This window comes from Lemur catta, chromosome 1 (genome assembly GCF_020740605.2).
Source record: "Lemur catta isolate mLemCat1 chromosome 1, mLemCat1.pri, whole genome shotgun sequence".
Taxonomy (NCBI): Eukaryota; Metazoa; Chordata; class Mammalia; order Primates; family Lemuridae; genus Lemur; species Lemur catta.
The window spans coordinates 278,272,938-278,555,759 of NC_059128.1; the positions used below are offsets into that span (position 1 = coordinate 278,272,938).

The 282,822-nt window shown below is 42.9% G+C and overlaps 3 protein-coding genes and 1 pseudogene across 7 annotated transcripts; 1 reads left to right on the forward strand and 3 right to left on the reverse strand.

Annotated features, from left to right (window-relative positions):
• Positions 1–5,163: 5,163 nt before the first annotated feature.
• On the reverse strand, positions 5,164–215,533 carry HLCS (holocarboxylase synthetase). Of its 4 annotated transcripts, none has more exons than XM_045540654.1 (11): positions 215,475–215,523; positions 188,367–188,504; positions 171,928–172,090; positions 169,549–170,495; positions 164,833–165,015; positions 135,105–135,376; positions 17,997–18,064; positions 16,419–16,579; positions 12,559–12,673; positions 9,926–10,139; positions 5,164–6,596 (listed from the first exon to the last, which is right to left on the reverse strand). In XM_045540654.1, the coding sequence occupies exons 3-11, from the start codon at positions 171,977–171,979 to the stop codon at positions 6,470–6,472; spliced, it is 2,139 nt and encodes a 712-aa protein (XP_045396610.1). In that variant the 5' UTR covers positions 171,980–172,090; positions 188,367–188,504; positions 215,475–215,523; the 3' UTR covers positions 5,164–6,469. The 4 variants fall into 4 exon arrangements, with proteins under 4 accessions (XP_045396610.1, XP_045396608.1, XP_045396609.1 ...); XM_045540652.1 differs by lacking the exon at positions 5,164–6,596 and adding an exon at positions 6,604–8,467 and having other exon boundaries at positions 215,475–215,533; XM_045540653.1 differs by lacking the exon at positions 5,164–6,596 and adding an exon at positions 6,604–8,467 and having other exon boundaries at positions 188,405–188,504; positions 215,475–215,529.
• A 15,249-nt stretch (positions 215,534–230,782) lies between these two features.
• Positions 230,783–239,536, forward strand: RIPPLY3 (ripply transcriptional repressor 3). The gene is made up of 4 exons (XM_045540656.1): positions 230,783–230,983; positions 232,077–232,143; positions 236,024–236,091; positions 238,347–239,536. The coding sequence occupies exons 1-4, from the start codon at positions 230,877–230,879 to the stop codon at positions 238,678–238,680; spliced, it is 576 nt and encodes a 191-aa protein (XP_045396612.1). The 5' UTR covers positions 230,783–230,876; the 3' UTR covers positions 238,681–239,536.
• Positions 239,537–241,654: 2,118 nt separating this feature from the next.
• On the reverse strand, positions 241,655–242,156 carry LOC123630733 (annotated as a pseudogene).
• A 25,638-nt stretch (positions 242,157–267,794) lies between these two features.
• On the reverse strand, positions 267,795–274,602 carry LOC123630737 (phosphatidylinositol glycan anchor biosynthesis class P). 2 transcript variants are annotated; one of them, XM_045540661.1, is made up of 5 exons: positions 274,367–274,602; positions 273,857–273,959; positions 271,325–271,397; positions 269,220–269,338; positions 267,795–268,140 (listed from the first exon to the last, which is right to left on the reverse strand). In XM_045540661.1, the coding sequence occupies exons 2-5, from the start codon at positions 273,936–273,938 to the stop codon at positions 268,010–268,012; spliced, it is 405 nt and encodes a 134-aa protein (XP_045396617.1). In that variant the 5' UTR covers positions 273,939–273,959; positions 274,367–274,602; the 3' UTR covers positions 267,795–268,009. The 2 variants fall into 2 exon arrangements, with proteins under 2 accessions (XP_045396617.1, XP_045396616.1); XM_045540660.1 differs by having other exon boundaries at positions 274,407–274,486.
• Between the last annotated feature and the right edge of the window lie 8,220 nt (positions 274,603–282,822).

Here is a 282,822-nt window from a genome sequence, read left to right on the forward strand (position 1 = left end):
AAGCAGTGTGAGTGCCTACTCCAGGACATGGCACACAGGAGGGGCCTGCCCAGCACATGCTAGTTCAACAACAGACACAAATGGCCTTTTTGCCCTCTCTGCCTCATGGCAAGCAAGCAGATGTCTTCTGTGGAGGTGCCATGGAGCTGCCTAGGACACAGACTCCTGTTTGCCCATTAAGCCAACCCCAGGCAGGGGGTGGAAGGTGGGGATTGAGGATTAGCTGCAGGAATGTGACAGCAGGATGACATGCCCCCCAAAAGAATTGCACCAGCTCCTACTTAAAGAAGGGCTAAGAAGGAGAGCTCCCAGAGTGCTTTCTCTCTCTCTCTCTCTCTCTCTCTCTCTCTGTAGGCTCTGCACCTCCTCAGGCTTCTTCCTGCTTTGGATGCAAATCCCAGGACTCTCTTGCTCAGCTCTGTATTGTGACACAACCTCAGATATGTTTCTTCTCCAAATCTGAGAAGAGGGATATAGATCAAGAGAGAAATCTAACCTTCTTGGAGATCACTAGGACATGTTTTTCAAAAGCTGCCAACTTAGAAAAGACCATCCCAGCGGCCAGGGCCGTGCCACCTTGCCTTTTGGCCTGGGGCTGTCCCAGAGCCACCGATTCTTTGCTTTGAATCCCCAATACCCATCAGTGCTTTGGGTCCCTCACATAACCAGCTAGGGATTTTTCAAAACATCCAAGGAAAGAAAGACACAGGAAAGGGTTTTGATACAGCTGGAAACATTATCCACTTGAGATTAGAATTTGAATTATTGTTCTGTGTGTCTGGAACATGGCTTATATCACATAGTATTTGATTTTTATTGCTATTTTAAAAGTGAAAGAGGTTAATAACCACCTGTTTGTCACACACTTGACAAAAAAATAGGCCAAAGGTGCTGATTTGAGGCAATCTGTGATCAACTTCCTAATCTTTTTGGTATGAAAGAAAGTCGAAGAGTGTCATAAAGTTAAAAAAAAAAAAAACCCAAAACAAAAAATGCCCCCCAAATCCCAGGGAGCTACTTAATTTCAAGCATCTAATTGGGTAGGGGGGTTCTTATGATACAGGCCAGGGTGATGACAATCCCCTCCCCACTGAGGGATAAACAAAAATCGGGGGGGGGGGGACTGGGATCCTCTTAACACGAGGGCCCCTGGTGGTCTCTAGAGCCCTGCTGCCAATCAGGCAGCCGCTAGCCGTCCAGCATTGGAAGGTGGCCAGTGCCACGAGATGTGTGAAGTGTAAGCACTGCAGCTCAAAGGCAGTCCCCCCCCAAAAAAGGATAGAATGAAATCCCCCAGTAATTTTAAATATTGACTACACGCTGAAACAGTATTTTGGACACGTTGCATTAAGCACCTTGTTTACCGGGAGTTCCACCTGTTTCCCTTCTCTCCCACTGCGGCCACTAGCACATTTCAGACGGCGCCTCGCGACTGGACCGCGCGGGCCTGCGCTGCGCTGGGGGAGGGCGACGGCGTGGGCCGAGCGCGTGGGCGGCGCGGGTCGCGGGTGGCCGAGGGGTGGTGGCGCTCGGGCGGCGCCGCTGGCTCCCCGTGTGCGAGCGTCCGTCTAACCTGTCGCCTGTCCCCGCAGCGCCCGTAGCCGCCGCCGCGCGCAGGTTCGCCGAGGACACCGCGCCCCCGCCGCCGCCGAGCTTCCCGAGCTGCGGCCACTACCGCGAGGAGCCGGCGCCGGGCCCGGCCAAAGCCGCCCGCCAGGCCGCCCGGGACGGGGCGCGGCTGGCGCTGGCCCGCGCGCCGCCCGAGTGCTGCGCGCCGGCCCCCGAGCCCCCGGGCGCGCCCGCGCAGCTGCCCTTCGTGCTGCTCAACTACCACCGCGTGCTGGCCCGGCGCGGGCCGCTGGGGGGCGCCGCGCACGCCGCGTCCGGCCTGGCCTGCGGCCCCGGCGGCCCCGACGCGGCGCCCGGCGCGCTGCGGCCCCGGCCCCCCAGCCCCGCCGCCGCCTCGCCGCCCGGCGCGCCCCTGCCGCACTACCTGGGCGCCTCGGTCATCATCACCAACGGCAGGTGACCCGCCTCCGCGGGGCTGCCGCACGGAGAAGCCATAGCCAGGCCTTCCGGTTCCTGCTCGACGACGTCCGCAGACAGGAGGGCCGAGCTGCATATGCACCACATAAATTAATTTATACAGAGACGACTATTTTAATAGGACCCCGCGGCCGACTTTTAGATTTTTACCGTAGATGCCACAGACGCCGGGGCAGAGGATGGAGGCGCGGCCTGGCGCTGGGGAGCAGGGACCACCGGCCTGCGTTCCGCCAAGAGCTGGGTTTTCTGAAAACCGGCGCTGAGCGTCCCCAGCGTCCCGCGTGTGACCTCAGACTACCCCGTCGTTGGGGGGGACTTGGTTTCCTCACCTTGAAATCAGGCTGAACGCATCTTGCCTTGTCCCCGTTCTTGATAATAGTCCCACCGGGCGGTTTAAGGAGCTTCAACTCCGCAGATATCCTCTCCTCTGCGGAGGGAACCCCACCCGGATACAGCCCTGGGGGGGGGGGGACGGCAGGCCCCGGAGGAAGCCTGCATCCCCAGCCCTTGTAGATTCTTGGGCACAGGCAGAATGTGATGATTGTTAAGCCCCATGAATAGACAACACCGCCACTGTCTTTAAAAGTCATTCATGAGTCTCAATTTTTTTTTTAAATTTAACCCTCTCTTCAATTCAAAAATCAACAAGCCAAGAGTAAGGAAGGGGGCGAACATGCAATTTCATCATGTGTGTCCGTGAACATGGGTGTGCTTCACAAGTACGTTAACAAGCTCTTACTTCCCCCTCACCCCTATGAACTCTCGATAACACCAAGAATAGCACCTTCAGAGTATATTGAATAGGCATTAAATGCAAAAAAGTATATATAGCCAGAGATTTTATGAGAAAGACCCTGTCAAGCTTAATTACATGGCAAAATCCCTCTGGCCCACACAGATCTGTAATTCACGAGGCTTGTGTTTGCTGCAAGTAGTGCTAATGAAGTTAGTTGAATTGCATGTGCAATATGGCAAACTGTCAATGGACTGCACCTTGTGTAAGAAAAACGTGCTAAGGGGATGTAATGAAAATGATGTATACATTTAAGCATTTTCTACATAGCAAGGAAACTTCATATGAACATGTCATGTAACAGGTAAACAAAATCCTTTCATAAAGCACAGCGGTGTTTTAAAAATAAACTTCCATTCATTTTTGTTTTATGTTTTTTGCTTAAAGATCTCACCATTTAAAAATCTTATCGCTCTGAACTGGATGGGTGCGCATTGAACCATCTTTCAACTTGATCCACACTAAAAACACTATATTATTTTGCTGCTTTTCAAAAATGGTGTATTTTAGGAAACCTTTTCCAACCTTTCTGAGTGGAAAGAGGTTTTTCACAAATGTTTTCAACTCATCATTCTAGAATCAAAGTGCACCTACACCAACTGTTCTCAAAATGTGAACTGGTCTTTTGCCGACCCTGACTCATTCCCTTTGGAGTGTTGGTTGGCCTTATGGTACAATTTAAAACTTGCAAATTTAGGAACATGTGTCATGCAGCAAAGGGACTGGATCGTAAGAAGGGATGCACACACCTCTATACTGCACTTAGCTATACCTCATCCGCAGCTCTTTTTGTGTGTGTACACACAAAATAAGCCTAGGGTAGTATTTTTTATGTTCATGAGTCTCATAATTAAACTATGATTCTTGAAAGGTGTAGGTGTGATTAGTAGGAGATATCACCAACATTTTTCAATAAAGTACCACAAAATGCTTTTGTGTCTACCTTGTTATTAACTTTGGGGGCTGTACTTAGTAAATACAAATCATGAAGGCAATCAGAGCAGTTTAATAAAAAAATCACTGTTGAGGAAAAAAAAAGACCCCATTATCGATTTACAAATGATAATGTACATAGGCTTCACAAAGAGTATATATGTACTTGAAAAATGTGTACTAGAGAAAACTTCCTTGTCTAAACAAGCATCACAGTTTTCATAGCCTAGAACATGAAGGAGGATTCTTATATAAGCCTGCTTCAATGCAGGGTTAACAGAGCAGTTACTATGGCAACCTAATATTGTTACCTCCATCTTTAAGAGTCTGCACGTTTAAGCTGGGGATATCGTTTCTTGACTTCTGTGAGGCTCTGGCAGGGGAAAAGGAAGAATTTTAATAAATATGCCTCTCTTTCAGAAAAAAGAAGGAAAAAAAATTGTAGTGAGCCGTAACATGTACCATGTTGACAAAAATGCCAGATCAAATGGATTTGAGAAATAAGCCCAATTCAAGACTGGCCCTTCATGAGGCCTCCCAGGGAAAGGAATTCCTTTATGTTCTTGGAAGCCCTTTTCTAGAAAAGCCATTCCATTCATACCTTTGTAGAGACGTGCACTGGGTGTGAAGGGCAGTGCTGAGGAAATGTGTAAGAGCCTGCATATTCTGCCCCCTCTCCCTCCACCCCTTTTATCCTTTTAAAAGTCCTACCACCCCTGCCTTCCTCCTCTTCACCCCAGAGAGGCTTAGTACGATCAATGGATCCTGTATAAAGTCTACCGTAAGTTTTAACTTATTGGAACTGTAAGACAAGTAAGGTAGGCTGGGGGTGGGGTGGGGGTGGGGGCTGCTACAGATAAAATGGAATAAAGACATTTTTCCAATAAATGCCATAAAATTACAGTAGCTTGAAATTTTAGTGAATTTGGGTTATCTAAAACGTATTATTCAAGCAGTTCCTAAACTGAAGTATGATATATAAGGTTAAAATCTTGGGGGCGGGGGGAACTGTTAAGACAAAAACTCAAGCAGATTTCACAAAAGAATAAGAAATATCCTAAAAGAACAGAATCTAGACGTTGTTACATTAAATTTCTTTCTCACCTCAGTAAAGATGTTTTTTACTTTTGGGTTTTGTGAACTTTCATTCTTTGGAGTAATGAGATTTCTCTTTTGTATGATGCATAATATGTTTGTCAAAAATACATCAAAAACCAAAAACACTCGGCTTCTTAATACTTACAAATACATCCATATTCCATACTATGTAAAACACTTTATTTATTTTGTAAAAACATGTTTAAATATGAATAAAAATACTCTAATCGAAAGTAGTCGCCTATTTTTAAAAATGAAATTTGTGGTTAGAAAATAAGAATGAACCCAAACCATACAGAAAATCTTAAAGTTTATTTTGGTAGACTTGCTTTTATAGGCATTGGTTTAAAGTGATTCTTTTCAGAGACACTCTTTGAAAAGCTAAAAATGCAAAGGGTTACACTTTATTTCAGATATGCATAGTAATTACCCAGGAATAAGGATTCTCCGTTTTCTGCCTGTTGGGAGCAAACAGATCCAGGGCTGTAAGCCTAGGACACCCCCCTTTTGCACTCTGAACTGTCAGGTGAGGCCGGCTTTTCTCCTTGTTCCCAGACTCCAAGGTGAGGGCAGCCTTGCTGTATATGTCAGGGATGGAGGGACCTCCAGAGGCTGTGGCCTTAGGCCAGGGGTCCCCCACCCGGGCCTGTGCACCCACCCCTACCCCGCACCTCAGCCGGGCCCCTGGCTCCCACATCAGATGACATCAGTGTGCTGCAGTGAAACCCACTGACAATTTTACTTCGGACACAAATCCTTCCTACTTCCACCACGCCCTGCCAGTGTTCCCAATGCTGAAGCCACGGTTTGGGGGTGGGGGTGGGACACAGGATGCCCAGTGATTGCTGTGTCCTATTTTAGGGGACACATCCCCAAGAGTCTCCCTCAAAAATCTGCTACCAACCCTGAAGGGAGGATGCTGCTTTACCTTCTACAAAACACTATAGATGCTCAACCTACAGCCTCTAACTAGGGGATAATCCAATATTCTAAAAGCACACACCCATCCTGAGTTTAGTGGCCACGTTTTAAAGACTATGCATAAAGAAATGCAAAGTTTCCATTAAGACTTTAAAGCTCCTTGCGATCACAGATTGCGGGGTGCACAAATGGCCCAAACCCTAGAGTGAGGCCTCGCAGGTAGCTGGGTTTCCCTAACACTAACAGCTAAAGGTAAAATGCCTTTATATTCAGCTGTTCTGTATAAAGCAGAATTTTAAGAGTCTTTGGTTCATGTGAGGCAAAATACGGTTTATGGAAAATGCAGCATCTGCTTCAAGGCTATTTTGTCTCCCCCAAGACAACTGGGTCTCCTGCAGGAGCAAGAACAGCCTGCTGGAAGTGCAGAGGCAAAGCAGGACGCCCGGAACATCTCCGTATCCTTTGACATGGCCACACTTCATTAGTTTTAATTTACAGAAAGGAAATTAAATAACATTTTTCCCAAAGCAGAATGTCCAAAATAGAACTTCAGCTTAAAACAAAACATAGCATGTTTTTCATTAAATAACCCCCCAAAGACATTCAAAAAGTAATGATGGCAGCTCTGAGAGATGACTTGCCTTATATTACGGAGTTGGAGAAATGAAACTTGCATCATTAGCCCGGAGATCTTTGTCCCTGATGATATTCTGCAGACGCCCTCTCAGGGGTGAGTCCATTTTGTATAATAATTTTAGGGTGGTGTGGACTTTTAGTTAAACTTGTCACTAATTCCAAAGAAGACCTGGGCATTTAAGAGAGAGTGACTTTATTTTTTTAGAAAAATATTTCTACCTGAAGCCTTATTTGCAAAAATTACTTTAAGTTCTTTTAAAGTTACGTTTCCAAAATATACATATTGAGTTGGTGTATTTAACTAAACATGTTATTTTTTTTTCTTCCTATGGGGCTGTCTGTGCCCAGCTAAAGGTAGACAGATTTTACACTGAAAACCACAAGTTGCTGGAATTAGCCTGACTGGGTAAGACCTGGATAAAGATGGTGCTAGTTTACAATGAAGGGATTTTGTTCAAAGCTGAAAGCTCCATCAAACTTTCTTTCCACTAATTTCAGTTGGGACTGGCAGGAAGAGAGAAAAGTGGACAAAAATTGTCCTTTTAAGGCTGTAAAGTAATGGGTATGATTTATAAGTTCAACAGAGATAGGAATTACATGGAAAAGGCATGGAGTACATCTGGAAATAGCAAACGTATATCAAAAGGCTTCCTTTCTTTTGTTCTTCCATGGAGACTGTTAGTGGATCAGATTTTGACTGTCGTCTTTTAATGCTATGTGTGAGCACACACATGACGCAGGCACGTGTGCACATACACACATCCTCTTTCTGAACTGATGGCATTCAGTATCAGTAATGCTTGCTTTCTTGGCAATTTAAGGAAAAAGTAAAAGAAAGATTATGACTTACAAATAAAATGCCATGTATTCTACATTCTGTGCACTGCAGTCTTGCAGGAATGCTCCGCATTTCAAAGCGAACCTGAAACTGGCTTAAAAGCTCCAAATCCTCCCTGGCATGTGGTGTGAGAGTGAGCCTTCATCTCCAGCTGTCAGAGCCAAGTCGTCCACCCCCACGTCTAGGCAATGCCTAATCGATGCTCTAAGGATCTTGAGTTTGATGCCATCTCTTCGCAATATGCAGTAAATTTAAACTTGGGAAAGGAGAGCTCATAAAATAATGTCAAAGCAATTAACTGATTTCCTCTACAGGTCACTGCACCCGTACCAGCTAGATGTATCCCTACAGGCATTTAGACACTGTTAGCGGACCACGCCACCACCAGGTGGAGAGTAGCTCTCAGAACTCTGCTTTCTCTTTTCTCCATTAACCAAAAAAAAGAAATAAATAAATAAAACAATGACTAAGTGCCAATGTATGTTCTTACAGGAAAATCCCTCCCTAGATGCTTATGAACAGTGATACCATCATACCTCTAACTCACCACTGGCCTGGGCCCAAGAGCATTTTTTGATTTGTTTTTTAATAGTCTAGGGGTAAAGGTCTCCACTACTGGGAAAATATTTGAATTACTCCACTGCTGTTTCCACGTACCCACCCCCCAACCCAGTAAACATAAATCCAAGAGGGGAGAGCGATTTCGCACCTATGGGAGGGGCTTCACCTAAGCTGAATCTTCCATTTATCCACCCTCTATCCCAGAGCCTCTTCAAACACCAAATAAAATTATAACAACAAAACAAACCTTAAAAAAAAAAAACCCAAAAAGTAATTAAAAAATTAAAGAGTTAACAAATGGACTGGTGGAAGAAAAACTTCACCTCCACCCTAAATTGGGTTTCCAGAGGGGCCAGGGCAGGCGGCCCGGACGGAGGCAGAACGCCCGGGAGGTGGTTCTGCACTTGCAAGCGCGGGGCCGGGCCGAGTCAGGGCGGCGGGCCCAGGCCCCAGGCCCCAGGCCCGGGCGCTACTGCCGCTTGGGGAGGATGAGGTTCCGCAGCATGTCGAAGGAGTTGCCGTCGGGGTGCACAGTTACGACCTCGCCGCCCTCCTGATGAACCTGCAGGAAGCCAGAGTCGTCCAGGCCGACTATAGACACCACTGGGCCCTCAGCACTTCCCAGCCGGACCTGCTGCCCGCTGCAAAGGAAGCACAGCGTGCGGTCACTGGGGCGCGCAACTGAGCGACTGCGACAGTTAGTTGAGTAACTGCCTGTCCTGTGAAGGCACTGGGGGCGCTGGGGAGAGGGCTGAGGCTAGCTACGGTTAAGGTGCAGCCCAGCCTGAGCTCTGACTTTCTCTGGCCCCACGTGAATTGTTTTAGTAACTACTAAAATAGCCAGGCGGTGCAGAGTGAACCGGGAGTCGGAGTTTTTTCCCCACGGCATCGCTCCTGATTCTGATCATCGGTGATGATTACGCATCTCACTTCCTCCCGCCCCGGCACTTTTAACAAACACTGTGCAACTCTCTAGGTATTTTTGGCTGACACTGGGGGAAAAGAGGCTGAGTTGATAAGAAAAGTTTTTTTCCTATAAAGTTGGGTACCATCATCTATAAGTGAAACTCATTCCAATCTACTTCTTTTGAATATTTTTCAAATGGACCCATTACGTCACATCCTTCTCGGCAGTTTTCAAAGCATAGAATTCCCCCCCAAATTTTTATTTTGAAGAATTTCAAACCTACTGAAAAGTTGAAAGAATAGTAGAATAAATGTCATATTCCCTTCACTTATCTTCACACTAAATGATGACATTTTTCATATTTGCTTTCTCTTTGCACACACACACATACACACACTTTATTTTTGCTGCATTATTTAAAAATAAGTTGCAAACATCATGACACTTGATGGTTAAATACTTTAGCATGTATCTCCTAAGAATAAGAATGATCAAATCACAATGATCAAATAAGAACAATAATATCATTATCACCCTCAAGAAGTCCAATCTTGACACAATAACACTAACATACAGTCCATTGTTCCATCAATATAGTTTGTGGCCATTTCTCCAGAATCTAATCATGGGTCACACATTACATTTAGTTGTCACGCCTCTCTAGTCTTCTTTAAGCCCAAACAACTCTCCCACCTTCTTTTTGTTTGTTCGCAGACATTGACCTTTTTGGAGGGTGCAGGCCTGCTGTTACACATCAGGGGTTCTCACACTTGAGCTGCATGAGAATTCCCTGCAGCGTTTGTTAAGACACAGAGGACTGGGCCCCAGTCCCAGATTTTTTGACTTAGTGGCCCCAGGGAGGGTGGTGGCTGCTGCCGGGGGATCTCACGCTGTGAACCATGGCTATCTAGAATGTTCCACAATTTAGATGTTGTCTGATTGTTTCCTCACAACTAAACTGATGCTAAACTCTCCTGTGATGTTGCGTCCTTCCCACTGCATCCCACCAGGAGGCACGAGATGCTGCCCCATTGCCGGCAAAGCTAACTTGGTCAAGGTGGCATCCACCAGGTTTCTCCATCAGGGAGGTAAATAATTACTCGGACCCCAGTGCTCAGTCCCTCATTTTAAGATACTGAACTACTGACTTAATAGAGGAATTTTAAAAGAATGAAGCTGAGCCAGCACTGACCTGTGTACCCAATATTTGTAATAAAGGGGAAGAACGCCACTGGGCCCTTGGTCCTGAAAGGTGTCGATCAGTTTCTCCAGCGTGGTCACGGCTCTAGCGATGAGACAGTCGGCCCTTAAGGGCTTCAGTTCTGCCTTGTGTTGCCTGTTGTACTCTGCGACGAGGTCATTGATGCATATGGTAGGGTTACTGTTAGTCACATTAAATCCACAGCCTGGACAAAAACAAACAATTGAAAAAATGAGCATCTCCCCATATTGGTGGCATCACACATTCCTCGCCACCAACTAGAAACAGTTACAGCTTTTACTGTCAGTCTCCTGCTTTCCTTGTCCTCCTTTCAGATTTATTGTCTCTGGCTACTTAGTGACTTACATCTTTGAGACCATCTTCCTTTTCGTCCTTCCTTTATTATTCTTGTTCAAGCTGGAACCATCTCAACTTTATTGCAAATAAGAAGTTGGAAAAAAGAAAGCCACATTTGATTTGATTTAATTAAACAGAAGTGATTAATGGACAGACTTCTTAGTGTTGCTTCTGAAATCACACCTCAAGTGGTCTAGCCAAGAATGTAGCTCTGTGCTCAGCCCAATATAGAATAAACTCTCTTATTTCTTTTCGTACTTGAGTAACAGGACACATGCTTAAAAACAGAGGATCGTATTGAGGACTTAAGAAGTAAACTCAGGATTCAGAGATTTCAAACCTTGGTCATGGCACGATCCTAGAACACATCTTTTAATAATTTATCCTTGGAAGTCTTTGGTGCTAAGGTTACTCAGTTGGCAAGGAGCCAACCCATGTTCAGTGGCTCTTTTACAGGCGCCTAAACCACTCACTCAGGAGAGTGAGTGACCAGAGGTGGTGGCTGAATAGGCTTATCTGTGTTGTTACTTAACACCACCCTCCCCTCGGGGGAGGTCAGCGCCTTCAGGGAAGCCCAACCTCAGCATTCAGCAGGGCCCTGAGGCAGCCTCAGAGAGGTCTTCAATAAGAAATGGGATATAGCAAGAACTGGGCAGTGAGACTACCATGTTTCCAGTGCCTCTAAGAAAAAAATTCCCCAAATATTTGCCTTAGACAGAATTTATTCTTTGATAAATGTTTTATCATTTTCAGTGTAAAGGGAAGGATTGACTGACCTCAGATTATTATAAAAAAAATACTGCCTATTAAAATACAAAGCAATGTAAATTATATCTGGAAAAAACAAGTAATTACAACAACAGGACAGAATTTGCAGTTGTTCATTTGTTCCTTCATTCAACAACATAACACAATACCTGAAGCGCCTACTGAATGTAAAGCATTAGATTCCTGTATGGTGCTGAAAAGAACTGCATTCAGAAAACTCAAATTTCTAGGGAGAACAGCAGCACTGACTATCATGAACTTAGGCTGTGCCCTTCCAAGGACCAGAGAGCACCCCTGCTGGCAACTCGGAATCTTTCCCAAGTCAAAGATCCCTACCCCCATGGCTTTAAGAATTTAACAAAAGCAATGGATTCTCCCCACAGGAAAATGTTCAGCTCCTGGCAGCCATCCATGGGCCCCTTGCTATCTGTGGACTCTACTTGGGAACCTCTGCACCTACCCCAATTTCTCATTTAAAGATAGTAAACAGAGCTTTAAAGGTATGAAGCAGCTTGCCCAGAATAATACTGCCAGTTGTTAGCAGAGCTGGAAACATAAGCCTTGTATCCTCTGGCCAGCACCTCCAGCACGTGGTCACGTGTTTGCTGCCTGTTGCCGATTTCTCAACTCCAGTGAGGTTCTACTGGGCATAAGGGGAAGCTGATGATGGACACCAGGGGCCTATGAGCTTCTGAAATCGCCTCTGAGTCCATCTCCTCGCCTGGTTTGGTTGTGCTGAGATGAAATGGAGATTTTCTATCCCACCTTGACCAGCCTGGAACTTCTTCTTTCATGACCTGGGAAGGCTGAGTTAAGAATGCAGGACAACCAGGAGAACTATCTTAGAAATTAACTTTCTTGGTCAGATGCAGTGGCTCACACCTGTAATCCCAACACTCTGGGAGGCCGAGGCAGGAGATTGCTTGAGGCCAGGAGTTTGAGACCAGCCTGGGAAAGATAGTGAGATCCTGTCTCTACAAGAAATAGAAAAATTAGCTGGGCATGGTGGTGCACACCTGTAGTCCCAGCTACTTGAGAGGCTGAGGCAGGAGGATCGCTTGAGCCCAGGACTTTGAGGTTGCTGTGAGCTATGATGACCACTGCACTCTAGCCTCGGTGGCAGAGTGAGACCCTGTCTCAAAAAAAAAAAAAAAATTATCTTTCTTTTCTTATGGTAGAATGGTACGTGAAATGTTTATTTTCTCCATTTCAAATGCTATGAGAAGTAGGAGTGTGAAAAGGTATAAGAAAATGCCTATTTGATTTGATGCCCATTTGGGCGTTTTCCGTGGTCACAGATAGGAAATGCTAGACCGCTTGAAGCACCGCGCACTGATCTGGTCCTCTGCACACACAGCGTGCTCCATAACTACAAGACTCAAAGAAAAAGTAATCTCATGTGATAATCCTCTTCTTCCAGTGTAGGCATACATAAACCATTTTTATTTTTATTGTTTCATTAATCTAAAAATGCTGGCGGAAAAGTTTTAAAAACTTACCAATAAGTATATAAAACGTTTCTCCCATAAGTGTTGAGTTAACCAGAACTCCACCGATCTTCATGAGGTCACTGTAATAAATGTCGTTGGGCCACTTCACCCGCAGGTTGATATCCTAAAGGAGAATCTGCACGTTAGCTAAGCCAGCACCGCACACAAGGGCTTGGCTGAGGTCCCTGCTCGGAAAGGAAGATGAGCAGAAGCTAAGGGAATATGGGGCCTCGGCCTCTCTTTTTCTGATGGCAAATCACGTCCCTGGGACCATCCAATGGCGAAGTGCCTCTCAGGGCTCGAAGGTGAGTGACCTAGAGGACATATTCAGCATCAGCCCCAGCATTGCCCCCCACCCCACCCCACCCCATCACTGTCTCTCACCATCCAGAGCACTTTCTGAGGATGCCCATCTTGGGAATTAAGTTCATTATCTCAGTATCAACAACCACCACCACCACGGGGTGCCTAGTGTGTGCTGGGGCAGGGGCTAGGGAGAGAGCAACACTCCCAGGGTTCCTTCCCCTTACGGAGCTCACGCTTGAGAGACACAGACGCCCCTGAATTAAGCAATGTCATAAAAGGCAGGTAGAAATGTCTCAGGTAGAATGCTACGAAGACGCAGAGGAAGAACTTGTTTTACTGAGTCATTAGGGAAAGCCTCAGAGAACTGCTGACAGTCAACCTGGGGAACGGAAATGGACCTGTCACATGGCCCGCTGCCTCTCCATCCTGCAGGGTGTGGCCTGGGGTCTCTGCCTGTGATCCAGTCACAGCAGAATGGACCAAGAGTGGACTCTGCCTTGAGCTAGGCCACCCAGACCTCCGCCTGTGACTCTGAAGTTGGGACACAAACTAGGTTAGACAGAGTGGTTGCCAGAACTTCGAGGTCTCTCAGACCTGGGGCTGGCAGCCAGGCTGTGCCACGTGTGGGTGAAGGAAGCTTCTCTGGGACGAAAGGCTAGAAGAGAGACACTAAACAAACAAACAGAAAAAACCAAGAGGCCAGAGAGTAGCTGATGGCCTCCAAGTCCCACAGGGCTGGTCTTCCCACACTGTGGGCCAGCACAGCACCGGGCCCTTTCTCAGCACTAGTCTAGTCTGCACGTTACTGACACCAAACCCACTTGACAGAAGAAGGACTGAAGCTTAGAGAGATTATGTGGCTTGCTTGAGGTCACACCACTCGGCAGTGGCAGAGCTGGGATTCACACCCCAGGCTTTCTGACACCAAGCCTAGGGGACTAGTCCTGTGCTACGTAGCCTGCTGCTTCCACGAAACGCCCTTCTCTCCTGGCAACAGGCCTTCCCAGTCCCGTGGCCAGTTAGAGTGTAGCTCTGCTCTTTGGAAGCTCCCCTGCCCCAGCACAGCAGTTGAGGCTGAGAGGAAAAGTACAGGGACAGGAGCAACAGCAGAACAAAAGCATAAATGAACTATGGGGTGTCCATAATGACCCTTAGCTGATAAGGATCTCCATGTTTCTTTGTTGTCTAGACCAGGGGTTTTCTACTGGGGGGGGATTTGGAAATATCGGGATGTCATCGGGATGCTGCTACACATTCTCTAAGCCACAGGACAGCCCCTTACAACCAAGATGTCAGGGGCCCAAGTATCAACAGTGCCAAGGCTGAGAACTCTCAGCTAGAAAACCTATAGCTTGGAGACCCTGGCCTCTGTCACTCTCCCTGATTCCCTCTCCTCCTCTCTTGCCTTCCCTCGTGCCCCTGGACCCACCACGGTGGCAGGATGATGTAGACAGAGCTCCCAAAGCCAGGACAAGCTGCTCCACGGTGTGGGCACCAGCTCGGTTTTGAGCTGGGCTCTTGCTCGACTTCACATTTTCAGATCTAGTTAGTGAGCGAGGCAGCTTATGAAATTTTGGGTTCTCATGCAGGTAAACAAGAACATCTCTTCCAAGATGAGGGGGAAGGCCATGTACTTAGTTTTCATTTTCTCAATCATTTATTCCAAAAGCTGCTGCGACCTTCCCTTGCATAAAGCACTATGGTAAGCACTGTGGGGACCAAAGCAAAACGAATCCTGCTTCCACAGAGCTGGTAACTTCGCAGGAGATGGAACAAGAGCACAGGCCACTCTGCTTCAAAGCCACGCATGGTCAGCCCCATAAAGGAGGTCTAGACATTTCCAGTGCCGTACTGTGCTGGAGGAAAGAGCTGGAAGCAGCTGGAGTGCTCAGGGAATGGTATTGGAGCTGAGCCTCAAAGGAAGAACAGCATTTTGAGAAGCAGACAAGAGGGTGGGAGCAGGGGTGTGTGGGTGAAGGGAGGGTCCTCCAGGAGTCGGGGGGACTTCACGGACAGAAAGAACAGCAGGAGCGGGAACAGGCAGCCCGAGGCAGGCTCTGGAAGGAATAGTGAGTGTCTGAGTGATGCTGTGTTGGGTCTGGGGATGGTGGACGTGATTTGTGTGCTGACGGTGACATCTGGCTAGGGAGAGGCCCTAGTGAAGGTCATAAGAAAAGCGAATGCCACACAATTGGGGCCTATTTCAACCATCTAGTGGCTGCACGATGTAAGCTAACTGTGCTATGGGAAAAATAAATCCAATTCAAAATCACAGTCCCGTCGTACAGGTGAGACTGAGGCAGCCGACTAGGAAACGGGAGAACTTTGGTGGGAGCGTCTTAAGGAGAACAGGAACACAAGTCCCCCACCCCGAGCGCTGCCGAGGCCCTCAAGGGCTCCTAAGTTAGCTAGTGAGGCTGCAAGATCAAAATCAAAGCCGCGAAAAAACCTAAGCAGACTCATCTAACCTTCCAGGCTTAGTATTTTACTTCTTTTCCTAAGACTAATTAGCCTGGTGCTAGAGTTAAAAATAGTTTCTCTCGTGACAGAACTTTGCGTTCACGATTGCGTTCTCTGAGGCCAATTACAGCTCAGGTGCCACAGACTGGGCACCCGCAGGTTCGGAATAGTCTGATTAGCCCCAAACTCACCAGACAAAGCAAGGATGCTGGGCGCCTGGTCACAATGTCCATGGTGCTGACGTGACATGACACGGGAAACACAGACTCGAGAAGATCTACACACGGTGGGTATGCGCATGGCCACATCAGAGAGGGGTTTAAGGGACTGTTTTATCATTTAAAAAATGACGACAGGACCTCTGAGTCTTCTCTGAGAGTCATACTCTTAACACCCTGCATCAGGGATCAATATGATCGTTTCTTTTTAGCCCGACATTGGAGCTGTGGTTGGGAGGGAGGCAGGGGAGGCATCTCCTTTCACAGCCGTTGAACTTCTTCCAGGAGCATGTAGGAGGGACACATGGAAGAAATGGCTTCGGTCACTGCGCTAACTGTTCTCTCTCGTCTTTCTGACAATTGATGTCAAAGCATCCAAGAGTCATAGGGAAGCAGGCACATCTGTCCCAACACCTGGGGGAGGGTGGTCCTAAGCGAACCTGGACATTGAACTCTGCCAAGCACAGACTGCGGTCCATATAGGTAGGAAATGAGGTTTTTCTAGGTCCAAAAAATAACTCTTTTCAACAGGAAACGCAGACAAATAGCTCCTGTCCAGTCCAACAATCAAATCTCATCTAGTGCTTCAAACAACAAACAAACAAACAAGGAAAACCTCGCCCTTACTAGGATGTTGAGAAGTCTGGCCAATTGGACAGAAGGGGACGTAGCCTGTGGAATTCTGGACCATAAATGCATTCTGCAGGCCTGAGGCAGCAGCAGCACCTGGTGGCTTGTGAAACTCCAAGAGCACTTTGCTGCCAGCTTTGCAAAAGGCAGACTGAGGCTCTACATCCACCAATCATGCAAACATATGCCACAAACAAAACCAAGCCGATCCTGCGTGCCTAATAGGGATGGAGAACGAAATTAAGGTGTACGTACCTGATACCCGGGAATGGACCTTACTGCTTCCACGACAGCCAGGGACATCAGATGCTGGACAAACGGAATCCGCTGGCCCAGCTGCGATCTCAGTGGGATGGAGATGAGCAGAGTAGAAATGGCGCATCCCACGGGGCTCAGCCACGCGTTCCTTCCACGCCCTGGAACACAGGCCCCGTTGGGAAACCCGCTGCCTCGCCACATACACAGACGCAACTGGCAGTGCCAGGGCCACACACTGAAGAGGTGTCTCACTTAAGTAAGCCGGCACTCAGTAAAATGCTTGAATATTCAGAGGTTAACTCCATAAAAGAAAAGCTTTTTAAAATCTGGAGCTCTGTTGCTGAAAAAGTTTTTGATAATTAGCATAACGTTCTGCTTCTGGGAGCATATCGTTTCTGCTTTGATGATTCACAATCTCACAGTGTCTGAACGTGACTATAAATTTAATTCTCCCCAGATGGTCGTGAAGGCAAAAATAGAGACACCAGGAAACTGGACTGACTTTACGCTGATCCACGAGGTCCTGGGAGCCACTGTTTAGAGGTGCTCCCTACTGTCGGGACGGTCGCACGGCCTGGCAAATATGCTAACAACCACGGGGCTGTGCACTGTGAATGGAGGAACGGTACGGTGTGTGCACTATAATATCTCAATAAAGCTGTTAAAAAAAGAGTGAGCCCCGATATTAACTCTGCATTGTTACTTTTCTTAACATTGAAGTTAAGAAAATAAAATAATTAAAATGAGAGGTAGCGTTAATCAACGTTTTTCTACAATGTCTTTTTATTAGTCTATATATTGAGACCCACAGCTTTCGAGAGAATGAATTTTTTTCTTTTGAGTTATGTTCAAAAGACATGTTTAAGAGAAAGAAATAGGAAACAGTAGATTCCTTATTTCTCTGCTCCTTCTGAGAAAGTCATAAGAGCCTCTGAGAGTTAAAAGCATATTTGGGTCAGCCCGGCCCCCTCCAGTGCCTCCTGCACAGACACTGGGCAGGGAGCCTGCCCAGGGACAGACCCCGGATGGGTTCTGGGAGGACGTGGCTCTCACCTCGGGGACAGCAGGTGGTGTGAGCCCTGAGCTACGCCCTGCTCCTTCGTGGTCACTCCGTGAACGGGCACTGATGGAGCGCCTGCTACATACATGCGAATTCCAGGGCCAGCTGGGGTGGGGTCTGGCATGTGCAAGGCCCCTCCATGTGACACTGAGTAGAGACACAGAAGGCACCTCACTTAGAACCTTCAGGAAAATAAATGTCTCTAGATTCACAAACTGCGGAGCCCAGAATTTGTGAGATGTAGTTCACCGAATGTTAAAGCCATCGCAGGCCAATGTCATGTGATTAAGACACATCACAATTTGAGAGAGTGCTCTGATTCTACTAGGGCTAAATCTCCCGATCACCGCTTCCCTCCCTCTTCCTCCGTTCCAGGCGGTTATGAAAACAGAAACGATTTCTAACCATTCTGCCGTCTCCATGGTCAGCATACACGCTCGGTGAGCTCTCTGGCCAGGAGAGTCACAGATTTTCGAAAAGAAAAGTAACAGCAATGACAGCAAAAGATGACTGACCTTTGCCCTGGGTCTGCCGGACTGCGATCGCTATTAATCCCATTTCCTGCGGCATCTCAAACATCAACCTGTGGACGGTGGGAAAGACCAGTCAGCCAGAACAGAAGCAATGGCTCAGACAGAGAGCGACAGTGTCTGCACCCATCTGCGAACGTGCCGCCAAGGAAGGCCGACTCCGGGTTTCTACGACCTGCACAAATGCAGAGCCAGGAGGGGCACTACCCTCCTTTCTAGTCTCTGAAGTGAGAATGAAAAGGGATGAAAAAACCACCATTTGGTATCAAAAAAGAGCATGCGGGAGGGGCACGCGTACCTGAGCCTGAGCTGTTACTCGGTTTACTTAAGACTCGGTTACATTTCATCAGAGGAGCCTTTCTAGTTCTCTCTGCCCTCCGCCCCTCTGTGTGTACCTTCTTCAAGTGACAACCAGCAATTCCTGACATTTGTTTCTACTTACGGAGCGTTTCTGTTTGAACCCTAGGACACAATTATAACAGAAGTTTCTGATTATTCAGAAAACCAATATGGTGGCAATAAAGCCGTTTAAAAGATACACTATCCCCTGAGAACTAATTATGATTTAACTATAGTAAATAAATCTACACCTTCTGAGAACTCGAGAGAACCCTGCATCATTTTAGGCTTCAGTTCTGCTCTTAAAATGGTTCCATTTAAAAGAATACAAACTTCCCTTTGGGGGACAGGTAGAACAGTGCCCCACATGTCCCCCGAATGAGGCAGCGTTCACGCTTTCCACAAAAGGAAAGGGAAAAACGAAACACGCAAACGCCCCACTCTGAGGGTTTCCTCCAAGCTGCGCTGTACACGTTTGGACTCGGGGGTGGGGCAGGGTCCCCCCACGGTCCCGCAGCCGCTGGTCAGGTACCGAGCAAACACCGGCCACGTGTGCCTGTGTGTCAGTGCAGTTTCGAGGGCCCCTGAAACATATTTCTTTTTGAGGGTGGAGAGCGGCAGGGCCAGGGATGAGGAAGAGATGGTATTTTGTATTCACAGAAAGTTTCCAAAAATAAGTCTCCAGGGATCCACAGTGCCCTGCTGCGAGAAGGGCTCTGAGAAGCTCATCCTCCTCCCCTCCGGGCTAGAGGGACTGGCTGGAATTTTGCAAATGGCTGGAACTCGGCAAGAGAAAAAAATACATAAAAGTAGAGAAAAACAACACACAGTGTCCTCGTGCGCACTGATGACTCCCAGGGCTCTGCCTGCTGGCGTGTGCAGGCCCCACTTAGGACAGGAGGAGCCCAGAAGACCCTTCACTTGTTAAGAAGACCCTGGGCCGCGTGGGGCAGGGGCTCAGCTGCTCGGACAGCTGTCTTCCCACACGGCAGCTGGAAGAGGCCCAGGGCGCTCCCGGCCTCGCCGCCCCCGGCCTCGCCGCCCCTGTGCCAGGCCTACTTCCATCTCACATGAAATACAGCTCCAGAAGTATTTCTCTTGGACACCATGAATAACTCATTGAGATCGAGTGTGCCTATACACCACTGGGCTCCAAGAATAAAGCGTCCTTCTCTTGTGTTGGACCGGCAGAAAATCCTAAGAAGGAGTCTTTGTCTATGCGGGGAGTTAACATTGTCTTCCAGGAGCCTCTGATTTCCAGAGGGTCCCAGCAGCCATTCACCTGGGGTCCAAAGGCCCAGGGCTCTGTGAGGGGGTGGGGGCGGATCAGGCAGGTTGAGGGGATGATTTAGCACATTGTGAGCAGATTGCAAAGGCTCTGTAAATCCCAGGCAATCTAGGACGTTCTTTAAACATGCAGACAGTAGACAGTCCTACGCTATAGCCACGATGGTGACGGTGGAAGGGGGGTGGGCAGGAAAAAGGTCGGTTCAGAAACCAAACACAGACTTCTAGAACAAAGAGAAATGATTAAGGGAACATATGCACTAAACTGCTGGAGGTTTGGCAGCAGTTAACAGGGCATATTAATGAGAAGAGGGAGTCTGTGCCGAAGGCCAAGAGGAAATTCTGCAAGGAGGGAGACAACCGGGGAAGGAGCTAATGCTTAGTTTGAGACAACTGGAGGCCGCCAGATTGATTTGTGCTATCTCAGATAACTCTGGGGACCAAACCACACGGCCTTAGTCAACAAAGAAGCATTTATAAACTTTGTAAATTTTGCATTTCTGAAAATGAAGCTGCTTGTGTTTGCTTTAGCAGAAAAGAGACCATAAATGCATTTCTATCCTTAGTTGATGATGTCCTTACAAAAGGGGAAAAAAAAAAAAAAAGCAGGGGGTCACATAATGATTACCTCGCTGCCTCTGTATGCTTTCTTTCCTTGTTGGCAAAGGCTACGGAATAAAAGGTTTTTGTGAGTGGCAGCCCCGTGCATGCGCTGTAGTACCAAAGGGGCACCAGAGAAAAGTTCTGTTTTACATTCTCCTGTTCTAAGTCTGAAACACGAGGAACCCCTGAAGGGTCATTTTGCAAACAAGGCAGCCTCCTGACTACTTGGTTACTGATTACATCCCTGGACCCCCGACTGTCTGGTGGTCATTAAGATTAAGCTTCAATAATTGAAGACTAATCTAGAAGACAGGCCAGTAGGAATTAGTGAAAAATCTAAACAAACAAAATTTTAAATTCAGACTCAATCCGTCCACTTTGGGAATCCAAACGTAAGGAAGTAAATAGTCCACATTCACTACAGTGACATAAAAGTAAAAATTTGGAAATAACTGTTCAATAGGGGAATGGTTAAGTAAATTATTAATATATACATGAAGTTAATGGAATAATGTGTAGTTGTTAAAAATGACAGTTATGAAGGTTATATATTAATAGCAACACGGAAGAAACCCTTGCAATACAATATAAACAAAAAAGCAGGATATGAGAAACTACATATATGCTTGTATTCCAACTACGTATAATAAAATTCATAGAAAGGGCGGGGGAGGGAGATTTGACAGATTGTTAATGGTGGCTATAATTAGAATAATTTTTTCTTTTATTTTAAAACTTTTCTTTAATATGATTGGTTACCTTTTAATTTAAAATGTTGAATTTTTTTGGAAAAAACATGTTTTTTACATTTAGATATAATATTTGTAATTAACTGTTCATAAATACAGCATTTCTAAGACCAAACACTGCTTTAAAAATAACTAAGACAATTAACAGTAGTTATGTGCAGTACCCATTTTATTATAACTAATGAGCAAGAGACTACTTGATAGTGACTAGTAAGCAGAAATTCTTAAAACCAGTCTGTTCACATGCAATGACAGCCTTAAAAATTTTATACTTTCTGAGCCAGTGACTATACTTCTATAGAACTGAGTCCGAAGGAGTATTCAGACAGGGAAACAAAATAATTCAGGGCAAACTATTCACACAGCATTAATGATACAGTGTGAAAAATCAGAAACAATCCAAACAGTCCATGATTGAGAAATTTTAAAAAACCACAGCATCCCATGAAAGAATATCACACAAGCCATCCGTGATATGGGCAAATGCCCCCTAGGCACTATTAGGCGACTTAATCAGGATACAAAATCCTGTATAGAGCATAATTCCAATGATGTTTTAAAATATACTTTAAAAAACTGTTCGGAAATATAGCAGAATATTAGCTGTAGCTATCTCAGGGAGAATTATTTGAAAAATATAGAAAAGTACAAAGTAGCAAATAAGTCATCCAGTTAAGTCCCTCTTCTCATTAAAAGTGTATATTCTTTTAGGATTTTTCTCCTTTAAAAAAATGCACATACATATGTTTTTACAAAATATGTTTCTGATGATTGGAAAAGTTTTGTTTTAGAGCAATTAAAATGATATTGTAGATGCATTTGTAATTAACTAATCTTATTATATGGGTAAGTTTTAAAACAGGAAGGCTTAAAAACAGTATCAGTATGATTTCCTTTACTTAAGGTGTGTATTTACAAAAGAATACGGGACACGTGTAGACAGCAGTTATCTCAGGAAGGTGAAGGTAGAACTACATGACGATTTTAATTTCTTTATATTGTTCTACGTAATCTCCGGGTAGCAAAATTCCAAGTGATATTTAGTTCCCTTTTTATACTTTTCTGAAATTTCTAATATTTCTATAATTGGAGTGCATTTATTTTATAATCAGGAAAATGCTATGAAGAAAAGATTTATTTAAACCGAACTTTCCTTTTCAGTAGGTTAAGCCTGCATCTGCTAGCTCACGAGGTGGTGAAATAACCACCTTTCCAGAAAGATCGCAGATTCACATGGAAAGGGCAGCCGACACTGGAGGCTTTTTCCAGGGACACGCAACACAGCGTCCCTGGCCATGCCCGTCCAGAGCTAGTCCCCTGGTGTCTGCGGGCTCGCACACGCTGCCCCTGGAAGCTGCGGTGCACCCTAAGCTGTGTCTCCCTTTCTTAAAGAGATGTTATGGAGTCTTTCTCTGGAAGAAGGGCTCCCTGCCCCCCAGTAAGTCCAGGGCATCACACTCCAAGGCAGCCACTGGGGGACACGGGGCAGGCATGAGGCCACAGCAGCGTGGGTGGGAGTCCCCATCCCAGGCTGGGCAGCTTCATCAGCTCATGGCTCTTTTCAGTGCGGGGAGCGTGGCCTGGCTCTGGCCTGCCTTCCCTTGGTTGTTTTCTTTCCCCCCCAATTTTCTCAGTCCAGACTCCCTTTTCTTAGCTTTCGGGGAGACACACATTCTCAGGCATTCCCTCAAGTTTCCCATAAGTGAAACAGAAACCAAATAAGGCAGCGGGGAGGAGAGGGGGAGAAGGGGACCCAGGCAGTCACGCACTGAAGGTTCACGGCTTGTTTTTGATTTTTAAAAACTTTCCTGGAAGACGAATTCTCACTGTTCATAACCCTGCTGCCTTCTGCGTAGTTCAAAGGAAATAGTGCTGTACTTCATTTTAGAACCATTTTCTAAAATGTATTACATTGTGAAAACCAACTATTACATCTGGGTAGTACTTTAAAAAAATGTTTAAAGCTAAAACATCAAGATTTTTTTTTTTAAGTTGCACTTTAACAGTCCAATCGATTTTTTTTTTAAAGCTGCCTTTCTATTCAGGAATGCATAGTACTGTTTTTTGAAAGAAAATGAATAGTTGTTTCTGCTAAAAACAGCACCATCGCAGAAAGGATCGAGGCACGTGGGACGGCTCTGCAACGCATGGACAGTCTGCGGCAGAACAGGCCCAACTGCCGACTGGGGGCTGCTCAACTGGCGGCCGAGTGCAGAGGCACAATGCTGAGGCTGATGTCCCTGCAAGGCCCTGTCCTGAGGTTATTGCTCCTGGCAGCTAAGGAACGGTTCCCAGGGTGAAGAACGGGAATTGTTTTTAAAAAACAAAAAAAAAAATGTGTCCTCTCTTTGATTCTAACTTATGCTATTTGCTTCTGTAAATATGGCTTGCTGGCTTGGCGCTTAGCTTAAGTGGAGCCATGACAGGCTTCACTAAAGTTAAGAAAAACAAGGGGCCAGGGAGATAACCGCAAGTTACTTCCTGATAAAGGGCTGGAGAGTCCCGGGGCCTCCAACCAACTAATCAGATAAGAAAGGGCAAGGCATAATCAGAAGCCAGTCCCACAGCTTGGAAACCAACCAATCAGAAGCCAGTCCCGCGGCTGGGAAACCAACCAATCAGGAGCCAAGACAATCAGCCACTTTTGAAGGAGCAAATGAATTAAGGGACGGAGGGCGGATGGCATGCCCCGTGCATGTAATCTGCTGAAAAGTATAAAAGACATGCGCCCCCACAGCGCGGGGTCCCTGCCCATGGAAAGAGACCACTGTGTTGGTGCTCGGGGCTTGGACCCTAGCTCGAGCTAGTCAATAAAACTCCTTTGCCTTTTTGCAGCCTCAGTGACTCTGTCTTTCTGTTCCTGGGGCCGAGGGGAACCGGCTCTAACAAGGGAACTTCAGAAACATGAGGGAGACTCAGACACATGCAGACTCAAACCCTCAAGCTGCCATGAACGAACACAGAGAAAGGGAATCCATCTCTACATTTCGCCAGTCACCTACACAACGGAACATTGTGTACAGTTTCAGCAAAAATGAAATATGATGGAATATACAAAGTGGTCTTTGTCACATAGATCCTAGAACTTCTTGCCACCAGAAGACAAGAACGGCCTCGAACGGCCTCCTGTTAGCTCCTCCTCTTGGGAATAAGGAGGGAGGTGAGGGAGAGGGAGGGAAGGAAAGGAACGGTGGGGAAACGTATATGGTTAGGAGTCTTCAAGAACTCTGAAGATAACGCTTCTACTCTCCGCCCACCCCTGATCTCTCCTACCCACACATGCACTAATGTGATCTCTACCTGAGTGTTTAAGTGATACTAGCAACTAGGGATGCAAAATCTTCACTCCCAATTCTAGGGTCTCTGGACCCGCTTCGCTTAGCCAAGCTATAAAAGGTTGGTTGAACCAGCTCTTTGGTTGACTTTCTTTAAGTTATTGCTCACAAATAATACTGGTCAGTGATGCACACAGGCAGATAACATAGCAGTGTTATTGATATATTCTTCCATTACATTCTGGATTTGACATTAAAGCCGTAACAGTCCTTCGCCAACACATTCTTTTGGTATGTTTTATATCATGTCTTCTTCCTCTCTTGTGATAACAGGATGAGCATTTCATTTAGAGGCCACATGGGAATGTGAACTGTTCAAGAGCAGAGCCATCGCAGTCCTCTCCTGGGAGTTCCCCAGAAGCCAAGTGATGCCTGTGGGTCAGGTGCTCTGTAAGAGACACCTGTTTAATTTCCATATTCCCGGGCATGCCAACCATTCACAGCTTTCTGGCTAATCTTCTCCATCTCTAACATCATCATAACATCCACACGGCTGCTAAACCATTTCGTTGTTCATAGGAAGTTGTCCTGTGGATCCAGCTTTCAGAATGAGGCACCTTTCTAGCAAATCAAGCCTATACTGATGTTGGTCTATACTATTCAATCAAGATGAATACAAGCCATTGTTCCTCACCCTGACATTGATACTGGATGTGTGAGTGTCAACCACCTTCTACTTTAAACTGGTGCCATCAAAAGAATTCACAAATGGGCAAGGAAGCTTGTGACATCTGTGGTCACACCTCAGCACGGGTCCTGACTGTTAGATCCTTGCCTTGTGACAGCAAGCCCTGACTGCACCACCACACACCACTCTCAGGCTGTATGTTCTGACTTCTCCACCTTGAGTCTCCAGATTATAGATCTTCTCCACTCCCCTCTTTCAGGCTGATCAGATCTCATAAATTACATCTGTCATCTTCAACTGGGTGTGGAGAGCACCCACAAGCCACCGCCATGAGACATCTACCCCTGCAGAGGGCCTGCTTGTGAGACATGCTGCTGCTATTTCAGAAGACAGACATGGACTCATTTTGACCACATGGGAAGCAGACATCTGGGAACCATCTTCCTGCAGGTACCGGGGAGATGTTTCAACTGGCCACCCAGAATTGATGCTGATTTTTTGCACTATGAGCGGCACTTAATGTGCACTTTCTCATTCAATCCTTCCGAAGTTGAGAAGACAACCTTCCTTCAACAGATGAGAGGACAGAGTCTTGGAAAGGAGAAACCACTTCTGTAAGGCCACATAGGCAGCAGGTCGGGAATTCAAATCAGTTCTGGTTGGTTCTAAGGCCTGTGCTATTTTTTTTTCTTTTAATCTATTACTTTGAAATAATATCAGACTTACAGCAAAGTTGCAAGAGGAGTACAAAGAATTTGCATGTGCCCTTCACACGGCACCCAGGTTTCCCAAATGTTAACTCTTTACTCCTTCTGTCTTTGCATAATTTTTTCTCTGAGCCATCTGAGAGGAAGGTACAGCCCTTACGTCTCTTCATCCCTATGTGATTCCACGTATCCTTCCTAACAGTCCAGGCTATTATCTCACCTAATCACAGTACGATTACCAAAATCAGCAATTTAACATTGATACAACACTATTATCTAATCCAGGGGTCAGCAAACTTGACGTAAAAGGTTAGACAGTAAATATTTTAGGCTATGTGGGCCATATGGTCTGTGTTGCAACTCCTCAATCCTGCTGTCCAAGGATGAAAGCAGCCATGCCTGTGTTTCAACACAACTTTATTTGTGGACGCAGAAATTTTTTATTTTTACTTTTTAGAGACAGGGTCTCGCTCTGTCACCCAGGCTGGAGTGCAGTGGCACGATTATAGCTCACTGCAGCCTCCAATTCCTGGGCTCAAGTGACAGATACAGAAATTTGAATTATATATAATGTTCATGGCTCATAATATACATTTTTTTAACTAATAGACTTTATTGTTTAGAGCAGCTTTAGGTTTACAGAAAAACTATGCAGAGAGTTGCCATGTGCCTCCTCCCTTCAACAGCTTCCCTGTCATTTAACATCTTGCCTTGGTGTGCTACATTTGTTACAATTCCTGGACCAATACTGATGACATTATTATTAACTAAAGTCCAGAGTTTACTTTTGTGCTGTACACTTTATCGGTTTTTGTAAATGCAAAATGTCCAGTACCCACCGTTACAGAGCAGTTTCACTGCCCTAAAAATCCCCTGTGCTGCACTCAGTCGTCCATCCCTCCCTCCCCCTGAACCCGTGGGCACCACTGATCTTTTTACTATGTCTATAGTTTTGCCTTTTCCAGAATGTCATATAGGTTTTATTCTTTTTAATATTTTTTCCAGCCACTTAAAGGTGTAAAAAACATTATTAGCTCTCAATCGCCAAGAAAAAAAAAAAACTGGCAGCATGCCAGTTTGCCCCAGTTTGCCAACCCTGATCTAATCTATAGAGTGTACTCAGATTTCATCCATTGTCCTAATGCTGCTCTTTAGAGCAAAACACAATCCTCTTTCTCGTCTAGGATCTAATGCAGGATCATTTGCTGCATATAGTTGTTGTGTCTCCTTAGTGTCCTTTAATCTCGTTCAGTGCCTCTGTCTTTCATGATCTAGACATTTTTTGAAGAGCAGGGGCAATTGTTTTGTAAAATGTCCCTCAATTTGGATTCTCTGATACCCTCTTGTGATTAGACTCTGGTTTGCATTTTTAGCAGGAATACACAGAAGCAATGCTGAATCCTCCTCAGTGCATGACATCAGGAGGACACAGCATTGGCTTGTCCCAGTACTAGTGACGTTAACTTTGCTCCACTTGGTTAGGTGTTGTGTGGCAGGTCTTCCCACTGGGTTTCCTTTGTAATTAATAAGCATGTGTGGGGAGATAAATATTTCTCATGAAATTTAACCTACCAGTTTTAGCATCCATGGATGATTCTTGCTTGAATCAATTAATTATTTGATGGTGGCCAAATAGTGATTTTTCTGATTATATTACTTCATCTATATTTACTTGTTGGGCTTCTTTCTTTCTTTCTTTCTTTTTTTTTTTCTGAGACAGAGTCTCACTCTGTTGCCCAGGCTAGAGTGCCATGACATCAGCCTAGCTCACAGCAACCTCAAACTCCTGGGCTCAAGCAATCCTCCTGCCTCAGCCTCCCGAGTAGCTGGGACTAATTTTTAGTTGTCCAGATAATTTCTTTCTATTTTTTTAGTAGAGATGTGGTCTCCCTCTTGCTCAGGCTGGTCTCAAACTCCTGAGCTCAACCAATCTGCCCGCCTTGGCCTCCCAGAGTGCTAGGATTACAAGCGTGAGCCACCATACCTAGCCTTTGTTGGGCTTCTACTGCAAGGAAAAGCTTTTTCTTCTCCCCTTACTTATTTATATTTTTATTTATTTATATTAGAATGGATTTAATAATGGAGTCTTATTTTATTCAATAGATAGTTTCCTATCATTATTTATTTTGATACTCAATTTGCCCCGGATCTGGCAAGTGAAGGCATTTTCAAGCTGGCTCCTGTGTCCTACTGACATGTCCTTGTCATTTTTAACACTTCCTGACTTTCTGGCATGAGACGTTCCAGGCTCATCTTGAACTTTCTCAGACCCGGCTGTGGAATCAGCTGTTTCTCCAAGGAGCTCTGGTTCCTTTTAGTGAAAACCAGTATTTAAAACAAATCTAGGTGCTAAGAAAGAGCTAGAGACGGTATGTACATGTGTCTGTGGTGTATATACGCATTGTAGTTGTCCCTCAGGGAACGCAGGGGATTAGGTCCAGGACCCATAACCCCAAACCAAAATCCACACACATTCAAGTCCTACAATCGGCCCTGTGGGACCTGAGTATACAAAAAACTCAGCCCTTCATATATGTGGGTTTCACATCCCTGGAATAATCCACTTTGGCTGAAAACATTTCATGTGTAAATGGACCCGTGCTGTTCAAGGGTCAACTGTCCTTTCTTGTCATCTATCCATCTATCTGTCCATCAATCCTAAAAACTAGGAGTTCACTGAAAACTCCAATTCCAACCCAGCAACACAAGGCTCATTTTAGCCCAGCAGTCCACAACCCCCGGTCTGTGGCCTGTTAGGAACTGGGCCACGAATCACTACCTGAGCTCCACACCCACCCGCCAGCCCCCTCATGCAAAAATTGTCTTCCGTGAAACTTAGGAACAGGGCTGCATGGCAGGAGGTCAGCAGCAGCAAGTGAGCAAAGCTTTATCTGTATTTATAGCCACTCCCCCCACCACGCCCACCCCCCCTATGGAAAAATTATCTTCCAAAAAACCAGTCCCTGGTGCCAGAAAGGCTGGCAACCACTGTTCTAGACTGCCCTCTTTCTATATGCATAAGTTCTTTCTCTGATAGGGAGAAGTCCAGCTTCGTGAACAATATATTTACTTCCTTGCTCCACGCTGTAATCACGGAGCATGACTGCGCGAGTGCTGACCTGCGCTGCTGTGACAAGCAAGCACACTTACCCAACCAGGGCTCCGCATCTGTTTTTGCCTTTAGCCTGAGGGCACGTAATCAAACATCGTGTTTAAAATTTCCTTGGGTTTGTTCTTTTTTCCCTTCACTTTAATGTGGTTATGTTATTTGTCTGAAATGAGCTTAGGTTTAATTGTATTTCTGTATTCCATTTTAACTACCCCTCCCCCCTTGTGTCTTTTTTTTTTTTTTGGTTCTGGGAGTCAGAACCATGCAGACGAGCATGCTCCGAGAAGCCTCACGCTCCTCCCTTCTACCGAGGTCTCCCCACCTCCTCCTCTCTGTAAATCACAAATCACAATCTCACTGGTTTCTGGTTTATCTTCCTGTGTTTCTTTCTGCATAAATGAATAGATTAGGCGTTCATTCTTGCCTAATTTCTTATTTCCTTTTCTTCTTTGCAGAAAGTTAGCATCTTGCAGACACTCTTTGCCTTTTGTTTCCCTCTACTGAATACAATCTGGAAGCACACGGTTAAGTTCATAGAGCTCCGCCCAATTCTTTCCTAAAGCTGAGGGGGCTCCACCGTGCGGAGGTCGCACTCTCCCATGCAGAGGCATTTAGGTAGTTCCCTAAATGGCAGTATACAGAATACCCTTATTCACATGTATTTTTGTACTGCTGGAGGTGTTTCTTCAGGGTAAACTGCTAGAAGTGGGATACTGAGCCACAGGGTAAATGCACAGGTAGCTTTGCTAGATTCTGCCAGACTCTCTGCCCTCACGACTGATCAGCCATGTGCAAGACACCTGTTTCCCCATAACCTCACCAGTGGACTGTGGTGTGTGCGTGCTTGTACACGTGTGTGCATGTGTATCCACCGTGAATACCTGTTTGTGTCTTTTGTCTATTTTTAAGAGTTCCTTAAATATTAGAGATTATTAGTGCCTTATCTGTGATAACTGTTGGAAATATTTTCATCCAGTTTGTTATTTGTTTTTTGATTTTGCCTATGGTGTTTTTGCTGTGCAAATGTTTTTAATTTTTAAATTTTTATGTAGTCCAATATATCCATCTTTTCTTTTATTGCCTCTTGTTTTTGTATCATGGCTAGAGAGCCTTTCCCTACACCCAGGTTAAACAGGAAGTCGTCCACTTATTTCTAGCACTGAAAGGGTATATTTTTAAAATTTAGATTCCTGATCCACTTAGAGTTTATTATTGCGTGATCAATCAAAGGTATGGGTCTGATTTTATCTTTCTTTCCAAAGGTCTGTCAAATTGTCCCAGGACCATTTGTTAAAGTCTACTCTTTGCTCTAGGATTTGAAACCCCACTGTTATTATATTTTTAATTTCTATAGGTACTTGGATCTGTTTCTAGACTTTCTATTCCTTTCTGCTGGTCTCTTCATTTTATTCCTGTACCAATATCATACTGTTTTAATTATAGAGTCTTTATACTATATTTTAAAATCTAGCAAGGCCAGTATCCCTCATGGCTCTTCTTTTTCATTGTTTTCCTGGCTATTTTTACATATTTATTTTTCCAGATGAACTTTAGCATCTACTTATCTAGCTCCATTGGAAAAAATAACAGCTTGGTGGTAGCTTTAGGACATGGGCATTAAACTTATAAATTAACTTACGGAGAACTGACACCTTTGTGAAGTTGGGTTGTCCTGTCTATGAGCAAGGGATGTCTTACATTTGTTCAAATACATTTCTGTCTTTCAGACATGTTTTAAAGTGATCTCATGTAGATCTTGCATATTTCTTATCAAGTACATTCTTAGGTATTTACCTTATTTGTTGCTATTGTAAATGGATACCATAATACTCTTTAACTGGTTTTTGTTTGTATGTATAAGGACTACTGATTTCTGTATATTAATTTTACATCCTGTTTCCTTACTGAATTCTTTATTCCTTGAGTTAGAGAAATCATTGATTCTCGAAGGTTTCCCATGTACATTATCATTTCATCTGCAAACAGAGATAGTTTTACTTCTTTTTCATTTATGTCTTTAACTGACTTCTCTCTTCTCTTTGGATTGGGTAATACCTTTAGTACAATGTTAAGTAAAAGTGGAGACAGTAGGCATTCTAGCCATGTTTTGGTTCTTAGTGGAAGTGTTTTTAGTTTCTCCACGAAATAAAATGCTATCTATAGGACTCACACACATATACAAATTAATAATATATCTATTCATTTCTATTTTTAGAAGGTTTTTATCAGGATAGGGTGTTGAATTTTCTGAAGTGTTTTCTCAGCATCTATGGAAATAACCATATGCCTTTTCTTCTTTGACCTATTAATAATATATTAATGAATAAATAAATCTATTAATATATTATTTTTTTCTAATACTGAACCAACCTTGCATTCCTAGACAAAAAAAAATCACATCTGGCCATGGTATATTATTTTCTTAATATGGTATTAGATTCTATTTGTTAATATTTACTTAGTATTTCTGCATTGATGTTCATTACTGATACCGGCTCATTTACACTGTCTTTAACAGATTTAAGTATCAATATTATTTACTTCATTAAAATATATTTGAAAGTTTTCCTTCATTTCTATAAGCCCATCCTCTTTCTACTGAAGTACTGCTTCCCAGAAAGACTAAATTTGGCCAATGGTCCTGTAGGACAATTCCAAAGGAAACTTTTTTGATTTCTTCTTGAAGTGGTTTTAAGAACACCTGCAGCTCTGTGCGAGTTTCTTGTAACACATGGGTAGCAAGACAATGAGTCTATATTAATGTGGACTTCGTTAAAGAATTTACTTATGAGAACCTTAACTAAGGCTTACCTTCATGTCCCGGACAAATTGTCAGGCTGGATGTCTGACCTTCTGCAGGCCTGGTAGATGTCAGCCCAGAGTGTCCAGGTTTTTGCATATTCCACAAAGCTCGCCCCATGGGGAGAGCACTGCGGGGTGGGGGGCTGGCACACTGATCCCAAAGGAAAACATTTTAAGACTCTCCTCAACCATCACCATTAAAACTTCAGAAACGAATGAGAAAATTTTAGATGTTTTGTATTGTAGTTTTTGCTCAATTTTTACAAGTGACTCAGTCTTTGCTAGGTGCCACCCACTTCAACAAGCCTGGGTTTCTGACCATGTCGTCAAAGTCACCACCCAGCCAAAGCTGCCTACCGAGCCAGGTCCTCAAACAATGTTCACATGAGCAGAGTTTTATAAAACCAAAACAAATCAAAGCTAAGGCCCCTTCTCATACCTATAGAATCTCCATCTCCAGAGTCAGCCTGGGTTTGGCCCAGGTGATCACAAGGCAGGTGGTCCAAACGCTGGGGGTTCTGAAACCATTGCTCCCAAAACTATGTTTCTTAAAAAGGAAAACCTGGAGCCACAACATCAAGGAGGCAGTAACTCTCCTCTGGCTAACTCAACTACTGAAATAAAGCATCGCATTATTTCCATATCCTCTAGGATGGCACAGAAACAGTCCTACAAATGGAGATTTTACTTTCTAGAGCCACAGCTGGTGACTGGTAGTTGAGGAAAAGGAAAAAAGGGGGAAAGGACTAAGGAACTAGCAGCCAGACAGAAAGTACCAGAATACCATCGTGTGCAAGATGGTGACGTCATATGTCTGAGTCCCTGTTAGTGTTCTGTCCCCTGCAGTAGCTTCATTCATGATCTCCAGATGTCAGGGCTGCATAGTTTTAGCTCCACGAATTGTGTTAGGGGCCAGTGTGTGTGTGTTACACACATACACACACACACACACCCTACCCTTGACTTCCACCTCAATGACAGGGCACCCAACCACCTCCTGGGTCCTTGGCATGAACACTTTTCTCATTTAAATCCCCCAGTGACTCTGGAGAGACCGTCATCGCCTCGTGGCCTCACTTTCCTGCTGGGCAGTGGGGACTGCACAGGTGCAGTGGCCTGCTGAGGTCAGAGGACAGCAAGTCCAGTCTGCCTGGCTCAGCACCCGTCCTCTGACTCACTGTGAAAGAATCTCTTGCTTTTGTCACACAAAATCTGAAGGTAGAAATGCTCCCAGTCTCTCAAAATGCATTTGTGTAAGTTTAACACTCCTGGGGGTTACCAGGCTTTCTAGAAAGTCCTGGCAATTTACTCCCAAATAATAAAATCAAAATAGGGTTACTGATTTTTCTTTTTCTTTCTTTTTTTTTTTTTTTTGTGAACTGAAACAGAGTCATCTTAAATCTTCAAAAATTAAACACCGCCAGATTAGTGGTGAAGTTCATTAGCTCTGTTTTTTGCACCAGAGTAGGCATTTTCTCTGCTCTGCATGCATTCTCTTTCAAATGTGCTAATTTCTCCTTATCAAATCCACATAAAATAATGTCAGAAGTTTATTTACCTACACAGGAGTCAAGGAGCCTCCAAAACATCTCAGCGAACGAAGCAACCTGAAGGTCATGAATTTCTTCTTCCAGAAAGGAAGCTCCACCCTGCCACTGGGCCCGCACTGGCCCTTTCTTTCTACCCCGATACCATCTTGCTTCAAGGTAATTTTGAGGAAGAAATTCCTGCCCTGCCAGCTGGCCTCCGAACCAGCGCTGCTTTCAGCGCCCTGGTGCCCTGAACCTCACCTTCCTTCTTCCCTCTCTCGCTCTGACCTCTCTCCAGAGCCCTCCCTGCACCCCACCCTGCAGGGATCAACCAACACGCCACAGCTTGTTCCACCGGGACGCTCACACAGCTTAACTCTCCACTCGGCGGGACAAGGGGCCTTTTTCTCCAAGGCAGGGCTTTGCTCCACGATACGCCGCGTTTATGGCCCCTGTGAACTGAACCTGGTTCAGAATCCAATTCTGTAACAGATTTTCGTTCATATGGCTATTTCCCACCCCCACCCCCCCTCCCAGTTTCCGCCCCTCTCTCCCAACTCTCTGCCCGTGGGGGCCGTCCCTGGAGGCTGCAGGCTTCTGGTCGGGTTCAATGCCGGCGGGAAGTTTCATATCCTGCTCCTTTACTGAATCCTTTTATTGTCTGGGTTTAGTTTTGTCATTTATTCTGTAAGGTTTGGCAGATATGCTACCATATCACCTGCACACAGAGATAGTTTTGTTTCTTTTTCAATTCTTATGTCTCCAGCTGACTGCCCCTGTCCATGTGGACAGGGTAACGTCTCCAGGGTGATGGTGGCAGAAGTGGAGATCGTGGGCATGCCCTGGACCTCGTTCCTGGTCTTCGTGGAAATGCTCTTAGGTTTCCCCATGAAGTAGGATGCTAGTGTTAGGCCTCAGCAGAGCCTACTCCCTCCCTCCCAGCTTTGGGTCTCTGGGAAATACCATCTCCTCCTTCGCTCCCCCAGGCCCCTGCAGCCACCGCCACTGTAAGTTTCCCTTCCTCTCGGATGGCTTGTGTGTCTGTGGCCATCATGGCGGCAGGGACCGACCACAGGCTCAGCATGGTGGGACGGGCCGTATCCTCTCCCCTAATTCGACAGAGACACTTCTTCCAGGGAAGGAGAATGGGCCCAGATGAAAAGTCATCTTTTCCTGGGGTTTCCTGAAACACTTTCCTCCTGGTCTCTTTGTCTTCATCCTGCCTTTTCTTGCCCTGTTAAAAAGAAACGCGTCCCGTTTGCTAATTTGTGAGAGCATTTGCTGCCCTTTTATTTTGCTTGACATCTTATAATCAATCTTCTGTATATGTTTATATATGCTTTTCTATTTAAACTTTTTTTTTTTTAAATCTAAAAAACACAGGACCATACCGCCAAAGGTGTCAGGAAACACGCTCAAATAAGGAAGGGCTCCAAAGACGGCCCTGCCAACAAAATGCCAGTAAAATCTGAAACCCAGGTTCAGACACACTGGGAACGTTCCAAAATTTAAAACTTAAAGAACTTCTTTATTCCAGTAAATCAGCTTCCCTGTGAATACCATCAAAATCCTACGCTTTAATGAGTGAGGGAATATCAGAGGAAGGGGTGGAGAAGGAAAGGATTTGGACGAGCACAAAATTTAATTTAAAAACTATTATGAGAAGTTTAATTTCCCCCGCCCCCAATCAAATACATAAATCTTTTCCATGCATTTTCTTTGTTTCACTTTTCCTAAAAAATAGGGGAGACAGAGGCATCTTGAATCATCTGAACAACAGAGTAAGGGAGTAGAGTAGAGGTCTTAATAATAAACATTTATTTACTGGATTCTTAATAATTAAAATGCCATCTTAGCTATATGGGAAATCCAAAGAAATCGTAGGCAAAGGTGCATTCTCACAGAGCGTACAATTAGACCAGGGAGAAAAGTCACCCAGGGGAGGCATGAGGAGCAGTGCAGGCCTTGCAGGCGACGTGAGGAGCAAGGACACCCGAGGCGTCAGAGCCCAGGTGGACATGGCTCCCTCCAATGGGGGTGGTCGAGGCGCCGCAGACCCACAGTGTGCGGAAAGGCGTGAACATGCAAGGAAAATGAAGCTCAGCCTTGTAGCTAATAATTTCATCTACACACAGCACCATGTTCAGCCACATTTCAAAGCTGGAACTTATCAGAGCCAAGAAGCCCTGACGTGGATTTCTCAGGCTTTTCAACGGCTATGCACGAGCACGTGGGTGAGGGTGTCGGTTTGCCTCAGCCCCGCCCCGTCCACTCCGAGTGCTGGTCTAACTCGGTCTCAGATGTTCTTCTAAGAGCAGCCCCCCAGGGCCACGACGGGGTGAGGATGAGGCACCTCTCCACGGGCCATTTGAACCCTGGCACGGCCACCTGCTCCTTCCTAACCATGAGGGGCTGCTAGTTCGGGGATCCCCTGCCACAGCTGGGGTCACTGAAAACCCAGTGGAGGCACTGGGCTGGGGACACCGTAGGGGGTCACCTGCCTTTCCTGACCCTTGATCTCCTCATGGATAAAGCTGGACCCAAACCCCTCACCACACAGGGCCTTGAGAGGCATAAACGTCACACTGCATGGGAGCCCCAAGCAGGGCGCGGTACACACTGGACATCGGCCAGCGCCGGTTCCCTCCCTTGGTTGCCTTTCCACAGTCAAACACAATGGAAAGCTCCTTGGTAGCATCTCTTCTAGGACAGGAGGCAGCTCCTATATTCCGGATAAGGCCATTTTCCAACCAGCCACACCCCTCCCTTGTCCGAGATGCTCTATTCTCAAGGACACTCTGGAAGGAGAGGATTCCTGTTTCTCCTCCCTACCTCACACGACCCTAAGGGAGAGTAAGAAGAGAGGAAAAGGCCTGTGAAGAAACCTGGTAAAACCACCAAGGGCCATGTAGACACTGGTGGTTGTCACTGTCCCTGCCTGATGAAACACCCAGGCCCAGCCACTGGAAGGGTGCGGGGCTCCCTGGAGAGACACTGCTGCCTGGTTCTGACTTCCTTTGCTTCGCATCTCTCCGGCTGGCTCAAGTTTGATCATATGCTTATTCCATTTCCATTTTGCTAGATCCACTCCACTCCCTTAAGCCTCTACAGAACTGCTGGGCCACCATTCCCCATAAAAGATAAAACCAAGGTATTTCCTAGAGATGGTACTTTGTCTCCCTGAAGCTGCACCATGCATGGGTCCTCCCTGCGCCCACGCTAAATGCGTGGCGAGGCGTCCTGCACGACATCCCCAAGGAACAGAACTGACGGGTGCACCTCACTGCCACACACACGGTGCACTGGGCTCGCGATACAGCTGGGCAGGGCACGTCGTGAGCAGAGCAAACCCTGCCACAGCACAGCGACCCTTTGTCAGTGGCAGGGACCTCAGTGGCTTCTCTGCCGGCAATTGAAGGCTGACACACCTCCCGACCTACTGCTACACGCTGGCCCACTGAATGACCCTCATAAAGCCAAGAGCAGTAAACGGAGCTTAACATTCTAACGAAATCAAGATTGCAGGGTGTGCTTTCACAAAATGAAACTGCCTGGAACTTCTCATAACGTTTTTTACGATAAGCATTAAAATGCAAAGAGGAAGATTAAAGTTCCTGCTACAGACCAGGTCTGTAATGAGTGTTGGGAGGAGGACGTGCGGGTAGGGTCTGGGAGAGGGGCTCATGGGCTACATTACAGTTGGATATTATTATATAAAATGAGTGTGTTATTAAAAGGATCCTGAAGTTATAAAAACTCAAAAGAACTTTTACTGAGGATGAATAACTTCTTTGGTAAAGATGAATAACTCGTATTTCCTAGAGACAGGGGTGCAGTCACGTGCCAGAGCTCTTTAATTGCCAGTAGTTGGATTTTGCTGTTTTTGTAGGGCACCTTTTGGGAGAGGAAAAGATCAGGAACGTATTCTTTGATTAAGAAAGTTCTAGAGGGTATGCGAGAGTCCCTCTAATTAGCAACTGAGTAACCATTATCCTATTAGAAAAAGGCAACAAAAGCCCTATCTCCTATAACGCCCAAGCCACCAGATCGATTCTACTTCTTAGACAAAACACCCCACCTCATCCAATTAAAGTTACAAACACAATGAGATCAGCAAGTCAGAAAGCTGTAGTCTGACGTGGTGAAAAAATATTTTTAAAATGCAGTTCTACTTCTTTCAAATACACTCAATTAATTAAAATTACACCAAAGTATGATTTGGGGCTTGATCTACTCAAGTAATTTAAACATTTTCCCTAAATGTTTCCCTTAATTTTGTTTGTACCCACAAACCAGGAAATTTCAACTTAATCTGTGTGAAAATAATCATAAGTTCTAAATTAGTGAAGATTAATGTTTCCCTTTACCATGGTCAGAAGTATGGAGGATATTTAGCTTATTAATTTTAAAAATTATGAGAATAACTACACCACAGATAGCTTGGAAAAAGGAATGGAATATTTAACCATTCATACTAACACAACTATTGCCACTTTGCACATTTTCCAGTCCTTTTTCAGCTGCATGTTTCAAGGACTTAATTTGTCAATTATTAATTTAAACCTGCTTTTTACTTTAATTGGTCTGTTTCTATATCTTGTTAAATCTTTCTGCTGATGGACGATATTCCATCAAGTGACTATATACAAGGGACTTAACTATACAACTTCATGAGTGTGGGTTTGCCCATATACCTGATTATTTCTTACGAGTAGATTACTAGGAGTAGGATTATTGGGTCAAGGGTATGAACTTCTTACGACTCCCAACGGCTACTACCAAAGTGCTATTCAAAAGGCTGTTCTAATTTACATTCCCACCAGGGTTTAAATGAAGTTCAAAAGTACCTATTTTCGTTATCTCCTTGCCCATCCTGAGTATTAGTATTAAAAAACATTTTTGTGTGTTTGTCTGTTGGCTAATTTAGAGGGTGAAAACAGCGGTCCCTGAATCGTGAGGGATTATGAAGTAGGGTCCTGTGGTGTTATCTTGGCTCCTCTATTCAGACTGAAGACAGAAAACAACCACAAAGACATATTCTGTATTTGGCTGCCTTTCCCAGCGTTTTGTATTTCTGCCCATCCACACAGAGAGATGCGGGAGGAGGTAGGAATGCTCCCACCTGGGCTGACTCAGACAGCAAGGGGGCCGTCTGCCCTGGACGGTGGGTCAGGAGATGCTATATAACCATTCCAGCAGGGCAGCACGTCCGTCGGCTTGCAGAGCACTTGAGTTTCTAGAAGCAGGAGATGGCAGAATTTTGGTATTCTCTCCATTTAAAAAAATTATGAGGTCAGCAGAATTTTCTCAAGCCATCCTGTTCAACACTTTGCCCATCTATGCTGATTTGGCACTGGTGTGGCTTCTGATTCTTTTTAAAGCAAAGCATTTGGGTGTTGGACAATGTACTTTGTAAACAGAACAGAATGATATGATAAATGAAGGTGTACCTTAGTTTGAGCTTGCTTGTATTTACAATGGGGTAAATATGTCTTATCGAAGATCTTTTGAGACATGAATCATAGGGAAAAACAGCAATGTATAGGCTGGTCCAAAACAAAATCTCTACACACCTCACTGTGCCTTAGGTAACGCTAAAAAGTACTCTTGATGACTTGGGAGGCTGAGGCGGGAGGATTGCCTGAGGCCAGGAGTTCAACACCAGCCTGGGCAACATAGCAGATCCTGCCTCTAAGAAAAATGGTAAAAAAAAATTAGCAACATAGCAAGACCCCTGCTTGGGAGGCTGAGGCAAGAGTATCGCTTAAGCCCAGGAGTTCGAGGCTGCAGTGAGCTATGACTGCACCACTGCACTCCACCCTGCACCCTAACCCTAACCCTAACCCTAATCTCTAGCCTGGGTGACAGAGCGAGACCCTGTCTTTAAAAAAAAAAAAAAAGCACTCTTGACTATAAAAAAATTCAAATATATACCAAGTAGCAAGAATCATATAAGGAACGTCCACACATGCCACCAGTGTCAATAACTGATAAGTCCCTTAATACGTGCAAACTGGAATGAGAGGCCCCGACCCTTACCGAGCCGAGTAAATTCCTGCCCACATGCAGTCGCCTGAGCAGCCGGTGACTTTTCAGTGAGGCGGCTTTTAGCATTTGCGAGAAGCAGCACAGCCAACTGCCAAATTCCTGCTGGGTCGGCCAAGAGGTATGAACCAAAAATGAAAAAACATGAAAGGTTTGTTTTTTAAAAGCAATACATCAAACATAAAAAGAGCTCTTTTGTATGAATTCTCAGTGTGGGAGCCAAAGAGGAGAAAATCATTTTCTCTCCTGGGAGGAAGCAGTTTGACCTCACCTGCGACTTTTCTCTTACGGTGTGGATTTTTCTCACCCCATTAAATGTAACCTACTCTAGGTGGGTTTGTACCATATGAGAGAAATAGAGTGACAGGGAATATGGCAGACAGGCCTAGACACAGCACCGAGCACCCTGGAGGGCAGCCCCCGCGAGCCACGGAAGCAGGGTGCCACGGCCACGTGGAATGAGGCTGCTCCAAGGCCCTGTTTGCCAGACACACAAGGGTCGGGTTTCCACGGCTTCACAACCTTGCAGCCCTCTAGTCCTCCGCAAAAGCATTCTTTGCAAAGGGAAAAAAAAGAAAGAAAGCAGGAGAAGAAAAACCAGGTTAGAATGGGGTATCTTTTCACCACTTAAGAAGAAAGGGCTGCCTGGGGTGGACAGGGCAGGTCTCACGCCATGAAGCCCATCAGAAAAGCAGCGAGTAAAACCAACGCTGCAGCAAGGTATGGGCCAGCTACAGGGACAGGAGCAAGCGTGCCTTCAAACCTGGAGGTGAATGCACTACCTGTCAAGGTGCACAGGACTTTGCTCTGAAGAACAGTAAAAGACAATCTCAGCACCGGGTCCCCAAGTCCCCTTCCCATTAACTATTGCCAATAGTGAACCTATAAGGGGACTCCAGAGAAATCACCTGGCGGCTGCTCTACAGGCTCCCAGCGCTAAGCCCCGGGGACAAGCAGCCTTTTCTTCTGTCACACAGCAGGAGAACGAGCTCACTTCGGCATCTGTGTGACCAGGGATGGCTGCCATCTGCATATCAATCGTTCACTATAGCAGTGGCTGGAGCAGAAGTAGCAGATGGAACCATGTGAAATCACTGACATTCAACCGTTTGAACCTACAGAAATGGCACTTTCCTGTGACTCAACCTGAAGATGAGACAGGGAGGAAGAGGGCAGGAAGAGGAAGAGGAGGAGGAGGAGGAGGAGGATCATCACAAAATTAGCTAATTTTATTCCATCATCCCTGTGTGAGCTGCTGCTCAAGCTTTCATTTCATCTTGGGCAGTGCTCCCAGATGGGAGCTATTACAATCCCTATTTGTAGATGAGGAAACTGCTCAGAGAACTTAAGTCACTATCTGGGGTCACACAGCAGGTAAGAGGCACTCTTGGTACCCACGACAAACAACCACTCCTGCGCAGTGAAACCCAGAGCCCGTGTCTGCTCCAGACGCGACGACACCCAGCGCCTCCCGAACCAGCAGCCGACAGCAAGAGCAGGAAGATGCAGGCAAAGGCTCTGGGAGAAAAGGTGGCATCCGCTTCTGTCAGCTCCGTCATGTGACCCCAGGGCACGGCTTAGGAGAGGGCAGCAGAGATCCCGAAGTGCTTTCGACACCTGAAAGCATGCCAATCACCCTATCCGTTTGGCTGTATTTCCCTTCTATTTCTGTGTGTAGCCACACAGCTCTGCGGCAGCTGCGACACCAGAACCCAGGGGGTGTGTAGCTGGACTCGAATCCCTCACGCATTTTTATCCCTGATTAAATAACTGACCTGTTCTCGGGCTCAGCGCGTTTCTATAAAGAGGAGAAACTTTGACTTTATTTAGACAAATGAAAGGTTAAAGTTGTTGAGATCTTTAGTTCACATCAGCTAATTATCCTTTCTGTTGTTCCATTCACCGCTGGACACTTCCCTGGGTACAGCCCGTTTGCCCTGCAGCTCCTGCCTCTCACACGAGCTGTCGGAGCATCGAGGGAGGGGCGCGTGCCCGTCAGAGGGCCCACGAGGGGACACGGCTGCTTCTCTTACTTTGAGAAGCAAAAAGGTTGAGAAAACAAACCGGTAAGATCGAAGGTTATTTTTATACTAAGACACACGCCATAATTATGGAGTAGAAATCATGCAAGATTTGCAAGACTGTTAGAGGTAAGTCAGACTTTAAAGAAATTGAGTTGCAGGCAGAAGCTACGTGAGCAGTCAGATATGTAGCCGCTAGAACGAGACTGTCCGTTTCTCTCATCTCCAACATCCGAGAACCCTCGGGCAAGTTACTTAGCCTCCCGTTGAAAGCGTCTCACGTGGAGACATGGCCTCAGTCACAGGGTTGTTATGAGGATTCACCACCTTAGCACCTACACGGACAGCTGCTTAGAGGCCTCGGACTCCATGAATGAGCTCTCAGACCTGCCCTGGACTCTCAGCTTCTGCTGAGGACAAGCGGGGATGTGAACTGGGCCACGCTTGGCTCATCCTGGCCTCCCTGGGGCGGCTTTTCCAAAAGGGCATCTCTTACGCTCCTCGCAGCACACCCGTCAGGACACAGGCATTTCCGTGAACATCGGCCACGTGCCAGGCCCTCTGCCAGGCCCTCTTCCCGGCTCTGGGCTGTTACAGGGAACAAATGCTCTGTCTCTGCCCCCAGGGAGCTGGCATCTAGTGTGGGTGTTGGGGGGCAGATGAACAGGTAAAAGCATCATGTGTCAATGCGGAAGAAAACAAAAGACAGCAGGAGAGGGACAAGCGGTGGGGTGTCAAATGGTCAGGGAAGGCCTCTCTGATGAGACGTTTGTTCAGAGAGCAAAAGAAAGTGAGAATCTGCCATGGAGGTATGAGGTGCCCGAAGCCCCTACGTGTGTAAGGACAGGGCGTACAGGGATGTGTGTTATGTGGGTTGGGGAGCAGATGTGGAAGTTGGCAGCTCTGGATTTTATCCTGAATGAAATGAGAAACAACACTGAGCCATTCTGAGCAGAGGGATGAGATAACAGCCTCAGGTTTGAAAGGAATTCACCTGGCTGCTGTATGGAAAGCAGGCAGGGTGCGGGTGGGGGAGCAGCTAGGAGCCTGCGCAGTGAGGCAGATGAGGGGTAAGCTGGGGTGGGAGAGCCGCGGCTGGAGGAACAGATGCAGGCTGTGTATTTTGGAAGTAGAACCAACAGGGTCTGATGACAGACTGAGCTCCTGAAATAAAGATAGAGTCGAGGATGCGCCCGAGATTTCCAGCAGGCACAACTGGGAGAGAAAGGGGCGTGCCATTTCCTGAAACAGAGAAGGCAAGAGCTGAGCAGGCTGGAGGGCGGAATCTGATACGGGCTTTGGACATGGTGAGCCTAAGAGGCCATCTGAGAGCCCAGGGAGCCCAAGGGGAAGTCTGCAGAGGGAGGGAGTGGTCTGGGCCAGGACATTCATTCGAGAACCATTACCGTGGAGATGGTTCTCAGAGCCACGGGACCAGGTGAGGCCGGCTGGGGAATGAGTCGGACTGGAGAGGGGACGGCGTCTGATGAACCTGACTTTGCTCTCTGGCAAAGGCACCAGGCTGAGAATTCAGAAACCCACACCCCTGGTTTCTATTTAGCAAACACAGAGCATGGTGACAAAGTCACATCATCACACCCAAGCTGTAAACAAACATAAAGGATGAAACGTGCCTCCTCCTTTGCTAGGACACAGGGATGGTGCGTAGTTCACCAGCATCTGAGTGCCACAGAGGGACAGGGAAACCCAGAAGTCCCCTCCTGAGAGTCTCATGCCTTCAAATACTTCCTTAATATACTCAAAATGGGAGTAAATGGTGACAATGTGCACCTTCCAAAATACTGAGGATCTCTGACACAAGCTACTATCTTTCACAGTTTCTATGCCATACACATTGCCTAGCATATGCAGGCATTATATAAATATTTGATGAACAAATAATTCTGGATATTTCTAACTGAAACTAGAAATGTTGGACCCATGACCCCTTCACTGCTCAAGAAGTATGCAAGATGACTATTCCCTGGGAGGCAAACGTCTGAAGGTCCCAAGCAGTCCAAACCCTCTCCTGTCATAGACGAGACATCCTGCCTTAGTTACTACCTGCAGACAAATTCTCCTTCCCTTTCAGAGGAGCTGAGGGCAGGGCTCCTGCCATTCATTCCTCCCCCAGCGCCTGGGATAATGCCCTGTGCAGAGCAAATGCCCAATAAATCTAAATAAATGTCGAATGAATGAGCGAATAAATATTCATTAAACAGTAACCAGACAGTAAATTTAGGTCACTCACTGGAAAAAAGAAAAACAGTGAAACTAGAAAAGTATCTTTTTAATTTAAAAGGTTAATTAAGGACAAGGTTTTAAAAAATATTTTGGTGGCTTCAGTAAACCAAGCACAACTGGGGTTCAAAACAGTTGCAATCTAAAAACATTCCATTATGTCCCACAAATTAGAAAAACAGGGAAAGTTGCTGGACTCATTTCACAGTTCTAGTATAATCTCAATTGTAAAACCAGACAGTGAGCAAGAAAATATAAAAGCAGGCACTTAAAATGCAAATGTGTAAATCCTAAATAAAATGCTAGCTAATGGAATTCAATGGTGTATCTTACATATAATACATTATAACCAAGTATTATTTATTCTAGAAATGCAAGGATGGTTTAACATCAGAGAAGTTTATCACCTAAATGAGGAAAATCACATGATGCAGAAAAGTCATTTGACACATTTCAGTGGCTCTAGGTCAGTTCTTCAAATGACCTACTAGTCTGATGATCAATTTCCTGATTTTACCAAATGGTTTAAGTCCCCTAAAGCATGTTTCTTTTCACTATTTAAAATTTTACAGCAATCTGTTTTAGATGTATTGGCAGGGCCTAGGAGAGCTGCAGGGTACCAGGACTTGCATTAATCCATGGTATTGAAAAACTCTCCCAAACTGGCAAATCGTCCTCACGCACCACAAGATCACTCCAGTCCTCCCACAGAGTCCATCAAACTTACCAGGGCCACTAACAAAGAGAAGAAAAACTACTCCCCCTCGGACTCTTCCACTGGAGGGTATGTGGGGGGCCCATGCTAATGAAAAATAACTTCCAGAAATAAAAATTCAGCAGTGGGAGAAAGAAGCAATGCAGCACCTACAGAAATCAATCACCAGACCTAATCAACAAGTTTATTATTAACATATAAAGGGGACCTTTAATCACGGTCTTTCTTAATGCTGTCCCTATACAATCTATGGCTGTGCCATCCAAAGATAGTATTTTGTGTATGTTTAAAAATCTTCTGGTCTGGCCTTAAAGCAAACAAACCTTCAGCAACATAAAAGGGTGATAATGTCAGAAAACAGTATTGGCTCCCATGGTCACACTGTTTTAAAAGCATTCAAGTACATTTTATAAATATTATTAGAATTATTTTCTCTTAGCTTTGCCTTATATTTTTGTTTTCATAAATGAGGACGGGAAGAACTAGTGAATAATCAGCATGGTGTACATCATTTGAGAAGTTCCTGTGTCAAAAGCTCTATTTTAACATTTGTTTGCAAAAATGTTACAAAGTATTTCTCGGTGAATCCATTTGAACATATTAGATCAATGAGGTATTAAATGCATCTGCACTTATTCCTGGTGCAGATTTCTTCTGTTTCTCAAAGCTAAACCCAGCCCGAGCCTGCTCAGCAGACCAATAAACGAGAAGGCAAAGGGAAAGCCCCTAGCACAGGACGCAGTGGTGTATGTACGTCTTGCCGGGGCACACCGTCTGGAGTCACATCTGCCCCTGCCGCCCGCATTCCTAATTTTGTATATTCATGTATTTTCTTAACAATGATTTATTGAGTACTTGTTAGGTAACACCATCCTAGGGACTGAGAAACACGGCAGTAAACCAAGCAGACTCACATTCTGGCAGGAGGAGGCAGACGCTCAACAAATATGCAAAGAGAAGGAGAAGCAGGAGCTAAGGGTGCTGTGGGAAGGCCTCTCCGATAAGCTGACATGCACAGAGAGCCGAAGGAAGTGAGAGAGTAAGGAAGACACCTTGGGGAGGAATGATCCAGACAGGGAATAGCAAGCCCGAGGGATCTGAGGTAGGCAGTGTGTGCCTGACGTGTCTGAGGCCTGACAGCAAGGCAGAGACCCCTGCACACAGTGTATACGCACATGTGCGCCTGTGTGTGTGCCTGTGTGCATGTGTATGTACATGTGTGTGCCTGTGTGTGCATGTGTGTAGGTCTGCGAGGGGGAGAGGGGAGGCAATCATGTAGGGCTTCCAGGCAGGTAAAACGACCATGGATTTTCACTTAGCCTAATGTTTCTGAGATTCAACCATGTTGTCATATGAATTAGTATTTTGTTCCTTTATATTGCTAAGTAGTAGTCCAGAAATTTATTTATCTATTCATCAAATGATGGACATTTAGGTTGTTTCCAGTTTGGGGTTATATGAATAAAGCTGCTATGAATATCTGCATACAAATCTTTGTGTGGACAAATGTTTTCATTTACCTTGGAGATCTATCAATTGATTGATTTGATCTACTCACTATACGATCCAGCAATGCTACTCCTAGGGATTTACCCAAGATAAATGCTAGACTGTTTTTAATAGTGGCTGTATCATTTTGCATTCCCACCAATAACATATGAGAGTTCCAGGTTGTCACATTTTCACCAACATTTGATATTGTCAGTCTTTTCTGAGTTTAGCCCTACTGATGCATGTCATAGAATCTTATTGCAGGTTTAACTTGCATTTCCCTGAAGACTGGTGACATTGAGCATTTTCTCATGTGCTATTGGGCATTCATGTTTTCTTTGGTGAAGTATCTTTTCAAATCTTTTCCTTTTTAAAAAACAATTGGGATGTCTTCTTAATATTGAGTTGTAATGTTCTTTATATATTCTGGCTATGAGCCCTTTGTCCAATCTATGTCTTGCAAGTATTTCCTCCCACTCCGTGGATTGCTTTTTTGTTTTCTTAACTGTGTTTTACAAAGAACAAAAGTGTTTATAAATTAAACAAAGTCCATTTAATAATTTTTCTTCGTGCTTTTTGTGTCTTTAGAACATCTTTCCCTACTCCAATGTCGCAAATATTTTCTCCAATGTTTTCTTCTAGAAGCTTAATAATTTTAGCTCCTATAATTAGGTCCATGATCCATCTTGATTTAATTTTTCTGTATGGTATTGTCCAAAGATGGAGATCCAATTTTTTTTTTCTACACAGATATCCAGTTCAAGCACTGTTGATTGAAATGGCTATCTTTTCCCCATTGAAAGACCTTGGCACTATCAGCAAAAATCAACTGCATTTCTAGACACTCTACTGTGTTCCACTGATCTATATATCTCTACCCTTTCACCAACACAGTCTTGACTACTGGGGCAAGTGAATTCTAAGATGCCTCTTGGATATGTAAAAATTAGATATCTAAGTTGAATTCCAGTTTATTTATATGACCAGTCATCAAATAAATGTGAGAATCTAAAGGTCAGGGAAGAGATGAGATGTAAATTTAGAGATTGGTTTAGAGATGATATTTAAAGCAGGGGCTAAGGGACATGCCACAGGACCTGTTCACAGAGAGAGAAGGGAAGGGCGAGGGGCTGTGGCCGAGCACCCATTAACGTCCTTTGGTCGGCCTGCGCTGATACGGTGCCGAGTCTCCCCCAGCTCCTCCGATCTGTGAGCAGTGGCAATGAGGTCCGACAGCTCTGTCCAACCCTGATCTGCCAGATTTCCAAGGAGCAGAAAACTGGACCCTATAAATCAGAGTCCCAAATTCAGCCCAGGGCTCAGGAAGTTGCTCTAGTTGTCTAAGCCTGAGTTCTCAAATTTGGGGAAAAATAGAAATTCAGTAACTAGCCAAAATCACAGGGTCATTTGTGAACAACCAACACGAGTAAAATGTAAACATTGAGACAGGCAAGCCTCACGAGGCAAGTCCAAACATCCCTCTTTCTAATCAGGGTTGCCTGAGTTTCACATGATTCACTTCCACAGTTACGAACTGTGCTCAGCATCAGCTGCAGGGAACACGTGAGAACAACTTCTGGACGGGTCACCTTGAGCTCAGATGACCCCACAGACTCAGGCCAGCTCGAGCCCATTTCCACGTCCCCAAAGAGGATTGTAGCGAGGACCTGAGGGATGAGGCCCTCCTTGCTGACTGTGGCAGAGATCAGCAGATGCTTCCACGCTGAAAATAGGTAACACGGACGAGGACACACTTAGAAGACACTCCTGGCACATTGTGGGTACTCCACAAATACGTGGTGAACAGACAGACACACAAAAAGGAACAACAGTCATCTGTACAATACGCCGAGAAAACAGAGACTCTGCAACTTCAGCTTTCCATGACAATGAAAACGGACATAACGCACGGAACAGACACAGTTGCAGCAGCAATGACCACAGGGAGAGCTAGGGGCTTGCTCCTTGCTGGTGCCATCTCAGCATTTCATGTGAAATGACTCATCAGTCGTATAAGGTAACACTACCACTAACTGCATCATACCGCCGAGGAAACAGAGGCAGGAAGGTGCTAGGATTATTCCCACTTTACAGATAAGGAGACTGAGACCCAGGTCAGTGCAGGGCTGGAACCTGAACCCAGGTCATCAGGCAGTGGGTCCCCCAGCCTAAGGTTTAGCTACTACGCTACATTCTCTCTCACCTTTAGAGTGTTTGCTTTACTCAACTTAATATAAGAAGTGACTGAAAACTCCTTTTCCATCATTTGTAACCTTAAAACAACCTAACTTGCAAAACTTCAGAACATAAGCCCACTTATCACGGAACCCACCAAGAATAGTGAGTTTAGTGTTGGCTGCAATTTCTAAGTGGACAGTGTTAATTCTACCCACTTAGTCTTGGGCTGGAGAGTGGTGTTGAAGGAAGAGATAAGATGACACACATGAAGTGGCTTCATTACAAAGCATCTGTGGCTGTGCTGTGTGGCCACATCATCAATGGCAACACCTGCTTGGTGGGGATGATGCTGTAGATACCGTGCTGGGATCCCTAACACAGACGGCGCGAGACAGGAAGCCGGACGTGGCTGGGCATACTTGCATAAGAAAATTAAAGAACAGGCTGGTAAATCACTGGTAAGCCCCAAATGCTGCCGAAAGATTATCCTTGTTATTCGTGCCAGCCAAGACACACCAAGTTCATAACACATACGATTTCTCAACCTGCAACAGTCTGCTAGAAATCAACTGTAGTAGTTGCCTACCTTGTGGCACTTTAGACATCAGGTTCTCATACATAATTAGCCCCCCCAGCTCAATTCACCTGTGCTACACTCTATTATAACAATGGGGAGGGGGTGTGACAATCAAAACAGGGAAAAAGTAAGCTTTTGTCTTGTAATTCAATTTAACAGGTATAAAAATAATTTGAAAGAAAGAACAAGCAAACGTGGGCAAGAGCCACACCTGTCGTCCTGTTTTAAGGCACATGCCTGTCGTGTCTGCAAAGCTATCATGTCTGGCGCACGGTAAGTGCTTAATCAATGGCAGTTTATCTTTTTTTTTATTATTGTTAATGTTTCTAGCATAAACTCACCTCTCAGCAAGTCTATTAACTTCTCTTCTTAGTCAAGGGATGCACAAAACTTCAGCAAAACTTAAGATACAGATTTGCTTCACCATGAGGGATTCTGTCCTATTTATAAAAGTTGCAAATAGGTTGGTTTTATTTTCACTTGCACTTTTTGCAACATTATATATGATATAAATAGCCATCAACAAATATTATATTTTTAATGTATATGATATAAAGTATATAAAAGTACAATTATTTTATATGCTAACAGTAGCAAATAATATTCTTTTCCAAAATCATGATTAATCAGGACGGGCTAACATTAGCTGAAGCAACCCCAACTGCAGTGGCCCAAGTCCAAGGCTAGCTGGGCGGCTCTCCTCCAAACAGTGACTCAGGGCTCTTCCAACTTGTGACACCACTGTTTTCCCACATGACCTCCAAGATCACCATGGAAGGGGGAAGGGAGAGTGGGAGAATCTTACGGGCCAGGACAAAAGCATCCTTCATGTCCATCCTGTCTACTGGCCATGCAGGCAACACCGGCCCAGATGAAAGGGGGACTATGTGCCCAGGAGGAAAACGAAACAGGGTTGGAAATCACATATTTCCTCTGCCATAAACATTCTCTACATATGTAATTAACATTTGCCTTCTATTTTACAGACGTTTACTTGCTGCTTTTCACTTATGTCTTGTTCAGTTAGAAAATTTAGTTATTTGGAACAAGTTGAAAAGTTGCTATTGTTATTGTCATTTTCCAGGTGAAGAAACTAAGGCTTGGAGAAACCATTTAGCATCCAAGCAGAGGAGTGGGGCAGCTGAGACTTAATTCCCTGCCCTTCGGATCCAAATCTCAAGCCCTTTCCAATATTCTTTGCATTGTATGGAACTTCAAGAACAACGGAGTTCCTGGGTTAGAATACATTTACAACAGAATTAGGGCTACCTTTTCACTCTCAATGGCGTCAGTGTGACATCATTCCATAAAAAAGGCACGGTCCCGATACAATTTACAGGGGTAGAATCAACAGAACATTCTGAGCAGCAAGCCATCTTTTACTAGCCAATAGTCGTCTCTGAGCCAGTTCAGGGTGTGTTTCAAAAATGAAACACAAATTAATATGTTAATCTCATAATACGGTCTCTAATTCTTATTCTGGAGGTCAAAGATATAGATGCAGATACGGGTAAGTATGATTAGATTGAAATTATTAATGTGAAAAAGACCTCTAGGCAACCGGAGTCAAGTTCTTAACCCTGTCCTTTTAACTAGAAGTGAAGCCCCTGTGTAACACCCATTGTCACAGTGACAACTGGCCCCACAGAGCCTGAAGAAAGGTCAGAACACAATACTAGGCACAAAAAGCCCAAGGTGTCACTGAGCTGGACACCAAGTAGCCATTTGGCACACCTTCCTCCATCCACAAGCCAGCCTCCTGATTGCAAAGAGGCCGGCAGCACAATCTTGGAAAGCTAAATCCGTGTTTGCTGGCATGAGCAGGACAGATGAACTGTCCACAGCTTCCTTCTCCGTGGTCTCTGTCTAGAGAGCACAAATATTTCTATGTTCAGAATGGAACAGATTTACATAACATTTAAAGCAATGATTTTCTCCTTTCAAAACAACGCGCAATGTGCAATATTAAGTCTGGATTCCAGAAACTCTTGCACAGGGCGACCTTGTGTGCAGAAGTTTATTGCCAAGGTTCCAGTTTATGCCCATGAGGCACACAGCGAGGTTCCTGGATGTGGCAGTAGCTTTTGGCGTTCCCCTACAGAGCTCCTGGCTCTGACGGGTTTTGGCTGCAAGAACTATCCCTCCACTGATTTATTCCTCAATTTCAATTCTTTTTGCTCTACATCAATCATTTCCATGTTTCCAAAGCAAAAGTAGAAAGAGAGGGGGAAAAAAAAACCCATAAGATTAAAAAAAAAATCTCGAAGGTTGGGGAAAAAAAAAGCCTGCAATACAGGGATGGATTTGCTATCAAACATCCATTACAGGAAACTATCAGGTAGAATCAGGCAATGTAATGGGCAATTTGGTCTCAACTTCCCCATCAGAAACAACGTCTGCAGGCGCACATATACACACATTCATTCCCAAGCGAGCCACCTCACCAGACCATGAGCTTTTAGTGAGACTGAATTCCAGTCAGGAGGGCAGTTTCCTTTTCACTAGACCAACATAATGGTTCATTACACCAAGACACAGCACTCCCCGATCTGCCAGGTAAATAAAGAACGAAGCTTAAAATTTACAGTCACCTTTAAAATGCTAAAGCATGTCAACCTTAAATGAACGTGTGGTCCACCAGTCCCTTCCCCCGCCTGCGTCCAACTCTTCCTGTGGCTGAGACTCAAATGATCTAACACGGGGTCCATTAGTTCCTCCTGGCTGGTCCCCGGGTTCAACGCGACACTCCCAGCAGGTGCCAGACCTGCCACTCATTTAAAACTCCCAAGTTACATTTTGCATCACTACAAGGGCCTGGGGCGCTGCCTCCACTTTTGTTTTGTGGGCTCTTTGATCACCAGAAAGAATTCTGAGCCACTGGTGCTTAGTAAGTCAAGTTACTCATAGGCTGGGGTCAGGGAAGACGCTGGTTCATCCACATGCCATCAAAAGCCATGCTTGCCCAGAGGTGACCAAGGGGTCTGCTCAAGGACTACTACAGTGGGTTATCCCAAAATCACCCACCACAGGCTAGGCAGCTGACAAAATGACACAGCCCGCCTACAGTTCCCCTGGCAACCAGTGGCTGGAGTGCCTCATGACTAAGCAAGATGTCACAGGGAGCCAAGGAACTCTAATCCCTTCCTCCTCCTGCCTTACGACCCCTCTGCCCCCCATGGTCCTCTCGGTGCATTAGAGTCTCCTGGCCAGAACTTGGGGACATGTTTATATTTACTTGCTATTTAAGAAGTGCTGCAAGAGTAGACAGCATTTCTAATAAAGCATAAAACATCCACCAAGAACGCCAGGTTTGTGGTGTTCTCTCTGAGACCATTAAAATAAAAACTGACCGCAGCTATAAGGAGTGAACCCACTAAAAGCACCCCAATCCTGGCATCCAGTTCTGTCACCTGGTATTTGATGCAGAATTTGACAGCTGAAAACTGTCTCTACATGCGATCCCCTTAACAGCTCTGTGAGGCAGCAGGGCAAATACAATCGCCCTCGTTTTGCAGCTGAACAAAGTGTGTGGCACAGAGATTAAGAAGGCCACAAAGATGGGGAAGGATTCTGGCTTGTCACAACACCAAGCTGTCTCACTGCATCTTTAGCCCTAAGCAATGCCAGAAAAATGACAACGTAGGATTTTTTAGTAACAAAGAAAGAAAGCCAAGTATGCTGTCCAGCTTGAGAAACACGAAGGTAGCAAGGACAAAAGATGCTTCCAAATTTTAAAGAAAAAAACTCCCTCCGTTAACCTTCACTACTCTGTCAAAAATAACAGCTGAGTTTGGGTGTCCCCTGGAAACATGTCAGGCTTGAGACTGGTCCGGGCTGTGTGTTTACGGGCGGGGTGGCAGGAAGGACATGACCTCCCCGGCTCTGCGGCGGGTTAAGCAGCCTGATTGAACGTTGCTGCTAATTAAGGGCCCCTCTTGTCTGGCAGGGCCACCGGAGTACCTTCTGCACTTGTTCATGACCACAGCACCTCGCTCAGAAATTAACTCTTGATGAGTGCAGACAGGGGCCCAGCTGGTCCTCCCGAATCCTCCCAAGTAGATAAATGAAGTGTAATAAGAATGCCGCTGACTGCCAAGGGAAGAGGGGCTCTCCGTGACCTCTGGGTAAAACCGAGTATACTTTCCATGCGACTTAATTCTCTGCACTGGGGACACTTAACGTAACCAGGAATGGTGTGAACAGACCGACAGCATCAAGGCGTCCGTCACCAGACGTCCACTTTATGAAGTATGAGCTAAAAGAATAAAGAAGCAATTTAAGAGAAACTAATTTTCAATTGGCAAATATTTGCAGCAGGTGAGGTGTACTCTTTTTCTCCATAACTCTTCCAGGTCCAGGGACCATGGCAGCTCCTATTAGTTTGCAAAGGCACAATCTTTCCGCTCAGGTTTAAAATATTAAATGCTCGTTTTCCATAGCTTACAGAGGGATTGTTTCCCTAAAACTCCATTTAAGAAGAGGGACACAGTGGTCATCATTGTCCAGGCCTTCCACATACAGAACAGATAGACAGACGTGTTCCGGATCACACAGCAAAGCTGCCCTGAGATGCCACGTGAATCTGGGGGTCTTGCTCTCCAGTTCAGCACCTTCTGCCCCAGAGCATCTGCCACCATTTCATCTCAGGAAGTCGCCTCACGACTAGGAGACGTGGAGCTGTGCGTGGTCAGAGGCCACCTCACTGCCCTGACCCATGGTGTGGCTCCTATTGGAACATCGTCCTTGAGATGTGACAAAGAGACAGAAAAGCAGGCTGGGAGCCACCGCTCTGGGCTCTAGATCGCAATGAGACCACGTGTATAAATATAACTTTTGAAAGAAACAGGCAAGATTTCCAAAGAAAACAGACGAAGAGAGTCAGCAAGAGTCAGTGTGTCATCTTCTGTTAGCACAGCAAAAATGCAGGCCCCGGGCCAGAAGTAAGATGGGAAGGTGAAGAAATGGGCAGGTAGAAAGGGCATGTGGTGCCTTGATGACAAATTTCAAAAATAAAAGGGTTCCACGGAGACACTGGAACAATTCCCCCAGGACTAAATGGGATGAGGTGGGGAAAGTCAGTAGAAACACTAAATTGCTTAAGAGAGTGTATTAGTTATACATTGCTGTGTAACAAATGAACCCAAAACTGAGCAACTTCAGATAGCTCACATTTATTATCTCATCGTTTCTGTGGGTCAGGAGTCCGGTGTGGCTCAGCTGGGTGCCTTTGGCTCGGGGTCTCCCCCAGGGTGCAGTCACAGTGTCAGCTGATGCTGTGGTCATCTCCAGGCTTGTCTGGGGGAGGCTGCCACAGGCTTCAGCTCGAGTCTCTGGCTGTCAGTCCATGGCTTTCGCCACTGGACCACTCACAGCAAGGCAGCCCGCTGCCCCTAGCAGTGGTGGTGTGGGGAGAGGGAGGGCGGGCAAGACAGAGTCACAGTCTTTTTTGAAACTTGATCAGAAGTGACATCCCATTATTTTTGCCATATCTGATTAGTTAGAAGTGAGCCAATAGGTCCAGCCCACACTCCCGGGGAGGGGCCTGCAGAAGCCCACGAAAACCGTAAGGCAGAAACCACTGCAACCCTCGAAGGCTGCAGACCACAGTCATTCACTGGATGAACCTGGAGCCTGACTCTCCCACCATGAGCCTCTTAAAACCATGTATTATTAATGATAAAACCGTATAGTGAAGCCACATGCTGGGCCCCACGATACGTTATCATCTCCGTTATTATCTTCACATTCATTATTATTTCAGGGCCCACCAGAAGTGAGAGTATCATCAAATCAGGTGTGGAGTTTTAACATAAGAGAAACACATCACCCACATGCCAGACTGAATTAGTTTTTACGCACAGCTGCCCAGAGCAGACCACCCTAAGGGGCCAACTGTTAGTGGCTCACCCTCGCCTACAAGCCACCCACAGGCCGCGTGGCTGCTGCCAGCACTCAGCTCTGCCCCAGAAACACACCCTCACAGTAATGACCACTAGCATTTGCTGAGACGTATGATGGCAAGTGCTGTCACGTTACCTCCATTCTTCACTGTCCACCCTCACTGTGACCCTACTCTGTAATGACGAGAGATGTATCCAAGAGGTGTGAGTCCCCATCACTCAGGAACCACCGATTAGCACCTAAACCTCCTCAGGACACTCCGTTGCATTAAAGCAGATAGTTAGACATTAACAGATCTCGTGATTAAATATATAACTGGATAGTTACATCATGTGCACATCACACGACTATTCACCTAGAAAATCTAAAAGAATCAGCTAAAAGCTATTAGAAAAATTTAATGACATGTACAAAATGAGAATATAGAAAAACTAAGTGCTGCTGTATGACTACATGCCAGCAATAGCTAAAAAATAAATTTTGTAATAAACCATGCTTATTATAGAAAATTTGGAAAATATAGAAAAGTAAGATTAAGACATTATGTCACTCGATTCTACTAACAAAAGATATTTTAAAATATATTCTTTAACTACTTTACTATGGTATGTGGGTATATGAATATATCATATATATGTTCAAAAACTGTTGCCGTGATACACCGGCTGAGTATCCTGCCTTTTTCACTTAACACAACACTGAGAAACTGTTTCCCCATGCTAATGTTCTTCAAAAAACCCAATTTTAAATGGCTACCGAATAGTCTGTCATATTATTATAACCTAATTTTAAAAAAAACTATTTCCTTTTGCTCATTTAATGGGTTAAGAAAATCAAAATTTTGTTCCTCTGTTCCTCATTTCCTGCCTTTTAAAAAATTATTTGAATATCAATTTCAATTCTCCTATTGGCTTTTTACTCATATTTCTTTACATTTTTAAGTGGCTGCACCAGGGATTACAAATATGCTGTAACTTTTCAGTCCCCCTATAGTCAATATTGTGCTACTTCATGTAAAATAAGGAAATCTTGTAACCACAGAGGTCCCCATCTACCCCTGTTCCTTACCTTAAAATTATTATATGTATGTAATCTACAGACGTCATAAGCCCCACAAGACAGTGTTATAATTTTTGCTTTAAATATTTATATGATTAATAAAGAAATTAAGGGGGAAAAAGCAGAAAGAAAAATTAACATTTTGTATCTACCCCAATATTTACCATTTCCAATGTTTTTTATTCTTTTCTAAGGACCCAAGTTCCCATCTGGTATCATTTCCCTTCAACCTGAAGTTTCTTTAGCATTTCTTATAGTGCAGGTCTGTTGGTGATGAATTCTCTTAATTTTCTTTTATCTGAAAATGTTCTTACTTCCCTTTCATTCTTGAAATATATTTTCACTGAACATAAAATTCTGAGCTGAAAATGGTTTTCTTTCAGCTCTTTACTGATGTTATTCCATTCTGTTTTGACCTGCATGGTTTCAGATGAGAAGTCAGATATTAATTGGATTATTGCACTATTTTTCTCTTGTTGCTTTTAAAGTTTGCTCTTTATCTTTGGTTTTTGACAATTTGAAACAATCAGCATGAGATTTTTAAAATATTTGTTCTGCTTGGTGTTCCCTGAGCATCTTGTATCTGCAAATTTCTGTTTGTCACTGAATTTGGAAATGTTTTTAGTTGTTATTTCTTCTACTATTTTTCTGCTCTGTTTTCTCTCTTTTCTCTGTCACTTCCATTCGACTCTTAAGTCTACCCAGTTAATTTTTTATTTCACATAACTGTATTTTCAGTTCTAGAATTTCCACTTGGATCTTTTTTTTTTTAATCATTCCACGCCTCTGCCGTGAGATCCTATCTTTTCATCCACTGTGAACACACGGCATCTCACTTCACTTACTATAGCTGTAATGGCCACTGCAAAACCTTCTGCTACTTCCCTGTATCGGCTTCTTCCTGGGGTTAGACTTTATTTGATCTTCCTTTTTCCAGGGAGCGTGTTCTATTTTCTTGGTTCTTCAGATGTTGGGTATTTTAGCTGTGTATCCCAGACACAATAAATGTTAAACTATAGAGATTCTGGATTTTGCTGTTTTTCTTGCACAAGTGCTGTTTCTTTTGTTTTGGTTGGCAATGATCTTGGCTGAATTGAACTGCAAACTCCATTCCTTGGGTAGCAGTTCAGATCTTTTGTTGTTATCTGAGGTGATCTGAGTCTATTCTATGCGTGTGTGGTTCAGCAATCAAAGATGTGTGTAAACAGAATTTGGGGATCCCCTCCCTAGCCCTTTCCCTTCTAGGAGTCCCTCTCACTCCAGCCCTACCCTGTTCCATGGAGGTATTCCCACCAGAGTCTGCCCGCTGCTGTTCACTCTTCAATGCCTTCAGGTATTATGCCCAGTGTGTATAGTTATTTTCCATGTGTTGGGGTAGGAGGGTGGGGGAAGATTTGTCTGATAAGATCTTAGTCTGCCTTTCTTAGAAGTAGAAGTTCTCAGAACTTTGTATTAATATCTAAATACCATTCTCCACTAAAATAAATGAGAGTTCCTTCTAAAAACAGAGAAAGTAAAATATAAAAGTGTCTAATTCCAGAGCTGTGTACAAGGTGCGCCTGGGACATCTTATTGTACCAGAGAGTAAGGAAGTGATAAAAGACAAATGAGGGCCTGTCAAAAGGAGATGGGAGCCTACTTTTCAAGCCAAATCTAGGATAATTTGAGCAAAGAGAATAAGGACTATAATTGATTATATTGTATTAAAGAGCAATTTATTAGTTTATAGTGTTCACCGAGAGAAAGAGAGAGAAAGAGAAAGTGGGGAGAAAGAGAAGTGAATTACTCATTTGCTGCCTCTGGAGTAACTATGACATCAAGTTTTTACTCTGAAAAGGATGCTTTATAAACAATACCATCTAATAAATACAGAATGAATGACAGAATAAGAAAATCACCATTTCGTAAACCGTAGTGACTAAGTGATTCAGGAAGGATCACTAAGGTTACTGGAGCAGAGAATATTGGCTGGTGCCAAAGTAACATTCCAGAGGTCACTTACCGTAAAGACAGACCTGTACAATAGAGCAAGCAGGTGGTTATCACCTGCACCACATGATCACACTTAGCATTACTAAGAATGGTGCAACAGTGTGACGTGACAATAAGAAGTAAACAGTATCACCTAGGAAGCTTTATTGCCCAAAATATCTAACCCGATTAAATCAAGTTTTTAGACCTAACTTCCACATTATAAGAAATTCAGGGGCTATAGGAAGAAAATGTCACCAGAAGGAAAAAAATCAGTCAAATCCCGAATGTGGGACATTCTTCAGGACAACTGGCCTGGTCTCTTCAAATAGTCGATGCCATTTTTTGAAAGGGGATTAGGCCAGGAACAGAGGCTCACACCTGTAATCCGAGCACTTTGGAAGGCTGAGGTGGGAGCATTGCTTGAGGCCAGAAGTTTGAGACTAGTCTGGGCAACAAAGAGAGATCTTGTCTCTACAAAAATAAAAAATTTAGCTGGGCATGGTGGCATGCACCTGTAGTCCCAGCTACTCGGGAGGCTGAGGCAGGAGGATCACTTGAGCCTGGGAATTTGAGGTTGCTGTGTACTATGATCACGCCACTGCACTCTAGCCTGGGTGACAGAGAAAGACCCTATCTTAAAAAAGGTGGCAGGGGGAGGGATTAAAGAAACATAACAAACAAGTACAATGCATAACCAGGATTGGATCCTGGCTGGATAAACAGTAACACAAGACATTTTTATGTAATTGAAGACATTTGAATATAGACTGGATATCAATGAATTAATGTTTATATAAGCAATATTGATATTGTGCTTAGGTAGGAGAAAATCCTTATTGGTAAGAGATGTATGCTGAAGCTGCAGAGATGTCTACAACTTATATTCAAACATTTCATCAAAAAGATAAAATATTAATAATTGTTGAATCCAGGTGTTGGATATACTGATATTCATTATACTAGTCTTTCAATCTTCAGTGTATTTAAATTTTTTCATAAAAATTTGGAGAAAAATTCCTGTTTAGGGGGGGGGGCATAGGTTATGACTCAAGACTAGAGATAAAATTGAGAGGAAAGTGATTTTTATAATGGTATCTAAGTGACAAGCCAACCTCTGCCACCTTCCACTTTGAAAGTGACTGAGAGGAGAAGAGTGACTCTGTGCCTCCCTGGTCAATAACCTGCTGACCCTAAGACACTGCAGCACCTGTGACAACAAGGTCAGTCGGGATCACTGGATAGAAGTAAGCTGCAATGTTGCTGAGGTACAATACAAAGATTAACCACATAAGACCACTGTTTTCAAACTGCTCGCAATTCAGCAGGGAGTCAGACACACGTACAATTAACTCCGGCTGGGATGGAATTCGTGGATGCCAATAGCGAGCAGAGCCCCGGGACCCAAGCAGGGCAGGTGGAGGGAGTTAGCACTGCCCTCACTCACCCCCCTGGGTGCTTGCTCACATCTGCACTCCTCTCTGTCATCGCCAGCTCCCAACCCTCGCTGAACAGGAGAATCCAAATCCAAGTATATTCAACACAGAACCCCTTTAAATTACACATCCCTAATTAAGTCAATATAATTTAAAAAATGATAATTTTATGCAATATTTTAAATTTAAAAAGTTTATTAGATAAAGCAATTATAGACATGCATGAGGCATAAACCCTGCCCTCCTATCTCCATAATACTAGCACTGGCCTCTCCTAATTCCTCACCTTCCAATTACAGATCTGAAACCAGCTCAGAGGGTCATCTGACTACCTGCCCCTAAATTAAATCTGGCTGAAATATCAAAATAACACCCAACTAGAAACCAATATTCCTGCACTTCTGAGAATAAAACTTTATCCAGGAACCTTGGTGGTGGCCAAACATCCCTTTACTCCGGGAAACAATAAGGAGAGCCAGACTCTAAACTATAATTATTATTACAATCCTAAGGAGAGGCCAAGTCCGAAGATTGGTACTCCCAAAGAGTTTACGTCCTTTATTTCTGCGATTGCCCTTAATCCTATCTCTCTATAAGACCCCCACCAACTCCTCAGATGTTAATTTGTTTGGCTCTAGTAGTCATCTCACTGTGTGCATATACATCAAAATGTCATGTTATATACCTTAAATATGCACAATAAAAAACAAATTTCAAAAAATGTTTAAAGGCTTAGTTTCAGATTAAGAATGGCCATATTCTCTGACACTCCTCCCTTGGAGAGGTGGCGGTCTCCCTCTGGGAGCCTGGAACTGCCATGTCACACATCTGAGTGCCCTGAGACCACCATGCCACAGAGGACGTGTGGGGCTCTCTAGTCAGCAGTGTCACCTGAGCACAGCCTGCCAGCCCTCCCTGCCAAGGTGACACAAGTGAGTAAAGCTGTCTTGGCCCCTCCAAACCAGCCCATCCACCAGTGAATATCCCCAGATGACCTCAGCCAACACCACGTGGAAAATAACCTACCCGAGCCTTGTACAAATTCCTCACCCAGAAAAATCCCAAGGTATAATAAAATCATTGTTCTTTTGAACCATTAGGTTTTGGGGTGGTTTGCAGCAATAGATAAACCAGAACAATTTTTAATTTTGAAACTAAAAACTTTGGTTAAATGCATGCCAAAAAACCCAATAATGTAATCATACTAGGACTATGAATTGAATAGTGTTCTCACAGCCGATCTACCCCTGGTAGCCATGGAGAACAGATTACTTCCCATTTAAGATAGTTTGTCATAGGCTCTAAAATAATACATTTCACAGAGCATGCAATGCAACTAACATTTTAATGACATGGCACTCATAAAGTTTTCTAGTTTTTATACTTTGAAAATATTTTTTTAATTGACAGATACAATTTTAAAATATCTTATATCTTAAAATGTTGTTATTCTAGACCGTATATAAGTCCAGGCTGGTAGTGACCTGCGGTAGTGACCGGCCTATCTTTCAGGATCACGAACAGTTTGCATCGCTTCATTTCTGGAAATTGATCTTCAAAAACCATAACCCACCGCCAAGACAGCTGAGGCCAGTGAGGCGGAAACCTCCGCCTCCAGTAGGCTGGTCTGTGTCTCAGGCTCCGAGGAGCAAGCAGGGCCCAACCTCACTGCCTTGTGCCAGATACCCGTGCGCTGCCGCTCTAATGAGCATGCCACCTACAGTGCTGGAAAACGACGGTTTCAACTTTACAGTCTGGGACTTGGCAGATGACATGGTTTGCCTCTTACAGAACTAAGTGTGAAAATAAGATTCATTTGGTAATGCTCCCTGAGAAATGTGGTTCGAAAGTCAAATAATTTACAGAGGCCTCTTTCCCACTTATGACACGCATGTATCAATACTTTGGTCATAACTAATCTCTAGGCCTTCAGTGACCCACCTGCTATTGCACACGCTGACTGCAGACAGGGTGAGACAGCTGGAAGGGCAGAGGACCAGGAGTGGTGGCCACAGCAGCTGATGGCCATAGGACCAGCCACAAACCTGCCGAGTGACTGGAGAGAAACCCTGTGCATCCCTGGGTGTTGGCTTTTTAACCTGCAAAACCAGAAGGCTGGGGACAAGTGTGCCACACCCCTTCCTTGCCTGACGTTCTGTGATTCTTTATTGTTCTAGGACTGGCTGGCACACCTAGAACACTGGGCAGCTCCTTCCACCCTACTCTGATCGTTTTGCTCAGGAAAAGCTTGCGGAAGCCACACACTAGCCTCACAAGCATAAGGAAAGTCATCCTTTTAAATAAAGCTAGAAGGTCACAGTGTGTGTATAGTCAGGTCAAGGTGAAAGCTACCAGAGTTTTATGGAATCAACTCTGTATTGGAGGTCTCCTCTCTCTAGCCTTCTTCTCAGAGTCTGATCAAATTGGGAGGTAAGAGATTCCCAACAAACTTCATGGAGAGGGAAGAAAATATCTACCCATCATGGTATTATTTATAATGTTTCTAACACAGAGACTCTGTTACCTAAAGCTTTAACGTTCTATATCCTTTATATCATGCCTGCTACACTTGATCCTTTGATTTTTGATCAACTGTTAGTTGCCCCACAAGACTTGCTAAAGTTAGCACTGAAATCTAGCAAATTATGTCTTAGAATTTTAATTTTTAAAATAAGTTTAAAAATAATTTTTATGTCTTTATAAGCTCTAAAATATGGCTCTAATTATTTTTACTTCAATTGTTTAAATTGCTAGAAAATTATTTACTAAAAAAACAGATACCATACTATTCAACAAATTTTGTGAGTTTAAAACTGAAAATAAGAAAATATTTATGAAAGAGCAAGCCAGAGACAACACACTGACATACAGAAGAGACAGAGGAAAAAAATATATTAAATTTTTCACCTCTGACTTTTCCTCCTGTCAAAAAGCAAAAAAATCAGATAAATAAGAAGTCTTGAATCCCTGATTCCTGGCAATAATATGCTACATGTATTTGCAAATATGTAAACTACATGGATAATTCTGCTATAACTAGGAATGTCACTTTACCAGATTATAAATTTAGTCAGCATTCCTCTGTACAACCTAGCTCATGATACTAAGCAACGCAAACACACTGCCAAACAACTAGTATTTTAATATTCTAACTTCCATTACTTCCACCACGTAATTTCCTGTAATAATCTCATTCATGCCTGAGATCCAAAGACATTTTTATTTATGCTTTCAGGTCAGTATGCCAATAGCAAGAAGACCCATTCTCAAAAGGCTGAGCTTTTCAAAGGAGTCCTGAAAGAATCCTACCAACACTATTTCCCAGAGATAAAGTAAGAAAGCAGATTTTTAAGAAAATGGTTCTAATGCCATTTTCTGTTAAAAAAAATACTGAGAGATTTATAATGATCAAGTAATATGCCAATTTCTTTCAAATGATGCCAATATTTGATGCCAACACAATTACAAGTTGGAAAAATGTGTAATGAATAAGGCAGCTCATAATTTCCCTTAGAATGTGTGTGTACAACTTATTAAGTGACATAAAAAGCAGAGTCATAGCAAATGTTGAAACCTTAAATCTGAGTTTCACTGCTTTGGGGCATTTTAGTCAAACTCCATCATCTGGAAGTACCTAACAATAAGAAATATTAGGTCTCAAGCTGTTGTAGAAACACCTGTAATACTTTCACCTAATGAGGCAACTAAATGAGAGCTTCATGTTCCTCATCAAATAAGAAAACTTAATAGTTAAATCTGACATAATAAGCCCAAACTCAAACCCCGTAGAAATGAAAGCACTCACACGGAGGGCATTTTCTCTTCCAAATTTTCAGCTCTGCCAGCTCCCTCACCCAAAGCCACCTGGTGGAAAAATGTGCCCCCAGTGGTAGGTCAGGATGGGTTTTTCCAGAGCAGGGCTTAATTCACTTGGTGGTCTTTGGAGGCTCAGAAAGAATAGAGTTTTCCCTTAATGCCCACCGCCCTCACCTCCCCCCACCCTCCCCCAAACACACACAAAACCCCAAACCCCATCCCTTTCAAGGTACTTGTCAGGCCAAAGGTAGGGAGGTGAATGGATGACTCTCCAGGTTTCCCCTGTAAAATCAGTTATTTCCTGCAACTGTTATACTATCATCTTCTTCCAACAAGGCTGCCAACTTCCACAAATAAAAATACAGAATGCCCCGTTAATGTGAATTTCAGATAAACAACAGATAATTCCTTAGTGTAAGTATGTCCCACACAGCGCATGGGATGTACTTATACTAAAAAATTGTGTGTTGTTTATTTGAAACTCACATTTAAAAGGGCTTCCCCGATTTTACCTGACAAATCTATATAAAACACTCATAATACGGAGAAAGAAAAATTAACATCTTTCCCTCTTTCTGGCAATCCAGGGAAGTAGCAAAAAGGCAGCTCTGCAGAGAAGCCGGGAGAAGGGGTGAGGGAAGGGAAAACGTAGGGAGAAAATAAGGGCTTCCTTATTTTAGCAGAACTCCATGTAGTATTTCTCAAACGTTAATGTGCACACAAATCACCCAGGGAGCTTCTTAATTTAACATGTGGATTCTGATTTGGTAGGGCCAGGGGGGCCTGGAATCCCCCCTTCTAGTCCCTTCCCAGGTGACGCTGATGCGGCCGGCCCAAAGGCCACCGTTTCTGAAGCCCAGCCAGGCAAGGCAAGCCGCACGCACTCGGGGTCGATGTGTGGCTGCCAAGGAGGAAGAAGGCTGTGATTAATGAGGTTTTTCTGGCAGTTAAGGTTAAATACAAAGATTTGGTCTCTTCTGAAGTTCCTTCTAACTCCCCATGGTGAGACATTATAATACCACTATTGTCTTACACACTGAGACACCAGTTTTGAGCAGGAAAAAAAAATACACATACACAGAAAACAAAAGCATCAAACAATTATAGACAAGCTTGCTTCTCAAATTATTGCTGAGAAACCAAGCAGCACATTTAAGAATCCAGCACGAAAGCCTTGTCACAGTTGGACAACCTAGTAAAAACAGGGTGGAAGTTGTGCGGAATTCATCAAATTGGTGCTCCTAGAGACCGACTTGGAACCTCAGGGTCTGGCCTAGTTTGCCCCTTTGTGATGCATGTGCCTACACACAGCAGTACGGGCACACGCATCACTTCTCAAAAGTGATTTGGAGAAAAGTTGTTCTTCCAGTCCAGTGGCTCAGTCCACAGGCCAAGGATGGACAACTAGGATCCCAGGGGCATGTACATGAGAATCCTACAGTTTCCCTGATGCCTTTGACTCAAGACAAAAATGTCACTGGGAAAACAGAAATTATTCTCATCATCTACAGAAAACCACAATTCTCCTACCCGGAATTCCACTACTCAATCAATTGATTATACTGAATGAGACTTTTCCATTGGTCATCTATTCTATTGGGGACACTTGTCTGGGGTTTTAACTCTTTGGCAATTGTTTTTCCTTAATTCAGGGGGCTCTGGTTAAGAGCACCAGAGTCAAACAGCTTGTGCTAAGTCCTGTCCCTGACGCTCACCACCTGCAGCCCTGGGTTTCATCCCACTCTTAGGCTCAGTTGCCACATCTGTGAAAAGGGTCCATAAAAGCCTGTCTGTCTGTCCCTCAGTTGCCTGTGAGAGATAAACTGAATAAAGTACGTCAAGTGCGTTAAGCATAGTATTTAGGACGAGTTCAACATCACCTGCTCATATCTTGTCATTCATTATAGTCATTGTTTTTCTGCTACTTTGCATCAAGTTCTGAATTGCTAAGTGTTACCCTGAAGCTGTGGACGAATTATCCCTCCCTTAGATTATCTCCTCTCACTTGGCCTCTCTACTGACAAAGTCAAGCCTCTAGCAAGGTGCAAGAACGCACGGTTGCATGTGTAAGCTGATACAGCCCACAAAATGTGGTAACAGAGACAGAAAATGAGCCATCTGAAATACTGACTTGGAGAATTGGAGAAACACAACATTGATTGGTACACTCAGAGGCCTACTCCAATTAACCCGAAATGCATACACATACACTCATTTTGTTATAAACAGCCTATTTTCCCACTCATTGGAATTCAGTGTTCCAGAAGCAACTGATGACCCACCTAATTTCACAAATGAACATTATTTTATCCAGATGATTGACAACTATCTCACTAGCACATGAGATAATTGTTTGTATCACTAGCCACACCCACAAATAACAGTCTCAAGGGATATTTCCCAAGTTTCTTTCTTTCTATGGACGATACTGATGCAGACTGTAAAGGACAGGCCGGCACTAGAGACCAGGACCTTCTCTGACCTCAGACGAAGTCAGCAGGTTCCATCCTGATGTCCTGCAACTTGAGTCCCCAAAGGCAAGAAGCCCACAGCCTCTACTCATCTAAGAAGCCCTCCTTGTTTCTAGCTTTATATCCACTGTTGTGAGAAAAATGGGTGGTAACATTTCCTTTTCCATGACTAGTAGCTTTCCAAGAAAAGCCTTATGACGACACTAATTACTTAAGCAATAGATCAGAGAAGTCAGCTGTCACCACCGCTCAGATCCCAGTGAGACTTTCAGTGGCAAAGATGAAAGCTGCTTCCCTCTGTCCTGGCCAACACGTGGAGAAACTGCCTGCTGCAGTACAGCAGGCTGCAGAAGGACTTCTCAGAGGAGGAGTAAGCACTGCCTAACGATTAAGATTGGATTAAAAAGAAAGATTAGGCATTGGGTAATGGGATGCATTACATACCATATCCTTTTCAAAACGAACAAAAAAACTATTAACGTGGAATCTTTCAATATAAAAGTAGATTATAAACATCGATATTTTTCTTTTTGCTCGCACGTGGAATTACTTTGGTCTTAACCATTTGTGTCTCTGTGCAGTCTGGATTTAACTGGTTTCTCTGTCCTTCTCTGTAAAACTGAGTCTTTTCACCAAATGATCCTTCATTCACCTTAATGTGCTTTTCTGGGTTTACAGCGTTTTCATTTTCTAAAACTCATCACGTATCTGTGCCATAGTTGTGATCAGTTCTCTAACATTTGTTTGACTATGGCTCAAGATTTAAAAAAAAACTTTTTTTAAAGAAAGAATTTAAATCTTTTAATTCTCCCACACTCACCTATCCTCCACCCACCGGGCAGCCTCCTCCTCACCCCTCCTCTGCCGGTCCTCCGCCCACTGCCTCGGGTCTTCTTGTCTTGGACATCAAGCAATTCCTTGAATAAAGGAGACTGGAGTTTTGTTACCAGTGAAACGAACTTTACATTAGAGATATCCAAACTGTGTGGATTTGGCATAAGCTTCTTTCAAAAAGTACTACTCCATTACTGGGAATGTTTATGCCTAAAAGAAGATTCTGTGTTCTATTGTGTCAGAAGCTTTCAAAGTGCAATTGTTCAATTTGCAAACTGCAATTGGTTAACCAAGCTAAACTTAATTAGTCCAACGATCCTACAGCCCACATCAAACCCCACTGTTTGATGTATTCCGCGAGATGTCCAAGCCGCCTACAGCTGGCTCAGGGTCACAATGAAAAGGCAGCCGGGCTTAGGTCTGGGAACCGAAATGAGCTGTTCTAAGTGGAGCTTTTCTTCCATTTTCTGAGGCTGCACTGCACTGACCTTCTCCAAATCAATCCTTTGCGGATTAACATGTAAAGCAGTGTCGAATTAATTTCAGAAAGGGAATATGAGATCAGCCTAGGATCATACAAAACATCTAACTCCTAAATACACTAATGCTTCTAGCCATTCAAGGAGAAGCTGTCAATAAAGGGAAAAAAAGTCGGGCAGGGGGGGCGGCCAGAAGGATTTGAAGGTTAGAGCAATCTATCAGACTAGTTAGCACACTGCCTACTTCTGTGGCATGGCTAATGCATTCCTCTAGAAGTTAATCCTATTTCTAAAGACCCTCCCGCGAGGAGCACATAGGCCGTGATGAATGAGAACTAAAATGCATTAAAATTCTCAACAACTTCACCAAAAGGCACACTATTAGATTCTGAGTGTCTAAAATAAGACGGTTCATTAAAAGTGCAGATCTTAAAGAACTGCTTTTGTCCCTACACACTGGGGAGAGAGGGGCCAGCGTGTCACTTGTGACACCTGCAGCCAAAATATTTTTACATGAGGTTGTCCGAGTAATCACACGAGAAATGCTACATGAAACGGCAGGGGAAGGCCTTTTTCCTGAGCTAGCTTAAATGCCATTATTACACGTCTATGCCGGGGAGGATGTGTGTTTCCACGGCATAGTCACACAACAGTGTCATTAAACCCACTTTTAAAAAACAGAGATGAAAGAGCACTTAATTTCCCTTGAAGAAGCGGCAATGTTTGAACACTTCTCTTTTTCACTTATTGTATTTTGCTTGTACTCAATTAAGAGATAATTTAGCCATTTATCAAGACGGAATAGGGGCTGAGCATTTATACAGGCATTTAATGCAGCTATTCTTAGAAGTGAAAATCTGCAACCATCTCTAGAAGACTGTTAATAGTGGTGGGCCTAATATTGACTGGAAATTACATCTTAACGAGTTAGTTTTGAGTCCCTGTCAACGGCATAGGAAATAGCTGGACGGCTCTCGTGAATGACTGCAACACATTATAAAGCAATGTCAATTCTAACGTCAGAAATGCCAAAGACAGAACACCCAAGACTCTATGGAACTGGCAGGAAGCAGCAGCTGAGAAGGCTCTGAAAGAGGAAAACACAGAGGACAGAAGCACACCTAGAAATGGAAGGGAGTTCACACAGCTTATCTGTTAAATGAATGAATTAAAGAAAGAATGAACGGAGTCAGACTTGGTAGCTGGACTCAGGACATTTACAGCAACTTATGAGCCGACATTTTGCAGAAGTTCATCCTCAATGCTAAACGCCAAGTTCAGCAGAGGGGTTCCATCTGGGGTGCAGGCGAAGGAGGGTGCGAGAGGAGCAGAGAGGGAGGCATGATCCTGCCCACCTTGTCTCCATGTGTCACAATGCACATGTGTGCTGCATTTGCTCTTCTGTGTGTATCAAATACTACGCTGAAAAAAATTGAAAGTAATACTCCCTCTGACTTTTCATTTTTTCATCAGCATTTATCCCTTCCTTGTGATGTAATCAAACCCACTATAAACTGTTTATCGGTCTAAACTCTGTTACATCTGAACATAATAATTTTGGTAATGATAACTAATAGTATCCATTTATGAAGAACTTCTAATATAGCATCTGTCTTACATACATTATCTCTAATCCTCAGAATCCTCCAGGTAGGTGGCATCTTTGTTTTACAGATAAAACACCTGAGGCTCAGAGAGGGCAAGTCAGCTGTTAGAGGTCACACAGCTAGCAGCCACCACAGAGGGCTGAAATGAGGTCTGTTGGACTCTAAAATCCATCCTTTTTACATGTCTTCATAAAGAAAGTGTGCGAGAGAAAACATAATACTCTAAGAGAAAGAAGCATAAGTAAGAAGTTGCACGCCCAAAAAGGCTGCAACATCCCTTATGCTTGAAGTAAGGACTCTTGTTAAATGCTGTGGTCAAGAGTTTTATGAATAAACTAAACAGAGCCATCCTACCTAAGCCAGATTTAGTGTACTCACAGGGCAGCAAAAGGAAAACAGACTCAAGCCACACTGGGGGTCTCACCAAAAGCCAGGCTGTGTGACCCGTGGAGATGACCACCACCTGGCACCCCTTCCCTTAGTGAGATGGGTCTTTGACATCGGGGTGAGGCGTGACGTGGAAGCAGGCAGGAAGGCAGTGCTGACTGAGGGGCGGGCGGCCCTGGGCCAGGCTCTGGGCCGACCCGACCATCCCGCAGGCAGCCGGGGAGCCGCCCCAGGAAGGAACATCACTCCCCCAGGTCTCGGGAAGGAGCAGACTCAGGGGACCAGAGGAACGAGAACACCCAAGAGGCTAGCTCCTTGTTTGTTCCCTCCTCAATTAGTACAAATCTTAAAGAGTGTTTCAGAGCAGGAATGGGTGGGCAAGAAGGTTTGACAGGACTGGCCTTAGGTGGGGACAGAACAAGAAGCAGTTCCACCGGTGTAGCTGTCTACGTCTGTATCCACACTGGTGTCTGGACCTATATAGAGATATGTGTGTGCGACCTGTCCATTGTAGGAAAACAAAACAGGTAGTAAGAGGATTTTAAAAGTCACCGGTAATTCTACCACCTCACATAAGGATTTGAGGGGACTTGGCTTGAGTCCCACACCCCGGAAATGTCTGCTGTTGGTCCTGCCTCAGAGTCTAATTCTTGGGTCTGAATGGCTGTTGTCTTTTAGACGACCCCTGGAGAGGCAGCGGAAGCGCCGAGGAACCAGAAGTCTCAGCTGTGTGGGTGGCTACCCTGTGGGGGAGAAACACAACCCAGAGAGGAGGACGCTGCACGCATCCTGGACGAGGGCCGGCTCTGGTGCCGAGGATGCGAGGGTGCCCTGCAAAAGGGGGGGCGCAGGAGGGACGATCCCCACGTGAGAAAGCAGAACAAACCACGTGTTCAGCTTATAGCAAAATATTTCTGCTTATTTTCTTAGGTGAGGACTGGGGACTGGCAGAAGCCCATGTGGGTGTTGCTGGGTTTATTTCCCCCTGATATGACACCTCCTGGGCAGGGGGCCTTGTGGGGACAGCTGGCCACGGCGTCCACAAGGATTGTTCCTGCAGCAGATTTGCCTTCACTTCCTCGCTCTTTCCATCTGCCCTTTCTGTATCGTAAGGGCGTGTGAGGATTAGGAAGAACAGGGAAAACAACTGTATTTTTCAATGGTTTTATTCAAGACTTAGAGGAGTGAGTTGACTTAAATTGCTAGACATTCATCCATTCATTCAAATAGTTCCTGGCCTCCTCAGCTAAGACAATTATATGTCACACTTACTGAAAAGTAATGACTGGGAAATTTGTCCTTTGTCAACTCTGCAGACCCTCCTCCTCAAACCTTGTGTTTTACATTTTGCTCTAGAAGTGATCTCAAAGATGTGACTTTAAAACAAAGTTCTAGTACTTCTCTATCCCAAATGTTCACATTGGTACCTCCTGGGCACCTCACACACATCTTATATGATATTGAAGCACTTGTTTAAAGAAAAAAAAAACTTCAAGCATTTGATCTGAATTGATTGAAGACTTGTTGTTGAGTTTTCAGTACAAAAAACATCAGTGATTATCCTAAAACTGCCAAGTTTGAAGCCAAGTTTAGGCTATAGGAAGGCGCGAGAGGAATTAAAATGTACCACTTTAAAATGAGAACTGTGGCTAAAATGAACAAAGGCAAAAAGGGAAGGGAAGAGGGGAAAGAGGGAAAGAGGAGAAGCCGCCAGGAGAGGAAGGAGAGGAGAAGGCGGCCCCTGAGAGGAGGGTCCTGCACAAGCTCAGGAACCCTCAGGTGGCCTCTGATGACTGGGAGCGCTGAAGCCAGCTGTCCTCACCTTTCCCCACCCACGCATGAACTACTGCCATGTATTGGCAGTAAACTACTTGCCTTGTGCAAGTAATTTAAATTACTGCTGATACATCTTCCTCGTAAATAAGACGTGGTGATAAAGGATGGATCCTCATCTGACGGATGAAGCACAGACTTCACAAAGCCTCGCTACCTGCCCTGATGAGTTTCTTCTTCAATAAACTTTTTTTGGACTAATTTTTCATTTACATTATTTTTAATGACGTGGCAACCACAGTTCTTCTCCTTGGTGACAGGCACCAGCCCAGGTACACAGACCCTTTCAAATCAATCAAGCAGGAACTTGCTTGAGGATATACAGATAGACACAGATGTAGATGCAGTATCTGGACAATCCTTACTGTGAATTTTACCTCCCATGGTAGTTCACAAATACAGCTATGTTGGCCAACTGTTGATACTGCAGAAATGCCCAGAAAATTGAAGAACAAGAACAGGACAAGATCTGTTTATGTTTAGCTATAGCAGGATAATGATTTTAAAGGATAACTGTCCTTTTTAAAAAACTACCAATAAATATAGCATTTCACTCAAAGTACAGTTAAAAGAAATGAAAACACCGAAGTAAAGATTAAATGTATCACTCACAGAAATTACCTGTTATATTGATTAGGGCATAACCACTTAGGTTTTCTTGACCTGTGAGCATTGGACGTGTGTGTGTGTGTGTGTGTGTGTGTGTGTGTGTGTGTTAAAGCATCACCAAACACAATGACTTGCTTTTTTAACTAATCTAAGACCCTGCTAATCATTGTACACATCCCAATTTCAGAAGTGTTAAAATGTAAGTTTTAGAACTGATGAAACGGTAATAAATTAAGCTGAAGCCAACCAAAAACTTCATTTCCTACTTATTTGGATAATGAGGCACAATGCCTGGCAGAGAGTGGGAACTAGATAAATATTTACTGAATCAATGGATGGTCCGGGAGGTTAACATGAATCTGTTAATACAGAATTGCTTGCAGTTTGCCGACACATCACCTTCTTTCCTCACTACACCTGCCCGGGACACTCCTCTCCCACCCCTTCATTGTAAGGAACAAGTAGTTCAATTATTACGAATCTCTCTTCACTAAGCATGAAGGGATCACCTCCATATAAACTAGAAACACTAACTTGTTAACCTTCAAGGATGCAAGAAGACTCATGAATCTTTCCATGTACTCTGCACTTGAAAATATGTGTATATGTGAACTTAGTCTGTGATGGGATTAATGAGAGCCACTTCTTACCAGCTTCCAATGTACAGGATGTGTGTCTGCTGGTCTTCAGCCGCTGCCTTTCTCCATTTCTGCATGGGGTGGAGGAATGCGTGTGTGGGTGTGCGAGTATGTAGAATGTGCGTCATGGCAAGGCATGTGCTATGTAATTTACTTTATAGGTTTACTACCACCAGCTGTGCAGAGTCAGGATCACCTGTGTAAATTAGACACAAATGAGTTTTGTGTTTGCATTACCTAGATAAATATTTCTCTGCATTTGTGCTACACAGCCCAAGCCTATTTAGCTATTTTCCTCTTCCCATTCCTGGAGGACAAAATCAATCGGTTGTCCTCGGAGTTTCTCTGTATATCTAACCCCACACATCAAGAGAAACCAAACAGAGCACTGACGCCATGCTTGCTGGAACACCAACAAGGAGAATGGAGGACAATGAATAGAATTAGTACCAAAACAACAATTTGCCACAAAAACAACAGTGAAAATATCCAGGTATCAGAAACTCATTAACAGGCCACTAAACCTTCAAGTTTCCTCGTAGCAGAGGTGGAGAGAGAAATATTTTTTTCGTATAACCAAGAGAACCATAAGTTATTAATTAAAGTCCACTACCATTTGATCCAGCAATCCCATTACTGGGCATCTACCCAAAGGAAAAAAAGACATCTACACTAGAATGTTTATAGCAGCATAATTCACAATTGCAAAGATGTGGAAACAACCCAAGTGCCCATCAATACATGAGTGGATTAATAAAATGTGGTATATGTATACCATGGAGTTCTACTCAGCCACAAAAAATAATGGGGACCTAGCACCTCTTGTATTATCCTGGATAGAGCTGAAGCCCATTCTACTAAGTGAAGTATCACAAGAATGGAAAAACAAGCACACATGTAATCACCATCAAATTGGTATTAACTGATCAACACTTACATGCACATATCGTAATAACATTCATCTGGTGTTGGGCAGGTGGTAGGTGGAGGAGGGGATGGGTATATTCACACCTAATGGGTGCGGTGCGCACGGGCTGGGGGATGGACATGCTTGTAGCTCTGACTTGGGTGGGGCAAAGGCAATATACATAACCTAAACATTTGTACCACCGTAACATGCTGAAATTAAAAAAAAAAGTCTACTAACAAACCATCTAAGAGGCATATCAGCAATGACTGTGGACTGCATAGCCCTCTGCCCTTCCTCGCCAGGCTTTCCTGCCATTCTTTAGATATCACCTGATATCTCGAAGGCTAAATCTGATGCATCACATGAAGAATTTCTGCTGCTTCTAGGTTTCCTTTTGCACGTGCTATGTGGAAACTTCCTCCAGGAGAGTACTGTACAAGAACCAGAACCAAAGGCAAACCTGGGTGAGGGTGCAAATAACAAATTACGTTGTTTTCATTATAATACAGTTTGTCCAATAAATGGGAAACATTTAAAACTTAATCAACCAGGCTCTCTGAGGGCTGGTCTAACTCAATAATTCTGAAATTTTAGGAATCCTGGAAAGTTTCAGAAATTAGTGTTTCTGATATTCTCCCAACTATTTTAATCTAGTAACTGACATCACTATTAATCATCCTCATTGCCAACATTTATGGAATAATTAGCATGTGTCCAGGTTGTGCTAAGTGAGCAATGCATTTCATTTAATCCTCATCACAAATGAGGTAAATACTAGGACACATTCACCACAGTTCCCTTAACTGAGGCTTCACTTTCCAGTCAATTGCAGTCCGAAAATATTACAGTGTTTTTACAAAGAAAGAGACAGACCACATTCACGTAACTTTTATTATATTATTATAATCGTTCTATTTTAGTATTAGTTATTATTGTCAATCTATTACTGTGCCCAATTTATAAATTAAACTTTATCATAGTATATACGAGGTTCAGTACCATCCACAGCTTCAGGCATCCACTGGGGGTCGTGGAAAGCGTGCCCCGTGGATAAGAGGACTGCGGTATCTTACAGGTAAGATGATTTGAGTAACTCACAGCTCATAAACAGAGGTGGTTCCAACTGAATGCTGGTTTTGTGGTTTGGTTATAAGTTCTTAACCATTATGTTCTGCAACCAAGTTGGTGGGGTGATGTGGTTAGCACTCAGCTGAGGCCTTGTTAGTGCAGAGTTTAGCAAAGCATGGTACCCGCACCACAGTGGTATGTGGAACAATCTGAAATGACATCAGAACTTCTGATGCCCAACTGTCAAAGACCACCAGGAACAAGTCTGAAGTCAAAGTTCTAATTATTCAACTTACTGCAGCGTGGGGAGCACGCAGAGCACCGAGGGGCACCTGGTAGAAGGAGTTGGGAGTTGCCAGCCGTGGAGTTTGGGATCCATGAGTGATTCCAAGGGGGTTGTTATGGGCCAAACTGCATCCCCCTAGAAAGATCTGTTGAAGTCCTAACCCCAATACCCCAGCAATGTGACCTTATTTGGAGGTAAGGTCTTTACAGAGGTAATCAAGTTAAAATGAGGTCGTTTAGGGTGGGTCTTAATCCAATATAACTGATGTCCTTATGGAAAGGGGCAATTTGGCCACAGAGACAGACGTGCAGAGGGAAGACATGTGAAAGTACAGGGGGAAGCCAGCCACGGGGCTGGAGTGGTGCAGCTACAGGCCAAGGATGTCAGAGATTGCCGCAAACACCAGAAGCTATGGGAGGCCAGGAAGGATCCTCCCCACCCCAGAGCTGTCAAGAGCAGGGCCCTGCTGACACTGCAACTGTAAAACATTCCATTTCTGTTGTTTTAAGCAAAAAAAAAAAAAGTTTTAATTAGCCATTATAAAACTCTGAAAATTATACTACCTAGACTCCACATTCCTTTAGTTTTGTATTAAAAAAATAATTATAGCCTTTATGTCAACCAATTCTTGAGATCCATTTCATTCTGGGGGGGGTGTGTATACACATACACATATATATGGTCTAAAGTGATTTTGAAAAGATATGCTTCATTCATCTTGCAAATAAGTGAACCTTCTTGTTTCAATTAAAATGCAGAAGGCAGGTGTGGTTCTATCAGTCTTGCTTGGGATTTACTGTGGAGTCCCCACGTAGCTCCCAGGCCCGGGGCTCTATCATTCTGTGAGCAGCACTGGCATAAGCAAGAGCACAGACAGGTGGTCCTGACGTCGTCTGTGGGCTGCACCCACATCTCCAACATCTAAGCCGTGTCTAACATCTCCAGTGCTGCGGGTCAGTACAGCTCTGGGAGTGCAGCTACTAGAGGACCAGCAGCAAGTTAGAAACCAGAACTATTTCAAGGATAGAAGATTCCTGTGGATGAAATATGATTTTAAAAAATGAGGAAAGAACGAGAAATCTGGCGTTATGCCAACCACTACCTTGGCGGGCAGGGGGCCTGGGGTGGGGATGGTAGAGGGAGGGGCATCATCTCCAAACAACTGAGGAACAGAAATACCTGGAAAGGAGAGAGAGCTTTTTCACCTGGTACAAGAAATTAGAATAACAAGTGATTTTTTTCAGAATTAGGAAAAATGAAAGAGTCCTGCCAACTTTGCTCTGTGGACCATGATTTTAACGTGCATGACAAAGACAGGAGAGCTATCAAAAGCCACGATTTTGCATTACACTACACACTCATGAAACGGTTCCTGACACGCCTACATGAATTTCAGTTCTTTTAAGCCAATATTTGAAATACATAATCACCTTTTACGACTATTGATTTAACTGCTTTTTCCAATGAATGAACCTATTAGCCTTTCTGTTTTCCACCCTCCTCTGCGCCCATCCTTTATTTTTCTCACACACTTAAAGCACCAAGAGCTGCGATTTCCCAGAACTCCTCCAATGATCACTTGGTTTTTCTACTTTTATTCTTAGTTCCTCTATTTTGTTCTTAATTCCTCGGTTTTCCACACTACTATGTTGTTGGTGGGTTGCTTTTTCCAAATACACTAAAGGCATGTGCCAAACACCAATTTTAACTTCTTAAGCGACAAATTGATTCCATACAAGTTTATTTGTAAGTTAGCACAAAAGTATTTGTTAAAATGTATCTGAAAAAATCTATATATAACCATGGAAAAAATATCTATAACCAAGTGTGACTCTTACAATGAGACCAAGAGAGCACCTGTGGCTGGTCAGGGTGGGCCTCCCCCAGGAGAGGGGTCTCAGGAGCTACAAAGGGCTGCCTGGTGGGCTGATGAGCAAAGAGCATTTCCAGGCATGTGACATTCAGTGAGGACACAAAGGCAAAAGCAAGCAGGCACATCAAAGAGTCATTAACCGGCTGAGCCTGAGATGAAAGGGAGAGCTGGGGGCAGTCTGCAAAGGAGGAAGCACCAGAAGTGATAGATCTCCGGTGCCTACGTAAAGCGTCTTGGATTTGGTCCAGAGTTTGATGGAAGATCTCTGTGATACTTTATAGAGAAACTACCTCAGGAAGAGGGTTGAGGATGAAAGGGAGGATTCCAGAGGTAAGATGCAGCAGGAAGGGCCCTTTCTGAGACGAACTTTGGGCCAGAGCTGAGAAGCTGGAAGAGGAAGGACTTGATAAGGCAATGACACACAGAGAAATGGGATGGATGAGTATAGTCAACTTCAGTTATACCCGCCAGCCCAAACCCCATCTACCCTTTTATGACCAAGCCACAGCCCTCCTCTTGGGGTAGATCAGGAGGACTGGCACCCCAAAGCCTTCCAACCTCCTTCTAGGGTGCCTTGCTGTCCTGCAGAGGCCGGAAACATTAACAGCAGCAATCCCAGACTCCCAACAGGTAAGCCTCTCGGAGGTAACTGGCACAGGTTTGCCAATAAGATGTGTTCACAGTTGATTTGGAAAGAAGAAGAGAGGTAGAGACCCTCGCCTGCCACTTCGATTTGGCCGTTTTGTGTCCAATCCCCAGAGTGGTGAGTATCTCCAGAGTTTAGCACTTGCTACACTGGTGGCGCTCGGAAGTTTGTGGAATGAATGGACGAGTGAATGAACAGTTACGCCTCACCAGGCAGGATCAACACCCTGGAACTGTTAAAGAAGGTGCTGAATAAAACTCTGCTTTTCTTTCCTTCACTCTTCCTTTGTACCAAAAGGGAAAAAAGCACCTGCGCTAAATCCCCCTTTCTGCTCAAAAGACCTGGAACTAGGCCCACAATGTGTCCTCCCTCATCTACAACTTGTACAGGGCAAACAGTGATGTTCTATCACATGGCATTTTCTAGAATGGCTATATGAAGTTGCAATTCATGCTATGTATGGCTAGTGAACTTTGCACTGCACCATAAATGAAACATGTAATATCATCACTATCATTTTACAAATGGAGAAGCTTGCCCAAGTGTACACAGTCAGCAATGGAACCAGAATTCCATTCTGCTACACCACCTATAAGCACAAGTTTATCTGGTGAATACAGAACAGATATTCAAAAGGGAGGGGGAATGGAGGTGACAGTGGGTCCAGTATTGCCTTAGTAAGTATAAATATGATCTGAGCATGTTTATAGGCAAAAGGAATAAGGAAGAGCAGAAGAGAAGAGTCAAGTCTATGGCTTCCAAGAGTGCCATGCACACAGCTAATAACATAGACAGGGAGGAGGGACAGTCACAGACAGAAGGATGGTGTTACTAGGGAGGCCTAGGAGAGATGGGAGAACACATGTTTGCCGGAAGGTTGGGAAATGGAGGTGACTTGTAGGATCTGTGGGGAGTATACACCTGAAGTCTGTTTTGAACATACTGCTTCGCTGAAGGAGATGAGCATAAAATTCCCATAGCAGAAGGAAACTCAGTCTCCCCGAGGCGGTATGTTTCACTTACCTGTTGAGTACACTCCTTGAAGATTTCTTTGTGACCTTCACAACTTTTCCTTAACTTTGTGCCCCTCATTCTTTTTCTACCCTCATACTCAGTGGTGAGTATTTTTCTACAGTTGTTCCACATTCTGAGAACCAGAAAAAGGATGTTCAATTTTGTTGGAATGTGCAGGCTGAGGTCTGACTCAGTAGGTTCAAAAGGAACGGAATGAAACCAGGGTACCAGTATAGGGCATTATCAATAATGGAGTCGAGCTTTGCTGATAGGACTGAATTTCCTGAAAATTTATTTATACCTGCATCTTTAGAGTTCAGTGTTTGGTATACTGACAGCACTCAGAAGTTTCTAGAATGAATGGATGAATGAATGAATTGTTAGGTCTCACTAGAGCAGGCAGGATCAACACCCCGGAAATACTACCGAAGGTGCTGAACAAAACTCTACTTTTCTTTCCTTCATTCTTCCTTTGTACTAAAAGGGTAATGGCCTATTCAGCAATTCTTTTTTTCTTTCTAACTGTGATAGATAACATAATACCATATTTTCACTAACAGCAAAAACAATTCACATTAGAGGGGGTTCTTCCATCCACCAAAGTTAATTTTTTAAGTGGATAAGCAATTAAAGATGCCAAGTAGATTAAAATTGATCCCTCACATAAAAGTTGTGATCAATAAAAAAACAATCTGTAAATTTGATTGCATAAATCCTTTTTACTTAAGTCCACCATAAGCATAATTTTCAGGATCACTACTTTGATCTCACTTACTGGAAAAGAAAACACAATAAAAATATTGCTGGAGAACTTAGTTTTCAGAAAATGACTAAATATCTCTTTAAAAATTTGAGCCATCCAAAGAAGACAAATGCACAATGATCAGACTATATTGCTAGTCAAGGAAAATGTGTGATTAAGCAGTCCCTTGCGATCTAGCTAAGTTCCTAAACTAGTATGAAAAATGCTCTCCGAAATGCAGCTTCTTTTATGTAACTGGTTCCAATAGCTTCTTACTGGTTTTCATGATTTGGCAGCTCCATACATTGTCCTTTGGATTCTTGCTGTTAGGGTTTAGCTCACGCATTATCCCTCTCTCCTCCTCCCCTCACTCAGTGATGCGTCTGTTGCCAGGTCTTCTACGCATTTCTGGGAGACGCCAAATATCTCACTCAAACCCCTCAGTTTCACCCACTAGATGCTCGTCTTTTGCTTAGCTGGTGAGAGAAGTGCACCTGCCTCAGCTTTTCAGTCCACTTTCCTCATCCACTTCCCCTCCCACCTTTGTCACCCTTCACGTTGTCAAACACAATGGCATTCACACCTGTTCAGGAGTGACCGTTGTATCCTTCATGATTTGTCTCCAGATTCATTCCAAAAGTTGACACATACCAACCTTTTATGTCATGACACGTAAACATAATTTACAGTATTAACTATACAGATATGTATATTATTTACAATACATACTACAGATATTACAAATATTAATAGATGTTAATAAATATTAATATTCCATACAGATATTAGTAACTATACAGATATTACTTATAATCTTAATATGCTAGAATTATATTTCCTTCTCAATGAGTTCACTGTGTCATTCAATGTAGAATGTTTCTAGTATCAAAATTAAAAAGATTCTCTTTTTTCTATTCTAACAGCTATCACTATACAGTAGTAATGGTGGCTCCCAAAAAGATAAGCCCACACCCTAATCCCTAAAACCTGTGAATATGATGTTATTTGGAAAAAGGGTCTTTGCAGACACAATTCAATTAAGGATCTTGAGATGAGATCATCCTAGATCACCTGGGTGGCCCTAAATCCAAAGACACGTGACCTTATAAAATATAGAGGAGGGGAGGACCCAGACATATGGAGGAAGACACAGGCAGAGACTGGAGTGATGCAGCCACAAGCCAGGGACGCTGGCAACCACCAGAAGCTTCAAGAGACAAGAACAGGTTCTCCCTTAGAGCCTCCAGGGGAGTGTGGCCCTGCTGACACCTTGATTTCAGGACTTCTGGCCTCTAGAGTTGTAAGAGAATACATTTTTGTTGTTTTAAGCCACCCATTTTGTGGTAATTTGTTATAGCAGCCATAGAAAACTAGTACCCATGTCCAGGTTTTACCAAGCTCTCAATCATGGTACACATACTAGCCATCTCCTCTTTTTTCCAGAAATTTCCCTCCTGGAGTGCTCTGTCCCATTCCACTCTGAATGGGATAATCTAGGCCTCCTCTATAACAGTCTTCCCAAGACTTCCTTCACTGCTTTTATGGCTGAGACCCACTGATGTGAGGATCCATGTTTTGATCTTGGTTTCCTTTCTTGTTTTGCTAGAGTACATCCTCAAGTAACTTGCTGAGAAAGGAATGCATTCTGAGTCTTTCAGTGTCCCCGAAGCTCTTTACCTCTCTTCACATTTAATTGTTTGGGTGAAAACATCATTCTAGATTTAAAATCATTTTCCCTCAGAACTTTAGCATCACTAATTCACATTCTCTTACAGATATCTCTACTTAACCCTCTCTGGAACTTTTTGGAATATTCCCTTTATCCTTGGTTCCCTGAAATTTCACCATGGCATGTCCAGGTATGTCTTTTTAAAATTCATTCTGCTTGGCTGTAGGTAGGGCCTTTTAACATGAAGACTCATTTCTTCATGTATTATTTATCTGAAAAATTCCTCCCTTACTAAAGATTTTCTTTAGTCTCTAACTCATGGGTTGCCCTGGCTATCCAACAGAACTTTCTGCAAAGATGGAAATTTTCTACAAATCTGTGCTGCCCAGTACAGTAGCCACTAGCCACACATGGCTACCGAGCAGTTGACATGAGGCTACTGTGACTGAAGAACTGAATTTTTAATTTAATTTTTATTAATTTAAATTCAAATGGTCCCATGTGACTAGTGGCTACCGTACTAGACAGTACAGTTAGACCAATGGGACTTATTTTCTATGTGTGTCCTATTTTCTCCCATATTGTTCTACATTATATTCCCTATATTTTTATATTTTTAGTCCTTATCTGAACATTTCCTTGACTTTATCTTTCCTCTAGCCCTACAGTCCCCAACCACTGGGCTGTGGACTGGTACCGGTCTGTGGCCTGTTAGAAACCAGGCCACATGGCAGGAGGTGAGCAGCGGGCCAGCAAGCGGAAGTTTCACCTGTATTTACAGCTGCTCCCCATCGCTTGCATCACTGCCTGAGCTCCACCCCCTCTCCACCCCACCCCCGCCCACCCCGGTTGGTGGAAAAATTATCTTCCATGAAACCCAACCCTGGGGACCACTGTGTCTAGCCTCTTTACTGATTTTCTAATTTTGGCAATCATTATATATTTCTAATATTGTTACTCTTTGACAGCATCTTATTCTTGATCTAACAATGAAATATTCTTGACTGTAAATTCATACCCTAATGAGAGGTTTTAAAATGCTATTTGATTCACTGAATTAGCTCTTTTTCCTCTATAGTCAGTTTCCCTATTTATCTTGGCCTCTTTCATATTTTAAGTTGTAATAAGATGCTTGGCAGTCCTTGGTTTTCCATTCGTGTTCAAACCTGAGGCAGTAAAAAGATTGACAAATGTTGGGAGACAATTAATTCTCCAGGAACATTTTCACTTCCCTGCACAGTCCAGGCACTCGGAGCAAAGAGCCTTGGCCAGCTTGGTTAAAAGATGGCTGAATAGGAAACATGCCCTGGAAGCAGGAAACAGCATATTGCTCCAGAGATTTAGATGTCTCTTCCTTGGCACAATTTGTTTATACTCCAATGTAGTAAACAAACAAACAAACAAATCCTAGAGACCTTCATCCTCTCATCCCCTTCCCAGAGAGGCCTCGCTTACATTCCAGAGCAAAGCCAGTCCTTCTCGCCTCTCCTCTCCCCCCAGAGAAGAAGGGGCAGATGTACAGCCATACTCTCCAACACCTTCGTCTTGGATTTCTAGCCTCCAGAACTGTGAGAAAATAAATTTCTGTGGTTTAAGCCACCCAGTCTGTGGTACTTTGTTCCAGCAAGACCAGGGTAAGACCAGCCTCTGCATGGCCCTGTGGTAGCTGGGGCGCTTAGAAGCTCCATGAGTAATACATGCTCTGTTGTTTGATCCAGAGATCTCATGTCTCTTGCCAGAATATACATTTCTCTGTATCTGTATCTATACACTGCGCAGCAGGGAGCTCTGTATAACACACAGGGCTTGTCATCAGAGAGGTTTCACTTTAGCAAAAGTGGGCTCTAAGGACCCCCACATTCCGGGATGAAGGTTTTACCCTGAGATACTAATACCACACCGCTGCCCTCGTGATCACCAGAAAGTCACTCCATTTCTTTAAAGGTAAGAATCACAGGACTATTTATTTTGTTTGGGGTAAACGACCTGCCATTCTGCAGTGGGGGTGCAGGAGAGGGGGCACTGACAGCTCAGGACACCCGGCCCCTACGTTCCCAGCTCCCCACAACAGACACGCGCCAGGCTCTGAGCTCGCGGGGCCTCTGCAGGGCACGGGAGCTCCCTGCACGCTTGCAGGTCTCCATGTGCACCCTGGGCGGCTGCATCAGCTGTCACTCTTCCATCTGCTTCCCATCTTCTAAAAATCGGTTTAAATCTCATCTGCTGATAACCTTTGATGTTGTAGATGTTTAACTTTTACTCTCAAATAGTCTTTTTTGGGGTCTCAAGAAGGGAAGAGGATAAACACATGTGATCAGATGCCTGATTCAAGCAGAAGCTCCAAGTCATTTTCTTGACATTAAATCAAATAAGGGACCCAGAGTTACCCTAACTATAATTATCAATAACATTCTCAAATGGCTAAACGAACACATAATGAGTTATACAGAACAATTCTTTCAAGCTCTTACTGAAAATGTTTAAGGAGGTGGGACAAATAGAAATCTCTGAGGGTAGCCACAGGGAAGGGAAGAAGTTACAAGTCTCAGAACATAAAAATAAAGTTCTGTATCAAAGCAGCTATTTCGTCTAGAAACAAAAAAATATTGTGATAATTAGGTATTGGGTTGTTTGGGGTTAGGCATTCTTCATGGGTAAAAGGGAATATATATTTTTTTAATTTTTAAGATACAGTTTCCTGTATCCTCAGTTTCACAACTGGTTCTTAATCATCAGCTCCCAGCAATTTCACTACAAATGCTCCCCAATGACCCGTCCTCAGCTAATAGCATCGAGATCATTGATTAGATGCAAGACACACGGCTCGAGATACAGGACCCAGCTAAGCCTTTACAGCTCAGATTTTTAGCCTTTCTACCACCAGAGTGGAAGGGGAAAAAAAACACTCTCAATTCCCTGAAGGATGTGCTCTTGCACATAAATTGGCATTCAGGCTCAATCAGATGCTGAAGCCCTGGTACTTTAAGGCCAAGCAAGGAAGTCCCAGCCAGGCGGGTTACCGCTACTGGACGTGCCTTGGCACCTGTCATCCTCTGTCCTGTCTGTTGCTTCTGGCTTTTATGGGCTCCAAGTTGTAACCTAACAAAAGGGCGAAAAGGTGAAAGAACTGTCTGATGAGGATGAAGAGGAAGGAAAAGAAAGAAACAAAAAAAATTCACCTTACTGTCCACTTGGCCGGAATCTCAGCAGGCTGAATAACAGGGTACTGGGGAATCTCAGTGAAGATCTACAGACCATACGACTGTGAAATTTTCTCTTTAACATGCTGTTCAGATAACGATCTGAAGAGCTGGTCAGGAATGAAACAGTAAAGCACAAGAGGACTCAAGCTTCCCCACCTCCCATAGCCTGGGCAAGGATTCCTGTGCCCATGGCCAAATCAGCACATGCCAGGCATGGTTCTGCACACTTTACAGCCATTGCTCACTTAATACTCACAGTATCCTTGCTTTTCAGGTAAGGAAAATGAGGCCCAGAGAGGTTAAGTGACTTGCCCAAAGTCACACAGCTAGTCAGTGGCAAAGCCTCAGACCTAACGTGGAAGGCCATTCCTTAACTCCTTGCTTTCTTTAAAACACAATCTTCAAATTACTTTCTCTCTTAACAAACGATTATTATGCTAACTCAAGAGTCAGCAAAATGTGTCAGCAAAGGTAGGTAGGAAAAAACACATACCCTCCAAAGGTAGCCCCTGTTGCAGCAGGAACCTTGCAAGGGCTGTGAAGGAGTCTGGGAGGCACAGACTTTTGGTTCTGCTGTTTGGACAACTAGGGAGAGTGTGAGAGCTTGCTTATTTTCCACCTTCTAGAAGGGCAAGAGAAGGGAATACAAGAGACACAGAGGGAGCACAGCACCCCAAACAAGGGAAATCCTTTTGACAAACCTTTTGAAACAAACATACATAAAAATATTTGATTTGGACGCTGCTTCTATCTGGAGATTTCAATATTCAGTAAAGGCAGAATAAGATTTGGAAATACCTTATGTAAACAGAAGAGAAACGGTTTCAAAGTAAGCAAGCGTTTATAGGATCCAAAGACTCCCACACCAAAATTACCACTGGAACAAGTGCAGTTTGAAAACATTTCAAGTGATTGAAATTAGCTCCCGAACTACAGACTTGAGTTTTGGGAAGAGATGATTGTCCTTCACGTATCTGCGCAGACTAAAGAGAATTTGCTAGCATGTAGTACAGTTAGTACAGTGGACCCTTGAACACCACAGGCTTAAAGTGTGCAGATCCACTTACAAGTGGGATTTTTTCAACCAAATGCAGATCAGAAATACAGTATTCACAGAACATGAAACTGGGGGCTGATTTTCCTATATGAGGGTTCTGCAGGGCCGACTGCAGGACTTGAGTGTGCGTGAATCTTAGTATATGTGGGGGTCCTGGAGCCAGTCCCTGGTGGTTACTGAGGAACGACTGTATTAATCATCTGGCACGCCGCGGCTCTTCACAAATGCTTGGTAGTCATGTTCACCTAGTCTTAAGGTTATATCAGATTCCAAACCTGGAAGTGAATTTTCTTCTTCTCTAATTGTAAGAGTCTGTGACAGTGTACGTTAGAGAAAGAGAAAGTAAATGAGTGTGAGTGTGCCCCAGTATAGAGTGACTGATCACGACAGGGACCAAGTATGAGAGGGGCCGGGCGGGAGAGCGATTGAGCCTGAGTGTCTAGTGGCTTTGGGTGGTCCAGGAGACTGAGACTGTGCATGAAGAGACTTCCAGCAAAGGCATTCTACTCTTAGTTGAAATATAAATGTTTAGGTTGAAAATGAGTATAACATCTTAGGAAAAAGCAGGTATCAGCCAATAATTGTGTGGGGTCAGGAATTCGGCTGAGTGCTTTGTCCTGGAAGAAGGTCTTCAGCCTCACCTCACCCACGCCCCAGGGTCTGGCCAGACAGAACCCACGGGTTGGGGGAACAGCCATTTCCCATAGAGAGGCAACTGCTTCCAGGACTTAAAGCCTAGGGCGATTCCAAGGCTCCTGATGCAGATGATCAGTAAAGCAGCGTATAGTTTTGTCTGACCTAAATATGGTGACAAAGATTTTAATTTCACGTTACATCCAGAGTTTTATGGAGCCAAAGCTTTTTAGTACTGAATAAATCCTACACAAATCCTACAGAAATCAGGCAGCAAAAGCAGGAATCATAACTATCACCTTTTGAGTCAAAAATCTGATTAAAGCCAAATGACAACAAAAATGTACTTTATTGGCAGTAAGATTAAATGCAGAGCATATGTCAAAGCTGGACTATGAAGTCACAATTTCTCTAGATTACAGTTGGAAGCAGTAATTTTATCACTCTGTCCCTCCCTAGCCCATAAATCCAAGTATAGTTCAGACGAACACTCAGGAATGCAGGGCGGTTTCCCACTCACCGCAAGACCCTGGGAGGGGGGCTCCCCTCTCCCACTTCTCACTGCCCCAGGCACGCCAAGCCCAGGGCTCCCTGCTCCCCTGAGTTTATGGCTCCGGGTCCCTGGATATCTTTCCCAATCTGGGGCTGAGATCATGTGTCCTGGGAGTATGATGTCCCCACATGCCCTGGATCAGCTGTCCTGGGCAGGCACGCCGTGGAGTGGCCTAATTAATTAGCTACTCTGAAGATGTCATGTTTTGTGAGCAGTGATCAGTACCAGGATAATTTTAGACACAAGAATATTCCTTCGGGCACGTCAGAGGTGGTGCCCTCTTTCTGTGGGCACCTTTGTGATTCCTTAACAGCCACAAAGAGCTGATTCCCATGTTTTTTATTCCAACCAGGAGTCACCTGGCTTATAGAGATCTTCTTCTCCCCACTGCCACCCTGCCCACATCCGCCCAATAAGGTCATGCCAATCTGCCCCTGGCACCTCCTCCACTCCTGAATTCGCACCTTCATTAGGGTTTGTGTGGATTAGTGACAGTGTGTCCAAAAAAGCCCCCTGAGTTGATCCCCTACCCCTCCTAGTCACTATCGCAAGACTGTTCTGGAACACGGCTCCACTCACATAGCTCCACACTGGGAAGGGCCTATGATCCTCCACTGCCAGCTCCTCCATCAAGTTCACCTGCTTCTCCCACCATAAGGCTGGGGCAAGAGTTGTGCTCATCCTGAGGCTACAACAGCACTATCGTTTGCTTACAAGGACAGTGATAAATCTTGATGTCATTTTTTTTAAAGGGTGTGTTAAGGTATGATCCAAGCTTCTTTCTCATATAGTCAGAACTGGACCAGAACTGCTTGCTGAATGATGATGAATGTACATAAGCTGAATAGCGCTGGACATTTCAGTATTGGGGTCTGACCTGCTTACTGTTCAGAAAGCTATTTATAAAGGTTTTGTGAAGACCTGAAGCATTTTAAAAACTATGCACTATGTTATGAAGTTTTTATAATCTGAGGAGCCTTTTAAATAGAAACTTCTACCAATAGGTAACTTGAAATCCAGCCTCCCAACTACATGTTGTCTTTTAACTGTAGACATTTAAAATTACAACACAAAAAAACTGCATCTTGGGGGCTGGGCATGGTGGCTCACGCCTGTAATCCTAGCACTCTGGGAGGCCAAGGCAGGAGGATCGCTTGAGCTCAGGAGTTCAAGACCAGCCTGAACAAGAACGAGACCTTAACTCAAAAAAAAAAAAAAAAAAAAACCACTGCATCTTGGCCAAGTCCATGCCAAGTGGTAAAAAGTCCAAACAGAATGAAAGTGGCTGAATTACAAATCCCTGTAAAAAAAAAAAAAAAGTTCATTAATCAAAAGAGGGAATTCATATTTGACTTACAGAGTGGATGCTATTATCCTAACTCTCTCATACAAAGCTCACAAGATTGCCAGCAGGAATATAATGATACTTGGGTTTTTTTTGCAAAAAGACTTTTCCAGGCAGGTTGGACCATACAAGAATAAACATTAGGAAGATGCACAGTGGTCAAACACAAAGACATGAATGATAATTTTTAGAGAAATGTGCACGTCAGCTGCAATCGCCAACACCACGTCAAGACAAATAACGAAGCCACTCTTGCTTGCCCCAGTGAGCTCAGCACACACAGGCCCACACCTGTGGAAGCTCTGATAAGCTGTGGAGCCAACCAAAGTCTTATATTTGGAGTGGGGGGAAGAGAAATGGCAAGAAACTCTAAATTGAAAACAAAATAAATATGCTCCCTGAAACAAGGCCAAAATCTGAATAATCCTTAGTTAATGACCATTTATACAGTTGATAGTTTCTCAAGGGTTTTTTTCCCCCCCCTTTCTTAAGTAACATAGAAATCCGGGCCAATTTTAAAGCCTGAGTATACTTGAAACTATTTTTAGGTCATTTTATCTCATTTTTGGTTGACTGGTGCAACCTGGCAGCAGCTTGACTTCAGAGCAGCAGAGGAAGAGGTTCTGAGCTCTCCTGGAGCCCAGCGCCCGGATGCAGCCTCCGCCTCCCCAGGAAACCGGCCGGTTATATTTCACTGCCCTTCCCGCCACCACTTAGCACGTTAGCAGTGGGAGGTTTTCGCCTTCTGCAGTGGGTTCAATGGACACACACACACACAAACACACGCACGCACACACAAATATATGGCAATGTCCTAGGACCCGCATCCTGTAAATGTTTACTTATTTGTAAAAAGTACCTTTGCGGATGTAATTAACAATCTTGAGGAGAGATCATCCTGAATTACTAGGGTGGGCCCTAAATCCAATGGCATGTGTCCTGATATGAGACAGAAGAGGATAAGACACAGACAGGCAACATAGAAAGCCATGTGAAGACCAAAGCAAAGCTCGCAGTGATGCAGCCACAAGCCAGGGGACATCGGTGGCCACAGGAAGCCGGAAGAGGCGGGAAACAGCCCCCAGAGGGAGTGTGGCCCTGCCGACACCTTGATTTCATACTTGTGGCCTCCAGAACTGTGAGAGAACCCTTTCCTGCTGTTTAAAGCCACCCAGTTTGTGGTAATTAGGTACAGCAGCCCCAAGAAGCATACATTCCAGATACACAGGTATGTTGTTTTCATTTTGATGCAGCAAAGGAACATCACTTAAACAGTTAACAGGGACCAACTTCTCATCTTCAGAGCACTCTAAGCATTTGGTCTCTACAATTAGATTAAATGGGATTAAACACAGACTCTGCTTCACATATGAAACTGCTGTGCAGATACACACGGTTGAAAGGTACAATAGGTCAATGGACAGCATTAGCATGTCCACTTTATCAAAAAATGACACATTTCCCCACGTTGCTCTAGTTGATACTGGATCCAGTCCAATGTGGATGTCTAGCTTTCAGAAGTGGATCTGAGATTGTTCAATCTTCTTTAGAGCCACGTGTTAGGAGGTGGGCTGGGAAGACGCCTGACTCTAAAATCTGTCACACATTGTAACCACTCACTATTTTATGAGAATGTGCTTTTCTTTCTCTATACAAACACAAGCACACTTCGGCTCAATTGTGGAGCGTAATCCTTGAAAGGAGGTAGAAGAGAGAGGTAGCAGCCCAGGGAAGACAGGACTGAAGAACAGATGGCAGCGGGGGACCCGAGCGAGGACCAGATGTACACAGTAAGACAGAACTTCAAAGCCAACACTCAGAACGTGGGCAAAGGAAATTAACAGGCACATCACACAAGAGATCCACACTGTCAAAACGTTCACAAAAAGATGATCCAGCTCACTGGTAATGTCCTACATGCATGGTTTTGAAAATTCCAAAATGTCTTAAGACAGAAGGAGAACCCTCAAATTCAAATCCAGGTCTGCAAGGCAGTTTTCCAACCCAACTTCATTAACACAGGTGAAACTCAAGACAGCCACAAAACACTGCCTATTAACTCCAATGACAAATTCTAAAGTTAGCGTGTATGTCCCTGGATGCCAAAACTACTGAATAACAAAAGTGTTATTTAGCTTATAAATAGTCTACTTATAAACTGTTAGCACATTTTGCAAGTGCTTTCCAAGGGAGGAGAAAAACCTCAAAATATAAACAAACTGTAATCTTCACTAAGACTCCATTACTTGTAATAAAGGTTAAGGATGTATCTTAAATAGCCCACTAACAGAAAAGGTATGCCTGGACTTCTTTGAGAAACATCTTATAAATTTACTTACCCCAGTAGAAATTTTATTGCTAATTTTTACATAATCATAGAACTGAATGAGATAGCCATATTACCTAACACTTATATTTGGGTTAAAGCAAAAATTACTATTCCCAAATATAAAAATCATCTGTCTCTAGAAAAAAGTAAGTGGATATTAGAAAAAAAATAATTCAGTCTACCTTTAATGGGAACTCAGCAAATATCTTCCATGGAAAAACATGTAAGTATCTAAAAAAGATTCATCTGAAGAAATTATATATTAATGATTTCCTTTGAAGAATTTTTGGACTGCTTATAGTGAAATTATGAGCCAAAAAAAGAATGTCTCTCATATTTTAAAATTAAAACTAAGCATGTCATCATGATAAAGATAAGAAAAGATTATAAAACAACGTTCCTCAATGATACAAAGGAAATACAGACGAAATTACAATGATGCTTTTGGATTAAATCTGTAATCTTCGTTATGAAAAGATTTTTTCACAGAGGGATGGAGAAACAATATGAAGATGAAACTGTTTGGGGTGAGTGAATTTTATAGTATGTGAGTTATATCCCAATTTAAAAATTAGGCCATGCACAGTGGCTCTCACCTGTAATCCCGGCACTTTGGGAGGCCAAGGCAAGAGGATCATTTGAGGCCAGGAGTTCGAGACCAGCCTGGGCAACATAGCGAAACCCCATCTCTACAAAAAATCTCAAAATTAGCCAGGCATGGTGGGGTGTACCTATAGTCCCAGTTACTCAAGAAGGTGAGGCAGTCTGATCGCTTGAGCCCAGTGAGCCATGATGACTGCACTCCAGCCTGGGCAACTGAGTAAGACCCTGACTGAAAAAAAATTAAATTGATATTAAATTAAATTTTCATATAACAGGGGCTTCAGCACACACACACAAAAATTCTGGGGACATTTACTTACTGTTCCATCTTACTGCCATAAATTAAAGGTTTTTCTTAATTTGCCAAAAATATTTAAACAGAATTGGCTTAAACTTAAGTTTTAACGGATCACATGTGTCAACCAAGGGTATTCTGTTGGCTCTTGAGGCAACCATTTGTCTGCAAACAAAACAAAAACCAAACCACCATCTGAATGTGAGGAAGAATTCACAATGTGTGTGAAGATCTAGAGTTCATAGGATGAGATAAACAGCTTCGAACCAGGAGCGGATTGTCTACTGTTACTGCAGTAACACTAAAATGCTACGTAGATGAGGCCCGGGTAAAGGATGAAGATGACGGCACCCCCACGTCACCTGGAAGCCACGTAATGCAACTTCCCTGGAAGGCAAGAGGATTTAATCTGTGTGTGAAGATGGCAAAGGCAAGTGCTGCACAACGCCACGGCTGAGAGCACAGGAGTCTAAATCCTAGGCTGGGACTTGGGTTCTGTCCTCAGTAGCATAAGACCTTGGGTAAAATTATAGCATCTCAGTCGTAGGCTTCTCATCTGCAAAATGGGGATCAGGCGATTTATGATTCTTGTGAGCTGATGTATGAGAAAGCACCAGGCACGATGCTTGGCCCACAGCAGGCACCTGAAGATGTGAGCTGCATTCCTCAGTGGGCCCAGCTCCATGCTTCAGCCAGGTCAGGCTGTGGCTGAAGATGCTTATCACTGCTAGCGAGGGGCCATGAAGAAACAGAGTGCTACTGTCACTCTTGATAATCTACTGACCCTGAACTCTGATCCATGGCTGGCTTAAAAACCGTTTGGCAGCATCGGCTGACGCTGACATACGCATACCTCATGACCCGGCAATTCTACTCCCAGGTATATACTCAACAGAAACGCCTACATACATTCACCAAAAGAACCAGGTGGTTCGTAACAGCATGATTTGTAATAGCCACAAACCAGAAATGACCTAAATGCCCATCAATTGTAGAACAGATAAACAAAATGCAGAATACTCACCCAAACGAGTATTTTACAGCAAGGAGAACAAACTATAGCAACAATGTGGATGATGAACAAGTCAGAACACAAGAGTCCATGGTATGTCTCCATTTGTATGAAGCACAAAACCAGGCAAACCTAAGACGGTGTTAGAAGTCAGGACAGCACCCTATAAAGATATACAACTATTATGTACACATAATAATTTAAAGTAAAATAAAAATTTTAAAAAGAAGTCAGCATAGTGCCCCCTCAAAGGGGGAACACTGACAGGAAGGGACCATGATAAGTGCCTCTGGGGTGCTGGGACCCCATTTCTTGATCTGGTGATATGTGAGAGTTTGGGTGTAAAAATTCAAAACCTGGACCCTTAGGACATGTGCACTTTTCTGTATGCATGTTATACTTTAATAAAATTTATTTTGTAAAAATCTATCTCTATTAAAACCACTCAAGGCCACAAACCCAGGGTACCCCACAACACGCTGCTCTAGGCCAGGCATGCCGCAGACCTCCGTCAGCCGGACCACCTGTCAGCCAAACCACCTCTCGGAACTCAACTCGGGCCAGGGTGCCATGTCTTCTCCACTCATTTCTAAGCCTGGAATCTCTCTGCTGCTTTTCACATGTTTGAAACTGAGCACTTTTCCCTGCCGTATTTCTTCTCTTCTAGACTTTGGTGGCCACCTGTATGGAGGAATCTTCAGGTAAAAGACACGCCTAAGGATACAGAGCTGAAATGAACCTACTGATATCCAACTTCTTTTAATGAAAGACATCTTGCCTTAGGCAAGTCACTTAAAAGACATACCCATTAAGATATTAAAGATCCAATTTTTAAGAAATTAATTCTTTAAAAAAATGGTCATTAAATATGAAATGTCCAATTTCAAATCAAAAGTGTAGCTTATTACATCTCAAACAAGAAGTGGTGCAATTATGTACCTACACTATCGATACAATTTTGTCATCTTCATGGGAGCTTGCTTATGCCAGCAGCAAAGAAGCCTGGAGAGTGAGTGACAATGAAATTATGAAAGGTGTTTTCCACAGCTTGTTGAGAACTGAATATTTTTCCTTGCACAAAGTGGTCCAAAGCCTGGAAGAAGTGGTAGTCAGTTGGTGCAAGATCTGGTGAATACAGTGGATGACAGAGTTTCCAAGTCCAGCTTCTATAGTTTGAGCAGCCTTGTTTGTGCGGCATGTGGTCAAGCATTGTCTTGCAAGAGGATTGGCCTGTCTCTATTGGCCAATCTTGGCTGCTTAATCACAAGCATCCTCATCACTTCATCCAACTGGCTGCAGTAGACATCTTGGTGTAATCAATTGACCAGGTTTCATGAAGCTGTAGTGGATAATACCAGCGATAGACCACCAAACAGACACCATTAGCTTTTTCTGATGACTATTCAGTTTTGGACTGTGTTTTCGCACTTCATCTTTATCCAATCACTGTGCCAAATGCTTGCGATTGTCAAAAAGAATCCATTTTTCATCACCCATAACAATATGGTGTAGAAATGGTTCGCCTTTATGTCATGACAGCAAAGATAGGCAAGCTTCAAGACAATTTCTCTTCTGACAATTGTTTAATTCACATGGAACCCATCTATCCAGCTTCTTTACCTTCCCAATTTGTTTCTAATGGTGCAATATTGTTGGAATAGTAACGTCAAACCCTGCTGCTAATTCACTCATAGGTTGAGATGGATTCGCTTCCACGACAGCTTTCAGCTCATCATTATCCACCTTGGTCTCAGGTCGCCCACATGGCTCATTTTCAAGATTAAAATCATCAGAATGGAACTTCTCAAACCACTGATGTACTGTGCGTTCTATTAGCCACATCCTTCCCAAACACTTCGTTGATGTTTTAAGCTGTCTGCACTGCATTGGTTCCAAGACAGAACTCATATTCAAAAATAACATGATTTTTTTTTTATTTATCCATGGTTTCACAAAAATCGCTCTTAAAAAATTTTTTAAGATAATCACAAGCCAAAACATGCGTTTGAAAGACTGAGGATGTACCTTCACAATAAACATAAAACAAAAAGTGTCAAAGTGAAATGTCAGAGACATCATAGTGTCAGACTTAGCACTTAAGGAAATCAGACATTGCATACTTAATAACCTAAATAATTTATTTGTAAGTAATTGAAATGAATGCTAGTAATTTATAGAATTTTCTAAGTATTAGGCATACATCATACCATGTCAATCTTAGGGAATTCATAAGGTATGTGCAAAGTTATTTTAAAATATAGAGCATATGAAAAAATAAAGGCCTCTGAAATTTTGTACATCCATTTCTAAAATGTCAAAATGACTATTTGGATCACTATGCATGAGAAATAACTCCTTTTTAAAGTAAACACATCCTCATATAAGAATATTTCAGTCAGTAATGCTCCTTCCCATAGGTGAGCACAGGGGATTTTTGGAAGTAAAACTATTCTATAAAATACTGTAATGGTGGACAGATGTCATTATACACTTGGCAAAACCCACAGAGCTGTACAACACAAAGAATGAACCCTAATGTAAATGATGGATTTTAATAGTAATTTATCAGTAGAGGCTCATCAATTATAACCAACACACCACACTAGTGAAAGGTGTATTAATAGGGGAAACTGGGGGACAGGAAGGAGTATGTGGGAACTCTATACTTTCTGTTCAATTTTTCTGTAAACCTAAAACTGCTTTAAGAAATGAAGTCTATTGATTAAAATATAAATAAATAAATAAATAAACCTTCCTCCTGCCTTTTAAGATGCCCACATTTTACTTTGATGGGTTTGCAGGAAACACCTAGTTTAGAACACACAAGCAGCAGAAAAGAACAAAAGCTTTCACATGTTTTCAAGGGTTTGCACTTGTACGTGCAAACATTTTTCCCCACGGTCAGTGACTAGGCAGACACAACTTCAAAAATTCATCATGGAGAATAGCCATCATTTTTTTGTTGCACTGGGCTGGGACACTGTTCTTCTGTGTAAGAAAATATATTGCAAAATGTATTCAAATAAAAGCAAGAATAAGGGTCGACTTTAATACCTCAGGGAGAAATCCGATCGATTGGGTCCATAAGGAAAGATGTATGCATTCGGTGCTCCCTAATTACAACTGCTTTGGTGGGCAGCAGCACTGGTGAAACAGATGTTGGAGACCTATTAAAGAAGGGGTTTCAAACATCTGCTTACAATTTTAAGGCAATTGTAAATACAGCACAGAAGGTCAATTGGGCCAATTAAGGCCGATGTGCAAATCCACCACTGTGGGTTTCTTTTCAAGCTTACATGGACTTGATTTTTTATGCTTCCATTTTCTACAACCACAAATTTTTTTTAAACCCAGGAAATAGGTTTAATAACTTTTGTCCATTTTGATTGTTATTTTTTTTAAAATGGCAGAAAACATTCTGTTCCAAGCAGTAACCACACACCTTTTGCTTCATGATGACTCATTTTCCTCCCTCCCCGCCCGTGCTCATAGCGGCTGCTCAGCTCCTATCAAAGGGTTACATGGTACCAGGGAGATGGGAAATACCGAGCACCGGGCTTCCTTTGTAAACCAAGATGAACATAGGCAAGCATCACCTTCATAAAATTGAGTGCTGTGACATGCAATTTAACAATGCTCTCAGCTGTACTGACATTACTCCCGAAACCATCTGCTATTCCTAATAGCCTTCTTGGACTTCACTAGCCATTTTTTTTTTTTTTTTTTTTTTTTAGAGACAGAGTCTCGCTCTGTTGCCCAGGCTGGTGTGCAGTGGCATCATCATAGCTCACTATAACCTCAAGCTCTTGGGCTCAAGTAATCCTCCCACCTCGGCCTCCCAAAGGGCTAGGATTACAGGCATGAGCCACTGTACCACCCAGCCTCACTAGCTTTTATTAGAAAATCATGACGTTTCATGAACTGTAATACAGTGGCAAATTTTACTATCCCTAATCTAAGTATGTGAAAACCAAATTGTTCCATAGTATGAAAATCTCATTCATGTCAGAGATAATACCAGGGCCATGCTCTTAAGGAAATTTTAGGCCAATGTTCCAAAGGATCACTTGCCACTCCCAGGGTGAAGTAAGACTCAGAGACGGAGGGTCAGCACAGAGAGAGGGCTGTCCACCCCAACATCAGTAGGTAATTTTTCTTAATGCTGAAAGTTTAATAGTTGCTTATACTAAGCAGGTATAAAAAGTCCAAACAGCACAAGTATCAGAATGGCCTGCTTTGAGAAAGCAGCCTGACTACCTTCTTTCCTAGGAGCTCAGAGTGATGACCACCAGGGTATGTTTTACCACCATTTTCTGGTGACCTAGGTCACTAAATTACTCCCTTTTATAAAGAGAAAAAGCGAAGTTAGCCAAATCTAAATTCAAATTCTGTATTTCCTAGCTGAGTGACCTCAAAGGCTCCATTTCCTCATCCACAAGACAGGAATACTATCACCTTCTAGAGCTCTAAAAGCTGACACACTGTAGGCAATCAGTAAATGTTGGGTTCCTGGAAGTGATACATAGTAGAAACTCCATATATGTTAGTTTCCTAAAGTTCATACATAGTAAGCACTCAGTAAAGGTTGGTTTCCTCAGGTTGACACACTGTAGCCACTCAATAAATGCTGAGTTCCTCTCCTCCTTCTGACACCTTCAGGACCTCTACACCAAGACACTTGAAAGGGGCCAGGACCTGTGTTTCCAACCAGGGAGGACAGTTCTCCCGAATGTTTCTATTTGTTTATTTTCAAGGGGAGGTGTATACAGTTTCTGTGTTATTGTTGATATTGTTGCTGGTGTTATTATTGGCTTTGTTTTTGGTGAAACAAAAAGAGAGTAGATAATGAAAGTTCAAAAAAGTTCCAAAAGAATAATGAATCCTTGAGTCAGCAGAATGGGAAGAAACAGTATTCAGAACAAAGAAAATTCTGAAGGAAGTGAACATACTGCACAGAAATCTAAGTTGAGAAAGAAGTTTTTTTTCCTTCCATCCCCTTTTTACTTTTCAACCTTGAGGCTCAGCTCACTCAGGTCTGAGCAAGAATAAAGAGTCCCGCTTGTCTAAACAACCACTAAATCTGAAAGCAAACAGCTCAACTCCATGCGGTTCTTCAGCAACATTCCTGTCAATAAACCCTGTCTTGGCTCGATTGGTCCAACAATGCCAGATTTAGAGCCATCCGTTCATCCTTCCTCCAGCATGCAAGGGGATTTTCAAAAAGCCATTCCAAGAACAGCTCTTGCAATTTTTGTAGCCTTTTCAAAAACAAAAATCTTTAACTCATTTGGCTCACTGTTTTGGCTATTCAGCTTAAACTAAATTTAAAATCTCCCCTTTTGTAAATAGTGATGATGGAACACCACCATTGCCACCACATAAAATGATTGTATCTTTCTCTTTTGTAATCAAATTACCATAGTTTTATAAAGCTTTCAACAGAAACATTAGGGATGAACAAAACTACCTGGCATTCAGAAGATACAAATGGTATCAGATGCAAGGAATTTTTTTAACACTGAAATAAAACCTTTAAGGACATTATTTCCTTGTTTTTAAAAAAAAAAAATCAAGAGTTTAGCACAGGATCTAGTATAAAAAGTGGTCAATAAATAAGAGCTGGTAGTCATAGCAGCACACTAGAATCAACATCATTTGAGTTCTCGCATAGACTCATTTATAGTGAATCGCTGAGAAGGAATTTTATATTGCTAACAGCATCAGCACAAAAATTCACAGTAAGCATTAACAACAGATAGAAATATCAGCATCTTATTTACTATCCTACTATACTTGGTCTCAATTTGTTGAAACTGTACATAAGGCAAGTAACTGCTATCTAAGGTACCTTCAATAAAAAATTATTCAAAGTAATTTTTATTTAAAATATTGCACGTGATAAATTGTAAAACCAAAATAACATTTGGGTCAAAACTCCAAAGAGCTGGGATATCACTAAGCTCAAAAAAAAAGACCAGCACACAGGGGATCCTCTTGCTGATACTCTATGCCAAAAACTTTGACTCTATTTCTTTTAACAGGGTTTATTGTTTTCGTCCCGTTTTACAATAGCAATACACATTCACATAAGAAATTTGGAAAATTCAGAAAATCACAAAGACAAGGAAAAAATTCTCCCATAATTTCAGGCCCCAAAAAAGAACTGCCTTTAATATATCCCGGCAAATGTCTCATCTCCTTGCAATGTATGCACAAACCTTTTGTTTACTCTTTGAAAACAAAATTGGGTCATATAAAAGGTATTGTTTTTTGATCTGTTTTTTCTGGTTTTTAACAGCTATGCAATAGTTAAGCAAATGGATGTACAATTTAACCTCCCATTATTAGACACTGAGATGGCTTGTTTTTCTATATTATAAATGGTGAAGCAATGAACATTCATATATATATATATATATATATATATATATATATATATATATATCCTTGTGCCTACTTCATCTACTTGGGTTAAATTCCTACAAACTGAATTGCTGGGTCAAAATAAATGCACATGTTAAGGTGTAATACAAAAGACACACCAGAAATGTTAATTCTACATCAACAATGTATGAGAGGACCCTTTCCCCACACCTTTGCCCAAATAATTTTTTTTAATGTTCACTAATTTAGCAGGCAAAAAATTATGTATCATTTCCATTTTTATTAATGAAGATATTGAGATGTTTTTCCACATTTATACTGGTCACCTGATTTCTTCCTTTGGGAATTGACTACTCACTTCCTTAACCCATTTTTCAATTGTAAAACTTTTTCTATACCAAAAATATTAACCCTTTGATTATTATATTCCAAATATTTTTCCTCCATTAGCCACCTATTTCATAGTGTTGCCTGACATACAGAATTTTATTTATAGATCAGCCTTCTCCTTTTATCATTTTTCCTTGGATTTTCTTAAGGTTAAAAAGGCCTTTCCTATCCAAAGAGCAAATACAAAAAAATCTGTTTTACATATTGAACTAATATGGAGACAGTACTGATTTTGATTGCAATATTTGAGAGGGCAAAACAGAGTTAAGGAAAGAAAAATAAATCCCAAAGGATCTAGAAAGAGGTGAGAAGGCTTCTAAAAATAACATTTGGCAGACATTGGCTAAATGCAAGTCTAATTTGCTCCTTAGTTAATGAAGGAGAAAATGGAGATGGTGGAGGCATAAAAGGCCCATTCTAGTAGAACGGTAATAATAAAATCCCCTATGAAGACAATAACAACATTCTTGTTATACACGGAAATCTAATCCTAAAATAATAAAGAATATATTGATATAACAGCACTGTGAATAAATTCCATTTAAGCTATGTTATTTTAACAATGACCCAGAAAATGTTAAACTAAAGTAGTTTGTTCCATGCCCAGTTTGGCCCACTTAAGAAAGCCACAGGTTCTTAGGAACATATAGGGGAAAGGCCTCTTTGTCTGCAATCAATTCATCAATAATTGTGCACCAACAGGCTGAGTCCTATACTGTTTATAAAGAGCTACACACAAATACGTGTGCATATATGTAAAAATTTTGCTTGGGTTAAAAGGTTATATATATATATATAATTTGGTTTATTTTGTCCAGTCATTAAACATAATCATAATTTCATTAGGGTCCAACAGAAAAGAATGACTTTAGCAAGCTTTTCACCAAGGACCCTGCATCTGCCCTGGAGAGAAAAGGGGCCCTGGAGGCATCCGGGTGGGAAGAGGCCTCTAAAGCTGCAGACTTGCCTGCCCGGACTCCACCCTGTGTGGCAAAGATGCCCAGGACAACCCAGAATTCTCACTGGGGGCTGGCAGGGGTGGCTGAGGCAGAGTCAAGTGCCAGGCACCCTCTTCCCCAGGCCCCTCCAAAGCCACTGGCACCGGGCTCTGCCTGTCTCTGGTTTCTGACTCGCTCTCCCAGCCTGGTCTCCGACTTTCTCCTTGGCTTTGGGAGCTGCCCAACATTCACCCTTCCAACACATTTCTTTTCTGCTTAATTTATCCAAGTCAATTTCCATTATTTGCAATCATGAACCTTCACTGTACAAATTCTTCTTAGTTTCCAACACAAATTACAATGTGTGAGGGCTCACTTTGATGCAAATTTCCTCAGCATGGGAATATGTATAATCTATGAAAAAGCTACCGTGCCTCATGTCTCATCTTGGCTTCCCTGTACCTATCCCAGGGTTTTATACTTGATTTTGTTCCTTTCACTTTCTTCTTCTCATGTCCAACTCCCCTCCCTTAAAATGGGTCTAGTGCTGTGGTCGCCAACCCCCAGGCCTGAGCTCCACCCCCTGGCCCTTGCACCCCCCCATCCATGGAAAAATTGTCTTCCAGGAACCAGGCCACACAGGAGGAGGGGAGTGGCAGGCCAACGACCTTCATCTGTCTTTGCAGCAGCTCCCCTCTCTCACTGGTATCACCGCCTGAGCTCTGCCCCACCCCCATGCCCCAGGATCCAATATGAAACCAGTCCCTGGTGCCAAAAAGGTTGGGATCACTGGTCTAGTGGCAGAAGTGAGGGGAAAGAGGAGAGGTGAGAAGAAAATAGGAAAGTTGATGGTAACTTTCCCATTACTTTTCATAAAATATCTGTATGGCAGTGGCAACCTTCCTGAAGCTGTTAGAGGCTTAACTTTTTTTCCCTATAAATGTAGTGAAAGTGAGTCAGACTTGGATTTGCACCTTAACATTACTGCTGACGTTTTCAATACCTATGTGTTCTCTATTAATGCAAAGAAGGGACTTGGAGGAGGGAGCAAAAGGAGTAATGACGGGGTGGCCCCCAGGGGCAGCTCACTGCTCTGGGCTTACCAACCCTACATGGGGTTTTCTCTTTAGAATTCAGCAGGCCATGCAGAAGGTGGGTGCTCAGTGCTAGGTAAGCCCTGCCCTGGTCACGGAGTTGGGGAAAATTGGGGAGACTGTTCTCTACCCTGTACCTCTGAGCCCCACCCTCTACAGGCCTGCAGGGGCACCCCAGGGGACCCCCAAGCAGAGGCCAGCCCCAGCATGGCGATGAAGCCTGGGTCACTCGTGCATGCCTGTCCTTAGCGTCCTGAGTCCGGAGGCCCTGGCTTCTTCTGGCTCTCTTCTTCATGGAAGGGCGAAGGGAGAGATGTCCTCGGGGTGGGTTGTGCACTGTGGCCACCTCCTGAGATTCTGGGGTTGCGGGACAAGTACCAAGTCCAAGAAAACAGCAGGGTGGCAGTGGTCAACAGCATAACAGTCCTGGTTGAGTTCTTGCTTTCAGATATTCATGCTGCATTTCCTGTGTCCCTTCCACCCCAGCCTCCAATGAGGTCCCCCCATCTTGGGACAGTCGGATCCTACAGGCCAGCCATGGAAGCAGAGGGCGAGAGGGACAGGTGCCTTCCCGGGACGCCTCTCCCTGTCCGTGTGGGTGCTGGCGGCCCCAGCCCTGCCCAGGAGGGATGTGCCGGAGCTGGGGGGCTGCAGCATGTGGCCGTGGGTGACAGGGAGGGCTGGGAACTGTGCATCCCAAAACCAGTTGTGCTTTCTCTCAGCAAAACCTTTCTGTATCTCTTCCCTCCCCCTGTGAAAGCCAAGGTCATGGAGGAAAGCAAGATATTTCAACAATTAGGTTAAAAGTCCTCTACATTTCAGAAACATATTTGAAAAGTTAAAAAAGTAGAACTGAATGTACCACATTTTTTGGTGTTACGATCCCTAAGTAAATTTTAAAGAGATCTTTCAAGGTGCCACCCTGTGGAGCCCATGTGGTTCCCAAGGTCAAGATGCTTTTGAGGGTGCCGCTCATTCTCACGCAGCATTCTGTACGAAGACCCAGAAGAAATTCCTGCCTAGGCTCACCTCTCAGAATAATTCTATTTTTTTCCAAGTGTCTCTCAGTGACTTGTCTGACTTCTTTACATTGGCTGTTGGTCCATTTAAAGCCAATTCCATTACTGTGATGAGACAAGCAGGATTAGCTGACAGTTAGCCAAGGGCCCCTCGGGGTTACCTGGCAACAGGCTGCATGGGGCTGGGACCAGAGGCTTCCTCTCCTGGCAGAGAGGACTGTCCCCAGCTTCCCATGGGCCCTCAAGTCCACCTGCAGGCCAGGCGGCTTTCCCAGACAACTGTCAACAGCCAACTCCCCAGGTCCTGCTGCCTGGTGCCAGGCCGGCTGCTGCCCCTCTGACAAGCGGGCTCTCGCCCGTCCAACACCAAGTGAGAGCAAGAGGAGAACAGAGTTCCTTCCCCTAAACACATGCACACTTCATGGCCAGCGCAGGGCCCGGCACACCTCTCCTGGGGGTACCAGAAGGATCAGGGGACCAGATGCTCGAGAAAGTTTCCCTCTAAAGCCTATTTCTCAACTCACACTCTGAGACCTTGGGGGCCCCATCCCACGTCCCAGTGCACAACAGACACCTTCTGCAAAGGGACCCAACCTGCCTGAAAAACATCCCTCTGACACAGGAACCCACATCTCTGCTTTGTACATCGTTTCTTCATCCCTGCCACGGTACATCTCTACCACTGCGTCTCCCTTTGCCCCTCCCAGTTTTAATTCAGGATCAGACTTATAAATTGCCTTAAATCATCTCTGGAACACAGCAGAGGCAAAAGAAGAGGAATGAAAGAAAAAAAGGAGGAGGAAAAAAAATACAAATTCTTTACCTTTCAAATGCAAGTCTCACTTTTTCCCACAGGTTTTGGCTTTCTGAGAGTCAGTGAACCCCATCACTATGAGATTCTCATGATGAATGAGGATTAAAAATGTCCTAAAATAAAGCCATCTTCAAACTGCAGCAAAATGCCTTTCCAAGAGACATTTTAAGGAAAAAATCCCCACAGCCTCAATCTCCCCATATGTCCATACTCTTTCCTAAAAGATGTCTACTTCAGAATGGGCTTGGAGTCTAGGCACACAGAGCTCTGCTTTTAAGCCTCCCCTTAAACAACTGCCTTTCTACCACGTGACAAAGAAAGGCCGACCCCTAACCCTCCCAGGGTCTAACTGTGGGCAGGCATATCCTGGAACCGTAAAAGCCTCCATGGGGCAACAAACAGGTAATGTGAAGTACTGATGACAAACATCCTTTAACCAAACATCATAAACCTGAGATCATTCCCCACCTTAGACATACTTTCATCAGTGCAAAGTGTGGCATTTAGAAAGGAGGTATTTTGAGCCCTGCTGCATCGTTCCCGATTGAGATGTAGCATTGAGCCAGATGGAGGGAGCGCAGACAACTTTCATTCAATGATCTTGCCGCTTGCATGAGCCAGCTGTTGCTGGAGGATGATGCTCTGCTCCCAAGAGAAATGCCAAAGAGGGCTGTTAAAGACGGGGGCATCTTACTTCATCCAAGGGACGAATGTCCCACCTCCTTTACCCATCTTAGAACTGGAATGAAAAAGTGAGATATTGTCACTGGGACATACATGGGAACAGGTTTATCTGAACTGAAAAATAAAGGTGGATTTTCTAACAGAAAATCTAATTTGACTAATTGGCTTCCCAGTAAGGACTGGCTTTGCCAATTAGGTGAGATGGCTGATAATTTCCAAAAATTGAAAGAGCTAAATCTGTAGCTCTAAGGTTTTTATGGAAGTATTATTTAAAACATGAGATAAAAATATTTTCTTTAAAAAGTATATTATATAGATGAGGGTGAATTAAAATTAACTATTTTCATTTTCTCAACTAGTTTTAAGTACAGCAGATTAAATTAGATGTCTTTAAATAAAGCATTAACAGGTGTGATTATAACAATTTTTTTTTTTTTTTTTTTTGAGACAGAGTCTCACTCTGTTGCCCGGGCTAGAGTGAGTGCCGTGGCGTCAGCCTTGCTCACAGCAACCTCAAACTCCTGGGCTTAAGCGATCCTCCTGCCTCAGCCTCCCGAGTAGCTGGGACTACAGGCATGAGCACCATGCCCGGCTAATTTTTTCTATATATATTTTTAGCTGTCCAAATCATTTCTTTCTATTTTTAGTAGAGACGGGGTCTCGCTCTTGCTCAGGCTGTTCTCAAACTCCTAAGCTCAAACGATCCACCCGCCTTGGCCTCCCGTAGTGCTGGGATTACAGGCGTGAGCCACCGCGCCCGACTGATTATAATAATTTGATAAGCCATAGTAAAATCTCAAGTATCCTTCAGATATTAACAAAATGAACAACTCTAATGACTAGGAATAAATTCTTTCTTTTTTTTTTTTTTTTTTTTTTTTTTTTTTGAGACAGAGTCTCACTTTGTTGCCCGGGCTAGAGTGAGTGCCGTGGCATCAGCCTAGCCTCACAGCAACCTCAGACTCCTGGGCTTAAGCGATCCTACTGCCTCAGCCTCCCTTGTAGCTGGGACTACAGGCATGAGCCACCATGCCCGGCTAATTTTTTTTGTATATATATTTTTAATTGGCCAGATAATTTCTTTCTATTTTTTTTGGTAGAGACGGGGTCTCGCTCTTGCTCAGGCTGGTCTCGAACTCCTGACCTCGAGCGATCCACCCGCCTCGGCCTCCCAGAGCTAGGATTACAGGCGTGAGCCACCACGCCCGGCCTAAATTCTTTCATAAATCAGGTGGGTTCTAGTTCCCTGCTTTCAGCAAAACTGAAGGAGGATTAAACTGACAAGTCAGTAAAAATAATTATTGATAAGAGAACAATGTAATTTTTGGCATATAACTTGTGAACAGTTTAAAAAACTGAGTGGCAGTGCTATTTTTTAAAAAATTCCTTCCATTCCAATAGAATTAACATGTTTTTGTTGTAGAGAAGTATCCTAGAGTGATTAATAAAAGAATTTTCAAGTGTAAAAATGGGTTGCCTTAGTATAACAGTCTATGGGGCAACAGAATGGAAATATGAATTCAAGAAGATAAAATAGAAATGTAAAATTCTGACTTGTTAAAAAAGAGCTTCATACAGTTTTCAGTGGATGATGGTAGACAGCAAATAGTATGGCATTTAAAGTCACTGGACAAACTCTACAAAGACATGCTACTCTTTCTGAATGTCAATATTTAGCATATGTTAAAAATTATATCTTTTGTAATTATTTAAATTCTTGATGAAAACTGTTAGATGTCAACTTAAACACATATAAGGGGATTTACAGATTTTCAAAACTCTTTTAGGGGCACACAACTGAGAAACTCTAAAACCCACTGCTATAGCTGCACCCCATCACTCTACCATGGGGACAGATGCTCACCAGGTTCCTACCAGAGGCGGGCATGTCCTGGGCATGGGAGGGACGCTTAGAAGAATGTTCATGGAAAAAGATCATTGTAACAGGGAACAGTACGAGGCGAGCACTGGAAGGACATGCAAACTGCATGGATCCCAGAGCTGTGCAGAAGGAGTGACTTCTTAGGATTGGTCTGAAGAAGGCCCTGGTTTCTCCCTGTTTACGAGAGAGTATGACCAATCATTTGAGCAGCCCAAGGTGGGGAAAAGCTTAAGTAATAAGAGAGTGCACTGAGGAAGCGGAGGTCTCAAGGTAGACCCCACAGCAGAGGCCCTCCATGGGTGCAGGACTGCCCCCTAGGGGACATTTCAGAACTCTATTTTTCTGCTTGTCATAATGGCTACAATTTAGTGCTCAGAGGGACCAAGGACTCATGTTGTCTTGCAATGCACAAGTTCAACCCCGGACAACGAGATCCTCCCACCTACTGAAACAAATTTTTAACATTCCACTGAACATTCATGTAGATAAAATATCTGTTCTTAATTACCTGATTTGAGAACCTGATTCTACTGTTGCATGTAAACAAAAAGTACTTTCTGTACAGCGGCATTAAACTCAGAATATTCTAAAGATGTTACCACCATGTAAATCAAAGAAAGATGGGTAAAGTCCACACCAAGGACAAAGAACTGTTTCCCACTACATAAGATCGTGCCATCTAAGGCACACCATGAAGGGTGTCCGAGTTGCCCGATGCAGCACACTCATGCACTTGCTGGCAGCTGTCACACTCATGATTTCATGTCCCGCCACAAGCACCTAACTACTTCATTACACCTTCTTGACCGGTCAGATATGAGCACGTATTAAGATGCATATTATTTTTCTTTAACTATTTTATTTTTACTTTTCTACTTTATTATGTTTAGGATATTAGTTTTTAGAATTATGTGTGTTATATAACCTATAAGTAGGTGATATAATCTATGAATTTAACTTCAAGAGGTTAAAGAGGGCAGTATAAAATATTTGTTATAAAAAGAGGTATGGACAAGCTACAACATGAGCCTTGAAAACATTATGTGAAGAGAAAGAAGCCAGACACCAAAGGCCATCTGTCATATGATTCCATATAGATAAAATGTCCAGAATTGGCAAATCTATAGAAACATTAAGTAGATGGTGGTCGCCTGGGGCTGGTGTGGGGGCTGGGGGGCACAGGGAATGACTATTAACGGATATAGGATTTATTTCTGGGGAGATAAAAATGTTCTAAATTTGATTGTGGTGAAGTCTGTGCAAGCGAAAACATACTGAAAACCACTGAATTAATTGTACACCTTAAATGGTTGAATTGTATAAGATGTGAATTACATCTCCGAAAAGCACTTTAAAAAAGACAAGTATGGGTCTACTTTGGTTGAAAGCCACTACTCTAGACGTACACACATGGAAGAGAACTGCTGGGAAAAAGGAGGCCAGAGCATCTTGGTGGGATGCCTGCAGTGTCAGAAATGCCTGCGAGGTGACAGAATACTCTGGTATTCAGACTGTGGAAAGCTTTCATTTTAAAGGACACACAAATGGCAAAGGACATAGGTGAGACTTTCTAAAATAGAATCCATCTCAGATTACAAATAAATACCACGGCTTCTACGGGACAGAAAGACATAAATAACACATACCACACCAATAGTAGTCCTTTGAAACCCTCTAGACCCAATTAACACACTGAAAGAGCATTAAAACATAAACTGTTCTAGGAAGTATATCGTCAGGCAATGTAATACAGCGCCCACAGCAACAAAAAGAAAAACAGAAGGAAGAAAAAAAACATGAATACTCAAATAGCACCCACCACCAATAATCACCTAGTTAAGAGAAAACCACATCTAGGGATCATGTTCCCTCACCTCTAGTTATGAGGTGGGTATGAGCCAGTGTATGAAATGGCTAATGTATTTTGAAATCAGAAAACCAGTGCAAAGGAACTAAGATTTACTAGCACGTAAAACCACACACACACACACACACATAGACACACACAATGTAATTTTCCCTGGCAGCATCATACCTTGATTACCTTAAATTCATTAATTTTTTAACACAGGCAGTTCTCACTTTGCATGGTACCACGTTAACTGAAACTCACGCACATTGGAACCACATCTATCGCAAACAGTGTAAAGCGAGATCATTGTTCTGCTATGTGCAGGCTTCAGTGTACACGCTGCCATGCAAGGCAAGAAATGCCTGTGCTGAAAAGAGGTCGAGTGATCCTTTTAAAAGTCTTCTCTACTATGGGGATCTGTTTAAAAAATTCATCCAGAGCCTGAGCAACACAGCAAGACCCCATCTCTATAAAAAACAGAAAAATTAGCTTGGCATGGTGGCGCCCGCCTGTAGTCCCAGCTACTTGGGAGGCTGAGGCAAGAGGACTGCTTGAGCTCAGGAGTTTGAGGTTGCAGTGAGTTATGATGAAGCCACTATGCTCTAGCCCAGGCAACAGAGTGAGATCCTGTCTCAAAAAATTAAAAAAAATTTCATCTCAGGGTAGTTTATCTCTTGTTCAACACTCATGTCCAAGCCACAGCAAGTATTGCAGTTGTACATGAGTTGCTTCAGCGATACTCCCAAAGGAAAGGATGAATGAACCTGCCAGATCCTTTCTCCTTCTCCTATGTCTGTTCCATCACACCCTAAAGCTGTAGCGGGGAAGGCAGAAGGCAGGAGTGGGGTAGGAGAAATACAGAGAACCTCCACCTCCTCATTACCTCCCCTTATCACTAGTGCTGTTCCAAAGAAGCTGACAAAGATTCATGCTGTTTGCTCTTTTATTCACATATTACTTGAGGGGCTCTAGCTAAGTTACCAATGATACCAGCCAGTCTTGGCCAGGCCTTGGTAAGCTGGTGAGCTGTAATGCCAATGCCCCAACACCCACCTTCCTTTCCTCACCCACCCCTAACCTCCAGGGCCCTCCCTGGGGCTCCTTCTCGGGCCTCCTGCTCCCATGATGGCATCTCAGTGGCCCCAGTTCTGGTGGCTTCATCCAAGCTCCCCTAGTCTAAGCAGAGTGATCCTGTTTTCTTCACAAGAGCCTGGTTCTTAGATAACTGTCATTTAGTCTGAGACCTTATTAATTTTTTATATCTATTATTATGCTTTGGACATTTTCATTAAGTATTTAAAGTCATTAAAAGTTTCCATAAAAATCTCTTTCACTGACCTTAAACTTAAGAAGTCTGATCTCATGAAGAGCATGACAAAATATCCGCTTTATCATCTCTTCCTTACTCCCGTTTTTATATTTAATTAGTGAATTCATCTGGAATCCTTTTTGATACATCTCTAAAAGGTAGAGAATTCCAACAGCAGCTACTGGCCAAGCATCACTGGAGACATAAGGACAGGACTCTCTCCCTAACCACCAGGACTGTTTCCAAGAGGCGCCACGGCTGGCAAACTGAGGGTGGAAATACCAGTCTCTTACAGAAAACAGAGGCTGAGGGGCAAACAATCAAAACAGCACCGAATGTGTTTTTTAAATGCATCCACTCACTCAACAAATATTTACTGAGGCCCGGCCTCATCTGTGCTGCAGGGACACAGGAGTGAGCAAAGTTCCTGACTTTGTGAGGTTTAAGTTTCATGGGGGAAAACAGACATTAAGCAAGCAACACATCAAGGGTGGAAAAGGCCATGAAGAAATGCGGACGGAGGGGGCCTAGGGTGAGGCAGTGGCTGCCTGTCGTCTGCTAAGGAGCCCGCCCTGCCACGGGGACACCTGAGCCTCTGTCTGCAGGAGACAGGGACCCGGCCATGCAGCTGTGTGGGGCAGGAGCCTTCCAGGCGAAGGGAAAGCCCACACAGCCCACCCCTTTCCAGAGTGAGCTGCTCTCAAGCCTCCTCTGCAGCCACCCTGTCCCCTGGCTCAGAGGGTTTGCAGCAGGTTGTGATTTGCCAGGGCAGCTTGTCCCATAAGGCTTGCCATCGACAGACTGTACCTGTCCTGAAGTCCTAAGTCTTCTTCCCCATCCTCTTGTCAAACGATAAAGTTTGGCTTGAACTTTATACTGTCTTCTCCCTTACCTGACTTGGTTTTCCTAGAAACTCCCTTGCCTCTCACAAATGGTTTCTAATGTGAAGGATCTGTCATTCTGAGTCTGGCCTTGCACTCACAGCTCTCCCCACAGACACCCACGTGGTCCACGAGAGGAGGGGGAGCAGACAGCAACCACGACCTTGTTCCTGCGCATAAGGAGACTGAGCTTCACAGAAGCAGGGAGATGAAGGACTTTAATCTTTTAATCTCAAACTCTGTCTCAAAACCACAGCAGGAGGGGCCCTGCTGCACAGAGCAGTGACGTTCACGCAGGCTGTCTTGTGGTTAAAGTGCATCCACCTACAAACCCGAGATTATTCCTCAATGTTCTGAATTTAGCTTTAACTGAAATTGTAAGGATTTTGAATAAGGAACAGAAGTGGTCCCAAAGTGGGCTTCCCAAACCACCTTTCTCAGACACGTCTGTGGGAAGCCAACAGCAGCAGTGCTGCTCGAGCCAGCGTTCAGGCACAGTGACAGAGGATGGGGAAAAGGACAATCTAGCAATGATCAGTTTCACCACTGAAGGCTACTGGCTGCCCAAGAGGTGGCTGGACCTGACCTCTATCCTAGAATTGCTCCTGCAGGTCACACATTTACTCAATCAATATTCATCCAGAGCCCATGATATGGCAGGTTCCAGGTCAGAATTAGGAGGACAAAAATGCACAGTATCCTTGCATATGTGCATACGTGTGCACACACACACCCTGTACACAGTACGTGTTGTGAAGGGAGGGGTTAATTTTAACTCAGTACCTGCTGGGTCTTTGGTGTGTCTAATACAGTGTTTGATTTCATCCTTATTCTGAAATTATAATTCCTATTTTTTCAAATAAGGAAACTAAGCAGAAAGAGGTCATATAACTTTTCCAGAGTCAGAAGAGATTGACCAGGCTATAAAGCCACACCCCTCTGGGAAGCCAAACCCCTCTGAGAAGCCACACCCCTCCAGGAAGCCACACCCTCGAGCAAGTCCAGCTTAATTCTTCAAACTGGCCACCTAAGATAGTTTGAATTAATGAAGTAGAAAGGACTGGTCAGACCAATGTGCAGAGAAAGCTGCTGATGTTTTATTAATACAACCTCCAAACCCAAGTTTTATTTGGAGATATTCAAATTTTATTTTTAATTGAAATATACCATAATTTAATATTAATTTTTGTGTAAGTCAAATAAATTATGCCAAACTACAACTTTAGTTTTATTTCAGAAAAAGAGGCTGAAGAAAAAAAAAGCAATGAATAAAAAAAGGAAAAACATTATTTCTCTTAGAAATTCACCTGACAGAGGGATTACTGCATGTTCTAAACCATGTCTCGTTCAGACACGGCACATCTGGCATGATAGATGCTGTGTATGAATGGAAACAAGTTTAGAGTAATAAATGTTTCCCAGTGTTAAAATAAACACCTCAGCGGTTCAGATTCTGGCCAGGCAATTTCTCCACAGTAGGAGGCACTTATCTACTTTAACACTTTGCTACTTAGAAATTATCACTCAATCAATTACCATCCACCTGGGTTTATTTTCACAGAGAGCTTCAATAAAATGAGTGTGAAAATAAGTTAAACACATTCTATTCATTTTCTCAATTTTTCACCTCTCCCAATGGTGGATATGTTGACAGAAAAATTACTTCATTTTATTTCAACAGACATTTATGGAATGCCGACCAGGTTCTGTGCTAAAGGCTGGGAGACAGGATATGACAACAAGGAATGAAATGTGGTCCCCGTCATTTCGGAGCACATGCAACCTGCCTTTTAACACAGGCCATGTCTCCACAGCCCAGGGAAGGGAGCTTTGAGGGAATTCTGGACCCTTTAATCTCCGCAGCCCTCCCCTTTCTCCCTCCACCCAAAACCCTCTGCATTTTGCCCAGATAATTTACCTGTGAGTGGTTGTTCTACGCAGTTTGTCAAGCTACTCCCAGCTGCTTCCAGATGTGGAAATACTCTTTCACCAAGAGACGCTTATTACACTTTCTTCTTAAAGAATACCTCCCTGTTACATTACTTCTGACATAAACTTCTGAATTTCTATGCCGCCTACCTTTTTTAAAATAAAAGCTTTTTCAATATATAATTCAGATACCATAAATTCACCCTTTTAAGGTGTAAGATTCAGTGGTCTTAGTATATTCACAGAGTTGTACAGCCATCACCGCTATCTATAATAATTCCAGAACAGATTCATCGCCCCAGAAAGAAACCCCTTACACATTAGCAATCCCTTCCCATCCATTCTCCCCACCCACCCAATCCTCTGGCAACCACCAATCTACTTTGTCTCTCTCTGTGGATTTGCCTATTCTGGGCATTTCAGATAAACGAAATCACACAATATGTGGTCTTTTGCGCCTAGCTTCTCTCAGCGTGTTTTCACGGTTCATCCACAGTGCAGCATGTATCAGAACTTCATTCCCTTCCGTGGCTGAATAATATTCCATTGTATGGACGGACCACATTTTATTTATCCATTCAGCTGCTGATGAGCATTTGGGTTATTTCCACGTTTTAGCTATTGTGAATAGTGATGCTATAAATATCCACGTACAAGTTTTTGTGTGGACATCTGTTTTCATTTCTCTTGGGTGGGTATCTAGGAGTAGAGTTGCTAAACCCTATGGTTAATTCTACGTGTAACTGTTCAGGCACGGCCAGACTGTTTTCCAAAGTGACTGCACCATTTTACATTCCCACCAACAGTGACCAGCAGTGCACAACATCCTTGCCAGCACTGGTTATTGTCTCTTTCTTCTTAGTGAGTACAAGGTGGTATCTTATTGTGGTTTTGATTTGCATTTCTGTGATAGCTAATGATGCTAGCCATCTTTTCATGTGCTTATTAACAGATTCATTTTCCCTTACAAAATGTTCTAAGATTTTGTTGTACTGTTTCAAATTTTGCATTTTGACCTACCAGTTCAGATACACCCAGCGTCCGTTCCTGTGGGGTGGCGAGTCTGCCTGTCTCCCAGCCTCCTACAGTCAGGGCCAGAGGGCCACGCTGGCCCACACATGGCTGGGGAGCCTTACAGAGCCTGGAAGTGGGATGGAAGAACCTGCAATATGATTGGTAGACAGGGTAAGGAGGCAGAGAAAAGGCCTGGTGACTCACCGAAGAGAAAGCAACTCAGCAATAGCTCAAGTCAAGCCCCGAGGTCTCTGGACTATTCTTTTCACCCAGCCAAGCCCCTAATTCAACATTCATCATTTCTTTTCTCGTACTTCACTTTTTTTTAGATAGACAAGGTCTTGTTACGTTGCCCAGGCTGGCCTCAAGCGATCTTCCCGTCTCAGCCTCCCACGTAGCTGGGACGACAGGCGCATGCCACTGCACCCAGCTTTGGCATTTCTTAATTGCCACAAATTCCCCAAGTCCCATGAGGCAAAAATGTACATTTAGTCATAAATATGAGCATGCATTATTCTCCTAGGCCTGACACGAAACAAGTAAAACACGAATCCTGCCTTCTGGGTGCACAGAGGGGAAATATGCAAAATCAGGTGCACAGTGTGGCGCACAGAGGCGTATAAATAACATCGTGAAGGTCCTAAGGTGGGACATTCTACCTGGAGACATGAACAAGCTTCCAGAGTAGAGAGGACTGACCGCCGACTGTCCAGCAGGAATGAATCAGATGGAAAACGGTGGAGAAAGTATTCAGGGAGTAGGAACTGCACATTCAGAGATCCAGTTTCAGGAAACAACAGGTGTTTAGTGAAACTAAAACAAAAAGTGCAAGGGTCATTGGCAGGGTCGAGGGCAGACCCAGGGGGGAAGAGAGGTTGGGGCTAGGTGTGTGTCAGTCTTCCCTGCCAAGCTAAGGGTTGGGATTTCATAGATTAGGAAATGTAAAGCCTGTGAATGTTTGAGGACAAAAAAAAAAAAGGACAGGATTAGATTTGCTCTTAAAGAGCCCACTCCAGCAACAGTGTCCCTGAACGCCATACAGACAGATTTTTTTCAGCATAGTTATGAAACCTGAAGATTATTACAAAAAAACACCTAAACTTGTTCGAGATTCCCTCTGTATCATTTATTTACTTATTTATTTTTAGTTTTGGAGACAGGGTCTCGCTCTTTCACCTGGGCTAGAATGCAGTGGCATCACCATAGCTCACAGCAACCTCAAACTCCTGGGCTCAAGCGATCCTCCTGCTTCAGCCTCCAGAGTGGCTGGGACTACAGACTAGAGCCACCATGCTTGGCTAATTTTTTCCATTTTTTTTTGTAAAGACAGGGTCTTGATCTTGCTCAGGCTGATCTCAAACTCCTGGCCTCATGCAAGCCTCCTGCCAGAGTGCCAGGATTACAGGTTTAAGCCACCACACCTGGCCTTTGTATCATTCATTTCTTCTCGGAAAAGGTTTGCTGCGTAAGGTCCAACAATCTGTCTCAAGCCCCTAACAGGGTTAAGAAATGCTACAATGCCGTGTGGAACACAGCTGCGTGCCCAAAAGCACTGGTCTTCAAACCTTTGGCTTGCGTATCCCCTAAGAGAATTATTAAAAAACTATGAAAGCCTTGCATATTTTTAAGTTGACATATAAAATTTTTCAGTCCAAAAGTTAGGATAGGTGCAAAGGATGCAATTTCTGCTTTAGGGTCAATATTGACATTTTAAATAAAACTATTACTACATTGCTCTTTTAAGTGTATTCAAAGGAATCAAAGTACCATAGAAATATATTATCTACCATCATCTATTTTTAAAGTACACGAACATTAGACTGTGAGTTCTGCAATAAAGAAATAAAATACACGAACAAACTCTCCTTTACTCAGAAATCTGCATTTCTTTTTCTCCTTCAAGAAAATTCCAATTCGCCCCCCCAGAATTCTATCTTAATTCTGCGTGAAAGTCTTAACTTCCCTGTTTTACTTGTCTACAATGAAAACATGTATATAAAAATTGACATTTTTAATTGTGTTATTTCCTGTAATCATTAAGCTCTATGTGTTAAATTTTTGTACTATAAATTGATTCATAGTTATAATTATCAGTAGTACAGAATCAGTCAAAATATAAATGGTTCAAGTTCTGATAAAAATATTACACTTAAAAACTTGAAATCCGTTGGAAATACATCTCTTAATGAAATGAATGGGACTTTTTTATTGTGTAGAAGGATGAATACTATTTATTGCTAGAATGAGACAGGTCAACATCAGTTCTATTCCTACTTTCTGTTTTTATAGACGTAAACACTGAGAACCCTTGTCCATATACCTAAGTACAGGGAAATAGAAGGAGTTGTATTATAGCAATGTTACTCAATTCTTTAATCCCCTCCCAACATATTTGTCAAAAAATCACACTCTTATCTATTATAAAGTCTTTTTTAATGATCTGTCATGGATAGATTAGTTAGGTCCTCCTTCAATTTCATCTAAACAGTTAGAAACTACCTGACATGCGGGAGGAATTGCTACCCAGTGTCACCTGCTTTCTCACACCAATATTTCACTGTCCTTCAGTCTGCCACCCTGGAGGCTGCTCTATCTCAGACAGGGCTCTGTTCGTACCACGATCATGGACAGGTGAGAAAGGCCCATCATGGCAGGGCATGGCGGTGAGTGGAAGAATAAACACAGGCTGACGCCCCCACCACAGGCATTTGCTCAGAGGATCAATTTCCGGAAAGAGTCTGCGTGGAGGCCGAGGGTCTGCAAGCTACACCACTCCCCACTCATGTACCCCAGAATGCGTCCCCAGTTTAAAGAGACTGTTCCAAGGCAGGTTTGCAGACTCCTGGCTCTACCACTCTGGTTAAACCCTGAAACAAAGACTTGCAAAAAGATGAAAAATATTAGAAAGCAATATAAAAAGAACAAAAAAAGGTTTTTTAAAAAAATAGAAAAAAAACTCTATAAATTAGAACCCTGTGACCTGCCCCACACAAAGTCCATCGAATTAGGGGGTGATCTTCTCTGGCTCTCTCCTTCCCAGCTCCTGCCTCTCCCTAAATGCGCTCACAGAACCTCTTCAGTTTTTGCATTCACTTTCTGTTGTCTTTAAGCAGATGGTCATCATTTCAACTCTGATTTTACCAAACAAATACTAAAAATGTGATAGAAAATTCTGAACATTCCACCACCACTGACCCTTATGATTCTGATATGGTCTAATAACTCAAAATTATCCCCTATCATACGTACTTTATATGACATCAGCTACCACACAAGTTTTTAATACACAGTAAGCAGGTGGCCCAGCAATTTCTCTCATATCTCACATCTGGCATTTACTCCATATAAGGTGCTGAGTCCGATTTTTTAATAAAAACATGGCCTGAGCTTGTAAAAGTTCAAGTAAAATATGCCTTTAAAACTGCTGTATTTAATTTCCAGTCATGAAAGTCTAAAATTATTGTAAAATAATACTCAACTTTTTTCACAGATCCATTCGATGAAGCTTAAAAGTACTTTCCTTTCAGAAAGGAAAAGAGCTTCATAACTAACAGTTTCTTGAATTCACATGTGCTGTCTTACTTTTGTGAGCCTGAATTGTATAAATTTTATAACCTTTCAATCTGAACAAAATTAGTTTGGTTAGTAGTGCAGAGTAATAATGTATTTAAGTTTCTGGATCGAGGTGGGGGAAGGGAAAGGCAGAAACGCTGAAAACTAAATTAAACCAATAATCTGAGACTTGGAGAAATTATTTTTTCAAAAATGCAATTTTAAGACTTACAAGGAAGATACACACTCGGGAAGAAACATATCAAGAAATGTAAAAAGATTATTAACATTATAACTGGAGAAAAAACCATTTTGACTGTTATACTTTATACAAGGTTGGTGCAAAAACCATACAGATTTCTGCACGTTCAAACTCAGAACCATGCATCTGACTAGATGCAAGTTGTTGCGTGAGCATTACATCTCCCCTGCTGGTCTATGAAAGGTGGAGTCCCTTTAATTTAGATGACTATTTTCAAGATTGAGTAAATCTGTAGCGGAAACACAGGGATCACATTCCTTCGATCATAAATTCCTCAAAAGCAATCTTGCTCCAAGGCAGCTGGTGCTAAGTCAAAAGGTAACTTTCATTTCCTTTAAATAATGCGGTTTCATCTTTAACTATCTTCTTCAACCACAGATTTTAAATTGATACTAAATTGGGTAACTTAGTAGAAATAAATTAGTAGTAGACGCTGGCTATAAAACAAAGCCAAGAACTTGAGTAGTTTTCTTTAAAAAGTGTTCTGCTCTAATGAATCTATTTAATAATAAATATTTCTCCAAAGAACTTTTATATTAGTGCTCATTTTTTTTCTTTTGTGGGGACAGAGTGGAGGGTAGTTACCTTCCCTTGTTGTCACAATTAAAATGCAAAAATCAGCGCACAGACCTTTGCAGAGAAAAAGGTTCCCTCAAGCCCCAAAGACTGAAGAGTAAACTGGTAGGTCTGCTCAGTTTGGTATCAGTTTAACGATAGCCGTCCAAACTAAAGGCACATCCCTGATTACCCAGTTCCCACAGGAGAAAAACATGGCACATGTATGTAACCAGCAGTGTGCCCCAATGGGCACTGCAACATCAGTTCTAAGAGTGAAATGATGGCTACCAAGCTATCCATTAACAAGAACAGTTAAACAAAGGGTGTATGTTCTTATTAGGGTATAATATGCAGCAGGTAAAAGGAATGAGCTAGATTGATGTGCTACAACATGGATACATCTCCAATATGCATGGCTGAATTACAGAATAATGCAGGAGCAAAAACAGACTACAGTCCAACCAAACCTATTCACTCCTTCTTGGCAACACAAGTCTGGCTGCAACGTGCATCTCCTCACTCCTCCTCCTTTTAGAGGGGCTGGCCAGGACCAGGTTCCTGTCAAGGAAGTGTACCGCTCCAGCATCACTTGTTCAGGAGAAAATCTCCAGCCCTCTATTTCCTGCTTTCTTTGTCCTACTTGCTGGCTGGAATAGCAATGACTAGACTGACTTAGGAAGCCACATGTTAAAGACGGCAGAGCTATTATTAGCCTCGATCCCCGAATGACTGCATGGACTGCAGTAGCCCTATGATCTAGACGTATTCTGGACTATCACGTGAGGTAGAACTAAATGCCTTTCTTTTTAAAGTTCAATTATTGTTGGATCTCTTGCTATAGCAACTTAGTCTTTTATCCCAATATAGAAACATACAGTAAGACACCTTTTCTATAATACCATACAGAAAAGTCTAGAAAAAGACAGGATCAACCTCCCAACAGTGATTACAGAGGTGGGAATGAGGAAGAGCATGAACAGAGGTGATAAACAGGAACGGGGTAAATAAACTTCAACATTAGTCGTAATTTTTGATTTTATGAAAGGAAAATATACCCATGTATTACTCATATGATTGAAAGTCAACAACAATCTATAGGATTTTAGTAATTTTGAGGACCCATTCCATTTTTTCTCTAAAATTTTCACTAAGCTTGTATTTTGATTCTAATGTGATTCCAGTAAATACATCTTTCCACAGCATATAAAGAAAATGATGACCAAAATAAAAATGGTCCTGGAAAAAAATCATCAAGACAACATTGCTGAGGGTGGGGGCAGGGGTAAAAAAAAAAAAAAAGACAACCTTGCTTGCCCACCACTCACACTCTGGAAAAGGATACGACCGGCTGGCACAACCGCTTTCTCCCCACGGAGAGTGGTCCTGCAAAGCCAGGGTTCCATGTGAGCCTGGGCACTGTACCCCCGCCTCAGGGTCTCCAGAACCCGGAGCAGCCTCTTCGCTCTAGCCCGGGAGAGCAGGGGCTTGGCCAGGAGGGAGGGCAGAAAACCAAGGACCCCTGGCTCTGGCCCCTGAGAGTGGTGAGGTGTACAGCAACCCACCCTCTCTCCGAGGTACAGTTTCTTCCAGTGAAAAACTGAGACACTGGATAGGTTGTGTCCGAGCTCTAACTCCTCATTCAACCCTCAGCTGGAAGGTTCTAAGGAAAACATTACAACTTTTTTTTTAATGAGCCGAGTCAATTCATTAACAGAAGGATGTTTAATTTTAGGTGAGTTTCTTTCAGCCACCACATGATTTGCCAGAAAAAGAGATTTTCATTTTCAAATCTCATTTCTTTCCTAAGGATTGCCCATGCAAACTGCATTTTGTTTTCAAAACATCCTTTGCTTTTTAAAAAGCACTGTGAGAACACAAGACATGCTTAAGAAGTTTCATGATATTTAGAGAAAAAAAAAATTCTACCTTCGATAATTCTCATCTTTACTGGACTCATTTAGTCCTATTAAATTACCCACCCTATAAGAAATTTTCTTTTAGATACCATATCCTGATTTTGTTAATCCTTCATCTTAAATTTATTGATGTCCTTAATCCTGTGTTTATAACATCTGGGTTAAAACCACAGACTTACAGAATAAATCTAACCCCCTTAACTTAAAAAAGAAAGAACAGAAGTCTTCCCACCTAGAATCATTTTATGAACAATAGGGGAACTTTAACTTCTGAGGAAACCCTAGATTGCTGCTTTTCTTTCAGGAGTGGGAACAGGGATAGAAACAGGAGAAAACCACCTTTAAAATAAAACCTGTGAACCCTGGTTATGGCACCCTCAAATTGCAAAGAATCTGAAACGTTGTTTGCCATGATTTTAAAATTAACTCCACACCAAAGCATGTGTGTTTTTCATTTAAGAGACTTCAGAAATTGATTCTGAAGGACTGTCAGCAGTGAGACCTGGCTGCTTTTGCTTCTTGCCCCAGTACTGCCGTTAGGAGCACGGCCTCTGGCCACCGCTGACCTGGACACAAACCCAGCTGCCCCCCGGAGGAGCTGTGCATCTGGACCACTGCGTCTCCCCGGGACCCTCGTCCAACCACAGACTTATTACCACGGCGGGGCAGGGGAGGAGGAAAAAAGAACATATGTAATGTACTTCTCAGCAGGCGTGGTACAGTCGCAGCAAACAGTCACTCTCGTGGTTATTAGCTATTACCTTCTTATTTTTATTAGTTATTACCCATATGATTTTTCACTTACATGAGCAGATTTTTCCTTCCCATTTCTTAAAATATCTTCCCATCTAATAGCTATTAATTTAAAAACTAGATTGTCAATAAATAGAAACTGCACTCCTACCTATATCACCCTTCTATCAGTTATTAGTAAATTTGCTGAATTTGGAGACACGAAGACTTCCATCTCAGCCCTCCAACCAGAGGTCACTGTTCAGGAATCATAGTTACAATCTCCCCTTGAGGTAAATGGGAAGTCTTACAAGGGGGGCTTCGAGGCAAAATACCACATGAGGAAAAATATCTTAAGGGCTAATTAGCAGCGAGAATTTTCAATAAAATTCTGAGCTAGAGATACCAAGACTAAACTCCAAAGACTAAGGAGAAGAAAATGTTCCTAACTCCCCACAGTTCTGGTCCAACTGTTTTAAAATACCTGGGCAGAGGATTTGGAAACTGGCATCTAAGCAGGAAGAGAACTTGGCACCCACCCCCGGCCCCAGCCCTGGCCTCCCACCCCACCTCCACCCCCAGCCCGAGAGAGGCTCTTTTGAGCAATTATGGAGTAAAATTACATCAGAATATACATTAAGGAGAATATTTCCAATAATGAGAATGCTGCTAATTATATCTTTTCTTTTTAACACGATGCAGAACATTTTACGGCAACCCTGAGACCAGCCGTGCGCCCAGCGGGGAGCGTCATATTCCGCGCACACTTGTAAAGGCCCTGACAGGAGGCTGCGTGATATGAGGTGTGAGAAATGAAAACTTTATGTGCATACAAATTTAGATTTTTAAAATATTTTCACTAGGGGCATAAATAAAGAGAAATTAGACCACTGGGATTTCAGAAAACGAGAATACAGACTGTGATTTTTGTTTTAAATTTTAGTACTTACAGTACCCTATACCTAAGGAGTAAATAATCCAGCAAGTCACCAAAAGTAACACTTCAGTTTTAACTTTTATACTTTTCAAGGTTCAAGGAAGGAGAGAAAGTTGTATACATTTTAGTGAAAGAAAGAAGGGAGGAAAATGTATGAACACAGGAAACACCATATATTTCTTTATGATGCAGCCTTTACATATATGTACAATGAGGGCTACCAAAAAAACTTTATATAAATATAATTTTCATAAATTTAAAGTTATTTTAAATATACTACCAGGGCTATTTTTCAAAATCGTCCATAGTGATTTGCTCAGTATAAAAATACTACAGCAAGGCTGAATTTTAGCATGAACACTCACATACCCACTACCTAGATTCTACCATTAATATTCGATCCTACTTGCGTTAGTACATATCTACCCATCTACTCATCTATTAATTCATCTTACTGCTTTATGCGTTTCAACATAAATTACAGATATCCTCCTTAATACTTCAGCCTCCATACCATTGGAATTTAATATTTTAGTCTTTATGTGTAATGGACCTGCAGTGATAGCTTAAGATCTGCTGCTGGGTTTTGACAAATGTGTACACCTGTGTTATCAAAACCTCTATCAAAATAAGAAACATTACTATCTCTCAGAAGGTTCTTCATGCCCCTTCCCAGCAGTTCCCCACTGCCATCCCCAGAGACAACCAGTCTCATGGTTTCCTCTCACCATAGGTTAGATCTGCCTGTTCTAGAACTTCATAAAACAGAATCATACCACATGTACTCATTTGCGGAATGTTTCTTTCACTCTGCGTAAGGTTTTCTGGTGGCATGCATGTTGATGCATGTTATCAGTTCATTCCTTTTTATTGCTGAGTAGTGTTCCATTGTATAGATATGCTACACTTTATCCATGCATCTGCTGACAGACATCTGGGTTGTTTCCAGGTTTGGGCTATTACAAATAAAGCTGCTATGAACAGTAGTGTACAAGTCTTTGTGTAGATGTGTATTTTCATTTACCTCGGGTAAAAATATCTAGGAGTAGGATTTGGGGGTCAGAGGCAGGAACATACATACTTTCATAAAAAACTGCTACACCTTTTTATTTTCCAAAATAGTTGTACCATTTTATATTCTCATCAATGATGTTTAGGAATTACAGTTGCTCTACATCTTCACCAATATTGGGTATGGTCAGTCTTTTTATTTTCAGCTAATCTGGCAAGTGTGTAGTGGTATCTCATTGTGGTTTTAATATGCATTTTCCTGAATTCCCAGATAATGTTTAGGATCTTTTCATGTGCTTATTTGGCTGTTGGCATTCTTAATTTGTGAACTGTTGTTCAACTATTTTGCTCAATTTTAAATTGGTATGTTTGTCATATTATTATTAAGCTTGCAGAAGTTCTTTATATATATCCTAGACACCCATCCTTCACCAAATATATGTTTTGCAAATATTTTCTCCCAGAAAGTGATTTCTCTATTCATTTTCTTATTGGTAAATTTTGATAAGCAGAATTTTAAAAATGTAACGTCTCGATGTTTTCTTTTTTAAGTATTGCTTTCTGTAACCAGTTAAAGAAATCTCTACCTAGTCCCAAGTCATGAAGATATTGTTTTCCTTTAAAAGCTTTATAATTTTAGCTTCTGTATCAAGGTCTATGATTCATCTCTAACCAATTTTAGTGTATGAGGTAAAACAGAGGTTAAGATTCATTTATTTTCTGATATAGAGCATATCTAGTTATTCAAGCACCATGTCTTGAAAAGACTTTCTCCATTGGATTGCTTTGACACCTGCCTCAGAAATCAAATGGCCAATTAAGTGAAGATCTATTTCCAGGGGGTTCTGCTCTGTTGATTTATTTTTTTGTTAATGCCATATCACATAGTTTTAATTATCAGTTCTATAGTAAGTGTTAAAGTAGTATGACTTCACCAACTTTGTTCTTATTCAAAATTATTTTCTTTATTACAGGACTCTTGCACTTCTATAACACGTACTTGTTAGACTCAGCATATACATTTCTACAAAAATTCTGCTATGATTTTGATTGAGCTTGTACTGAATCCATAAATCAACTTAGAACAAACTGGCATCTTACCAATATTGAGTCTCTCAATCCATGATCACGGTATCTCTATTTATTTAGGTCTTCCCTAATTTCAAAGTATTTTCTAATTTCTCGTGATTTCTTCCTTGACCAATGGATTATTTAGATGTACGCTGTTTAAATTTTAAATATTTGCATATTTCCTAGATATATTTTTGTTACTGACTTATAATTTAATTTCACTGTAGACAGAGAATACTCTCTGTGATTTCAATCACTTTATGTTTACGGAGACTTGTTTTATGACCCAGCATATAGTCTACCTTCGTGAACACTCTAAGTGCACTTGAAAAGAATGTGCATTCAGCTAGGTGTACTGTTCTGTAAGTCTCAAGTATCAGGTAGGTGAAAGTGGTTGACAGTGTTATTTAGATCTTCTATGTTATTCATGATTTTTGCTTAGTTGCTCCATCACCTGCTAAAAAAGCGCTGTTGAAATCTCCAACTATGATTGTGGCCTTGTCTATTTCTTTTACACTCCATTTTTGCTTCATATATTTTGAAGCTCTGTTATTAGGTCAATACACATCTATAATTGTTATCTCTTCTCTATGAATTGATCCTACTATCATTGTGAAACATCCCTCTTAATCTTTCCTAATTCTTTGTCTTAAAGTCTATTTTATCTAGTGTTAAAAAAAAGTCACTCCAACCTTTTTAGGCTTACTGTTTGCATGGTATATCTTTCTCCATCCTTTTACTTTCAACCTATCTGTGTCTTTATAATTAAAGTGTCCCTTGAAGATAACATACACCCAGGTATTGCCTTTTTTTAATCCACTCTGATATTCTCTGCCTTTTAACTGTAGTGCTTAGTCTATTATCGTTTAATGTAAGTATTACGATTGAACTAGGGTAAACCATTTTGTTAATTTTTATTTGTTTTTTCCCTCTATTTTTTTGTGTTTCTAGTCCTCTTTTTTTGTCTTCTTTTGGGTTATTTGGATCTTTTCTAGAATTGTATTTTATCTATTAGCTTTTTGAACTATATCTTTTACCTTATGTTTTCAGTGGTTACCCTAGGCATTACAATGTACATCCTTAGCTTATACATCTACTTAGTGTTAATACCATACTACGTCACATTAAATGCAGAAATGTTGCAATTTTATAGGGCCATTTACCACCCCTTCACTGTTCCTCTATGCTAGAGTTATCATAGGCATTATATCAATATATGCAAGACTATGCAAGATGGTGCTACACAATTTGCTTTAGGCAGATACACATACACACACACACACACACACACACACACACACACACACACACATTAATACTATTTTTTTAAGAAAGTAGGTGGAAAAAATATTTTAAACTTATCCAGTTATTTGCCCAGGTAACATTCCTTCCAAAGGATCAAATTTCCCTCTGGTATTTTTCCCTTCAGCCTTTGGAACCTCCTTTGGCATTTCTTTCCAGCAAACCTGTCCTATGACAAATTGTCTTCATGTTATTTTATCTAAAAATGTATTTTGCCTTCATTGTTGAAGCAATGAAGCAAATATTTTATTGGATATAGAATTCCGGCTTGACAAGTTTGTTTTCTTTGAGCCCTTTAAAGATACTGTTCCACTCTCCTCTGGCCTCCATAATTTCTGAGGAGAAGTCCACAGACATTGAAATCACTGTTGCTCTATAAGCGAAGTGTCATTTTCCTCCCATGGCTTTCAGTATTTTCCTCCTATCTCTGGTCTTTGACAGTTTGAACATGATGTGCGTAGGTATATTTTCATCATATTCATCCAGCTTGGAATATGCTGATCTTCTTGAGATTGTAAATTTTTCTTTTGCCAAATTAGGGGAACATTTGGCCATTATTTTTCAGATTTTTTTCCTGTCTCTTTTTTCCTTCTGGAACTCCACATACACATATATCAGACATTTTGATATTGTTCTATAGGCCCCTGAGGCTCCATTTATTTTTTAATCTTCTCTCATCTTCAGATTAGATAATTATTACTGTTCTATTTTCAAGTTCACAGAACATGACAATGATCTAATTGCATTCACTGTGGCTGATCTTTGAAGGGTTACTGTGAACTAGACAAAAGCTAAAAGAAACACGCAGCTCCAGTTTTCAAAGGCAACTGTACTAACTAGAGATGTCCTATCCCAGTTGAAATTCAAGGAAATAAGAAAACTACTACAACTGAGCACCTATTAAAGATCAAGAACGGCACTGACACTTTCACATATACCATTGTGTTTAATCCAGATCACAGCCCATTAATGCAGCTATTGCTGTCCACATTTTATAGACAATGGTAAAGAAGAACAAAAAAGTAGCTTGTTCCACTAATAAGCTTAAGAGCTGGGACTTTAACTTAGGACTCCCATTATAGCCCTTTCTACCACATTTCTCATTAAAAATAAGTAAATAAGAGAATCATCAAGATTCTCGTCAGCTCACTGATTTGCTTTTGTAACAAGATTAATATATAAGTAGATATTGGAAGTATAGGGGATAGAGTACATTAGGATTTCAGCAAAGCATCTGTTGGGGATAATATAGTATTAGGGACTAAGCATTAAGGCTCCTAAAATAGACAAATCTTTTAAATGCTACTTCTACCACTTACTCTTTATGTGACTCTGTCCAAGCAATTTTCACTAAGTGATACTTCCCCCATTTCTTAAAATGGGAACTATAATAGTTACTATCTCATCAGGTTTTAGTAAAGACTGAATAGGAAAAATATACAGAATGCATTTAGCACAGTAGCTGCCACAGAGTAAGTGCTGAGTTAATGTTAGCTATTAAGATATGACATCTCTTCTGGACCAAAGGTGAAATAATTTGAAATTATAATGATGAAATAATTTTAAATATTGTAAACAACTGTTAACCCCATTCTGTTCAACCTCTATCAATATCTGCTTTGTTTTATAATTTTCCAATTATCTTCTAGAAAAGAAAGACTGTAATGAGGTCACTAGAGAATTATACCAAACTGCTGGCTCAAAAAAAAATATGCTTGTTATTTATAACAGAAAAACACCGGAAACGACAGAAGTGCATTCATAGGGGATTGCTTAAATAAATTATGGTCAGACTATACACACCCAATAAAAAACGTTTTTGGCACACCACCTGATTGCATGGGGAAATGCTTACTTCATATACAGGATAACCATAAATTTGCATGTGTTGCATAGGAAGAAAAAAGATTAGAATGAGACATATCAAAAGATTAACATGATTCTTTATAGGTGGTGGGGTTACAGATGATTTTGATTTCCTTATTTGTTACTATATTTCTTTTCTATAATTTATGAGAATTCTTTTTATAATGGAAAAATATTTTCATAAAATAAATTTGTGTAGTTTCATGTACCCTGATTGGCTTCGTATCAAGGTTTTTTGGCTCTTCAGACCAAAATCTTTTATCTCCAACACAGGGATATGAAGAAATGCTCAAACACTAGGGATGTTTAGGGAAAAGACAATATGGGAATAAGAGAGGCCATAACAACTATCTTCATGTCTCTTTGACTAATTAACAAATATCTTAACCATCATTTGGGAGAAGGTTAAATCTTTTCAGCAGTATTTGGATTCATGGTCAGATTTCCGTTTGGAATGGGAGGGGTTAATAGGGACCCATTCTGGGAGACAAAGCTATCCTAAGGTGACCAGAATAGGCTGCCTCAAGTTATAAGAGCTCAATAAATATTTGTTAGGGAATAAATGGTGGGAAATTGCTAAGAACCAGGGTGCTCAGACACGTCCCCAACACTGCACAGGGCACTCCAGCAGTAACGGGTGACCGGCCTTTCAGGCACCTCCCAGATCTAAGAGACTATGAGAGTTTCAGTACACACTGTTTGCCTGATTTAGGGTTTAGCGGACATCAAATTCTTATTCAATTTCAATTATGACAACACTGTGCTGGAAAAATTTGGTTCGCTTCATGTCAGTTTTCCAGGTACCAACAGTAAAAATAGAAAGCACCTATCATCTTATAATGGTGCTCTATCTCCATTTACCTAAAGCAAACCCTTCAAGAATGCCTTTTAGCAGTTAAGAGGCACTTACACTTTACATGAAAAAAATAAGAAATAAAAAAAAGGGAAGGGAGCAAAACCTAAAACAAAAGCTACTGAAGGCATTTTAGTTGAGCTTGGAAACAAAAAAACAAAAACAAATTATTCTAAGTGAAGCTCCATATCAGAGATAAACAATCCTGGTTTGCAACATCTAAGTTTCTTATATTATCTCCGTGGGTATCACAGAATGGTAAAAAATCAAATTACATTTCATTTTGCTTAAGTTTATAAAAGAGAAGGTGCCCTAGGTTATTTCTAGAAGGAGGAAGGGTACTGAAAATGAGCAGAAAGGATTAAAATAAGAACTCCAGGAAAGCAGGGAGAAAGCCACAAGATTGTAGAAATCTTCCACCTCAAACTCTCGGCCACTGTTCCCAGCATATCTGATCCACACTCCAAATCCAGGGCAGATTCTACACCTCTATATTAACAAGCCACCCAAGCTTTAATGAAACTTCAAAACCTAAAAGGTTAGCCAAGACCTCATCCAAGACAACTCCATTCCTGCCCAAACTCCCCTTCTCTGTCTCCCACTACTGTCCTGCAAGAACATTTCTAAGGGTCTGGGAGCTGAGGGGCATTCTCCACCACGGCATCATCCCCTCCTGGATTCTGGGTGTTTGGATTGGAAGTGATTCCGGCAGAGATTTTTCTTCTCTGATATCACTTGGCTCTAATTGGAGACATCTGAATACCTACCTGCACTATCACCCCATCACCTCCCACCCCCACAACAGCAGCCACTTTGCTTCTCAGGGGCATGGAACCCACTCAGATTTCCCTGGGTTCCAGAAGGAAACTACAGTTACTCAGTCAGCACAACCGTTAGTCTGGGAAAGTCAAGAAACTCTGAAAGACACTGAGTGTTGCGAATAACACACATACAGATAGCTTTCACGTGACTCATGATCACCAGAGGACAGGTCGTCTTCCATGCTGATTGGACGGCACCTGTAGGAGGCAGAAAGAACTTATCTCATAGCAGGTGGAATTAAATCCCTGTTGCCTTAATTCCTTTTTGGAACAGGGCAGGGCATTAAAAACTAATCCAATTCAGTCCTTCAGCCATTAAAATAAAAGAATCACCCTCAGATCAGCTGGGCCTGAGTGTCTGAGCTAGAAGGGCCATGGACACCTTCCTGCCCAGTGGTCTTGACACCCATACCTTGAGGAACCTGGGCTCAGAGAAGGCTCCAGGGGCCCATGTGCACAGTGGGGTTCTGTATTACTTCATTTGCAAAGACGCTTTATTGCTGTAAAAAAAATAAATAAATAAACCACGGATCTAGTAAAACTCTCTTATAGATGAAGAACAGACCCAGAGAGGTTGGGTGATTCACACAACATCACACAGCTAATGTATCACAATGGCGCGAGATAAAGTTACAGTCTAAGGTTTCTGGGTTGTTAACATTGCCACCCCACTGAGTAGTTCCATTTTTAGGTAAATTCTGTATACACACGTTACCCAATTTTAAACTGTGAAAACTACATTAGCATCCAGGTGACCTCTGGAACCAAAGGGCCAAGAAAGAAGCAGGTACAGACCTCACGGTCATTCCTCCCTCCTCTCTGTCCTCTTATCCTTCCCACATCCCTAGAAAATGCTTCTCTGCCAGGCAATGACTTCATCATTTTCCTTCTCACTAATTTGAATACTCTTGTGGGAGAGCCAAACAAAAAATGAAAATGATGAATGACTCCTTGTGCAATGCAGAAAAAATGTGGCGTTTGGGATTTCAAAGTGACGGAATACCCCTCATGCAGAAACAGAACATGCTTCTCTCCCAAACAAAAAGCAGAAACAAAGGCATTTCACAGCTTAGAGAGTGTTTGGCCAAATGGTAGGTGTGTGAAAGATTTTAAAGGGGCAGGTGAAAGCAAATCAACTCTCACCTCCAAAGCAGGTAAGTGTTTTATTTGCAAGAAAAATAAAAGTTTGTCTACATAAGTTACAAAGCAAAGTCAGGGGAAAATAGAAATCGGGGAGAGAGATGCTTATTACGTAGAAGGAAAAATATCTGCTTGATTATCCAACACACTTTTTTACACATTTACAGATTTTTACTAAAATACTGTTCATTACACTCATGGTTACATTCATTCTCACTCACTCTTCTGTACAATAAAACTTAGGATGTTTCAGGTTGTCCAACAGTAAAATGATGTTCACCTGAATGGCCTGAATGTGTGTATCCCCCACCAAATTCATGTGTCGGAATCTTCATCTCCAGTGTGATGGTGTTCGAAGGTGGGGCCTCTGGGAAGCGACCAGGTCGTGAGGGTGGAGCCCTCACAAATGGGATTAGTGCCCTTATCTCTGAGGCCCCCAGAGAGCTCTCCCACCCTCCTTCCACCACATGAGGATCTGTAAGCTGGCTGTCTGCCACCTGGAAGAGAATCTAACCAGGCCGGGTGGCACCTTGATCTCAGACTTCCAGCCTCCAAAACCACTAGAAATAAATTTCTGTTGTTTATAAGCCACTCCATAGACGGTACTTTGTTACTGCACCCCAAACTGACTAACACATCCACCTTGAGAGCAAGACTGAGAAGGTTCAGTTCTAATAAAAACATTAGCTAAACAGAACACACTGTAACCATCATAAAATAGTGAACATCACAGTAAGTTCACCCTACTTAAAAATCAGTTACAAGATGTAAAAACAAATATCCTAGAACGCTAAAAATTAACATGGAGGCATCTCTAAAAACATAATAGGCCACTGCATAACTCAACTTCATGAGCTTGGCATGGGAAAGGTTAACTCACTCAGGTGTTGAATTGGAAAAACAACAGAAAAAGAATTTGATGGAGAACTTGCCAGGATAACCCTTCAGTCATGACCGCTACCAAAGTCAAAGGCTGGAGTTACGTTCTAAACCTTAATTTAGAAGTAAACATTAAAACGAAGGTTTTTCAAAATTCTCCAATAATTTTCACTTTTAGAATACCAAATTGGCCCATAAAAATACTCACAATTATTCTAAAGCAATCAACTTCTTAAAAACCCTTTATTTCACAATGACGCTAATATCCCATTAATTTGGGACACTTACCAATGTATTTACTCTTTGCTCATTACCTGCATGCACATTAAGAGCACACCAATAACACAATACAGGCATTAATATGTAAAACATCAACAAAAGCCATCTGGAAAGCTAATGAATAATCAAGGGATTTCAAATTAAACTACAGAATTTTCCCTTAGAATCTTTAGGACAACACTGTCAAGCTCAATCTATTCACTTCGCCTCCAGAATCAATTTTTCAAACTTTATGACAGGTCTAATCGCTTCCACCTGTGTCTCCAGCTTGACTCTTGACTGGCATGCTACCAGCCAGGGTGGAAATGTAGACAAAGACCCCTATTAGGATCCGGCTGTTTCTCTACTGTGAGGTCACTCAGCCATTAAATTAGTTCCAGCCCAATTTCTGTCCTCTCGGGCCTCAACTTCAGGGGAGGAGGGTGCAAAGTAGAGTGAGTCAGCGGAGCAGAATCAGAAGGGAAGGAAAGGGGGAAGGCGGCTGGGGCTGACTGGGAGCGCGTGCATAGGGCTGAAAAGCTGCACACTCTGAAATCCAGACACTGTCTTCCCTAAATGACCGTGGCTCTCCTCCCCAGTACAATTGCCCCCACCCCAATTTTTTAACGCCATTTTATGGGATTGTGTTTCCTTTTCTTTCCCTTTGCTTGTAGAAAGACAACTGTCTCCCATACAACGTTTCCTCAACTAACATGAGGCTGATTCACAAATCTAGCTCAGCCCTCTAAGGGCGCTGGAGGTCACCCCGAGATCAAGAGGCTGACTGGTGGAAGCCCTGACACGGGAGCATCGCTGAGTTGAAGGTGCCTGGAGAGCACCTCCTGTTCCAATGCCCTTGACCTCACAGCTGAGGGCAAGGCCTAGGGAGGGGACATGGCCAAGGTCACAGAAAGTCTTAGTTCTAGCATTTTCCCTACGAGACTGTGGGCTTTATGGCATCAGGAACAAGGCCCAACAGGCAGTAACTGTCCAAAAGAGATTGACTGGCCAGTCCACCTCTCTCCCTGCACCATGTTATCTGCTGTGCCCACTTCCTTTCTGCCCAGACCAAGAACGCTGTACACAACTCTACAAGCTGGAACATGCAGTGGGACCTGCTTCTGCAAATGCACTGTAAGGCAAGGGGGGCACCTTCGCCATCATTATCCCTCCAGTGCCTAACACAGTGCCTGGCATGCAGGAGGCACTCCATAAATGCTCATCCCATGAACTGACGAAGGCAAACTAAACCATGAAAAATCAAGGGACGTATGACAATCAACGGAACAATGACAATCAAGAAATAATCTTATTTAATAAGAAAATCTAAAATAGTCTTTAGAAATAAAAGCATCCAACCCTTGGCCAGTTTATTCGGCATGTAGAAGTATGCAGAGGCAATTAGTATAAACAATCTTATGCTCATCTGGCTTCACATGCAAGTTGTCTCAATATCTGACACAGACTTGGTATCAGTCAATCAAAAAAGATGCTATCAGTCAAATAAAAGACAATTCCAAAAATAACACAATGACTCAGTTATCCCAAGCACCTGTGTTCCACAGTCTAGCCTTATGCTGTTCCCACAGCAGAGGGTCTATCGTCACTTAATAGGAGATTAAATAGAATGTGCCATGATTCCACCACACTAATGCACAGTGGGAGCTTGGAGGGGCTTTTCCAGCAGTGACAATGGATTTGCAGTGGCCCATCCACACCCCCCTGCCCGGACCCACCACCACCAATAGCTCACATTTGCAAAGGGCTTCCTGAGCTGCAGCTGTGGGTCGTGACCATGGAACAAAGGGAAGTGCACTGGCCCAGGTACAGTTCGGAACCCCTGCCCCTGGGACTCTACCCGACCAGCTGAGCTAACTGGACACAGGGAAACCTTCCAGGAAATAGCACAGAAAGAAAAATACAGGCCTCTAAAGCCGAACAAAATCAGCACCGCACAGAGCATCGCGTACCAAAGGTGTTAACCTCACAATGGAGTAGAAAAAGCATTTCATGATCAGGAAGACACATCAGAGAAAATGGCCAGAGCAGGGGATAAAGGATGAAATTACCTCTTCTAACCAAACCAGCTGGGTGGCATACCCATGTCACACTGCACGGGGAAACACCACTCACTCCCATGGTTGTGACCCTTCCCTTTTGGAAGGGAGACACTCAGTTATCAGCAAGTGACACTCACACTTCCCTCGGCCACTCCCTCTTCCCAGAGTGCTTTCCCCTCTTCTGCATCACTAACTTCCAAACTCACGAGGTGGAGGTGGCTGTGGTTCATGCTGCAAGACAAGCCTGCTCTCGTACACAGAGGTCAAACAAGAGTTTTCAACTTCTATATCAGCACCACAGTTGTTCAGCTGGGTTTGCAGTCAAAGAAGAAACTATGATGTCCTCCAAAATACTTATCAGCGGAGATATTTCTAAATCCTCCTAGATTTATAATAACCTAAGAAAAATGCCTCTAATGACCTTGAGTACACAGTGAAACAAAATGAGTGTTAAAATCAAATAATTATCTTCACGTGTGATTTTCAATTTGACAGGTAGCGGGGCTATGAGAGCATGTATACTATTTTAAAGGCCTCCACCTATTTTTCTTAGGAGTTTGAAAAACTGAAAGTACATGCCTGAAACAAAGGTTGCAAATTGTCTCCCAATATCTACCCTCCACTCCACCTTAGCAATAGAAGCCTGATTTCCAGTTGGATCCATGGATGCCTACTATAAAGACCACATTTACTTCTCAGCCTTTTTTGTAGATAGACAGGTCACCTGACTAGGTCCTGGCCATGCTATATAAACAAAAAGGTCATGTGCAACTTCTGGGAAGAGCCCACACAGGATGGGGGTGCAGCCTTCTTTACCCCTCCTCCTGCTCACTGGCTCATATAAGAACAAAAACACTGGGGTCACCCCCTTGGACATTTTCTGAGGACAGCAGAGCAACCCAACTGGGTCCTTGACATTGTGGGCCAACACACCAACTCTGGGCTGCCCATCTCATCTGCAGGAGACAAAAATAAATTCCCATCCTGTTTAAGCCACTTTCATTTTGGGACCTGTGTTGCACACAGCTGAACCTAATCCTAACTGACCTAGAAACTGGCACCTGAACAGGACTGCTAGGTTTCTTAGACCTTGTGCACATCACCAGTAACAAGGCCTAAAATGCAGCCTGATACAGAGGAGCTGGGCAGGGGACAATTGGCAAGGACACAGGTCGCGCAGGTTCTCCGCTGATGACTGCTGTCATGCAGCAAAGCCTCTGAGCGAGCCCCGGCCTTCCTGCATGCTGGGAGGTGGAACAGGTGTCTGTTAGACACTATACCCTTACAGGAAACAGCTCTGAAGATTCAAAATGTCAGTGCTTGTTGGTGCTTGACACTCTTAGCAAGGTTTGATAAAAGAGAATTGACCTCCAACTACAGCTACCAGTCTCGAGAAGGTGGGAAAGAATACAGATTTGACAAGAAAGGAGCTCTCTGGCTGCAACCGGCAATCTAAGTTGAGCCTGCGGGGCTGGCCCTGAGGCTCAGCAGGAGATAAGACAGATGCTTGGCCACATAGAGCCCAGCAGCGTTGTGCCAAAGATGTGATTAAGGGCCTGGCCTTTCACCCACGCCCACTGTTTCATTTGGCCCAAGGGAGCCACCATTAAATTGGAAGGGAAGGAGATGGCCAAGCATTGAGGCTTTTAAAAGATCAGAGTTTCTAGGCTGAAAAACTCTGTCTAGACAAGATCTTTGATGGTTACTCACATGGAACCAATCAGAAGCAAACAGACTAGAGGCCTACTAAAGTTTCGAGAGACTTATATCTCCACAGAAACCATAAGGCTGGCCCATAAAAAGCTGTGACTGTTCAATCCCCAAAACAACCAGACTGCAACCCTCCCAGGAAGCGAGTGTGAGAAGCCCAGGCTCGCCAGTGTCCACCTCGGACGTGATACAGGGAAGACCCTCCCAGAGGGCAAAGCCACGACCCCAAAGGACGCTGGGCAAGACAGTTCTTCCTGGAGGGCACAACCTGGACTATCAGAGGGCCACCAGGAGACTTACTGATCACCAACTCAGGGTGCAGGGGGACCGATGGTCTCAATTTCTATGACAGCAGCTTGGTACAGGGTGTGTTGGGGGCAGAGTTTGTCTGTTTTAACTTCCAGATTGCCAGACCCCAACAGGCCACATCCAGCTCCGAGAGCCTGAATCTTATCGTGAGGAAGGAAATGAAGGGGATATCAGAGCTGTCTTCCTTGAGGAAGGGGTGAGAGTTCTCCGTGGAGGGGAAGAGAGATGCGCGTGGATATGTGGGACCTCGGCGGAAGCTGTGGGTTGCTCCCCACTGTGTGCTGTCCCACCTTCCTTAGGAACAGAACAGCCAATTTTTAACTGGCACAAGCCCCGTGACAGGGGAGTGTAGACCAAGGAAAAAAGATTTTACGAACCTTATAATCAAGATCTATATCTAATTTAAATTTCACTTCTACTCCAGCCCATTAGGAAACAGCCACTCAATTGCTGCAAAAGTGATATATACCCGTGAAGAGAGAAATAAGCATGGAGAGAACCCAGTCCATGGTTTTGACAATTTCTTCTTGCCCTGTCTAATTGGCCCATCAAAGAGATATAAAGCACCACATATTCTTTACAAATATCCAGAAAGAGGAACAATTCCACATCCCAAGGATTCTGTTGCCTGGCACTCTATACACTGGTGTAATACACCCGACACTGTGCCAGCAATGACCCCAAAGTGCTAAAAGATAATGTACGAGATTGGTTGATACATGTAAAGGACATACAAGCAGTGTCCAGAAGAGAAAAGCTTCCAATACGCATTAGCCATTATTATTACCACACAATGGATATGGTATTATGTGGTATTATTATTATCACACCCTATGGACTGTTTCCGTAAGGGTAGCTCATGTAGGATCAAATATAGTGTTAGTTTTAGAAATATTTTTGGTTCTTATTCTCGGAATGTAACAAGCCATGCATTTCATTTATCTTTCTATCTCATGGTCCCTTTGGCACCTCTTCAAATACCTTCCCCTGAAAAAAGGTTGCAGCCCCGCCAGGAACTCCAGCCAGGCTTCCTGACGCAGCAGGCTCCTGTGAGTAACTTCACCTCGGTACAATGGAAGAAGAGCATCTAGGATAAGTTAAGGCCAGCAACAAATATTCGTTCAATATCAGCTCTGCGCCAAGCAGAGGGATGAATAATTAATAATCAAAGCCATTTCATTCTCTGCACTCTGCAGAGACCAGAGAAACAAAGAAGATTCCTAAATACCTCCAGAAAGACTGAAATATTTTTTTTCTCTTTTGCAAAAATAAAAACTCTTAATCCTATGAAAGTTTCCACCTCTAGCACTGTCAAGCTCAGCTACACTGCTTCAATGTCTGTCAAACACTGTTCCAGACCCAAGTTGCTTGAGGCAGAGTACTTTAAAAAAAAAAAAGTTTATATCAAACAGGAAATTACTGATATTCAGGAGTATTAAATCAGTATATTTACACAGTTTTGGGGGGGTTTTTTGTCCTAAAACACAGGCTCGACAGCATGTCACGACGCCGAGCCATCTGAGGACACGCGGGAGTCTTGGCCCGTCGCTCTCTCGGGGAGGTCGCGCATCTTGCTGACACACTGCCCACGACACGGGTGCCATGACCACACTTCCAGTGTGTCCAGATGGCGCTGGCACAAAATATTCTTCCCAGAAACAACAAAGATGGTCTGGAAGTACCCTTATTTTTCTACTTGAACTTCACCTCCTAAAAGCTTTTGTTAAATAACATCTGATTTTGTATTTAGAAAATGTAACTATAATGCATTACCCTTTCAATATAGTGATGGCTTCACTTGAGGATCAGGGTTATCATAGGGTTTGTAACAAGCAAGTCATGACTGTTCCGTCCACAAGAGCAGGCTTTTTCCTTCTCTCCTGGGGAGTGGTGGATGGGGGTGGGGGCGTGGAGGAAGGAAAGTTAGGGAATAGTGGGAAGAAAAAGGATCTATGACAACAAAAATTAACGCCGCAAACAAGGATTGTTTGTGAACGTGGCTCACTGTCCCCTTTCCAGGCCACCCCCTCGCTCCGGCAAGTCTCCTACATGACAGCCTGTGCTTCCTCCATACACTGCTCACCTACTGAGACTGCCCTTCTGATCGCTCTGGGTGTGACAGTCAAGAAAATGCCAGTTATCACATTACTCTATATCAACATATTATTAAATTCCAGAAATTATTATTAAGCCCAAAGGCCAAACATTTCCATACACTGAATTATACATCTGTCTAACCACACAGTTCCATGGGTTAAACGCCTGGAAACTGTGAATCCAGTTATTTTGGGAGTTTTTCATTCCTTACATTTTGGTTCCACATTGAGGGAAGATGCTTTTTTCATTCCCTCCCTCTATAACTTGGCTTTTTAATCTAGAATAGCATTAATTAATACTAATTGGGGAGTTTTTTAAAATTCCTTTCACATTTTCCGTTTTTAACCTTTAATCAATGTCCACAAAGCAGAAGGAATAAAAAGGAAAATCTGCAATAAAAGTAAATTTCAAACATCCAAATGGCCTAAACATCCAAATGCCTAAAAAAGGTACTGGACAGGAACGTACCAAAACAGTTTTCAAAATTCAAAGCTCCAGCTTATTTCAATTTAACACAGCTTCCATGTCATTCGAACTTGCTATTCTAATGCTCCTGCAAAACATCCTAAATGTCTAACACTGAACATAACAGCACAAAAGTAGAACAATAACCTGAGCAATAATGCCACCTGTTAAACACTTTTTTTTCGTAATGTTCTTTTTTCCAAGAACATTCTGAAGGCCTGACTCCAGGAAGGAAGACACGAGGCACAAAAAACTGCCATTCCATAGACACAAATCTTTGATTAAAGAACGTTAACTTCTCTTCCTGCATTTTAACTCTTCTAGGACAGGAGAGTACGTCTACCTTGCTAATTGGTTTGTTCAGATGCATTATTCTACAACTCCATCCCCCTCCCTTGATATTAGAGAGAATAATTACTCTAACAGGCTTCCTCCAAGCGGGTGCAGAGGGGGCCTGATCAGAACTTACCCATCCAGAAGACTCATGGTCGTGGGAGTCACTTCGGCAAACAGAATTATTTTTCCAAATTGCTTGGTCTGCAGATTTTGCCGATATATCTCTAAGTTAAAATTTTCTGATGAGAAGGCCTCCGTGTCAGTAACCACAGGTATAGAGGACGGGGTTATTTCTATCTCAGACGCGCAGGATGAAACAAATTTAAGAGAGAGCTTGCTGGATTTTATTTCTCCTTCAGGATCCACATGTTTCCCAAGCCACTGCATGAGGGGGTCCCAGATTTCCTGTGTCATAAAGAAAGAAATGAAAAGGCTGTAATTTGGCATTACATTAGATGATGGTAGCTTTTCCTTAAAAAGCCATTTTGGTAACATGAGTACTTCCTAAGTCATGACCAGTAAAAGCTGGGTCAACATATCCCATGCATCTAAACTATCACACAACATAAGAAGACTAAGTATGCTTATTCCATAAAAATAGATCGTTCAGAAACCAGGATCCAAGGAAATAAGTTCAGTTCATTATTATACTTTCTATCTTACATTACGTACTAAATTCTCAGGATTCCCTTCCAGCTCTAGAGCTCATAAGTAATTCACTAGGCCTCTGTGCATTTTACAGAAAGCTCTTATCTTTATACTTTTGCTCCACAAAGAAATTCATTATCCTATCTGGGAAAAAAATTTCAACAAAAACCCCAGGTGAAAAAGTCACAGAACACAAAGGACTAAGATACTAGAACATTTAATCTCAGCTTCAGGTCTCAGAGGAGCTCTACTTCCTCTTATAAAGAGACAAGTTGAACACTGTCCAACAAAGGAGAAACAAATTTTCACACAGCGAAAATAATGGGGTACCCCACAGCTGCTATTTGCCCCAAATGCCGTTACAAGGATGGGGAGGAAGGCAGAACCCAGAAGAGATGCAGAGCTCTCTATTCCACCCCCGAAACCACAAGCATGGAGGAGGGTCCCCCCACCCTAGACCCCAGAGGTCCCAGAGGGCTTCTTCCAGGATGGCTCATCAGAAACGAGGCTTGGGGGAGCCATCATCCCAAGAGGCCTGCACAACACGTATTAAAATCTGTCGGTCTCAGTAAACACAGATCTACGCTCTCGGACCATCCCCATGCAAATGCCAGGCCCTTCAAAAGAGAGAACCGTCCCTCCGTCCCTCTGTTAACATCAGGGTTAAGTCCCAAAGTTCCCTATAGCTACAGAAAAGCAGCTTCAAAGATGAAATTTAATTCAACTACCTTCAATTGACCAAACTTCAAAACTCATTTCCAGTTTACAGAGAACACAGAGGGGAAGAGAACAAGTTAAATGACTTCAGAAGGAAGCAATGAAAAGAAATCCATGTTACATGACAGCAGGGCTGGAATCTTCAACCAGTCACTGTCACCGGGGTGGGCAAGGCGACCTGGTCTAGATTAGAAGGGACTTAAGACACATAATGAAATGTGACGAGTAGTTCTGTATTAGATTCTGATTTGAATAAACTAGCTGGAAAGGACAATTAGAAAATCTGAATATTGACAGCACAGATAACAAAAAGGAATTATTGTCAGTTTTAATAGGTGTGATAAGGATACTGTGGTGATATAGAAAAACATCCTTAATTTTTAGAAATGTATAAATTCTATATCATGACATCTGTAATTTACCCCCAAAATACATAAAGCAAATAAGGCAAAATGTTAATAATTATTAAACATATGTGATGGATTATTTGGGGTATTTGTGACACTATTCTTTTCGAGGTTTGAGAACTACCATAACTAAAAAACACAAAAGTGGTGAAATAAACGTAAACTATTATAAAAATAAGTTCAACTAAAATATATATTGGCACCCTATTCATTCAGGCCTCCATTCAGTAAGTATCACTGGATGTCTCCCACACGCAGGCATTCTGGCAGGCGCTGAGGATGGAGCAGTGAACAAGGGGGCCAAAATTCCTGTCTGCAGAGCGTTTATACTCTAGCATGGGGGCCAGAAAATGAAAAAAATAATAATAAGCACAATATATAGAATGTTAGACAGCAGTAAGCGTGAAGGAGAAATAATTAAGCAGAGAAGAGAGCTAAGAAGTGTTGGAGGCAAGCCAATTCCGATCAGACAGACAGAAAGACCCAACTGAGAACGTGATGTTTAAGGAAAGATCTGGAAGAAGTGAGGGAGGGCGCTGTAATATAATTCCCGTAATTATGTCATTTATATTTATTTATATAAAGAGATTCCAGGGAAGGGCAAGTACAGAGGCTCAAAGGAAGGAGCGTGATCAGGGCACAGCAAGGAAAGCAGAGTAAGGCGGGAGGACGAGCGTGCCAAGGCCAGGGAGGGGGACAGGGTGGTGGAGTCCACACTGGGGAGGGCCTCGAAGGCTGTAGTGAGGGAGCAATGGGGAGCTCCCTTCTGAGGAAGGCAGTGGGATGACATAGCTCTGTTACAGCCAGATCACCCCACCCGACTGTGTTGAGAGTAGACTGAAGGGGAGCAAATGAGTGGAAGCAGAGAGGTCACTTACAAAGTCACTGAAGTCACCCCGGAGCGAGATCACTGCCTGCACCAGCACTTGGGGGACATGGTGAGAAGGGGTGGGACTCTCAGTACACTCTGAAGTAGAGGCTACAAGATTTGCTAACAGGTCAGATTTGGGATGTTAGAGAAAATGGGGCCTCAAACATGAGCCTAAGAGTTCCGGCCTGAACACCTGGAAGGACAGAGGTACCACTGGAAATACCAGGAAAAGAGCAGGTTTGCAGAGGAAGAGGCGGGTGATCAGCTCTGGGCATGCTAAGTGTGAGATATCTATTATAAACCCTTGCACTGGGACAGAAAGGTCTCAAAAAAATTAATTAATAACTAATTAATTAGGGAATCGTCAGACTATAGATGATAATCTAAAGCCGGGAGAGAGGATATGATCAATGAGAGAGTGGCTGTTGACAAAAAGAACACAAAGGAGCTTATTCATTTCCTAGGGCTGCTATCACAAAGGATCATAAACTTCGTGGCTTGAAACAGTAGAAATTTATTCTTTCTCGGTCTGGGAGGCTAGAAGTCAGAAAACAAGGTGTCAGCAGGACCAAGATTCCTCGGAAGGCCCAGGCCTCTTAGCTTCTGGTGTTGGCGATGCTCCATGGTGCTCCTTGGCTTGTAGACGCATCGCCCCACCTCTGCTGCCTGGTCATGCGGTGTTCTCCTCTGTGTGTCCCTGATTCTGTGTCTCTTCTTGTCTTCTAAAGACACCTGTCATTGGACTAGGGACTCAACCTAATGATCTCATCTAAACTGATGACATCTGCAAAGACCCAATTTACAAATAAGATCATATTCACAGGCTCCGAGTCATTAGTGCTTCAACATATCTTTTTGGGGGGCACAATTCAACCACCAATAGGGGGTCAATGCTTAGATAGCAGGGAGATGCGGAAGTGTCTGCAAAGGAGACTGAGAAGGAGGAGAAAATCAAGTGTGTGTGGGGTCAGGAGGGGTCATCGTGCGGGTCCCATGTGCGCAGCTTTGAAGGCAGGAAGACGCCAACCCTGCAGCAGAAAGAGGGCGGAGAAGGAACTCAGCAGACTGCTAGGATGAGAGCAGTTTCACACCAGAGTGTGACGGGAATGGTAAAAGGAGAGAAACTGCAGGCTCCAAGGACAAAACTCTGGCTACAGGGAAAGGGAATGGAGCAGTGGTCAGGGGAAAGAATGGGGTCAAAACAGGTTTAGTTTCCTCTCAATGGGAGAAATAACCGCATGCTTTCTTTATGTTGACGTGAATGGTCCCACAGAGAAAACAATCAGGTGAATAAGGGGAGAGGTGGGACCTAGGGCAGGAGCAGAAGGATGAGCCTTGGGAGCAGAGTCTGCTCCTCCACAGGGTGTGGCTCATATCCCCCTCTGGGGACACCCAGGCTTGTGTCCCCACAGGGTTCTGGCCTTCCCTTGCCCCCTGAGGGCCTCACAGCCATACAGAACAGCTCTGGTAACTGACGTGCGCAGCGACTGTGCTGCCCCAAGGCTGCAGGAAGCTGGGAGTCCTGGTGCCGGGGGCTGACGGCAGTTGTCTTCTGATGGCTTCTATTTTCTCATAAATAGGAAGCAAGATCCTGGGCTATCAGACAGGAGGAAGGAGGAGTTGAAAGTTTGAGGAGGGAGGAGCCAATACGATACCAGGGAGAGTGAGAAATGAATGTAGTGGGAAAATCACATGAGCAGCTGGAAGCATTTGGGGTCCACTGAAGGTTAGCGAGTCTGAATCGAGAACGAGCCGTCAGCACGATTCTGTGTTTTTATCCAGCCACAGTCAGCTATGCTGCCCCACAGGCCAGACGCCGAGAAGGCGGTGAGCGGAGGGTGTGCACAAAGCAGCGGCGGAGACTGTCCGGCTGCAAAGGAGCCACTGCTGGACACAGAGAGATAAATGCGGCCAGTCCTAGTCTTCAGAGCGGCATCCCAGGACCAAATAGGCTAGGCCAACACCAGAGAGAGGCACAAAGCACTGGGGGAGTGGTGCAAAATAAGGGGTGATCCTGCTAGAATGGAAACCAGAAAAGCTGTCGGAAGAAGTCAAGCTCAAGTGAGCTACCAAAAGCTAAAGTCGGCCCCTGTGACAGCACTCACCTGGTCTTTAGACTACACAATACCAAGATGAATTTCAAATGGAACATTCCCTGTTCACCACTATTTCTTTGACACGTACTCTATTGGAAGACAAAAAATGAATGAATAAATAATACACAAAGGTGATCCCCAAACCTCAAATCTGGCCACTAGTTATAACCAACTCTGCTCCTAGAACTTTGGTCAACGCCCTTAAGGCATAAAACACACAGATCTGAATTTCCATCACTTTCCTCAGGATGGTGGGACGTCAGCAGGCACCACACAGGCTAAAGAGGCGAATAGCTTAAACCACAAAAATGGAGAGATGAAACTATTAACTCACTAAAACAGAGAGCTAAGAGGGTTATTCACCTGATGTCAGTAAGAGGAATCCCCCATCCAAAGTTGATGAAAACCAGGATGAAACCAAAAAGAAACTAGCACCAAGTAGAACCTTCAGAACAGGAATAAAGCAGTGAGTCTTCTCTAAAGTAAATCATCCAGGTTGGCCATCTATATGCCATTCATTTAAGAAATACGTACGGAGTAGCCACTGTGTCTCAAAAACCGTACCACAGTGGAAAGGGAGGGGCAAGGACGGATATTGCTATGGTTTGAATGTGTCCCCCAAGTTACATGTACTGGAAGCTTAATCCCCAAATTCATAAGTTGATGGTATTTGGAGGTGGGACCTTTGGGAGACAGTTGGGATTGGACGGGGTCATCAGGGTGGGGCACCTATGATGGGACTAGTAGCCTTATAAGAGGAGGAAGAGAGACCTGAGCTGGCCTGCTCTCATCTTCTCACCATGTGATGCCCTCCCCACGTAATAAGGTCCTCGCCAGATGCTGGTACCAAGTTTTTGGACTTTCCAGCCTCCAGAACAGTGAGCTAAATAAACCGCTAATTTTTTTATAAACTACCCAGTCTCAGGTATTCTGTTACACCAACAGAAAACAGACTAAGACAGATACGTATACACAGAACTACAACAGAGTATGACAAGTGCTAAGAAAATTCACTCAAACTATTCAAATATACATTTCACTTTGGCAAAGTAGGTGAACTCAACTTGCCAAATTTAATCACCTAGTCTTACCTGCATGCAAGCTGGGAGCCAGATTCTCAAGAAATTACATCATCATTGTTATATCTACCAATCACTAAAGTAACATTCCAAATTATTTGTTTTTGAAAGCAATACTTAGAGAAGTATTAATACAAATCAGCAAAATAAATTAAAATGAATGAGAGCAAGGCACTCAGGTTTTTTTCTTATACTTCTTTACATAATCTCTCAGGGCTTACTCAGAAACAAATAAATTACTCAGAACTAATATTAATAGAATCTAAAAGGTAACAAATGAAACCAAGAGCCTCTCAAGAAATATAACTGTATACCACCCATAATTCTCCTTAATATATTCACTACAATCAAATGCAATTCTAAGCCATGAAGTAAAACTGAGTGCACACGGGAAGCACTTAGGCTCCCCTAAACCTTCTCCCCACCCCGTCATTATCCCTGGACAGAATAGAAATTCTAAATAAAATTCTGATTTCAAGAAGTACCAAAATTACTCCTTGTTTGACGCAAATCTGCCTGGTATATCTTTAAAATGCACTCAAGTTACAATGAAGACTTGAGAGCTACATAAAGAGCTGCTTATAATACACTTAGGGAAAAGGAATTAATTCATGACTCTTGGCTAAACTCCACTAATGAACATGAAGGCAGTGTGGAAATGCTATTGAAGTAAAAAGATTTGGATCATATATATCAAGGCAAATGGGCTGACATATAAGTAGTATTATCTAACCCACAACCCCTAACTCTTTGAACTTAACTTCCAGAGCATAGATAAAACATCATGTATGTTGGGAAGATGTCTCTGACCCATGGCCCCACCAGATCTTTCATAAATTTTTAGTTAATTAATACTTTACAGCAGTTATCACAATTAATTACATAATTTATATAACCACTTATTCAATGTCCCACTATCTCATTAGAATGTAATTTCCATAAAGACAGTATATGCATGCTTCTGTCTAGCTTCCAACTGTATCCATGGCGCCCAGTACCAGGTCTGATAAATAGTGCATGCTTAATAAGCATTCACCACATACATGCATTTTAAATACCTTACCAAGAAAAACTCTGCAAGTAACAGATAGATATATCAAAAGGTAAAAACTCAAAAAAAGGCAATGTTAAGGTATAATCTTGACGTGGATACATAAGCATCAAAAAGAAATGCAAAAAAAAAAAAAAAAAAAAAACAGAAAGAAAAAAGAAATTTTTGAAGCCAAGTAAGTTATAGCTAGTTCTGTCGAAAACAAAACAGTAAGATTCCACTTCAATGAGGTTTATAAAATCCTTGTAGTTAATGTTATTTTTTTAACATTTGAACTTCAAGAATTTAGTATTTATCTTACTCTAAGATTTCAGGTTAATTAAATACAATTTAGGTGGAACCAACAGCTGAATGCTTTATATATAGTCCCATAAATGTAACCCTTTAAAATCAGCCATAGCACTAAGAAAATCCAGTCATTCTTAAGAAAGGTGAATATATCTTTGTTTCTTATTGGAACATGCTGCATGTAACATGAAAATCCCAAGGAATCTACAAAAAAAAAAAAAAAAAAAATACCAGAACTAACCTTAACAAGGTTGCAGAATACAAGGTCAATATGCAAAAATTTGGTATATTTCTATATACTAGCAATAAATATTTGGAGATTGAACTTTATTCAAATACTATTTCCAATGATTTGAAATATTTAGGGATATATTAAACAAAATATGTGCTAGACCTTTATGCTGAAAGCCACAAAATGCTCCTGAATTAAAAATTAAAGAAACTGTAAATAACTGAAGAGATATACAGTTTCATGTATCAGAAGACTTAATACTGTTAATACTCAATTCTTCAAATTAACCTATAGTTTTATCGTAACCTCAATCAAAATCCCAGCAGGCTTTTTTAATTGAAATTGACAAGCTGATTCTAAAATTTATTTTTTTAAAAAATGGAAAATGCTTAGAATGGCCAAAACAATTTTGAGAAGGAAAAAAACGAAAAAAGTTGGGAATTTTATAACACATTATCTGATTTCAAGACCATATAAAGCAGCAGTAATCAGCACAGTGTGGTATCAGCACACAGATGCACAGATCATTGAAATAGAACAGAGTCCAGAAATAGAGTCTCACATATATGTTTGATTGATTTTTAACAAAAGTGCCAAGGTAATTCATTTGAAAAAGAATCATTTTTTCAACGCATGGTACTGAAACAATTGGACATCCATATGCAAAAAACTAAAACCTTGACACTTAACTTCCCACGTATACAAAAATTAACTTGAAATTAATCATAGACCTAAATATAAAACCATGAAACCTTTAAAATAAAATATAAAAGAAAATCTTTCTGACCTGCGGATAGGTAAAGCTTTTTGTAGATGGAACAAAAGCAGCATGAAGCTTAAAAGGAAAAAAATGATAAGCTAGACTTTATAAAAATTAGTTATATTAAGAACTGCTGCTCTTCAGGAGATAATGTTAAGAAAAGTGAAAAGACACCCTGACTCAAGCCATGTAACAAAAACATTTGTACCCCCTTAATATTTTGAAATTAAAAAAAAAAAGTGAAAAGACAAAAAACTGGGAGAAACTATTCTCAATACATAAATCAGAAAAAGGGCTTGGGCCGGGTGCGGTGGCTCACGCCTGTAATCCTAGCACTCTGGGAGGCCAAGGTGGGCAGATTGTTTGAGGTCAGGAGTTCGAGACCAGCCTGAGCAAGAGCGAGACTCCGTCTCTACTAAAAATAGAAAGAAAATTATATGGACAGCTAAAAATATATATAGAAAAATTAGCTGGGCATGGTGGCACATGCCTGTAGTCCCAGATACTAGGGAGGCTGAGGCAGGAGGATTGCTTAAGCCCAGGAGTTTGAGGTTGCTATGAGCTACGCTGATGCCACAGCACTCTACCCCGGGGAAGAGAAACGCAAATTAAAACCACAATGAAACACCATGACATACCCACCCAAATGGTTAAAATTTTAAATTCTGACAATATCAAGTATTGCTAAATATGTAAAGTAACTGAAACTGTCATACCCTACTGGTGTAAATGTAAAATAACAATTTTGAAAAAATAGTTTGGCAGTTTCTGATGAAGTTAAACATACATTTCTCATATTCACCCAGAAATTCTACTCTTAGGTATTTACCCAAAAGCAATGAAAACACATATCCACACTAAGACTTATACATGAATGTTCACAGCAGCTTTACTCCTAACAGCCAAAAAATGCAAACAACCCGAGTGCCCACTAACAGGTGAGTGGATAAATACATTATGGCACATCCATACAACGGAACACCACTCAGCAATAAAAGGTAATGAACTACTCACACATTCAACAACACGGATAAATCTCAAAAACATAATGCTGACCAAAAAAGACACAGAGAGTACACTGTATACATGAATATATGATTCCATTTAGCTGAAATTTCAGAAAAGATCATCTAGTAATCTATAGTGATAGAAAGAATACCAGTGATTGCCTGAGGCTGGGCTTAGGGGTGGAAGAGTGGATGAGAATGGATTGAGAAAGGTAACAAGAATTTTGGGGGATACTGAAAATGGATGTACAGTTTGATTTTCTTGAATATAAATCATATCTAAATAAAGTTTATTTTTAACAAAAACAAGCCCATGCAACACTAAACAATAACTAAAGCCCATGAGACTGTATATTCACTAATATGCAAAACAACACCAATTATCCCAACTTCTGAAGAGATGAATGCTTGAATTTGCATCTAGTGCAAATACACGGAAGTGGCTGCTCTATAGTTGGTAAACATCTTGTAATGTCTGCTACAGATAGTGCAACTGAGACCAGAGACCCACAGTATACCACGTTGTGTCACTTTAGAGCCATTCTACCCGTTACTTGTTTTATCTGCTAAATTTGCCCATCTAACAAGATTCAGCATTAGATTTAAAATATTTATTACAATTTCCATTTGTGTTTTGGAGCTCCTTTTCCCAGGAAACACCAAATAATTGATCTTAACCTATAAAGGTTTTCTATCTCAGAGACACATTTGCCTCATTGTAAATAATTAGATTAGTTATGCTTCAGTCATAACACTGTAAGTTGCTAAGCAACCAGAAGTGAGTAAATCAGAAAATGAATCATCAAAGACATGGCACACAATCTCCTCTTATGGGTGTCTTATTCTTAAACACTTTCAAGGAAACAGAAGCAAATATTTTTCTACTCTTATGCAATTTACATGAAACAACCCAGTTCTTACTATTGGTATTTTACACACAAAAAATATTTGCAGGCAATTTCATAACCATCCAGTGTCTCCACTCGTGTGAAGGCACACAGCACAGCAGATCTTTATAACCAAAAGATGCAGCCCCTGAGAGCCCCTGGTGTTTGCCCTGACCCCACGTAAGGCAAGGATTGTGTGTTCGGCAGCCCTTGAGGTAGACTTTTATTCGGAGCACCACTACCAGCAAAGCCAGGCTCCAGGCAGGTTGGAGATGGAGTCCACAGAGGTGTGTGCAGCTCTGGCCTGCCTGGGCCCCTGTGCAGATGCTTCTGTCCCAGCCACACGGGTCCTAGTGCAAGGACACAGGTCCTTGCCTTACTTGCGCAGATTCGTCATTGCCTGAGCCCACACACAGCTTGGTTCCCGAGGCCCCTGCTTACTGCTTTCCCTCACATGTTCAGCCACTGGTCCCAAGCATTGTCGAGCCAAAGTGAACGGACCCAGAGGGACCTCTGGCTTCTGGTGACACACTTTGCTGGAATCAGTCCATCTCCACAAACATCCAGGCCAACTATCACTAAGGAACACCCATGGGCCAAGATGAACCCAGACATGTGTTTTATGTGGCCCACCCATTTTAAACTAGTTGCAACACTTAAAAATTGAGATATTTCACATCAAATTTCTGCTTCTTTTGAAGAAGCGACAACTCTTTCCCACATGGCAGTTAACTGGCTGGTGCCAAGTAGCTGCCCTTGCTCCACGGGGAGCACTCCCCAGCCGTACTCTGCTCCAGCCCCCACCAGATCTAAGATCGAGAACAGGCATCTCAGCCCTGGGATGGAGACTGGCAGTAATGCAGCCAGTTCTCTGGGCCCTTGATGATGCTTCCCTCCAATTAGGTCCATCCTGACTCATCAGAGTGAGCCTAGTGACACTGACTGTCAGAATAGAAGGGGTCCATTTGGTAGTTCCTCAAAAAGTTAAACAGAGAATTAATATGTGACCCAGCAATTCCACTCCCAGGTATATACCCAAGAGAACTGAAAGCAGGGACTCAAACAGACACTCACGTGCCAATGTTCATAGCAGCATGATTGACAATACCCAAAAGTTGGAAATAATCTAAGAGTCCATCAATAGATGAACGGATAAACAAAATGTGGTATAGAAAATAAATGCTGCATGTTCTCACTTCTAAGTGAGAGCTAAACTATGGCTACACAAGGACACATAGAGTAATATAATGCTAAGGTCCCCAGCCCCCAGGCCACGGCCCGGTATCGGTCAGTGGTCTATTAAGCAAACAGGGCCACACATCACTGTCTGAGCTCTGCCTACCCTGCCCACCCCATTGGCCCCACCACACCTCCTTCCCTGGAAAAACTGTCTTCCATGAAACCAGTCGCTGGTGCCAAAAAGGTTGGGGACCACTGATATCATGGACACTGGGGACTCAAAAGGAGGGGCAGGATGAAAAATTACCTATGCAATACAATGTATGCTACTCAGATGATGAGTACACCAAAAGCCCAGACTCTGCCACTATACAATATACACATGTAACAGAATTCAACTTGTAACCTCTAAATTTGTTAAAAACTTTTTATACTTTAAATAAATAAATTATATGAATAAGAAGAAATAAAATGTGACATATACATTTAATGAATATTATTCAGCTAAAAAAAAGGAGTGAAGTTCTGATACATGGTACAAAATGGATGGACCTTGAAAACAATGCTAAGTGAAATAAGCCAGACATAAAAAGACAAATACGGTACAATTCCATGCCATATGAAATATCTAGAAATAGGCAAATTCATAAAAACAGAAAGTAGAACCGAGCTTACCAGGAGCTGGGGGGCAAGGGAAATGGGGAGTTACTGATTAATGGATACAGGGTTTCTGTTCAGGATGATTAAAAAGCTTTGGAAATAGAATGGTTGCGTAACACTGTGAGTGTAATTTATGCCATTGAATTATAGACTTAAATACAGTTAAAATAGCAAATTTATTTTATATATATTTTACGGAGGGGGTTAAGGTCTCAACCCCTTAAGCCCCAAGAAGCTCCCTGTCCTCTGTGCAATCAACCCCTCACTCCCCACAGACTAGCCCTGCACACTGCAGGGGAACGGGAGGGGCAGCCTGTGCAGGCACTCAAGGGGTCTTCCTCGGGGTCCTCCCTGCTCTGCCTGAGGATCGCCGAAACAGGCCATTCATGGGACTTCCGAGAACAAAAGTCTTTTCCAAAGTGACTTTCCACCTAGACAGAGAAGTGACTGGCGATTTCTCTTGCTAAATGATTTTAAGTTCTGTTAGTTGTCCCCCTCCCCCAACCACAGCAACAGCATGGAAGCCACAACTCGCTGCACACCCATTTCATGCCGAGCACTGCACTGGGCGCTCTGGACTCCGGATCCCCAATCCTCACCAGGCAACACCTCTGCGTTATTAGCACCACCCATGCGAGAGGAAACGGGCCTCAGACAGCACTAATGACCCGCCCAAAGCACACAGGCAGTAAGTCACAGGGCTGGAATCTGAACTCATGAAACCAAATCTGTCTGGCTCCCAAATCCTTGCTTTAATTCCTATCCCACAGTTCCCAGCAAGGAGACCTACCTAACCCAAAATGAAGAAACCTAGGAAATGCCTATTTACTGTAATCAAAATGCTGACTCTATCACAAAGAAAGACATAAACTCGATATAATATGTAACTATGAAATAGTGACAAAATAGATGTGCATGGCTGTGAGCTGCAGATGGGGTGGGAAGGAGAAGAAGAGGAGGGGGAGGGAGTAGAGGGTTTGGTCAGAGAAACTTGAATTTGAACCTCAGATCTACCAACCACTAACTGTGTCTACCTAGACAAGACTATCAGAGACATTTTCACAAAGAGGCAAAAGTTTCATCACTTAAGCGAGTGACTGCTGACTTCACCACTATCCAGTTTCAGTAGGAAAGACCTGGCATATTCAGAAGGTTTCAACCAAAGGACTATTTATGGGACTGTGGGCAGAGGAGAGAGAATCAGAGCAAAGGATGGTGAAGCACCTGGGACCAGAAACAAGACTGTAGGAGCAAGACAAAGGAGCCACTAACAGGGGAGCCCAGGAACGGGCCAACAGGGCGGAGAACAAGGGTGAACTGTAGAGTGGCCAACACACCTGCCAAGGAGCACGCCAGCTGCTGGGGGCCGGCTGGGGAGGCTGGCACTGCTCACGGGGCTCCCTCCCACATACCAGCCCTGAGGCACAACAGTATGAATTTCTACACATCCTTATCCTAATGGCTACACCAAACCTGGAATTGTCATTCTGCAGCTCCAGAGGATTTACTACAGACGTCATCAGCTATCTAAATCCCAAGAATATGAGCTCCTCCAGGGCTGAACTTGCCACAGTTATTTCTAGAAGCCTGGGACACAGTAGGCACTCAATAAATGTCTGTTAAACTGTCTTCCTTTTATTATGTAAAATGATAGCTCTGGCTCAGAGGCTGAAAGGCCCCAGATTTACTGCATTTTTTGTTACCTGCCAACTAGCGAAGACCACAAAAGGCTTGAGTGGAACAGTAAAAGAGAGGGAATGAATAAGTCATTTCTAACAAGGCTGGTTTTATAGGCATCACACCTCCACTGGGCCAAATAGGCTCATTGTAGAGGTGAAATCTATTCTGCAAGTGCAGAGACCAAAGAGAAAGCTAGGGCAGGCACTAAGGGAGAGGGCAGCTGTACCCTGCAACAGGAGGCTCGGACCTCCACTCTCGGGGCTCACAGCAGAAGTCTCTGGGGCCTTCATTAAGCCTGTCTGTGCAGGATGCCCACTATTCATCTGAGTCTGACACAAACAGGCTGCTGACACAGCGGGGACACGGGGGCTCCGCTGAGCCCAGGGTGCCAGTGGGCAGCCCAGGCCCAATCACCCAGGAGGTGGCCTGTTCTGGCCAACACGCGTGCTGCTGTGACAGTCAACCCCTCCTCTTCCTTCTGATTCTGAGTGCGTCCCCTGACCCCGCCCATCCTCAGCTGTGGGTACAGGGGACCCTGGCACACAACTGGTCCCACAGCTCCGCCCCTGTCTGCCCTGAAGGTGAGTGAGGCGATGCCCATGCTGGCCTTTTGCAAGGAGAAAATAAGAATATCCCTTTTGGTCAAGAGTCAACACTCGGCCTCCGAGGTATAACGCTCAGTTGAAATTTTAACATCATGTCTAGGATCCTGGAATTAAAATATACAGGTTACCTGAAAAGACAGAATCAGCCAGGTAGGAGGAGGGTGGCAGAGAGAAGGCTGAGAGCCTCCTTAATCTTAGCGGAGGTTCATCTGTCCTGCTGGTTGTCACCATCACACTCAGAAAAATTCAGAGGACCCCAGGGAACAACACATGGCAGGGCTCTGTAGGGGGAGAGGGGAGTGGCAACGGACACTGGCCTAAGTGTTCAGGGAGCGGGCAGATCTACACTCAAGCACTCAAAGGCCACGGTCTAAGAGGTCTCCATTTCAGAAAGCAGTGACTGAGCAGTGACTGCCCAGGGTATCGCAGAACAGCTTCTACACTTAAAGCATGTCTAATAACACACCAAACTCTTCCAATTTTTCCCTGAAATGCCATCTTGGCAGTTTCCTCGGGCACATCCATGGCTGATTCTTCCAAACTGTTTAATAACACGGCTGTCAGGGAATGCCTCGCCCTGCCTGAATAAAGAGCCGGCTGTACCCACAGCCACCCTGGCCGGATGGGCTGTTTACTGCCCGCCTGTCCCGGGGGCCTCTCAGGGCCCTCCTCGGGCACAGGAGCCGAGCAAGCAGCTCACAACACATTAGCACGAAAAGCCAAAACACTTTGTAAGTATTCAAACACAACTCGCTTACTAAATGCCTGCTATAAGCAAAATACTGGGGAAAAGATACCAAGATTAACAACATATGGCCCTTGCCTGCAAATGATCTTGTATGACAGTTTAACGGGGCAAACAGATATTTACGCAAATAATACAACAGCGTTTGTACAGTATTTAAACCACTTAAAAAAATTCTTATGGAAATGACCAGATTTAAGGTTCCAAATCACAATACTCGGGTTAGGAAATTGACAGAAAAATTTAAATCTTATACCCACAACATAGCTATCAGTGGAATTTTCCTAGATCAGGGATAGAATCCTTTTGTTAGACATAAAAGATCAACTACTTGTCCTCACAGCACCTAAGATTTTTTATGTTCTAAAATTTAAGGCTTTTTAAGTCTCTCACTATGCGAAGGACTTTACACACATGTGCTTTATACACGCCGGTTCATGTGAAGATGGAATACACCCCTCTACTGGTAGCGTGATGATGGGCCATCCAGAACCACTACAAACCAGTAGCCGCCTAGCTTCACTTCAGATAAACAAAACAGGTCGGGCGCGGTGGCTCACGCCTGTAATCCTAGCACTCTGGGAAGCTGATGCGGGAAGGTTGCATGAGGCCAGGAGTTTGAGACCAGCCTGAGTGAGGGTGAGACCCCTCTCTACAGAAAACAGAAAAATAATTTTTTTTTTTGCTTTTTTTTTCTTTTAACTTTTTTTTTTCAGCTTATTATGGGGGTACGAAAGCTCAGATTATATATATTGCCCATGTCCCGCACATCCCCCTGAGTCAGAGCCTCAAGCGTGTCCATTCCCCAGACAGTGCGCCTGGTACTCACCATGTAGTCATACCTCCATCCCCTCCCCCCAGCCCCTACCTCCCCGAGTCAACACCTTCAAACATGACCATTCCCCAGACGGTGCGCAACGCACTCATCATGTAGGCATACACCCATCCCCTCCGCCTCAGTCTGATATCCAGTTGGTATCATTCCCCAATGTGCATTTAGGTGATGATCAGCGAAACCAATTTTCTGGTGAGTACATGTGATGCTGGTTTTTCCATTCTTGGGATACTTCACTTAATATAATGGGTTCCAACTCTCTCCAGGAGAACCAAAGAGATGTCGTATCACCATTATTTCTTATAGCTGAGTATACTCCATGGTATACATATACCAAAATTTACTAATCCATTCGTGGATTGATGGGCACTTGGGTTGTTTCCACATCTTTGCAATTGTGAATTGTGCTGCTATAAACATTCGGGTGCAGGTGTCTTTTTTATAGAATGACTTTTGTTCTTCTGGGTAGATGCTCAATAATGGGATTGCTGGATCGAATGGTAGGTCTACTTGAATCTGTTTAAGGTGTCTCCATATTGTTTTCCATAGGGGTTGCACTAGTTTACAGTCTCACCAGCAGTGTATGAGTGTTCCTGTCTCTCTGCATCCACGCCAACATGTATTGTTTTGGGACTTTTTGATAAAGGCCATTCTCGCTGGGGTTAAGTGGTATCTCATTGTGGTTTTGATTTGCATTTCCCTGATGATTAGAGATATTGAGCATTTTTTCATATGTTTGTTAGCCATTTTTATATCTTCTTTTGAAAAATTTCTATTCATGTCCTTTGCCCACTTTTTGATAGGGTTGTTTGATTTTTTCTTACTGATTTTCCTGAGTTCTAAATATATTCTTGTTATCAGTCCTTTATCTGATGTGTAGTATGTGAAAATTTTTTCCCATTCTGTAGGTTGTCTGTTTACTCTCATGACTGTTTCTTTGGCTGTGCAGAAGCTTTTTAATTTAATCAGGTCCTATTTATTTTTGTTGTTGCTGTGATTGCCTTAGGGGTCTTCTTCATAAATTCTTTGCCTAGGCCAATGTCTGTAAGAGTCTTTCCTACATTTTCTTCTAGGATTCTAATAGTTTCCCACCTAATGTTTAAGTCTGTTATCCACCGTGATTTGATTTTTGTGAGAGGTGAAAGCTATGGGTCCTGTTTTAGTCTTCTACATGTGGCTATCCAGTTTTCCCAGCACCATTTGTTAAATAAGGAATCTTTTCCCCAGAGTATGTTTTTGTCTGCTTTGTCAAAGATTAGATGGCTATATGAGGATGGTTTTATATTTGGATTTTCTGTTCTGTTCCACTAGTCTGTGTCCCTGGCACTTGTGCCAATACCAAGCAGTTTTAATAATCACAGCTTTGTAGTATAGTTTGAAGTCTGGCAAATTAATACCTCCCATGTTGTTTTTGTTGCTTAAAATTGCTTTTGCTAAACGGGGTCTTCTCTGGTTCCATACAAAGCATAAAATTATTCTTTCTATATCTGTGAAAAATGATGTTGGTAATTTAATAGGGATTGCATTGAATCTGTAGATAACTTTGGGCAGTATAGACATTTTAACAATGTTGATTCTCCCGATCCACGAGCATGGTATGGTTTTCCACCTATTTACATGTTCTGCGATTTCCTTCCTCAGTGTTTCGTAGTTCTCCCTATAGAGGTCCTTTACCTCCTTAGTTAAATATATTCCTAGGTATTTTATTTTCTTTGTTGCTATTTTAAAGGGTATTGAGTCCTTAATTTGGTTCTCCAGAAAACAGGAAAAAATTAGCCAGGGATGGTGACATGCACCTGTAGTCCCAGCTACTCGGGAGACTGAGGCAGGCAGATCACTTGAGCTCAGGAGCATGAGGTTGCAGTGAGCTACGATGGTGCCACTGCAGTCCAGCCCAGGCAAGAGAGCGAGACTCTATCTTAAAACAAACAAACAAAACAAACCCAGATAAATGAAACAAATATGCCCAGGGCCAAGTGAAAAATAGTGTCACTCTCTTGACAACTTCTAGAAGCAAAGACATCAAAGCCTTACACTCTCATAAGTAACTCGCAATGCTTTGTGTTTTACATAAAAGCAGTAACATATGTGTCTTTCAAAAAAAAAAAACCAAAGGGACCCTCTTTATCAGGAAAATGTGGCAAAAGGTTAACCCGTGGTAAATCTACATGAAGGCTACACGGGGTTTATGAGGTGGGTGTACTATTCCTTAAGCTTTTCTTCGGTTTTAATTTTTTCTTAAGTAAAAAAAAATTGGGGAGAAATGAAGGGATTTACTCCAGAAGCTCTCTCTAAGGGCCCTGCCAGCTCCTACATTAGCTGTCTATTTTTATTCTGCTGTTAATCTTGGAATCATCAAAGATGCAGCCTTCAGAAAAAAACCAAAAAACCAAAAAGCCAAAATGACAACGAAGAACACCTTTTGGTATTTCACATCTCAGCTGGATCTGAGCGAGCCTTCGTGTTGTCTGCGTCGGAGCAGGGTTGCTGAGGCCACTCTGTGGCAAGAACACCTCCCTGAAAAACCACAGATTTCCATTGTCACGGAGCCAGCCCTCCAGAGGCCCGGATCTTGAACAGTCCAAATGTAGGACGTACTCTCCCCGAGTATAAACTCCAGTGCGTTTCATGAAGTTGCTCAGTATATGTGGAATCAGTGTATTAATAACAGCTCATTGGCACTGAATGAAAAACACACAAGTCTTAATCTTAGGTCTTGAATTTTGTCCAGGTCCTACGTCATACCTGGCTGGAAGGGCTATAGCCATAAGCATGCTTGGTGACTGGAGGCTGTGTAGTGAGACCTGAGCTTTGAAACCAGGATTGGTAGCTTAACAAAATTTACTGGTTGTAGCAAAAGTAAACTTGCCTCTAGGGAGGTGAGCTCAGCCTCACCATTCTGACAGCAGCCCCTGGTGGCCAGTTTAGTAAAAAGTGTTGGCTCTGATGCTGAAAGCTCTGACCTTCCCTTCCTAATTGAAGGTCGCTGCGAGCAGACAGGCCATGCTAGGTAGCAGCTGGGGGTGACTGGGGAAGCAGCAAAAACCAAAACTAAGGTGTGCCTCTGAGCCACATAAATCACCGAGTCATGACATGACCCGTCTCTTGCATTTTTTAAAAAAGAAAAAAAAAAAGGAGTACTCTCTTTCAAAATAGAAAAACAACAAATAAGAGAATGTTTTAAAAGGGTTCAAATCACAAGGCAGATAATACTTGGTTAGTTTGCAAGTAGTCTCATTCCTTAACTGTATAGAAGACCTTTAAACAGTCAAGGAACACAGATTGTTGCACAAAATAAAGCCCAGCCTGACCCTTTTCCTACACACACAGCACCCCACAGTCTATGTACCAAATGCCAGGAATTCTTACTGCCTGCATGTAAGGAATTGCTCCAAATGGCAGAAACTTCTAGAAAATGCTGCTGCCATTCATTCAGAGAATTAAAAAATTCAAGATTGTGAGGGCTGATTTCTAGTGCCACAGATCACACCGTTTCGCTACAGATAAATAGAAAAAGGATCAGAGGCTGACAGTTGGCTTCAAAGGCAGAAAGGGTAAGAAGTGGAAGCCTTAAGCTTCAAGCCAGCTTCTTCGTAAGGTGCACCGTGTCCCCAGCCATGAGAGAACAATCTGGAAACAATCTGCTGAGCAGCTGCTCTCATCAACAAACTGTTTATTGTAAGAAAGTGGCTGGGTCAAAGGCTAAACATCAACTCGAACCGAAAGCATACGGAGCAAAATCAATATCGTCTCTGCTGAAGGAGCCCAGGACTTAGCAGGCAGAAGAGAGGGCGAGAAATGCATGTTTGGTTCTGAAAGAGCAAGAGTCAGAACAAAACCCCTGTATTTCAATGCACAGGGTTGTTCTGCATGTTATTACAACTGGCTGTTTGCTGAATGGCCTTATAACAGGGGCTAAAATATATGGCATTCAAAAGGAACATAAAAAAACTTTCCAGATCAACTTCCCCCAAAAAGTTACAATCAGTTGCTTCTTTCTCAATTTTTTTTTTTTTTTTTTTTTTTTACGATGGGACCAATATGCTTATCCACGATGCAAGGATAACACAGCCCATCTTTAAATATGTCATCTAGTTGGAAACCGAAAGGCTGATTGGAATGAGATTATACAAAGGAATTGTTTTATTTTAGGTGTGTCTGTGGTATTGTGATTATGTTTTTAAACAGAGCTCTTATTTTTTAGAGACACGTACTAAAATATTCACAGATGAGACATTCAATACGGTATCTGGGATTTGCTTCAAAATACAGGCAGCGAAGTGGGTAGGAACAGATGAAATAAGATTGGCTATAAACGGGTAACTGTTAAGGGGAGTGATGGGTACACAGGTGTCCACTGCATTATTCTATTTACTTTTGTATACTGGAAATTTTCTATGAAATATTTTCTTCTACTTGGGTGCATAGGCCAACAGTTACTTTCAAGGAAGAAAAAACGTTTTCTTAAATATAAGTATTAACCTGCCAACACGAATTCATTAACTCCCCCTGAGTACATGTATATACCATGGTATCGCTAGGTGTACAACACGGCGTTTTCTAGCAACGTCTGAGACACAGCTGTTATATTCTGGGTCACCCACTAGAGAATTAGAAAGAGCTGCTCAGTGTGTTCCCGCTGTGCTCATGGTCCCCAAGCCAGAATCTGATGCAGGAAAAGGTACAGTAAGAGAAGATTCTACAGATTAATGCCTTATGGAACATGAGAACATATGTGAGCTGGTAAGAAAGCCCAACTGTCATAAAAAATTGGGAACCGGGTGTTTAAACAGACAATTTAGCACAAAAACTTGAAAATGCAACTTCTTCCTAAACAGTCAGATTAATTCCAGAATGAGTCTGAAATAAATAAAATAAAGCAGATAGCAAAACTTTCTTTCATTGTCCTGAAATGAACTGTGAAGACTTATCAATGATTTCAATTTGTTTCAGTATAAAGGTGAAGATGGTAGTAATCACAAGTTCTTAGAAAAGAATGCAAATTAAAGGAACTGCTTAAAAAGTTAACTTTTTATTTTTATTTTTTTACTCTAATTGCTTTGCCAAGAGCAGCATAAATCCTGTGCAGTCCTGGAAGGGATGAAAAAGGTCATCTTACCTACTTCCCTCCCGACAGCACAGAGAAGGATTTGGTAATGAGAATTTGGTGACAATGCTTTAAAGAGCCATCTTCTTTAACATACTCCTAAATTTAGCCAATCTGAGATTGCACTCCTAACCCCAACATCACAAAAGGAGGAGAATCTTCACAATTACAAACCTTGACCTTTAAAGCATTTTACGAACTAAAAAGCTGCAGAAAGACTTAAATCATCAAGTGTACTAAGGTTACCTATGGAAAGTAATAATCTAGAGAAATAATCTAGGCAACTTCAGGCAGAAAGAGTCTGGATACACCCCAAAACCTCCCCCAAAATTAACCATCATTTTAAAATGTATGAAACCACTGTTTGATGTTTCTTTTAAAAGGTATATTTCCTTATTTACAGAGATTAAAAGCAGGAAGGGGGATTAGTGGTGCCATCATTCAATTACTCTTCAATAACTGCTGCCTGTAGGATTCGTTTTTGCTCAAAGAAAATAACTTGCCAACTGTTTTTCTAGGTATAGAAAAGCAAACCTTGACATGTTTTCTTAGAAGAATATTCACTTTTGAAATTTTAATTCTTTAAACTTTTGGATGCAGGAGGCAAGTTGGTTTACACTGAAAAGATTTACAGATGGGTGCTCAGACTGGTGGTCTGTGATATTGACATATGGTCTGATGACCGTATATTCAGCATGTTCAGGACCGAGCGCTCCTGCTGACGGGTGACAGGCAGTGTCTTCCCACCTTCACCCACTGGGAATGTGAATTTCCGTATCGGAAGTGCAGTAGCACAGTGCTAACACAATCCTTCTGTTCACCCAAAGCCCCTGTCTCCCTGCACTGGGACATCCACGCAACAGACACACGAGAGACAAGAACACCTACACAACAAAATCATGTTGTAAACCTCAATGCATCAAAGGGAAAGTATATTTCCTTTTTACCAGAAATCTCCAGATACGCTAACCTAAAATCTTCTCTCATCCTCAGGGGTAAATGCAAAAATGACTGCTCCACAAAGGCAGATTCTGTTTTAGCAATCTTAGGTTTCCTTGCAGTTTTAGTTAAAGCAAACATATGACTTTAAATAAATACGTGTGTGTGTATACACTCCCATAGATAAATAAATATATATATTCGTATGGTTGAAATAGAAAAAACTCAATACTACTAAAAAGTATCAATTAAAACAAATATTCTAAGACTCTAAGTTATTTTAATTTAAAATCACGTTCCTCAATTCATGAAATGGGCTGTGACCGCTAGAATTTTTTAATAACAGATAATATCTCCAATAATCAATAAGAACTGAAATTACAGTCTTTAACTCCAACATTTCTTTTTCAAATTTTATTTATTAAAAATAAATATATACAAGTAAAAGTAAAAATTATATACATTTACGTATACAATATGATGTTTTGGTATATGTATACATCATGGAATGGAACCTCCAATATTTCTTCCACTGATTATATTGTTAAACCAAAGCCTGAAAACATTTTAAGAAAGAAAAATAGCAACCACACAAGCAGAGGGATAATGCAGGATTGTACTAGAAACACAGTAGCTGGAGGACTACATGTGGCCAAACTCCGCACAACACCTGGAGAGACGCATTCACACACAGGCAACCGTGGGGAGCCAAAACAACAACGAAACTAAGAAATCAAGAAGATTTCTAAGAAAAAAATGAGCCTTTTTTTCTTATCTCCTGAATCAGGTGTCCAATAGACAGACAGACTGACCTTAGCTGAGTTTTCCTGCATTCACGAGGAAGCCAGAGAAATCTGCCTTGTCCGCCCAGCACCGCTGAGCTCTGGCACAGGGAACAGCGCTCCCCTAGCACCCCAAATTGTCTCTACCCTTACTGCTCAGCCGGGGGGAAATGGAGGATTAAACACCACTCAGGTCCACAAATTGCCTTTTAATTTGGAAACCCCTGAAACACTATAAACATTTTTCCAAGACAGCACAATTCTCAGAGCAACATTCTCAAATTATTAGCACGCATGGAAACAAAATGAACTCCCCAACTATAACTCACATCCCAAGAACTGAAGTAGAACATTTATCAAATGGCATTCGGGTCTCAGACCCCAACATTCCTGAGCTGACACCACAAGCTCCGAAGTCCAGCAGCGCCACGCTCAACGGCTTCCCCGTCACCACAGGGCACCCCACCACCGCGCCCACCGCAAATCCCCGTCCTAGCTCCTGTACCTGATCGCGGGACCCCTTTGATCCTGCCCGGTACCAGTGTGGGCTTATTCCCTAGGATGTACTTTTTGGACCTGGGAGACAAAAATCTGCTCTTGAGAATGTTCCACGACTTCCTAGAGACGGCTTCCATTGACTTCCCAGGAGGTAACGCCATAATCCATGCCCGCTCACACATGGCAGCTATTAGGAGCCGGGGTAGGAGACAAAAAGCATTTGGTCTTGGAGAGTTTTTAATTCCAAAAGGGCCTGTTTCCCATCCACAAATTTGTGACTGCATAAATGGTGGATATAAATAGTCTAAGGAAATAAAACCACCCTTCCGAGACAGGGTGCCATCCCAAGAGGGGAACCGCCAGGCCACATGTTCCCTCGTCACCCCTTCCCTGGATCAGACGGCAAAAGCCACAACACGGAGAAAACCAAAACTGTAACAAGACTAGCTAAAAGTGGAAAACAACAAAAGTTGTGTTTGTCTGCATTTCCCACAAGTGCATTCTCCATTTCTACCTTGATTTTAACCCTGAAGTGTAAGATTCACTCCGCAGGAGCTGCTTTGAAACCTGCCTGTGGGAACAAGATCGGAATAAAAAAGACAGGACGTAGAGTAGCTGAAAAGCCTTCTCCTCACAAACATAAAATTTTTAAAAGGGAGCTAAGGAAAACACCCCAAGTATTATTTCTTTTGCATTTCAATGTCAAAACTCATCATGTCACCTTTTGCCATGGGTATTATGTTTGATAACAGGAAGTCAGTCAAAATGAACAAAAAAGTTCTACTTTGGGTAAAGGGCGAAGGAAGAAAGAAAGGAGAGAAAGAGGTATATGAAAGACCCTTAAAAACATTCATAGCTATAAAAGCTTTTAAATGTTTGCTTTAATCTGCCAGCTGCTCCGTAGCTGGTGCCGTATTGTAAAATAGCCGCCGCCACAAGACCACGGCAGCCACATGTCAAAAGCTATTCAGGGCGCACCTGGAATTCTGACTTTCTCTCCAATTTGGATCTCTAAAAAATTATTTTTTAACTGTATTTTAGAGTCATGCTAGAAGTTTCTATCTACACAAACATGCAAGAATCAGAACTAGGATTAAAGGTAGGAGAGGGGGAGGATTCCATGTCAAATACTATGCTAAAAAATGGCAAGCGAACTTGTTGTTTTTTTTAAGTGGAGAATTCTAATTACCTCGTTAGAAAAATACATGAGCCTCTTCACTGCTCTATAACCCAGTTTCCTCTCCCAAGAGGCAAAGACTCCCCTCCCCTGCCTTGCCCTACAGACAGGGCTGCTGGGAGATCGAAGGAGATCGTGACACACGTAAAAGGGCTCGGTTAATTATAACGCATACCGCGAGGATGAGAAAGTATCTCTCGTTTTCCAGAAACTTTCCCAACAAGGGCTTAAGCTTTGTAGGCACGCAAATGTTTGCTACATGATCAGTCAGAGAAGGAGGAGTGAGAACCATGCGGTATGACTTAGTCTAAGTTTCTTCAAAAAGCCACCGACATCAAAAAAGTAATTCCCATTTCACTATGTATACGTCTATCAAATCATCACATTGTACACCTTAAATACAGTCAATAAAAAGTAAATGTAACAAAGAAGTGATTCCCTGGGTAGAAGGGACTCTACTTGGGAGTTTTTTTGTTTTTGACACATTTACAAATATCAAAACTATCCTTACCAACAATACCTGTTTTTGAGAGAGGGGAAAAAAAAGTTTCACAGTAAAAATTTGGGGTTGAACCAAAATGAAATGTTATAACTAGTTTTTCTTTTTAAGCATACAGTATCCATTCCACAACTTCCACACTACTCAAAATCACATACACACACACACACCGCACCATGGTGATTTTGCCCAGTTACTTCAATAACAAACTCTGTTGTCACTTCTTGTTACAGTTACATCTTGATCCCAGGGGTAAAGTAACTGGACACAGGACTCCTGCCAGAAGTCCAGCCGGCTTCTATTTCTCAGCTCACTGACATACTATTAGCTACCAGCCATGCTGCACACCCAATAGGATCCCAAACTTTTTTATTTTAGAAAAAAATCTCGTGTTCCCCGGATCCCGAGAGGGACACCTCAGGCTAAGGGAACACTGAAAAATGGCCCCAGCAGCCCAGAGCAATGGTGCCAGCTTTGGGGGTGGGGTGGGGGGCATGTCCCACCTTCTTCTCCCCTCTCTGGCCTAACTGGGGGGACCCAAAGGGACCCATTGGGCAGGGGACTCTGCAGTGGAGGGGGAACTGGCTCTGTCCCCATGCACAGGTTCGGGGTCCCAGCTGGCCCAAATCCAGCAGCTGCCCCTCCCAGCGAGAACCCCGGGAGGCCTCACAGCACACCCTCTTCCTGTCTGCCACTTCCCTGGCAGAGATAAAAATGGAAATGGAACCCAAGGAAATAGAAACAAGACAGCTAGTTTCCTAATTGGGAAAGAATTGTGTTTCTACTGTAAAATTAAATTTTATAGAAAATAAAATCTATTAAAATGCTTCTATAAAATATGAAAGAATTGTATTTTTTCTGGTGTTCTGCAAGGGAAAGAATTGCATTTTTTTTCTACAAAATCAGTGTGTCTCACACATTAGCTCATGTCCCCCCCACAGTAAAGGTATGTTGCTAACTTCCTGCCACCCACCAATGGCGGAAGATGGACGTGGTGGCCCCCAGTAATCTTGCCTCACCGCACCCTGCCGTCAGCAAGTGGCCCATCCACCTACAGCTCATCAGCACCTGAGGAAAGGAAGCGTGTAGAGGTCACATGCGTGTGGTCTTTGAGAAACAGTTCAAAGGCTTCTGCCAAGAAACTGGAGCATCCAAGCAGGGATGGGGCGCCCGAATTATGAATTAACACCAGCAGTACCTTCCACCCGCCAGGGCAAAGGGAGAGCTGCAGCCCCCACGCACCCACACGCTAAGGAGGGCTCACAGTTAAACCTAAGACACAGCTGCAACAAGCCACTTACCACAGTCAAGTGGTTTACTATCAAAGCAAAACCTTTTTAAATAATTAATATAGGTGTCCAATATTAACCAAAATATCAATAGCTATACGAGATTTCCTGCCTTTTAACACTCAATTTTAACCACTTATAAGATGCTGTCAACGTCTAATGACTTTTTTAAATTTGTTTTTTATTTTTGAATAACTGGTTTGGCTCATTATTAAATTAATATATGTCCATTATAGAAAATGTGGGAAATACAGTTTAAAGAGATTATGAAAACCACCCACCAGAAACATGCCCTACATATACTAGATTTCTTTCCAGTCTTGTTTCTACTGACGTAGGCATGTGGCATACATGCGTTCGTGTGTTTCATGGTTTAATTTATCATAATTTTGCTGAGGCCTGAATTTCAATCCTGCCGCTGGGAGCGTGGATTCAATGCAGAGACCTTGATCAGAAGGGAAGCTGCCCGGCTCAGCCGCCCAGAGCCTGCGCCTCAGCAGAGCCCCGCTTCTTCTTGTCACACACAGTGACAATCATGGAGTCGTACCAGACTGAATTTTCAGTGGGAACCACTTGCTACCATGGTGTTTCATATCGACGAAGGTCCCAGAACACAACCCTAGCAAATGCCAAGGGTCAGCTAGACCTCAGGTGAATGTTTTTTTGACTCGGATCACGGTGCTGTTCTTTTCCATTCATATCACAGCAATATAGAAGCACATAGGTGCTTCATAAATCTTCTGTGCTATTCGCCATAAAGAGCAAGTGTCAAGGCACAGAACTGCGTAAACACAGCTGGTATGCAGTAAAACTATTTAGATAACTGCTGTATTTATTTTGTTCTTTCATATCCCATGCTATAGTAGTACCTAGGACACAGTAAATGTTGAATGAAAGACGAATATTATTAACTGGGAGATTGAAATAATTTCTAAAGACCCCCCCCCCAAAAAAAGTGCTACCAGTATAATGGAAAACTACAAAATTACACTATGTGAAATGGATATATAGAGAAAAAATGAAATCTCTAAAGAACCACTTCATAGTTCTTGGGTTCTGTGTGCCAGGCAGTCTAGCTCAGCAGCGACACCTTGTGGAGAGAGATCGTTGATTCCCAGCAACAGAGTATCTGACACAGGGAGCAGAAAGCAGGCCCCACACCTAACCCACAAGGCAGGCGATGAGTGAACGGATGGGCAGCGTCTAACAGATGGCTGGGGGCCAAGAGCCTCTCCACACAACTTAATTCCATGAGGATCAATGAGATCTATTAAGTAGGGCTGCGGGAAAGAAAACCAAGTAGAAAGTACAAACCCAATTCTATTCCCGATCTCCATGGTCCATATCTATAAATATTGAGCCATCAGGACAAGATCAAGAGGAATTGTCCAGCTGCCTCCAGAAAGACCATCTCAGTTGGTAAGAATCTATCTTCAAATTCATGTGAATGATAATCCTTTAAGAACTTATATTCCAGGAAAACATAAAACCCTGAATAATGACATTTCCTTCTGCAGCAGATACAAGGTCTTCTAAGCAGAGTTAGTGAACATTAAGAAATGAGGATATGTACAGTCATCATACACAAACTCATTCGGTTCCTTGGGCTCCTAAAGTAAAACAATTTAGTCTGAAATGAACAATAAAGAGGAAAAAAAAGTAATCCACAGCATAGATATCCAAGAAGATCAATAAGACCAAATGGGGGACCCAAAATAGGAAATGAACATTTCTGAAAATGATTGTTTTCCAAAGTTATTGTGTATTATAATAAGGGGCTTGGTGGGGAGTGTACAGAACAAATCCTTGTTTTAATCATGTCCAAGCATTTCATTCCCATGGTTTGTGAATGAAGGAATCAATACTCCCCCAATCAATCAACAGGTGAAAATGTATCACCCCCCATCCCAACTGCCCCGGGCAGTTCAAAGAACTGGAAGGACAAAGATGTGAAACATCTGTTTTGTGTTTTAATATAAGCAGACTTGTATGCAAAGGCTCTACTTAGGTATTTCAGGTTATGCCCATCCTAAAGGATACACCAGAAAAGACTAGAGTTCCAAACTTTTGCTCACAGGAGAACAACCACTCTTTCCTATTCATTGCTGTACAAGAGTCCAGAGGTCCAAGTCCCAAGACCATCGTGGTCAGACTCGGGAAAGCACTGGCAGGGAGCACTGCCAAGGGCAAGTCCAGGCTCTCCCGCTCCCTGACCTCTCGGGCCGGGAGCCCTGGAGCAGGCAGACACTCGCTCACATGTCCAGCCTCAGCCCTCCACGCTCAGGAAACAAGGACAGAGAAAGTCCAGGAAAGTGACAGTCCCGGTCCCCTAGAGACTAGTCACCCTTACCCACATGGCCCTGCCCTGTTCCTCCAAGGTAGGTTGTCCATAAGGCTGGAAACTCTGAGGACCAGCTTTATTTTGGTATCTTTTTATAAGTCACAAGACAGAGGTGATGCTTTTCTTCCTATTAACTGAACACATAAAAACAGAGAAAAATGACGTGAAGCTTTGAGTTCCTAAGACAAAAGTGCAAAAAAAAGTCTTGGCATTAATTCCCAAGAGCATTCATCAAAAACAGTGCAAACTGGCTAAAAACTGTGATGAAAATGCAATAAAAAATGTTTCTTACATTAAAAAAATCATCCATTGCTATATTGATTTTTTAAATTAAAAACGTTACCTGTCATCTTTTTAGACAAGGTACCAGGCATTTGTTAGGCACATTATACACATCTTACTCATTCAGCCTCCCAAAAACCAAATAATAATAATTGCACTATCACTTAAGTATTATAATTTATACAGAACTTTCACATATATTATTTCATCTAGTCTTCAAACAATCCTGTAAGGTATCCCAATTGTAAAAATGCTCTCATATTTTATATCCGTCTTCTCCAAGTGAGCACATCACACCCAGATAGCTCACAGCTCTGCTCTGAAAACTAAGTTTGCCACAGGACGGAGTATAACCCAAAGAGAATGCCTCCTCTTTTAAAAATGTTGGGGTCAGGGGTGTACTTTGTTCTTTTCAAAGTAAAGCAGGGAAGTTGGGTGTTTGAAGTCACCTGCACTACCAGGTATTCACTGAAACTGCATGGTTACATCATTAAACTCACAAATTTGCCGGTCCAGAGCAGACAACAGAAATACACCCACAAAATAATTTGTCACAATGAATAGGAAATTGACAGCATGGCAAAGTAAAGCGGTTATTAGCAAGAACACACACCTGGAGACTCTGGCCACCTGCCCAAAACTAGGCAACCACCACAGGCAGCAAACCCAGACCCAAGGCCAAAAGAATCTCCGACTACGTCCAACTCCGTGGCATTTTCCTTTTAGACACAACTCAGATAGGAACTGAAACCGAGAGCCCTTTTGCCACAAGATGGCAGACATCAGCACAAATCAAAGTGAAGTTGTGATTTTCCCATCCAAAGATATGCTGAAAAATGACCCAAAGCAAAACAAATGGTTTTAATCCCAAATGAACAAATTATGATTTTCAAATCTACTCTTGACAGCTCAAACAGGGCATCCTCCTCCACCCAAAGTGGCAAGAGCCACAACCCACAGACGCAAATCGTCTTCTCTCCCTGCCTTACGCAAACTCCCCCGAAATGAATGATACTGGCACATCTTTAAGACGGTTTCCAAATCCAAAGTCAAAATAGAAATAGAAGATCAAAACAGAAATCAAAATCAAAATCAAAACCAATGGAAATAGAACAATTAAGGGAAAGGGTCGCTGTCGTGGAGAAGGGACACACTGGGGACACGCTCAGGCACTCTTTCCCGCTGAGCCCGCAAACTCACCTCCGTGGCAGCCAGCAAGTAAAGAGGTGTTAAGGCAGGAACTTGTTTCATATCACAGCTTAGGCCAAGGGTTGTGAGAATCTCTTTAAGGACTTCATATCTTCTAATATTGCTCGACTTAAGCAAGTTAAAATCTTCTTGAGTTTGCACTATGGCAGAGCTGGGAGGTAGTTCTAAGTGCACCTGAGGGAAAAGATACCACTTTGTAAATCAGAGGCACGTCCAGACACTAAGAAAGTTTCTTTTCTCTGAAAGCTTGAACATGAATTCTTCTAATTACCAACAGCGTGTAAACTCTGAGCCTGAATACCTGGAAAGTAATGGTGAGCAAGAAAAGGTTCCAAAGAGCTTATTCAAATAGTGGCTGTTGGGCCAAGTAAGAGGTCATGGTGGAAATAACCCCAGATAGTTAGCAAACTCCTTCCAGGTGATCTGTATCACTAATCAGTCGTATGAGCTTGGCCAAGTTACTTTACTTGGTTATAGGACCAAATATTTAGAAATACAATTGTGCTGAGAACCCAGCTGCTCCCAAACTCAGGGAGGCACCGGGCCAGGCTGGAAGCTCCCATCCTACCTATTAGTCATAATGGAAAACAACACTTGCAGGAAGAGTAGCCACATTCATCATTTTAAGGGTGTTCGTAGGAATTAAAATACATCAGGTCCTTAAATAACATCATTTTGTTCACTATTGTTTTGTTATAAAGTTGATCAGGACAAAAAAAATCAATTCCTGGCCAGGGCCGCTGTCTATGTGAGTTTACTCCGGGTACTCCCACATCCCGAAGCTGTGCACGTTAACTGGCGTGTCCACATGGTCCCCGTTGTAGTGTGGGTGTGTGTCCCTCGACAGGACAGCATCCTGGCCAGGACTGGTGCCTGCCTGGATGGGCTCCAGCCACCTCAGACCCTGAACTGGAATAAGTAAGTAAATAATTACCTTGTTTTTATTAATCTTTCTTAAATGTACATATAGCTCACATTTATTTCAATGTTTAATATTAGAGGTGTTTTGGTCTTTATTTAGAAGTTTGGTGATGTTTCTGTGACCAGATACATGCTGTAGGAATTTACTCATGTTTACATCAATTAGTGCCTGATAAAACTGGTTCTGCTATATGCCGTTTCCATTAAGGTCACAGTTTCCAAGAAGCTATCGATGACATGAAGTGAGGACTCACTGTGGATGGATTGAGATTTCACAGACAGAGAAAAGCCTTCCCCCCCTCCTCCTCTTCCTCCTCCTCTTCCTGTTGAATTCTAAGATTTGAAATTTCATGTATTCACTTCAGGCTTTCTTCTCTAGTTAAAATTAAAATATCTCCACCTGTCAACAGTCTGTGTCTTGGTATGAAGGAACTTACTGGAACCTCCAGCTCGCCTGAGATCAGATTTTAACTGGGCATTAGAGCCTGGAAGTTGCCAGCACACTGAGTACCCAGAAGAGCAAACTGAGCTCATCTGCTTTACTTTGCTTTGGTTTTACGGATTGTATGCAAAGAATCCGGCCTGATGTTCTAAGAGCTGATGAAAATAAAAAGCACGGTGTGAGCCCTCAGGCAACTTAAGATCTCTCAATTCCCACCCAAGCCTTAACCAAACCCAATATACTGTCCAAGTATGTTTCCCAGAATAGTCCCAATGTTAAAAGTTGAGGCCAACCTGAAAAGGTCTGCAAAACCCTGGTCAACACGGTCCCCAAACTACAGCTGGTCAGCTGCGGGCAGCTGTGCACCCACAACTGAGTGTGCCGGTCAGGGGGCAGCAGGCAGGCCTGCCCTCTAAACTGCCCTGGAGAGGGGACAAGGCAGACAAGAGAAACCCTCTAAGGAATCCGTATGCTTCCCAGTGTGTCTCTACCCCACAGGTGTGCCTCTGTTCTGCCACGGTCAAAGCCAGCACTGGTGTGGAGCAGCAGCACAGCAGGGGCCTATTTAATTCACGTGAGCACGTGGCTATCCCAGAGATTAACCTTTACAGGTGGCAGGAATAAAATGAGCCAGCTTCTGTTCCCACTCAAGCCCAGGGGAGAAGGGGAGGCGCGTGATCGAACGCACACAGACTCACCTGAGGGGGTGAATACGCAGGCTATCCACAAAGCAAAGCGGTAAATGTGCTGCACTCATTTTCATGTGAGAAAGATGCAGGGAGGAAAACTAAGGATCATGCTACAAACAGGCCTCCGAGTTCAGGAGACAGGGAAAAAGACTGCTGTTGAAACTGTGAGGGCTGCCTTTGCTTACTGTCTCAGGATTTAGGTGCTTCTACAATGTTAACTGGAAAAGAGGCCAACTCTGGTTCTACACCCTCAATTAATACAAAGAAAACGGCACACACCAGAGTGTGTGCGTGGTAGATTTGTACTCCTGGTCCTCCATGGTATCCGACAAGGGTCTCATCCTCTTATAATGTTATAATGTTGTTACCATAGTGACAGGCCTATTTCTGTAACTTGGCTTCTTCTAAAAATAAGGCTTTTTGACTAGACCAAAAGCCAAAGCTAAAAAAGACCTCCAGCCACAGACGGGAGAAAGGGGGTGCTACTGGCATCTAGTGGGTGGAGACCAGAGATGCAGCCCAACATCCTAAGATGCACATGACCACACCTCACCAGAAGGAATTATGTGGCCCAAAATGCTGATACTGCCATGGTCGAGAAACTCTGCTACAGAAGCAGACCCACTTCTGCCACGTGCTAAGCTAAATAAGAAAACAACATCTCTTAAAATGCATTTTAGAGACTTTATTTGGACAACTTCATGCCAAACTCCTGGTCCAGCTGATAGTCAAATATCAGCATCAACCCACAGCATTAAATTTTCCCTGCAAACTTGATCAGCACTACAAGCACACAAACATTTTCTCTTTTTCCTATTATGAATGACAAAGGCATCAAAGCTGCGGCTTACTTGGCTGGGAACACCACCGCCTAGCGTGCAGCTGTGTTTTGCCCTTGAAGTACTTCACCGCCTCTTATTGGGTTACATCATTACTAGATTTATTACAAAGATGACGACTATGAAATTGAACAGGGAAAGAGGAAACTAACCAGCCTGTGATAATATTTATTTTTTGATCTCGGAGAGTTATCCGAGAGACACAGGCATGTGGAGAAAACAGTGACCCTGTCACACACAACTCTGGAAGTCATTTAAAATCAAAAATGACATTCTAATCCTCTGAATCTGATTTGTGAAGCTGCATCATATTGCCTTTTTTTTCCTAGAGCCATGCACTGCAGTATCAAATTTTATGACAGTAAGGGGGTCAGTTTAAATGGTGCGGCAACTAGAGTTGCCATGTGACTCGGGGAAACGGATCGCAACAGTGCCAAATCAATTTTCTAGTACAAGTCTGTGCACAGGGGTGGCAAGATTTGCTCTTCAAAACTGAAATATGGCTCTAGGAAGTCGGGTTTTTACGTGGATTTTCTGAGAATGAGCAGTTACCATATTTGCAGAGAAAAAGATAAGGAGAACATTTATTAGGCCTCCAAAAGCTAACTGATGTGGTTTGCCGCCCTACAGGAAACCAGCGTGGGTTGTACATGTTCGTCTGTCCTGATGCCCAGATTTCTTAATTCCAAGCATCTTTGGCTGAGTATTATCTTAAGAACAAATGAGTAAGCTTTAGAACAGCAAAAAAAAAAAAAAAAAAAAAAAAAAAATCTATACCCCCTTAAAGAATGTTTGGTCTGAAAACCCAAGAGACTTAATTTCTAGAAGGGGTAGAAAGAGAGGCATCACAAAATGAAAACAAAACAAAACAAAAAAAATAAAGAATTCTCTAACTCAATAAAAAGATCCCTATAATAAAACAAAATCTGTTACACTCATCTTGGGAACTCTTCTGGGCAAAATATCTACATCTCCTTAGTTTTCTCATTACATTATCAAATCCTTCAGGACAAGTGAGTTCATTTCACTCTTACAAAAACTTTTGCCCTAAAGCATTAAAAGATTCGTACTAAATGATGAGAAATTCTGAAATAGTCTATCCTGCTACTGTTCACCAACAAACAAAAAGCTAAAAGGAAAAAGAGGATGGAATAAAAAAAAAAAAAAAAACAGCAGAAAAGCCAAAGGACCTCCTAAGCATGGGAAGGAAATTAGTACTTTCCTTTGAATCTCTTTCCATTTTGTCCTGACCTGTGTATCATTAATAACAAGCCATAAATCTAAATAACTCCGATATTCTCTTATTTGAGCTTTTTCTCAGCCCTTAGATGTTAAGAGGAACGAATCATAAGAAAACAATTGGGAATTTGGAGATCTTTTTAACACAAACTGCCTCCGCAATCAACTGCAATATTTTAACCTGACGATCACTGACATTTTGAATCACCACCCTAAAGCTTTCAACTTTCTATGTTAAATAAAGGCTCGATTATATTAATTACAGTGTACTTTGAGGCAAGAAAGTAGACTAGTGTATTTTAGAAAGGTCATTACCAGTAAAGATCAAAACGAGATCCTTGGTTAACCAGCAAGCTCAATCGACCGTAACACCTGGCCCATTCCTCCATCACAAGTCTTTTGGTTAATCAGGGTATTCGTGAAAATCCTGAACTAAACGAAACCTTCTGCTCACCATCAGCAAAAGCTCCCAGCCAACAGTAACCCGCAGCACACAAACTCTTGAAACCTTTGCATGGACAGCCTTAAAGAGCATATCCCCTCTCCAAGATACCCGAAGAGCATCAAAGCGACGTACCTGGCAAAGAACAGCTTCTCCTCCGTGTGTTCCAGAAGGCACTTGGATGATCATCCTGTCCTGGTCCTCGTTCTCTAGGTGGCCCTGGAGCTTGCCCAGGCTAAGCTGCTCTCCGGGGCCCTCCCTGTAAACGTAGCCACTGCTTAGGATGCTGAGCTTTACCTCACACTGGTCAGACTTGGAGAAAACCAAGTTCTGGACTGTCTTCTGCAGTACACCCTTGCTTGTCATCTGAAAGCCACCAAATGTGAAGGACGAAGACAGGCCCAACACCTTCCCTCCCTGAGAAAGGTAGGCCATGAACTTCTGGTACAGATCTTCGGGAATGGACTCGCTGGTGGCAACGACCAACAACAGACAGCTGTCTGGCCAGGGGTCTCCGAGGGCACTTTCCTCCGGCAGGTGGTAGAGAATGTAACTGTCAGTGTCCACACAGTCGGCCAGGACAGATCGGACCTGCTGGAACCGGCCGAGGGCTTCCTGGGAGTCGGAGCCCACATAGACTAGGATGTTGGGTGCCTTTCCCGTGATGTTGACTCTCCTCCCTTCTCTCTCAGGGCAGGTCTCATCAGCAACGCTCTCCAAACTGCTGCTGTAATCGTAAGGAAGATCTGGAATGTTCTCTGCAGATGCAAACCTGACCGACTCGATGGTGCTGTTCTCTAGTTCCAAACACTCGTGGCAACTAGACAGATGGAGGTGATAATGCTCGACGGAGCCCCCTCCCCTGTCACTGTCCCCAGCAGGCTCGCTCCCAGAGGCACTGCCTCTCCTCTGCTTGGGTTCTTCACCAAGAACCTTCGGGCCATCTTTGCCAACATGCTCCATGATGTCCTGCTTGGGCTCAATCTCAAGAGAAGGTTCAGGGTTCGGCTGCAGGATTTGAGCTTGCTTGTTTGAGGCCTGATGCTTAAGATCCTTCAGAGTAGAGTCCTGCAAGTGCACCGCTAAAGCATGAACGAGAAAGATAATTAGTCAACACTTCTTGTTTATCATGTAGTTCCGCTCAAGAATCTTATCACCCCCTCTGCATTCCATGACATCCACTCCAGGACACCCTAGCCTCAACTCTGTGGCATCCTTTGGAACCACTAATTGCTCTTGCCTGGTGGGAGGACCCCCAGTGAAATCCTCAGTTCCCACAACCATCTTTCTTAGACATATCAGAAGACCCTAAGATCCTCTTACTGACTGGTGAAGAAAGTGAGATTCGGGAAGGTGATTTTACCTACTTATTTATAGATTCCATTTCTTGAGTGTTATTCTCCTATATGCTAATGAAACTGAGAAAAGAAAAAGACACACTCTCTAGAGTCTATCTAAACACAGCGTGGCAAAAAGCTGTTCTCAGGACACTCTGTAGGATCAATGAGAAGGGTCTGTCCAGTACATTGTCCCAGAACTGGAATATAAGTTCACAATCACTGATTCAAAAAACATTTATTGAGCACCTGCTATGTGTTTGACATGGTATGAGGTGCATGCAGGTGGCAAATCAGAAAATTAAACGATTGCATAAATTTCCAGAGCTAAGTGACATTCTTATTTGCCCACAATACAAAAGAAAACTTTCATAGACATAAAAAGTCTGTTTTTAAGCTTAATTAAGGAAGAACAGTTTGTATGCTGCTAAAAAAAGATTTGTTCCAAAAAATTTTGACATATATATTCTAAGTAAAAAGCTGTTAGATTTAGAACTTCATAGTAACACTTGGTTGTGTATTAAACTGTGTGAAATAGGCTGGACGCAGTGGCTCACGCCTGTAATCCTAGCACTCTGGGAGGCCGGGGCAGGTGGATCATTTGAGCTCAGGAGTTCAAGACCAGCCTGAGCAAGAGCGAGACCCCGTCTCTACTAAAATAGAAAGCAATTATATGGACAACTAAAAATATATAGAGAAAAAATTAGCCAGGCATGGTGGCGCATGCCTGTAGTCCCAGCTACTCGGGAGGCTGAGGCAGGAGGATTGCTTGAGCCCAGGAGTTTGAGGTTGCTGTGAGCTAGGCTGACGCCACGGCACTCACTCTAGCCTGGGCAACAGAGTGAGACTCTGTCTCAAAAAATAAAATAAAAAAATAAAAAATAAACTGTGTGAAATAAATATTATATGGGTTCTGAATTTGAATGCCTTCTCATGGACAATGCAATTATGGAAAATACTTGTTTAAGAAATTTAATAAGCACTAAAGATGTACCCCCTCTAAAAAAAATCTTGACACAAGTATGAATGTTATACTATTATGGTGAAATCAAACCTGTTGAATTAAACTGAAACTAAGCATTGTCTTTAAGTCATACCAATATGAATGCTTAGCGGTCCTTAAGCGAATAACCTATGACATCCTGCTATGATAAAAACATTTTCTAAAGTCACTTACAAACGATCTTTTGGGGTACGAGGCCATTATCCATCTGGAGTCTGTCTTCCATGAACGCCACCCCCAGCTTGCTGAAATCGTCCACACTTGCTTCAGCAATTAATTGGTAAGGCTCCCCAGGTCTGCAAGCTAATGGCAGGCAACAGTCTGACCACTTTACAATCTGAGAAAAAGCAGGTGAGGGAGGATGTAGAAAAGAAAGGTTGAGATTTTTCTTCTCTAAAATAACCAGATCCTTTCTTTATTATTCCCTTCAGGGCTTCCCACGACTAAGTTATAGTCAGGCAAAACAAATTACTGGATATTGCGTTTTATTAATATCAAAGTTGTTTTGGCTCAAACATTCTCATTTCTACCTGAAAACAGTACTTACAAAGCACCAAATATAACTTGTTTAAAAGTATTAATAACTGAAGTCTCAACTTCTTTAAGGAACTAAAAGGGAAAGGGCCGTTCCCCAGACACCAGGAAAACATAACATTGCCCTTTAGCAATAGGAAAAAGGAGAGAACATGTGCACAACATTCAATTATTGAAAATGTAACCTGTGGACCAGCTTTTCTCAAAGTGTAGTCCAAGACCAAGTGCGAGAGAATGACAGGGAGCAGCACGTTAGACCTGCAGGTTCCTGAGCACGTGTCCCTCCCTGTCTGGTGCATTAGACTCTCTGGAGTTGGAGTTCAGGAATCAGGACTGTTAAACACCCTTCCCCACAGATCCCTGTGCTCACAGAAATGTGAGAACAACTGGCAGAGTCCCCAGTGCCTGCCTGTAAGGAAGTTCACATTCCCACCGCAAGGCGGACAGGGAAAAGAGAACAGAAAACTTGGTCTTTTAAGCCTTCCCGTTTTTACAAAAGAAAAATGTAAAACTGGCACATGGAATACCAAAAATTTCTCTGAGGGCTCCCAAAGGAGAAGGAGCCTGCTGGGGTTCACAGCCTGGCTGTGAAGGCGAACTCAGCCAACCATCTGTGCCTGTCCTTAGGCAAGCCCCAAACTGCTCAGCTTCCTCAATTGTAAAACAGGAATGATGCTAATATTAATACCGCTCATCTTTGAGGTTTGTGTGTTAATGAGATTAAAGACTATATGTAATGTCCCCAGTAGGAAGCTTGGGACAGAATAAGGTACTCAATTAATGAAAGCTGCTTTAATTACAAATGTGGCTTTAAAAGCAACAGTGAGCATCCTAAGATGCTTTTTCTAAGATGCCATGAATGATTCCCCTACTCCTAAAAATATCTTCTCCGCGACATACTGCCCCCCAAATTCCATAGTTAGAGATATATAATTTTGAATTCCATTTTTCATATTGGTGGGCTAGGTTTTTAGAACTAACTCCTCCTGAAAACCATGAAAAAAAATGCTGGATAAAATAAATAAATAAAACGTCATCTTAAATGCACTGAAGAGCTGACTAGATGATGGAGAACTGCCAGGCCAACTGCTGGATAAATCCTGAACCCACAGAGGGAAGGGGATTCCCACAACCCAGGCCCTGAGGGTACTTGCTCATCCAGGAACTGTGGGCTACAAAAGGCAAGGGCCAACTGGCATAGAGACAGACATGTGGATCAGCGGAACAGAACTGAGAGCACAGATACAAACTCAGATGTTTACGGGCAATAAAAAAAGTGCCAAGACAATTCAATGAAGAAGGAATAGTCTTTTCAACAAATGGTGCTTATACAACTGGATACTGGATGTTCACATGCGAAAGAATGAAGATGGACCCGGACCTCACACCATGTACAAAAATTAACTCAAAGTGGATCAAAGGCTTCAATGTAGCAGCTAAAACCACAAAACTCTTAGAAGAAAACACAGGCATAAATAAATTGTTATGACCTTGAATCAGGCAATGTTTTCTCAGCTATGACACCAAAAGTACAAACAACAAAAGAAAAAATAAATAATTTGAATTTCAAAGTTTTTTTGTGCATCAAAGGACTTAAGAAAAGACAACACAAAAATAGGAGAAAACATTTGCAAATCATATAAGAACTCCTACAACTCAACAATAAAAGGAAAAATAGCCCAATTTAAAAGTGGTCAAAGGATTTGAACAGACATTTCTCCAAAGAAAATATACAAATGGCCAATAAGCACATGAAAAGATGCTCAACATCATTAGTCATTAAGGAAATGAGAATCAAGACCACAATGAGATACCACTTCATACCCACTAGGATGGCTATAATAAAAAACAGATAGATAATAACAAGTGTTGTGAGGATGGGGAGAAATTGTACATTACTGGTAGAAATGTAAAGTAGCACAGCTGCTTGGGAAAAGAGTTTGCAAGTTCTGCAAAAAGTTAAACAGAGTAACCATATGATCCAGCAACTCCATTCCCAGGTGTATACCTCAGAGAATTAAAAACATATGTCTACACAAAAACTCTTGTACACAAATGCTCACAGCAGCATTATTCATACAGTGAAAACAACCCAAATATCCATCAACAAACGAATGGATAAGTAAAATGTGTACAATGGAGTATTTTTCAGCCATAACAAAAAATGAAGTATTGATACATGTTACAACATGGATGAATCTTGTAATATATTATGGTAAGTGAAAGAAGCCAATAACTGAAGGTCACGTATTATACAATTCTATTTCAAACAGAATAAAATATCTAAAAGAGGCAAAAATAGTCAGAAAGTGGATGAGGGACTACCAGGGGCTGGGAACTGGGGCAGTAGGCAGAGACTGCTGATGGCTATGTGGTTTCTTTGAGGAGTGATGAAATGTTCTAGAATGAGATAGTGGTGATGGTTTCACAATTTTGTGAATATACTAAAAACTACTGAATTGAACCATATACTTTAAAAGGGTGAATTTCATGGTTTGTGAATTATATCTCAATTTTTTAAAAGAAAAGAGTCGAGGTAGGCTACCTGCTTCCATACTCTTCCAAGATAACCTAGTTAAGTAAGAAGACTCTAGAGTCCTAATGCCAAGACTCGAATCCTGGCTCCTCTGGTTAATAGCTGTGTGACCTGAACAAGCCACTCAACTTCCCTGTGCCTCAATTTTCTGCTTGTAAGGTGAGAGGGTAAGGGCACCTACCTTGGAAGGTTATTGGAAGAACTAAATGGGATAATCTATAAAATGCCTGGTCCATAAGGGGGTGCTCTTGTTATTCCAAAACAGAGTCCTTAGAGCAAGTGTCCTCAGGAGAAGCCACATTCCACTTGTGCCCAAGGGAGCAAAAACTGCAGTTGGGATGGGGGGAAGTTGAAAAAAATCTTGGACATAACAGTTTGTGGCCCTCCAAGGCTCAAGCCTACCCCACAAAACCTCGTCCGTTAGTAGTTCACTTCTCTCCTTAGAGGGAATTTAACGGGAATTTAATTTTTCTCCTTAGGGAAACAACAATGAAAAAAAAAAAACAGTTGAGAAAGACTGCTTTAGGGGGAAAAATCATAAATTCAGGCTTTTATGGTCAACTCGCTAACTGGTCTAGAACATTCGGAGAAAGAGAAACCTCCGAACTTTTTCTTAGCTCTACCTGCAGCCTTCCTTCCACTTTGTCACCTACTTCTCCCACCTCCCCCCAGACATACAGCTGGGGAGTGAGTAGGATTCACCTTGAAGGATGAGGCCTGACCGATGTTTCAGTAGAATTCTACATTTCCCAAACAACATCTTTGACCAAGGACAGATATTCAGTTGATTTCCAGCTTTGGGAATGAAGGAAAGAATTTCAGTACAGGAGGATGAGGACATACACTAACATCCTGGCAGACAGGGCAGACTTTTCAGATGAGCGTGAGTCGGTACGTGAAAAGGAACAGCACAGACCTCAGCCTTGTGCAGGAAGCCAAATGCATCACTGTCCCCAGAGCTATCTGGTAATCAAAGGAGGAGAAAGGCTCAGCCAATGGAGACTCAGCCCAGAATTCAGCTGCTAAAACACTGCTTTAGCACCCTGCTGTGGCCAATGCTGACTTAGTGTAAAAGGAGCCAACAATTAAATTCTCACACACCTCTGAAGGAGGAGAGGCTCCGGAGAGAAACAAAGGAGGAGGAAGGACAGGAAGAGACCAAGGAACAATATATACACACATCCCTGATCAAGTTTCTCAGCTCGGCCAACTGTCTCCTCACCTAAGTGCATTTCCTTTTTCTAGGAGCCTGGTCTATGGGCCACAGACCATGCAAACGCCTTCAAGCAGTGCTGGGTGCTCTGATCAAAGCAAAGCCCTGCTGTCACTGATACTTCGTCCAGGGGTGTTTGCAGTGGATGAAGGCAAACAGGACACTTCGAATTTGCACTTCGAGATGGAGACAAAGGGGTAGAGAAGAAAGGGGAAGTCAAGCAAAAGGCTTACTGCCAAAGATCAAAGGTAAGGAAGCCTTGGTTGGCCCTAAACAAAGAGATTTCCTCCCTTACACAGCTTGCAGAAATCTGTCAAATAACTGAGGCTCTTGACTTGATGTTACAATTTATAACAGCACACAATGAGTATCTGCTCTGCTCAACTTAAAATTCCCATCCAAGCAGCAGCCCAGGAGCGAAAGACGCCAGGTTAAATGAGCTCGTGTGGCCCTTCCCTACAGCAAACAGCATGTGGCAAGCGGAAGCTCCCCAACGATGAGGAAACAGAAATCTCAACAGCCCATTAGCTACCCAGTCAGATGACTGAGGTTGCCAATTTTTCTGACTCTTGTTTCTCCTCTTCCAAATCATCTTAACTGCATGTGAGATTATTAAGAGTTCTAGTAACAGGTTGGACGTAGGAGGGCTGGACATAGAGAGGGATAAAGAACTTGAAACCAGGTTCACTGCTTCTTTGCCATTGCTGTGGGAGGTCTGTGTGGCTCTGCAGCAGCCTCTGTTCTCCCGTGACCTGCAGGTACTGGAAAATCTGTAGGGAGGATGGCAGGAGAGCACAGAAGCCAGGAACTGCCCAGACCTGCTCTTCATGCCTCCCTCTGGACTCATCTCTGTGGCGAGAGAGACAAAGCCAGCAGCCACCAGTGCTTTGGACAAGTTTTTCAGTGCTGCACTACTGCACATTTCTGAAAGTGGAGAAGACACAGCAGAAGGCACAGCCTCAGTTCTGTGCAGGGAGGATGCCCAAGAGCAGAATATCCATGACACATCTTTCTTGAGCATCAATTTTACTGTGTCCAAAGAAAAAGTGGGAGCTGCAAACAGGAAGTGTCCCCAGAATGGACATATGCTTCTCATTTTCTTCGCAATTTAATCCAGTTCCACTCATACTCAGTGTATTTTATGCCCAGGTCCCTGTGCTAGATGCCCTAGCCTTGGGGCTTGCTCTGTTGTCTGGGCTAGAGTGCAGTGGTGTCATCATAGCTTACTGCAACCTCAATCTGTTGGACTCAAGTGATCCTCCTGCCTCAGCCTTCCTAGTAGCAGGGTCAACAGGCACACACTACCCTGGCTGGCTAATTTTTTCTACTTTTTGTGGAGATGGTGTCTTGCTCTTGCTCAGGCTACTCTCAAACTGCTCACCTCAAGTGATCCTCATGCCTTTTTATTGACAACTAGGAATCGATGATATGGGAACAAAACAGTTTCTTTATCTATTCACCTGCTTAAGGACATCTGGTTTATTTCTAGTTTTTGGAAAATATAAATACAGTGGCTATAAAAATCCACAAACATTAAAAAAAACATTAGTTTTTACTTTGCTAAAGCAAATCTCAGGACTGGGGTATCTGGTTCATATAAGTATATTTTTAAATTTATAAGAAACTGCTAAACTGTTTTCCAAAATTAGTGTGACATTTTGCATTCCTAGTTTTAGTTGCTAAAAATCTTCACAGCACTTGGTATTTGCAATTTTATTTTGCATTTTTGCCATTTTTGGATATGTGTGGTATATCATTGTAGCTTCTGCCTCATTTGTAAAAAAGTTTTCCTGAATACAGAATTCTGTGTTGATATTTGGTTTTCTTCTCTGTACTTGAAAGATGTAATTTCATTGTTGAATCACCTCTATGTTTTGTTTTGTTTTGTTTTTTTTGAGACAGAGTCTCACTCTGTTGCCCTGGCATCAGCCTAGCTCACAGCAACCTCAAACTCCTGGGCTCAAGCAATCCTCCTGCCTCAGCCTCCCGAGTAGCTGGGACTACAGGCATGAGCCACCATGCCTGGCTCATTTTTTCCACATATATTTTTAGTTGTCCATATAATTTCTTTCTATTTTTAATAGAGACGGGGTCTCGCTCTTGCTCAGGCTGGTCTCGAACTCCTGAGCTCAAATTATCCACCCGCCTTGGCCTCCCAGAGTGCTAGGATTACAGGTGTGAGCCACCACGCCCGGCCACCTCTATGGTTTTTGATGACATATCATCCATCATTCATATCATTTCTCCCTATATGTTATGTATTTTCCCCAATCTGGCTGCATCTAAGATTTTCTGTTTATCTTCAGATTTTAGAGTTTGACTACATGGACCTAGGTATCATTTTCTTCTATTTTCAATTTGGGGTTTGGTGACCTTACATCTAAAATTTTAGGTTTTGCACCAATTTCTGCAAGTTTGAAGCTATTAGCTGTTAATTTTCCTTTTTAAACCACCTTAATTTTTCTGTCTTTTCCCTTCCCTTCTGGGACTCAATCACCCACAGGTCTCTAAGGCTATGTTTATTTTTCTTCACACTTTATTAACTCTTTAGTTTTTGTCTTTCTTTTGGTTATGGTCTGCTGACAAGCTCAAAAGTAATTTTTTGATATTATCATTTTTATATTTGGATATTTTTATAATTTCCATTTTTCTATATGAGTTTCGTATTAGAACATTATTAAAATGAACAAACACTGATGAATATATAATACCTGCCTTCAAATTTTTGTCTGATAACTGCAACACTTTGGACATCTTGGGAACACCCTGTACTGCTTTATTTTTATCTGGTGTAGGATTGCACTTTTCTGTTTGTTGACATATAAACTAAAATATGTTAAATAAAAGCTATAAATGAGCAACGTAGAGACTAGATTTTTGTTGTATTCCTTGAAGATTGTTATTTTCTAGGAGACAGTTAACCTGGCTAGACTGAAATTCCAATCCCTATCTACTTCTAAGATAGGCACAGCTGAAATTCTCATTTTTACCTCTTAATTTTCATACATTATACTTGTGATATTTATTCATGCCATTGCATATATCTATACTTTGTTCATTTTCTAGGTTTTTTTTACATTCTGATAAACTATATTTTAAAATTTGACATTTTTAACATTTTTCTTATTTACATTTAAGTGGTATTAAGTACAGTCACATAATTTTATGGTATATAATGTTCTGTATGGATAAAGAAGATAGGTGCACAACAGTGTGAATGTACTCTTAATGCCACTGTACTGTAAATGTAAAAATGAGGAAAATGGTAATTTTTAAATATATTTGTACAAGCATCATCTCTATTCATAGAGAACATTATATACCTTAAAATTATAAAATGTCACTTATGCCTTAATAAAAGTAAAAAAAGAGAAAATAAGTGTTGATGAGAATGTGGAGAAAGTGAAAAAATTTTTCACTGTGTGTGGAAATGTACAATGGTACATACTTTATGGAAAACAGTGCAGTGTTTCCTCAAAAATTATGAGAAGACTTGAAAGTGTAATACAGAAAACATATTTATCCATTCATGCTGATAGCTGAATTAATACATTAACCGAAGGTGGAAGAAACCTAAATATCTGTGATAAATGGATAAACAAACTGTGGCATATACATAGAACAAAATGTAATTCATTTTTTAAAAACAAAGAAAATTCTGACACAGGCTACAAATAAACCTCATGCACATTATGTAAAATAAAATAAACCAATTTAAAAAGAGGAAGAAAAAAAAAAAAAAAAGAACTTGGAACCATGAGACAAAAGGGAGAGGTACGACTGACTTTCAGTTACCTTCACTGCCTTGCGAGTTTGGAAACAGAGGATAAGTGAGTGATAGAAAATTCATTTTCGCTATTACGCAAAAACCAAGTAACAGTGCAAAGGCTGTCACCACTCCACAGCAAGCAAGAGCTGAAAGGATAAGGTGACCCGGGTGAAACTGAAAAGTGGAACTCAAACCTGTGACTGACTGCACGCTCAGGGAAAAGGCTGGTCTAGTTATTTTAATTTTCTGAATAACCGAGAGCTAATCAGAAAGTAAGAGAAACATGATTTGTGTTCTCCGCATGTCCTGTGAGCACCTGAGGCCCGCCCTTTAAGGCGTGTGGCATTGGCTTCCACGATCACTCACGCCCCTCCGCACCCCACCACACTGATGGAAGCTGAGGAAGGAAAGTTTTAAGAGGCATCCCAAGTGGTCTGGTTATCCACTGCTGTGTAACAAAACACCCCAAAATTTAGTGGCTTGAAATGAATCATTTATTTTTCTCACAAATCTCCATTTGGGCAGGACAGGGCAGGGGCAGCCTGACTCTGCTCCATGTAGCATCAGGTAGGGTGGCACCAGATGACCCACTTCCAAGATAGTTGGCAAGCTGGAGCTTCCTGTCCGCTGGGAGCTCAGCTAGGGCTGTCCACTGAGGGCCCAGGATCTTGCCACAGGGCAGCTTGAGCTTCCTGACAGCATGGAGCTGTGTTCCAAGAGCAAGTGTTCCAAGAGCCCAGGCAGAAGCTGCAAGGTTTCTTATGATCTACCCTGGGAAGTCTCTGAATGTCATTTCCACCACATCTCACTGGACAAACAAATCACCTAAGGTCAGCCCAGATTCAAGGGAGGGGGATAAGACTCCACCTCTCAGTAGGAGGAAAGAATTTGCAGCCATCTTCAATCTACGCCCCAAGTTTCTGCCAGCTCTTAGACTGCTCCTTCTGCATGAGAATGGCATGTCCCTAAATGGGCATGCTCCTTCAGCCTGGGTCCCTGCATGAGAAATATGCATGCAGCAGAGCCCACAGCAGAGGCACAGCTGGAAACAGAGCACCAGCAAACCTGCTGAGACTACAGTAACACAACCCAGAAACGAGGATTGATTGTTAGGAGCCACTGGAATTCTAAGGGTATCTGTTATTTCAGCAATCTGGTTAATATAGTGTACAAAACTGCATTCCTGACAACAACAGCCCCTCTAAGCCCTTCCTGCTGTACTCCCCATCTCCACAAAGGATCCACCGTCCCCCACAGACCAATACCTCCTAACCAGCTCCGACACCTGTCTCCATCTCATGTTCCTACTGCCAATACTCCTCAAAGCCATTATCTTTTCCCACACAGACTGCAATCTGTTCCAGGTTTGCTACACTCGGATCCGTTCTCCAATCTTCCTGAATTATGATCTTCCTATAGCACAAATCTCATCATTCTGCTTTAAAAAAAAATAACATGGTTTTAGCCTACTACCCCTAGGATAAAGTCCAAATTCCCAATTAACGCATATAAGCCTTTTTTAGTTTGTGTGTCATGTATATTTGCCACACCATTGAAGAATATTCAATTCTGCTACACAGAAAACAAGTAAAACAAATAGCATGGATGAAACTCATAAAATATATTAAGTATAGATACGGAATTGGAAACTTGTAAGACACATTAAAGACAGACAAAATAAATGGAACGTGTGTTGAATGTAGATAAAAAGAACAGAACAAAAGAGAGTATTACTTCTAGGCAAAAAGTCATGGAAGGATCAAGTAAATCTTAAATATCAGTAAGACATAAATCATGCCACCTCCAGATTGACAAGTTATATCATCCTTAAACTGGCCACCCATTATGGCCCCATTATGGCCCCATGCTTGAAACAGAAAAAAAGCACAACATCTCAGCAGATCGCTGGCAAGCCACAGCTATTACAGGCACACATGTCTCTCCAACAGAGCAAGTATGTGCTGGCTACAGGCATCTTCCACCTGCCCAGCTCTTTGTTTAAACTCAACCCTAAGGCCGGGCGCAGTGGCTCACGGCTGTAATCCCAGCACTCTGGGAGGCCAAGGTGGGCGGATCGGTTGAGCTCAGTTCGAGACCAGCCTGAGCAAGAGCAAGACCCAATCTCTACTAAAAAAATAGAAAGAAATTATACGGACAACTAAAAATATATAGAAAAAACGAGCCGGGGCCAGGCGCAGTGGCTCATGCCTGTAATCCTAGCACTCTGGGAGGCCGAGGCGGGGGGATCGCTCAAGGTCAGGAGTTCGAGACCAGCCTGAGCAAGAGCGGGACCCCGTCTCTACTAAAAGTAGAAAGAAATTATCTGGACAACTAAAAATATATATAGCAAAAATTAGCCGGGCATGGTGGCGCATCCCTGTGGTCCCAGCTACTCGGGAGGCTGAGGCAGTAGGATCGCTTGAGCCCAGGAGTTTAGGGTTGCTGTGAGCTGGGCTGACGCCACAGCACTCACTCTAGTCCGGGCAACAGGGCGAGACTCTGTCTCAAAAAAAAAAAAAAATGAGCTGGGCATGGTGGCACGTGCCTGTAGTCCCAGCTACTCGGGAGGCTGAGGCAGTAGGATTGCTTAAGCCCAGGAGTTTGAGGTTGCTGTGAGCTAGGCTGATACCACGGCACTCTAGCCCAGGCAACAGAGTGAGACTCTGTCTCAAAAAAACAAACAAACAAACAAAAAAACTCAACCCTAGTCTTTGTAAGGACGCCACCGGCAGAGGCTAATGCAGCAGAGAGAAAGAGAGAGAATGTGTGAACATCACATGGCCCAGGATTCAGGCATGTGGTCCTTCCATCCCGAGTGCCCCCAATCCTAAGGGTTAACTGACCCCAGATCTCTCCCCTCATTTCTTGCTGCATGTTTTGAATTGATGTAATAAACTCTGTATTATTCAAGCATCTTAATTTGGTCTGTGAGCCTCTCTATTCTGTGACTGATGGAATAGCCTGCCTGGCCATGTCCCTGGAAACTTATCACTACATCAAGGTAATTTCCCACACAACACAACCCCCCAGCCCCAACTGTCCCCTATGGCCGTGTCTTGGGCCACTCCCCAACTCAGGTGAATGCAAACTGCAATGGTACTGAACCATGTGCAACGCCCCAGCTGCAAATGCTCTCTGCACTTCTGCACATGCTGTTCTGCCCAGGAAGCTCTTTCCTCTTCTTTCACCTAATTCCTGTTTTTCCCTTAAAACTCAGACATCGCCTGCCCTAGAAAGTCTCTCCTAACCTCGTCCCATCTAGATAGGTCCCCCAACATTTCCTATCCATGCCTTTCACAGCATTTAACACAGTGAACACTAATTGTTCATTTACTTAGCTCTCTGCTCTCCCATACTCTGAGCTCCTTAAGGACAAGGACTATCACCTCAGAATGTACCTTTCATCTCCAAATGAGATAAACCTCCATCCCTAGCACACAATCTAGCATGTAAGAGGCACTCAATAAACCCTGCATGAATGAATGAATGCCTTGACTGAGTAAAAGGAACACAAGCAAATTTTCTGCAACAAAAGAACTATATAAGTTCTTCGGGTCATCAATTCTTACTGAATGTGACTGCTAATATAAATACAGAAGATATTAAAAATTGAGCTGAATCTGCCATCCCCTGTTGATGTTTATTATTGTACTTAGCAAAATAATTGGAATGTAGATGTCCAATAAATATCTGTTAATGAATGAGTAAGTGATAATATGAATAAGTGAATGCTACATTTTGTTTTCCTAAGATTCATCTATTTTTTTGTTGGGGGTCTATAGAATGACCACAAACTAAAGCCATTTGAGATACCCAAAATTCAAAAAGGTATCATTTTAAATATCTGTAAGAATTTTAGAAGACTGTAAGTTCCCATCAAAATCAGAAGTCTTTCTTATGTAACATATTTTCTATTTAATATGTTAGGACCCTGTCAAATTCAAATAACTCTAGAGTTAGGTGAAACATACACGCACAGATTCATAAGAGCGGCCCCCAAAATGCAAACTGTTTTCAAGCAATCAACCTGAATGGGAACTAGAGACCTGGTAAGAAAACAGTGAGCTATGAGATCAATTCCTTTTTAAGTTTTGAAACCCAATTTATAAAATGGAGCTCAGGGGAAGAGCCAAGGTGGTCCGAAGAATGGCTCTGCATGTCTCTAGTTCCTGCTTGTAAGACCCACTGAACTCTCTGATAACAAGTGGCATGCGTTAACTGGACAGTGGCAATCTTCCCTGTTGGGTAGGCACCTTTCTACCCCCAAAAATTAAGAATTAAGTAACCAACATTCAGCGAGTTCTTAGTTAAATCTTCCTTAGAAAGTCAATTAAGTGAAATGATAACTGTGGCAGAGTTGCTAATTGTCTCTCAATATCTATTCTCTCTTTCTCCCTTATAGTACAGAACTCCACGTTTCCGCTGAACCCATGGCTGTCCAGCTCGGGACGATCTCTCAGCCTCCCCGGCAGCTCAGTGACAGCAGGGGCCACGTGACTAAGTTCTGCGCAATCAGATGGGAACAGAAGTGGCGTGTGAAATGTCCGGATCATCATTTTAAAGAGGAAGCTGCTGTCTTCCACCTTCTGTCTTCACCCCACCAAGGGCTGGAATGTGGATGAAGCTGACGGTGGAGTGGAAGGGAAAGCAGAAACAAGGGACAAGATAGGGGGAAAAAAGCTCCCTGGATGGCCTTACTGACAGAACCACCTCCCTGAGATAGAAATTAACTTCTGGCTTATTTGGGCCACTGTAGTTCTGGGTCTCTTTGTTACAGCAGTTAAGCCTGTATCCTACATAATACAGTCACTATGTTCCTTAAGATGCGGTATATCTTTTAACCCCATAAAGACACACGATTAAGTAATGATTTAAGAAATTAAAAGCACAGCAGTCATATTTTTGTGTTAAGAAGGAATCTGTGCATATTTGATAGTTTATGTAATTGCAATATTTTGGAAATTCTGGTCTTGGTTTTAAGTTGAAATCTGACTAATTTACATATAATATTAGAGTACATAAAAAGACTTCAAGCTTACCATATTTATAAGTTTAATACAATCACGTACTGCATAAGGACATTTCAGGCAACGACAGACTGCACATATGACAGTGATCCAGTAAGATTATAATGGAGCTGCAAAAATTTCCTACAGCCTAATGACATTGCAGTGCAATGCAGTACTCATGTGTCTGTGGTGACGCTGGCGTAAACAAACCTACTGCACTGCCAGTTGTATAAAAGTACAGCACATACAATTACGTACAGTACGTACCACTTGATAATGATAATCAACAACTGTGTTGCTGGTTTATGTATTTACTGTATTTTCACGGTTAGAGTGTACTCCTTCAGCAGGTGTTTCAGAAGAAGGCATTGTTATCATAGGGGATAACAGCTCCATGCATGTTACTGCCCCTGAAGACCTAATAGTGGGACAAGACACAGAGGTAGAAGACAGTGATACTGATGATCCTGACCCTTTGTTGGCATAAGCTAACGTGTGTGCTTGTGTCTTAGTTTTTAACAAAAAGTTTAAAAAGTAAAAAACAAATATAAAATTTTAAAGATAGAAAAAAGCTTATAGAATAAAGATATAAAGAAAGAAAATATTTTTGTACAGCTGTAAAATGTGTACCTGTTCAAGCTAATGTTATTACAAAAGAGTCAAAAAGTTTTTGAAAATTAGGCCAGGCATGGTGGCTCACACCTATAATCACAGCACTTTGGGAGGCCAAGGTAGGGGGATCACTTGAGGCCAGGAGTTCAAGACCAGCCTGGGCAACAGAGCAAGACCCTGTCTCTACAAAAAATAAAAAAATTAGCCAGGCACGGTGGTGCATGCCTGTATTCACAGCTACCTAGGAGGCTGGGCCGGGAGGATCGCTTGAGCCCAGGAGTTAAAGGTTGTAGTGAGCTACAACAGGGCCACTGTACTCCATCCCGGGTGACAGAGCAAGACCCTGTCTCTTAAAAAAAAAAGTTTAAAATATTTAAAAGTTTAGAAAAAATATTTTTTATAAATTTAGTGTAGCCTAAGTGTACAATGTTTATAAAGTCACAGCAGTGTATAGTAATATCCTAGGCTTCACAGTCACTCACTACTAACTCACTGAGACTTGCCCAGAGCAATTTCCTGTCCTGTAAGTTCCATTCATGGCAAATGCCCTATATAGGGGTACAATTTTTTATCTTTCACACTGTATCTTTACTGTGCCTTTTAATGTTTAGCTGTGTTTAGATACACAAATACTTACGATTGTGTTACAATTACCTACAGTACTCAGCACAGTAACATGCTATACAGGTTTGCAGCCTAGGACAAACCTGTGGCTATACCACAGAACCTAGGCCATCCCGTCCAGGTTTGTGTAAGTACACTCTACAATGTTTGCACGAGGACCAAATCACCTAACCACACATTTCTCAGAAAGCGTCCCTGTCATTAAGAAATGTACAGCTGTAATCTATAAGAGTTATGTAAGTGTTCAGAAAGGTGGTATCTGTTCATCCAAACAACTTAAATATCTAAAAAGAAACGGGGTGGGGCGGAGGGAGCAGGCAGATGAACTCTGGGGGCCCTCATCTAGAAACTAGAACTGGGTGTTCTAGTGAGTGATGAGTTCATAGGTATTTACTATATTATTTCAAATTCATAATTGAACGAGAGCCATGCATAAACCAATGATGAGAGTACATTTTGAATAAGAAATATGATTAATCCAATTCTGTGCACCTAGAGTCCAAAATTAAAATGGAATATTTTAAGATATTGGAGTTTGTAGACAGAATAAATATTACTCAAAAACCCCTTTAAAAGTGATGACAAATTTTTGCTAAACTTGTAAGAATGGTAAGCTGGATTTAAAAGCCCAGAGAAGAATGGGTTACCATATGACAAGGACTCTTCATAGTTCAAAAAAAACCAAATATCAACAATTTCATATGATTCCACCTGTTTAATTTGTAATTTTAATAAATTTAAAATCATTTTTAAAACAAAAATAAAGTTTCTGAATAGTCTTTTCTGCATATACAAATTATCTGAGTTCACCAAAAAGCTTCCTAACAGATGGTCTCTTTCTATCAACCACAGGAGACCATCTGCAAGTACTGCTCGATTTGATTTGGGTTAATAAAACCTTTATTTATTTTGGAATCTCGGTGACCTAGATCTCTTTAAAACCATTAATTTGTTCCTCTGGCTACTAGAAAGGATATAGACATTGGTTAAAACCTTGTCTACCACTTAGTAGCTGGTGGCTTTAGGCACGTCTTTAATCTTATAACCTCAGTTTTCTTATCTTTAAAATGGCAGTTAATTATACCTTGCAGAGCTGTAAGCATTAGGGGTAATGTATGTAAAAGACCAGCAGGGGCTCGATAAATGGCACGATTATTATCAGAAGTGTACATGGAGCAAAACAAACATTGTGAGCCTTCAGGAGAGAACATCTTGTCTCAGCGCACAAGCCTGCTCTCAGGCCTGCGTGCCAAATGCCCCACGCCTTCTGGGGCCCCAACCAGAAAGTCTCTCATTCTCCTTCACTATCTCCACCTATTTCAGTCTACCTTGAATTCTACTCAATTATTTCTTGTCTTACTCCCCTCTTTTCCCCTTCTCTCACCCCAATACAGTCTTATGCATAATCTCCACGAAAAGGGAACCCAGGAAACATGGCTATCATCAGCAAAATCCCTTCTGGATTATCCACATGGCAGGCAAGGAACACACGGGGGTGAGTGAAGGCAGAAAGGCAAGAACAACTCCTCGTGGACAGGGGAGGGGAGGTCATGGACAAGGGGGGGTGAGGGGCAGACTCCTGCGAGCCTGACCGCCCACCCTGCATCTGGCGAGGACATCCATGGAAAGCTTAAGGAAGAGTGTCCCAACTGGACTTGTGTCCAGAATGATTAACTCCGGCCACCGAGAGGAAAACCCAAGGAAGGGATATAAGACAGGATGACACTTTCACAGTCCACACAAAAGACAGTGAGGATGAGAATGAAATGAGGATGAATGGAAACAAGGCGTGATGCTGAGACATCCGGGGAGAGGCACTGGAACTTAGAACTTCGTGGAGGTAAGAAGGAGGTGAGAGGAAGAGCAGGTTTGGGTGTTAATCTGGGATTTCCTTTTTTTTAAGCAGAAGAGTACAAACGGCTGGTTTTAGACAAGTTGCTGACGTTGAAGCGTTTTCAAACTACTCAGGGCAAGATGTCTAGGAAGGAGGTGGAGAGGTGAGCCCTCTACTCAAGCTGATTTGGGAATCAAGAGGATGACGTGGGAAAGAGCATCCATATGGCAGTGTTGGTCACTTGCCTCTTGTATAATGTGAGCCACAAATACAAGCCACACACGTGGTTTTCAATTGCCTAGCAACAGCATTAAAAAGGTAAAAAGCAACAGGTGAAAGTAATTTAACTAATAGAATTAACCCAAAATATCCAAAAAGAAGGGGAGCCACAAAGACCAGGGAAGAGCACTCATAAAAACATTTGATTTTGAATAAGACATATATTTGCTTTATGGTACACAAGTAAAAAACAGGTTACTCACTGTTTCTGAAGAGGAAGACGATCTCTGTAAATTCTCACCTTGTACCCAAATGCTCTCTGTCACAAATGCTATGTGTTCTGCTTCAAGTATAAAAGGAGAAACAAGAAATAGGGCCCATTTGTTCAAGTCTTCAATGGACTGCGTAGAGGGAAAGAAACATACAGAGGATTCAGTGTCACTTCAAAACACAACTGCCATGTGTTTCAGCCCCATCTGTAACTCCAGGTAAGGTCTAAAGAAGCTTATCTGAAGCTCTTCTATAGGCCACATGAAACCTGTGTTCCTTGTCTAACTGTGACTATTCAAATAGTTATAAAAGCCCTTCTATGGCTCTTGGCAGCTTCAACATTTCTAGATCTTTGTTTTCAAACCATCAGTTCTGAAAGTGGGCTTCTCCCCACCATTCTTTGCACTTAGGGTGTAGGAGTTTTCCAAATCACAACTCGGAAGCACATTTAAAGATGAAGAGGCCAGGAAGTGCACGCTCACCTACAGAAGTCTTAAGGGCTGTTCCCTCATTCCCTGCAGCCTCAAAGCAAGGGGCCCCAGGCAACTCCTTACCCAGAGTGAAGTCAACACTGCTCCTCTCCCTGGGATCTGAGAAGTGTGCCAGCCTCCAGGTACTCAATCACCAAACCCAGAGAGATAAGCTATTTCAGGGACAGGCATTTACCATATGCAGAGAAGCAATCACACATATTTTAATGGGAAGCTAAACTCCAGTCAAGAGTGATTTTAGTTTTTTTAAAAGTAGATTAGAATCAAGATGAGTCGACAGATCAGATATACCCAATTATCTTTGTTCTCTGTCCTGAAATCTCTCTAAAAAAAAATAAAACAGAAATTGGTTTTAGGCCGGGCGCAGTGGCTCACGCCTGTAATCCTAGCACTCTGGGAGGCCGAGGCAGGTGGATTGTTTGAGCTCAGGAGTTCGAGACCAGCGTGAGCAAGAGCGAGACCCCCGTCTCTACTAAAAATAGAAAGAAATTATATGGACAGATAAAAATATATATACAGAGAAAAAATTAGCCGGGCATGGTGGCGCATGCCTGTAGTCCCAGCTACTTGGGAGGCTGAGGCAGGAGGATCGCTTGAGCCCAGGAGTTTGAGGTTGCTGTGAGCTAGGCTGACGCTACGGCACTCACTCTAGCCCGGGCAACAGAGTGAGACTCTGTCTCAAAAAAAAAAAAAGGAGAAAGAAATTGGTTTTAAAAGGCTTTAACCCACCAAAAACAGGGCATACCCAGAGCAGAAAAAGCTGAAGTCTAAGGCTGGGGTGGGAGGAGCCTCATCACCCCAAGGAAGGCATCTGGAGCCCCCCACTGTGTCTCTCACAGTGCTGCCCTTGCCTAGCAACTTGGCATGTATTGATGCTTGATAAAAACCTGTTAACTAAATAATGAATGAAAATCTAGTGAGGGGGACTCCCTTCCATGGGTAAACATAATTATCAACATAGCAGTTACAAACAAAAAAAGTCTCTCCACTTTACTCAAACACTGAATGTATAGAATACACAGATAAAAAGCTTAAACTTTCCAGTTTGTATAAACTGTCTTTGGTTATACTTAACAATTTATTGTGTGACCTTCAATTATATAAACGTACACATTCATTATTTATTAATTTCATTTATAATGTATAAAATATGGGGACAAGAAAGTCATGAGATTCAGCTGTGTGGTTACCTCTGCCCAGGTAGACTGACCATAAGGTATCCATCAGCCCAATGACATTTAAATCCTAAATGAAGCTAATCACTAATAAACTGTCAAGTTTTCCAACCGCGTGCCTTAAACATCAGAGCCTAAACCCCACAACTATTAAACACTCTTTCATTCATTTGAAATACTGCCTGGCTGTTTCAGAACAAGCTGCTAAGCTAAAGAGACCCAGTTCCTAGTGAGAAAAAGATAAAAACCAGAAATAAGAACTGTGATTTAAAGCCTATGGGGACACAGAGCAGGGCGGTCTCATCTAGCCTGGATAACTGGGGAACTTATCCCTGACGTGGCGACAGCTTACCAAAGCCCTGGGGTGAGGAAAGCTAACTGTACAGTAAGTTCCAGAATCCCTGAAAGCACTAGGCCTTCCCTGCTTTGGGTTGCAGTAGACAAGAGCAGAAAAGGACTAGTCAGTTACAGTTATCGTAGTTAACAGAAGACAGATAAAGTCACGAAAATGCTCAGAAGTACAACTGCTCAAGAAAATTAAATAAGGCATTTAAACTCAATGTTTTCATATGTGCAAAATTTCTATGCTGACCTAAAACCCTAACGGTTATTTTTTAAATTAATTGATCCAATTTGAAACCCATTACAATAGAAAAGTCCAACTCTCAATTTTTCCTCATTTTAGGTTATCCTTCTCAATCAAGTGCATTAAGCCCTAATGCTCTAAGGCTGCAGTCCCCAACTTGAGGGCCTGGGTCCAATACTAGTCCAGGGCCTGTTAGGAACTGGGATGCACAGCAGGTGAGGGGCAAGAGATTTGACTGCACAATAAATGTAATGCGCTTGAATTATCCTGAAATCATACCCCCACCTCCCCACCCCTGGCCTTGGAAAAATTGTCCTTGGTGCCAAAAAGGTTAGGGACCACTGCTCTAGGGCACTCATTGTACATAATGAAACCCAGAAATAAATCTGCACATCTATAGCGAACTTATCTTCAACAAAGGTGCCAAGAACATACAATTAGGGAAAGGACAGTCTCTTCAATAAACAATGCTGGGAAAACTAGATATCCATATGCAGAAGAATGAAACTAGACCCTTATCTCTCGCCATATACAAAAATCAAATAAAATTGGTTAATGAAAAATCTAAGACCTGAAACTATGAAACTACTAAAAGAAAACATTAGGGAAATGCTTCAGGACATTGGTCTGGGCAATGATTTCTTGAGTAATATCCCCAAAGCACAGGCAACCAAAGCAAAATTGGACAAATGGGATCACATCAAGCTAAAAAGCTTCTGCCCAGCAAAGGAAACAATCAACCAAGTGAAGAGACAACGGAATGGGAGAAAATATATGCCAACTAGCCATCTGACATGGGATTAATAACTAGAATATATAAGGAGCTCCAACAACTCAGGAAAAAATCAAATAATCTGATTAAAAAATGAGCAAAGGATCTGAATATATATTTCTCAAAAGCAGAAACACAAATGGCCAACAGGTATATGAAAATATGCTCAACATTATTAGTCATCAGAGCAATGCAAATCAAAACTACAATGAGATACCATCTCACCCCAGTTAAAATGGCTTTTATCAAAAAGACAGACAATAAAGAATGTTGGCAAGGATGTGGGGAAACGGAAACACTCCTACACTGTTGATGGGAATGTAAATTAATGCAACCACTTTGGAAAACAGTATGGAGGTTCCTCAAAAACTAAAAATAGAACTACCATTGTATGTAAAGAATGAACTTCTCCCCCTTGTAGCTAGGTAGTACTATTAAATAGTATGCACCTTCCTTCGGAGAAGTGAGAAAACAGTCATTTATTTTTAATGTGTTATAGTACAGAATACAGTACTAACAAGAAAGAGTATTTTTTATTTGCTAGCAGCAGAATTTTATCCCATACCTAAGCACAGCCTCAATGAAATGTTCAAACCTGAGATAAGATTTGAATTCCCACACGGGTGTTACAGTTTGCCATACACAGAAAATCTTATTTTAATTCGAAAAGTGGGCCAACTTTCCAGAAGGAAGAAGAAAGGGCAAGAACCCAACTAAAAGCAAAACACTTTTAAATGTTAATGAAAACAACGTCAGTGATGTCCATGAAAATTTGCACAGAACTACATGTGTGAAGTTAAGCCCATTTCCAAAAATAGCTGAATGGAAAGAACTATTGTTCCCTTTTACACCAAGGCAGTGGAGTCTTTACAGAGATTAAAAGACCGGCCCAAGCCACATGGTAGGTGGCACAGTCAGCTGAGCATGCAGCCACCAGGCTAAGTACTGGGCCAAAAAACAAAGGCTGAGTGTCAACAGAAGCGTAAAAGATGCAAAGACAATCCGCGGGGTGACCTACATGGCAAATGATGTGACTGACAGATGGAGAGAGGGGGAATGGGCAGTTTTTGTCACTTTGAGTATATCTAACAGAAAGCTAGGCACTGAGCTTTCTTTCCAGGTTCACGTTCAACCCAACCCACGAGGTAGGAGAGGGCGTTAGGGAGACACTCCAGGTGGGCTCCTGGTGTCCAGGTGCTAATCCCCGACGCACAGGTACCCGCCTAGAGGGAATGCAAGGGCCGCGCGTCTGCACCCTCACCCTGGCCCGCCTACACCAGGCGACCACGTCCCCAGGCAGAGTCCCGCACCTCCGCCCCCCGGGCACCGGCCAGTGCGGGGGCCACCCGCCGGGCGCCACTTCCGGCTCGCCGCGCCCGCCCCCGGCCCGCCCACCTGGCTCTCGCCAACGCAGAAGACGCGGCCGCCGAGGCTCAGGCACACGCGGGCGCCGGTGGGCTGCGCGGCGGCGCCGCAGAAGGTGAAGGAGCAGCGCGAGGCGCGCAGCCGCCGCACCGTGGCGCGCACGAGCGCGGCCGGCCGGCGCCCCCAGCGCGCCCACAGGTACAGGTAGCACAGCGTGATGAGCATGGCCGGCCGGCGGCCGGGCGGGGCGCGGCCCGGGACGCTCTCCCCGCCGGCCGCCCGCCCGCCCCGCGCGCCAGCGGGCCGGAAGAGACGCGCCGCCCCGCCCCAGCCGGGGAGGGCTGCGCGGGGGTGGGGAGTGGGCCGTGGGGGCGGAGGGAGGCGGGGAGGCCGGGATGAGGAGGGCGGCGCGGGGAGGAGAGGCTGCAGCAGGAGGGGCCTGCGGTGGCGGAAGCCGCGCCGGGGCTGGGCGACCGGCAGGGCAAGGGACTGTGCCCGGGGCGGGGTGGCGAGAGGGCGCGCCGAGACCGCGGGTGTGCGGTGGGGTCGGGGAGGGGCCACAGGAGGGGGTGGAGGCCGCGCTGGGGTCGGGGCTTGGTGAGGCCGGGAATGGAAGGGACCCGGAGAGGCCGCAGCGGAGTGGGGATGGGGCAGCGGGATGCGCAGGTTGTGGACGAGGGTAGGTGCAGAGGCTGCCCGCCCTGCTGTAGTCGGAGTCCGGCCTCCCTTCCTGGGGGCGGGGTGGGAGGCGGACTGAGGAACCGACCGTGCGTGTGTTTACAAGGGCAACAGCCAGCATTTGTTAGCCAGCACCATTCTGGAGTCGGACAGTGCTCTCACAGCCTCTACTCGGTCCAGTTGGGAAAATAAGATGAGGCTGTTTTTATTAAATCATACAAGGTCTTCGTGCACAATAGGCTTCAAAGTAAATTACATAACTTCACACAATGCAATAATTTTTTAAATAAGGGCAGGAAACATAAGGTGAAAACAGATCAGCACCAGAAGGGCTGCCGTGCCCATAAGGCTGCATATGGTGTTCTTGCAACACGTGCATCTCCAATTTGTGAGCATTCTGAGACCAGTGGAAAAAGAAAAACATCAACTATGACCCTTAGGGTTCTTGTCCCCAAGGGAAGCATGATTCCTGACACTGATAGATTTCTCCCATGGATCCTCATTTCTTTAAAAGGCACCGTGTAAAGAACAATGTCCTCAACAACCCTGAAGCATAGCAAAGAATTCCATGGAGTTGCTTCCTGTTCCGGCCCCTGCCATAAGTAGATAGTGTGATGCAGTAAAAGCCATCAGGTACACCACTCCCAAGTCTTCCGTAATCCAAGGATAGATTTTTAAAGTACTCTAGCTACTTATTCACCTGCTGTAAAATAGCAGTATAGAATACCCACCCTCAGAACTTCAGACTTCCGGTCAGGTATCATAGTAAATTCTCTCCATTGCATATAGCAACAATAGATTTATAAAGAGAGTGTCTAAAAAGAAATAACTGGGCTCAAAAACATGATAAGCATTGACACGGACCAGAAAGAGAAGAAAGACAGTAAGTGATGAGCAGGACTAAAGCTGCATCCTGCACTTCCCTGCGGGACAGTGGCAGCTAGGAAGTGGGTTCTGTATGGTAACAAACCTAAAACTGTGTCACTGGAGAAATAAATGAACAAGTACCCTCTGAGAAGGGGCTGAGACCCCCTCCATGATAACACAGGGTTCCAAGTCAGGAATTAGAAAATGAAAAGTGCTCAACAAAGTGATAAATCCTAAATGTTTTACTGTACAAACACTTAACCTTTCAGATAGCCTTCCTGAAGTTTGCTGAATTATGGCTACAGGGACCACTCCCCACCCCCGCTAGGTATGGAGAGATCATCTCTTCTACCTGAAGGTCACCACCATCTCCAGTTTTCCCAGGGTCCTTAAGGATTTTGCAACCTTGCCTTCCCACAGACACCTATAACTGCATCTGGCCAATGGGGATTTTCCAGGTTTACCCTCAGGTGTTTCCAGATGTCATGGTCTCAGAATACACCATGGGAAAATTACATTTTGGGGTCAATCCTTTACACCAATTCTAGGTTATAAAGAATGGGAACCACCATGGTTCAACATGAACTGCCCCTTGCATTAAAAAGCACTGATGTCGGCCGGGCACGGTGGCTCATGCCTGTAATCCTAACACTCTGGGAGGCCGAGGCAGGTGGATCGCTCGAGCTCAGGACTTCGAGACCAGCCTGAGCAAGAGTGAGACCCCTGTCTCTACTAAAAATAGAAAGAAATTATCTGGCCAACTAAAAATATATATAGAAAAAATTAGCCGGGCATGGTGGCGCATGCATGTAGTCCCAGCTACTCGGGAGGCTGAGGCAGGAGGATCGCTTAAGCCCAGGAGTTTGAGGTTGCTGTGAGCTAGGCTGACGACATGGCACTCACTCTAGCCCAGCAATGGAGCGAGACTCTGTCTCCAAAAAAAAATAAGAAAAAAAAAAAAAAAGCACTGATGTCATTCATGCCTGGGAAAGGAAAGGAGGAAGGAAGATGTAATACAAGGGAGGGAGTAAGAGAAGTTGAACAGTAACACAACAAGCTGTTTATGATCCCTCCCTTAAATGATTTCATTTCATTTTTTAAAAATTTTTTTCACTTCCCCAAAATATGAAGCATAATTTCATTTTTCAAAGAGCCAAGGATGGAGTTTAGCTTCATCATCCCCAGATAGCAAAGGAATAGGGGAAGGATGCAAAAATAATACATCAAGGGATCGTACCGTGTATGTCCCTGGCCCTCATCCTAGAGTCCCTCACTACTCAAAGTGTGGTCATTAGACCAGCAACATTAGCATCACCTGGGAGCCCGCTAGATATGCAGACTCCCAGGCCCCAATCAACCCAAAATCAGTGCCTACCTTTTAACAAAATCCCCAGGTGATTCACAAACACATTAAGGATTGAGAAGCACTGCTAAATTCCACTTCTGCTATTACCTGGGCTTGGGTTGCTGTAGACTCTTAACAAAACATTTCCAAACTAATATGGAAATTAAGAGCACAAACTAGGAATGTAAAAACAAGACTGTGTCATTTATAAGAACATCACCATCACCACGGAAAGGAAGGAGAGCACATCAGTAACCCATCAAAATGATGGGCTTTCTATAGGAAAAGTTCTGCACAGACTCAAAAGTCTCTAGTCTACTCCCCTTAGGAAGTACATGCCCCGGAAATAATGGTTTAGGACAAAAGTGGAGTGTTTACCAGAAGAATATCACTACTGGGAGGAAGCTGTCCTACTTCCCATTTAATAGCTGATGAATCCCCAGCAGGAGTCTATTATGCCAACACAGACTCCGAGCATTCAGCCTCCCCTAAGTCAAATGGCCAGAGCTAAGAAGGACAGTTTGTTTTTGAAATAAAGAATCCCAGTCTACTTGGAAGCACTGAGTAGATGCTGAAATTTAACTGTAAGCAGTTCATTTTTAGCAGTTAAAGTACATAGTCTCTGTGTTATAAATTAAAGAATCTATTCCCTCCACAACAGTGTTGGAGTACTAAAAACACAGATTAAGTTTTTGCATTTAAAATGCTATCCAGAGTCCCAAGAATAACTGTTTGAAAATGTGCCCTCTGAATAAACAATTTAAATATATATTTAATTGAAATCATGAGCCTTTCGTTGGTAAAAACTATACAACGTGAAGAGGTTTTCTTTTTTTTTTTTTTTTTGAGACAGAGTCTCACTTTGTTGCCCAGGCTAGAGTGCCATGGCGTCAGCCTGGCTCACAGCAACCTCAAACTCCTGGGCTCAAGTGATCCTACTGCCTCAGCCTCCTGAGTAGCTGGGACTACAGACATGCACCACCATGCCCGGCTAATTTTTTTCTATATATATTTTTAGTTGTCCAGATAATTTATTTCTGTTTTTAGTAGAGACAGGGTCTTGCTCAGGCTGGTCTCGAACTCCTGAGCTCGAGTGATCCACCCGCCTTGGCCTCCCAGAGTGCTAGGATTACAGGCGTGAGCCACCACGCCTGGCCAAGAGGTTTTCTTTGAATGTCTATGGTATGTGTGTTTATTAGTCAGAAAGCGACAATGTGAATATCTGCATATGCAGTTAAAAGGTAAGCGAATTAAACTATTTTATTAAACTAATAATCCTTTTTATTATTGGCTTAAACTCAAAATAAGAAATTTAATTTTGGACTGATAATCACAAGCCAAAGGCTAAAAACTTCAGTCTTGGGCTGTGAACAGGGCCTCAAAGGAAAAAAAAAGGTTATTTTAAATCTTGCCAATGAGCAAATGCCCACATAGGCAGGTATCAAACGAATCACTACCACTAGTATCCTTGATAAAGATTAATTTGGGGCTGGGCGCGGTGGCTCACGCCTGTAATCCTAACACTCTGGGAGGCTGAGGCGGGTGGATCGCTCGAGGTCAGGAGTTCGAGACCAGCCTGAGCAAGAGCGAGACCCCCGTCTCTACTAAAAATAGAAAGAAATTATCTGGCCAACTAAAATATATATGGAAAAAATTAGCCTTGCATGGTGGCGCATGCCTGTAGTCCCAGCTACTCAGGAGGCTGAGGCAGTAGGATCGCTTAAACCCAGGAGTTTGAGGTTGCTGTGAGCTAGGCTGACGCCACGTCACTCACTCTAGCCAGGGCAACAAAGTGACACTCTGACTCAAAAAAAAAAAAAAAAGATTAATTTGGGAATCCCAATTTTTAAAAACATTTATTCCAAATAGAAAAGTTTTGTTTTAAATGTCCCTTAAATTTCCATAAATGATTACTTATGATCTTATAATGAAGCTGAGAAATTTTATTATTTCATTGTATTAATATTTAATCTTGATATACTTTGGTTATTTTTCTAATATTATTTATTGCTCTTGGATGTTTTATATTATCGAAAGGACTCTGAGTTCTACACCAGAGTTCTCTGTAATTAAGGATACAGATAATAGTAGAGAGAAAGCAAGATGTGAATTTTGGTCGAAGAATTAAAAGATTCTTTCACGTAAAACCTTAAGAGCCTATAGTTAATGTGTTATTCTTTCTTAATTATAAGGAATTCCTAAATAATAGCTATCTCTCTGATTTCCCTAGAGTAAGAATAAATAGACCTACTAGTACTAAGGTAAGATAATACTAATTGGGAAAATCATTTGAATTTATTCATCATAAGTCTTAGTATAACTATGTAACATGATATTAAATTAGTAAGGGAATGTTACATATATTTTAAAAGAAGATCTTAAAATATCTTTTAAATGTTATATGTGACATTTGTGCAGAAAAGGGAGCAAAATAAATTTAAAAGTTTTAAGATCAAGGCACGATTGAGTAGAGTTAAAATGTATTTACCCAACTGTGTAAAAATATGTAGGCTCTATCAGAAATTAAATAACAGGAGGCAGAATCAGTATGTTTGGCTGGAGATCACACATACATGCATCTTATAACTATTAATATGTGTTAAGTGACAGTCAATGAATGTGGTAGTGATGAAATGAAACTTAGAATATTGTAGACAAAACTGACTGATCTTAAAGTGAAATGGCAAGATGGACCATCCTCCAGTAATTCAGTATGAGGGGTAGCGAGAGACTGGTTGCTAAATTTTTAATGCCTTGAAACTATCAGCTATTAGAATGCCAGCACCCTCAAGACAAAAATTAAACAATAGAACTGAACTCTCCAATCAGATGAGTATTTGAAGAGCCACAGTGAATGAGAGATAAGTTACTACAAGTCCTTACTGGGATGCTTTTAAGAACCGTAGGAACTATATAGAAAAGCTTGATCTCTATTCAATAGCTTTATTTTTATTCTTTTTCTTTTTTGAGACAAGGTCTTGCTATGTTGTCCAGGCTGGTCTCAGCTCTCAAACTCCTGGCCTCAAGCGATGCTCCCACTTATATTAATATATTGTTCTTTGGGAACAATCATATAATCAAGTCAAGCAAAATATGCAAGCAAGAATGTTGATATGTTGTTAATTAAAGAGAAAAGGAGATAAAATGAAAGCATCAAAAGAATTTAAGTTAGAACACCTTCAACTATTAGAAATGTTAATTTGAACTCATGTCTTTAATAAAGAAATAATTATCTTTTCTAGCTTTGTTCACTGAGATAGGCTCAGAGTAACATTACCCCAGAGTGCACCTGAGTGCTCAGATCCTAGAATTGTGTGCTGTTTTTCCCATTAAAAGGAACTAGAGATCCTTTGATAAACGGCTGATTCAGGTGTTAGGGAGATTCCAGATAAGCCGGGACATCTTGTGCTAGGAAGCAGGGAAAGCTTCAAAGAAAAATAGGGCCAGTCAAAAGGATGCAGAAGACAACCCAAAAATGTTCCTACTAGCTCACTTAGGATGATTTGAGTATAAAATTGAAATAAGAGCCAGGAGTCCATGAAGACCCTCAATGAGGGAAAAGCTTAAATGTTCTGAAAGAACATGGGTACAGTATGTTACTGTTGAGTCTTGCTATTTTGTCATGTTTGTGTTATTGGTTCATTTATTTTGTTGATGAAGATAAGTAAATTGTAAATTTGGAATTTACAATTTAATCCTTTAGAAGGTTGTTTCTGACCCACGGGAGCATCAGTACAAAGACCCTACATATAAGCTGGGATTCCAAAGCAGAGAGAGTCAAGGCGGATAACCAACTAAAATTCAGTTGGATCTAGTTTTAAGGCTCCTTAGGAGTCGAATGGTCCTGTCCAGCACAGTGGCTCACACCTGTAATCCCAGCATTTTGGGAGGCCGAGGCAGGAGGATCACTTGAGCACAGAAGTTCAAGACCAGCCTGTGTCAATGATTTAGGCACATACTTTGATTAATTATACTGCTTCTTATTTAAGATATAATAAACTTTTGATTTGAAATCAGTCATTTCATATTTAATGACCTAATAAAAGTCTGAGTTGCATATTGAAAGGCTTGAAAGAAGCAAAACCATAGATTTATGATTCTGGATTAGTAAGGAATCTATGCATATTTGGTATAATATATACTTGAAATTGTTAGAAAAGTGGCTGTTTTAGAGACAGCCTTGTAACTAATTTGAAATAGGTAGTTTTCAGTAGAAATCTTACTAAGTTTATGAACAGGATTGAAACATCTAAGAGAATGTCAGATTTCCCATATTGACATGTCAAATCTGCTAGATTGATAAGAATTGTATAATCAGGCAATTGGAGTGCATAAAAAGTTAATTTAAGAAAGACTTGGAGGCCGGGCGCGGTGGCTCACGCCTGTAATCCTAGCACTCTGGGAGGCTGAGGCAGGTGGATTGCTCGAGATCAGGAGTTCGAGACCAGCCTGAGCAAGAGCGAGACCCTGTCTCTACTAAAAATAGAAAGAAATTATCTGGCCAACTAAAATACATATATATAAAAAAAAATTAGCCGGGCATGGTGGTGCATGCCTGTAGTCCCAGTTACTTAGGAGGCTGAGGCAGGAGGATTGCTTAAGCCCAGGAGTTTGAGGTTGCTGTGAGCTAGGCTGATGCCACGGCACTCACTCTAGCCCGGGCAACACAGCGAGACTCTGTCTCAAAAAAAAAAAAGAAAGACTTGGGTCTGAACCAGGTGCCCACTTTCCCTTGAAGACCTCTTCTGATGAAGGTGAGCAGTTGTGATCTCTGGGAAAGTGTGTCTGTGAGTACAGAGACGTAAATGAGTACAGGGCACGTCCACAGAGGAGGGGAAAGAAATCAGTCCTTCTGTTTAAGACACATCAGTAGCTGGAGAAAGGAAAAGGAGAATTCTCCACAGTTTGGTAAATCCTAAATGTTTTTCTGGACAAACACTATGACCTCTTTCAAATGCCCTTATTTTTTGTTGTTTTAGAGACAAGGCCTCGCTCTGTCACCAGGCTAGAGAACAGTGTGGCAATCATAGCTCACTATAGTCCCAGCCACTTGAGAGGCTGAGGCTGGAGGATCACTTGAGCCCAGGAGTTCAAGGCTGCAGTGAGCTATGATTGTGCCACTGCACTCCAGCCTGGGTGACAGAGAGACAGAGAACATCTGTGAGGTGCATGTGTTCAAAACCTGACTGAGGTGGGGCAGACACTCCCCTCCTTCTTGCCTACAGTATGTTCTTATTTTTACATCAAATGTTCAATTTATTTTCCACAATAACCCAACATACCAAACATAATAAATAAGTATAATTTAAAACGTAGATACCGCAGGTTAGAACTGAAGACAAAGAAAGAGTAACTCTCAAAAGCTATCTGAGAAAGCAGACAGCACCCAAAGTCAGAGCAGCTGGATACAAGACTGTGGAATATTTTCCAAGTGCTGAGAGAAAATAACTATCAGCCTAGAACTGTGTCCCTGGCCAAACTATTTTCAAATTGAGAACAAAAAAAGATGTTTTCAGAAAAACAGTGGCTTAAGAGAGTTTACCACATACAGGCCCTCACTAAAGAACATACTTTAGGAGGAAAAAAGATTTTTCAAAAAAAAGCAAATAGATGGGGAAGGTGTGGGTGTGGCATACAGAAATCAAGAGTTCGGAAATTGGTTTTGCTTTGTTTTTTAGCAGTTAATTGAATTTATTCCCTTTATTTTAAAAAAATCTTGTAATTTAATAAGTCTATACATGAAGGACAAAACGAAAAGTTTTCAGAAGATAATGTAGACTATCTTTGTGACCTTAAAATAGAGAAAGATTAATCAAGATACCAAGCTATTTATAAAGCAAAAGATTGATACATTAAAATTAAGAACTTATATTTATTTATTTTTTTAAGAGACAGGGTCTCCCTCTGTTGCCCAGGCTGGAGTACAGTGGCCCAGTCATAGCTCACTGCAGCCTGGAACTCCTAGGCCCAAGTGATCCTCCCACCTTAGCCTGTCAAGTAGCTCAAACTGTGTACCACCACCCCCGGCTTTTTTTTTTTTTCTTTTTTTCTTGAGAGAGAGAGATAGGGTCTTGCTATGTTGCCCAGGCTGGTCTCAAACTCCTGGCCTCGAGTGATCCTCCTGCCTCAGCCTCCCAAAATGCTGGGATTACATGCATCAGCCACCACGCCAGCCAACTCCATTTATTAAGAGACACTGTAAGAAAGACAAGCTCTGGAATGAGAATAGGTATTTGTAACACAAATAACGGATAAAGGATTCATATCTAGAATATATAAAGAACTCCAACAAGAAAAACTCAGAAAACCAAAAAAGGGTAGAGGTTAAAGACAAAAAGCACTTTAGAAACAGAGTATCCCCAGATGGCCAATACTGGAATAGGTGCTCAATCTTGAAAGCATATACAAATTAAAACTTTCATAAGAATTAACATAAACCCATCAGGTTGGCAAAGATCCCCTTCTCAGGCCCTAGAATTCTGGCTTCTGCCCACATTGCTCAAAGATCTAACCATTTTCCGTTTCCATCCCTCCCATCTTTCTGCAGTCTGGCTTTCCTGACCATGGTGTTTCTACCAGTCAACAGAAACTACCAGATACTCAAACAGAGGGGATTGAACATGGAGAAACTACAACATGATGCATGTGCTAAAACACCAGAGAAGGGGCCATGAGGTGACCCAAGGAATGACAGAGCAGGCAGCCTCACCCCTGCAGAGCTGGGGCACACAGCAGAGGTAGAGTTAGGAGCCAGGGCCACCTGGTGGAAGCTGAGACCCACGGAGTCTGTCCTGTAGAGATGGAGCCACAGGAGACAGCTGCTGTGGGGGACACCAGCAGAAGTACAAGAAGGAAAACTTCTCCAGCCCCTCCACTCCTCTGGCTTTCCAAAGTGCCCTTGGCTAAACCTCACTGGAAGCCCAAGGGCAGAGGAGCCTCAGGAGCTGCCTCATGAATCACAGGAGAGAGGGACGCAGCGGCAGGAGGTGTGGGTGAGTCTGAGAACACAGGCCTGTGGCCAGCCCCTGTCCTTTCTGAAACTTCCCTAGGGTTCTTTCAAAACTCAATGTTCTGTTTCTATTCCTGTGTTTATGGGCTGAATTGTGTCCGCGACCCCCCCTCCCCGCAGAAGAAAAATTCTTATGTTGAAGTCCTAACCTCCAGTACCTCAAAATGTGACTATATTTGGGATAGAGGCTTTAAAGTAGTAATTAAGGTAAAATGAGGTCACCAGGTGGCCCTAATCCAGTATGACTAGTGTCCTTATAAGCAGAAGAGATCAGGGCTCGGTGCAGTGGCTCACGCCTGTAACCCTCGCACTTTGGGAGGATGAGGTGGGAGGATTGTATAAGGCTGACAGTTCAAGACCAGCCTGGGCAACACAGTGAGACCACCCCCCCATCTCCACAAAGAATTTAAAAACTAGCCAGGTGTGTTGGTGGTGGCAACAGAGCAAGACCTTATCTCAAAAAAAAATAAAAAAATAAAAAGACATAAGACATAACAATCATAAATATGTACATACTTAATAACAGAGCTTCAAGATACAGTCAGGATGAGGCAGGAGGATCACTGAAGGCCAGGAGTTTGATACCAGCCTGGGCAACACAGTGAGAGCCTGTGTCTAGAAAAAAAAAAAAAAAATTAGCCAGGTGTGCTGGTATGCACCTATAGTCCCAGCTACTTGGGCAGCTGAGGCAGTAGGATCACCTGAGCCCAGGAGTTCCAGGGTGCAGTGAGCTATGATTGTACCACAGCACTCCAGCCTGAGCGACAGGGAGACAGAGACCCTGTCTCTTAAAAAAAAAAAAAGAGGATATTAGGACACAAACAGGCACAGAGGACTGACCATGTGAAGAAGGAAGAAGACAGCAACTACGCATCAAGGAGAGAGGCCTCAGACACAACCAACCCTGCTGACACCTTCATCTTGGACTTCTGTTATGGCTTCCTAAACTGTGAGGACATAAATTTCTGTTCCGCTACACAGTCTGTGGAACTCTGTTGTGGCAGCCCTAGCAAACCAACACATCCTGGTTCTCAGAAACCTCTTCTCTGTCTCTGATTCTTCTCTGAACCACTGGGTGTGGGTCATTGCCCCAGCTTCTGGCCTCCTCTCTGTTCTCTTCCTTGGTGACCCCATTCTCCCTCGTGGCTTCAGCAGCCACCTCTGCCCATGACGCTCAGTCGTCATGGCCAGCTCTGGCCTCACCCAGGCTCCAATGCCACACTCACCACACGTCCACTTTTCACTGCTTGGAGATCAGATCAGTATCTCAAAAGCAACATGAACACAACCAAATGCATTTTCCTCCCACAAGTTACCTTTTTATCCTGATTCTCTCATCTCTGTCGCACTCTCCTTTTCACTGGGACCCAGGATTTATTCACCTTGGAGTCCTGACTTCTTGCCCCTAGTCTAGTTTGTTCCTGTGGCAGGGGCTGGGACCTCCACACAGTCCCATCTTGCCAGTTCTGCCCTCAGAGGAACTGGCACCATAGCCTCCCTGTGCCCGTGTCCGTTTCCTGCGGCTCTGCCTCCACGTTTGACTTTCTAAAGTGCAGCTCAAATCCCATCATTGCCCCCCCAACTGCTGCAGTGCCTGCCCCTCCTCCAGGAAGTTCAGGGGGTCTTGCCTGGCATTCAGGACCTTCCACTGTACCCATCCAGCCTGTTCTCCCCACTTGTCATTCCACGTTCACTCAGCACCTGCTGCACACCAGGCACTGCATTACTCACTGGGCACATTTAATCCTCTCAATAACTGCAAGGTGGCTGTCCTGCAGAGGAGGAAATTTAATTTTAGAGCAATTGAGCTCAAGGTCCCATAAATTTGGAGTCTTTCTGGCTCCAAAGTCCATCACTGGATAAACTAGGCAACTGAGAGCAAAGAATGCTCTACAAGCAGAAGAAATACAATTGGAACTCATGATCCAAGACGCAAGGGTGGCAGAAAGTTCAGAGTGCGCCACTGCCAGCCCTGACGGCCTTTGGATCCAGATCAGATCGATGGGCTGGGATTGTCCCTCACTTGGACACACCCAAAAAGCTGCAGGTGGGATTTCATTAAGATGACCAAGGAAAACAACCTGCTCTGAGAACGCAGAAGCATGATCCAAAAGACAAAAGAGGCCCGTGGTGTGCTTTCTGTACAGTAGCTGAATGTCAGTAATTCCTTACTGTTTTAAGGAACTTCAAGTATAGGAAAATCCAAAGTTAAAAATTAAAAGGGTCTAACTGCAATGTGTATCCTGGATTGAATCCTGGAACAGAAAAAAGGACGAACATTAGTGGGAAAACTGGTGAAATCTGTAGCTTCGGTAATAGTGTTGCACCAATGTTAATGTATTAGTTTTGGTCAATCCATGGTTGTGTAAGCTGTTAACATTAGAGAAAGCTGGGTGAAGGAATAAAGAACACATTGTACTATTTTTGCAACTCTTTTGTAATTCTGAAATTATTTCAAAATAAAAGTTATAAAAATGAGATGGTGACCTCCCCCTTAATTTCAGTAGCACTCCTTTTGTTTTTCCCCTGTTCCTAACTAGCCATGTGGTCTTAAATTATGTCATCTCTAGGTCCCAGTTTTTTAACTACTAAAAGAAAAAAAAAACAGAGACTTCCTCTCAATCTCTAAAATTCTGTGATTCTGTATGTTTATAGAATAAATTTATATATTTACAATGTGATTCAATCTACAAAAATATGATTTGCAGTGACCTCTAATTCACCTTCATATCCCTGGTATTTAGCACTATGCCTACACATAGCAGGTGCTCAATAGAAGTTTTTGAAGCTAAACTGGCTCATACCTCAATTTATAAAGTGGCCGAGTTGGCCACTAGAGAGCAAAGCATAACATTTTCTCCATTGAAAGCAAATGCATCTTCATTCAGCAGAGGGGAGTGGGCCTTACATCCCTGGCACCTCAGGTTGGGGAAAGGGAGTCACCAGCTGTGAGCAGTTTCCTGCCATAAGATAGGACGTCCAGTTGGGGTGACTAGTACCATAAGTTTCCAGATACGCACAATACCACCAGCCTCCACCCCACCCCCAAACACTCAGCAGCCTCAAAAGTCTAAACCACCTGATGGAAGAGAGATTGCACTGTAAATGGGTGAGCGCCACTTCTAGTAAGTACATGGTTGTCTTCCTAGGTCTGTCCCATTTCTTTCACTTTTAGAGCTTTCACTTTGAAAGGGTTTGGAGAGAGGCTGATTTAAGAGGTCAGATAAATGCATGTGGGAAGAAATTGACTGAAACCTTTACAACCACACTGCAAAAAGCATCAGCCAGGGCACCCTTGCAGGCAGCCAGGACTGGGCCAGTGTGAGCTGCCATTGTGCAGTGAAGCAACAGAGGCCATGGCCTGGATTGAGACATCCTGGGTTCAAATGTTGCCTCTGACCCCCAACCCCCAACATGCACATGCAGATATTCAGTGACCTTGTGATCAGGCAAGCACTTCTTTCCACAACTCTAATGTGGGAATAGTTACAGCAGCCACCTAGTGTTGGTTACGAGGCTTAAGAGACAGAACAAGCCCAAGTGTGGTGGCTCACATCTGTAATCCCAGCACTTTGAGAAGCTGAGGTGAGAGGATCACTTGAGCCCAAGGGTTTGAGGCCAGCTGGGCAACACAGCAAGGCTCTGTCACTACAAACAAACAACAAAAAGAAATGAGCCAGGTGTGGTGGCGTGTGCCTGTAGTCCCAGCTACTAAGGAGGCTAAGACGGGAGGATCTCTTGAGCCCAGGAGTTGCAGGCTGCAGTGAGCTATGATCATGCCATTGCACTCTAGCCTGGGTAACAAAGCGAGACCCTGTCCCTAAAAAAAGAAAAAAGAGAGAGAGAGAAAGAAGAGGCACACAGGGCAAGAGGAATGGCTATGGTGACTAACGAATAACCCACCTGGACAGAGCCAACAGAAGGGAACAGAACAGTACGGTGCTTTCATTTCGTCACCACAAGAGCTCTTTGAGGCGGATATTATCACACAAAGCAAGCAGGAGGACAACTCCTTCCCGGTAAATCCAGCTGCCTTTTGCAGACGTGGAAAAGCCCGTTTGCTTAACAATTTTCCTCAACTGGACAATCACAGTGCCAGAACTCCCCACCACTTGAACATGTGCTTCGGGTCAAGTCATTTTATCTCCCAACTGAGAGGTTTAAACTGAAGTCAGTTGCAAGCCCTGGGCTGCCGCTTTTATTATCACAATCATTTAGAAAATTAAAAGTAGGACCTGAGAGAATATGGGAAGGAAGCCAGAGCATTCTGATACAAACTGCAGACTGCAGGCCGGGGGGGCTGATAGAACATACCTGAATGAACCCTGAGAAGGGGGCAAGAAGGGCCCCAGGGTGCAAAGCTGGGAAAAAATGGCAGGAGTGGGAAAGTGGCAGAACTGAAGGCTCAAAAGCCTAAAAGAGACCCTGAGGCAGAATGCCTTAGGAGTGCAGGCGTCACCCAACAAAGTAGATGAAGAGAACTAGTCACAAGCAGACAGGCCAGGCAAGTTGGCTCACACCTATAATCCTAATGCTTTGGGAGGCTGAGGCAGGAGGATCACTTGAGGGCAGGAGTTCGAGACCACCTTGGGCAACACAGCAAGCCCCTGTCTCTACAACAACAACATAAAAGCAGACTCAACCTGAAATTGCAGACACTGGTAACACCAGCACCAATGCAGCCTTTCCTGTGGCTGAAAGCTCATGAAATAGGGCTGATGAGTCACATCATAACTGAATTTTCTCTTCTCCCTCTGCCAGCCTGAACATTGTCTCCCAGGAACTGAGATTTCTGTGCTTAGGAAAAACTAATCACTGCTTAAAAAGAAAAAATCATAGCTATTATAAACCTTTGATATTGGAAATTTCATGGGGCTGGGAAGAGAAATTTGGTGGAAAACTAGGGTGGGAGAAGGGGAGCATTACTTACATCTCCTTACATTCCTCAGCCATTGGAACAAACTCCCTTATTTTCACTGATTTATATTTCTACAGAGGCATCCAGTATTGAGTCTCGGGTAGGGAGTCCTGTGAAGCTGCAATGCCCCTCAGCTGATGTCCCTTGCTCTGCAGGTCAACTTGTGATTTTTAAAATGAGTTTATGCAAACCCTACTTTTAGCCCAAACACATTGCAGCTAGCTTATGATAAAACAGCAGCAGGGAGAAGCAAAGTCATTAACCACAGGGCTAGTATGTCACCCCAGTTTATAAAATCGTGAAGCCCTAAAGAGAGAAAGAGCCAACAATGCGCCCACTTTCTACAAGATTTCAGTCCTGGGAGGACGATGGGGTCCGGCCCCCAATCAAGAACCCCCAACAAGAAAAAGGCAAAGCCAGAAGAGCCAGGCCTTAGCAAACGATTCCAGTCTATAAATAACCCCTAGGGGGATAAACAGCAGCACGGAAGGCAGGAAACCCGAGTCACGGAATCTGGCCATCTCTCGGGGGCGTCCGCTGGCCGGCACGTGTCCCGGCGCGAGCCAGGGTCCCCAGCGGTCTGCGCGCCCGGCTGTCCCCACACCCGGCCTGGGGGGTCGCGCTCCAGCCCCAGCCCCGGCCTCCCCAGGCCGAGGGCAGAGCAGCCGGGCAGGCGGGCACCCTGCACCGCGGTGCAAGGGGGTGGGGCATCGTCCTCCTTGACAGCCAGGTGGCAGCTGAGGCGTGTGAACTCAACAAAACGTGGGACACAGCCAGACACCCCTCGGCGCGGCCCCAAATCCTGCGCACACCCCAGCCCTGCTCGGGCGGTGCTCGACCACTGCCAGCCACACTGGCTGGGACCTCTGGCACCTCTGGCTCCTCCAGAACGTCCCTACAGCTGCCCCTCTCCGCCGACGCCCAGAACACTGCCTAGCCGGCCCTAGGAAGGTCCCTTTAGGGCTCTCTTTATACGTCAAAGTGTCACCTCCCCAGGGAGGCACGGCCAGACCCCTAGGCCAGGTGGGCCCCCTCCCACCTGCAACCACACTCACCCGCCTGGCAATTAACTGCTTGTGCGGCGTATGGCAGCCTTCCCCCTGGAGACTGGCAAGCTGCGGGGGCAGGCACTGGGTCTGTCTTCACGGCACGTAACAAAGGGGCTGAAGGTTTTGCTACATGAGTGAGAGAAAAGTAACCAAATATTTTGATAGGCTATTTGGTGACGGAGGTGCCTCGAGTAGAGTAGCTTAAATTGTTTACTCTGGACGACTTTCCCGTGTTACTCCTCCCTCATTACAATGAGGGACTGAGATCCGGATCTATTAACTCTTTCTCTTCCTTTGCTAAGGACACCACCAGATTAACGCTACTACCCTAAGGCTGGAGTCTTGATTCTGCCATCTGAAGCCTGAATCCTTCGCTTGCAGCACAGCAATTTCAGGCAGACTTTCGGCCTCCCCTTCTCGGTTTGAGGGAACAGGGAATTCTTTATTCTGTGGTGGGACACACATGCTGTGGATTAGAATATTCTCTTCAAAAGAGGAGGAAATGAATGGGAAAAAGCAATCAAGTCTGACCTTCAGGGAAGTGTTTATGGATGGTCTACAGAATAACCCTATGTCAAAGAAAATCTCAAATGAGACATCATATCACTGCTAGGGTTTCTAGTTAATAGAAGAGCTGAAATCCAGGCATGATCAGAATCAAAGTCCTCAATAACATGATTTTTGATGGCTACAAAATATCCCATATTTGAGTGTTCCAGTATTTGTTTACTCACTCTTCAATCAGTGGACCATTTTCCCCCAAGTGTTTGCTTTCATAATACTGAAGAGAACAATCCTATACAAAACTTTTTAGCTACCTTTCTGGTAATTGTTTAGGAATATATCCCTATGTTCCTATAAATTATATTACTGGGTCAAAGGGTATGAAACTCTTAAGACTATTTAAACATAAGGCCAATTTCTTACTCAAATGTTGTATAATTTTATCTTCTAATAAGACTAAGCCGCTTATTTTGGCAACATTAAGTGCTATATATACAATTTTTTTAATCTTTGCTATTTTGATTAATGAAAAATGGAATTCCTCTTTAAAAGTTTTTCTTTCCTTTTTAATTGCTAGAAAAACTGATTTTTTTCCTGGTTGTTTTACAACATTTGCATTTCTTCTATGAATTAACATGGATTTTGGTATTAATATTTTTCTTACTGATTTATATATGTGCTTTCTATATTAGAGATACTAACACTTAGGCTGTCACATAGCATATTTTTTCCCAGTTTATCATTTGCCTTTTAATTTTGTTTGCAATGATTTGATGCACCATTTTAAAATTTTAATCAAGTCAAGCTTCTTGGCTTTTTCTTTCATGACTTCTTCCATGAACTTTATTTAGAAAGTTCTCCCCAATTTCCAAAACCATAAATATGCCCTAGTACTTACACTTTTTAAATGGTTACACTTCAGATTAGATGATGATTTGAAGGCCTCTTCCAATTCTAAAATTTTTGGTTTTCTGATTTTTATCTACATTGTTATTTGCAAATGCAACAGACACAATCAGTAGATACCTTAGAGAAATGGGGTTATCAGTGGTTTTTTTTTTAACTTCATATGTTATTCAATACACTCAATAGAATTTCTATAACCTATATGGTAAGGTACAAAGTCTAGTAATAAAATGAACACTGCGTACCTACTCCCACCTTAAGAACTAGAATATTGCGAATACCTCTCTACTTGTTTATCCCATCCCCTGGGCTCCCCACTCTCAATTTTATGTTTATTCCCTTGCTTTAAAAAATAAATCTTCAATACAAATTAATATATCCCTAAACAGTACATCATTTTGTTTTTTGCTTTATAAAAATAATATTATTCAATAAGTAGGCCTCTGAGCCTTGCATTCTTTCCACTCAGTGTTACTAAGATTCACAGGTATATTGTCCATAGCTGCATTGTATCCATTTTCACTGCTAGGTAATATTCTATGACTGACTATATCCTACTTTGTTTAGCCATTCTCCTGCTGGCCGTTGGGTTATTTCCAGTTTGTTTGCCCTGACAATGCTGCTCTGAATATCCACTTACTTGTCTCCTGGATCCACTGGGCAAGCAATTCCCTGGGTATGGATACAGGAGAGGAATTACTGTGTCAGGCATAGGCAGAGTATGCTAATTCATGTTCATAATTAAAAGATAATGCAAAACTGTTTTCCAAAGTAGTTATACCAATGTACACTCCCATAACCAGTGATTTTTTTGTATTCAACTCAGTATTTTTTAGGTCAAACATTTTTTTCTTTTAGATTTTAGATGTACACTGATTTTCACAATTGTCTTGGAAAATCACAAGGTCCTCCAACACAAAGCTTCATATTATGGTTCTTAGTCAATCTTCTAGAGGCAAGCTAATCTTGCCTCTAGAAGAGGCAATCTTCTAGGCAGCTAATTACAAATCCCCTACTTCCCAAAGTCTAAACGTAGGCCATGGTGCCTTGGATTAGACCTGCGGGTCCCAGGACAATGTTACTAACCTAAAAAGTCTGATGTAAGCTTGGTGTGGGGAGTCTTCCCAGTGATACGAGAATCCTTTGCACAATAGTTTGAGTAGCTGCTTTCGGAATCTACAGCTATTTGTAGCTGTCTGCTCTCACCTCCCGTGTTACATACAACCTTCTATTTAAATCAGCCACTTTCCTTAAAGGCCATAAAAACATTTACATCTTTAATTTGGGATTCATAACACTTGGCATTTATCCTAAAAATAGTAACAAAAGAAAGAAATTATAGTAAAGACTTGAATAGCAACATTGTTTATAAGAGTGATTTTTTAATTGGAAAATTTCAAGTGTTCAATAGAGAACAAACACATTAAGCAAATTATGGTACAGTAGTGCCCCCTTATCCATAGGAGGTACATTCTAAGACCCCCAGTGGATGCCCGAAACCACAGACAGTACTGAACCCTACATAGACTGTTTTTTCTATACAAACATACCTATGATAAAGTTTAATTTATAAATTAGGCACAGTATCAAATTAACAACTAATAATAAAATAGAACAACTAAGTAAAATAAGGGTTACTTGAACCCAAGCACTGTGATACCAGGACAGATCAGATAACCAAGATTGCTACTGAGTGACTAAAGAGAATACAACGTATACAGCATGGATCTGCTGGACAAAGGGATGACTCACAACCCAGGTGGGACAGAACTGAATGACAAGTGATTTCAGAACAGCACACAACTTAAAATTTATGAATTGTTCTAGAATTTTTCATTTAATATTTTCAAACTGCAGTTCACCACAGGTAACTAAAACCATGGAAAGTGAAACTGCAGAAAAGTGGGACTACTGTATATCTGCTCAGTGGTACAAGGTATAACAGATTTTTTTCTTTCCAGAATCATTTGAGATTAAGTTATAGAAATCATGACCCTTTACCCCTAAGCACTTCAAGGTATATTTCCTAAGAACAAGAATATTCCACATTGCAATGATGAAATTCAGAAAATGTATCATTCCAATGGTGAAATTCACATATTAGTACTGATCCAATGCTAATACTTTCTATTCCATCCATATTCACATTTTGCCAGTTATCCCCATAATATCCTTTCTAGCGATATTATTTTTCCCAATTTAAGGACATACATATCATTTAGTTGTCATGTGTCTTAATTCTCCTTTAATCTGAAACAGTCCCTTAGTCTTTCATGAAATGGACTAAGACATCCAATAAGCTTTCACCCAGTGGCTTTAGCATCCACTACTTATCCCTGCCTGAATCAGTTATTACTGTGATAGTGGAAATACAGTAACTTTCCTAACTCTACTGTTCCTTCCGCATTGCTGTCTCTTTTACCTCTATTTATTTATTTATTAGTAAGTTTATTTGCTTTATAGTATCACTCTGGACTCATGATTCTCTTTTACTGAATGTGATAATTCATTATTGTCATTATTCATTCTGCTGTTCAACTTGTCTGGGGTTTCACCACTGGAGCCCTGCAAAGCTGGCCCCTGTGTCCTTTTGACCTATCTCCACCATTCTTTGGGCACCTCCTTGCTTTCTGGCACAAGCTGTTCCTAGCTCATCTTTCACTTTCCCTGCCCTTCCCTGAATGAGCCATTTCTCCAAGGAGCTCTGGCTCCTTTTAACAGACAATGGTATTGAGAAACCAAGATACAGCACAAGGAATGCTCATTGCTATTGGGGTGGCCCCGCTCCCAGGCTCTCTCAACACACAGATCTAGGAAATAAATTCTTAAAACAATCAAAACAAAAAGCCTCTCATTCCAATCCGTAGAGCGCTCCCTTGCCTTCCCTCACTCCATATTTGTACCCCCTTCTCTGACAGTGAGAGTTCTGGCTCCCAATATCATTATATTTACTTATTTGCTTAATCCTACAATACACAGAAAGTATTTTCAGAATTGCTACACCAGATCACTACCAACTACGTTCAAAACTTCTCTGTAGTTTTGTTTGCTTGTTTACATATAGAAGGTATATAGTCAAAGAGCTACATTCAAGGTTATTTGGGTTTACTTTTCTGTGGTTAATTTACTATACAATTTAGTGCATTTGTTCACTTCTACTTATATTCAATTTTAGGTTTCTCCCCCCCCCATCTTTTTTGATCTAATTTTACTTTTTAAATACTAAAACATTCACATGTTTCTAAAAGTCAAAACTACCCAGAAAAGGCATATATAGAGGTATCATTTCCTTCTGGACTTAGCCCGTTCCCATCTACCCACCACAAGCAACCAATTTATTAGTTTCTAATCTTTTCTTCCTCTGTTTCTTTATTTATTCTTTTCTTTTTTTGCAAAAATAAGGAAAAATCAAATATTTTACTATTTCCCCATGTTTTACACAAAAATAGCACACCATAATACTCTTTCATATATAAATTTTGTTCACTTATCAGTACTGCATATCCTAGAAATCACTCTGTACCAGATCATAGAGATCTTTCTCACTCTTTTTTATAACCACCCCTAGCACTGCATTGTGTGGCTGTACCGGAGTTTATTCAAACAACTGCCTATGTATTGGCACTGAGGTTATCTCCAAAATTTTGCCATTACTGACTATGCTGCAATGAGTGGCCTTGTACACATATATATATATACACACATATATACTTTTATGTGTGGCATAAGTGTTTCCTCAGGGTAAAGTTCTAGTAGTAGAATTGCCAGGTCAAGGGTAAATGCATATGTTGCTTTGTTGGATATTGACAAATTCCTCTCTAAAAGAGTTATACCATCTTGCTTTCCCCCCAGCAATGTATGAGAGCACCTATGTCCCCACAGCATGTCCTACTGCTTTTCACTTTTTACAAATTGGATAGAAGTGATACTTCAGAGCACTGTGGATTTCTCTTATTAAGCGAGAAAACTGAACATCTTCTTGTTTGTTTAAGGGCCAGTTTTATGTCATTTTTGTGAAGACTGTTGGTTCATGTTGAGGATTGAACTCCGGTCTTTTTCTTCTCTTATCCAAATTCCTTTCTAAGAGGCCTGATGAGTCACATGCCTTATAAACCACAAAACTCATTAAGTGGTTTTTGTTGTTGTTGTTTGTTTAAGAGATAGGGTCTCCCTCTGTTGCCCAGGCTGGAGTGCGGTGGCTGGATCATAGCTCACTGCAGCCTCGAACTCCTAGGCTCAAACCATCATCCCACCTCAGCCTCCCAAAGTGCTAGGATTACAGGTGGGAGCCACCATGCCCGGCTTAATTAACCCAGTATAACGTGGCTTACTTTCCAACCTTATTCTGATATGGAAATCGCATGACAGATAGAAGACCCTCCCTTTATCTTACTTAATTCAAGCATTCCTTTCTACTGACTCCAATAGACAAAGCTTTACTCTTTCAACCAACTATCCCCTAAAGAATCCCTAAAGCCCACCTATGACTTGTTGAGTCCCCCTCCTTCAAGATATCCCACCTTTTTGGGCCAAACCAATGCATACCCTCCACATACTGATGTATGATTTTACCCGTAATTCCTGTCTCCACGAATGTATAAAACCAAACTGTAACCCGGCCGCCGCCGGGCACGTTTTCTCAGGACCCCTTTGAGACTGTTCCCCAGGCCACGGTTACTCATGCTGGCTCAGAATAAACCTCTTTCAATATTTTGGCAGAATTTCGTTTTTCTGTCCACAATACCTTCTGCCTATTTTAAAATTGGATTTTTCGTCATTGGTTCCCTCAATCTTTAAGAGTTACACACATATCTGCGATATTAACCCGTCATCCGCGATATATGTTGCAAACATTTTTTTCCCAGTTTGCCAATTGTCTTTTACTTATTTATGGCAGGGGATTTGTGTGTGTGTGTGCGCGCGCGCTATGCGACAGTTTTTGTTTTTAATGTTATCACATGTATCAATTTTTATTTCTAGAGTCTAGGCTTTTGGTCACTAGAAAGCCTTTTCTCACCCAGGTTCTAGAGAAAGTCACCCGTTTTCCCGCCGCGGGTGGGCGCGTCCCTTTCTCTCCCCGACACTGGCGTCAGGGACCCCCTGCGGAACCCGGGCAGCGACGGCCGCGCGTGCGCACTGACGAGCGGACCGAGCCAACCGGGGGCCGGCGGGGAGGAGCGCGAGAGGCGCAGGCAGGCGGCGCTGCCCGGGAGCCCGCGAGGTCCCTCATGCGGCCCTACCGGAAGGCCCGCCCCTCTCGCGGGCTACAGCCGGCTTTCCGGCCCTCCCCGCTGCAACCCGGCGGCCCCGATCGAGGGAGGATACGACCCTTCCCCTTGCAGTGGCCCGGCCGCTACCGCCAGACTCTCACCGCCCAACCCCAGTCCCCGGAGCGAGCGCGCGACGCCCGCCCAGGCCCGCTGCGCCCCGACTTACTTCTGAGGCCGAGCTCGACCGTCTCCTCGGCCGGGTGGTCGCGCGCCGGTCCCGGCGCACTGCGCCCCCTGGCGGAGGCCGGCCGTGCAGCCCGCGCACTGCGCAGGAGCGCCTGACCGCCCCGGCCTCCTCCCGCGCCAGCTGCCCCCGAGCTCTGGGGGCTGCACCGGGTTTCGCCGAGAGCCGGTTCAGGCTTCTTTTCCACCGGCGTTCTCTCGCCCACGCCGCCCGTGGAGACGTACCTTTTCTACTGTCCTTGCTGTCCTCCCTCCAGGCTCGCCCCCTCCGAGCGATGCGCCCTGTCCTTGCGGATCTGTATCTCACTGTGCTCTGCAGGTTAAGGGCGCTGCGCTTTCCCTCTGTGGTCCTGCTCCCCGGCAGGCTTTTTCCTCCTGACGCCAGACACCGCGATGTCTTTTCTAGCAGCAACATCCAGTTCCCCAGTTCTCCAGAACCAACTGAGTGCCCAGCAGTTCAATTCTGACACCGACCCCGCTGGTTAAGGGCTCCAGCCCACACTTGGCCAACCACATTTTTGCCCCTCCCGCTAGAAATTGAAAGATTCAGTAATTCCCTGAATAACTCACAGAACTCAGGAAAGCACTTTACTTGCTATTTTCAGATAAAGGATACTACTCGAGAACAGCCAAGGGAAGAGGTGCGTAGGGCAAGCATGGGGAAGGGCCATGGAGTTTCTATGCCCTGTGTAGGCCAGCCTGGAAGCTCTCTGGCCCCTGCTACTTAAGGATTTTTCGCTGCCTTTCATTACAGTGGCACGATTGATTAAATCATTGGCCACTGGTGATTGAAATCGACCGCCATCCCTTGTCCCCTCCCTAAAGGTGAGGGAGGGGCTTGTTGGGGCTGAAAGTTTCAACCCTCTGATCCCATGGTTGTCTCCTCTGGTCCCCAGCCCCATCCGGATTCCATCCGGGAGCCCACCTGTAGTCACCTCATTAGCATATACTCAGATTAGATTAAAAGGGCCTCATTACAAATAACAAAGACACATATTTCAGGAAATTCCGAGGGGGTTGGGAGCTCTGTGCTGGGATCTGGAGACAAAAAACAAACATATTTTTTATTATACCGTAGTCCCTACACCCATAACCCAGTCTAGTTGTAAGAAAACATCAGACAAATCCCAGCAGAGGGATATTCTACAAAATACCTAATCTAAAAATTATCAAGGTTGTGAAAGTTGTCAAAGTCAAAATGGAGTCAGTTGTGGTTAAAAAATAAATAAATAAATAAATAAATAAAACCTGACAAATAGAGCCCAGGGAAGGCAACAAAGAGAAGGGTCCTCATGTATTTAGGCCTTGTCATGACCCTGTTCACCGCTGAACTTGAAAGTGTCGCCCAGTTCTTGGGCTCCAGACTTGGAAGAATCACAATCTGTGGCCCACTCATCAGAGAGAGATGACAGACACTTAGCAAGTATGCATGAAGAATTTATTGCTAGTAAAGTTTAAGGATCCTAAGGGGAAATGAGTCTGTCTACTATGCTTTCTCTTTTATATTTCTGTTTAGGTAAAAGTTAGTTATAACTATTCATAACTATACATTGCTGCTTTGGGGACTGAATTCTTTCCAGGTATGGACATGATGTAAAGGTTACGTTTCAGTCATTTTTTCTAGTATACATATTGTGGGGGAAAACACGTGTTTATGGTGTTTTTTCCATTCTCTGACTGGTGGTCAGTGTTCCATGGCCTGGTTACCCCCTTCTTTAAGACTGAAATAACCGTTCCCCTATTTTATTTTTCTGCAGCTATTTCTCCTTGTTTTTCTATAACTGCTTTCTCCTTTCTGTTTTTCTGATTTCCATTACCTCACTTGTTTTTCTGTCCCTAACAGCCTGATAACAAAAATATCACAAAGGACTGCAAAAAGCACAACCTCACACAAAAAATACTTTTACAAGGACATCTGCCTAACGACTGCCTGTCCAACCTTGCACTGAGATCACCCTTGTTATTGATTCTTGTAGCCAAGGATAATTATTTCAAAACAATTATGTAATCCTCTTCATTTTTTCTTTAAAAACCTTTGTTTTTCTTTACTTCTCTGAATACACACATAGTTTACTGTGGCACACATGTTCCCATTGCAATGTCCTATTCTAAAATAAATACCATTTTCATTTAGAAAGCCTCTTGCTGTTATTTAGGTTGACAAGGTCATCAAACAAGAAGTGTGAGGAAGTGGAGCGTAAGGAGGCCTGCCGGTTACATATAAGTGGTGTCCTAGTTGGGACCCCAGGCCAGAAAGGGACACTGGGAGAAAATGGAAGAAACCTGAATAAAGTATGTGCCAATAATATAAATATAATGTATCAATATTCATTTATTAATTGTAATAAGTGCACCATACTAATCTAAGAAATAAATAACAGGAAAATGGTTTGTGGGAACTCTGCACTATTTTGCAAGTTTTCTATAAATCTAAGACTGTTCTAAAAATAAAGTTTATTTTTTAAAAATCTAAAAATGTTTAAAAGCCCTTCAATTTTGAGGATCCACCTTTAAGAGGCAGACAGAATATGTAAATAACTGCTTTGTTATATTTATGGTCAGTGTTCTGCAGATGAGAATACTAGAATGGGAATCTTCTTTGAGGTGTCAAGACTGTTACACACGTATCAGATACAAAGGGAGTGTGAGAAAGATCCACACACCACAAAACCGTCAAGGAAGTGATGCTGAGTTGGTCCCTCAGCTCCTCAGCCACAGCTAGAAAATACAAGGGGGAGAGTGAGGAAAGGTTGGGGTGAGATTTCTTTGGAGAGAGCCCTTATCTCACCATGAGGATTTGTCCCCCCAGGAGAAGCCCAGCGAGCAGCTTAGTTAATCCACTTGGAGAGCTTGATAGTGTGTCCTTGTGGCTGGGGGGACTCCATGAATGAGTCTGACCTGGCCTAGGAAATCCAGAGAAAAGACAAACTGAGCAACTGCCCTGGTGGCAAGGCTGGGAGCATGCTGCTGCCATCCATCCGTCCATCTGTCTGCACTCCTTACAGGGATCCTTGAACCAGACAGCCACCATGGGAGAGTGGGGGAAGAGCTGGCACTGGATCATTTGCAGTCATGTCAAAAAGGCCTGTCTATGTCTGAGCATGGTGACTCAGGCCTATAGTTCCAGCACTTTGGGAGGCTGAGGCAGGAGGACTCCTTGAGTCCAAGAGTTCGAGGTTAGAGTGAGCTATGATCGCACCACTGCACTCCAGCCTGGGAGACAGAGCAAGACCTTGTCTCTAAAAAATATTTTTTAAAGATTTTTAAAAAGGGCTGCCTAAGGGACAGAGGAAGGAATGCTGGATTTCTAGGGGCTGAAGAAATTACAAGTCACTTCCCAAAATTAAGTGACATTCACCAGCATTAGGAGATTCAGGGTAGAAATCTCCAGAGAAACTCCAAAAATACTGATAAGAAGAAAAAGACAAGCAATGGCAGGCCCTGAGAGCACAGAGCTTCCCAGCCTGATCAGACCTGTCCCATCCGCCCACCAGCCCCATGCGCCTTCCCCTGGTGGGGAGTTCAGCAGCCGGGCACCAAGGCCAGCAGAGGGGGCGGAAACCATCAGCCACACCCTGCTGCAGGCAGGCAGCCCCAGCCCTGGCCACAGCTGGCCTTGGATTGGAGCTTGAAGGATTAAAAAATATCTAGGACTGGACATACTAATTCCTGAATTGAGAATGAGTTTGTCTTTTAAAGTTGTCCCTAAGATTGTCCCCTATCTATTAACAACATGAGCAGAAAAGTGTTGGGCCTATGTTATGAGTGGCATTGTTTCCCCCTAAAAAATATTAATATATGTTAAAGTCCTAACCCCCAGTACGTGAGAATGTGACCTAATTTGGAAATAGGGTTTTTGCAGATGTAGTTAAGATGAGATCATAATCCAATGTGACTGGTGTCCTTATGAGAAGATGGATGTGTGAGGACAGAGACACACAGGGAGAATGCCATGCGGGAACGAAGGCAGAGATTGGAGTGATTCAGCAAACACCAAGGCTAGGAAGAATCGAGGAAGGATTCCCCACAGGCTTCAGAGGGCCTCCCTGCCGACACCTTGAGTTCCAACATCCAGCCTCCAGCGCCGTGAGACAAAATTCTGTTGATTTAAGCCATCCAGTTTGTGGTACTTTGTTACAAAAACTCTGGGAGACTAATCCAGGCTTATTAGGGTTTTCATCTGGGGCAAGTGAAGATGCTTTCTACTGGATAAATTTTAAGGAGATGGCAGAAGATAAAGTGTTGATCATGTCCCATGAGTTATGCATACCATATGGCAGTTACGCCAAGTGTCCTATGGAATTAATCTCTCCAAGGAGCCAAGAGAGGGTGACAGGTCCCTGGCAAAAAGACCTAGGCCCGTAGGTGGTACCCAAGCAAAGGGGATCTGGCATGGTGGTGAAAAACTCAGGCACCACTTCTAGGAACTTGCCCTGCAGACTGTGGTTACCTATGTGCAAAATGTGCGTATGGACAAGGTTATTCATTGAAGCATTGTTCATACTAACAGAAGATTGGAAACCACTTATATATCCAACAGGTAGGGATGGGTAGTAAATGTTGGTACTCCATGCCCTGAAAACCTGTGCAGTTTTCACAAAGGTTAAGGGAATAAGAAAGAAAAAGAATAAGGAAGCTCTTTGTATACTGATATAGAAATAGAAATATCTGGAATATAGTAAGCTCCCCTTTGTGTAAAAGGCGGGGAGGCTGATAAGAAAATATAACTGCATTTGCTTATATTTGCATAAAGGACCCTAAAGCTCTTTAGAGTAGGGGGACATTGGGGAACAGAGAGGATGGGAGCAGGGGAGGGAAAGGGACTATTCACTATATCACTTTCGTGCTGTTTTACTTTTGAGCCATATGAACACATCATCTACTAATAAAATGAAACTGAAAGTGAATAAAGAGAACATTCAGACAGCAGATTTTCTATAGCGAGGGACACACTGGATATATTGAATAGCAGGTGACTACGGAAATCCAGGAATGCTAAAGGAAGAGGTTAAGAGTTGACGGAATCATCAGATATTTGGAACCAGGACGCAGCATCAGGAAAAATCTAAGGCAGTGTGTAGTCTAGATCAGAGGGAGGAGAGACCCAAATGCGGAAGACTGTGGTAGTATCTGGATGTGAAGCGATGGGACTGGGACCAACAGTGGCCGTGGGCTGGAGACACAACTTTACAAGAAAGATTAAAAAAAAAAAAGAAGCTGAGCTTCTTACATATCAGGTGCTGCTTGAGATCAACATAGCATAGTCATGGAATGATTTCTGTCCTGTAAGTATATCCACTCTACTTGTTTTTGGCATATAAGGTATTGCTTACAGCTGCTTACATTTTAGACCTTTGTATTGACCTGGATTTGGAATTTACATGGACACCATAATGCATATTTCAGCTTCCCAAAGAAAATGCTAGCTAGTTTGATTTTCTTCTCTATGTCCTTATGTTTAGGGACAGCTTTTTAGGGTTGTTTCCTAAGGTTACAGAATCTAATGATGTTTTTTGTTCTGTTTGGTAAAAATCTTTGGCTCTGTCTATGGTAAATATTCCAACTTACATTTAAAAAGATCCATGCTTCAAGTGTATTTTTTTAGATAAAGATCCTCATTGCCCTCCTAGAGCATTATAATTATTACATCTCTATATTCCTTGTTGATAACTTTTTTTTTTTTTTTTGAGACACAGTCTCACTTTGTTGCCCGGGCTAGAGTGAGTGCCGTGGTGTCAGCCTAGCTCACAGCAACCTCAAACTCCTGGGCTTAAGCGATCCTACTGCCTCAGCCTCCCGAGTAGCTGGGACTACAGGCATGCGCCACTATGCACGGCTAATTTTTTCTATATATATTTTAGTTGTCCAGATAATTTTTATTTCTATTTTTAGTAGAGACGGGGTCTTGCTCAGGCTGGTCTCGAACTCCTGACCTCGAGCGATCCACCCGCCTCGGCCTCCTAGAGGGCTAGGATTACAGGCGTGAGCCACCGCGCCCAGCCCCTTGTTGATAACATTTCATTAGTCCAGCAAATATTTATTGAACATCTACTGTGAAACATAGTATGGCACAAATTTTTAGTTGTCTGTTAGTATTTATTCTCTTCTCCCTCCACAAAAATAGAATTTTCAGCTGAATTCAGGGTAGTTCAGAATCATGACTATACTTCCTAGCCTCCCTTGCAATTAAATGTGGCCATGTGACCAAGTTCATAACAGGATGTGAGCACAAGTGATGTGTGCAACATTTGGGTCTTTTCCAGAAAGTGATGGTGCCATAGATTTGCTATGGTTTGAATGTGTCCTCCAAATTTCATGTGTTGGAAACTTAATTCGCATGTTCATATGTTGATGGTATTTGGAGGTGGGGCCTTTGGAAGGATTCAGTAAGTTGGATCTGGATGGGGCACCCGTGATGAGCTGGTGGCTTCCAAAGAAGAGGAAGAGACCTGAACTGACACTCTTGCTCTCGCCGTGTGATGCTCTCCGCCACGTTATGACACAGCAAGAAAGCCCTCACCAGATGCTGGTGCCGTGCTCTTGGACTTCCCAGCCTTCAGATCTGTAAGAAATAATTTTTATAAGATAAATGACCCAATCTCAAGTATTCTGTTATGACAACAGAAAATAGACTAAGACAAGAATAAATGTGTGTATTTGCCTCAAATTCATATGTTGAAGCCTAATCTTCAATGTGCTGCTATTAGGAGGTAAGACTTTTGGGAGGTGATTAGGTCATGTGGTGGAGCCCTCCTAAACAGGATTAGTGCACTTATTGGAGGCCCCAGGGAGCTTGCTTGCCCCTTCCACCATGTGAAGACACAGAGAGAAGGTGCCATCTATGAACCCGAAGGCAGGCCCTCACCAGACGTGGAATCTGCAGGCACCTTGATCTTGGACTTCCCAGCCTCCAAAACTGTGAGAAATAAATTTCTGTTGTCCATAGCTACTCTGTGGTATTTTGTTATAGCAGCCTGAATGGATGAAGCCAGAGGAGGAATATCCTTCCTCTCCATCCTGCTATTTGGACCATGGACATGGTGACAAGCCACCTTGGATCATGTGCATGATGACAGCACCTGGGGAAGGTGAAGTAACAAGACAGAAGAGGCCTGTGAGCCTGCATGACCTCATTGCACTGAGCTGCATGACCCACTCCAGACCACCTCTCTCCAGACTGTTTTGTGAGAAATAAACTCCCATCTTATGAAAGTCACTATTATTTGGGATCTTTTAAATGCAGCCGAATTTACATTTACACCGATTCACAGAGATTGTTCTGGGTTCCAAGAATACAAAGTAAATAGAATTCCACTCTATTTGGAAAGATAAATACTTTAAAAAATAATACAATCTGTTTATTTAAAAGGCATTTATTGAGTGTCTATTATGTACCAGACATGACATTGTTCTAGCAGCGTCCGGCCAAGGGTGAAATAAGGCTGGAAATGAGCAGAGTCCTTAACCCACAGGGAATGGTGGTGGGATGGGAAAATTTACTCATCTTTCTCTCAAAGGTTAGAAAAATTCCTCTACATTTCTAGGGGCCATAGATGGCTAGGATACCACTGCTCTTTTCACCACACACTGGCCATGCATCTCCAGCTCCACTACGACACAGAGACATGGAAAGTGTTTTCCTTTTCAACACTATGGAAACCCAGAGAGGCAGAGGAAACAGAGTGGACCTGAATTCCAGCTGATCAGCACAGAAGCTGAATTCCAGCGCGCCCCAGAGCCTGAGTAGTTTTCGTTAGGGAATGGTCAGAATGAGCTACAGTCTCGCTCCCAGCTGTTCCCTAGATAAAGAGTGAAGGGTCAGCCCAAGTCTTTACGCGTTTGCAGTCTTCCCAGCGGCCTCCACTGTCAGCCCCCTTAGGCCGACTGCCATCTGCAGTTTATCTTTCACATGGATCGTCCGGAGCAAGCCAGTGTCACCGTGAGGTGAGACAGACTCTAACAGGTGGCAAAGGCAGTGTAGTCTTCCATGGAGCATACTTGCTAAGCCTCAAACTCTGGAGTCCTGTCTGGGTTCTTGTCACACCCTTGATTTTCTGGGTGGCCTTGGAAGTAATGATTTAACTTCTCTGTGACTCTATTTCCTTACCTGAAAAATATGGATAATACTCCTGTCTCCCTTATATGCTTATTGTGAGGACTGAGTAAATTAATATCTATAAACCATAGTCCCTGGAACACAATAAATGCTCAATAAATGTTAGAGTTATCATTATGACATTAGCTATCAATACTCTCAGTGCAGTAGGCAAGTCGTTTCCTGAGCTTCCCTTATCTTGTCTTTCAAATGAGGAAATGAGCCAAGCATGATATTAAAGATCTCTTCTAGCCCTGAGATCTGGGATTCTGGCTACTCTGATTTCCTTGGTCCCATTTCTTTCCCCACACTGCACTGCATATGATTGGGCAATATGTAATTAACGGGAGATTCGTCTGTTCTCCTAGAGACACAACTAGAAGAGTGACTCTTATCACAGGGATAAACTCAGGGACCAGTTTAGATGCAACTGTGGATGGTGTTTTAGTTTCCTGTAGCTACTGTAGCAAATTACCACAAACTGTGTAGCTTAAAACAGAAATTTATTCTGTCGGTTCTGGAGGCTGGAAGTCCAAAATCAATGTGTCTGCAGGGCCGTTTCCTTCCGGAGGCTCTCAGGGGGAATCGTGCCTCCTGCCAGCTCCTAGGATTTGCAGGCAGTCCTCGAGTTGCTCACCCTGCACACACATCACTGCAGTCTCTGCCCATCTTCACTCCTGCTTCTCCATGTGTCTCTGTGTTTCCAATGTCCCTCTGCCTTTGTCTTATAAAGACACCTGTCATTGGATTTAGGGTCCACCTTGTCTTACTCTGCTTTGCACTGCTATAATAGAATACCTGAGACTGGGTAATTTATAAAGAACAGAAAGCTTTTTCTTACAGTTCTGGAGGCTAGGAAGTTCTAGATCAAGGTGCTGGTAAGTTTGGTGTCTGGTGAGGACTTAGTTTCCACTTCCACGATGGTACCTTGAAGGCTGCATCCTCTGGAGGGGAGGAACACTATTCCTCACAGAGCAGAGGAGGGGAAGTGTAAGAACCCACTCCTGAAAGCCTTTTTTTTTTTAAACACAGGGTCTTGCTCTGTCACCCCATGTAGAGTGCAGTGGCATTGTTACAGCTCACTGCAAACTCAAATCCCTGGGCTCAAGCGATCCTCCTTCCTCAGCCTCCCGAATAGTAGCTGGGACTACAGGCATGCTCCACAATGGCCAGCTAATTTTTCTACTTTTTTGTAGACATGGGGTCTTGCTCTTGCTCAGGCTGGTCTTGAACTCCTGGCCTCAAGCGATCCTTCCTCCTTGGCCTCACAAAGTGGATTACAGGTATGAACCACCACGCCCAGCCCTTTTTTTTTTTTCTTAAGGCATTAAATTCACCTCTTAAAGGCTCCACCTTCCAATACGATTATATTGGCAATCAAATTTCAACAAGAGTTTTGGAGGGGACATTCAAACCATAGCACACCCTAAATGCAGAATGATCTCCTCTCGAGATCCCTAGTTTGCTTGCATCTGCAAAGACTCTTTTTGGTCATATTCACAGGTTCTGGGGGTTAGGACCTAGATATATCTTTTTTGGGGCCACTGCTGCACTCACTATAGGTGGAATATCATCCTGTGTGCTTTTGGAACAGCCTGAGGTGAGATGCTACTATTATGTGCTACATGTGGATAACATTTTCTGCTTTTTATATTCTCTCATGTTGAGTGTTAGCTCAAAGGAAGTAATTAAATTGGACAAGTCCAAAGTCCTTCTTCATTCTTCTGAAGCTAACCAAGATCATCTCCACACAGTCACCAACATCTGCTAAGTGTTAGATGCTGTTCTATGCACCGAGGGACAGCAGTGAACAAAACAGAAAAAAACCTGCCCTCGTGGAACGGACACCCTACTGGGAGAGGCAGATGATAAATAAAATAAATAGGAAAGAAATCATATGTTAAATACAATAGTTAAGGATGTGAAAATTATAGTATGTTCAATGTGATGGAGAAAACTAACGCAGGAGAGGATTGGAAAAGCCGAGGTGCATGCATCTGTGTGTGTGAAGGACAGAGGGCCTTTAAATAGATGTCCAGAGAAGGTGTCATCCCCAGAGGACATTTGAGCAAGACCTGAAGGAGGTGAGGGGACAAGCCAGGCAGACCCATGGAAGGGAGTGTTGCAGGCAGAGGCCCTGAGGGGAGAGTCTGCCTGGGTTGCTCCTGGCCCAGAAATAGCCCAGGGGTCAGGGGCTCTGGGGGGACTGACACAGGGGGATGACGGATGAGATCTGAGGGGTAACGGAGCTGGAGGGGACATCAGGCAGGGTCTGGTGGTCATTGCTATGGTCCTGGCTTCAACTCAGGGAGTGTCTGGAGCTGGTTCCAGCTTCCACGCATCAGTTCTCCCATAGTTAAGCTGGGGACCTCTGCAGTCACAGCACAGGAGAAGCTTGGTTATAAAACGTTTCCAATTCCCCTCCACAACTTGAATACACATTTCATCTTTAAATTGTTTTCAAAAGCAAACTCAGACCTTAAAATAAGAATTGAAAAATAAATATTTTTCATCTAGCAATTCTACTTCTGAGAATATATCCAAAAGAACTGGGAGGAGGGGCCTACCTAACAAGTACAATGAACATTGTTTGGGTGATGGGCACACTGATAGCCCTGACTTAAGCATTATAAAACCTATAGGTGTAACAAAAACATTTGTACCCCCTTGATATTTTGAAATAATAGAAGAAAGAAAAAGAAAAAAAAAACCAAAAAACCAAGGGCAACATTTATTTGTCTGTTATCTTATCTGATATGTAGTGCTTTTTTTTTTTTTTTTGAGACAGATTCTTACTCTGTTCCCTGGGCTAGAGTGCCCTGGTGTCAGCCTAGCTCACAGCAACCTCTAACTCCTGGGCTCAAACAATCCTTCTGCCTCAGCCTCCCGAGTAGCTGGGACTACAGGCATGTGCCATCATGCCCAGCTAATTTTTTTTTATATAGATATATTTTTAGTTGTCCAGCTAATTTCTTTCTTTTTTTCTTAGTAGAGACAGGGTCTCGCTCTTGCTCAGGCTGGTCTCAAACTCATGAGCTCAACCGATCCACCCGCCTCGGCCTCCCAGAGTGCTAGGATTAAAGGTGTGAGCCACCGCGCCTGGCCTGTAGTGCTTTTCAATCCAAATTCAAGAGTAACCACTGCGCAGGCTCATGCCGCAACATGAGTGAAACTGAGGACATTATGCTAAATGAAATGTCAGTCAAAAAAGACAATTACTAGATGATTCCACTTATATGAGGTCCCTAGAGTATTCAAATTCATAGAGACAGAAAAAATGGTGGTTGCCATGGGCTGGAAGGAGGGGGAAATAGGAAGTTAGTAGTTTCAATTTTGCAAGATGAAGAGTTCTGTAGATGATGGTGGTGGTGGTAGCACACCGGCGTTGATGTACTTAATACTGCTGCACGGTACACTTAAAATGGCTAAGATGGTAAATTTTATGTTTTACGTATTTTACCACAATTTAAAAAAATAAAAACACATTTTTAAACCCCCACAAAACAAATATGCCTCTTATTCCCATGGAACAAATATACTTTTTGGAGAGGTCTTAAATGTTTTAGAAACTAATTAAACAATATCTTGTAGGTCCTAAAACAGCTTTAAGAGTTGCAGAACGCTCTGTGGGGTGGATAACAGGAAATAGGGCCTGACTAAACAGAAGGAAAGGAAATTATCATTTCCCTGCTTGTCTTCAACACTGTTTATGTAAAAATATTCTGCCCTCTTAGATGTTTTGACTTTTGGTGTCCTCCTTCTAGGCAGGCCGGAAACCCTCGGGGTTGACATCTTTACTCTTTGTTTCTAAGCAAGGACTGAAAGTCAGCACATGAAAAAGAATTTTTAATTAAGGACAGCAGAGTAAGGAATAGAATCTCCGTTTTACTTTCCTCCCAGGCAGGGATTCACACTTTTGAAGTTTTGTAACTTTTCCCAGTTTGTAAACCAGCGGCCTAATTAACTTTCTTAGGATTTCTTTCTCCTTCCCCAAATGACTTCCTCTATCATAAATATCTTCCATAGATCCAAATAAAGTTTAAGAAATAGTTACAATCATAATATTCTTGGTAACACAAAAGCCCTTTGAATTCCCAACCATCTCAAGAGCAATTTGTTTCTTTACTGTATTTTAATTCCTCTATCTACAATAAGAAGAACTTTGTTTTAAAAACCTCATTTTATATTACCAGTGAATTTGTTTTTCATTAAATACATTTTCATCAAAAACACACATAATCATGGATTTTAATTACTGTTTATGTAGTTATATTCTACTGCCTGGAAGACAGATTATCTACATAAATTATTTGGGACTCTTCTACTAAGGAAATATGTGTCTTCTCCCCGTGTTTTCATTTATTTAATATTTATTGATTTCAATATGAACTCATGGATATTTATTTTATACTTTAAGTTATAATCAAATGCTACTTTATTTTGTTGCACAGACTATTCCAGCGTTGGTCATTGGGGTCTTACATGGTACTTGGCAGAAGAAAAAACAAAAAATAAGAGAAAACCAAGTGTCTACTGTGTGCAGGTGTTATGTTTGATCCTTTTGCCCTTTAAATTTATTATTAGTGGTGTTCACTTTCTAAAGCCCATGTACTTGGCAGGAACGCCAGGCCTGGCTCTCTAACCAGATGGTGACTGCACCAGTTATTCAACCTCTAGGAACTCCAGTTTCTTAATCTGTAAACTGAGGATAATGCCTGATTTATGCGATTGGAGTGAAGATTATAAAATTAATATATGCTCCACAAAGGAACAAATGATTCTACTTATATGAGGTGCCTGGAATGGTCAAATTCATAGATCAGAAAGTGGAATGGTGGTTACTAAGCACTGGGGGTGGAAGAATGGGGCGTTATTGTTCAATGGGGACAGAGTTTCAGTTTGGGATGATGAAAAAGTTCTGGAGATAGAGGGATGGTTGCACAACAATGTGAATATGCCTACTGCCACTGAACTTTACATTTGAAAATGGTTACAATGATCATTTTAACATTATGTATATTTCACCACAATAAAAGAGTGATATATTCATTGATGAAAACTTAGAAAACTGTTTTGAAAGCCTCTCAAAATCCTTAGTAATCTCAGTTCTCAGCAGCCACTTCTGTCTTTTGTAGACTTTGTACATAGTTCACATCCTATTTATACACATTTTTCTTTTAACATTATATTGTGGCCAGGGGCAGCGCCTCACGCCTATAATCCTAGCACTCTGGGAGGCTGAGGTGGGAGGATTGCTTGAGGTCAGGAGTTCGAGATCAGCCTAAGCAACAGCGAGACCCTGTCTCTACTAAAAATAGAATGAAATCAGCCAGACAACTAAAAATATATAATCCTAGCACTCTGGGAGGCTGAGGTGGGAGGATTGCTTGAGGTCAGGAGTTCGAGATCAGCCTAAGCAACAGCGAGACCCTGTCTCTACTAAAAATAGAATGAAATCAGCCAGACAACTAAAAATATATAGAAAAAGTTAGCAGGGCATGGTGGCGCATGCCTGTAGTCCCAGCTACTCTGGAGGCTGAGGCAGTAGGATTGCTTGAACCCAGGAGTCTGAGGTTGCTGTGAGCTAGGCTGACACGGAACTCTAGCTAGGGCAACAGAGTGAGACTTTGTCTCAAAAAAACCGAAAAACAAAACAAAACAAAAAACAAAAGAACCCCATTATATTGTAAGCATTTTCCCACACTGTTCAAAACTCTAAAAATATTTTTCATAGCTGTGTAATATTTTACCATCATTCAATCACTGCCATATTTTAGACATATTGTTCAACATTGTAAATAACACTAAAATGAACACCTCACTAAAATGAAGATGTGATTAAATACATCTTCATTCCCATTTCAAAGTACATCCTTAGTACAGGCACTGAAGTAGAATGACTAGGCCAACAGGTGAATAAATATTTTTAAGGCGCATGATACAGGTTATCAGACCTTCTCAGCAAGGTACCCTGATTGCCACCCTGCAGACACCCATTTTAAAGCACCCACAGCGGGTTGCTCAGTGTCCTTTTTAAAACCTTTTTTTCCGCATCGATAGATGAAATACGGTACTCTACTGCTGCAATGCGGCCAATATCCTTTAATCCCGCCCCCCAGTATGGTCAGTTTCTTTTAAATTATTTGCATAAAATTGTTCAAAGTTGTTAATTCTTCCTCTTTATTGCTTGCTTTTAATTAGGTTTAATTTTTGTTGACATCTTAAAGAAAAAAATGTGAAGACATTTTAATCCCTGAAGTTTTTCGATTTTTTAACATTCTTTAAGGTAATTTAAATGACATCGAGGAAGTCCGGGTGCTCAAACGCCGCGCCAGTGGCCCCCTGAGGGGCAGATTCTACCGGAGCCTGAGCCCAGGGGTTCGGGCCCGTCGTGTGTCACCACCGAAGAAGTCGCGTTCCTCCCACCCTGACCTGCAACCGGAAAGTGTCCCCAAGGCCGAGGAGGCACTTTCTGAGCCGGGCCAGAGGCCATTCGGAGGAAATCCCGCCGTACTCCCCCCTTCATAAAGAAACCTCGTTCTTTTCCCAGCCGCCTGCGGAGGGAGGGGCGCTCTCGTTGCGCCTCGCCTCGCCCGGTCCTGTCCGAGGCCCTGCGTCGCCTGGAAGTATCCGCGCGCGCCCACTCCGCCCGCTCCGCCGCGGGTTCAAGCCCCGAGGTCGGGGCGTCCCGGGCGCCCGCAGTCCACTCCTGAAGGCTCTCCGGGTCCACGTGGGTCCCCAGAACTCAGGCTGCCCCCCCATCCCGCAGGGAGCGCGCCCTATAGAAACGCCATGTCACCCCCCGTGCCTGCCTGCGCTCTCTGCGCTTCCCTTGTCACTTCCCGCCGCCTCCGCCCCGAACTTCCTCGCCCAGCCCTTGGCGCCCCCTCCCACGTCTTCCTTTGTCTCTTCCCCACCTTTGCCTGGGCCTCCCCAAATCCTCACCTTGACACCCCTCTCCCCCGCCCGGCCACGCGGCGCCCCCTCCTTGAGCTTTTCTTGTCCCCTCCCCATCCCAAGCTTGCCCTGTCCCCACCGGGAACTTCTCTTGTCCTCTCCCCTCCTCCTCCCCGGGCTTCTCCTTTGCCACCGCTGACCCCCTCCACAACCCCTCTCGGAGCTCTCCTGTCCCCCCCCCACTCCCGGCTGTTTCCTGTGTCCCCTCCCCGCCCCGCCCCCGGTTTTAAACCTGGCGCCCGGCGCGCGGGGAGGCGAGTGCGCTCGCCCGAGCGGAGAGAGGCGCGGGCTGGGGGCGGGCGCCGCTACAGTGGCGTGGGCTCCGCGGGCACCATGAGACCCGAGGCCGCGGCCGCCGGAGCTCGGGAGGCTCAGGGGAGCATCTGTCACTGCCCCGAGGACAGGCCCCGGAGGCCACCGCCACCGCGCGGGCCAGACAGGTGAGGGTGTCCCCACGGCACAGGCGGACGCGTGGAGAGGCGCGCGCCGTGTGGGTGCGGGGAGCGCAGCTAGCGGGTGCTGCGGCGACGCGGAAACCCCGAGGCCGGGCGGAACCCCGAGCTCGACGGCGACGCCGAGCAAGTTCCTCAGCCGGGACAGAGACCGGCGCCCACCTCTGGGCTCCAACGTACAGCTCGGAACTGCGGAGGCTCAGGCGGTACGCAGCAAGGAAATGGGCCAACACTTCGGTTTATAAAAGATCTCAATTTACCCGGCTGGGAAACACTGAAGTTTCCGGAACCGTAAGCGAGCCTTGGGCAGGGATCCCCTCACTTTGACTGTCACTTTCTTGGTGGCCGTCTTTGGTTTCCCTGCGCTTGGGGATCAGCGCTCGCTGTCTCTGTTACCAGCCCTTTTTCAAGTAAAAAAGGGCTGGTTTAAGGAAATCAAATTAGTCGGGGAGGTAGAGAAGGGGTTGGTTGGGCCAGGTAGCCAAAGAGGAGAAACGGATTTTCCCTTTTTTGCGTCGTAGAACTCTATAAAATCATCTCTGTAGAATCAAAATCTTTCTGTGATGGAGGCAGGGTGGGGAACCTGAGGCCTTGGGGCCACATGTGGCCTTCTGGATCCTTGAGTGCGGCCTTTTAACTGAATCCAAATTTTACAGAACAAATCCTTTTAATAAAGGGATTTGATAAAGTTTGGGTTCCGTCGAGGGGCCGAACTTGGGGATCTGGAGGGCCAGATGTGGCCTTGAGGCCGCAGGTTCCCCACCCCTGAAAGCGTCAAAGTAGCCAGCTATAGTGGGAAGTCCAGAATTGGAGAATCCAGCCAGGATTAGTTGGGAGAGAAATCCCTCAGCTAATGTGTACCCTAATAATAGTGTTAGATTTGGGACCTACGCTCTCAAAACCTAATTGAAGCCAGAGAACTGGGAGTGCATAGGGAAAGAAAAACACAGATCGAGAGCTTGGGGGAACATTCTGGGCTGTCCAGTGACTCTTTTTCAGGCAGACACTAGAAATGAGAATAGCTCTCAAAATTTTAAAAGACAGCAGAAATGTCTTTTGTCTACTGGTGCTTGCATTCCAGCCCCGCACCGTGGAGACCTTGGACCCTGACAGCCGGAGATGCTGAGCTGATCGCAACTGGAAGCCGGGTAAGGTTAAATGTGGGCGTTGAAGTTAACCCGTCCAGCCAGAAAGTGGCACCATCTCTAAAATAAAGGGACCGTGAAAGTCCTCCTCCACACATCCCTTCCTGGGACATCTAACCCATTAAGTGCCTCGAGGGCTGGGAGCCTGTATGAGTAAGGTATTACTCAGACCTGAGTCACATTATAGATTGGGCTCCTGATGGCTTCTCCTTTCTTGAAAAGCAAAGCCACCATGGCATAGCTGTTTCATGGGAATTATAAGGGATTTCTTCTATGTTGGGGTTTCTTCTGCAAACCAGCAGGTAGAGAGGGGAGGGGAGAAGGCTGTCACAGTCTCTCACCTTAGAAAAAAAGCTGAGTATGCCATTAGCTCTCAGCTGGTGCTACACAGTGCAAATAGGGCAGAGCCCCATCCGAGGAGCCCAGAAGTTGCAGTTAAAAGCCCTCACCCGCCGTCTGGCCCTTTCTGAAGCACTTTTGGCGCTGTCTGCAAGCACTCCTGGGGTAACTCATGTTGTCTGAGCAAATACACTCAAGCCGAGTGCTTTGTGGGCAAAGATTAATTGCCACTACTATTCTTTTGTTAGCCTGCATCGGTAACTAAATTGCTTTATACTTATTGATGTAATGACTTGCTTTCATAGAATTTACCTTTCCTTTGTTATATAATATAACAAACATTTAAAATATGTTTAAAATATAAATTGATGACTTTCATTGATTTTTTTTTTTTGGTGAGTTACTTAAAATGCTGGCATTAATAAGGCTGGAAAGGACCATGTATTTAATTTACATAATGCATGTGGTATATGGCTGATCGTGCAGTTATTTGGAATACAGTAAGAAAACTTGGGTGTGGAAAAGCATTCCTTCACCATATTTTGATATTTAGTCTATTGTATTAAATTAATCTGAATATTGGGAGTTTTAGTTCAGTTACTGTTATTTACTTTAAAGAATGAAGTAAATAAAATCTATGTCAAATTAACAAGCATATGATTTTTGAGCCTAAATTATCCTTACATGTAATATTTAAATAATGTAAAATAATTCCTTCTTTTGCATTCAAACTTAAGTTCTTAAAAGATTTAAGGGTGCTTGTGTGAGAGATAATATACATGTTTATAATTATCCAATTTTCTTTTAAATGAAATGTGTGTGGAGCCTAGCAGTTGTTTGCAAGAATGGAAATACCATAGCACACTTCATAAGTAAGGGAGGTGGTGTTTGGTTTTTTCTATTTATGAGAAGGCCATTTGTGAGAAAAATGAAGATTGCTTGCAGAGAAATGTTAAGCTGTAGCAACTCTCGTCGATCAGTTGCCTGTCACCCTGGAGGAAGAGTTGTGTCCATGGATTTGGGTAGAGGGAGAATGGGTGTTCCATGGGGGCTGTGCTCACCGCACGCGGTTCTCCGCAGCCCCGCGCCGGAGGGAACACGTCTTGCTCAACAGCGCCCTCTCCCGACAAAGCGGGAGAATTCCTGGGCTCCAGAGCACCGTTCAGTACTCAAGAAATGCATTGGCGGGGAGCGGGGGGTGAGGGGGACTATGGCCTGGTGACCTGTACCAGGACTCCCGGCAAGCAGATAAAAATTAGAATAAAATCTAAATTTGAGGGAAGGCCTCAAGGCCCTGTGTCCTGAGCAGCGGGGCCACCGTTACCCACTTGGTGCTCCTAGCCCACCTAGACAGCTATCTCCCTCTCCTGCCTGGAAAACCTAGACCGTTCTTGACCTCGGTTGCATTTCCCTGTTGGCCACTTGCCGGCACTGCAAGCGAGGCAGTTTCCTGGAAGAGGTCAGGGACTGTTCGTTCTCTCGGGCCTGTCCTATCTGCCGGTCTCCCCAGCCTCGGCCTTGGCCCTGGGTCAGAGGCACACGTGGGAGAAGACCCAGCCTGGCTGGAAGTGTCCCTGCTCACGCCTGTTCTCTTGCTCTTGAGAAAAGACACCCAGAGGCCAAGAGGGGAGATCAAGAGTTCAACACCAGTCTGGGCAACGTAGTAGTGAGGCCCTGTCTCTAAAATAAAAAGAAAAAGAAAAAAAAAAAAGGAAGAAAACACGCTCACACACACATACCTATATACCTTAAACACAGAGCCTACCTTGTATACATTTCTGTTCCTGTGTTTAATTATGATATGTGAATATCTAGACATTTCCCTCATCAGAAAAGGATCTTGAATAAGACCCTTCTGGCAAATAATCAGGATATTTGTGGTGTAAAATTTTTAAAGCTGTAAATGTTTGTGGCATAAAGTTTTTAAAGTTTATAAAGGTGTACTGTATATTTCACAGAGGCTGGCTGGAACCAGACGCTTTAAAGAACCTACTTTTTCTCTGTGCCACCTACCATTGCCTTTTGGTGTCCACCAAAGTCTGCATGTCAGGTGGACCCTGTCCCATCTCGGAGTGTAAAATTGTCTTTAGCAGGACAGGATTGCTTGTGGTGATGGAGCCTGAGGAGCATTTTATAACTGCAAACAGAGCTTAACACAGAAGTAATTTCCTGGAGCCCCCAAAAGTGAACAACTTTATGGAAAAGATTTTGTTCCAGAGAACCTCATTGTACTTCCTTTAGCTCATCAGTGTATTGCAGAAATGTGGCTGATAAGGCATCCTGTCTGCAGAGGCTCCCCGCAGGCTGATTTGCTCGCAGATGTTAAGTACACACACAACCCCCTTCCCAAGGTCCCTGATCTGGGTCCCACTAAACTCCATGGACTCCAAGAGCTCGGTCTTTCAGATCCACTGCCCCAGCCCATCTCAGCTCATTTTCAGGTCATCCCACCATGGTCCAGAGCGCCCCACTCCCCACTCTCCGCAGTAACTAAGCTTTCAGAGACTCAAGATCAAATGACAATTTCTGGCTTCTCAGCCTCTGGGATAACCTGGCTACATTTCAGGCCACATCTATTCCGGCCCAGCACCCTCAAGGGTTTGGGCAGAACAGGATCAACCCTGGACAGGTAGAGTGTGACCGTTCCCTCACCTTCCCCGTGACCCTGATCAGAGGTTAGCATGGACAGGCCTGGCTCTCTACTATGTCCTGTCTTCACTAATGTTGTCCTTAGCTGCCCCTCTCCTTGGCTCCTGCTACTCAAGTGGTCACCAACCTTTGGATGCTCCTGAAGTGTGCCTGGACTCTGCCCTTCCTTTCCTTTCCGATCGCTGTTACTCATATCTTTATAACCTCCTGCCGAGACTGGTACCTTCCTTTCTTCACCAACGTGATCTATGCACCTCTGCTAGTGGCCACCACTGTCCTTGAAATACAGATCTGATTGTTGAACTCCCTGGCTCAAAAATCAGTCGGCAGTGCCTGTATCTAGAATCAGACCTAAATTCAGTAGTGGGTATTCACCACATTCTGCCATCAAGCCCTCTGAGCATCACAGCATCTCATTGGTGCCACACTAGGCTGCCCAATGTTCCTTGCCTGTGCCCTCTGTTTTCTCACCCCTCTGAATCTGATGCTCTCCTCTGCCAGAATAGCCTCAGAATCTTGCACCCATGTGCCACAGATGTCACTGCCAGGCCCTGCATGAACCCTTTCCTGATCCTTCACCCCACTTAGAGTCATGAGTGTCTTACCATGTTATGTTTTGCAGCTTAGTCATTCGCACACTTGTGCACCTCTCCCCATTAGACTGTAAAGTGCCTGGACCAAGGCCCTGTATCCCACCCTTTCCATCTTTGAATCTCGCACAGCGCCTGGGACATTTTGGGCCACAGTAAAGGGAACAGGGGCTTATCAGCTACTGCTAAGGTGTTTGAACTCTCTAAAATTGGTACTGAACAATTGCAGACTACTGAGACTCTATTTTTTAAAACTTCAGAGGCTCCTTGACTGTATCTGTGTTTGGATGTGTCTGTCTTTACAGCCTGAGCCCGGAGCTGCCCAACAAACTTTTGGATCAAAGGGAGCCTTTGGGTTTCAGCATCCTGTAAGGTAATATACGACTTCACACTAAGAAATCGGTAACTTCCTTTTAACAGAAGCATTAATACACTTTCGTGTCTTCAACCATATAAATTTTCAACAAAGTGGAAAATAATTCAATATATTCTTTGATATTATTTAGTTTCCTCAGACCAAGGAACTTCAGGATATTTTGTTGGGTTTCTGGAAACCATGTGTTCATTCATTTGGTGTTTTGGCTGCAAGGTGCAATTGGCCTCTCTCTTTTCTGTATACCTTTCATTTACACTTTTCATTACATGTTATACCTTGTGTTAAATTTAATCGCATATGAATTGGATATGCATATCTATTTATTCACTTAGATATTGAGGTACATTTCTGTTTCTCTTCCAGGATATAAGCTAATGTATTGTCTAGTGCAAAGCAGACTTTCAGGATCTGTGTGTTGAGTAAGTGAGGGATGGAGCCGGCTCCGGCACAGCCGGTGCAGAGCGCCTTCCACGGAGTGTTTTCCTCCAGCCTCTCAGCTGTGCGTCCATGGTCCTGACAGTGCCCAGGATTTTCACTGCTGTATCCTGCCCACATTGCATCCATTTTAGAGCTTTTATCTGTCTTATTCACTCGCTCTCTCTCTCTCTCGATCTCTCATTTCCTTCACCAAAATTAACCACTCCTCGGGGTGTTTTTGCCCTGGACACCCTGGAATGTTACCCTAGACATCTTTAATATATCCTAAAGACACTCATTTCTAGAGATGAAATTCAGAGCCCCTCGGCTTGGTTAGAAAGAAGACTTCCTGGTATCCTTACATTAGTGGTTTTCAGTCCTCATAGAATCAATGGGGAAGCTTTGATGCTCGGTTGAGCATGCCATGACTGCAGAGGCACAAGCCATGGCCATGTAACTGTGCATCGCACACCGGATATATAATTTCATTTTACATTTTTATGACAGAAGATTTCAGACATACACAAAAGTGGAGAGAATAGTACAGTTGAACTGCCATGTACCCAATCACCGGCCTTAATGGTTATCAACATTCTTCTGATCTGATCATATTTATCACCCCACAACGACTTTTTGTTGCTGTTGTTAGCATATTTTATTTTCTTTTTGAAATAGGGTCTCACTCTGTCACCCTGGCTAGAGTGCAGCAGCGTCATCATGGCTCACTGCAACCTCAGACTCCTGGGCCCAAGTAATCCTCCTGCCTCCCGAGTAACTGGGACTACAGGTGCCCGTCATCACACCTCCCAATTTTTTTTGTACGGACAGGATCTTGCTACATTGCCCAGGCTGGTCTCAAATTCCTGGCCTCAAGCTATCCTCCCACCTTGGCATTATAGGTGTGAGCCACTGTGCCCAGCCGTTGTTAGTATATTTTAAAGCAAATCCCAGATATCTTACAAATTCACCTATAAATACATCAGCATAAATACCTAATTTTTAACATGGCTAAAAACTAAACAATGCTTATATTTCTGTCTTAGTTATACATTCTGTCTATTGCAGAATTTCTCAGCCTTGGCACTATTGACATTTTGGGCTGGATGACTCTTTGTTTTGGGACCTATCCTGTGCATTTTAGGATGTTTGCTAGCATTCCTAGCCTCTACCCACTAAATGCCAGTAGCTTCCCCTCAGTTATGACAACCAAAAGTGTCTCCAGACACTGCCAAATGTCCTCTGTGGGTTGAGAACCACTGGTCTATTGGAAATCTTTGGAAGTAAAAAATTGTCATACATTACTTGTAGGAGGGTATTTCCTCTCTCTCTGTTCTCCTTTATCCAAAAAAAGGGATATTGAAGTCAGCTTTGCAAATAAGCAGTACTCAGTTGACAACCCCTGTCACTTCCTCAGAAGACCACAGGAGAAAATTCAAATAAATTAGTGAATGAAAAGTAAAGGATAAGATACTACGGGGAGGGGGAGAGTATTTGAAATACTTTCCATGTATTATGAGAATCCTAAATTCCATAAGACCTGAAAGTTAGGAGCTTCAAAGTTTATATATTTAAGCTTTTTTCTTTTTTTTCTTTGCATTTTTTTCCCCGACCACATCTTTCTATTCTGGATTTGCTCGTTCAGGTGACAGCTCACTTCTGAACTAGGGTGGGGCTCATCACCAGGTCTCTCCATGAGGTGCCCGAAGTTCCGTGTTCCGGTGATTTAGGAAAACACTGACTGGGGATTTCACTGCTTCTAGGGAAAAGGAACCTCTAGAAGGAGTTTAGGACTGTTTTCGGGCTGATTAATAGTGTATTTGTTTCTTAAATATTAGACTTTATCTACCGGCTTCAAAACGTCAAGAATACCTGCAGAGATCCGGGGAGAAAGTGCTGGCCAGTTTCCCAGTGCAAGCCACGATTCACTTCTACAACGATGAGTCTGACGGGTCTGACTCCGAGGATGAGGAGCAAGAGGAAGAAACCCCGCCCTGCCATCTTCCCTGCCAGGAGTCAGAAGGTCTGGAGGAAAATAGCCAAGGGGGAAAGAGCAGGGACCGGCCCTTACACCAAGGGTGGCCAGCGGGTGGAAGAGGTGGCTTCTGTAGTAAGGGTCAGCCTCCCCATGATGACCCCTCAGGGGACTGTGAGTGCTCCTCCAACGAATGAATCAGTGAATCGGTCTCTCTTCCACCGCAGCTCCACCGGGCTGCTCCTCCTGGGCCCGGGTCCAGGCCTACCCTACGCTTGTCCTCTTGGGGACAGCCAAGCCAGGACATTTTGCACCTGCTGCTGGGCCTGCAAGGCTAGGGGCTGCACAGACTGCCTCTGCTCAGCACTCTACTCATGGCAAGAGCTCAGCTTTTACTTTTCTTTCTCCTGGGGATTCTTTTTTAGTGCACTCATGCATACCTTTGAGAAAGGGTCCTCGAACAAAGAGGTTTGTGTCAACACTGGTTGTTATCAGGTAGACCCAACTTTCGAAGCTCATTGAGCATTGTCACTCTGCTGATCAGACTACAGATTATTCTCATATAGATTAGTAACCCACCCCCACCTCTCACTTAACCTGAGACTCATTATTTAGCTATTTCTACTTTTGTAAAAACAATTTAGATATTAAATCCCAATTTTAATCCATTGTCCAAGGGTTGATACAGTTGTTTAGTAGTATTTTGAAAAAAAATTTGTTTATAAAAAAACAAAAAAAATACTGAATAACTTCCATAAGAGTAACAAAGAAAAAGTTATGAATGTCTAGGGGACACTTTTGGATAAAAAAAAATATGTGATTATTATATAAGGACTGTTTGTATGAATATATAAGGATTAGAGCTATAGCTCTTCTTAGTTGATGACAGCTTTGGCCATGTTACTTGAATGGACTATCACCATTTTTAATTAAAATATCTAATGTAAAATTATTTTGATTTTTTTATATTTTGATGACCAAATGAGTGTATTCCTGAAAGTTTTTGACTTAATTATTTTACATGTGGTTGTCTTCCTGTATTTGGTACATTATATAAATTTCTACTTAAAATAAATATTTTGAAAAGAAAGAATGTTTGATAATCACCTTTTTGCTTAAGACATTTTTAGATTTAAATAGTTCCTCCTGGCAGGGCGCGGTGGCTCACGCCTGTAATCCTAGCACTCTGGGAGGCCGAGGCCGGAGGATCGCTCAAGGTCAGGAGTTCCAGACCAGCCTGCGCAACAGCAAGACCCTGTTTCTACTAAAAATAGAAAGAAATGATTTGGACAGCTAAAATATATATATATAGAAAAAATTAGCCGGGCATGGTGGCACATGCCTATAGTCCCAGCTACTCGGGAGGCTGAGGCAGGAGGATCACTTAAGCCCAGGAGTTTGAGGTTGCTGTGAGCTAGGCTGACGCCACAGCACTCTAGCCCAGGCAACAGAGTGAGACTCTGTCTCAAAAATAAATAAATAGTTTCTCCTTTAATATTTTTTAAAGTTTGTCAGGATTTTCAAAAATATTTAACTCTTTTTTTTTTTAGAGACAGAGTCTCACTCTGTCCCCCAGGCTAGAGTGCAGTGACATAATCATAGCTCACTGCAACCTCAAACTCCTGGGCTCAGGGGATCTTCCTGGTTCAGCCTCCCATATTAGGTAGGACTATAGATGCATACCACCAAGCGTGGCTAATTTTTTTTTTTTTGTAGAGCCAGGTCTTGTTACTCTATGTTACCCAGGCTGGTGTTGAACTCCTGGCCTCCAATAATCCTCCCACCTCAGCCTCCCAAAGTGCTAGGATTATAGGAGTGAACCATCATACCTGGGCAAAATATACATTTTGAAAAAGTAATTTTATGGTTACACTTAGCTAGGTTTTCCATAAAATATACATTTTTAAAGAAGTAACTTATGGTTGAGGATGACTTCTCTGACACATCCTTCTTTTAGTGGCTCACAAAAAGTAGCTTCTACTGAATTTCATTACTGAAACAGAATCTTGCAGATATCACAAGCTGAAACATGTTAGAAATGTTGGTAGTAGGACTGTACTCAGACCTCCCACACTGCATGGTTTGTTGTAATATTGGTTTCTTCACATCTCTAGCCCAATTTTCTTTGAGTCTTCCCATGGATTTGCTAACAAAACAATGCATTGCAATTGGTTGCCAATTTTTTCTATTTGCTATTTTAACCAGTTTTCCTGTGGGAGGAAGAAAAGTGTTTTCCCAGTGGTATGTTTCTTTTTAAACTTCTGTATTATACAAGGAATTGCCAAACAGGCTGCTAAACTTACTAAGTTTAGTGAAGTTTTTATAAAATGCTGTATTGAAGATCACATGATTTTGAACATACAATTGATAATATCTGAAGTATAATGTATGCTTTGCTTGAGGTTCAATGACAAAATATGTTAATAATTCAATTATTGTTCTTGATAATTTTAATTATTTTTCCGTAACTTTTTGCCAGATCTTTTTTACCTTGTTATGTGGCTGACGATGAACTAGCAATAAAAGCAGAGATCTTAGCTTTGCCATTTTCTTGTGGCTTGCTTGTGCTTGCATTATCTGCATTATTTATAATCCAGTTTCTTGGGCAGAAAAATCTTTAATTTGTATAGTTTATTTATTTATTTAGAGACAGGGTCTTGCTCTGTCTCTCAGGCTCTGGAGTGCGGAGGCATGATCATAGCTTACTGCAGCCTTGAGTTCATGGGTTCAAGCAATCCCCCTGCCTCAGTCTCCCTGTAGCTGGGACTACAGGTGCCCACCACCATGCTCGGTTAATTTTTTTTATGTTGCCCAGGCTGGCCTTGAACTCATGGCTTCAAGTAATCCTCCCACCTTAGCCTACAGAATTGCTGGAATTACAGGTGTGAGCCTCTGCATCTGGTAAATTCACCCTTTTAAAGTATACAATTCAGCAGTTTTTAGTGTAGTCACAAAATTGCACAACCATCACCACTATCTAATTTCAGACTAGATTCATTCCCCTCTCCTCCCAAGAAAGCCCATATCCATTAGCAGTCACTTCGATTTCTCCCTCCCCCCAAGCCCCTGGCAACCCCTAATCTGCTTTCTGCCTCCCTGGATTTCCTATCCTGGACATTTCAAGTAGATGGAATCAATATGTGACCTTTTGTGTCTGGTTTCTAAATTAAATTTTTTTTTTTTGCAGTTTTTATGGTTTTATTCAAACACAAATAAAATGTGCACATGCACTGTCTATTCAGTTTCTTCACTGCGCAGCCTGGCATTGGGATTGGTGACTCTGATGGCCAGCTGGGCTGCTCTTCCCACAATGGCTTTGTGGTTCTTGGAGGAAACATTATGAGCAATCTCCGCACAGTAAGATTTGTTGCACATCAGCAACACTTTCAGCTCCTTGACATTGTGGACCAGGAACTTGCAGAAACCACTGGGCAGCATGTGCTTTGTTTTCTTGTTGCTCCCATAACCAATGTTGGGCATCAAGATCTGGCCCTTGAATCTTCTCCAAACCCTGTTGTCAATACCTCTGGGTTTCCGCCGGTTACGCTTAATTTTGACATATCAGTATGACTGGTGCCGGATAAACTTCTTGGTCCTCTTTTTGACGATCTTGGGCTTCACGAGGGGTCTGAGGGCGGCCATGATGCCGAATAAGAGATGGCTGCCACCTCCATAGGCAGCGCCAAGAAGAGAGCTCTAAATTAAACTTTTAAAGTTTTTGGTTTTTCAAAATTTTAGGTTGAAATGAACCCAGAAGTCTCAACTGCACACTCCCCTGGGCTGTGTGCACCAACCGTGGAGACCTTTTTCCCCCAGTTACAGTGCAGCACTAATGCCTTCACTGACAGATTTGATTTCTACACAATCCAGTTACCGTGGCTCAGAGAAAAATTTGTTCTGCATCAGGAAATAAGCAAATCCTTGCTTTGGAGATTTCTGCTGTTGGCCTGAAGAGCAACAGTACTTGAGATGAACCTTGCAATACCTGACTCGTTACACCCTGTTGGAACATTCCACTGCACAGCACAAAGTCCATTTTCATGGCATTGTCTTCATGCAAGGAGAACAGAATATTAGTTATTAAGGAAGTCTGCAAAAATATAAAGCACATACCACCAACAAGCCAATACACTCACATAAAATATACTTCTCAGGATTTAGGAGTAAATTCTGGTAGGCTAGACTATTTAAGATAGATGTTCAAGTAAGGCATAAAACTGCTCTCTGAAATTATGTAAAAGATTATCATTTTTTTCTTTTCTTTTCTTTTCTCTTTTTCTCTTTCTTTCTTTCTTTTCTTTTTTCTTTCTCCCTCCCTCCCTCCTTTCCTTCTCTCCTTCCTTCCTTCTTTTTATGTATTTATTTTAGAGACAGGGTCTCCCTCTGTTGCCCAGGCTGGAGAGCAAACGGCATGACCATAGAGCTCACTGCAGTCTGAAACTACTGGGCTCAAGGGATCCTCCAGCCTCAGCCTCCTGCGTAGCTGGGACAACAGGCTTGTGACGCCCAGCTAATTTTTTCAATGATTTTTGTAGAGAGGAGGTTTCCATATGTTGTCCAGGCTGGTCTCAAACTCGTGGGCTCAAGTGATCACCCTGCCTCAAACTCTCAAAAATGTTAGGATTACAGGCGAGAGCCACTGTGCCCAGCTTATCATTTCTCTTTAAATCCCAGAGGTCTATGTGAAGAACATATTGAAGAGCATATATTTTAAAGGAAAATTCATAGCGATTTTGTTATGAATATTAATATGAAGGAAATAAAACCATCTTTTCTTCTTTCTAGGCTAGTTTTTCAATGTAAACTTCTAACTGAAGAATAATATACCTACAGAAAACTACATAAATCACAAAAAACTTGTAATTTTGCAAAGTTAGTGGGCTCATGTAAGCAGCACCCAGATCAAAACCAGCACTGCCAGCCCCCAGGGTAACTCCTTGAGCTCCCTTCAAGTTACCAGCCCTCCAACACTGTGGATTTCATTTGCCTAGTTTCGAACTTGCTGTCAATGGAATCAAACAGTATGTGCTCTTTTGTGTCTGGCTTCTCTCCTTAACATGTTTGTGAGAATCTTCTACACTATTATGTGAAGTTGCAGATAGCTCATTCTCATTGCTGAATATAACTCCCCTGTGTGAATACACCACCATTTATTCATTCATTCCCTTATGGATAAGTATCTGGAGTTTCCAGCTTGTGGCTATTAGAAATAACACTTCCTTGACCATTCCTGTAGATGGCTATTGATGGACACATGGACCCTTTTCCATTGGGTATATTTCTAGAAGTGGAAGCAAGGGCACAGTTTCTGTACATTTGCCCTGCATATGTTTGGTGTCCTCTAACCAGAATATAAACTAAGAACTGGGGTATGGGGGTTTGGGCCAAGAAGTTCTAGAGGAAAAGAACAAGGTTATTGGCCAGGCATGATGGCTCACCCCTGTCATCCCAGCACTTTGGAGGCTGAGGCAAGAGGATCACTTGAAGCCAGGATTTCCAGACCAGCCTGGGAAACAGCAAGACCTTGTCTCTATAAAAAAATTTAAAAATTAGCAGGGTATGGTGTCATGTCCTGTAGTCCCAGCTATGCAGGAGGCTGTGGGAGGAGCATTGCTTAAATTCAAGGTTACAGTGAACTATGATACTGCCACTGCACTCCAGCCTGGGTGACAGAGCAAGACCCTGTCTCTTAAAAAAAAAAAAAAAAGGAACAAGGTTACCAAAAAGGCCATTCTTTGAGATCTTTACAAATGGTCTAGTTCTCAGAGGTGCTGTTGGGCTCAGCAAGTGTCCACAGTCTGTGGGCTCTTTATTCTTCCTGAATTGGGATTTTGTAACAGGACTTTGGAGCTTGCTTCATTTGGGAATGGCATGTGAAACGGAAATGTGAAAGGAGACCTGGAACATTCAATCTCTTAAGAAGATTCTGGAGAAGTCTAAAATCTTTCTTCTGAAGGTTCCACGAGGTTCTTAGGAACTTACCAAGGCTTGAACTCAACTCATCTCTTTACATACAGAGGCAATATGGCCGGGCATGGTGACTCATGCCTGTAATCCCAGCAATTTGGGAGGCCAAGGCAGGAGGATTGCTTGAGCCCAGGAGTTCAAGGCTGCAGTGAGCTCTGATTGCACCACTGCACTCCAGAGAGTGCAGAGCCAGAGCCAGACACTGTCTCTAAACACACACACACACACACACACACACACACACACACACACACACACACATGCAAAACCATTAGGTAACTATACAGAAAGCATTAAATCTGAGAATAGAACCACATCCTACAAAATGCCCCTTCCCAGCAATAAGCATGGGCCTGTTAATGGCCTCTCTGCTTCTGATTGGGGCATCATGATTCACCAGGAATTACTTACGATAACCCTGGGCCATCTGGCTTCCCTGTTGCTACTGCACATCCCTGCCATGCAAATTACAGACTTTACTAAGATTTTTCCATTATTTTATTTTATTTGGACCCTGAACAATCCACCGAACTCAGAGGCTTCTTGTTTGTTTGTTTGAGCAGCTTATTTTTGTTACCTTTTTTTTCTGTGATAGGAAGATAATATATCTAAGCAAGAGAAAAACTGCTCTATAAATAACCAGAGGAAAATGTTCTATTTTCCTGCACGGCATGAATCTTACCTGCATGATTCATGTCTACAAAACTGCTGGTGAAAGGCCAATGCATAAATAGATACTTTTTGATGATGATCATGAAATGATGGATAATAAAATGATGAAAATAGTTTTGACTGCCTTAAAAGGAGGTTGCTGGGCAAATAAAAATTATGGTATTATTTTAATATTCTATTTCATCATTGCATAGTAATCATTACAAGCAGATTTTATTTTATAGTTTCAGATATTTCACAAAGATGCTCAACATCATTATAGAAATGCAGATTAAAACCACAGTGAGATACTGCATCATTCCTACTAGAATGGAGACAATTTATTTATTTATTTAAAAATTTTTATTATAAATTGACAAATTATAGTTGTATATATTTATGGGGTACATAGTGATGTTATGGTTTATGAATATAATTTAGAATAATTAAATCAAGCTAATTAACATACCCATCACCTCAAATACTTATTTTTTGTGGTGAGAACATTTCAAATTTATTCTTGGCAGTTTTGAAATGTACACTGCTATTTTTAACTATTACCATGCTGTGCAATAGATCTCAGATAAAAACTTATTCCTCCTATCTAACAGAGGTTTTGTACCCTTTCACCATCCTCTTCCCATTCCTCCCAGACCCCAGACGGATAATCACCCTTCTACTCTCTGTTTCTAGGAGTTCTATTGTTTTAGATTCCACATATAAGTGAGAACATATGGTATTTGAGTTTCTGTGGCTGGCTCACTTCACTTAGCATAACGTCCTCTAATTCCATCCATGTTGTCACAAATGATAGAATTTCTTTCTTTTTTTTAAGTCTGAATAGTATTCCACTGTGCGTATGTATGTTACGTTTTCTTTATCCATTCGTCTCTTGATGGATACCTAGTTGGATTCCATAACTTGGCTATTGTGAACAGTGCTGCAATGAACATGGAAGTGCAGATACCTCTCTGACACTCTGATTTCAACTCTTTTGGGTAAATATCAAGAAGAGGGATCACTGGATTACAATTTTAAATAATAAGTGTTGGCAGGGATGTGGAAAAAGTAGAATCCTCAGACATTGCTTGTGGGAATGCAAAATGGCACAACAACTTTAGAAAAACAGTTTGATGATTTAATTAAAAAGTTAAATATAAATTTACTACACAATCTAGCAATTTCACTCCTAGGATCTACCCAAGACAAATAAAAACATTAGTCCACACAAAGACACGTACAAGAGTGTTCATAGCAGCTCTATTTATAATGATCCCAAACTGGAAACAATCCATATATACATCAACTGATGAATGGATAAATAAAATGGGATATATCCGTACAATGGGATATTATTCAGCAACAAAAACATGAATCATTGATACAGGCTAAAACATGAGTGGACCTTGAAAACATTGTGCTAAGTGAAAGAAACCAGACATAACAGACTACAGTGGATGATTCCATTTATATGAAACATCAAGAAAAGGCAAATTGATAGTGACAGAAAGCAAAACAGTGGTTACTTAGTGCTGGGAGTGGGAGCAAGGTTTAACTGTAAATGAGCATGAGAAAACTTTTGGGGTGATGGAAATATTCTAAAACTGGATTATGGTGATAGTTACGTAAGTCTAGAAATTTACTAAAATCTTTGAAATGTTCAGTGCCAATGGGTGAATATATAGTATATAAATTACACCCCAATAAGTTATCTTTAAAAAGCTCAGACTCTTCTGTTAAGACAATATTTGTATCTTTTTCTTTAGCCACTGAGCCACTACAGGAATAATACAATTTTGGAAGAGGGCACGATAAAATTTAAATTGTTAAAAGTAACCCAAAGGCAAAAGTTCTAAAGAAATCCTTCAGTCTCTTCCCTGACACTTCTTAGTTTTTGACTCTCTGGGGTTTATTCATCAAGATCCCGTCTTCTGAAGACTTGCAGTGAACCACCCATCACATAAAGGTAAAGAGATCCCAGGTGTGCTCTTAGGATAATGAGCTCAGTTCCGAAGTAAGACATGAAGGGAAGACCAATTGCCCAGATCCAGGTCATTATAGGCTAGATCCTTCTTTCTGCATTCAAAATATCTTCAATTACTTTATACTCCAAGATTAGGTTGTTAAACAATGTGGTAGGGCCAATACCCAAATTTAGGTATAAGACTTAAGGCTTCAGACATCAACAATACCAAACAATAATGACCACCACTGACATAATTTGGGCTCTCTGGCCAGGTGCAGTGGTTCACACCTGTAATCCTACCACTCTGGGAGGCCAAGGTGGGAGGATCAGGAGGATCGCTTGAGCCCAGGAGTTCGAGACCAGCCTGAGCAAGACCCCATCCCTACTACAAATAGAAAAAATTAGCTGGGCATGGTGGTGCCTGCCTGTAGTCCCAGCTACTCAGGAGGCTGAGGTAGAAGGGTCACTTGCACCAGGCATTTGAGGTTGCTGTGAGCTATGATGATGCCACTGCACTCTAGCGGGGCAACAGAGCAAAACTCTGTCTCAAAAAAATAATAATAATAATAATAATATGGGCTCTCTCCAGATACATCAACACTACACCTGGAAAGTCAGTAGTTTTACATAGTTTTCCACAACAATATACTTGTCCCTAGCAATAGTTACAGTTACCACATAGATGATTAAAAGATATTTTTGAAATTTTATTTTAAAGTATATTTCCTATCAACATAGAACGGATAAGGAAAAGCAAGCATATCATTAAGTGCTCAATGAATTTTCAGAGATAACACACCCTCTAAAACACCAGCCAGGTTAAGACATAGAAGATTGCCATCAACCAGAAACCCCTCATATGCCCCTCCCAGCTACCACACTTACTCTCTTTCCCAGAGATGATCCTTGTTCTGACTTCTAACACCAAAAGTTTGTTTTTCCTAATTCTTAACTTTATATAACTGGAATAAATTGTACATTATGTGTTCATTTGTGTCTGGTTTCTTTTACACTGTATATAAGAGTGAACCATTGTTCCATGGTATTGTAGGAATATATCACTATCTATTCTATTGTTGACTACATTTGGATTGCTTTCCTACATTTTTTTTTTTGGCTATTACGAATAATGAGGCTATGAACAATTTTGGATTTGTCTTTTGTGCACATCTGTGGACATTTCTGTTGAGACTATATTTAGGAGTGGTTGTTGGGTCATAGGGTGTATGGTCAGCTTTAGTATGATCATTTTATTTTGCTAAAATCTACAAAGCCACTTGAAGTGATTTAAGTGTAAACACACCTAAATGCAGAAATTTCCTAAATATAAACATGCGTTCATTCTTCTTCAGAACTGACCAGAGCAAACACTGTTATAGGCGGGACAACTGAATACCAGTCACGAAGTTACTGGAGTGTGATGTCTCACAAACATCACTTCTTCAGAAGACAGCGTGTGCTGTGGGGTTGGCCCTGGGAAGCGAGCCCGTGTGAACTTCCTGGCATTCCTGCAAGCTCCTTCAGCGGAGTCTGATGAACGTAGCTTGTTAGCCCTGCCTTGGCTTTGATCCAAAAGAAAACACTGACTTTGTTCAATTTCCTCCTAAGGTCTGGAAATCAATTTATTTTTGATTAAAAAAAAAAAGCCCAGGGTAATTATTAGGCCATAATACTGGGCTGAGTCTTTCAGTTCCCAGCCTTCTCTGTTTTCCGGAGCTCTGTGGCCCTTTGCCGCCAGGCTGGCTATGAGCTCTTGCCTGTACCCGGTTCCAGGGCCTGGGGGCTCACAGACCACTTCATGTCACAGTGCCTCTCTCACCGGCTACTTTGGCATTTGCATCCGAGCCAGGGAACTGGATTCAGCACATGATGCTTCCAGTGGGATGTTTTCATGGCCCAGGTTCATCTTGGGAATCCAGAAGTTTTGCCCCCAACGAAAGATACTTTCCAGGGAGCTTCCACATCGATTTTACTTCATGGTCTCTGGACTGGGTGTCCACCTGGGTTTGGAGAAGACTTTCTGTGAAATTAAGGGTCCCTTTGGTTTGCTGCCTGCCTGTGAGAGATTGAGGGGTTTGGCAGAATTCCCAGGCCCTAGGGGCTTTTACATCCTGACGCCGTGGTCCCCAATCCCCGGTCCGTGGACCAATCTCTGTCCTTGACCTGTTAGGGACCCGGCATCAGAGCTCAGCCACTCCCGTCCCCCACCCCGTCCGTGGAAAAAGTGTCTTCCATGAAACCTGTCTCTGGTGCCAAAAAGGTTGGGGATCACTATCCTAACAGGTTCCCAAGGAACTTGGTTCCTTCTCATTTCTGATACCCAGCTGCCTTCCTGCCCTGGGTTGCGTGAGAGATCTGTGCATCTTTTCAACAACAATAATAATAGTTATATAATTGTGTGATATAACACTTATTGAATCCTGACTATGCACCAGGTGCTGGTCTAAGCATTTTGCTCATTTAGTCCTCTCAACAGCCCCATGATATAACTATCATTATTATCCCCATAAGAAACCAAAGTGCAAGTTACCACTCAACTCTCATAGGGGACACTTGGGGACAAGCATCGAAGTCCCCAGGGCCTTCGGGCTTGACAACTGTCCTGAGAACAGAAGGAGCACATCTGGAGACTTGCCTGGGAGAGCTGGCCCGGGACACAGGCCACTCCAGAGCCCACCCCAGGACCATCCTCCCCCAGCCAGGACCCATCCCATTTGCTCTTCTGAGCCAGCTTCCCTGTGACTGTCCGTTTGTGCCTCTGCTCCAAGGGGACACAGCTGGCTTTCTCTCTTCTCAGCTGCCATCGCCCTTCTGGTCTCTTGGGACGGCACCACTCCACACCAGAACAGACTGAGGAAGAACTTTGTGTCCTTAGCCCCCACTGCCTTCTGTCCTGGACCCGAATACAATAGGTGGAACCATGGGAAAATACTGATATCTGACCACTTGACCTACAAAAATAGCACTTTACCATAGGTCAAGCGAACTATGGTCCTTTTGTCTGAAACTTCTTCCTGCTAATTGCAATAGGAAAACAAAGAAATAAAAATAAAAATAGTGGGCACATAGACTCCCTAGAGATTGTAAAGGATAGTTTTTTCTGGTGGAATCTGCCTTTCCCGGATCCATTATTAATAAGGAATTCTGAGGACGTCGCCCAAGGCTACCACACTGTCTGGCTTGGAAGTTGGACCAGACAGCCTCCTTCAAAGGAAGCCGGGCCAGGCCCAGCCTCAAGGAATTCGCATCCTTCGTCCTCACGTCTCAGTTCCCCCTTCTTGTCTCTCCTTCCTGCTGGACTTTGATTCCACAGCTGCCTGTTGGTCCTGCCCTGCCCCTCCCCACCCTCGGGGCCCCCAGAGCCCTGGCCGGTCAGGCTTCCTGTCTGACCTTGCCCTCACCTCCTCCCCTGTCCTGGAGGCCCCTGGGTCCAGCCCCCTCCCCTCTCCCATTTCTCTCTGTCCTGAGTGTTTTGCCCACAACATTTCTCCTGGCTGGGCTGATAAGCCCGGAAAAGTTCCGTTTCCTTATCTACATTGTGGCTGTCTGTCCCGCCTGCTCTCTCCTGAAGTCTGGTGCCTTAAACAGCAGGAGCCAACCTTGGGAAGCCCACCGGACTTGACTCAGCCACCCCCCATCTCCCTTCTGCTGCCGAGCCCCCTCAGAGTTAGTTCCTGCTTCAGGCCTGAGTCCCCGCTGTCCTCCCTCGGAGTCCTGTCCTGGCTGCAGGGCGCTCAGGCACCTGCAGGTGCTTCAGTAGCAGAGGGCGGACAGGGGACAGCCCGGCCCACCTGCACCTGCCTCCTCCTCAGAGTCTCTCGATCTCCCCCCAGCACACACTCAGGGGTCTCCAGGCTTCTGTGGAATTCCTTCCCGGGTCCTCACAGGGAATCTGGTGAGAGATCAGGGAAGCTGCCAGGCAGAGCAGGGCCACGGGCCATGCTGAGCTGTTCTGAGATGGAGCATGGCTTGTGCCTTGGCAGTGGCCGCTGCCCTGGGCCCCTCCCAGGCCTGGGCAGTGGGAGTGTTGCCAAGTCATCCTTGTACCCCTGCTCGTCCCAAGGATGCTTGCAGATGTCACAGCCCGCCCCCTGCCACTTGGCCAGCAGTGACAAACCCAGCCAAGCTGCCCGCTGACTCCTCTTTTCCACATACAACTGCCACTTGTTCATTCACTGCTCATTCATTCACTGGAATGTTCTGAACACCTGTGATGTGCCAGGAACCCTTCCAGGCCTTAGGGACATAGCAGTAATAGGACAGATGAGGTTCCGTCCCACGGAGCTTACAGTGCATGGGGACACAAGTAAACAAGCCAGTGACTCTCAAGGTGGGTGTGCAGGACCAGGCATGGCTTGTTTGTTACCAGGCTGGGGTGAGGTAGCCAGATGTGGAGAGAAGGGTTTAGAAACTTCTATCATAATTTGACAGAGACATTTTCTGTTTGTTGAGTAAAAAAAAAAAAAATCAGGCTTCTATTGTTTATCATTTTTGATTCCATTTTGCTAGTTATTCATTTTTATTATATTTTACAAAAATATAGAACTGCAATGGATTGGGAATTTAGAAAAATTCCAACTACACCTCCAGAAACTTTGAGAAGCACTACTCTAAACTACAAATTGCAATTCACACCATGAAAAACGTGATAGGGGAAAACCTGGTCTGAGCAGGGTGGCTATTAAAGGCACCCAGATTTGGGGGGAACACAAGGCAGACACGTGCGGCACTGCCCTTCCTTCCTGCCCTTTTCCGGTTGCAAAGCAAAGGGCAGCTCCGTCCCGACACCACTGGACAGTGCAATGGTCAGACCCAGAAGGACACTGTGATAACAGTATCTCAACTAAAGTCCAAACCCTGAGACAGGCTTTTCAAGGCAGCTTTCTCATAAAGCTCTAGCTTGCAAACCCTTTTAAAGAAACTTTTTGGGCCTTGGACACTTACTGACTGAAATAAGATGTTGCCAAGATGGAATTCGATTTATAGAAGGATTTCCTCAAAGACACTACATTGCGCAAACAGACCAAAAAAGGCAAAACGTGGAAACGGGAATTCGAATTCATCATTCTTCTGAGAAATAAGACTAGGGCCTGGGTCATAGAAAAGTTGGATTATGTGGCCTTCTAGTAACTGAAGTTTGTGTGCTGCAACAACTAAGCGGTGGTGGATGCCCTTGACAATGATGCTAAGGCTCCACAAAGTTCTAAAGTATCTTGTAAATCTCCAAAAGGAAAAGTACACAATTTTTCCATAAGTTTAGAATTGCGGTTTCTGTATTCTCTTTTTTAAAATGAGCTAAGCTATAATTGAGAACTATTTAACAGAAAGGCACGTATATAAGTCTTTAACAACTTGACCATGTCTATAATTAAATTACTATATTTCTTCTCTTTGCATTCTGCTACCTTGTCAGAGAAGAGTTTGCTAGGTCACTTTCATTGTTGTGAAGATCTTTATATATTACAGAAAGTTACTGAAAATTATTTGCAAAAGATGATTTAGGCAGGTTTATTTTATTTTATTTTTTTTGAGACACAGTCTCGCTCTGTTGCCTGCGTTAGAGTGTTGTGACATCATCATAGCTCACAGCAACCTCATACTCCTGGGCTCTAGCAATCCTCCCAACTCAGCCTCTCCGATAGCTGGGACTACAGGCGCACCACGATGTTGGGCTAACTTTTTCTATTTTTTGGAGACACAGGGTCTCACTATGTTGCCCGGGCTGGTCTCAAACTCCTGGCCCCAAGTGATCCTCCCGCCTTGGCCTCCCAAAGTGCCAGGATTACAGGTGTGAGCCTACAGTGCTAGGATTACACCTGGCCCACAGGTTTAAAATTGAACCAGCCCCATAACCATTTTTATTCTTGTAAAAGATGTGAAGAAAATTTCTGAACTGAGTTTGAAAGTTTAAGTCATGTCATACAAATGAGTAATTTCTGCCTCTTGTGCCTTCCAGGAAGCTCTTAAGACTGATTTGCCTATTGAACAAGTCTAAGTAAAATGCCTATGAAATCATGGCCTGTCAGCTATCCAAACCATACTTTGTAATTTCTCTGAACTTATTTCATTATTCTGAAAATAATCATGGAAGACCCAGTATTACTGTCTTGAATAATTATAGCATAAAATGCATACTAAATAAATAAATAGGTTATAATACTTGATGTTGACAAGTGACCAGTCATGTTTTGCAGGTGGGTAAAATTGAAGCTACCTTCCTGGCAATTTGGCAATAGGTAACGAGACTTTAGAAATTGTATATCGCTTACCCTTTTAAAGTCTTTCCTGAGGATATAATCAGAGATAAGGGCAAAGATATTTGTTCAAGAATATCTGTCATTATGACATTTATAAAAATGCAAACTTAGAATGATCCTAAAAGTCCAGGAATTGGGACTTTGTAAAATAAGTGATGGTGCATCCATATGATGCACTATTATACAGTTAAATGCTCACAATACAATGTTATCTTAAAAGTGAGGCACAAAAAATAATATTTACAGTGTGATCCCACTTATTTGTTAAATACGCACACAGAAACACAAGGATTTATCAAGACTATTCAGGAGTAATTTTCTTTGGGTGATGCATTATAGGTGACTTTAATTTTTTAAGTATTCTCTATAGCAGCAGTCCCCAGCCTTTTTGGCATCAGGAACCATTTTCATGGATGACACTTTTTCCACAGACTGGGGAGAGGGGAGATGATTTCGGGATAATTCGAGTGCATACATTTATTGTGCACTTTATTTCTGTTATTATTACATTGTATATATAATGAAATAATTATACAACTCACCATAGGTTGGGGACCCCCTGCTCTATAGTTTTAATTCTCTACAGTGAATACATATTACTTTTAAAATAGTGATGCTTATTAAAAAACAGTAATAAAAATATATTGAAAGTCGTCAGATACCATTCCATATTCATCACTTATGTAGATTTAAAATGTTATACTATAAACATGAAACAACCTTAGCCAAACCTTACAGACTTTTAACCAAGGGTATTTCTGATGTAGTCTATTGCTGCATAGACTGTGTGGTTGGTGGGCTTCATCAGTGCCTTTCAATCATGCAAGTTATTTGACACACGACATTGTCATGATTAACTCAACATGAAAAATCCGATTTAGCCCAATGCATTAAGTACCACTAATCTTATTGGTGACAAGAAGCTCCTGATAAGGAATGGGTTGAAGAGGTGAGAATGAGGGCAAGTTTTGGGATTTAACTTCACCAAGACCATTTTCTTTGAAGGATTGGATATCTGATCCGATGTCGTTTACTTCAGATCTTTGAACAAATCATTACACAGGTATGTTTGGGAGGGAAGGAGTTAAGCCTAGAAGCAGTGTTTGATTTAGGATTTGTTTTGGAATCACTTATCTATTGGGTTGCTGACAGCAATAAACATTTTCTAAATTCCTAAAGGAATGAAAGTAGATTGTCATCCAGCAAGAAGGTGGCATATGAAACTTGGTTATTTCTCTATATTCATTCAGATGAATGTTTGAGTTAGGAAAAAAAAAAACCCCAACCAAAACAAAACAGGTAAAACTTACCTTTTAAATGTGTCATGCATGCATCTGCTCCTGGTGTGTGGTCCTCTCTGATGTCCAAGATGGCCTATGCAAGATATCTATTTTGTAAAATAAAGTTCAAAAAGGCAAAGATATCATCAACATAGACCAAACATACAATAACTCCTGCAAATGGATTGTCAGTAGGCATTGACATACATTCCCTGTTTTGGCCAGGAAGGAGTAGAATTATTCTCAAGGTTAAGTAAAGGTCATCTCTCTCTGCCATGCTGCCACTCAGTGGTGATGGAAAAGCAAAGCCTGAAGTTGGGTGCCTGGAAATTTCACTTAAGAGACAAACAGCCCAGTCTGTGTGTTCACTCGGGTCATCTCAGTTAGTTTTCCCATAATTGTACTAGACTAGTAGTCAAGTGAAACGCCAGATTCATCATTGATAGAATCTCTGTCCTGGGTTGACGGTCCTTTAATGTGTGTGCCTCCCTGGCCAGAGGCCATTACTCCTAACTGCCTCTTTGTCCCGCAGCAGTTCATCGATCTTGCACGCACACCAAATTTAATCTTTTAGATGATGACAACGAGGAATTGGAGCTGAAATACCTATCGGACTAGTTTCATAAACTTCAGTCACTTCAGGAAAAAAAAAATCTTAAAAGACTTAACAAAATTAGAAAGTAGAAAGCAAATAATGACGGTTTTCTAGGAATTTAAGATTGCTTGTTACAGGGTCTCCATATTGATAATTCTAAATATCAAGGTCCTTACACTATTTGCCTCCTCAACATGTGAACAAAAGGTCATACCTCTCTTATTGCGCTGTCAAAACAGTTTGATGGCAATACTTCTGATGATTCCTGATATGCTAGGCACTGGGCAACCAAGATGAATCAAACAAGTCCTGCCAGGGTGTGTACCATAGGGTACATTTGGAGTGAGACGGAAGCCCACCTGGGTGCTGGGTGGGGCCAGGGAATGAGCAAGGAGAAGCAGTGAGACTTTGTGACTTCCAGAAGTCTCACCCACTCCTCCTGATTCAACCCTCAGGATAATCAAGATGGTTATCTCCATCTAACAGGTGAGAAACAAAGGTTTTGGGGGTGAACTCTACTACGGCCTCACACACCAAGTAGGAGGTGAAGCGAGGATTTGAGAACCAGCATCCAGAGCTGCTGTGATCCAAAGCTCAAACTCCTAACCATGAAGTTGTAAAGGGCCCCCGTGAGTTAGTCCTGCCAAGCCGGGGTGATGGGGCAGCAGGTGGGGCCAGGGAGAGAGAAAGAAGGGCATTTCCCCAGACACATGGAGCTGCTTGAAGGTCCCTGTCACCCAGCTAGTGGGGACTGAAAACCCTGAACTGTGAAACTTTACTGAGATTTTTCTTTTTTTTCATGATGGAAGGGACTTTCTGGAAACCCAGTCACTTTCTTGCCTGTCCCAGCTGCTCGGCAGCCCCATTCGTCGGGCTGACTTTGTAGGTATGGTTCAAAACTCCTTCCATTTCCCCTGTTGACTTTGCATGCGCAAAGTGGTTTCTTCTCTCTCAGATTCTTCCCAAAGCTACTGCAAAGAGGAGTGGAAGAGCGGTTTACATCTCAAGCTTCAGAGATAAGGCAGCCCAACAGCGTCAAAGCTTCTGTCTGTCTGTCCATCCATCCACCTTTTAGAGCCAGGGCACAGCAACATCTGGGTGGACAAGCCTTAGATGTCCTTTACTTCCCTCCACGTCCATCCTCTCCACTTGGGTTACTCATTCATTCCATAGGGATTTATCGGGTGCTCTCTTGTAGTCTGGGTACCAAGCCAGGCCTTGGGGATAAGGTGGCAAAACAGACAGGGTGCCTGGCCTGGTGTAGCTTGCACAAAGGGGTAAATGCGAAAGCTGCAGCAGAGAAGGGAAGGATGTGCCCAGGGGACCTAAGCACCCTGAGGGAATCTCGGTCTGAAGGCAGAGGGGAGAGGGAAGGGGAGGAAGGGTGTTTGAGGCAGAAAAAACAGCAGGCCCAGGCCCTGAAGCAGGAGGGAGCGGGGCCTTCTGATGGCCCAAAAGGAGGCCAGTGTGGCAGGTTCCAGCCCCCAGCCCAGTATAAAGAGCCCTTACTAGTCTCCTCTCTTGGAGGTGTTTAGACAAGAGGCTAGTTAGAGTTATACTGCTGGGAACAATTGGAGAGACCTATACAGATAAATAAGGAACCCCAGGTGCATTTGTAAGTATTGCAGAATGACAGAGAGAGAAGTGAGTGCTAAGGTACAGCCGTGTGTCATGTAGCAAAGAGCATGCATTTCGAGAAATCGTTAGGCAATTTTGTTGCACAAACATCATAGAGTGCACTTAACACACGCTGGATGCCTGCTGCACACCTGGGTTGTGTGGTAGGGCCTATGGCTCCCAGACTCCAGACCTGTACAGCATGTTACTATACCAAACACTGTAGGCAGCGGTAACCCAATGGTAAGTATTTGTTATTTAAACATAGAAAAGGCACAGTAAAAATACAGCATAAAAAATCTAAAAAATGGGACACTTGTATAGGGCACTTACCGCGAATAGAGCTTGCAGGACTGGCAGTTGCTCTGGGTGAGTCAGTGAGTGGTGAGTGAACGGGAAGGCCTGGGACATTATTGTACACCACTGTAGACTGTAAACACCGGACACTTAAGCTACACTAAGTTTCTTTTTTTTTTTTTGAGACAGAGTGTCACTTTGTTGCCCTGGCTAGAGTGAATGCCGTGACGTCAGCCTAGCTCACAGTAACCTCAAACTCCTGGGCTCAAGCAATCCTTCTGCCTCAGCCTCCCGAGTAGCTGGGACTACAGGCATGCGCCACCATGCCCGGCTAATTTTTTCTATCTATATATTTTTTTTAGTTGGCCAAATAATTTCTTTTTTTTTTTTTTTGAGACAGAGTGTCACTTTGTTGCCCGGGCTAGAGTGAATGCCGTGACGTCAGCCTAGCTCACAGCAACTTCAAACTCCTGGACTGAAGCGATCCTACTGCCTCAGCCTCCCCAGTAGCTGGGACTACAGGCATGTGCCACCATGCCCGGCTAATTTTTTCTATATATATTTTAGTTAGCCAGATAATTTCTTTCTATTTTTTTTTAGTAGAGACAGGGTCTCACTCTTGCTCAGGCTGGTCTCGAACTCCTGACCTTGAGCGATCCTCCTGCCTCGGCCTCCCAGAGTGCTAGGAATACAGGCGTGAGCCACTGCGCCCGGCTGCTACACTAAGTTTCTAAAGACAATTTTCCTTTCTTCAATAATGAATTAACCTTAACTTACTGTAACTTTTTGACTTTCTAAACTTTTAAATTTTTTAACTTTTTGACTCTTGTAAGAACAGCTTAAAATACAAACACATTGTACAACTGTACAGAAATATGTTCTTTCTTTATATCCTTATTCTATAAGCTTTATTTTCTATTATTTTTTACTTTTTAAACTTTTTTGTTAAAAACTAAGATACAAACACACATTAGCCTAGGCCTACACAGGGGCAGAATCAGTATCACTGTCCTCCACCTCCACATCTTGTTCCGTTGAAGGTCTCCGGGGGCAATACACACACGGAGCTTCATCTCCTGTGACAACAATGCCTTTCTGGAACACCTCCCGAACAACATACCTGAGGTTGTTTTACAGTTAACTTTCTTTATAAGTAGAAGGAGTACACTCTAAAATAATGATAAAAGTATAGTAAATGCACAAACCAGTAACATAGTTGTTTATTATCATTATCAAGTGTTGTGTGCTATACATAATCATATGTGCTAGACTTGTATACCACCGGCAGTGCGGCGGTTTGGTTTACACCAGCGTCACCACACACGGCAGTAATGTGCGCTACGACCTTGCGATGGCTGTAACAACATTAGGTGTTAGGAAATTTTCGGCTCTATTGTAATCTTTACGATCACTGTTGGATATGTAGTCCGTTGTTGACCAAAATGCTGTTATGCAGCACACGGCCATAATAGTTAGACAATATTCCTTCTTTCTTCTCTCTCTCCTCTCTTTCCTTCCTTCCTTGCTTGCACTCTCCCTCTTCTCTTTTTTTCCTTCCTTCCTCCTTTCCTTTCCTTCTCCCTCTCTCTTTCACAATGGAGATTTCTGATCTGATACTGTTGAAACGTATGGCAGTGGGAGCTGTCAGATTTGGGGTATTCAGTGGCATGACCTTGTTGCTGGGGACACGGGTTTCCTACCCTGCTATGTCACCCTTAGCACATTGGCTTTCAGTCTCAGGCTTGAGGGAATACCTTTTTTTTTTTAGTTTAATTAATTAAATTTTCAACTAGACTTTAATAGATGATGACTGCAGTGGGCTGAATAATGGCCCCCAAAGATATCAGATCCTAATCCCTGGGACCTGTAAATGTTCCCTTATATGAAGGAAGGGTATCTAAAGATATAATTGCATTAAGGAACTTGACCTGAGACTACCCTGGATTATCCAGTCATAAGTGTCCTTCTAGCAGAGAGGCTGAGGGAGAGCTGATACTGAAGAGGAGAGGGCGGTGGGACCAGTGAGGCAGGCATTGCAGTGACAGGTCACAGGCCACGCAATGCAGCCCCAGAGGCTGGACAGGGCAAGGAAGAGATTCCCCCCTCAGCCTCCGGAGGGAGCTCAGCCCTCTAACACCTTGATGGCGGTGAAACTGGTCTCAGACTTCTGCCTGCAGAACTGTGAGAGAATTCATTTCTGTTGTTTTGAGCCTCTGGGTTTGAGGTCGTTCGTTATACTGCAGCCCCAGGAAACGAATGCAATGATGGACAAGAGTTGGCAGGAGGTGAGCACAGGGTCCAGGGCGTGACCACCACGAGGAACAGCCCAGGTTGCAATAAGGATTTCTAGGACTCCAGGGCCAACTGAAGGCCAAGCATAGTTTCAAGCATCTCCATACACTTTGTGTTTCCCAGTAGTCTGTGAAATGAATGTTGTTTTATAGAGGAAGAAACTGAGGCTCCGAGAGGTAACGGAACCTGCCAGAGGTCACATTGGCAGGACGTAGTGGAGCTGAGATGTGAACTGAGGTTTAATGGATGCCAAAAGCCCATGCTTTTTTTACTTTGCTCCCTGGAGGTTGGCTACTTGATGCACTTTTATTCACTATTTGAATAAAAATATGGAGCCTTATGAGTATTCAAATTTGCAAATTAAAACTACACACCATTCCTTTACTTTATTAGCAAAAGTGGGACAAGTGGTGATTACCGAACCACCTTCCGGTGTCTTGCTCACTCTTCACTGCTCCATTCTGGGCCACCAGCGAACTATTTCAGAGGAAGATGGGGGAAAAGAAACACGGAGATGCCAGAATCTCTGCCACCATGGGGGTGGTGGGTGCCCAACTCCAGTAGTGATGCCTGGGGGTCCTGAGACTGGGATACAGGGTCGGAGGGAGCACCCAGGCTGCAGGGCCTTGAATAGGGTAGTGGGCTGAGTGGACACAGAGCTCTGAGCCTGGTGAGCTTGCGGCAGTTTGGGAGGGAGGAAAGGGAGGAGGTGGAACCCTTGGCCACATGGGCCTGGAAAAGGGACAAAGGCAGTGAGAGCAAACACCATGGATTCAAAAACCAGTATGCTTTCCCATTTTCTGGGATAGAATAAACATAAACAACCCAAGGGAGGGTGAGGAAGCCTTGTAATAAATGATACTGAAATTTTTGTCAACAATGGACAGTGGGAAATCAAAACATATTTAGTCAGATTTGGAAAAGTGGAACACTGTGACATTTCACATACTCCGTTTGAATTTGAGGAGCAATTCATAAGGGTAAAAGGGTAGTCCCCATTGTTGGTGAGTTACAGGGAGTGAACCCATAGCGCCCTTTGGAGATCAGTGTAGTGTCACATGTTATATGTCTTAAAAATGTTTAAGCCCTTTGACCCTGTGATAATTCCAACGTAAAGAGCTTAGCCCATGGACAAGATTTCACAAAGCTTATCTGCAAGGATATTTTTTGCACTGATTGTTTTTTTTTTTTTTTTTGAGACAGAGTGTCACTTTGTTGCCCGGGCTAGAGTGAGTGCCGTGGCGGGCGTCAGCCTAGCTCACAGCAACCTCAAACTCCTGGGCTTAAGCGATCCTCCTGCCTCAGCCTCCCAAGTAGCTGGGACTACAGGCATGTGCCACCATGCCCAGCTAATTTTTTCTATATATATTTTTAGTTGTCCAGATCATTTATTTCTATTTTTTTAGTAGAGACGGGGTCTCACTCAGGCTGGTCTCGAACTCGTGACCTCGAGAGATCCACCCACCTCAGGCTCCCAGAGGGCTAGGATTACAGGCGTGAGCCACCGCGCCCGGCCTTCGATTGTTTAAAATAGAGGAAAACAGGAGACAACCTAACTTGCCAGTGTAGGGGACTTGTCTTTCTCTCATGTTTCTGCTTCAGTGATTGAAGCACTTCTGCCTTCTTGTGCAAGTAGTCGGAGGCTGCTTCTGCCTTCTCTCTCCCCCATACTCTTCACACCCCTGGAAGCGTAACTCACCCGATGGGTAAAAATGGGCCAAGGGTGGCTGCACAGGAGTTGTGTGTTACCTGCCTGTCCCTCAAAGATCCTGTGCATACAGCTGGTCGGGCCACGTCTCGTCTCTAGGTCTGTGGGCCCAGCCCTCCTCATGAATCCCCAGGTCTAGATTTAGGGAAGAAAGCCTGATTTTGGCTTCAGGTCTATGCAACATTTGGAAATCTGGCTCCATCCGTAATAGGGTGGATACTGTATTTTAATTCTCACCAGGTGCTTAAGTCCTTCACAGAATGGTGGTGGGGAGAGAGCAACTGAACTTCCCCCATGACATGCCAACCCATGGTACATTAAGTGAGAACAGTCATAAGGGGTGGCATTAGAAACCAAAGTGTCATAAGGAGAGATGGTTCTCTTGGGGCAGCGGCAGCAGCTGATACAGGCTGACTCACAGCTGCTTCTAATATGCCAGGCCCATGTAAACAGGCTTTATGATACCACCGGGCCACTCGGCTGACTGTGGTGCAGTTGGAGTGTGACATCTGAGTCACTGTGAGACTCTGGCCAGCATCTTCCTGGCCACGTGGTCCCCTGTGACTGTAACCTATACAAGAACAGCTTGCGCATACTGGATTTGCAGAATTAGCCTACGGCTGGTATTGAATTATTGGACAATTATTTCCTCTGAATCATGTAATTCTTGGCCCGCAGATGCACTTGTTCAAGAATTATAACTGTTATTTTCTATTATGCCATTATTACTGACTCAATGATTCCTCTGGTCCCTAACTGAGGTTTCCATGGCATCTCTGGCCTCTGGGACTTACATGGCATTGAGGCACAGAGGGCGAAAGAACCTCTGGTCCTGGTCATGGGTCCATACAGGTAATCACTGAGACATTCACTGTCCTTGACCACGTGGGCCCATTCAGATTTGGTGGCTATTTTAAAGTGCTATTCTTTGAAGAGTAAACTCTTTAGGTTAAGCCACTGAAATTTTAGGGTTGTTACCACACATGACTTAAAACTGTCCTGATTAGAAAAGGTAGAATAAATAATTTTCCTCCTACCTCAAAATAGTAAACAAGGCCACAGTTGACCCAATCGTTAAACTGAGTGACTGAGAACATGACAACTGCCTGCCTGCCGGTATCCCTGTGAGACAAATCAAGAATTTCTCATTCCTCTCCCTTTTTCTGCCTGCCCTCCTCCACCTTCCAGCAAGTCCTGTAGTGTGGTTACTGGCTGCTGGGTCTGTATTTTACAATGTCCTCGGTTCTGGGACAATTGTAGAAGTTGATCTAGTTGGGTTTTCTAAGTTATGTGGGCATGGGGCTGTTAATATGATATCGTTGTGTATCCTACTGACTCTCTGAAAAAGTGGGAAACATGAGAAATTTTGGGTTGGATCAATTTGCTGAAGGAATGACACCCCTTCTAATGAGGGTCTGGGCGGCAGCTTCTTGAGGAAACCAGGCATCTGACTGATCCTTTTGACTAGAACAGGCCAGGTCAAGAAAGTAGGAATAGCAGAATTTTGGATTCGAATTCTGTTGGCTTTTCATTAGGTGATTTCATATTTGGACTTTTATTTCTCCCTGGGAGCTTAATCACTGCAGTGGGTTTTGTTAACATTTGGAACATTTTTGTATTACTGACCCTTTCTATTTAGAGTATTTTATGCTATTGTTTGGGCTTATTGCAAAACACAGTGTTTTTCAAATTTTTTCTTAAATTTGGACATGTATTATTACATCATGGCCCTAGACTGAAGTGCCAATTTCACAAAATAAAAACAGCTTAGCTGGAGTTCCCAAAAGCAGAGCTGTGACAAAGGTTTGCAGGTAGGCAGTTTACTGGGAAAGCGATTGTGTGGAGCAGGAGCGAGTAGCAGAGAGAGGAAAACGGCACCAACCCACATAGGCATGTGTGACTGAGCTCACCGCTGCCATGGCAACCGCAGCTCAATGCCACAGGAGCTTCTAAGGAGCTCATGGAATGGAGCGCAGAGCTGTCTCCTTGGGGGCTGGGCGGAGGTGTGTTTATCCACCGATGCCTGTCTCATGTTGGGCTCTAGGCTGGTCCTAGGTATGTTAACCCCCACCTTCCAGGATGTACTGCAAGTGGTGGGTACCCGCATGGATCTGGGCAAAATTTGCACGGAGCTGTTTGGGGCATTAGTGGCTGGAATAAGAGGTACATAGAGAGGGTCAGAAGTGGCCATGAGAGGTTTCAATCAAAATATTTGCCCTCACTAAGTGAGGTGCACTCTGACATACCCTATTCTACCCTAGTTCATCTCTCTCACACACACACTAGCTAGCTGAGGCCCACTAACCAGTGGTTCTCAAAGTCTAGGTTCTGGAGACCCTATCTCAGGGGGTCTTTGAGGTCAACATCATTTTCATAATAATGCTAAGATGTAATTTGTCTTTTTCTTTCTCATTCTCTCATGAATATGCAGTGGAGTGTTCGAGTTTGTGGATGTGTGGTAATGTAACGGGTTGAGTGCAGACGCAGATGTGAGAACCCAGCTGTGTTCCATTAAGCCAGACACTAAAGAGATTTGCAAATATGTAAACAATTCTACTTGTCTCATGAAATTTTTCTGGTTTGGAAATATAGCTATTTTTCATAAAATATATATTTATGTTAATTTCATTGTCTTTTGGGAATCAGCTTATTGTTACAGCAATGATTTGGGTTAATGTTTATGTAACAGAAATTTTCCATTTCTTATTATGTGATAATAATGTGATCAGTAAAATTAATTTTATGACAAAAAGTAATGGGTTTATTATTTATAAATATTTTTTAAATCTCCATTTTAATTTCTAAATATAACCCCCCCCCACAAAGGTCTTTGGGGCTCTTACTCTTTATGGGTTAAAGGAGTCCTGAGAATAAAGAAGGTGGAGAATTGCTGCACTAAACTGACCGTGACCCTCAAAAAAATTGCTGCCCATAGTTTGAAAAACACTGGTATAACCTTTTATGCATTGCAAGCACAACGTGGTTGAGAGACAAGACGAAAAGTTAATTTGAGGTTTAATGTCTAGTGCGGTATTAGAGTTAAGGTTCTATTCTGACCCATTTTCAAGTCTTCTTAGGCCCATTGCTGGTCTTAGGGGAGACAAGGGAATACTGCTGATGTGAGCAGAAGTCTCACCAAGAGGGGGACGGAACCGCTCTGATAGCTCCTGGCTTTCTCCTCTGAAGGGGACAGCTACTGCCCTGCTTGACCACAAGCTCAGTTAAGTCCAATCATGTAAGGCAGTCATTCTTGACCCTGGCGGCGTATTATGAGTGTCTGGAAGGGAATAAAAAATTAACCCTGTCTAAGCCCCACTCCAGACCAATGAATCAACATTTCTAGAGGCGGCAGACACTGTTTTTTTCCCCTTTTTATTTATTTTTTGAGATTAATTACAATAATTTATTTAACCCAACATACCCAAAATATTATTTCAACATGTGATCAGTATAATGTTATTATCAAAGATTTTTTTGGTACTAAATCTTTCAAAGTCACTCTGTATTTTAAGCTTCCAGCACGTCCCAATTCAAACCAGCCTATTACCTGTAGCCCCAGTAGCCCCACATGGCCAGTGGCTGCCTCACTGAAGTTCACCTCTGAGGGTTCTGACTCTAATAACCTCAGGGAGGTGAAGGGCCTGAATCCACCTTTTCTGCCAGAGGGTAGGCAACACCCTCTTCCTGCCAAAATCTATTCTTAGGGCCAAGGGTGGGAGAGACAGTGCCCAGACGGAGCTACAAGAAGAAAGTGTCCAGAGGTAGATCACTGTTTCCCACCTGCTACTTGAAAGGGGCCCATTCCCCTTCCAAAGATCAGACAGTGAACAATGGACAGGGCGGCCCAGGAGAAGGAAATACATGTCTTTATATTTATCCACAGCCTTGACCTCCAGAAAGTAGATGTGGGGAAAACAGATTAAAGGAAAACTTATTTTGCAATTTGGCCTTGGCCCTAATCATCAGGCTGTGGTCGTCTGTTTCCTCCCGTGGTATGGGGAACTATCTGGTTTTAAGCACCAATCACAGGTGTACATGTATATATGTATTTCTGTATAACTCAACACCATCTGACAAGAGATCCAACTTTAAATATGGGGAAAATAAAATCAGTATGTATATGCTATCCTCTGTTTGCCAGTTCGCTAATAATCAACCTGCCATTGAATCCTGGCATTCTATCTGCAGTGGGTGTACATATTAGTTAGCTACTGCTGTTTATTAGCTTGTGATTGAGCAGCTCAGCAATTTAGTCTGTGCTCAGCTGGGTCATTTGCTGGTCTTGGCTGGACTCCTTCAGGGAAGTGTGATCAGCTGTTGGTTGACCAGGCAGCTATGCTTCTGCGGGTGAGCTGGCTGTCGACTGAGCACTTTGGTTCTCCTTCCCATGATATCTCATCCTCCAACAAGTTAACACTGCCTTGTTCTCATAGGAATGGCAGAGTTCATTTCCTGATTTCTGGGGTGTCCTGGTGTCTTCTCTATGAATTTCCCAGTGCCTGTTGGTCACAGGGTGACAGAGGCTGCGGCAGAGCCACCTGGAGCTCCCAGAGCAAAGGAGAAGGAGCTTAAGATGGATCTCAGCAGGAGGGCTGACAGACAAAGAGAGACAAAGGCCCGGCCAGATCCCAGAGGCCACACCTTCCTTTCCTGTCGTGTGCCTGATTTTGTTGTTTTTCCCTTTTTAATTCAGGTGTAACTTACATCAAGACTACAAATCTTAATAAATAGCTCCATGATATTTTAAAAACATGTATTATACCCATGTAACCACCATCCAGATCAAAATGTAGGGCATTTTCAACTGACCAGCAGGCTCCTTCATGCCTCCTAGTTAATACCCTGCTCTAAAGGTAACCATTCTTCTAATACTTAACACCATACATTAATTTTTCCTAATTGTGAACTTCATATACATAGAATCATACAGTATAGATTTCTTTATGTGTGCCTTTTTTTGCCCAGCATTATGTCTGTGATATTCATTCACGTTGTTACCTACAGCAGTAATTCATTCTTGTTTGCATGGCTGTGCAAACAGACCACAATTTATTTATTTATCATTCTGTACTTTGATAGAGTTGGCTGGTTCCTTTAAACTGCTCTTAAGTGTGGTGACATGCTTACCATAAAATAACAGGGGACAAATTAGGGAATAATAAGAGCAGATTTATGTCACCCATCAAGTCACCTAGCATGACTTACTGGGTAAGGATATGGTTATTGAAGTAAAAGTTCTGATTTTCCCAATCACTTAAAATTATTAGTTTTCCTTTCCTTTTTATTTTTTGCAGAAGGTATAGTTAAATTTGTATAAGTTAAAATGTGTGACTTCACTTCTATGTGGAAATAAATGCACATGTATATATCCCAATGAAAAAGACCAGCCAGACTAGTATAGAGATTTAGGGTACCAAAAGTTAGTGCTAAATAAATATAGATTTTGTCCGACTAAGTGTGAGTGGACTCTTGCTAAGTTATATATGGTTTAAAAAAATATTATTTCTATCTAAGCTTCTTAACCTTACACAAGAAACATCCAGATATTAATAAGGCAGTATCATTCAACCTAACTCACATACAAAATCCTGCAGTTCCCTCAACTGAACTTCCCCAAATACTGTCCAATTCAATAAAAGGCATAACCATCTACCTAGTTCTTTAATCCAAAACAATCTTGGAATGACCTTTGATCACAAGTTCTCAGTCATCCTTTCCTGTCCTGTCCCATACCCTAGTCGGCTGTCTCCAACACATGCTGCAAAACCATCCACTCCTCCCCAACTCCACCACCACTCTGGTCTAAGCAGCAATCATTTCTTGCCTGGATTAATGCAATAGCTTCCTAATGGTCCCCTACTTCCATACTCTTGCCCCATTCCCAACTCCCTTTCGAAATCTATTCTCTATCTACCAGTCACAGTGACTTTTTAAGAACATAAATCAGGCCATGTCTCTCCCTTGCTTAAACACCCCCAGTAGCTAGGTACCTGAAATGCCCCAAACTCATCACACTTAAGTCCAAACTTCCTCCGTTGCCCTACAAACGCCTTCATGATTCAGGCTCATCTCAGACCACATCCTCCCACGTTCAGAATGCTCTAGGCTCACTGCCAGTCTTCTCTCTGTTCTTAGGACATACCCAGCTCCTTCTCACTTTGCTGTCTCTGCCACTTCATACTTAGAAGTTCATCCTGCCCCTACAATCTTTATATGACTGGCTCTTCTTTTTGCTATTCAAATCTCAACCCCAACTGCCTCTCTCTGAGAGGCCTTCCTTGACCACCCAATCTAAAGTAATCACCCCTTTGCTTTCTAGAACATCATACTTTCTTTGTTATCTGCATGATACTCATTACAAATAATATTTTATTTGCTTAGTCTGTGTCAACCTGCCTCTAAAACGTAAGCTTTTTGAGAGAGAATCTTATCATTACTACATCTTCAGGGCCTACAGAAACACCTGGTACCTAATGAATATTCAACAAATATGTGTGTCTTAGATATGACTCTGATGGCACAAATCATAAATGTACCCATCGGCCAATGTAAGAGTTTGAATTCTGGACGCCTCAGGACAAACAGGAGGAAAGACACAATCATCCTTTGCAAATTACAATATAAATGCCTCTTGGGAGGAACTTCTTGATTATACAGACACTTATTTCTTAAAGTCTGGTATATGGTAATGTAATATTTTATTTATTCTGTCCATTAATAACTAATACTTTAGAACATTTCCAATATTAATTGAACTTACTCTAATAGAAGACCAACTTACTTTTTTTTACATCTCAATACTGGGTATTAGTAAGAGAGATGGTCAAAATAATTATGTCAAAATTATGTTAAACATTTATAAGTAAATGCTTGGTGTTAGCATGTCTACATACAATTCAGCTTTTAGTGTAAAGGTCTTTGGTTGCAAGAAAGAACATTTGGTTTACTTCACTAATAGGAACATCTCTTAATGCTGGAATGGCATCTTCTTGGTATTTCTTCTGCTGTTGATTTTTAGCATAATTATCTGTAAGAAAAGAACAAAAAGCTCTGTTAACCCAAGCAATTTCTTCTATAGTCTCTGTGGCTAAGGGAGACCCACCACATAGTTTACTAGGCTGATGTTTTGGTAATGACAAACACCACGTTTAACATAATTAAGTAATTTCTTAAATCCTCTCTTCTAAAATGTCCCCATTAAAATAAAAATGTAATCAGCAAAGTAGTTTTCTTATCTCTAACTTGGAAAGAAATTAATATTTCATTCAACTGTACAATGGTGGTTAAAGTCCCATCTGCACATATCCCATGGTGACAGAATCATATCTAGGCCTTGAAAATGTATTTATATCAACACTGCAAAACTATTAAGTCATTTGGTGTAAATATTCATACAAATTTAACAATTTCCCCTCTTTGTACAAATTGGCTATTTGCTGTACTTCCAGTCAAGGATGCAGGGAATACAGCAGGTTATTAGGAATGAAATTTAAAAATACTATAATTGATTTTTCCACATACATTCTATGAGTTGATGAATAAAGGTTGGGAATAGTTGAAAAATCACACCAGGGAACTTAAAAAATACTTTACTTCCTAGAATCTAAGCAAGCTCAGGAATCCTAATTTATCTTAATCTTTAGACTGGAAATGAAAAGACTTAAAAAAACATAAAACCACAAAAACATGTTGTGACTTCTATCCACATAATCGGACTAAGGTGTCCATAGTGATCCTGAGGATACACACCCCCAAATCCCTCCTCCTGATCAAGGTCTGCCATGTACCTTTTTGCCATCCCTTTATCAACAGTGCCTATTTAGGACAAAAGAAGTTTCTCTCAGGCAAAGCTGCTGAGGAACATAGTATATACACTATAATTTATCAGAATTTATTTCCTGTATGAATATAACTAGCACATATTCATCAGAACTTATTTCCTTCATGTAAATATTTCCTTTTGTATAAGCTTTTATTTATTTCTCTAGGTTCTTTTTATTGTCCCAATGTGTGTCTTGCAGCCTATTCTTGGTTGCTTTTCTGGATAAAAATACTAACACCCCACTCTTCCATTCCCCTAGCACTTTACTGTTATTATAAATTTACCTGTGATTGTATGAATGGAGTTGAGTGGAGAGGTACTCATCATGTTGATTCCAAACAAAAGCACATAGCCAATTACTATAGTAATAAGGAGATAGACAGGTAATGCCACTGCCCAGTATCTGCCAAAGAATATAACAGACACCTTAAGAGGTTATAATTCTCAACAGTCACAATGTTAACATATTTTTTAAACTAAATTTAATTTTTATTAAAGTAATATATTAATATGTACATGAGAGACAAATTGTTCTACAAGGCTTATGATGAAAGACTACAGTTCTCTAGCCCACTGTCCCAACCTTGGAGTCTCACTCTCCAAAAAGGAACACTTTTAACATTTGTTTTTTCTGGTGCTTACTTCCTCATTTCTATATGGCATGCTCATATTATTATTTCTTGATTTTTTTTCAATTTCAGACATTTTCTGTATACTTCCTAATACAGAGATGAGGAATTCACCTCCTCTTTTCCTTTTCTATGCTTACATCACAATTTCTGGTTATATCAGCAGTTTTTAAAAGTTATTGTGACTATATATAAAAATGTTTGCAACTGAGAACCTTAGTGTATTATTGTTTCCTTGTATAACTTTTTGTTTTTTGTGGAATTAGTAATTATATGGTTTTTGTCCATTTGCTTGGTGTCCTATGTATCTATCAATACTAGAGCCTCAAATTCTCTGATAGGACTCTATTATGCCTCTCCTACTGTTAAGCACATTGAGTGCTCTACCTTGCCATGTTTTATTGAGTGCATTGTTTCTTTAATAATGTCCTCTCCGCTCTTTTCTCTTCCTGAAACTTCTAATAGTTAGATTTTTAGCCCTGTTAAACTTTCCTCTATTTTCTATTTCTCTTTTGTTCTACTTTTTAGAGATTACCTTAGGTTTATCTTCCAACCTTTCAATTAAAATTTTAATTTTGGTTATCATGTTTACAATTTAAATATAGTAATTCCCTGAACATTTGCTTTATATAGCATTCTATTCTTGTTTCAGAGTTATAATCTTTTCTTATGTGAGAATTTTATGTTATTTTACAATTTTTTTCTGTTCCTTGCATTATGTCCATTTCCTTCAAGTTTCCTTTTTCTTTTCACTTTTGTTTCTCAAGTCAGAGGCTTCCTTCAATGTCTGGTAACTTTTGGCAGTCCATTCACATTTAAAAATGAAATGCTAACAAGCTAATTGAAAGTACTGTGGGAACGTGGGCAGCGATGGCCAACTGGTGAGCCTTACTAATAAGAGACTGGGCCACTTCACTGGAGTCCTCTATGTCAGAAATTACAGATACTTTCTCTTGGGCTGGTCAGCTTCCTCAGGAAGGAACCTCCTATCGTTTTCTGGGAGGACGAGGGTGGTATGAGCCTGGGTGCCCAGTGAGGGAAGGTGTTGGGGGAGCAGTAAACCTTATCATTCGGCCACACAGATTTTCACTTACTGGGGTGGGGGGAAGGTGCCTCATTTCCCTTACTCCCACACTCAGTTAACCCTTGTAGCCTCCAGGCTAGAGACTCTCACTCAGCCTTTGCAGAGAGTAAAACTCATGTTTTCTGCAGAGGAAGGCAGGTTTGGTCTCCCAGCTTTGAGGGCCGAGGGAAGAAGATTTGAAGGTCTAAAGCTCTTTAAACATGTTTTCAGTCCAGCCCAGAATTACCATGTTAAAGAGGTACCTGGTACCTCCAATATTTGAGCCATTCTGAAGTTCTAGGGCACAAACATAGCTGGCTTCCCTACTTCAGCAATGTGAAAAAAGCAGAAACTAAGTTACCTCTCAGGTATCTCAAACCAGTTTCCCAAAATTGATACTTCTTATCTGCTATCTTATTCTTTGCTTCTGTGGGTTTATACATTAAAAAAAATTTTTTTTTCCTAGAGGGCCATTTTTAGCAAGATTTTAGGGGAAAATGGAGATAAATGTGTGTTAATTTCACCATTTTTAATTAGAGGTATATCAATAATGATCTTTAAAAAGCTTTCAATTTCTATATGGCTATTCATGAATTTTAAAATAAACATTTAAAGATTTGAGTAGTCTTAAGGAAAAAAATGATCCTTCAAAAACAGCATTAATTACATCCTGATTTAAGACATATATTAAACTTACTTTTGAGGCCAATAGGTTAAGCCTAAGGCGTTTAGCCAAGATTCAGGAATAAAAGCCCATATGAGATAAAGTACTATAGAAGAGGGGAAAAAAAAAAACAGAGAGAGAAAAGTCAGTAAGGCATGCATTCAATCTATTAAGGTTCATTTAAACAAAAAAGCTTCTTTGAAGCGTCCCAGATTCACTTGGAAATGATTGTTCCTTTCAGTTCTTCTAGCTCCTTATTTGTACCATTCTTATATTTACCATAATTACCTTATTAATGGCCATTTTTGAACATGTCTGAACTCTCACACTGTATTTTAAACAATTCAAGGGCACAAATCATGCCTTAGCAACTGCTGTAATCCTTGTATCACCTAGCAGTTCGCTTTAGGTACAGTAGGCGTTCAATACTTCACCTCCACAGAGCTGAAGTAATTATAGACATTTAGTAGCTTAAAGGGGAATTTTTCGACTCTACTTATGATCCACTACATGTTGAGCTTCTGCCTTATCTCCCAGAGTACAATTTTATTTTCTGCAATCCCAAATCTTTGTTGTTTACTGTTGTCCCTACGTAATAACAACAGCTAAGTTCTAAGCACCATTGTGAGTTAAGCACGGTTCCAAGCATTCTTTATACATTATTCCATATAATCCTCAAAACAATCCTCTGAAGCATGTGTGTATGTTTTACAGATGAGGAAATGGAATCTTATAAAGGCTGTATCATCTCCCCAAGGTAAGAGGCAGAGACAATTTTAAACTATCAAATACCTACATCATTGATGGTGGATTAATATTTTTAACAAATATGGAAGAACTCTGTATGGTCGGAGTGTGAGAGATTCCCTGAGCTTAAAATCTAGTGGTGAATAGAGAGGAGTACATTGATATTTTCATTATACTGTGATAAGTGCTAATAAATGAGTAATAAAAGATGACACAAAAGCACATTAGAAGGACCTCCTTCCACTCTTTATCCTCTTCTTTCTTGCTTAATTTCTCTCCATAGTGTATGTTACCATCTAAAAGTGTGTATGTTTTACTTATTTAATTTGTCCATTGACTATCTCCTCCCACTGGAATGAAAACTCTATGGAAGCAGGAAATTTTTGGCTGTTTTGCTCCACCCTGGCCTATAACAGTCCCTGGTACACGGTAAGCACCCAGTAAATACCTGAATTAATTTTTGGTTGTGGGTGTTATAGGATTTAAGTCTTAAAGTCATTGCTTTATTTGTATAGTTTCTGATCCTTGAAACACTTTCTGAACAAGGATTTACAAAGACAATGGTAACAACAGTCACTAACATTTATTTAGTACTTCTTGTTCCTATGCATTGTCTTAAGAGCTTTACATAAATTACCCCAGTTAATCCTCACAACAGTCATCAGAGGCAGCAGTGATGTCAGCCAGTGTGTCTGGGTTCAAATTCTAGCTCTATCATTTAGCAGCTTTGCCACCTTAGGCATGTTACTTACACCCCAGTGCTCTCATCTTTAAAATGAAGACAATAATAACATTACCTATCTAATAGAATTGTTTTATGCATAATAAGCATTCAACAACTATCATTTTCAACACCCTTTTAGAGATGAGGAAACTGTGGCTCAAAGAAGGTAAGTAAATGGTCCCAGGTCACACAGCTAATCCATGGAAGAATCAGAATTTAAACTCGGTACTAACTTCTACATTTCACAGACTGCTAGGCAACAGCCTGGCCATTAGGTCCATCTGTAAGCTGTACTGATGATGCAGGTTGATATTTTTTGGTTAGGGTTCAGAAGTACTACCACTCCATCTTTGTGGTTTCCACAAAGTTCCAGAAAGTTCTACTGGGGGTACCGGATTTTTCTCCCTCATTTGCCTCATAAATCCTTTTGGGTAGAGACCTGGGGCCTGCTGTGTGACACTGGACATACATACTAGTGTCTTGGTGAGTGTCAGTTTCCTTAACTGTAAAATGTCATATTCGAGACGTAAAGGGCATATATTTCAATCTGGCTTCTCTAGCCTAATTCTCTTCACTCCCCGGCTGAAGTGAAGCCAAACTCCTCACTTCCCAACCCTCTCATGCCTTCATTCAAGGCCTTTCCATGTCTTCCCTCCATCCTACTTAATCTTTTCTAATCGGTGTAAGCGCCAGGGGGAAAGTCTCCTGGAGAAAGCTAACTCGGGCTTTCCAGTCTGATTTCCATGTCTCTGCACGGTGCTCCCTCGCCATCATCACGCTGCGTGTTAACTGCGTATTTACTTCTTTGTCTCACCCACAAGACCACGACCTCCTTAAGGGCAAGGACCAAGTTTATTCACTTTGCCATCGTGTGTGGTACTGTATAAGCATCTGTTTGAGATTAAATCTCTTAGGCTAAGGATGGCACACAGAACACTGAACAAAACATGAGTTCCCTTCAGGTTTTGTTAAAACGAGACGTAGGTATAAAGAATCAACAGGTCATGTGTGCACATTCTAAGAACAAATGTTATTATTTCCTTGTCATTGAACACCAGAAACAGCCCCTGGCCATCCATCGGGAAAGTACTTACTGAAGCCAAACTGGGAGCTTAAGAAAAGAACAAAGCCATAAATCGCTCTTTCTGGCAATGGCGACGGTGAATTTTCCACCATTTTCCCCTGTGGCTTTAGACACTGCGGAAAAGAACACAATCATCCGTCAGTGATTCACTCCCCCTCACCATTGGTCTATTATAACCTCATCGCTTCGCTATGGGCACGGCCTCTGCGGAGCGCGAGGGCCATCCCGCGCGCAGCCCCCGACATACGCCCGCGTGCACGCGCGCTCGCAAGCACCCCCCCGCCTCGCGTGCACGCGCGCCCGCAGGCTCCCAAGCCGACGCGCGCACACCCCGCAACAGAGAGGAGGGTGGGGGCCGGGGAACAAACGCCTCCAGCTGGGCAAACTTGGCCTTCCTGCGGGAAAGGAAGGGCAGGGAATAGGTTTCCGCGGCGCCCACGAGAACGCGGGCCTGCTGGGCCAGGCCCTCGCGTGGGGGCTTCCGCTGCTCTTTAGAGGCAGGGTGGGGGAGGCCCTCGACCTTGGGTCCTGCGTCCTCCCAGCCGGGCCCCTCCGGACACCTCGGCCACCTCAGCGCTGAATTCTCTGCGCAAGCGCCGACCAGGCAGCCGCACCAGGGGAAAATAAGAAAAAAATTGAGCGAAAGGCCGAGGCGAGACGGCGGCCCCCGCCCGGGCGCAGGCGCACGGCGCCCCTCGTGAGGGGGTACGCCCGAGCTCAGGGGCTGACGAGACCGCTCGGCCCGCGGAGGCGAAGGAGGGGGCGGCGCGGCGCGACTGCGCATGTGCGCTGCCAGCCCACGTGACGCGTCTGCCGCCTGCGCCGCCGCCCGCTCCCTCCGCGGTCTGGTTGACGTGGAGGGCCGGCGGTGGCGGCTGCGGTGGCGGCCCGCGTCCGAGGGTCGCGGGCGCCGGGCCCCGGTGAGTGCACAACCGGCTCGCGGCAGGGCTCCCGGATGTGTCACCTTGTCCCGCTGCAGCCGAGATGCCCGGGGAGCGGGGCCCTCCACACCCCCTCCGTGGGTGTGTGGTGAGTGTGGGTGTGTGCGCGTCGCCCCGCGTCCCTCTCCGTGGTGCCTGCTGTGTGTCTGCGTGGGTCGGGGCGCCAGTGCGATGAGGGGGTGTGGCCGCCTTTGTCTGCCCCAGTGCGTATGTCCCCTCTGGCCCTTCGCGAGCGTGGGCCCTCGGGTGCCTTGCGAGGGTGGGAGTAGTCCCTTTGTGTGCGCATCCCCCTGCTGCCCGCGCATCGGCGTCTCGCTCGGTGCGTGGGCGACACCTGTGCTGGGTAGAGGGGCCCCGCGGATGAGCGTGCGGGCACGCGCCCATGTGTCCCCTCCTAGCCCTCTGTGTGTCGGCGCCCGTTTTTCCCGGTGGAGGCGTGGGCGCTCCTGGCGTCTTCAGGCGGCCCCCCCTTTGTGTCACTGCCTCTGCCTGTGGGGCGCGCGTCCCCGAGCGCGCGTGGCCGCGTCGCCTGCGAGCTGGACCCCCCTCCTGGAGCACCGCCCCCGCGAGTGTGCGTCCGAGCGTGTGCTGCGCATGGGTTTTGTTGAGTGCGTAATCGCTTGTGTGCGGGTTTTCGTTCGTGTGTGTTCGTGAATGTTCGTGCACGCCCGGTGCAGCGTTGTGTTCTCGACGTGGGCGCCACCTGTTTTCCTGAGAACTGGCGGCGCAGTCCAGGGCCGGCCCCCTCCCCGAGGAATGGACCAGAGCAGGCGGCTATAACCCCCGCGCGCCTCCCTCCCTCGCCCCTCTTCAGAGCATCCTCCCTCCCCCGTGTGCGAACGAGGACAGGGAGGACGGCTGCGGGTCTGGCCAGCTGCTCTGCAGTGTTGACGATGTGAGTGTGGCTTGTCGAACTAATCTGGGGACAGAGTAGGGGGCCAAGGACCAAAAATGGAGCCGAGGCGTAGGTGAATTTGGGCAGGTACCAGTGCGGCGTGCCTTTTGCAGAGGTGCTCTGGACGCCAAAAACCCTTCAGTTGCAAACTCCTTCCAACATACAAGCACACACCAACGAGGCAAATACAGTGTATATGGCGTTCTTGAAAATACTTAATGGTTCACATTTTATGGCGTTGATATAAATCTCTTTCGATTTTGCCCTACCCTGGTAGGGGAAACAAGGTAGAAATCGTACAGATTTTACTCCTTCTCCCTTGGGAGCAGTTTCCTCATAATTACGGTTCTAGTCAAGACATTTTTTATGGCTAGAAATTTTCATTTTATCCTAAGGAAAGTGGGATTTAGTGTAAGGATACATAGGGAAAGAAACTTCAGACCCATTAAGGACCTAATTACTGCTCCTTTTTGCTCAAAGGTTCGTGCTTTCTGCTCAAGGGCTGCGTTTTGGTGTCTTTTTCTCTCTGTTCTGCTTAATTTTCTTATTCTTGCCTAATTTTCTTTTTTTTCTTCTAATTTCTGGAATATTTCAGATATAAAATATAGAGGGGGGATCTAACCAATCCATGATTCAGATTTTACAGATTTAATTATTTTGCTAAATTTACTTCAGATCCTCTTTTTTTCAAGAAATAAAATTGCAGGTATTGGAGGCACTCAGTTCCTCCTCCTTCCCTAGAGATAGCCACTGTGTTCAGATTTGTGTATATCATTCCTTTGCATATTTTATACTTTTCATCATGGTGAATCCATAAACAATATATAGTATTGTTTGTTTTTAACTTTAATGGTATTATACTATACATGTGTTTTTGCAACTTGCGTTTTTTTTGCTCAGCATCACATTTGAGATTTATATATGAATAAATTGAATAATTGTGTTATCTTTGGTTCATTCATTTTAATTGCTGGTATAGAATTGCATTGTATGAATATACCATATTTAATTATACATTCCCTATTGATGGACTTTGAAGTTGTTTCCGGTTTTTTACTCTTAAAAACAGTCCTGCAATAAATATGTTTGTACTTGTATGCTTGTGCACACATTTGAAAGTTTCTCTAGGAAATACACCTAGTAGTAGATTTGCTGGATGGTAGGTTATGTGCATCAACTTAACCAAATATCACAGAAGCTCTCCAAGTGGTTGTACCAATTTTCACTCACTGGTATTGAGTGAGAACACCCATTTCCTCACATCCCTGCTAACATGTTATGTTATCAGACTTTACGTTTTTGCCTTCTCTTTACTGACCAACTTCTTTACGACTTTAGCTTGTTGCTAAATTTGCTTGCAGCCACCTTGGCTTCTGCCCTAACCCTGTGTCAGCCTATGGGTTCATCTCTCACAGCTAATTGGCTCAGCCTTTATCTCGTTTGGTGCTTATAAGATTAATTCCAATGAACATTTATTATGTACTTAATGTATGTCAGTTCCTGTGGTTAATGTAAAGATAGAATTTCTGTGATATGTTATGTGTACCTCTATAGTGGCAGGTGAGGTGATTTAATTAAAAGCATTTTTTTTCATATGATGAATGTTTTTAAAAAAAATCTTCATTTTTATGTAATACTTGATACGTTCAAAGTATGTAATACATATGCATATTGTTAAGCAAAACAATAAAATGAACACCTGTGAATCCACCATTCAAGAATCAAAATGATCAATACTGAATGTGCTTACCTCCAGAGGTGACTACTATCCAGAATTGTGTGTGTTATTCCTTGCGTTTTAAAAATTTTATCAGATATGTATCTATCTCTCAACAATGTATTGTATGGTTTCTATTGTTGTTGAGTAAAAAAAAAAATGCTGGGTGAAGTCATATGGGATTTGCTTATTTCACTCAATGTTATGTTTCTAAGAGTCACTAATATTGAGTATAGATGTAAGTCATTAATTTTCACTGCTGTGTAATATTCCATGGGTGAATATAACACAGAGATGCATTCTCCTGTTGATGGACATTTTGGTTGTTTCCAGGTTTTGCTATTATGATGAAGATTCTTGTCTAGTACACAGCTGTAATGCTTTCTCTGATTTTCACACTGGTGTGTAAGACCCCCAGGGGAGTAATGAAGATTTTTCTAAGGAGTGTGTGGGGTACAAATGATGTTAATCAATCAATTTCTAGATTAAATTCCATGTGTTCTCTTTACTAAAATTGGTAATGCCTGAGGTCTAGATAGAGGCCTCCTGGAGGACCTTCCTTTTCACAATAGTGTTTTACATAAGAAAGGCAAACCCCAGGCCCACTAGAGTCTTAATAGGGCTTACCTGCTAGGGGAAAACAAAGGGGTAATTTAAAATACAGTTTATAGTGTTAGGGAGAGCCTCTTAAAATCTGGGCACCTCCCCATGCATTTCCTCTAGAGATGCATTTTCAAAAATGCCAGTGTATATTTTTTGACCAGCTATATGCTAGTAATAAGTATACATTTAAAAGAAGCATGTATCAGTTTTACTTTAAAATGTTACCATGGTACTCTAGAAATTCATCCTTTACAATTACTTAAACTTATGGTGAAATTTTTTAGATGTTATCTTAACATGTAAAGGGTATGTAATTTTTAAAAGCATTTTTGGTGGTTTTGTGAGCAAAAAAAGGTTGGAATACCACCGTGGTAGGCTATTTGCTAGAAGTGGAATTGCTGGGTCAAGAGTTACAATGTTCTTTCAGCTTTACAAAATGATGCCTGATTGTTTTCTAAAGTGGTTGTACCAGCTTATACTTTGGCCAGCAGTTTTGTCAATTTATATACTTTGATTAGCAGTGTGTAAGAGTTAACCTACAACCTTTTCAACACTTGTTCTTGTTAGACTTCTTAATATTATTTAATGGAATGGGTATAAAATGATGCATCATTGTGGTTGTAATATGCATTTTTTGATTATCAATGAGCTTGAGCATCTTTTTTATGTTTAGAAATCATCTTTATTTCCCTTTTATAAAATACCTGGTCATATCTTTTATCCTTTTTTTCTGTTGGGTTGTCTGTAAAAACTGATACACTGGTAACACTGGTCCTTTATTAATGACATGCATTGTAAATATGTTCTTCCAGTTTGTGGCCTGTCTTTTCACCCTTCATGGTATATTTTGGTGAACAGAAGTTCTTAATTTTAATGTCATATAATTAGAAAACTTCTTATGAAGACATTCTTCTATGTTTCTTTTTAGAAATTTTAAAATGATGGCCTTTCACATTTAAGTTCATAACTCATCTGAGCTTAGTTTTCGTGTATGGTTTGAGATAGTGGTCCACATTCATTTTTTCCTTCCTCTGTGGCTCTAATTATCCCTATACCATTCATTGAAGGCCCTCTGTTCACCAGTGATCTGCTGTGCCATCTCTTTCACATATTTAGTTTCTGTGCATGTGGGTTGCCTTTCTGTTTCACTTGTCACCTTCTCTGTCTCTGTGTTTTTTTATACCACACTGTCTTAATTAGTAATGCTATAGTTTTACCAGACATCTTGATAGCTGGAGAGAAGTTGGAGTCTCAGGACCAGTGTTCTTGTTTTAAGAATCGGTTTGTTACATGATATGAAAAAACTTTTGGGAATTAGAATTGATTGAAACAGTTTGGGGAGAATTGAAATCTTTAAGATTTTGAGTCATCCTAAAAATATGGTATTTCCATTTATGTAGTTTTTCAATGTAGTTTCATAAATTTCTCTGTGGAGATCTTTTTTAATGTTGATTCTGATGTTTCTGAGTTTGTTGTTGCTGATATAAATGGTGGCGTTTATAAAGATTCTATTTTCTGGCTTTATTGTTAGTAAATAGAAATTTAATGAGTTTTAAAAATATTAATCTTTAGTCATCTACTCAATAAGCTCTTATTAGTTCTAACATTTTCTGGAATTCCTTTGGGTTTTCTATGTAGTTAATTATATCATTTGCAAATACTGACAGTTTTGGGTCTTCCTTTCCAATTATTTTTGCTTTCAGTTTATTTTTAGATGTATGTTCAATGGAAGTGATCATGGTTGTTTGATTAGAAATGAATATAGTGGGCGTACATACAGGTCTCATTCCCAATTTTAAATAGAATGTTTCCCCCATTAAGAATAACATTTGCTATGAGTTTTTGTAGATACTTTTGATTAAGTTAGAAAATTCTGTGTTTTTTATTTTGTCACCTGCTTTTCTGCATCTGTTGAGACTATCTTGTGGTTTTTTCCTTTAATCTGTTAGATGCAGTGAATTCCAATTTATAGATTTTAGAATTCTTCATTCTCTCTTATCGTCTTTCTTGAGATAAAGCCAAACTGGTCTTTATGATCTTTTTATGAACTAGTAGATTGTGTTTGCCAATATTTTATTTAAATTTTTGCATTTGTTTACAAATAGAATTACCTCTCACTTCTCTTTTTTGACTATCTTGTCTGATTTTCGTAGTAAGATTTCACTGACCTTATACAGTGAGTTGAGAATAGTTCCTCTTTTTCTGTTCCCTGGGAGAGTTTGGGTTGATTTGTTTCTTAAAAGTTTGGTGAAACTTACCTGTAAGATCATTTGGATCTAATGTTTTCTTTGTGGAAGTTGGATAGTAATCAGCAGTTGAATAGTCATAGGACTGTTTAGGTTTTCTATTTCTTTTATTCAGTTTTGGTAAGTTTTAGAAATTTGTTTTTTTGTCAAAATTTTTTAAGTTTTTTGGCATCAAGTTTATGCTATTGTTTTAATTTCTGCTTTATCTGTAGCTATGTTCCCTTTTCTCATTTTGAATATTATTTATGCCTGACTTTTCCTTTTTTCTTGATTAGTCTTGCCAAAAGTTTATCTATTTCATTAATTTTGGCAAAGGATTAACTTTTGGCTGCATTAGTCCTGTGTAGTATATCTTTGTTTTTTATTTCATTGATTTTTCCCCCCTTCTTTTATTTATTGTTTCCATGCTTTTACTTTCTTTGAATTTGTTCTTTTCCTGTTTTTCTAACTTAAGTTGCATGTTTAATATTAATTTTCAGCTATTCTTATTTCCTACTATAAACGTGTAAGGCTATAAACTTTCTCAAAGTCAGTTTTTGGCTTTGTCTAACATAGTTTAATTTGTAGTGTTTTCATTAACTTTTAAATCTTAATGTTTAAAGCATTAAAGTAAATTTTAAAGTATTTTTTAAATTTCCATTTTGATTTGTTCTTTGACTTACGAATTATTTAGAAATAGATTTTGAAATTTTTAATGTTTGTTATTGATTTCTTGTGTTGTCAGAGAATGTGGTCTGTATTTTGTTTTTAAAAACACCTTTTTGCTATTGCTTTATTGCCATGTACTTAGTGAATTATGTCCTGTGTTCTGTGTGTACTTCTGCAGTATGTATTCTCTAATTGTTATTTATGCATTAGGTAAAGCTTGTTAATTGTGTTCAAACAGTCTTTATTAGTTTTTATTTGTCCTGTCATTAATTGAGAGAGATATGTTGCAATCTCCTACTTCCTTTTTTTTTTTTTTTTTTTTGAGACAGGGTTTCACTCTGTTCCCCAGGCTAGAGTGCTGTGGCATCGGCCTAGCTCACAGCAACCTCAAACTCCTGGGCTCAAGCGATCCTCCTGCCTCAGCCTCCCAAGTAGCTGGGACTACAGGCATGCGCCACCATGCCCGGCTAATTTTTTCTATATATATTTTTAGTTGGCCAGATAATTTCTTTCTATTTTTAGTAGAGACGGGATCTCGCTCTTGCTCAGGCTGGTCTCGAACTCCTGAGCGCAAACGATCCACCCGCCTCAGCCTCCCAGAGTGCTAGGATTACAGGCGTGAGCCACCGTGCCCAGCCCGCAATCTCCTGGTTTCTACAGATTTCCTGTATTTGTAACAATTTTTGTTTTTATTTTGAGACTCTTATTAGATGCATGCAAGCTTAACACTGTTTTCCTAGTGGATTGTGAACCTTTACTGTGTTGTGATCCTCTCCATCCCTAATTTTGCTTTATTGTGTTAGTCTTTTTTGTCTGATCCCATCTTTCTTTTGGTGCTAATTTACCTGGAATATCCTTTTCCTTCATTTTGCTTTTAATTTTTTTGTGTCCTTACATTTTAGGTGTCTCTTATAAAGAATATATTACTGGATTTTCCTTTTAATTCTATCAGACAATCTATGTCTTCTAATTGATATGTTTAGTAGTCCAAGTTTCTTGGTTGGTGGTCAGCTCAGTTTTCATCTAAAACTATTTTTATTTAACCCTTGCTCCTGAGAGATCATTTTGATTGATGTGCAGTTCTAGGTTGGTAGTCTCTTTTTTGTCAGCAGGGTGAAAATATTATGCTACTGTTGCTCATGCAAGTATGCTGCCAGTTTTATTTGTGCTTTTTTGAAGAAAATATTCTTTTTCTTTTAGTTGTATTAGGTTTTCTGTCTTTGGTGTTATGTCATTTTACTTCTGAGTCTCCATGGAGATTACTTTTTATTTATCCTTATTTTGGATACACATGTTTCTTGATTCTGAATTTTCTCCTGTGAGGTCTAGAAGATTCTGAGCCCTGTATTCTTTAAATATTTTCTCTCTTTGATTTTATCTGTTCTCTCCTGGTGAAACTTTAACTGCATATGTATGTACTAAACTGTTTGCATTTCACTTTTAATTTTTCATATTTTTCATCTCCTTGTCTCTCTTTATCAGAATTTACAATGCTGGATAATTTCATCAGGCATATATTCTATTTCACCAGTTTTCTCTTTAGCTGTGCCTAATATCTGTAACCCATCTTTTTTTTTTTTTAACTTTTAACAATTATATATATATGTATATTTTAGTTTTTATGTTTTATTTTTTGAGACAGAGTCTTGCTCTGTTGCCTAGGCTGTAGTGCTGTGGCATCAGCCTACCTCACAGCAACCTCAAACTGCTAGGCTCAGGCAATCCTTCTACCTCAGCCTCCCGAGTAGCTGGGACTACAGGCATGTGCCACCATACCTGGCTAATTTTATATATATATATATATATATATATGTATATACACACATATATATATATATATATTTTTTTTTTAGTTGTCCAGGTAATTTTTTCTATTTTTTTAGTAGAGAAGGGGTCTCGCTCTTGCTCAGGCTGGTCTCGAGCTCC

What these genes read in the sequence shown, in the direction of transcription:
- LOC123630737 (XM_045540661.1), bottom strand. Translation starts at nt 273,938, where the DNA reads ATGGTGGAAAATTCACCGTCGCCATTGCCAGAAAGAGCGATTTATGGC. An exon ending in AAGCTCCCAGTTTGGCTTCA is followed by an intron (nt 271,398 to 273,856) that starts GTAAGTACTTTC and finishes CCTCTTCTATAG; the next exon opens with TACTTTATCTCATATGGGCT. An exon ending in TTAACCTATTGGCCTCAAAA is followed by an intron (nt 269,339 to 271,324) that starts GTAAGTTTAATA and finishes ATTCTTTGGCAG; the next exon opens with ATACTGGGCAGTGGCATTAC.
- HLCS (XM_045540651.1), bottom strand. Translation starts at nt 192,987, where the DNA reads ATGCTCATCACGCTGTGCTACCTGTACCTGTGGGCGCGCTGGGGGCGC. An exon ending in TCTGCGTTGGCGAGAGCCAG is followed by an intron (nt 188,505 to 192,792) that starts GTGGGCGGGCCG and finishes CCCTCTACGCAG; the next exon opens with TCCATTGAAGACTTGAACAA. An exon ending in AACGTTTTATATACTTATTG is followed by an intron (nt 10,140 to 12,558) that starts GTAAGTTTTTAA and finishes GTTTTTGTCCAG; the next exon opens with GCTGTGGATTTAATGTGACT.
- RIPPLY3 (XM_045540656.1), top strand. Translation starts at nt 230,877, where the DNA reads ATGAGACCCGAGGCCGCGGCCGCCGGAGCTCGGGAGGCTCAGGGGAGC. An exon ending in CCACCGCGCGGGCCAGACAG is followed by an intron (nt 230,984 to 232,076) that starts GTGAGGGTGTCC and finishes CTTGCATTCCAG; the next exon opens with CCCCGCACCGTGGAGACCTT. An exon ending in TGATCGCAACTGGAAGCCGG is followed by an intron (nt 232,144 to 236,023) that starts GTAAGGTTAAAT and finishes CTGTCTTTACAG; the next exon opens with CCTGAGCCCGGAGCTGCCCA.